Consider the following 288,358-nt stretch of genomic DNA (forward strand, 5'->3'; position numbering starts at 1 on the left):
AGTAAAATCAGCACACTTTTGCTTAGGGTCTTCTTCCACCCAGAGGGCATGGCCCTATCATGGTACCTATTTGATTGTTGGCATAAATACTTGAAGTTAAAGTTCTTTATGTCTCTTTGGAAACAACAAAACAGAAAGTTAGACTACAGTTATTATTTCAACATGGATGTCATTTACCTCTTAGTAAATAGTGAAATTATTATTGTACTGGGTCTTGATTACCATTTAAAAATAAATAGAATAGCATATAAAAAAAAAGAAACCACCAATTCCTTGGTGTATCTTATGTAGTATTTTTTCAAGAAACTTTCATGTCATTTCTTTGTGCGTATGTGTGGTAATGTGAAATCTATTTCTCACCGTATCTTCAAAAATGTTTGAAAGCAACTTTGGTTTACAAAACAACATTACTGTTAAGTATGATGAAGGGGAGAAAATTAAATCTCCAAAACTGTTGATGGAGAATCAGAAGATTTGACTTCTACTAGTGGCTATTATCATCAAATAGCTTCAGCGAGTGATTATGTTGATTCTCTTTACTCAACTATAAAATTACCCATTTAATTAAATTATCTCCAAGACCCTGAAATTCAGACATAATCTTACCTTTAACTGAGGGGCTGACATGATGATGAATGAATTGTTTAGAGATTTAGGGTGCCTAGGTGGTTCAGTTGGTTGAGTGTCTGACTCTTGATTTTGCCTCAGCTCATGATCTCATGGTTCATGGGATCGAGCCCTGTGTCAGGCTCCTTACTGAACATGGATCCTGCTTGGGATTCTCTCTCCCTCTCCCTCTCCCTCATCCCTCATCCCTCATCCCTCATCCCTCATCCCTCATCCGTCATCCCTCTCCCTCTCCCTCTCCCTCTCCCTCTCTCTTTGCCCCTACCCTGCTCACTCTCTCTCTCTCTCAAAATAAATAGACATTAAAAAAAAAGAATCTTTTAGAGATTAAAGATCTGAAACATTACCTTGCGCAATGTTGATTCTCTTACTGTTCTTAGAAGAGTAGGAGAGCTCTAGCCTCTATCTTATTTTAATAGATGAACAGAAAGACCTTCTCTTTATAGGTTTTAAAACAAATCTCTATTATATCCAAAAGATTTATACCAATTTTACATCTGTTAATAAGACTCTTACTTGGTAGCCAGAGCCCAATATATTTTTAGCTTTTTTTTTTCTTTTTTCTTTCTTTTTTTTTTTTTTTTTTAAATAAGGTGTCATTTTCCTCTGTTCGATCGTTTTGTTTTATTTTTTTATTTTTTTTTGGGACAGAGAGAGACAGAGCATGAACGGGGGAGGGGCAGAGAGAGAGAGGGAGACACAGAATCGGAAACAGGCTCCAGGCTCCGAGCCATCAGCCCAGAGCCTGACGCGGGGCTCGAACTCACGGACCGCGAGATCGTGACCTGGCTGAAGTCGGACGCTTAACTGACTGCGCCACCCAGGCGCCCCGCTTTTTTTTTTTTCTTTAACTACCCTGTCACTCACAAAGGTTGAGTCAGCAGCCTATTTATTTGCCCAGTCTCCAGTCCCATGAAACAAGGGCTCACAGCCACTGGACTTTCTGACTGTGGAATTTACTTTTCATTTTTAGATGGAGCACTGTCTTCAGATCTGACTTTAAAACAGAAGTGAAAACATAACTATCTGGCAATGAATTTGAAATCTCTTAAGGAGAACATATTTTACTGCATCTTGCTAGTGTTGAAAAGTACAACATCATGGTGTATTAAAAATGTAACAGGTTCTCATTTTTCGGTTGTGTTTATGGCATTTATTTATTTATTTTAAGTTTATTTATTTTTGAGAGAGCGCAAGCACACGCACAAGCTGGGGAGGAGCAGAGAGAGGGAGAGAGAGAATTCCAGGCAGGTTCCACACTGTCAGTGCATAGCCTGATGTGGGGCTTGAACCCACAAACTGTAAGATCATTACATGAGCTGAAATCAAGAGTGGGACACTTAACTGAGCCACCCAGGCATCCCTATGTTTATGATAATTGAAATGGTAGTCATAATTTGTCTCTTGGTCAAGTGATTAGGATTTATTTTAATATTTCATATATGCTATCCTAAAACAAAATGTAGATAGTTAGTCTTCAAAATTGGGGAATGGATGAATATCAGTAAGAAAAAAAAATGATCATTAGCAGAACAAGAAATATTGTGCCTGTGCCCGTTTTTTAATGTTTATTTATTTATTTTGAGAGAGAGGGAGAGTGTACTCACACAAGCAGGGGAGGGGCAAGGAGAACAATGAGATCATGACTTGAACCCCTAAATCTATGAGTCCAGCACTTAACCCACTGAGCCACTCAGGAGCCCCTCTGCCAGTGCCCTTTTAAAGATGCAGTGGAGAAGCAATTCTTTGTCACCATTTAAATGGTTCTTAAATGGAGTTTTTGTATGCTAATATGTGTAAATCCTAGTTTCTTACTTGAACCTCCACAGTACAAAATCTACAGTTTGATAGCACAGTAAGATTTATATTCTTGAAAGAGCTTTTCTTTTAGGGGTTTGATGGTTGGAATTTTCTATATTTGGCACTTTGTCTGACTCTCTTCCTTAATTCTGAAACTTAACACATATGTCAAAAGTTAGCAACTAAAAACATGAACCCAATCTACCAGGCACCTGCCATTCCCAAGGAAGTTCGGCATTTAATACTAAAGTGTCTAGAAGAGGGAAACCTAGCAATTCATCTTACACAACATAGTTCAAATGTTTTTGCTTTCCAGCTTATCAGACAACTATTTTTCTAAATAAAAGTTATCTATTTCTCCATGCTTAGTCATTCCCTATGCAAGCATTTGCAGTATATGGTGGACAAGCAAATTGTGTGGTTAACAAAGGCTTTTGATCAGAGTTGAAAAAGTATAGATCCATTTAATTCAATTAAAATCTCTTTATCTGAGAATATAGGAGATTCTACCCTTCAAGGTAGGCTCCAAAAATACAAAAATGATTACAAGATCCTGCTCTAGAATAAGAGACTATTATTAGTAGTTGAAAAATAAAATAAAGAGGCATATCTCTCCCTGCTGCTGGGCTAGATTTTATCCTATGAATACCATATATTTATTTTTACAGAACCTTTCAGTGTGTTATATTTATCAGTTAATAAATGGGAATATTTTCTGTATTTACATATAAGGAACTTGACAGTGCTTTGCCTGATGAAAATTTCAAAAAATAGTGTACTTGCTAAATTTTCTACAAGTTTTACAGCTAAAAATAAAGAAAACTCCAATTACTTTCAAAACTGCCTCCCTTTGTATTAGATTAGAAAACCACTAATAGCTTTTGAGCATGATTGTCTAATATTTTATTCAGGTCTTGCTTAGAAACACATTGAAATCATTACCTGACTTTTAAGAAAGAGGAGTTCTTTTTCCAATTAAAAATAAACCCACTGGCACACCCAAGTTCTTATATCTTTTGCCTGGAAATGCTCATTTGACTTTCAGATTAAGGTATAAAGGGATATCAACCAGAGAAGAGTGATGTTTCTGGAGGTGACATTTTTTAAAGTTGGTTTGGGTAGTAGTTAGCCACAAAATTAACCTTTTTGTTTTCCTAATATGGTCAACAAAACAAACAAAAAATATATACCACCTAGCACCTAGCATTCCACTTGATGTTTTCCAGGGGTCATTAATTTTGTTTGGAATAATGGTAAGCAAAATTCTGAAAATGAAAATGTGCATAAAAACTATCATGTTAAAATGAAAGTTCAGACATGAACTTTTGGAAATTCTAAGCTAACTTAACACAATTCATGACAAATCAGTATGTCTCTATTCAAGTGAACTGTGAACTCATAAAATATAAACTTTATAGGCACACTAAACCTTAGCCTGGTAGCCTGGTAATTGGTGCTTTGAAATTTGAGAACACTAGGGGCAAATTTTGGCTTTGATATTTCAGCCCTAAAAAAAATAAATAAATCCAGATGGCTTATATACCATGTGGTACTTAGCTGGACACTGGTTGAATTCTAAGCCTGTTTTCACATGTATAACTTGTTTGAGAAAATAAGCTTTCATTAATGATACATGACCTTGAATGTATTGTTTGCTTCCTCTTCCCACTGCCTTATTCAACTGGTGTTTTTGTATAAAATGGAAAGAATCAAAGAAAAATGCAATACAAGTTGTCTGTTGCTTTGCCAAAAGAGGTAATTCACAATATGTAGTTTGGAGATAATTTTATAGTACAGAGTGACACAATCTTATTCCTGACTTAGAAGATGGGTATATGTGCCTTGGAAGATTGAGAGAGCTCTAAATAAGTGTAAGTCTGTTTGGGTGTGCAGGATTCAGCTTTGCTCCAGAGGACAGATGCTTTTGTAAGATCAATGACTATACTATACAACTCTTGAGCTTGGTTTCTATTTTCATACAGTATTGTTCATGTCTGTGGCCTAAAGATATACTGCAATTTTGCAATCTCACACTTGATGGAATAACACTGGAATAGTTCTATTAAGCTTTGTTAAAAATTTTTGGAATCTTAGAATAATGCAATATCTCATTATGACATTATGGGCACACAAGAAATTCCAAATCAGCCCATCGATCATCCAACACATCTTAATGGCCTTTTGAGCAAACATCAAAATAAAATATGTAACCAAGGAAATTCCTTCAGTGAATTTCATTTGGAACTTCTGTTCATTTTAAGGGTCAAAACAAAATGGAAAATATTTGGCAAGTAAATAAATGTGTGAATCTTATAAAACCATAAACTGCTGGATAAAGCCAAGTTCTGAAAAAAATATTTAGACAAATATTTATGTTTAATATTATAGTAGTTATATACATTTTTAAATATGTAGCCAGTTTATTTCCTGCAGTTTTCTTTCTTGATGTTTTTATAGCATTGTCTTCAGTTTCTTCCTAGTGATTTTTATTACCTTTTATAAATTATTTTTGTTTAATTTTTAACTTCTTTGTTACTATGCCATTAATTATTAATTTGAGTGTGTCACAAATTCAGACATAACCAAAGTAAAACCAATGAGTCACTGAAGTAGTAATTAGTAAAAGTTTATTGTGCACACACTATAAAGATACTTTGTGAACTGGGAGCATTCAAACCAAAATAGTGAATGGGGCTTATGGACATACTGTTATAAAGCAGCTTATACAGTGAGAAAGCAGTGACTATTTATTCATCACAGTGATTGGTTAATTTAGATATTGGTATACATGTAGATATTGGTTATGTTAAAATTTTCTTAAATGATGGACAGTTGGTCAGTAGATATTTCATATTAACCTTAGGGGTAATAGTTTAAGTTTTGCTTATGATTTTAGAGGTGTGAGGAAGAAATGACCCAGGTCAAGTTAGTCTTGCAAATAAGCTAAATTAAGCTTTGTTTATACGATTACACTGGTTTAGTCCACTCAGGGCATTTTCAAAGTTTTCATTTGTTTTTTTATTTTAACAGTCCACCCCCACCCACCTCCCTTTGGTTTTTCTCTCGGCAGAGTGAGAGTATGGCCAACCAATATAACCTTATTCTCATTTACAACCGTTCATGTAATTAATCAGGCTGAAGAATGACATATTTGCTCTTTCCATTAGTTGAGTCTTTAGGCTAGAGGGCTATGTAGTCACCATCTTCATCATTTATGTGGTTATTACTGATTTCATCCAGTTGTTGGATCCTGATGGATACCATTTGGCCTGTGAGTGGCTATCACAGGCATTTAAAACTCTCAAGTATACAGTGCAGTAGAGAGGTTAATATAATGACTATACCAAGAACAATAACCAAGGATTGACAAATTCCCTGGAGCAGAAATGACCAGGAGCCAACATTAACCAATTAAATAACTCAAATGAATTGTAATTTTTAAAAGTTATTTACATATGCACAGCTTGATGTACTAGCAATCACATATTCTCATGATTACTTAGGACAGGATGAGTATGAGGAGGCTTTATTTTGAGAGGTGTTGTTGCAAGTGAGCTCCATATGATGTGAACAATCAGGTAATTTAATTAGAGGTGTTTCCATGGAAATGAAAGAAAAACAAATGTTAATAGTTCAAGCAAATTATAGATTCAGTTTCTGAGTCTGGGGAAAAGCCAGTTGAGAAGGCTTTTAGACATTGGGTTCAAAACATCTTCCCATGGACTAAGGGCAGGCAGTGGCAGCCCGATAGACATCCCTGATTTGCAGTTTGAATGTCTCTCGTGAACTTTCTGAGTAGTCACATAGCAGCAGGCAGGCATGAAGATTGTCCGTATGTGAGCTATTGTGGTGATTTCTCTTTGGTTTCTCTCTAGTTCTCCAGTTTAACTTGTATGGCTTTGGGAAAAGGGCAATTTTAGTTTTATAGTGATTCCAAGTCAAAAGAGTGGGAGAAAATTGGAAATGTTAGTTTGGAGAATTCTAGCCAAGTATTGGAAGAAAATAGAAGGATTCAAGATCCAATCTAGTTTAGAGGTAAAAACAAAACTTCAGAGACAATTAACAGAATTAGAATCTGATATCCAGTAAGGTGTATTACTGAAATATAATTTTTTTCTCTGTAATCATTCCCATTTCTATAACAAATGACAGAAAGACTAATTTGTTTACAAATTAAGTCTATTTTCAATAAACTTGGCCTGGTTATTTACGTAAGTGCAGCAAGCATAGTTATTGACCTCATAGGTTTTTAAAATCTACTTTGCTGAAACTCTTCATAGGGAATCTCAAATTGTACTTTCATAAGCCTCTCAAGGTTAGGATGCGAAGCCAAGGACTTGTCCAGTTGTGTCTTGTTACAAGGAGACCAGATTCATATTGAACTTATGCAAATACATATATTGTCATAAAAGATAAGAATATTTAATAAGAGTTTCTGAATTCTGGAGGGATCAGGTAAGGATAAAAAGAAAAATATTTCAATTCTTGTTGCAAAGATACGCTTCACCAAATTGCTCTAAGTTATAGATAGCTTAAAAAAGAGGAGAAAAGGAGGCCCTTTAAATGTGGAAAATAAAACATTAAAAGAACCAGCAATGTTTAAAATGAAGTCATAAAAATTATAATTATTTTCATCAGTTCATTCAGTGTTATGTAATTACTTCTTGTTTTGCTTCATTTTGGTTTGGCAGCTTTATTAATCAATCGGGTTTCCATTAGAGTTTTAGAAATTCTTACCCAGTTCAGTGTCATCATCTCAGAAACCTGCATTTTAGAGTATTTTTCAGAGTCTTCTCCATGAATCTCTTTGAAAATGAAGCATTTTTTTGCAGGAATACTTTTGCAAAAGTACTAAAGTAAAATAATGACTGTCTGTAAATGACCAAAGACTTAAAAATAACCGTGGTTGGCGGTATGATCATAGTTCATACACACACACACATACACACACACACAGATGCAATTGACAAGTAAAAATATTGAAAAATTATGACTGAAAACACGATACCAGAATGTATCGGCTTTTTAGGAATTTCATATAATTTCTGAATTATTTTACTGATATCTGATATAAATATCTAAAAAGGTTAAACTTTACTTTTTATTTGACAATGTTTTTCATGCAATTAACATATCAAAAAAGCTTACATAAATTAACATATATATTTTACTTTATTCAGAATTTGATTTGGGGAAAAGTTTGTTAAAAATGTCAAAAGATTTAAAACATTTAACCAAATAGAATCATAGGTTTCTGTCAAACAATACTTATCCATTGAACCAAAGACAATTAAAATATTTCAGAGACAAATATGGGAACTATATATTTGACAAAAAAAAATCTTAGCCCTTTTAATAGAGAAGACTTAGTTATCTTTTTAAGTAATCAGACTCGATAAAGGCAACATGAAGCACAGGAAATTATTTTCTTAAGACACAGAGTCTTGGTTTTCTAGGCAATTACATTAAAGGTAAAGAAAAAAAACCTTTGTTTACGGTCTCTTAACAGTGAACTAATAATCTAAAAAAAAAACAAAAAACAAAAAACCTGTCCTTTTAACACAAAGAAAATCAAATTCTAATTTTGCACCAGTGTACTTTTGATATTAATATTCTTTTTTTTTTTTTAACATAAATCAATTCCAATCTTAGCTTGGCTACACATAAAATTCCTTTCACAAGATTTCTTTTCCACAGACCTTGTACATCTTTTATATCCATTTAGGTTTTGTCCCATCTTTTTCCTTTCTTATTCTGGAATTATCATTTTACTTTAGGACAAAATTACTTTCTTTTTTCCTCTACCAAAACCAAACCAAATAAAAAAAAAAACTCCAAACTTAAAACTTATATCTTACCTTATCCAAATACATTCTATTTTTCACTATTATTATTTTTAGTATTTATTTTTGCATATTGATTATAAATTTTAACTATTGGTAGTCTTTGACAACTGGGAAGCTTACAACTGTGAACTATCTATATATTTGCATCCTGTAGTAAATTAAAAATTTATAAATACATTCCATAATTTCTAGACATATATCCTTCCTCCTAGAAAATTTTTCAGTGTGGTACAAAGCATGTTTATTAATAGACCCAAATGTTTGTCTCTCTGTAAAAAAAAAAAAAAATGAAAAAATGAAAATAAACATAAACTTATATTTAGCATTTAATGTTAATCTGAGTTAGAAATGATGTAGATGTTCAGTGAATATAAATTATTTAAATTTACTATACACTATTATTTATTTAAAATTATCGGTTTTTATTTTTTTATTTATTTAATTTTGTTTTTTTAATATGAAATTTGTCAAATTGGTTTCCATACAACACCCAGTAAATTACCTGTTTTTAACAAATATACTTGGATTAGACATCAAACAGCTAACCATCATCTTGACTTATTTTTTTTGTTGACTAATTTTGAATACAAGTCTGCTTTTGTTAAATAAATGTAGATTAGTTTTTACTTATCAAGATTTATCAAGATTATCCCAGATCATGTGAAATTGAAAAACATTTGAGTAAGTTCTTATATTTCTGAGAGTATACTTGGTTTATGTAAATGCTTAATTGTCTCTAAACCAATTATATAGAGTTCTTTACAAACTAATTTTGGCAATATCATCCATACGTAGAGAAAATAGCATATCTACAACATACATAAATAGACATATGTAAACATACAGACAAAGCCAAACAGAAATTTTATAGCTTTTGTTTAAAAAATTATAGCCATCATTGCAGCTACACTGTTTATAAACCTTGTTTCAACTAACATCTTTTTTCATTAAAAGTATTTGTAACCTTTATGTGTAGAAGCATATGGGAATAGCTGTATACTTAACTCATTGAAGCTACCCTCTATGTAGAGGCGCCTGGGTGGCTCAGTCGGTTGAGCGTCTGACTTCAGCTCAGGTCATGATCTCACAGTCTGTGAGTTCGAGCCCCACATCGGGCTCTGTGCTGACAGCTCAGAGCCTGGAGCCTGCTTCAGATTCTGTGTCTTCCTCTCTCTCTGACCCTCCCCCATTCATGCTCTGTCTCTCTCTGTCTCAAAAATAAATAAAATCATTTAAAAAAATTAAAAAAAAAAGAAACTACCCTCTATGTAAACCTTCTTTCAAGTAATACTTTCCATTGTGATACAAGTGTTTGATCAACTTATCTTTGACAAAGCAGAAAAGAATATCCAACTGGTAAAGGGCAGTCTCTCTAACAAGTGGTGTTGGGAAAACATGCAAACAATGAAAACTAGAACACTTTCTTACACCATACACAAAAATAAATTCAAAATGGATTAAAAACCTAAATGTGAGACCTGTAACCATAAAAGTCCTAGAGGAGAACATAGGCAGTAACCTCTTTGACATCGGCCACAGCAACTTCTTTCTAGATATGTCTTCTGAGATAAGGGCAACAAAAGCAAAAATAAACTATTGGGACTTCATCAAAATAAAAAGTTTCTGCACATTGAAGAAAACAGTCAAGAAAGCTAAAAGACAACTATGAAATGAGAGTAGATATTTGGAAATGACATATGTGATAAAGGGTTAGTATACAAAATGTATAAAGAACTTATAAAACCGAACACCCCAAAAATGCATAACCCAATTAAGAAATGGGCAGAAGACATGAATAGACTTTTTTCCAAAGAAGACATACAGATGGCCAACAGGTACATGAAAAGATCTCAACATCACTGATCATCAGGGAAATGAAAATCAAAACTACAATGAGACACCACCTCACACCAGCCAGAATGGCTAAAATCAACAACACAAGAAACAACAGGTGTTGTTGAAGATGTGGGGAAGGGGAAACCCTCTTACACTGTTGGTGGAATGCAAACTGGTGCAGCCACATTGGAAATCAGTATGGAGTTTCCTCAAAAGGTTAAAAATAGAATGACCCTAATATCATCAATTGCACTACTAGATATTTACCCAAAGAATACAAAAATACCAATTCAAAGGGATACATGCACCCTGATGATGTTTATAGTAACATTATCAACAATAGCCAAATTATGGAAACAGCACAAATGTCTAACAACTGATGTATAAAGACGATGTGGTATGTGTGTATATATATATATATATATATATATACATACATATATGTAAATGTAAAAGACAAATATCATATGACTTCACTCATGTAGAATTTAAGAAACAAATGAACAAAGAGGAAAAAAGAGAGACAAATCAAGAAACAAGCTGTTAACTATAGGGAATGAACAACTGTTGGTTACCAGAGGGGGGTTGGGTTAAATAGGTAATGGGGATTAAGGAGTGTACTTGTGATGAGCCCTGGGTATTGTATGGAAGTGTTGAATTAACTATCTTGTATACCTGAAATTAATATTACACTGGTCTGTTAACTAACTGGAATTTAAATAAAAACTTAAAACAAAAAAACAAAAAACTCAGCCCTGTCTTGAGTAGAAAATTCAAAATAATAGTAGTATTCACACTGTGATTCCAGCAGATGAACTAAGTGTACTTGCTCAGATGGTCAAAGAGTTTTACTGGATATTTTTTATTTGCATGCTGTAAGGATCCTTTTAGAGCTGTTTTGAGAGTCATTTTGTGTTTTAGAGGCTTCTGCATTCCACTCAAAGATTGTGTTTCATTGTCTCTGAGAGGATTGGAATCCTCTCTTCTAAGGGTGCCCCGTAAGGTGGACTTATTTAAGATAAATGTTCCTCAAAGTGGCTGCTACAATTCCAAAAGTTCACCCATTTTTCTAAAAAGGCACAAGATCATGGTCCATAGACCAAGTCCTCAAGCCATCTTTGTCTTTAGGTTCCCTAAGATGTCTTAAGTATAAAGGGCTCTATTTTCCAACACCTGTTATAAAACGCAGGGAATTACATGTCTTCTCCACTTTTAAACTTAATAGGGTGACTTGCAAGGAAACCTCACCAAACAAAATATAGGTATGCACAATAAAGGTGGAGCATTCAAAATGCAAAGACAGTGGCTCAGATCCAGGAGAGATTATTTACTCTAACTCCAGGGAGAAAGCAGTGAGCTCATCAGGTTCTGTGGGTACCAGCAACTCACCAACCTTAGACTCATTTGAGGTCTTCCCCTCTTCTGATGCTTTAAAATGTCAAAGAGCTCAGATATAACGTAAGTAAAACCAATGAATCATCAAAGTAGTCATTAGTAAAAGTTTATTGTGCATATACCAAAAACTAGGAGCTCTCGAACCAAAACACAGAATGAGGCCCCAGGAGTATATTATTATAAAGCAACTTATATAGGGAGGAAGTAGTGATTATTTTTCACAGTGATTTTTTTAATATTGGAATTTTCTCAGATGGTAGGCAGTTGGTTAGTAGTTACCTCATATTAACCGTGGGAAACAGTTTAAGTTTTGCTTATGATTTCCAGAGGCACAAGCAAGAAATGACCCATGTCAATTTAGTCTTACAAAATAAGCTAAATTAAGCTTTGTATGACTAAACTGGTTTTATCTGCTCAGGGAATTTTCAAGGCTGGTCTTCATTTGTTTTTGCTTATAACAAGTGCAAGAAGTCTGCTTTACTGATAACATTAAACATGTTAGTTGTGTTATTTACAGTATAATGTTAATCTTGGTTTACTTCATTTTTAAATAAAATATGTTAGTGATTTATAAAAGTACAAGAAAAATATGAAATTATTCAATATCTTATCTTCCCAAACTCTCAGATGGTTTCACTGTAGACCAGTGCATTTTACAGATGTGCATTAATGACAGAATCAACATCACCAAATTCCTGTTTCTAATGGGCTGCCCTGTGGTCTGATAAGCAAATTTCATAATATAAAGATGGGAAAGGGAGAGTTGAGCTGTTTCATGAGGTAATGAGTTCTGTCTTGAGAAAGCTTGGACTTAAGCTGGATGGCCTGTGGATGAAGTAGCAGAGAGGGTGTGTCTAATCTTTTTCCCTTCTGGATTTCCATGATCCTTTCAGATTCCACAGCTCACTTTGGGTAATTGTTATCTCCTATTGATGGTCTATTCAGAGAAGCTAGTGTCTGAAAATGAATGGAAATAAGATGTTTTGCTTTGCCACAGGTTATTGCGGGGTTCCTTCAAGGTACATTACTTTAAATTTTAGTATCTTCTACAAATAACAACACTCTAGAAAAAATTTTTTCTTTATTGAAGATAAAGAAAATTTATCATCACAGATAACAAGAAGTCTGAAGGTAGCTTTTCCTGATTGGTTTAGCACCTCAATATATAGGACTCCTTTGTCTTTCTGTTTTGTCATTCATAGTTCATCAGTGGTCTGCCCTTTTGGTTAGAAGACAGTTAACAGCAGCTCCAAGCCTCAGTCCTCAGGCTAAAATCGAAAGAAAGATTGAAGGTTGGGGGTGCAAGAGAGTGTTGAAGCTTTTATCTTGGCAGATAGCTTTAATGGGGGAGAAAAATATTTCTAGGCTTCCTCCAATACACTTCCTTCGGGGTCTATTGTAGGTTCTAGGAAAAAAAAAAAAAAAAGAGAAAATTGAGTATATTAAGATTCTAGCATCTTCACCCTCAGAGCTTGAGGGCTTTGACATTAAAGAAGAAAGGACTAGAAATAGCTATTGGATAAGGGACAAAAGTGTCTTCAACAAGTTTCAAGAACACTATGGTTCACCAAATAGATTCTCAATGTGATTTATTATTAGAAATTAATTGCTGCCATCAGTGAACTTGAAAACATTCCTCTAATTTTTGCCAAAGGATAGATAGTGACCAAGAACATGGAGGTTAGAGAGGCAACAGAGTAAACACACCAGAAGTAATCTTGGAGTTGTAATTGGTGATTTGATCTTTTGTTCATATCGTTCCTTGCTAAATGATGTTCCTGTCAGAGTCATGTTTCAATCTGTTCCAGTAATTTCCCCATTCAGTTGTTTAGTCATGCAGAGATTGGGCATTCTCTTGGACACATGGAGGCTGCCTCCCCATCTCACCTTTTACTCCCCACATTGCTCTTTAGGTCTTCACCCCTTATTTTTCATTCTCCTTCCTTTCTCTGTTGGTTTGTCAGATAACCAGTGTTCAAATAACATGAGCCAGAGGGAAAGAGAGAAGGGTGGAAGAGCAAGAAATGTCAGGAGATTGGTTAGTACTGGGTTTTTGGAGCCAGAAACTTGGGCTTCTTTCTTCTTTCCCTGAAGAGCGTGAAACATCTATAGATCCTGTGGGTGAATCAAGAGGAAGTTAGTGCCAGTAGGTGAGGTGGCAGCTGATAGATGCCAAGTTATTGAGTCAAAAACAGAAGGTAAAAAGAAGATAAGGGGTCAGAGTAAAAACTGCAGTTCCTGATGGCCAAGGTGCTGGGCTTATTTTGCCGGGAGACAAAGTAGGCTTGGAATGCTCCCAGAAGAAAGGAAACTTCCAGGCATGGGAAGTAGGGAGTGGGGTGGAATGAGATAAATCAAGGAGAGTGGGGCATCTAGGACTTCATTGCCACTCCCTGTGATATGTGTTCTTCTAACTATTAAATGTGTTTTGGATGGCTTTCAGATAATTCCCCATTTGATCAACCACAACTCACAAGGAAGGTACTACCCACCAGGAAATAAGTTGTCAAAAATGCAAATGTCTTTAAAAAATTTTGTTAGAGATAGCCTACTGTAGCACCTGTATTTGACAATAGCCCCAGAAGACTCCCCATTCTGTCTCTGAGCATACTAAGATTATGGGCAGCCATTTCTTGTAGAGAGTCATGAAATAGGTTCTCAGTTTTAGCTGCATAGCCCTCTCTCCACTGTATTGTAAATTTAAAAAATATATATTTTTGTATATTGTTTTGTTATTCTAAAAATACCTTTTTGACTCTAGAGAGCCTACCTCTCCCAGGGCTAGCTCATTCTTAGAGATAGCAAAAGACCCAGCTAGGTTCATGTCTTTGTATGCAAACTAACCAGTCCAGAGCCACTTCCTCTGTTTGGCCTGGATACCCCAAGAGGCACTATTCCTCTGCTTTAATCCTTCCAGGCTTAGGTGCCAGTCAACTAAGGACCACCCCTATTACCCAAAGCCCACTGAAGAAATTACTCAAACTAGCCAATCCTAAACTGTTTAGCCTTTCCCAGAGAAGCTTTAATAAAGACTCTCTTCTAAACCCTCCCCTCACTCCTGTTTTCTGTCTCCTGACCACTCTGGTGCTTTCCCATGTGGCCTTCATGGCATGTAGTATCTTCTGTCTCTGGGATCTGTGAGTGGACTATACTTTGTGTTTTCCTGTACCTGCCTGATCATTTTAGAAAAGAACACAAAATATCCACCCCAAAATATGTATCACTATGCTACAACTCCCCCAAATTTGTAATAAACGGTAGAATTTGGAGCAGGCCTTCCACTCTGTGCATGTTGGTCTAGGAAAAATGTCTTGAAATTGCAGTATGTGTTGGATTTCTAAAATAAACCACATGTGCTGGAATTTATATTATTAATTCATGTAACTGCTTATTGCAGCTGCTATTTACCAATCAGTATGGAAGTATTTAAATATTTTAGCAATCAGTACTGCCATAACAGTACACTGGCTATCATCAGCCCTGGATCCACTCCCGGTGAATATACTGAAGATTCTGGCCCCCTCAGTGAAAAACCAGGTCAACAGCACCTCTAAGACAATACTGCCTTTGCAGTAATAAACAATACCCTTCTGGATTCTGATGCTTTTGTATTTCTTTCAAGGTCTTTTTTTATATTTAAATAATGGGATCTTAGCTTTCTGTGGGTTCTAAGAGGGGTGAATTTGGGGCAGTATTTTATTAGCAAATAGCTTTACACGAGCTTAATAGAATTTTGAATACTTGTTGAAGAGGAAGCAGATACTAGATAAGGTACTAGATATGACGTGGTATGATATAATCTTCAATTTCATTTGATTCTATCATTTTTGAGTAAAGGCTGTTAATCTTCATTTTTCATCTAATCTTGTTATTTTTGAGTAAAGGCTATTACACAATAACAAATGTGACATTGTCTTATGTCATTTACTACAGTTTGTACAAACATAAGCTCATCTTTGGTTTGGAAAGGGTCACCCACACAGATCCTACTCCCCTTCCAAAATATTCAGAAGAGAGAAGAGAATAAGTCATAGTGGAAAGAATACAACCTTGAACAACAGAGAGACCTTGTTCTAAACTCTTCCTCTGCCACTTCCTTGCTGTATGAGTGTAAAGGTTATTTAAATTTTCTTAGCCTCCTGTTGTTAATCCTTCCTTTCTCCATCTTTTTTGTTTTTTAAATTTTTAAAAATTTTATTTAATTGAGATATAATTGACTTTACCCAATATATTTTTTTAATGTGTATTATTTGCCTTGTACTTGTTTCCCTTCCCGGGGCAGCATAAAAAAGCACCCGGTAGCACCATGGACAAAACAAGGACTGGAGTAAGATAATCTGGTATACTACATGAAATAAAGACTAAAGACTGAGGAACGAAACAAAAGATTTAATCTAGCAATTCAAAGTGGGGTGATCAGCTTTTCATTAGAGCTAACTGTATGTGAAAGGTAAGGAGACCCTTATATTGTGTCCTTTTCCTCATCCATGAAAATATATTTTGTTCACTATTTTACACTTAAAGGTCTACTCCCCCATGGGCCATTTTGACTTTAAACTAGATGAAGGAATTCCTTGTTCCTGATCTCTTTTTCTTGTACTCTGCTCTCCTGCTCTTTTGCTTCTGCTCATCTTTTAGCCTATTATTTTCTTCTTTTGAAAGTTTCTTAGTAAAGGAGTTTTTGAATTTTAGCTGTTTTCCTTCTAACATGATGTCAGTGTTATATTTAGTGTCCTCTGTCCAGAAAGTTTTATATGCTGTCTGTATCCACTCTTACTCCCTATATCCATCACCCCTTGGACCAGCTACCACTACCAACGTTTGTGGGTAGAGGAGCAGAATTTGTCTTGTAACAACAAAAATGCATTTGTATACATACAGTCTTCATAGTTGTATCTAGATATCATCCTATTTTTTATTGGCTTAAATTTAAATTAATAAAACTGGTTTCTCAGCTTTAATATCTATATATTGTATCATATATATAAACCATGATGGAATAGTGAAAAAATGATAATGAATATGACACTAATTTAAATAGTGTTCTGCTCATTGCCATTCTATATCTTTGGCAACAGCATTGATGTGTCTGCCCTCACAGGGCTGTGTGTGTGTGTGTGTGTGTGTGTCTGTGTGGTGTGCATGTGTGCGTGCATGTATGTGATATAAGGAGGAAGAGTGGAAAGTGTTAGGGGTGAGTATACACAGAAGTAGAATGTGAAACAGCTTGAACTCAGAGAAAATTTGGCATTATATCTAGTTTAAGCTATACAGGGTCAAGAATACAGAAAATTCACCTTTAACTTTGAATATATATTTACACACATTTTTTTCCATACATGAAAAAAGGGAGGACAAGAAGTGAAATCATATGTCATATATAGGTAAGTTCAGATATGATTTCCAAAAGCCACATTTTGTATGCCTCTTTAGAGTATATACATATATAACATATTTTGACTATTCTTAAGTGCTAATGGCTTCTTAAAAATTGCTTACATTATATTTGAAAATGTATGTAGTTGAAGAATTTAATGCAAAAGGAGTTTGTTATGCATTGGGGTTGATGAAACCAGGGAATTTACTCTTATAGGAGTAAGAATTTTTAAATGGAATTTTTATTAAAAAAACCTTGAAGTCCTTATTTAAGTCGTGACCTTTTACTGGCTAGCATCTATGTATTGTGTTAACAATACGTATTAACTTTCATATATAACAGATCATGGGGGACTCCTACCTGTAGCGTGATAGGGTAACTGGTACTGGGCTAGCCCATGCACTATAAATAGTGATCAAACTTGACACAATAAATGAAACAACTATTTTGTTACTCAACAAGAGGCAACACAGGACTGATCTCGGAGAGAAGGGAAACACAAAGTGAACCCCATAATCACCATTACTTTTTCTTGAGGGCTGTCTCCAGATTGCAAAGCAGAAAGGTGGAGCTTAATCAGACTATGATGAGTTCAAGAGGCAGAAATCGGAGTTCATGGTTTGCAAGTGGATTAGAATTTGTAGAACCAAGGCCCAAAAAGAGAAACTATGCAAATAAATAAATCTGCCAAAAATTCATTTTAAAGTTTTTCCACCAAATATTAAGCTATGAGCACACAGGGAAAGTTGGGGAGGTGTGAAAGTAAATACAGATTGTGGAGGTCACATATTTCTGAAAAAGATAGGGGCTGGAACCATCAGCAGCCTTGCTAAACACCATGGACATTCAATGTAGATTACTGCATGTTTATATATTAGGGATAGGGCTACTCTAGACTTAGAATAAGAAATAATATAGACCTATTTAACAATAGGTCTCATCCCATGGATACAACTAGATAACACATCAGTGAAAAAAGAGATATAAAATGTGATACCGTATACCTAAAACATGGGTGGGGAAGGGAGAGGAGTAATGAATAGGTTCAAATTTAAATGACCATCAACTTCATATAGACTGCTATCGGCAGAAGATGTTATATACAAACCTAGTGGTAACCACAAATCAAAACCCAGCAGATGTGCAAAGAGTAAAGAGAAAGAAATTCAATCACTAAAGAAAGCTAGCAAACCATGAAAGAGCAAGAGATAAAAGGATCAGAGAAAACTACAAAACAATCACTAAAGAGTAACAAAATAGCAGTAAATACATATCTGTCATTAATTACTTTGAAAGTAAATGGACTAAATGCTCCAATCAAAAGACGTAGGGTAACAGAGTGGATAAAACAAAAACAACAACAAGAACCTAGACTCATCTATATGCTGCCTACAAGAGACTCATTTCAGACATAAAGACACCTGAAGGTTGAAAGTGAGGGGATAGAGAAACATTTATCATGCAAATGGATGTCAAAAGAAAGCTGGGGTAGTAATACTTATACAGACAAATACACTCTAAAACAAAGACTGTAACAAGAGACAAAGAAGGACACTATATAATAATAAGGGGGACAGTCCAATAAGAAGATATACCAATTGTAAATATTTATTCATCCAATATGAGAGCACCCAAATACATACAACAGTTAATAACAAACATAAATGAACTAATCAATATTAATATTGCATTACTATTAAAACACTATAGTATAAAGTATATATATTTATATAATATATGCTACATATATATTATACACATATATAGTATACTATAGTATATAGTAAAATAGGGGATTTTAATAGTCCACTTACATCGGTGGACAGATCATCTAAACAAAATCAACAAGGAAGCAGTGGCTTTAAAAGGCACACTATATCAGATAGATTTGACAGATATATTCAGAACATTCCATCCTAAAATAGCAGAATACACATTATCTTCAATGCATATGGAACATTCTCCAGAATAGATAACATATTAGGTCACAAAACAATCTCAACAAATTCAAAAAGATTGAAGTCCTACCATGCATCTTTTCTGATCACAATGCTATGAAACTAGAAATTAGACACACACACACACACACACACACACGTATATATATGTGTGTGTGTGAAAAGAGCACAAATACATGGGAGTTAACTAACATGTTACTAAACAATGAATGGGTCAACCAAGAAAGCAAAGAAGAAATCAAAACTTATAGGGAAACAAAATAAAAACACAATGGTCCAGATTCTTTGGGATGCAGCAAAACTGGCTCTAGGAGAAAAGTTAAAGCAGTACAAGCCTACCTCAAGAAACAAGAAAAATCACAATAAACAACCTAACATTACTCCTAAAGGGGCTAGAAAATGAACAGCAACCCAAAACCCCAAAACCAGTTGAACAAAGGCAATAATAAAGATAAGAGCAGAAATAAATGATATAAAAACAAACCAAAATCCCACAGTAGAACAGTTGATGAAACTAGGAGCTGGTTCTCTGAAAAAATTAATAAGATTGATAAACTTCCAGCCAAACTCAAAAAAAAAGAGTGCTCAAATAAAATTATAACTGAAAGAGAAGAAATAACAGCCAACATCACAGAAATACAAACAATTGTAAGAGAATATTATAAAAAATTATATGCCACAAAACTTGGGGCAATCTAGAAGCAATGGATAAATTCCTAGAAGCATATAACCTATCAAAACTAAAGCAGGAAGAAATAGAAAATTTGGATAGACTGATTGCCAGCAATAGAAATGAATCAGTAACCAAAAAACTCCCAACAAACAAAAGTCCTGGACCAGACAGCTTCACAGGTGAATTCTACTAAATATTTATAAAATACTTAATGCCTATTCTTCTCAAACTATGCTAAAAAAACAGAAAAGGAAGGAAAACATACAAATTTATTCTATGAGGCCAGAATTACCATGATACTAAACCAGGTAAAAACACCACAAAACAAAACTATAGGCCAATATCTCTGATGAACATAGATGCAGAAATCCTCAACAAAATACTAGCAAACAGAATCCAATAATACATTAAAAAAATCTTTCACCATGATAAAGTGTGATTTATTCCTGGATTGCAAGGATGGTTCAATGTTCACAAATCAATCAACATGATGCATCACATCAATAATAGAAAGGATAAGAACCATATCATCATTTCAATAGGCACAGGAAAAGCATTTGACAAAGTGCAACATCCATACATGTTAAAACCCTCAACAAAGTAGGTTTAGAGGGAGAATACTTCACCATAATGAAGGTCATTTATGAAAAACCAACAGCTCACATCATTCCCAATGGAGAAACCTGAGAGCTTTTCCCCTAAGGTCAGGAACAAGACAAGGATGTCCACTCTTCCCACTTCTATATAGTACTGGAAGTCCTAGCCACAGCAATCAGACAACAAAGAGAAATAAAAGGCATCCAATTTGGTAAGGAAGAAGTAAAACTTTCACTAGTTGCAGATGACATGATAAACTAATACAAAACCCTGAAGACTCTACCCCAAATCTATTAGAACTGATAAATGAATTCAGTAAAGTTGCAGGACACACACAAAAATGTAAAGAAATCCATTATATTTCTATACAGTAATAATAAAGTAGCAGAAAGAAAAATAAAAAAAATAATCCCATTTATCATTGCATGAAAAATAATAAAATACCTGGGAATACACTTAACCAAAGAGGTGAAAGACCTGTACTCTAAAACTATAAAACATTGAAAGAAATTGAAGATGACACAAATAAATGGAAAGATGTTCCATGCTCATGGATTGGAAGAATAAATATTGTTAAAATGCCAAATGACCCAAAGTAATTTGTACATTTAATGCAATCCCTATCAAAATACCAGCAGCATTTTTCACAGAGCTAGAACAATCTTAAAATTTGTATGGAACCGCAAAAGACACAGAATAACCAAAGCGATCTTTAAAAGAAAAAACAAAACTGGAGGTATCACAATTCTAGACATCAAGTTATATATTACATCAAGTTATACTACGAGCCTGTATTAATCAAAAGAGTATGGTACTGGCACAGAAATAGATTAATAGGACAGAATAGGAAACCCAGAAATAAACACATAGTTTTATGTTCAGTTAATCAATGAGAAAGGAGGATTGAGTATGTAATGGGAAAAAGAGTCTCTTCAACAAATGGTGTTGGGAAAACTGGACAGCTACATGCAAAAGAATGAAACTGGACCACTTTCCTACACCAGGAACCAAAATAAACTCAAAATGGATTAAGGACCTAAATGTGAGACCTGAAATGATAAAAGTTCTAGAAGAGACCAGAGGCAGTGTTTTCTCTGATGTTGGCCAAAGCAACATTTTTCTAGATATATCTCCTGAGGCAAGGGAAGTAAAAGCAAAAATAAACTATTGGGACTACATCAACATAAAAAGCTTCTGCACGTTGAAGGAGACCATCAACAAAACTAAAAGGCAAAATAAGGAATGAGAGAAGATATTTGCAAATGACATATCTGATAAAGGTTCAGTATCTAAAATATAAAAAGAATTTAATAAACTAAACATTCCAACAAACAAATAGTCCAATTAAAAATAAGTGGGAGATATGAACAGACATTTTTTCAAAGAAGACACACAGATGGTCAACAGACACATGAAAAGATGCTGAACATCACTGATCGTCAGGGAAATAACAGATCAAAACTACAATGAGATATCACTTCTCACCTGTCAGAATGGCTAAAGTCAAAAACACCAGAAGTAACATATATTGGTTGTCTGGTGGCTTAGACTGTTGAGCGTCCAACTCTTGATTTTGGCTCGAGTCAAGATAACAGGGTTGTGGGATCAAGCCCAATGTTGGAGCTTAGCGTGAACCCTGCTTGGGATTCTCTTTCTCTCTCCCTCTGCCCTTCTCCCCTGCGTGTACTCTCTCTCTAAAATAAAAAAATTAAATTAAAAAAAAAAACCACCAGTAACACTAATTCTAAAGGATACATGCACTCCAGAGTTTTTGGCAGCATTATTTATAATAGCCAAATTATGGAAGCAGCCCAACTGTCCATCAGTAGACGAATGAATAAAGAAGATGTGTGTGTGTGTGTGTGTGTGTGTGTGTGTGTGTGTGTGTGTGTGTGTGTAATACTATTCAGCCATAAAAAAGAATGAACTCTTGCCATTTGCAATAACATTTAGTATAATAAAGTTAAAAATAGAACTCCCCTATGATCCAGGAATCACTCTACTGAGTATTTACCCCAAAACTACAAAACACTAATTCAAAGGGATATATGCACATAGGAGTGCATAGATGCAGCTAGAGAGTATAATGGTAATTGAAATAAGTGAAATAAATCAGAGAAAGACAAATACCATATGGTTTCACTCATATGTGGGATTTAAGAAAACTAAGGAAAGAAAAAGAGAAAACAAGAAACAGACTCCTAACTACAGAGAACAAAGGAATGGTTATCAGAGGAGAGTTAGGTGAGGGGATGGGTGAAACAGGTGAAGGGTGTTAAGAGTACACTTCTGGTGAGGACCAAGTAATGTATAGAATTGTTAAATCACTGTATTGTACACCTGACACTAATACAGTGCTGTTAACTATACTGGAATTAAAATAAAAAACTCCAAGAAAAGAGAAAAAAGAACATGGTTCCTTCTAGTGGGGGAGAAGTTTGGGGGATGACTGAGTAGAAGGGGGTATGTGGGAATTTTCTGGGACGATAGAAACATTTCTTATTATAATAGACCTGTGGGTTACATAAGTGAGTATACCGTTTATGTAACTAACATTTAATGTCTGTGCAGTTGTATTGTATGAAAATTATACCTGAATTTAAAATATAGTTACATTTTAGTTTATTCAATTCCTTATCTTTCTGATTTCAAAACAATTTTATAGTTATCTATTTGTCCCTGTTTGAAATCTATAGGTTAAATGGGATATTATCTTTTTTTAACTGTTTTTTAACAATATTGCACTATACAAAATAATTTACTTTAAGTCTTAGGTATGTATAATAGATAAATTCTAACCCACCTAATTATAAGATAGCAAGCAGCTGACTTACAACATAAATTTACATGGCAGTGTGTTATAGCTCCAGCCTTAGCTCAAGGAAAATATTGGTAGATTCTGGAAAATGATCAAAACTTAGTAGGTTGCATTAGGAAATGTGCACTGACATTACTCAGCAAGGGCTATGCAAATTGCCAGGGGTCACATTCCTGGTCTTTTCATTTCAAATCACTTTAGTAGTCTTCACTCATAGGTTCTGCTTCTAAAATGCTGCCATTCTGTTTTTGGGGGGCGTGAGGAGATACAACCTTGAAGAAACAATCTGACCTGAGAATTTTGCCAGGGAGGAAAGAAAGGAACAAAGAAATATACTTTATTAAGAAAAAAAAAAGGCTACAATAAAAGGGAAAAATTCAAACCAGAAATCCAGGTTGGTGCCATAAGTCAGTGATGGCTGCCACTTAGCATCACCCTATCATGACATGGAAATCTGGACAAATGTGTCTCATTGCTGCACCATTATTGGTATGGTAGTTTTGCCCAGTCTTTATTCTCCAAGTGTTTCCATTACAGCTTTGTATTTTTGGGAGTTAATAGCTACGCTATAATGATTTGCTTCAGGTTGGCATATGAAATGTCAGGGAGCGTATTTAGAATAATAGAAGGTTGCCTAATTTCAGATGGTTTTCTTTCATTTGTGTGTATATATACATGTGTGTGCATGTAGTATGTGTTAATATAATCTAAAAATGTTGCGATAATTACATTTGATAATTACATTGGTAACTGATTGATTTTTAATATCATACACTCAGTTTTCTTTGCCTACCCCAAATACTAGAAAACAATTAAGTTGCTAAAACATTTCTTTTTGGATAAGAAATGTATGAATTCATTGTCATTTGCACTAGCTCCAGTACCTAATGGGTGTTTAATAAGTGTTCACTGTTGAGAGCAAAAACAGTTCTATTTATTACACATGGCATTGTCTTCACCAGCCTTTTATAAATGTGCTTCTGTAAATGTGATTTATTCCAAAAAGAATAAGCTAAAATAACTGTAATATTCTAAACAATGTTTATGGCATACCAAGCATCTCTTGAATGTTAATCTCAGGAAATAGAATTTCATGAGTTTCGTGGAGTTGCAGTTTGTTTTAAGGGATCTGTTAGCCTTTTTGGAGAAGTTAGCTACTTGCCTTCATTTTTTTTTCTAAGATATTTTATTGAGCATTGATTATTTTTGAAACTCTATGACATCCAACTACTTTGTAGTCAAACACTGATCCTATGTGGAATTGTTTGTGTAACCCCATGGTTAAGTGTGTGATTTTGAAGGAGAAATCCTTAGACTTAGTTTTTGCTGATGGTTTAGGGAAGGGGAATGGAACACAAGGGTGAGATAAGGAAGTCCTATTAGGAAATATTGCAAATCCTAGCCACTTATTGGTACTGCTTTATGCCAGTCAGTGGTTGGACATTAACCTTAAACTTGACAAAAATCATGTACTTTAGGTATAATTTCCCCTACTTGGCAAAAGAGGAAACTAAACTTCAGACAAATAACTTGCCAGGGTCAGACATCCAATAAAGAAATGTTAATGGGTCGGGGCGCCTGGGTGGCGCAGTCGGTTAAGCGTCCGACTTCAGCCAGGTCACGATCTCGCGGTCCGTGAGTTCGAGCCCCGCGTCAGGCTCTGGGCTGATGGCTCAGAGCCTGGAGCCTGTTTCCGATTCTGTGTCTCCCTCTCTCTCTGCCCCTCCCCCGTTCATGCTCTGTCTCTCTCTGTCCCAAAAATAAATAAAAAACGTTGAAAAAAAAAATTAAAAAAAAAAAGAAATGTTAATGGGTCATCAAAGGAAAACATGAATAATTAGTTACATATAGGAAATGACGATCATTGTATGGAATCCATTTTCAGAGAAATAAGTTTTGAAGAATACATTTCTCAGAAGAATTGGGCAGTAACACTGGACGGATTAAGGCCTACCCTCTGCCTAAGGCCCATTTTTTTATTCATCCAAAGTCCAAAAATATATCAGAAACCTCACACACGACCACTTCTCTTGCCTGGGACATGGATGACATGCAGTTGTTAAATCCAGTTGATGCCTTTTGCTTTTCATCTTGTCTTTCAGCACCGTTGGACGTGGTTGATCATTCCCTTCTTGAAACACTTTCTCCCTTAGCTGCAAATGAAACACTATCCTGGTTCTCTGCTTTCCTGTTAATTCCTTCTCCGTTCCCTGCCATTTGCTCCTCCACATCTTTTTTTTTTTTTTTCAACGTTTTTTTATTTATTTTTGGGACAGAGAGAGACAGAGCGTGAACGGGGGAGGGGCAGAGAGAGAGGGAGACACAGAATCGGAAACAGGCTCCAGGCTCCGAGCCATCAGCCCAGAGCCTGACGCGGGGCTCGAACTCACGGACCGCGAGATCGTGACCTGGCTGAAGTCGGACGCTTAACCGACTGCGCCACCCAGGCGCCCCCCTCCACATCTTTTATATCAGAGTTTTCAAAACATTCTTACCTTTTTATTTCTATTTGCCTCTATTGATGCCCTCTGCCTCATCTTCCAACACTTCAGAACTTCCTCCAGTACTGGACTTAGCTCTAAGTGCCTCTATATGCTAAGCCCTGTCCTAAGGCCCTCCCACATTTTATCATCTACTTGTAGTTATGGGTAACCTTTCCCTCTTTGATCAGAATTTATCACCAGTTACACTGTTCATGTGTGTGTATACTGGTATGATTATCTTCCTTTATTTTACTACCTTTTTAAAAAATCAGTCACTTTTTAGGGGTACCTCGGTGGCTCAGTCAGTTGAATAACTGACTCTTGATTTTGACTCAGGTCATGATCTCACGGTTCATGAGTTCGAGGTCCAAGTAGGGTTCTGCACTGAGTGTGGAGCCTGCTTGGGATTCTTTCTTCCTCCCTCTCTCTCTGCCTCTCCCCTACTCACTCTCTATCCTTCACTGTCTCAAAATAAATAAATTAATAAATTTATTTAATAATTTATTAATAAATAAATTTATTAAATAAATTCATTTAATTTAATTAATAAATTTTAAAAAGTAAAAATAAAATCAACTACTTTTTAAAAATTAAATTTAGTGTATTAGGTAGAAATGGAAATATTAAGTGAAAAATAAAATTATTTGCCATAATTAAAAGAAAGTTCTTAAAAGCAAAAACACTGTGTAATAATTAATTCCATCTGTACTTAACTGAATTTGGTATACCATGGTCTAGTTATTTCTTCTTTTTTGCCCCTTTTCTCTGATGATGGCCAATTACATTGCTTTTCTAATTTTAAGGTAACCTTGCATTTCTGCCATAAACCAACTGGATCATGATAAATTTTCCTTTTTACCAGTTGGCTGGGTTCAATTTGACAATAATTTTGAGTTTTGCATGTACATTCAAAATGAGATTGGACTGTATTTTATTTACTTTTCTTATTGGGTTTAGATATCAAGGAAACACCAGAATGATACAGTGAGTTGGAGTTTATCCTATTCTTCTGTTCTCTGGAAGTCTGTAGGAAATGAATTTTTCCTTAAACTTACCAATACAGTGAGTTGGGCTTGTAGTTTGTTTTGGAGAAAGTTTTACATTACTGGTTCAGTTTCTTTATTTTTATCTCAGTTTATTATGTGTTTTGGCCAACCTGTAAGTTGCAGTTTTCTAGTAATTTTATAGCACATTTTTTACTGAATTCCAAATTTATTGGAATAAGGTTTATAACATACTCTCTTTTTAACATCTGTAGGATCTTATTTATGCTCATTCTCTTATTTTATTCCTGATATGAATTAATTATCTCTTCTCTGTTATTTTCTTGATCAGTCTCATATGTATATTTTCAAATGATAATATTCAATTTTTAGTTTTGTCTTATTATATTTAACCTTTTATTTCATCATCATCAATGTTTGCTCTTTTTCCTTACTATTTCATTCTTTCTGCTTTTTTTTTCTGTTCTTTCCATAATTTCCTGAGATGGATGCTGAAATCTTTACATTTTTTAAAAAATGTTTATTATTTATTTTTGAGAGAGATAGAGTGCAAGCAGGAGAGGGGCAGAGAGAAAGGGAGACACAGAATCCAAAGCAGGCTTCAGGCTCTGAGCTGTGAGCACAGAGCCCAGTGTGGGGCTTGAATCCACGAAATGTGAGATCATGACCTGAGCTGAAGTCAGACGCTTAACTGACTGAGTCACCCAGGTACCCCTGAAATCATTACATTTAAGCTATTTGCCATTCTTCTTTTTATATATATGTGATTTATTTCCTTTTATATGCCACACTTTCAAAATTTGATATGTTGTATTTTTATTATCAGTTCAGTACGTTTTTAAATTTCTCTCTTGATTTCCTTTTGACATGTGTTTTCATAATGTCCAAACATAGAGGAATTTTCAAATTATATTTTGATTGTTGATAGTTGTCAAAGAGCATATACCTAATGATTACTTTCACATTTTCTGTTGTTTGCTTTATGGCATGGGATATGGTTTATTTTTATAATTGTTCTACTTGTTCTTAGAAGAATTTTACTTGCCGGGTTGGGTGCTCTGATACACATTAAATCAACTTTTTCCATCTATATGTTTCTTGAATTCATATGTGCTGCCACTTACTGACTGTACATTTGGCTCTTAGCCCTTGTAGCCCTGTTTTATAAATTTATACATTTTGAAGTCACATTATTGATTGCATATTTTAAATTAAGGTTTCTTGGTGATTCTTTTATCATTATTAGGTCCTTTACATTTAATGTAGCAATTGATATATTTGTCATGTATTTTAATTCTTTATCTCTTTGAATTCTTAGATTGATTGTTTTATATGATCAGTATTTATTTAGAGATCCTATTATTTTACCACTTTATTTTCTTATCATTTCTTCTTGCATCTCAGCTTTTTTTTGACACCAGTTTTGTTTTGTCTGATGTAAACTCTTTATTTGCTTTCCTTTTAACATTGCCTTTACTGAAATAATAGGACTTTCTGATAACCATCAGGACTTCTTTATATTTCATGGGCTAACCTAAGTGAGATGAAACCTAAAAGTTGAGGGGCACCTGGGTAGCTCAATTGGTTGAGCGACTGACTCTTGATTTTGGTTCAGGTCATGATCCTAAGGTCGTGGGATCTAGCCCCGCATCAGGTTCTGCACTGAGTGTTGAGGTTGCAAAAAAAAAAACCAAAAAACAACACAAAAACAAAAACAAAACCCTAAAAGCTGTGTGGGATCCTTGAATACCTGTATTGGGTGTCATGGCAGGGGTTAGGGATAGCGCAATGAACAGTAAAATCAAGGGACTTATAATAAGTGAGAGGTTAAAACAATAAAATATAAGCAGCATAATTGTGATAATTGCTATGAATGATAAAATCAACTGAGAAAGAATAAAGCAGGAAGGGTGTTTGGCTCTAGGTTAGAGTAAATAGTAAAGCATCTCAGAGGACTTGACTGAGCTCAGGTTGAAGAGGAGTTCTGCTGGCTTAGAGTAGAAGATAAAGTGTTCTAGATAAAAGAAGAGCTTGGTTTTAGGCTCTTAAATAGATGGCTTGTTCTGGGAGAGAATGGAAGTAAGGGTGGTTGAAATGTAGTGAGCAAAGAAGGTGAAGTTTTTTTTTTTTTCCAACGTTTTTTATTTATTTTTGGGACAGAGAGAGACAGAGCATGAACGGGGGAGGGGCAGAGAGAGAGGGAGACACAGAATCGGAGGCCTGACGCGGGGCTCGAACTCACGGACCGCGAGATCGTGACCTGGCTGAAGTCGGACGCTTAACCGACTGCGCCACCCAGGCGCCTCTGGTGAAGTTTGATAAGATAGGCAGTGGTTAGATCACTGAGGGCTTCCTAGGCCTTGACAAAGAATTTGAGTTATAGTTGGAATGTTTTGGGAAACAGTTCGAGGATTGAAAGAGGGTATTGACATAAACTTCACTATTTTTTTTAAACATGAATTTTTCTGTTTAAAGAGTAAGAACTGGGGCACTTGGGGTGGCTCAGTCCGTTCAGCATCTGACTTTAGCTCAGGTCATGATCTCACGGTCTGTGAGTCTGAGCCCCGTGTCGGGCTCAGAACCTGGAGCCTGTTTCGGATTCTGTGTCTCATTCTTTCTCTGACCCTCCCTCATTCATGCTCTGTTTCTCTCTGTCTCAAAAAAATGAATGTTAAAAAAAAATTTAAAAATAAATTAAAAAATAAAGAATAAGAACTGGTGGAAGGCAGACATGGAAGTTGAAAGATAGGACTAATATTGTCTTTGAATAGGTTGGTGGCGATAGAAATGGAGATAATTGGACGAGTTTCCACTGTACTTGGGAGCTAGAATGATATTTATTGATATTGTGCATTCTACATTATTATTATTACTACTACTACTACTATTATTTTGCTAGAGATCGTGGGGAGGGGGTGATGTGGTATTGTTAATTGAGCCAAGGAAGATGGCAGTATAGGAAAATTCTGGGCTCACCTCATCCTGCTGATTGCTTAGATTCCACCCACATCTGCCTAAATAACCCAGAAAACCACCGGAAGACCAGCAGAAGGGACTCTGGGGAATACTATGAAAAATTATATGCCAACAAACTGGACAACCTGGAAGAAATGGACAAATTCCTAAACACCCACATGCTTCCAAAACTCAAACAGGAAGAAATAGAAAATTTGAACAGACCCATAACCATCAAAGAAATTGAATCAAATATAAAAAATCTCCCAACAAATAAGAGTCCAGGACCAGATGGCTTCCCTGGGGAATTCTACCAGACATTTAAAGCAGAGATAATACCTATCCTTCTCAAGTTGTTCCAAAAGATAGAAAGGGAAGGAAAACTTCCAGACTCATTCTATGAAGCCAGCATTCCTTTGATTCCCAAACCAGACAGAGACCCAGCCAAAAAAGAGAACTACAGTACAATATCCCTGATGAATATGGATGCAGAAATTCTCAACAAGCTACTAGCAAATCGAATTCAACAGCATATAAAAAGAATTATTCACCATGATCAAGTGGGATTCATTCCTGGTCTGCAGGGCTGGTTCAGCATTCGCAAATCAATCAATGTGATACATCACATTAATAAAAGAAAAGATAAGAACCATATGATCCTGTCAATTGACACAGGAAAAACATTTGACAAAATTCAGCATCCATTCTTAATAAAAACCCTTGAGAAAGTTGGGATGGAAGGAACATACTTAAACATCATAAAAGCCATTTATGAAAAGCCCACAGCTAATATCATCCTCAATGGGGAAAAACTGAGAGCTTCCCCCCTGAGATCAGGAACACAATAGGGATGTCCACTCTCATTGCTGTTGTTTAACATAGTGTTGGAAGTTCTAGCATCAGCAATCAGACAACAAAAGGAAATGAAAGGCATCAAGATTGGCAAAGATGAAGTCAAGCTTTCACTTTTTGCAGATGACATACATGGAAAACCTGATAGACTCCACCAAAAGTCTGCTAGAACTGGTACATGAATTCAGCAAAGTCGCGGGATACAAAATTAATGTACAGAAATCAATTGCATTCTTATAAACTAAGAATGAAGCAACAGAAAGACAAATAAAGGAACTGATCTCGTTCACAATTGCACCAAGAATCATATAATACCTAGGAATAAACCTAACCAAAGATGTAAAAGATCTGTATGCTGAAAACTATAGAAAGCTTATGAAGGAAATTGAAGAAGATAACAAAGAAATGGAAAAACATTCCTTGCTCATGGACTGGAAGAATAAATATTGTTAAAATGTCAATACTACCCAAAGCAATCTACACATTCAATGCAATCCCAATCAAAATTGCACCAGCATCTTCTCAAAGCTAGAACAAGCAATCCTAAAATTTGTATGGAACCACAAAAGACCACGAGTAGCCAAAGTAATATTGAAGGAGAAGACCAAATTGGGAGGCATCACAATCCCAGACTTTAGCCTCTACTACAAAGCTGTAATCATTAAGACAGCATGGTTTTGGCATAAAAACAGACACATAGACCAATGGAATAGAATAGAGACTCCAGAATTAGACCCACAAAAGTATGGCCAACTAATCTTTGACAAAGCAGGAAAGAATATCCAATGGAAAAAAGACAGTATCTTTAACAAATGGTGCTGGGAGAACTGGACAGCAACATGCAGAAGGTTGAAACTAGACCACTTTCTTACACCATTCACAAAAATAAACTGAAAATGGATGAAGGACCTGAATGTAACACAGGAAGCCATCAAAACCCTCGAGGAAAAAGCAGCAAAAACCTCTCTGACCTTAGCTGCAGTAATTTCTTAGTTGACACATCTCCAAAGGCAAGGGAATTAAAAGAAAAAAATGAACTGTTGGGACCTCATCCAGATAAAAAGCTTCTGCACTGCAAAGGAAACAACCAACAAAACTAAAAGACAACTGATGGAATGGGAAAAGATATTTGCAAATGACATATTGGACAAAGGGCTAGTATCCAAAATCTATCAAGAACTCACCAAACTCCACACCCAAAAAACAAATAATCCAGTGAAGAAATGGGCAGAAGACACGAATAGACACTTCTCTACAGAAGACATCCAGATGGCCAACAGGCACATGAAAAGATGCTCAGTGTCACTCCTCATCAGGGAAATACAAATCAAAACCACACTGAGATATCACCTCATGCCAGTCAGAGTGGCTAAAATGAACAATCAGGAGACTGTAGGTGCTGGACAGGATGTGGAGAAATGGGAACCGTCTTGCACTGTTGGTGGGAATGCAAACTGGTGCAGCCACTCTGGAAAACAGTGTGGAGGTTCCTCAAAAAATTAAAAAGAGATCTACCCTATGACCCAGCAACAGCACTGCTAGGAATTTACCCAAGGGATACAGGAGTACTGATACATAGGGGCACTTGTACCCCAATGTTTATAGCAGCACTTTTAACAATAGCCAAATTATGGGAAGAGCCTAAATGTCCATCAACTGATGAATGGATAAAGAAATTGTGGTTTATATACACAATGGAATACTACTTGGCAATGAGAAAGAATGAAATATGGCCTTTTGTAGCAACGTGGATGGAACTGGAGAGTGTTATGCTAAGTAAAATAAGTCATACAGAGAAAGACAGATACCATGTGTTTTCACTCTTATGTGGATCCTGAGAAACTTAACAGAAGGGGGAAAAAAAGTTAGAGAGGGAGGGAGGTAAACCACAAGAGACTCTTTAAAACTGAGAACAAACTGAGGGTTGATGGGGGGAGGGAGGGAGGGGAAAGTGGGTGATGGGCATTGAGGAGGGCACCTGTTGGGATGAACACTGGGTGTTGCATGGAAACCAATTTGACAATAAATTTCATATTGAAAAAATTGAGCCAAATTAAGGAAAAATATATAGTATAAGAGAAATTGGGGAATTTCAATATTCCTTTTTGGATAGGTTAATGAGATATCTGTGGAATGTTTAAATCAGTATGTCAGTTGAGCATTGAGATATAGAGATCTGAACCTCCGTGGAGCCCTGGCTGAACAAAAATAATCAGGTGTCATCAGCATTAAGTGTTTTTAAAGTTCTGAAAATGGATGAGATCACCTCAGGGGAAAGTATGGTGAAAGAATAAAAAGAGCTACCACTGAGTTCTGAGGAAGTTTAATATCTAAACTTTGGGTACAGGAAGCAGCCAGCCCAGGGAGAGAGGAGGGATTCATGGTGCCACAGAAGTCAAAGACTTGAGAGTTGCAAAAAGAAGAGTAAAGGTTTTCCTCATGATGGAGGAATGTTCATTAATTTCACTTTACAAATGGGGAAATGGAACCTTTCCTTTCTTAATTAGCTTAGCCTCAAATTATATAACAATATTTACTATGATCTTTGGCTTTCTTAATCCTCTGCTTAGATGACCAGGCTATCGGCGTTCCTGAAGTCATTTAAGCCATTAGGACATTTTGAGGGCAAAACAGATGACTTCTGGACTTCACTTCAGGATAAAATAGGCTATTATAGTTTGAAATAACTAATAAAACATTAATCAAAAGTTTAATTTGAACTTGCTTAAAAAAAACAAACATTTCTTTCAGTTCTTTGTGAAAATCAGCAGGAGAATTACACTGGGTTACATGAACTTAAAGGGAAATGGTAATTTGCTTGGGATTTCTCCATGCCCTTGTTGATCATAGTTAGATCAACTTTGGCGATGGTTATCTTTAAATGAATATTGTCAGGAATACCATAGGTTTCGGCTGACACAGAAACTGCTAGAAGGCTGATTGCAGTTAAGTAGTGAACATCTCCTATTAGGCTTTTATAAAACCTCACCACTGATCAGAAATGCCAATGCTTAGGGGGAAAAATGTCTATTGTTGGTCAGAGCTGTAATTAAAAACTATACTTTGTTTTCAATCCAATTTTGGAAAGAATACAGGAGAAAAAGCAAGATGTAAATTTTACAATGCCTTGGCAATGTATCCAATTCTCAGCTGAACAAAGAAGCTTATATGCAGAAAATCTTGTAGGAATAAAGCATGTAAAATAAATAAAAAACTTCCAGTGCTTAATTCCAATCTTCTCCACAGCAACTGGAGCTGCTGATAAGACACCTACTTGGAGTAATGATGCATAATGTGAAAATCCAATAACCCAGACCTCATAAGTATGGACGGATGCCATCTTTTTAAAGGAAATGGTTGCAAATGTGAAGCGCAATGTGCTGAGCCATTTTCAAAGGTATTTTCATAAACACGGCAAAATGCCAAGGTTTGGTTTTTCCCAACATGATAGGAAGAGCAAGGAATGTAACTATTATAGGGGCATCCGGTATTTGTCCATGTTGTATCATATAAATGCTTATGTACTGTCAATTCATTATTAGTGGCAGTTTTAATGGGAATATAAATATTATAAAGTGTGTTTACTACAGATAAATCATAGGGGTGCTGAAGTAATTTGCAGTACTAAAGCTCATTTTGGATAATTACAGTGCTCCTGAAGAATGTGTTTATGTATTACAAAGAAAGAGATTGTTAAGAAGAAAACTGTTTTGAGTTGGTGACATTCTGAAAAGGGTAGAGGCTGATCCTGTTTAGGACTAGTTTAGGCATGTGTGAGAACATTAATGAAAAAAGATTTTGTGAGTTGGAAAGAGAGGAAAACCACAGTAGTTTCAGTTGCTGGGCTAACCTTATTCAGTCACATTTCATGCAGATGACTTACTGTAACTACAGAAATAACATAAGGAATGATTAGTTAAGATTATGCTGGCAGTAAAGATACTAATATTTTATTGCACATTGAATTCTAGCTTACATTTTATGCAGATGTAAATTAGACTGCAATGCTGTTTATCCTTGTTTTTATGCAGGCTATTTTCATCACAGTATTAAAGGTTATTATTGGTTTACTTCCCACTTTCTATTTTATTGAATTAAGGTGATTTTTAGCTTCGTTATATTCCCTGAAAATCGTGAGACACAGTAAACTTTAAAGGAAGAGACTTAAAGAGAATTAAACAATCCTGTCCTAGGTTTTGGGAGGTCATAGTATAATGAGATTAAAAATTTCCCCCTCCATGTATTGTTTATTTGTAAACTAGTCTGGCTTGGTCTTCTTATAAATGTTCTGCTGATTAGATTAATTTCCTGTGAAACATAAATTTCTTTTCCTTTCTGACAAGCTAGTCAGAATCTGCCAGTTTGGTGATTGTTCAAGAAAAATGCAGCATAGAAAGAAAAAAAAATGCCACAGCAAAGTGAAATGAGCATAAAATTAGATTTAGCTGAGATTGAGGTATCTGTATTGTCATTTAAAAAGGAATTCAGCAGCCATTTAGTGAGTTTTGTGTTCAGGTTTGGAAAGTGAGTAGCAGCTGGATTGAGAGAAACAATGGGCTCTTCTCCCTTTGGCTGCTTCCCCCACAGCTATCTACCTTGTGGAAAGACTCCTGTGCCCATGCGGGGTAGTGTACTCTTCTCTGGTTTGGCTTTCAGGGTTCCATGCATGAGTGCATCCACACATGTGCACTGGTGCACACAGATCAAAGAGAGTCCCTAATAAAGAGTGTTACTTGAATGAATTTGTTATTTATGTTACTTGCCTCAAGGTGTTAGCTTTCTCTCAATATCAGTCTTTCCTCGGGGAAAGAATTTAATCAGCTCTACCTAGCAAGAAATATTCACATTCTTTACTGGCAATACTTCCTGGCTTTCTGGCTTCGGTTGAAATTTGGGAATCTTGGTATCGTTCAGATGTAATAACAGATGTTTTGGTTCTTTCACTTCTCATTGCATTCAGATCTGGTTTACTTAGTATGGCTTCAAAGCTCTTGACGGGATCTAATGTACTACTCCTTTCATTACTTGTCCTCCACCATTCACTCTTTTAAAAAATGGGTGTCAAGAATAATGTTCATTTTCTTAAGCAAAGAGGTGCTGAGGTTTTAGTGTTTCACACCTGTTCCAGTTCTCTTCACAGTCAAATATGATACCTTTTCCTTTAAAGTGGTTTCAAATGTCAACATGGGATGGGGTTAAATGTTTAGAACTGAACTTTTATGTTTCATTTGTGTGTTAGATGAATGCTAGCTAACTTCGCTGGAAAAATAGTTCTTAAAAGCAAATCCTATTTCTCCACTGGTTATCACTAGAAATTGGATTTGCATTTCCTTAGGAAAACAAAAAGAAATTGAGACTGTTGAAAACTTTGGATGGAGACAAAGGATTGCAGCATTACATGCTGGTCACTGTTATATAACAGTGTTAGAACTTTTCAAAATTACTTCCTCCATCCAATTTTCTTTTTAGTATTTTTCTTACTGTAAGAATGTAGTCTTCATGGTAAATAAATCTTGTAAATTAAGGGAATTTTTATGATGCTTAAGTACTCACTCTATGCATACATATGATATCTAGGATAGTTTCATTTTCTCCCAAAACCAACGGGTTCACTGTTGTGTTTATTATAGATCATTATCTAGTTAAATATGGAGGAATTTAAACATCAGCAAGCAGAACTCCAGGATAAATCTGTGGCCAACTGGTAGCAGGTCCCATTAGTGTCAGGACCATATTCAAAATCCTTACTTTGGCATTTCCAGGTTGGTGAAGAAGAATGCATATACATGTCAGGAGGGTGGTGCACCCCAAACTCCATGGGGTTAGAAGCTCCTGTGCTCAGGACCCTTCCGAACTTTGTCCCATGAACCTCTTCATCCAGCGGTTCATTTGTAACCTTTAATATCCTTTGCAATAAACAAGTAATGTACTTTGCTCAGGAAAGGAGATTAGGAGACCAAGTGATGCAGCAGCAAATGTCAAGAACTGTCTTAGGTAGACATGGTGGAGGGAAGAGATTTCCCAGGAGGCAGGATTATAAACAAATGCAAAGCTAAGAAATAGCTTGGTGACCTTGACTAGCACGTATAGCAATATCAGACAAGATTCCTGGACAAACAGCAGCTATTATAAATCCATGATAACAAAAGCCATGGAACAAAGGTGACTGAGCAAGAAGGAAGAAGGAGCCTGGGCACTTGATGACATTCTTGACAGTGGTGTCAGCCCTGGATGATTTACCTCAGTACTTCTTTTTAAATGAAATACATCAACTCCTTTCTGTTTAACCCACTGGAGTAGGATTTTCTGTTACAGTGAATCCAGCTCTAACTGATGATGCTGGCTAACTGATACGTGTAAGCACCTATTATGTGTTAGTGTGATTATAAGCACTCTATGTACTAACTTTTAAAATTCTCACAATGAACTTAGGAGAGAGCTCAGAGTTTCTCAAGTATGGTCCCTGGAGCAGCAGTATCAGCATTACCTGGAAGCTTGCTAGGAATACAGATTTGGAGGCCTGACTTTAGATGTCCTGAATCAGAAACTCTGGGCATGAGAACTCAGCACTCTGTGTTTTAATAAGATCTCCAGGCGATTCTGAGGAATGCTGAAGTTTAGCAACTAGTGGGATAGGGTATTGCATCTACCCTCATTTTACAGATAAGTATATGAGCTGGATTTAAGTCACTTGCCCAATGTCATATAACTAGCAGGACTGACTCCTAAGTCTTTGTCTATAACCATTAAATTATACTGCTGATGTCCATCATATGTTAAGAACTTCTGCTTGGGGCACCTGGGTGGCTCAGTCGGTTAAGCGGCTGACTTTGGCTCAGGTCATGATCTCACGGTCCGTGAGTTCGAGCCCCGCTTCGGGCTCTGTGCTGACAGCTCAGAGCCTGGAGCCTATTTCAGATTCTGTGTCTCCCTCTCTCTGACCCTCCCCTGTTCATGCTCTGTCTCTCTCTGTCTCAAAAATAAATAAACATTAAAAAAAAAAACAAAAAAACTCCTGCTCTAAGGGAAGTGGTCTTCAAAGTTTGCAAACGTATTCCTTTTCTTAAAAATTTTTAATTTTTTTATTGGAGAAAGAGAAAGAGGGGCAGAAAGACAGAGATTCTTAAGCAGGCTCCATGCTTAGTGCAGAGCCTGACATGGGGCTTGATCCCACAACCCTGGGATTATGACCTGAGCCAAAATCGAGAGTCAGATGCTCAACCAACTGAGCCACCCAGGTGCCCTGAAAACATACTCCTTTGAAAAATTGTGTAACTTCTGTACATTTTTAAGTTGACATCTAAAAGTTTCCTATCACAAGCTTAAATAATTGTAAAGAATATGATTTCTATTATGTTGTAAATTGTGACATTTTTAAAATGTGTCCAGTCTTCTAAATGTATCCTGTGGAATGTAAGTACCACTATCTATAGCAAATCTTCTATCATCCATTAGAAAAAAAAAAATCACAAGCTTTTCCTTATCGTTAAAAAAAAAAAAAACAACTTACATAATTTCAGCCCCATCTGCTTGTATAAACATAGATCACAACAAATCATACATAAGATCTGGGGATATGGAATCAAAAAGATCTCATTGTCATTTGGTGATGGTGTCATTTGGCAAGTTATTTTACTTCTATAAACCTCAATGTCCTCATCTACAAAACAGTCATATTCATACTTACTTTTCAGGGGGTTGTAGTGATCAAATGAGATGTAAAATGCCCAGCACAGACTCTGGCACTTGTTGGTTATCAGTTTCCTATCCTCAGTATATCTTTTTTTTTTAATTATTAACTGTCATGATGACTTGATTGCTTTCTATCTCCTCCTGCTTCTGTTTTTTTCCATCTCTTTTTCACGTGTTTTCCTTCACCTGACCTTGGAAGAACTCACCTAGCATCTGACCTCCCTGTGCCCTATGCTCATAAGACTGGGCATTGGACTTGACTAGCGCCGGGGCTGGTTGCAGTACCTAGTAATATAGGAGGGGTTGCTGGTCCACCTAGCATCACACTGTCCACCAGTGTAATGACACCTTCCATCATATGGAAGTTTTCTCCTCTTACCGCTGCATGAAACCCAGACACTTTCTGTTCAGAGGGAGCCAAAAGTGTGTGAGGGTGAGTGGGCAGAAAGGGATCAACACACAAGGGGAGCCAACAATATGCCATGACCTGACATCCATTAATTTATTTAATCTTTACAGTATTACTAAAAGGGGGATATTATGCTTCCCATTATGATTCAAATAATAAAAATATTCTGCCTGTGTCCATGCAGGTAACGTGTCAGAAGTGGAACAAGATTACAGATCTTTCTGATTAAAGTCCAAGAACTCCCTACTATACCACACAGAGGTTGGCCTCAGAAAGCTGTAACTTCCAAACTTTAGATGCATCCTAGAGGGGAGTGAACTCTGAAGACAACTCCAGCTGTAGAGATGCTAAATAAGCTATGGACCTCCTAGCCCTACTTCTGTCTGCTCCTTAATTCTCACTGAGTTTATTGCCTGATTTATCCATATATTCTATAAATCCCTATCAAATTCGTCTTCTCGAGCATCTGGTCATTTCTATGCTCCTGATTCTTCTTTGCTTCAATACTCAGGCTGTTCTATCTTGCCTGCCACTTTCTGAACTTCAGACACTTGTTGAAGACCAGATTTTGCCTAGACTTAGTAACCTCAGACTCTACTCCACATAGTGGAGATGGGACGTGTGAGGTCTATGGACTTGAATTTAGGATAAGCTTCTAAAAATAAATGCAAAACAAAGGATTCCCAGGCAATTCCAAAAGTTATATAAGTTAAAATGTAATTTCATTAATTATATAAGACTTGTCTCTTTATGGTTAATGATAAGCTAAGTACTACTGGTTAACTGAGCTGTGCTTTTAAAAAATTCTCTTTTGAATTAACTGATTAGTTAACTTGATTAAATCTTCTCCTTGATTTTCAGCTATTTCTTGTGCATCCACACTTCTAAGATTAAGTGATTTTAATAGTCATTATGATTATTAGTCATTCCATGGTTAAAATTTTCACATCATGAGTATTGTTCTTCATTTTCAGATCAACTTGTCTTCTGAGTCTGGTAGAGCCTGAAGAATTACTCCTTAGAGTGAAGCTTTATAGAGCAACCTTTTTGCCAAGCTTCTGAAGTACCCTTTTATACTGGAGTACTTTGTGATTTTTTTTTTTTTTTCATTTGGATCTCTCCCTCTCCATAGTTGCTTACTGACTGACTATAACAACTTCTTTTTTTTTTTTTTTTAAATGGTTTCTTTAACTGGTGTTATCATTTAGGATGTAGAGGTATAAGGCCCAGGTGACTGTTACTAGATGAGACACACAAGGAGACATCTTCAAGAGACTGACCTATAGCTCCATCTGCAGATAGAGAATGAGGGGGAGTCTGCAATATACACTTGCTGGCCAGAGGCCATGCCAGTGGAGACCAACAACAGTTTTGGATATTGGGGTCTCAAAAATGTTTATGAGAAGCACATCCCCTGGGACTTCATGGAAAGTAATCATATGGACAGTGGTAAAAGTATGTGTGGAGTCTAGAGGCAGAGCCAAGAAGAGGAATAGCAAGTGTGAACCTTTCTTAGTAGGACAGATCTAAGCAGTACACTGGGATTCTAAACAAAGGGGAAATGCTATGGGAGTGTGGGTGAGGTTGAGTTTCAGGAATACCTCTCTGTTCTCAGAACAGGGCACAAGATAACTTGAGGCCAAATTCTACAGTGCTAGGCAAAATATTACTGGTTTCAGAAATCTCATCTGCTTGAAGTCCAAATAGGTCCTGGAGATCAATCTTGTAGGTGTCAGCCATGAGGAGTGGAGACAAGTGGAATAAAGGGATCAAGGCTGTACTTAACTAGCATTTTAACTTAGAATGCAGTTAACTATACAATTAACCTAGTTCATGTATAATTATAAGCAGAGGTGTTTCTTTAGTACAACTGTGTAGAGATATTCTAGGTCCCTGGAAACTCCTTTCCTGTCCAGTGCCGCTTCTGCATGTGCTGCCCCTTGAGAACATTCAACCTGGGGCTGCAGGAATCACCTAGGCCAGGTGGTGAGCAAAGTATGGTGTATTTTATGTTCCAGAGCTCCCTGCATGATCTGGCTGAGTTGGGGTTCATTTGAAGATGCACCTTCTTTGGCTTCTTCTCCAGTGCCTCATCATTTCTCCTGGAAGAACTTCCCTACTAAAGGACTTGTACATGAATCTTTCTCTTATGTACTGGAGAAACTGACTTAAGACACTAAGAAAACTAAGTTAAGTTGTGATATTTTAGGAAATAATGAAAATATACTCAGTAACATAGGTACAGTGTTGTACAGAGTATTAACTGCAGCTTTGAGAATGTAATTTGGGAATGGGAATGGGAATTTGGATCCAGCAGTTGCTTTGTTTTATTCTACACTGTTTTTCAGTTCCTTTTCTACAATTGGATGGTTGTCCTTGAAATTCATTAATCTAAATCTCAATCTTACAGTCATTATCACAGATTAGCATTCAGCTTGATACTTGGTGATGTGTACCATAGCAGCTTAGAAAGGGACTGCAACTTTTCAGGTAACCTCTTTTTATATAAAAAAGAAGCAAGAAATGTTAGCTTCTTGCTATTATGTACTTACCTTTGTATTTGATAATCCTTCCATATTGCAGCACTGTTGTTGCTGGCTTATTACTGAAAATTTAATAGTATTTAATTAAAATCCGGAAATGTGCTTTCAATTCTATTACCCTAAAAAGTGGGGGAAAAAAGAAAAAAAGGCTCATCCTTACCATTTGCATTATACTGGAAACTGTTAAACACTTAATCTTCTCACATAGTGGTTCTGTGCTTTTAAGAGGATTACATTATTAATTGTTTAATTATTCATTATGCCGCATTTTGCCGTTCAGTACAAAAGCTTTTTTAAAATTAATTTAATGTTTTATCCTTCTTAGCAGTCATTCTTTGTACTGGGCTCTCTGTTCTCTCATGATAGGATGTCGCAGCAAAGAATCAAGAGGATGCCTTGTTGAAAGCTAAGCCTGTAGCTGTAGCAAATAGATCTTTTGCCAGAGCAATGACTCCACACAACACAAGGCAACTGAGTCTTGCTGCACTCCAGAGACTGTGGTTAGAAATATGTCACCAGCGGGAGCATCATTAATCATAATTGTAGGAGTGACAGCCAGTTTCTTGACCTCATTGAGACAGGCAGGGAGGTCAGTGCTTCAAGCAGTTCATCCTTCAGGCAAGGAAAACTATTGGGAAGATTTCCTTTTTGTTATCACTGGCATTTTTATTTAATCCCATCATTTTCCCCACAGTCTGGGCAGAAGTACAAAAGCTTCAAGCAGGCACAGTCTGGCCCTTTTTCTTTTTCTCTCTGCCAAAAGTAACCTTGGCGATTGATGGTTTGGGGAAAAGCTACCACACCCCTTTCCCTCAGCTGTGTTTTCTCTTATCCTGCCTTCCTTCTTTTGTGCTTTTTTTCCTCCTCTTCTCCCTTGGGGTCTAAAGAGCAGATGGGAAGAATCATCCTAAAGGAGGCTGGTGATAGCAGCCCTGCCTGCTTCTTGATGCTGGTTGTAGGGGAAGTTTACAACGCAACCTTTGCATGCATGATGATGCATATGCTCCTCCATCAGTGATCAGCCTGGCAGCCTGCTGCTGGAAGGGAGGTAGTGCTGATTTAGAGTGTCTCAGCCAATGAACTTCATCTGAGGCCCCACAGAGGACTCTTCACAAAGGAAAAACATGGATGAATGAGTGAATTCATTCATTCATTCATTCAAAGAATGAAAAAAGTCCAAGGGCCTTGGCTTATAAATCTGCATGTATATTCAGGCACAAAAACATATTTGATTTCATACAGAGCATCATCATGATATCATAATAAAAGACACATGTAAAATTAGTGAGTGAATGTGTGAAAGGAATTTTAAATAACTCATTGTATTGCTACTATGTATGCCAGGCACATTGTAGGGTCCTGGGGGTACACACTTAGCAAGTTAGACATGGTCCCACGTATAGAGTGTGGACATTCTTGGGGGATGGAAGATGGGTAAATGAGCAAGTTAAACAAGGAGGAACATTTAAAATAGTGATAAGAAAAAAAGAGAAGAATGAGATGAGAACATGTGGCATTGGGGTGGCTGCTTTAGATGTGATAGTCAAGGAATGCGGGCATGGAAGGTGTAGTATAAATGATCATGGTATTTCATGGAATTTTAGGAAGATTCTGAATGTGCTAATTTATCAATAAAAGGGACAGGGTACCACTGATATATGTTTATCGTTATTTAAAGGCGATAATTGTTTTCAGTAAAAATTTTAGATTACTTTCTAATACATTTGGTTAGATTTTTTCTTTCAAAAAATTTTTTTTGAAAGATCTTAATGACCTGATCTTAGATCAGATCTCTTCTGTAAACAAGTAGAGTTTTCTTTCTCTTGCAATTTAATTAACCTCTGGTAAGTGGGTATCTTATGAGAGATTTAGGCTTCTTTGCAAAGCTACAACCTTTATTCCAGTCCTAAGAATATGCATGTGTTGGGGGCTTTTAATGCCAGTGTTACTGAAATTAGGACATCTGTTTATATTATGTGTCATGGCTTTTTTTTCTCCCTCTCTCAAAGCAATTTATTTTAAAAACAACAAATGTACTTAGCCATTTTCTTCAGAGACCTGAATGATTAAAGCTATTCTCTCTGTCTCTGTCTCTCACTCTCTCTTTTCATTTTTGAAAGATCCTACCTTGTTCCTTGCCATCTTAGAGAGGCATTGCAAGATCTCTCTGAGGTCATGTTGTAAGGGTTTTGTTATTTTAATTGTAGAAATTGAAAGTAACATATACCACAGAAGTGTCAAAGAGCCAAATTATCAAATATAGTGATTTAAAATTTATTATGATAGGGGCGCCTGGGTGGCGCAGTCGGTTAAGCGTCCGACTTCAGCCAGGTCACGATCTCGCGGTCCGTGAGTTCGAGCCCCGCGTCAGGCTCTGGGCTGATGGCTCAGAGCCTGGAGCCTGTTTCCGATTCTGTGTCTCCCTCTCTCTCTGCCCCTTCCCCGTTCATGCTCTGTCTCTCTCTGTCCCAAAAATAAATAAAAAACGTTGAAAAAAAAATTTAAAATTTATTATGATATCATAATAAAAGACACATGTAAAATTAGTGAGTGAATGTGTGAAAGGAATTTTAAAAAAACTCATTGTACTAACTTAATGTGAGTTTTCTGCATGAACACTAACACTGGAACATATAAAGGTAGTGAGTTAATTTATATACAAATAACTGCAATGTGAAAGCAAAGGAGCTACTTATAAATTTATAGCTGAAGTTTGTTTTGTTTTGTTTTTAAGATTTTATTTTTAAGTAATCTCTACACCCAACTTAGGGCTTAAACCTACAAACCCAAGATGAAAAGTCACATGTTCTACCTACTGAACCAGCCAGGTGCCACCTACAGCTGAAGTTTATTTTGTGAGTATCTTTACTCTTTTGTTTTCATTAACAATAAATACAAATGTTATAGGAAAAATTACATATTTAAATATATAAGCTCTGACTTGTTTCTCAGTTGTATCACTTCTCTTTAGTTTATTCTTTAGGGGTTGTTGAGATGATTATATCTTTAAGAAATTGGAGATTGAGTCTTCTGAGTATTTTTTGGTTAGGCTCATTGCCTATATCTTTAACTGGAAATGGTGGTATCCGTAATCCAGAGGGCATTTTGATAATCAGAAAATCTTCTAGATGATTCTTTTAGCACATAAGGAAATTTTCATCCAGTATTTGGCTCATTGCTTAAGTATCAGGGAATTTAAAAAAAGGTTTAGTAATAAGAATGCCGAAAGATCTTTGGAGAGAATTTTATCAAAACCCAGTTCTAGTGCCCTTTCCCTAAAAGATGTCATGACATCAGCATATCCCATGTCATCTTTTTCTAACTACAAAATAAAGTTGGCTTTGTACATGAATGCAAATCCCCAAATGTATGATGATAGTAAAATAATTTCCTTAAGACACTTTTAATTTTCTGAGGGGAAAACATAAAAATGAACTCTTTTTATTCCCAAGGAGTCTTTGAAGAGAATAAAATAAATTACAGGATCTTTTAAATAAATATATTTGTTTATCTTTGGAGACAGGCAAAATTTTGTAGAATGTGGTTAGTGTGAGAAGGGTGTGGTCACAGGATAAAAAGGAGGAAGAAACAAGGAAAACTATTTATAAAAAACAATCAGTAAATTTGAGCTTTGACCTCAAGTTGTTTATGTCAATTACAGTGTAATTTATGGACCACCTGAATTATTCTTTGCTTTCCTGTTTCTGGCTGATATGCTTGTGTACATTGATGAAGAATTTCCCATACTACTGGCTTCCTTTTCCTTACTTTATTTCTTCTGAATATCATTTTGTGAAATAAGGGAGTTATTTTTAAAAAGCATCTTCCTTATTATAGCATGTCCCCCTTGCCCTAAACAGAGGATTAGAGATTGTCGTTTTTACAATACCAACCAAAAGAAAACAAAACAAGAGCTAGGATTTTTTTTTTTATATAGAAATTCTGAATGTATGTAAAACAACATAATCATTTTAGTACAAAGCACATCTTTTAAATGAGAGAGGCTGTATCACATTTTAAATTCATCATCATTTAGACTTACAAAATTAATGGGTAAAAGATAAATGTTCTTAAGCATTGAATAAATCTCTAATGTCAGGTTTGATTTTAATACATTGAGTCATCGTTCTCCAAAGAAAGACCCTCTCAACCTTTAGTGTTGCTTGGAATGAGACAAGGTTATTTGGTGATTTTCACTTCACTGTTCTGGAAATCAGGTAGTGTTCCTAGACCTGGGATTGTTATGATAGAATTGGATACAAATGTGACTTCTTTCCCTATGATTGGAATTTCTAACTCCATTTTCATGGCAAAATGTGGTTTGGGGATATATACAGGCAGGTAGGTAGCATTTCTCCTGGTTAACAGACATTATTAACTTGTGTAAAATATTTTAGTGACATTTTAACATATCAAAGAAAGACAAATGGCTAGGAAAAATGTGCTCCTTCAGCATTCATTTATTGAACATCTGCAGTGTTCTGGGCAACAATGACACTGGTCATTTAGATAGTAAATGAAAAATTAATACTCACATGCTAATTAAGAAAGACAAAGAATAAGACAATAATTATAAAACTGTTGGTGTGTTATAAAGATAAGGATGTGACCAGGGTGATCTGGTACCACAGAGGGGTCCCTGATATTAGCCTGAGGCAAAGCTTTTCGGAAAACCATGGATCTAATGTTTCTTCAAGATTGAGAGGCAAAGAATGAAGTTCTTGTAGGCAGAAGGAGAGGTCTGTGAAAAGCAAGGGCTTAGTGGAACTGTGAGGCACATATGGAGAGCTTCCATTTTCAACAAGTCTAGAAATTAGAGTGGGAGTGGTGAGCTGGAGAAGAGGTAGCTCTAGAGGGAAGCTAGATCTGGGGAAGTCTGCATGGAGGAATTCATATTCCTCCCTCAAGATGATTGCAAGTTAGTGGAGGATTTTAAGAAAGGAATAACCTAGGGGCAGCCAGGTAGCTCAGTCAGTTGAACATCCAAGGCTTGATTTTGGCTCAGGTCATGATCCCAGGGTTGTGGGATTGAGCCCTGTGTCAGGCTCAGTGCCGGGAATGGAGCCTGCTTAAGATTCTCTCTCTCTCTCTGTGTCTCTCTCTCTGTGTCTTTCTTTCGCCTTCTTCTGCTCCCCAACTTGTGCATGCACATTCATGAGCATGTGCTCTCTCTCTCTCTCTCTCTCTCTCTCTCTTTCTAAAATAGAAAGAAAAAATTTAAGGAAAGAATAACCGAATCAGATGTGTGTGTAATGAGAGCACTTTGACAGCACTTTGAGCGTTCCACTTTGAAGTGGAATGGTGGAGATGAGAGGAGACCTGTTCGTAATATTTCCCTTAGGAAGAGGTAAAGGCTTGAACTTCAACAGTGTCAATAGCAATTGATACAAAAGTTTTTTACTAAGCAATATTAATGATCTAGAATGAACAAGGCTTGTGACCAGCTGGAGAGAGATGATAAAGAGAGAATGAGATAATAATGGATGGTGGTTCCAGTCACCAAGAAGGAGAATGTAAGAAAATTGGTGAATTTTACAAGGGAAAAGAGTGGATTCTGATTTTGAGGAGCTTGAAGAGCCTTAGGAAAAATCTCAAACAGAGATGTGTGGTAATCAGTGGGATTGGAGTGGATAGAATTGTAAACAACAAATGGAAATATGAGAGTCAGCAATATATGGGTGATCACAGTAGCCATAAATTGAATTTCAAGATTGTCTGGAGGACTGTACCTTTGAGACAACAGGAGGAAACTGAGGTGGGTGGGCAAGGGGGGGGGTGTCACAAACCTAATATTTATATAGAGATTTTATATTCAAAAGTATTTTCAAATGCATCATTTTCGTGCCCAAAACAGCATTATGAAGGAGGCCTTACTATGCTCACCCTTCCCCATTTATGATGACCAAAGCTCACATAAATTAAGAGAGTTCCATAAATAATGAAGAATAAATCCTAGGGGCGCCTGGCATGGTTAGGCGACTGACTTTGACTCAGGTCATGATCTTATGGTTCGTGAGTTTGAGCCCCGCGTGAGGCTCTGTGCAGACATCTCAGAGCCTGGAGCCTGCTTCGGATTCTGTGTCTCCCTCTCTCTCTGCTCCTCCCCCACTCACACTCTGTCTCTCTTTCTCCCTCAAAAATAAATAAGTATTAAAACAAAACAATAAATCCTAGCCACAAATCCAGGTCTGTCATCTTCTTTAAATATAATATTCATTTCATTATATCAGAACTGCATTGTCACCACACAGATTAAATTTTATCTAATATCACATACATGTGTTATATTCATGGCATTGTTGAAAAATTCTCTCTTCAGGGCACCTGGTTGGCTCAGTCCATTGAGTGACTCTTGATTTCAGCTCAGGTCATGATCCCAGGGTCCTGAGATCAAGCCCCATGTTGGGCTCCCCACTGAGTGTGGAGCCTGCTTGAGATTCATTCTCTCTCTCTCTCTCTCTCTCTCTCTCTCTCTCTCTCTCTCTCTCTCCCTCTCTCCCCCTCCCTCCCTCCCTCCCTCCTTCTATCTCTCTCTGCCCTTCTCCCCCACTCTTTCTCATTCTTAAAAAAAAAAAAAAAAAAAAAAACCCCAAAAAACCCCTCTCTTCCTCTGTGCTTTTATTTTGTTTTTTTTTTTTTTTTAATTTTTTTTTTTTCAACGTTTTTTATTTATTTTTGGGACAGAGAGAGACAGAGCATGAACGGGGGAGGGGCGGAGAGAGAGGGAGACACAGAATGGGAAACAGGCTCCAGGCTCCGAGCCATCAGCCCAGAGCCCGATGCGGGGCTCGAACTCACGGACCGCGAGATCGTGACCTGGCTGAAGTCGGACGCTTAACCGACTGCGCCACCCAGGCGCCCCCCTCTGTGCTTTTATTTTGACCAAAGGAAAACTTTCTAAGGTCAGTATTGTGACAGGCAATAAGTAGCAGCTTAGTTACAGTGAGGCACTAGCATTGCCTGAGGGAATTCTGAGTTGGTATTTTCAACTGATTTAGTCAGTACAAAACCAATTAACATTTAAGATGGTGGACAATACATTATTAGCTATATTATGGCCCATTTTGCCAATGATTTGGCTTCTGTGTAGGCCTCTCTTGTTGTAGCAGGTTGGTTATTTTAAAATTGATTTATTAGGTAAGGGGAAAACACAAACTAAAATACCTCCATGTGAGGTCCATGTCCATCCAATCTTATTGAATCAAAATGTTTGGTCTTTGTGGAACTGTCTGACTAACTTGTTTAAAAAGGATAGAATAATGGCAGAATAATATGCAGTGAAATCTTAAGTGCCTTTACAGAAGGCTGAGAGGAGTCAGATAGTTTCCTTATCCTTTTCCATTCTGAAAAAGTAGATAGTCTCTGATATCAACATATTAAGAAAATAAATATCTTAATGAAGAGAAACATTTGCCAGAATTAATATAGAGTTAGTTAACATGGGGTATATACTTGCCAATTTCATATTCTTACAGACATTTTTTCAAGAAAGACATATACCTGGCTAAAAAGTACATGAAAAGATGTTCAACATCCCTAGTTGTCAGGGAAATGCAAATCATAACCACAATGAAATATTACCTCACACCAGTTAGAATGGCTATTACCAAAAACAAAGGAAACAGCAGGTGTTGGACAGGCTGTAGAGAAAAGGAAGCCCTCATACACTGTTGGTAAGAAGGTAAAAATTGATGCAGGCACTGTGGAGAACAGTATTGAGGTACCTCAAAAAATTAAAAATAAAACGACCATATGATGCAACTATTTTACTTTTGGGTATTTATCTGAAGAAAATGAAAACACTAACTTGAAAAGATATATGTACCATGTTCATTGCAACATTATTTACAATACAATAGCTAAGATATGGAACGAACCTAAATGTCCAACAATAGATGAATGGATAAAGAAGATGTGGTAAATATATGCAGTTGAGTATTACTCAGTCACAAAAGAGGAAAATATTGCCATTTGCAATGACATGGATGAAACTTGAGGGTATTATGCTAAGTGAAGTAAGTCAGAGAAAGACAACTACTGTATAAGTTCATTTTCATGTAGAATGTACAAACAAAACAAGTAACACAAACCAAACTAAATCAAACCAAACCAGACTCAGATCCAGAGAACAGATTCGTGGTTATCAGTGGGAAAGGGGATTGGGAGGTGGGCGAAATGGGTTAAGGGGTCAATTGTATGGTGATGGATGGTAACTAGACTCATTGTGGTGATTGCTTTGTAATATATGCAAACATTGAATTATTACATTATACACTTGAAACTAATAAAGTTATATACAAATCTCACCTCAATGAAAAAATAAGTAAAATACAGTTAGTTGGAAAAAAAATCTTAACACTGTTTTCTGGAGATTTCTGTCTGAAAGAAATAACTCTAAAATTCTTTTGGATATAAATAGAGCTACCCATTTATTCTGCTGCATTTTTAATAATGTTGCATTTAATATGCAAAATGATAGGTTTCTAATATTGGTGAGAGGACAAAGTAGAATATGATTTTAAAAGATAAGAAAATAGCACTCTTCTAAATATGGCCACTGCCTAAGTACAGTTGGCTGGTCATAAAGTGTGCAATTCAAGCTTTCATATCGATAGTTTAGATTGACAGTACCCTTGGGTTAGTGGAGTGAGCTTCATTTACTGAGAAGTCATAGAAAGTCATGTTGAGTGTCTGAGTAGGTGGCTGTGCTTGAAGGATAATGCTAAAAGGCAAGAGAATAGAAAAACTCATTCTTATTACGAGAAGTCCACTATAGTCTCCTGCCTGACATACACAGCAGAGGAAAAAAATGGAAACAGACCTCACTTAAAATTCTATCAGGTTTTAAATGTTTTTACTTTAATGTTGTCAGCTTTATTTCTTTAGTTTCACCAAGTACAAAATGGTGTAAGTGATCTCCTTTGTGGCAGAAAACGTGACCAGTTATACAATATAAGAAACCCAGCTTGTAATCCTCTCTTATCCTTACCACTTATATCTTACTGAGCACAGGCAAGGATTTGTGTATTAAAAGTGACTGGAGTGATAAAATGTTTGTTTATTCAATTTCAGAAAGAATGTTTATTTTTCTGTGGCCACAGAGCCAAAGATCATGGTAATATGTTTCATACTTACACACACACACACACACGCACACGCACACGCACACACGCTACCATTAAGGCAATCTCTAGATGCTCAGTTTTCTCTGTCACCCAAGAAGTCTGAGCAAGGGCTTGCACAATATTTTGTAGCCACATTTATTGCCATATGTCCATTTCCAAATTACATTGTGTTGTAAGTTGAGATTGTCTGAAGGAGTTTGGCTAACTTCCAACTTGGGAATACCTTTCACAGAGGCGGATGCTAATGGGAATGTGATCCTCTGGTAATGTAACAGCATTAATATTGTTTTTTATTGAGTTAGCTGGACTCCTAGCTATTGTGTGTGGCAGAAAATACAGTTTATGGTATAGTGACCTAATGTAGCTATCTTTCCAGGCATCTGTCTTGTTAAGCATGTAATTCATCTTTGCAATTCAGGCTGTATGACTTTCTGTTATGGTCTAAACCACTTCTTAGCAAAGCTTCCAAAAATGGACGTTGAAATGAACAGAAAGACAAATGTATCTGTGAATTTATATTATTCTGTAGTCACCTTTATATATTTTATGGCTACCATTTTTATGTCTGTTCATAGAACAAAGCTGTTCTTTAGATCAGTAGTTCCTAAAGCATGGTGACTTGAGCAATGGTATCACCTGGGAATTTGTTAGAAATGCAGATTCTCAGATACCGCCTCAGTCCTGACTGAATCAGAAACTTTCAGGATGAGGCTCCCCAATACTGTATCACAAGCTTTCCATGTGATTCTGATGCTGAGTAAAGTGTGAGAACCACTGCATTAGACCTTTATTTTGAACAGTTATTGAAATACAACAGATGAACTTGTAATAACCGTAAAGTTGTAAACTGATCATCATACATGATATTTCTCTAGAACTTTCTAAGATGAGATATAAAACTTCTTTATATAATCCAATTAAAATACCAAGTTCTGAAAGTGATGGCTACTTTTATATTAATAAATGGCGAGAACACAGAATCAAAAAAATTAATTTCCTCAGGGGTATGAGGTGACTTCATTACAAGAAAGAAAAGTCTGATTCTAACCAGTTGTCTACTCTACTGTGTCCTAATGATTAAGACAACGGTAACAACACAAAACAGAATTTCTGATACATGAACATTTTTACCTACTTTTATATAGCTCAAAAAGTCCTGGCTGATAATGTTATAATTGAAAAGGAATAATTTTAGAAATATGGATATTTATAGAAAAAAAAAACTGCCTGATGACGTAATAAAGCAAAAATATACTCTACTCCTGTCCTTCCTTTTTTATTCCCCAAATCACCTGTGCTCTTATGGTGTGACCAACCAGAGAAATAGGAAATGACTAATATGGAGGACTGCTCTTCAGCAGAAAAAAGGTTCTTCTGAATTAGGTAAAATATAATGGAGTGATCTTCCAGACATATAGTATTTTGTCTATACTTTTCTGATAATGTTGCATAGCTGAATATGATTTTCAGGGTGATCAGCAAGTATGTTTTCATTTTGCTCCTGCAGTTTAATCACACTGTTGGTATTTTGTAATATTAAGGTTTTTTTGTTTTTTGTTTTTGTTTTTGTTTTGCTAGTCAGCCTGCAGTATGTTGCGTGATAAGCCCCATCCATACCAACTCTTTAATCAAACTCATTCATGAATACTAAATGTGGAGAAGAAAATAATTGGGGAGGATTACCTTCCTGCCAGAGCCAGCAGTGTTAAATTTCATATTAAAAAAAAAAAAAGAAAAAAAAAGGAAGGAAGGAATTGTCAAGGCTATAAGTCAGTGGCAGAAACAGGAATTACTGCTACTCAGGGACTATAAATTTTGGAGTGTGAATGTGACTTACCATACATGAATTTTCAGAAATATTAAAATATTTAAAATATCCAGCCAGGATATAGATTATACTAAAGTTACTGAAAATTTGCTTCCAATATATTTTGGCAACTTGTGAAGCAACTTGGGATGCAAGACAGAAGCCAGAAGTAGCCTACAGTGTAAGCAAATGTCTAAAGTAAACTTGATCTTTTAGTTTTGAATCAACCTTTTCTACTAAGTTTAGCTACATATTCTCCACAAATCTGTCCACTAACTCTTTTAAAATTCATTCATGGCTAACAACTGTTTCAGAAGCAGGGACTCCCTGTTGCTATAGACACAGACAAGTTCAAGCTCTCTTACTTTATGAATATCACACATACCAGATAAAAATTTTAAAAATTAGTTTTATAAACTTATGTTACACATTATTAGTAATGCCTTCAAACATGCAAAAATCTGTCAAAATGTAATACTGGCAGCTGAAATTTCATCTTAATATTTGGTTTTTGAGACTGAAAATCAACGAATTATATCAGTGATTTCAGAAACCATCCCCAAATGTAGATACTGGATGCTTCAAAAACTGTCAGTGGGGGAAATAAATGGATTGAGTGACTAAAAAAAATCTGTACCATAAAACTGTCTCTATCACATAGATTTTGTGGGTAGCCATGTTGGTCGGGTATTAAGCCATAAGCCAGCTCTTGCTCTAGGGAATAGAAATGTATAGACTATTTTTTGAAATAAAAATTTTCCATTTCTCTATAAAGATTTCTAGCCTGAAATATCTAAAATTTATTTCTGTTAGTCTCCTCTTGAAAAATCTAATAATTATGACTGGACCTTGGGAAAACGCGAAGCTGCTTGAGAGAAGTTACAGATGGTTACTGTTGTGGGAACATCGTGTATATATAAACAAGCAATCCCTAGGATTCTTGCCTTTAGTTGAATGAACTGGTAGATTCTGTGATAAATGTCAATACTTGCAATTGTTGAAATTGTTTATTAAAAAAAAAATCAACCAACATAATTATTTGACCTCATGCACAGATACCAGTGATCAACCAGAAAGTTGAAAGATTTTTTTGTGTGTGTGCACAGTTTGTTATACTGTTGGTATTGTTTATAGAGATGTCTTTATAAGTTGGCTTTAAATTAATATTTTCTAAGAATTTAAACATACAATTTTTTCTTGAAGAATGGGATAATATTACCTCTTTTGTAAATGAGGTTCTGAAGATTAGATTCCTTAAATTGCAAGAGTCTGAATAACAAAATTACCAATATGAGTTTTGATACCAGAATTGGACATTTCTCCCTCATTTTCAACAAATGAGCTCTTCTTCAGATTTTCAAAAATCTCAGCATACCAAATGTTTCTGATATTTACATGTCTCATAACAAATAGATGCACAATAGAGTAAAAAGTTAAGCCAAGTCTTAAATTATTCCCTATTTATATTGTCCTAATATATACTACTTTTCAAGGCAGACATGGAATTCAAGTTCAAAATTTCTATTTAAAAGAACTTGTGAATACATTATTGGATGCACAAAGCCTGTGAACTGTAAAATAAATTGTGGGCTGCACTTCCACCCCACTTTGGTGTACAGGGCTTATATCTCATCCCAGAGACACTTGCCTTGTGCCATTGAGCACTTGTCACATAGAATGTACCATATTACACATATCAATTCATTTCAGGATCTGTCATTCTACAGCAAGGCAGACATTTATGCAAATTACATTTGTTCCTGTTATAGGATTAAATTCTTTGTGGGTCTGAAATGTGATACTTTAAAAAATGTGTATGTCTGAAACAGGTTTGCAAATGTGTTAAAGCTGAAATTTGTACACTATACTCTGATGAGCAAAATTTCTCTAACTTATTTGAACTTTCTCATAACCCCTACCCACAGAGTTAGATAAAATGTACACTTCCTAAGTAAATGTATCTTAGTTTCATCTAGCTTAAGCCCTTCTCCTTTTGGATAAAGATTGAGGCAATACAGAGCTCAACTGTTTCAGAGATATTTTTACCTTTGTCTGCTGATTCTCAAGATGCTATGTGGGCCAGAGGGAGAGATTGCTGCAGACTTCCTCAGTGTGGGTGGAGAGCTTGCATCTAAGCATGGGCCTTTGTGTGGCCTGCTTGGTTCCTTGTTGACCTCTGTGACAGGTCTGTTATTCCACTTGCTCATTGGGCACCCTGCCACCATTTTCTGCAGAGCTGGGAAACCTAGTGACACTTGGAGTAACTCCTGGGCTGAGTTGGCTTCTCCTAAGCTTGTCTTCTATGAATCCTCTGAGTCTCAACCAAATTCTGTTCGTGTTGGCTGTGGCTTTTCATCTCAGTCTCTGCCATTGTTCCTCATGATGTTTATTTACCACAGTGCCCCATGGTAGGCACGTTATCTTTTACCTCTCAGCTACTTCCAAAGTCCTCCATTGACGTATCGCATCCCATGGAGGCCAGGGTGATCTCAGTGACACTAGTCCTAGATCTTCCTTTCCCTACATATGTTATGTTACCACTTTCATGCAATGGTCAGTTCAAATTGTTGGGAGATATTCTGGGCATACGGTAGGGCATTAGATCCCCTATAGGAACCAAACCCCTTAGATTACTTTCATTCTAAGCTGTCTGGTGTCTTTTTTTTTTTTTTTTGTTTTACCATACCTTCTTTCTATTTACACATGCTAGGATGGCAGAAAATGAGGATTGAGATTTTTCTCTTTGTCTCTTTTTTATTTTCCTCTACCCTTGGAAAAAGCTCCTGTTTCATTTTTTGTTCTCTTCTTTCAGGAATGTTTCCTATATTATAATGTTCTCCCTCTAAGACTCCAAGATAACATTTCCTAGGGAGGTATCTAATTACTGAGAAGGAAACTATGTCAGGAAATATTAGAAAATATTACCCTCATTTTTCACAACATTGAGCTTCCATGAATTACTGAATTATATCTTAGGGAAAGATTCTCTAGTGCCATTAAGTTGATATATCTTTTATATATTATATATTTTAGTTCGATAGTTACCAAAATGGCCCAGTCATAAGCAAAGTAAAGAAAATTTTGTGCTCTTGAAACTTTAATGACAAAATTAAGAGATGCCTATGAAGAGATGCTTTACTGAGACCTATAACTGTCATAAATATATGCCACATGATTGAGTTTTGAAAAAATATTTTTAATGATATTTATTTGATGCTTTTTATTTTTTTAAAGTAGTCTTACATTCAATGTCTTATTTAATCTTTCCAACATTCTTGTGATATAGGCAAGACAGATGTTATTATCCCATATTAAATATAGATGGGGTAATTAAAATTTTAAAATAATTCAGTGAATTGCTCTGTATCACATGGTAAATCGATGTTTGTATTGGAGCAAGGAAGGATCTGTGTTCCCGTTTCTACTTTGGTAGTCTTTTCCTTGAAATTATGTTTGCAATATTTTATTACTTGACCAAAAAAAAAAAAAAAAGTAAAGGAAACCACCTTTTCTTGTTTTCTTGAAAAGGGAGTTGGTGATATGCCTGCTTTCCCACATAGAGCTTATATATCTCTGCAAGAGTCTTTAACCCAGCTTGCCCTTGCTTCAAATCCAGGTGGGATTCTTTCTCTGTTGGGCTGAGAGTCCTGCCCTGTACACATCCCAGCCTTCCCATTCCAGGGCTTCCCTGTACATTCTCATCATCTCCTTTCTTGACCCATCAACTCTCTTACAGTCTTTATCACTTGGAAGTGACATTTATTGTTGCCCCTCCAACTCTGACTTCTGTCTTCTCTCCATGGTCATGTTGTTTTACTCACACACTTGTTGAAGCTACCTGGTCCTTGATGTCCTACTCCATTTCTCATAAACTGTTATCTCTGATCTAATCCAGCATAAATGTAAATCATTTCAAAAAAAGTTTTACTCTACACCTTAGATAAATTGTTAAGTTTATACACTATATTGGCTTGGATGACTGATTATGCTAAGAATGTCCAACACTGTTTTGCCTTGCTATGTTCAAATCTACATTATGTTCTTTAGTTTTGGTAAATCTGGGAAACCAGCACTTTGTTCAGAGTAGACAATAATTCATCACAGTGAATAGAAAGAAGAGTGATTAAATTCTGTTCATCACCCTCCATATCAGCCAGCATCGAGGAAGGAAACAGATGGCACACTTGAAAGAAACTATTTACTAAGGTGTGGGCAGGATTTCAGGAATAAAATAAGATATGGTGTGTTCAGCAGTTTCTAGGATAATCCCCAATGATCCTGACCTTGTGGTAGTTACTACCTTATATAATTTCATCCTCTTGCTTAGCTTGTTTACAAGCAACAGAGTATCTCAACTAAAAACATATCGCTTGATCATGACTTCTATCTTCCTAGAAAACTTTCTTTTGTTGGTTTTGATGAAGCAAGTAACCATCCTGGGGAAGCCCACATGGTAAGGAACTGACGGAAGCCTCTGGTCAACACCCGGCAAGGAGCTGAGGCCCTCACATCAACAGCCCAAAAGGAATTAAATATAGCCTACAATGATGTAAATGAATTCGAAGTAGATCATTCCTTAGTTGATCCTGCAAAGGAGCACCAGTCCTGGTCAACATCTTGATTACAGATTCTTGGGAGACACAGAAGCCCAGGATTCAGTTAAACTACCCCTGATTTTTGACCCATAGAATCTTTGAGATAATGAATGCATACTGTTTCAAGCCGCTAAGTTCATGACAATTTCTTATGTAGCAATGGATACTCAGTATAGATGATAAATTTGGAAACCACTACCACCCAGAAGTCTGAAGGGGAAAGAGGACAAGGCAATTAGTAGACCTGGAGAACATAACTATATGGAGAAAGGTAACTGGCAGGAGCTGTGGCCTTGGGAGAGAAACAGCTGAGTCAAAGCAACTAGCAGGAGGTGGGTAGGGGAATAAATGCCTATCCTCACTCTCCTACTGCCCTTGAATTTCCTGCTAGTACTTTATTTTGGCCTAGTTGAGCCAAATGTGAGAGGAAGCCCATTATTGCAATCTGTAGGGGTCATCTTCTGGGGCACAAAGCATGATGGACAGTGCATTCATTCCTTAGGGTTGCAGAGTATGACAAACTGGGTGGCTGAAAACAACAGAAATATATTATTTTACAGTTTTGTATGTTGGAAGTCTGAAATCAAGGGGTCAGGAGGAATGCTGAAGTCTCTGAAACCTAAAGGGGAGAACCCTTCCTTGCCTCTTCCCGGATTTTGGTGATTTGCTGGCCACCCTTGATGCCCCCTGGCTTGTAGCTGCTTTAGTCTCTGTCTCTGTCATCACACGATGTTCTCCTCTCTTGTGTGTCTGTGTCCTTTTCTTATGAGGACACCGTCAGATTGAATTAGGGCCTACCCTAATTCAGTATGAACTCATTTTAAATTTGATGACATCTACAAAGATCCTAATTCCCATTATCTGGAATTAGCATATCGACATATCTTTTGCAGGGGGATAAAATTCAACCCATAACAGGGACGGGTGTATGTCTTGAGGGACAAATAGAAAAGATCCAGGATGTGAGGAAAAACGTATGTTCTAAGTACTTGTATATGATGCTGATATGAAACATAAGCCTGTCACTAATAAAAGGAATTGAATGAGAATTTTCTCATCATTCTTGAGGACAGATTTCTTTTATAATCTATGCTTTGTGAGGAAGAGCTATCAAAGGAGAGTAACTGGTGCAGGCTGTTTGAACACCTATAGACACAGAGGACAGTTTTGTTGCCTTTATTGAATGTACCGCCTTGGGCTTTGAAATTGGCATGCTTTTTATAAATCTCCCCGAACCACTGAAATAAGATTCATACAATTTTGAAAGTTGTGGGAAGAGGGAACTACATCACCTATAGTAACTCCATCTTACATGGCAGAATATCTAGACTTGTGAAATGCATTTTATAAAGTATCAAGCTTTGCATTTCTTTTTTTAACTTTGCATATTTATTTATTTTTTTAATTGAACATTTTTTTTCATGTTTAGTTATTTTGAGAGAGAGGCGTTGAGGGGAGAGAGAGAGAGAGAGAAAGAGAGGGGAAGTTGAGGAAGAGCAGAGAGAGGGAGACACAGAATCCAAAGCAAGCTCTAGGCTCTGAGCTGTCAGCACAGAAGCCCAACATGGGGCTCAAACCCGTGAACTGCGAGACCATGACCTGAGCCGAAGTCGATGCTTAACCAACTGAGCCACCCAGGTGCCCCTTAACTTTGCATATTTAGATTGGAGAATAATTCCTAGCAGGAAGAAAATTTTCATGAATTTTGTGGCTATATTTTTATTTTATAGAGACCTTTCATGGCATTCATTGGAAAGTATTTGCAGTTTAGTTACCGTATTTTTTTCTCTGCATAAACTCTCATAATTATTTTTTTTTCTCTAAAAATAATTGGGTAAGTTTTAGTGGCATAAGAAAGTAGGAAATATCCCATTTTCAAATTTTAGGACTTCCATATTTAGGTTTTAATTGTTTAATCTGGAGGATAACTTCAGTAATTTAAAGTTGTGGTGAAAGGCACTGTAAGCATTCAAACTTACAATCAGTTTACAAAAAATATGCCAGTTCTGAATTTATTGACCATCTGTCAGTCTTCACTCACTACTAGCTAGCTGTCAGTGTTTATTATTTGATGCACTCGGTAATGAGTCACTGCAAAGAACAACCCATATCTCCATCACAATGATTAATGAGGTCATTGTCTATCTACAACCACCTCAGCCATCATTCTTTCCTTCCAGGCATGGGGAAATGGCAATCTCCAAATCGAAAGGAGATTCCCAGAGCCATCCCAAAGCACAGAGTTACTGGTGTACTGTGCTAATTCAACTGGCATGTAATAAATTCAGCTACATTCCAGCATTCTATGAGAATGCTTTTCAAGAGTAATCATTAAAAAGGATATCCTGAAATTTCAGGGCTTGTTTTTATACACACACACACACACACACACACACACCCTACTTACTTATATGTTTATAATGTACACCATTTAAAAAAATAATTAAATCTACAACTGACAAAGTGATATCTTGGGATATTGCTGGCTCTGATCTAGTTTTTGTTAGATACACAGATATACTTAAAGCAAATGCAGGAAGGAATTCTTTTTTTTTTTTTTTAACATTTATTTATTTTTGAGACAGAGAGAGACAGAGCATGAATGGGGGAGGGGCAGAGAGAGAGGGAGACACAGAATCTGAAACAGGCTCCCGGCTCTGAGCTGTCAGCACAGAGCCCGAAGCGGGGCTCGAGCTCACGGACCGCGAGATCATGACCTGACCTGAAGTCAGACGCTTAACCGACTGAGCCACCCAGGCGCCCCAGGAAGGAATTCTTAATTGTGAAACAGTTTTAACAGTAGAAAGGTATGGCCACTTGAGTTAGGCATATCAGAATCTGCCACCAGTTAGCTGTGATGCGTTGTACAGCTACAATTATTTTCAGTGTCTTTGCACTTAAAATATGGGTAATTTTCAATAGCTGGTATGTTAGTACTATTAAATAGTTGAGTTGAGATTACAAAGCCTGTGGTGTATAGAGACACTCAATAAATGTCTGTCTTGACTCGTGGTATTGGTGGCAATAAGAAGTAGAGTTCAGGGATCAGGGAAAAAGGACTTAGGAAAAAATCTGAAGTCCAAGGTTCAATAAGGTTACTCTCCATGTAAGAAAGTTCTATTATTTCTATCTTTAGAAGATCAAGCTGTTATGGTTTAGGACAACAAACCCTAGGATTTAGGTAGGGGTAGTTGATAATTGCTTTTATTTGTTTTAAAGGATACAAACAGGCTTAGGAGAGAGAGCAAAATATAGAGACAAAATGAATAAGAGTATATGTCTGTCTATCTAGGGTACACGAGTATATACTTGGAATGTGTCTATACATGTGTACTATTCTTAAAATAGAAGAAAAGCTATCAAATGGGAGATGGAAGCTATCTTGAGAGATTCATCATCATCATCATCATCATCAAAACAAAAGGAACAAATATGGTTGTACCTAGATGAGAGCTGTACCATGTCAACAAGATGACTATAGAGGGTGTCTTTAATGTGGCTTAAACTATTAACACATACCTAGTCTCCTTAGTAATGCATGACAAAGACCCTGCTTCCAGAAAAGTTACTGTTATTACCTGGATGCCCATGTACAGAATATACAATACACTCATAAGCAGGTAATGTAAGTGGCATGGAAGGAGAAGTTCGGTCCAGGATGAGGATGTTTACTTTTTTGATTAGACTAACTGAAAATTAGATGTATACCTTCTCTAAATGGGAAAAAAAAGTCCAATATTTGAAGTGAAATAACTCTTCTTCAGGCTGTGTGCAATGAGATGAGCCTCCAGGTTCTCATGTTAGGCATATATATTATTAAATAACCTGGATATTGGATATAACTTAATGATTTAACTTTGGGTTCTTCCATCATTCACTTTAATATGCTGGACCTGGAATCATCATTTTGTGAATTTGTATCCTTTTAATATTTTCTTAAAATTTAATAGAAAATGTTGAGTTTTTTTGATTAGTGGCTCTTATCTAACACTATTTTTCTATCAAGTAAACCTCTAAGAATTAGGGCCAGTATTACTAGAGTCTGTTTTACCTGAAAAGCTCTGATAGGTGGCTTGAAGCTAGCAGAAATGTTCAGCATAGAAGTAGGAAACAGCATGTCCCAAGAGCAATTTATGGTGAGGAGAGATTATCCCTAGGGCAAAGTCTGCTGACTGTTACCAGTCTTCAATATTTTTGATGCATTTATCAGGACCACCACATGTTAGTTTGTCTGACTCAGTGGTATAGAAACTTGATTCTTGTCAGTATTCTAGAGACATCCAAACCTTAAGGGGTTAGTTTATACTAACCAAACTTAGATGAGAATAAAATATTTATCGGAATGTATTTTATTAATACTGGGGAAATTGTCAGGTATATTAGAATATTTGTGCAGTCTCTGAATGAAAGCAAATTTTCATGGAAGCAAAATTAAATCTAAAGGTAGTCTGGTAAGAAAAAAAAGAGGAAAAGATTTAGGAGGAAAAGATCTAGGAGGAAAAGATTTAGCTGAAGAGTGCAAATGTTTATTAACAAAAAGGAAAAACATGCAGACTATGTGTAGTAAAAATCTCATGATTTGGGTGTTGATAATTTGAATTAGTGATGTTATTTTTGATCATGACTAATGTGGAGATAATGATACTTTAGCCTAAGCTGAAGTTACATATACATAATCTATTAAAAATAATAGACCTAGGAAATTAAATGAAATGTATATAAGGAGCAAATAGTTTAATATATATTAAGAGCAGAACATCGTCATTTGAATATAATGTGCTAACTGGAAATGTAATCAGAATTTAAGAAATATAGTCAGTATCAAAACAGTTTGTCTTAAGAATAATAGAATTTTAGGTCTTAAACCTCAAGAGATGATATTATCTACCTCTTTCCTTTTACAGATAAATAATCAGTGTGAGTGATGGTTATTAACTCACCCAGTATCACATAACTAATTAGTATTGAGCTGAATCTGGACACTGGGTCTCCTGACTATTAGACTTCTAGAGCTTCAGTTGATCCACTTATCCAAATCATCTCAGATCTATACAGGCAGGAAAATGCATCCAGCAAGACCAATTAGCTTGTTTTAATACAAATATTTGAAAGCTGTAACTTTAATTTATTAACAATTAATATGTAATTAGACATTTTACTAATATCTCATTCACTCCATAAAGGTAAAATTTTGCTCTGTAACAGAAAAGTAAATAAATTTTCCATTATCATAAAATGGTAAATGTGATACTTAGGTTTGTATGTCAGTTGACTTACTAGCCTAAGGGATGTCCAGATAGCCTGTAAAACATTAGTCTGGGTGTGTCTGTGAGGGTATTTTTGGAAGAGATCAACATTTGATTCGGTAGACTGAGTAAAGAGATTCACCTTTACCAATGTGGGTGAGCATCCCTCAATCTGCTGTGGGGTTGAATAGAACAAAAAGGTGGGGGAAAGGTGAATTTGCTCTCTTTGCTCGACCTGGGACCTCCATCTTCTCTTGCCCTCAGATGTTGGCCTCCTGGTTCACAGACTGAATTATGCCAGACTCAGACTGGACTATCCCACCAGCTTTCCTGGTTCCCCAGCTTGCAGAAGGCATATTGTAGGACTTGGCCTCCATAACTGCATGAGTCAATTCCTGTAATAACTCTCTCCCTTCCCGCCCCATATATATGTGTGTGCGTGTGTGTGTATGTACGTGTGTGTGTGTGTGTATATATATATATGCCAGGTGTTCTCTCTCTCTCTCTCTCTCTCTCTCTCTCTCTATATATATATATATATATATATATATATATATATGTCAGGGTCTCTCTCCATATCTATCTATCTATCTATCTATCTATCTATCTATCTATCTATCTATCTATCTATCTATGTCAGGGTTCTCCAGAGAAACAGAACCAATAGGCTATATCATATATATATATGTATATATCACATGTGTGTATATATATATATATATATATATATATATATATATATATACACACACACACACACACAGGAATATATATACAATAGGATATATAGATATATATTCTATATATTGGTTATATCCTATATATATAGGAGATTATATACATAATCTCCTATTGGTTCTGTTTCTCTGAGGAACCCTGACTTATATAGTAAACTTTTCAAATTTTTTTTATGGCTCATTTGGCACTCTATTGAGCTATTCAGGAAATTTGTGTTGGAAATAGAAGTAAAGTGGTATCATAAAAGTCAAAATATAAGGGTCCTGAGGAAAAGAATAAATTACAATTTTGAAAAAAGTCCCAAACTTCCAAGTGTATAGAAAAGCACCTTTGAAGACATTTCCCCACATACTTTTTTAGTGACGAAGAGTTATCTCTTCTGGATTCCCTACTATTGTGCCAATAACAAATTTAATTGTAAAAATATAAAGTGATTTCTTCAATTTTCTTTGTAGCTTCACCATGACGTAGACCTTGAGCTTTCTATAGAAGCAGGGTGACTTTAAAAAGAAAGATATAAACATAAGACTTGTTAGTGAATATATCTAGACATTCTTCTCTTATTTTTCAGGTACACTCAGACAATGTTACTTGACTAATCTTGTTCTTGGTAGGTTCCAGTCTCCTGTTTCCTATTAGAGACTGTCAGTTTTGTCAGGATTCAGTGTTCTCTGTGCTGGAGTTTTAATGCAGTTCTAAAATTATGTTTCAAGCACATGCTGTCTCATGATGATTACCTAGCTTGTAAAAAGATGTATATAACAGATAACATTTTCTTCTAATGCCTCGTTCAGTGGTTTCCCTTAACATCAGTTGTTAGATAAACAAATTAAAAAATCAGCTTTTTCACAGGATGCCTGGATTGGTTAAGCATCTGACTCTTGTCGGCTCAGGATATCATCTCAAAGTTCTTGAGTTTGAGCCCTGCATTGGGCTCAGTACTGACAGCTCAGAGCTTGCCTGGGATTCTTACTCTCCTGCTGTCTCCCCCCGCTACACTCACTCAAAAATAAAAAAAAATAAACTGAAAAAAAATCAGCTTAGGGGCACCTTGGTGGCTCAGCCAGTTAAGCATCTGACTTTGGCTTAGGTCCTGATCTCCCAGCTTGTGGAGGTGAGCCCTGCATCGGGCTCACTGCTGTCAGTGCAGAGCCTGCTTCAGAGTCCCTCTCTCTCTGCCCCTTCCCTGCTCACTCTCTTTCTCTCTCTCTCTCTCTCTCTCTGTCTCTCTCTCTCTCTCAAAAATAAAAACACATAAAAAAAGGTAGTTTATTCACAATTAGTAACAAATGCTACCATATGATTAGGTCTAATAAATGTAGAAATAATCAGAAAATCACCAGTCAGCGACCTCTTTCGTAATAGTTGTTTTAGGTATAAGTCATCATTGCATGATAAAATTAGTGGAGAAAAAAAAATGTAGTGAGCAAGAGGACATTTGCATTGTCTTAAAAGATTTCCTGGAGCACGTGGATGACTCAGTTGTTGAAGCGTCTGACTCCTGATTTCCACTCAGGTCATGATCTCATGGTTTGTGAGTTTGAGTTCTCACCCCAGTCTGGATGACAGCATGGAACCTGCTTGGGATTCTCTCCCTCTCTCACAGCCCCTCAACTGCCCATGTGTCACATGCATTCACGCATCTGCTCTCTCAAAATAATAAACATTTACAAAATGGGGAAAATGAGTAACTGTGCAGTGGAAATGCCTGACATACCACCTTAATCTAGTGGTCAAAATTAATATCACCATTAACGGGACAGGTTGACTTCATGTGTCTCCTGATATAATGCAGTAAGAATACATCACTTTTGTGTTATTTTGGCAAAAGGGTATAAACTGAATCAAACTGTGAGGAAACTTTGGGGAAACCAAAATTAAGGAACATTTTATAAAATCACTGGCCCATATTCTCTAAAATGTCAAGGTTAAGAAAGACAAAAAAGGATAGAGACAATTTTCCAGATTAAAGGAGACTAAAGTGATCCTTACAGTTAAATGTGTGACCCTAGATTGGATTTTAGACCAGAGTGTTTTTTTTTTTTTTCTTTTGCTGTGAAGGACAATAGTGAGATAAGTGATAAAATTTGAGTAAGGTCTATAAATATCATTTGCAGATTTGCAGAATCATAGTGAAAGATATATGAATATTATTGTACTATTTTTGTAACTTTTAGATCTTAGATAAAATGAATGAACAGTTTTTCAAAAGGTCATTGCCAGCCTTGTAAGATTTGGATGTATTCAATGGTTATCTTTGATCTGTTTTCTCCTTCTACTCAGGTCTTACTTTGCTTTCTGATGCCCCATCCTTCTAAGATGCTTAAGTAGACAAGTTTTGTATGTCAAGATCCTTACAAGAACTTTTTGTTTTCATTTTTTTGTTAACTGTTCTCACCTAGGCTTTTCTGTTTTTTAAACTAGATGATTACTCATATAAAAAGACCTTTAAAATTATAAAAAGAAATATTGCTGGTTGAATTTCAGACATCATACCTGTTAGTACACATAGTTAAGGAAATGTGCTTATGCCTGTCTTTGAATCTCTGATAGGTGGGTTGACTGCTTCCCCTCTATCTGTAAGGACAGCCCTAATTTACAGTCTCTGTGATTTTCATCTCATGTTTAACTCACGTCTACTGATACAGCTCCATAGGCAGACAGTTCTGCTGTCTTCTTATTGCTTACTTTGTTATTTCACTGTGATATTTGTTGAATGTCATTGAATTGCATAGACATTTTCCATGGCAATGTTTGTGAAAAATCAGAAATACTCTATTTAGTAGATACAAATTATTATTCTCTCTTTTCTGGGATCATAAGTCATATTCCTCATTTAAGAAAATTCAACAAATGTGAATTAATGGAAACAAAATACAAATTCCTTTTTATTAACAGCTGACTCTTTCCCCTTGGTATTTGCTTCTGAGAAGTTCTCATTACAAATTTTTAGCCTGAGGTGTGCTGAAAATCATTCAGACCCTTTAGAGATGTAGGTGTCAAATCCTTCCAGATGTATACTTGAACACTCTAGCCTTGTTTGAAACATTTATTCCCCTTGGACCTTTCAGTGCCATGCTTTTAATCACTTTGCCTTGAAGAACTTGCTTTTTTTGTTTTTTTTCATTCTTTTTGACTAATAGCCTTGGAGTTTTATTTTATTCTCTTTGCCCTTCCCTGTACAAATTCACTTCCGTCAGTTCCTTTCAGTATCACGGGAATAAACACTGCATCAACTCAGCCCCCCTCTCCTTTAAAATACAGGACACATGTTTGTGAGGAGGTAGTGATGGCAGTGTGTGGTGACACCTCCAAAGTGATATGGAGAGAGTACCTGGGTCATTCATTACCAAACCTTTTTTCAGGTTTAAGTTAGTATAAGCTTCACACAGAACCATAAACTCCTAAATACTTTTCCATGTGTCTGCATTATAATGACTAATAATTGAATTGGGAATGTCTTTTTAAAAATTTGCTACTTCATGTTGTTATTTCTTTAATTTCTTTTGTAGCCCTGGAAGTATTTCTGTATTCGGTAATCAAAGTGTTCACTCCACATATTAATTTACCATTTTCCCTTTTACTCATTCAAAGTCCTTTGGTTTATTAGCCTTTTTCTTTAGATATCAATATCTTAGGTATAGATAGTCATTTTGCCATTTTAGTGGTCTTAGGTTTGCTAAATTGTTCCCACTTACAATTATTCTGGTATTTCAGACTGATTACATATTCTCAGCGTCTCCCCTTGAATTTGTTATTTTCTGCGGGGTTTTTAATGCAGTCAGTTCCTCAGCACAGAAGTACTTTCAGCATGTTGCAAGAGAAACTCCTCTGGGTGGGGCCTGTGTGAAAGACGGATGACAGCTGGATGCTTAAGCAGCCGCTTGATGGCAAATGGAGGAGGGAACTTGAGTATGTGAGCAGAAGGACACAGTGAAGCAAAACTCAAGCAGTGAGGCATGGCTGTGAAACCCTGGGACATGTCAGCAAGACCTGCTGCAACCGGAAATCAGGGTCTCATTTAGAAATTGAAAACAACATCTAACTTCACTGTCTCTGAAGGCAAGTCTTTTTAAAACAAGGCACACTAACTGCTTGTTTTGTAATCAGGGGCAGGCTTTTGTTCACCAGAAAAGCAATCCTTGCTGGTTGGGTATTAATTTAAAATTTCATTCAAAAGTTCTTATATCTGAACCTTTTAGTAGAGTGCACATTTACAAAGACATTTAACTCACAGTGTGAAATGCGCTTACTTTTAGTAGGTTCATAAGTATACATGTGGTACTATGATGTTATTGCCCTGTAGACAATTTGTAGAAAGATTTGGAAAAAACTTTCATGCACACAATTCTATAGAGTAACTATTTCAAGTATATGTACAATCAAACATAAATCATTGTCAAATATATTTAGAGTCAGACAAAGGACATGGTATATATGAACTACAATACTAAGAAATTGGGCAGTCTAGAAATTACATGTGAAATTTAAGAATGTATATGTCTGTGGCTAAAATATAGGGATTAACACTTGAGGTTTAAAACCTCACACTTTTTAATATATATGTATTTCCTGTATTACCTCCAAACAAACATCTATTGATTCACCTAAAGCAAATATTTATTGGGTATAAAATTTGTATGGCAGTGGGCTAAGCATTTATTGGGAGAGCATACTAAACAATGCTAAGTTTTTTAAGGTGCTATCACTCTATTAGAAGGTAAAATAACATGTCAATAGAGTGTGGTGTAAGAGGAATATGAATTAAAATCCCACATTTGAGCTAGTATACAGGGTGGCAGTTTAGGGGACGAGTTGGTGCTGGAGAAGTGAATAAAAAAAAATCTTCATTGTGAGAGTTGCCAGCACCATCAGTAGGGCCATGAGGAGCTACAAAATGTTATGAGGAGCTACAAAAATGCCTCAGATTCCATGGGATTGTCTATGCATAAATGGTGGCCGAATCCAGGATTAGGTCCATTATATAAGGGATTTACCTTCTGGAAGTATACAGAAGTCTTCAAGAGCCTGATAATATTCTCTTTTATGAAGGAGTCTGTTATTGGAGAAATCAAATCAGACGGGTAAAGTAAGTTACAGGTAAAACCTAGGGAACTGCAGGATATTTTTATGGGACCCAGGTGCTCCCACTGCAGACTCACAGACAAGTTAGCTACCCAGCCAGTATGCAGAATCATGGGTGTTCGGAACTTGACCTATGATTTTCCTGGAGACTGAGTGTACCTATACCGGGGTTGGTGATGTTCCAGAGTGTTGAGGACTGCCTCTTGCTAGGAGAATGACTGGAATCCCGTAGAGCCATGGACAATCAGATATACAGATTGGTCTAAGCATTCCATCTTCCCCTTACTATAGATGACCTACAGATGATGTTGCCGGCACTCAAAGGTTTTGTTTTATGGAAACCTTCTCAGCTCAGTAATACTGATTGACGTTATATATATATTTTTTAATTGGTTATATTACACATAAAAATATGTGTGTATGTATGTATCTCTGTATTTACACCTATCTGTCCATCTATGTATATATCATTTATTGAATCTGGCAAATCTTTGCACGGTGATTTTGTTGTATCCTTAAAGATAAATTACTAGATTCTGAAGAGGGGAGGCATATTTAAATTTTGATACATACCATCTAACATCTCTATAGGAAATTTTTATTTGTTTATGTTCCCACAACAATATCTGAAAATGCCTATTACCTATATGTTTACAGTCATTTCTTGTCTTTTTGTTTTCAGTCTTTTTATTTTATTTTATTTTATTTTATTTTATTTTATTTTATTTATTTTATTTTATTATTATTTTTTAACACTGATTCATTTTTGAGATGCAGAGACAGAGCATGAGCAGGGACAGACAGAGAGAGAGGGAGACAAAGAATCAGAAGCAGGATCCAGGCTCTGAACTGTCAGCACAGAGCCCAATGTGGGGCTCGAACCCACAAACTGCAAGAATATCACCTGAGCCGAAGTTGGGCACTCAACTGGCTCAACGCCACTCAGGTGCCCATCAGGCTTTTTAATCTTGGACAATTTGATGGATAGAAATAGTATATCACTAGTGCTTTAGTTTACTTTTTCTCTGGTAGAACTCACATTCATTTTGCATATTTATTGACCATTTATCCTTTCTTTTTGGTAAATTTCTAATCCATAACCTTTGCTTCTTTCACTATTAGGGTAGTCATATATTGCCTACAGATTTATAAGTGCACTTTATAGAACAGTGCCAAGGGTATGCATTCATTCAAAAAAATATTAAGTAACTTCTGAGTGCTAGGTACTATGGTAGGAGTTATAATATCAATTTTCTGATCAATTGCAGTTCAATTTTGATTATGGTATTTTGTCATACAGAAGTTTTTATTTTATTTAAGTAACATTTACTAATCTTTTAATCAACTCTGGCTTTATTCTCATGCTAGAATAGTTACTCTGCCACAGAAAATTATGGATTAATGTAAAACTAAGTTTTTTTTAATTTAAAAACTAACTTTCTTTGTAACATTATTATTTATATTGTATATATTTATATGTTTAATCCATTTGGAACTTGGAATTGTTGTATACTCAGTATGAAGTAGAAATTCAACTTTTTTATCCTAGCGACTTCAGTTATCCCAATATCTTTTATTTATTAATAAAATTGTTGCAGCCATATAAAATATTACCTTGTCATACGTTTGATTCCCATACATATTTGAGATTTTTTTGGTTCCCTATCATTTTATCCATCTGTGTATCCATCCATGTGTCTATTCCTCAACATTATTGGATACCATTGTATTGGGAAATTTTAAATGTTTTATTAGTCAATGGTATTCTTTTTCTCCTTCCTTTCTTTCTTCTTTTTATTTCTTTTTTACTATCAATGGCAAAAAGTTTTGTTATTGGCCTTATTCTGGCTTTATATAAAAATTAGGATTTTTATTTACTTATTATTTCTGTGTGCTCCAAAGCATTTTACCCAGCATAAAATGATCCTTTTTTTTAATAATCAATTAAGCATAATTTCCTTTTCATGAGGTGTTTTGTTTGGAGGGGTAGTTTTCTTACAACTTTCTAATTTCTTCTTATAGCTTTTAGTATAATTGAGGTTTTTATATCCATTTGAATTACATAAGTGTTTTATTTTCCTAGAAATCACCCATTTCATCCAGATTCTCAGATTTACTATCAGAGAGTTGTACAAAAAGTTTTTAGAGCTCTTTGATTCCTGGGCAACTGTGGATATAAGTATATACATGTATACATACACACATACACACACATACATATATATATATATGTATGTGTGTGTATGTATATATATATGTCTTGATTAAGTTAGCATTTTTTTTATTACACTATTTTGCTAAAAAAAACTAACTCTTGAGTTTTGTATCTGTCTTCTGATTTTGGATCTGTTTTATATTTTATAATTAATGAAACCCTTCTTTGTACTTCTTCATATATATAAACATTTACAAGTACTCAAAGACTTGGAATATATGAGTACCTTGTATTGCACTGTATTAATGTTCACTAATATTTACTGCCCCTTACTGAAAGAGGAATATATTTCTCTGCACTGTTGCCTATTGATGTGACCATGTGGCTTGCTTTGAGTAATGAAATATTGAGAATAGATGTTATTGTAGTTGAAAACCAGATGAGCTAGCTCTCAATTTGCCTTGTTCTTTTTATCCCCCTGCCATCACAACCAGCTATGTTTCATATGGAGGCTGTCACCAGTCTGGCTCCCACAATGAAGGTAATATGATGCAGGGAAAAACTGGATATGCAGAGTTAGAGAGAAATAAGCCTTTGCTGTTGTAAGCCACTGGGGTTTGGGGTTTGTTTCCTGTAGCAGCATAACCTATACTGTCTTGTCTGACATACTTCTTTGCTGAAACAAACAAAAAACAAGAACTTCAAGAGTCAAATTAATAGATGAGTTGAATGAGAAAAGAGTTTCTTGATATACAGATTGTTGTGCCATTGGGCAGAAATTTGGAGCACATTTTTAAAACTCAACTTCTGAATTAGAAAGACATAGGTTTAGTACCCTGTTCTGCTACTTACTAGACATAAGTAAAGTTGAAAATATCACCTAACTTCTTTAAGATTTATTTCTGCTCTTGTAAATTGGGAATTATAAATTATAAATTCCTCATTTGTAAATGATAACATTTATATTATTTAGTCCTGGTAGAAAAACATGAATGAAATGAAAGGTGTAAAGTCCCTGGCATACAGCGAATACTTAAATGGTGGTTACAACTTTGTTGACACTACTGACGATATGCTAATACTGCTTAGCACTTGGCAAGTATCTTTTTCTTGTCATGTGTACTTGGGCTTCTTGGAATTTGTATTTGGCTTTGGAGATATTTGTAATTTTCAAATACCATAATAATTTACTTATATTATTCTTTAACTTTTTATCTGTTACTATTTTCAACATTCTGTTTTATTTGGGGAGGACATGATTTCCTTCATCTGGGTTTTAAATTTATTATACTATTGACTATCTTGAAGTTTAAGATTTCTGAAATTTTTTCATGCCATACCATTTTTTAAAGGATAAGAGATACATGTATACATAACTTCCTAAGTCATCAGGAGGTAAGCACAAGCAATATATATGTATGTGTGTGTGTGTGTGTGTGTGTGTGTGTGTGTGTATGTGTGTGTATATATATGTGTGTGTGTGTGTGTGTGTGTGTGTATGTATATATATATATATATATATATATATGTATATATAAACGTTTATTCATTTTTTGATAGAGACAGAGCGTGAGTGGGGGAGGGGCAGAGAGAGAGGGAGACACAGAATCTGAAGCAGGCTTCAGGCTTTGAACTGACAGCACAGAGCCCGATGTGGGGCTCGAACTCATGGATCATGAGATCATGACCTGAGCTGAAGTCGGACATTTAACTGACTGAGCCACCCAGGCGCTCCGCAGTATATTTTGAAGATGCCACAACATGAAAGGCTTTCACCAGAGGGTGTGGTAACAAGATTTGATGAACTCTTAAAGGTTGCTCCAATTATCTCGAAACAGAATAAAGACTTGAAATTAGTTTTAAAAAACACAAATCTGTTGCTTTTCTATTGCTGCATAACAAACTCATTGATGTAAAACAACACCCCTTTGTCATTTCATGGCTTCTGTGATGGGTCATGAGTCTGGCATGGCTATGTAGGATCTCACAAGATGTCAGCCAGCGCTGCAGTTTCATCTGGAGCTCAGAGTCCTCTTCCATGTTTATTCATGTTCTTGGTAGAATTCAGTTTCCTGAGGCTGTCAGCTACTAGAGGCTGCTCCCAGTTTCCTGGCATGTGGCCTTCTCCACTGGCAGTTCATATCACAACAGCTTACGTCTTCAAGACCAGTAAGAAAGTGTCTTTTTCCAGTCTAATAAGATGCTCTTATATAAATAACCTCATCAAGGGAGTTGATTATCCTTGTCATCCTTGTCATATTCCATTGGTTAGAAGCAAATCATAGATGTCACCTTTACTCACAGGGAGGGCGTTACAGAAGGGCTTGAATCATTGTGGGATCACCCAAGGATGTGTTTGTGTTCACCACTGAACATTAGTAAACTGATTTTGTAATGAAGGGCATATGTATTGTGTGTGTGTATAAAATTATATATATATATATATATATATATATATATATATATAAAATTAAATATATATGTAATTAAATTTATCCTGCCTTATCCTGAGTACTGGTTGTAAACTTCTAGAATATTTTATTTGTAATAGAAAATAGCATGCAAAAAATCCTAAGAAAACTAGTCAGACACCTATAAATTAGGATTATACCTCCTGCCATTTCCTGAGTATACACATATAGAATTGGTTACATCCTGATATTTGGGTACAATGTGCTCAATGATATAAATTTTAAAAATTCTGATATATAGTTCTTAAACCTGTGAATGATATTTTTCTTGAATGTCACTGAACATTTAGGAAAGAATTTGGTTGAGAAGCTTAATGTCTGTTATTGTGCTTTAGAATTTTGTTTCCTCAAAAATAAGTTTCTCTTCCTTTAAGACTTTAAGACACTTCAAATTTGAACTCAGAGTTTCCTTTTAAAAAAAAAACCCTGACAGTTGTCTATAATTTTATCTTTGGATATTTGAGAATAGTTGATAAAATAATTACAGGAATAGGATTAGTAGTGTTTTCTCTCTCCTTTTCTGTTTCCATCCAGAATCATTGGAGTTACAATGATAAATACAGAAAATGATGTATTTTTGATTCTGAGAAAATATGCTAGTGTTAATGCCTTTCCCTTGACTTTAGACTATGATTGCCAATTGAGATATTAGTTATCTTCAGTCCTTTGCCAACCTGGGGTAAGCGATTTAGTTATTAGAAACCTGTTCTCTGTCCAGATGTCTTGGTAACATTTAAGTCATTTCAAAACAATGTTCTGTTTCTTGAAAATCAGACAGAATTCTTCCAAAGATGACAGTTTTGTTTTTCCTGTGTCACTAGGTAATAGATGAGACTACAGTGACAAAACTGTAGACACAAACAGTGTATTGCTAAAATTATACACAAGTTTTAAAAAAGAAAAAAAAATACAAAATTTCTTTTTGAAAATTAAACACGTGTGTGTGTTTAACATGTGTGTTAAACACGTGTGTGTATGTATATATTCAAGACTTGTCATTGTTTTTATTGTATTTCCCTTAAGAGAGCAGTACTTGAAATGGACGTTTAATACATCCTAATTGTTTCTTCTTTGTCATCATTGCCGCTGTCGTCGTCGTCGTCTTCTTCTTCTTCTTTTTAAGGATCACTTCTCTTCATCTTATTTCAGCCTTCCTGTTCTTCATCATTTTAAATCACATCCATCTCCATTTTAAATCAAATCCATCCATCACATTTCATCTCAGGACAACTCTATAGCAACAATGCGTGGATATAGTTTGGAGCCTTTAGGATTTTTCTTAACTTTCAAACTTGATTTAGAATTTCTGTCATTTCTGGGTGTGCCACTAGCAGCCACTGGTACTGAGATCACCAGTTATTGAAGAAGTTTAGTCAAACTGGCCATTAGGTTCAGGATTGTGCTTATTCAAAAGTCTTTTGCAATGGAAATCACCCCCATTTTTTTTGTTCTTGTAATTTTCATCTACCACTGCCCAGAGTGCCAAGCTGTCCTTCTCATGTGCATCTCCAGGATGCTTTGGAATTCTTTGTCCTTGACCCAGTCTTCCGGCTCCTTTTCCTTTGGAATGTTCTCTTTGTACCCCTGGAAATACTGCTTCATAGTTATTACTCCTTATGTTCCCTTCCTTTTCTTCAGTTGTCCATCTGCCTCCTTATCTTGACAAGAAAAGAGATTTCCCATGGTGACTTTTCCTCTGTCACTTCTTCAAGTGGTGGGTATTTCTTCTTTCTAAATTTGAAACCCAGAGTCACCTTAGGATTTGTGTCTTTTCTCTTATTGGCATGCCGATACATTTACCTCTTTATCATTTCTAGAAGGTCCTGCTCTCCTGTGTCCACACCATTTAACCTTCTCCCTTTCCTCACACTGGCATTCACCAAACTTTCAGTCACTCATTCTCATTAAGTAGACAGTTTAATGAGCTTTTCAGCTCACACTCTTCTTCTCATCCCAAGTCCTACCACTATTCTGAGTAATTTCATCTTTCACATAGAACACCTACCCCTATAAGACTGTTCATTTTCTTTTCCTCCATATCTTCAATGCCATGCACATTCAGTTTACTTCAGACATGCCTGCCAACAGTCATGTCCTGGACCTCATTACCTGAAATTGTCCATTTCCAAAATCACTAATCAAATCGCCCAACTTACGATCACCTGTTCTATCATGTGACCGGTCTACATGCCACTACTTCCACAATTACCATATTTCTACTAAGTGGGAACTCTCCCTGCCCTGACATTTTCATTTTCCACAATAAAATAGCCCCTTCTTCACTTTCTTCACCATCTTTTCTTTACTTGCCTTCTTTATCCCACTTTCAGTAATAATCTTTTTTTTTAAACACAAGTGATTTTATATTGTAAACATCTTTTTAAGTTTATTTTTAGAGTGCAAGTGGGGGAGGGGCGAGAGAGAGAGAGAGAGAGAGAGAGAGAGAGAGAGAGAGAGAGAAAGGGAGAGAGAGAAAATCCCAAGGAGGCTCTGCCCTCTCAGTGCAGAGCCCAATGAGGGGCTCGAACTCATGAACCATGAAATCATGACCTGAGCCCAAGTTGGATGCTTAACCAACTGAGCCACCCAGGCACCCCTGATTTTCAGTAATAATCTTCCCAGTACCCTAAACCTCCTACTCTCCTGTTATTTTCTTGTACCTCCTGGAAAACTGTAAACCAGAATAAGCCCTACTCTCATCTTTTTTTATGCCTACCTGTGTATCTGGGTCCGGAGGAAGACATCACAGAGAAAGTTAGTATCACTATAAATTTGTAACCATCAACCTCAGCTTGGCTCTTTATCCAGCCCAGAATTTCACCACCCATCAAAGTTTCTTTGGGTTCTTCTAATCTCAACAAAAACAGCTTCAGGTCTTTTCTACTATCATCCAACCTCATAACTCCCACATTTCCTCTCAATTTCTCAAATAAATATAAATATAAATATAAATATAAATATAAATATAAATATAAATATAAATATAAACATAAATATAAATATATCAAATGTACCAGTCTACCTGCATCTGTTCCCAGTCATTCCTCTTTGACTTATTTTATACTGGAGATGTTTCCTCAATGCCGACCTGAGTCCAGACCTTCCAGTATACTTTGGCTCCCATTTGCCCTCCTATCTTCCTGAGAACCTTTCGTTATCAATCTTTACCTTCCCTTCTCTTTTCCCTTCCTCTCCCTTCCCCTCCTGTTTTCTACTCCCCACTCCCTTCCTCTTTACTCTTACATCTCTGTGTCACATATGTATATGTGTGTATGTATATATACATATATATGTATACACATGTGTGTGTATTTGTGGATACACATAAGCATTTAAAATGTCATGATTGACTTACTTTATCCCATAAGCATCTAAACATGTTTAAGTCTCTCATTTAAATAAACAAAACCAAAAAACTGTCTTCATAATTTAGCTCCTCAAACTCTTGCCCATCCCATCTTTTTTTTCTCTTTGTAGCCAAGCTGTGTGAAAGAATTATCTAAACTTGCTGTCTGCATTTGTTTCCCTTCCACTCCTAAGTCACTTCAGTCTAATTTCTGCTCTGTTACTGCCCAAAAGAGCTCTCACTGAGTCACAGAATTCCTCCATATTTCTCTGCTCAGTGGGCACTTTTCAGTAACAGTACTTTCTAATTTGATCTTCTAGCATTATTTAATGATATTGACTATATCCTTCTTACAACTCTCTCTTCCCCTGACTTTCTCAACATCATATTATCCTAAATTCTCTCCTGCCTATGAGCCTTCTCTGTTTCTTTGTATCATGCTATCTTCCTGTATCTGGCTTATAAATGTTGAAATTTCTTAAGACTTAGTCTAGGATTTCTTCTTATTCTGTATTCTTCCCTAGAGAACCCCATCAATGCCATTGTCTTAGTTACCATATAAAATTAGGATCTTCAGCTCATCTCTCTTCTCTGAGCTTCAGACCTTACTGCACAACTGCCAGTTTAGTTACTTGACTGTCTCAAAGTGTCTCAGATTCATCAGGTAAAAAATTGAGTTCTATATCACCAAACTATTGCCCAGTTTAGAAAATTACACTTTAATTTACTTGTTAAACAAGAAATCTGGAAGAAAACTATGACTCCTTCACTTCCTCAACTACCATATCAAGCACAATCTATTTTCTATTTTTTAATTTTTTGTAATGTTTATTTATTTTTGAGAGAGAGAGAGAGAGAGAGAGAATGGGGGAGGGTCAGAGAGAGAGGGAGACACAGAATTCGAAGCAGGCTCCAGGCTCTGAGCTGTCAGCGCAGAGCCTGACACGGGGCTCGAACCCACAAACCATGAGATCATGATAAAATTACCTTTCCCTAGGTACTAGTCAGAGAAATGGGACCAACAATTATGATATATAATTAAACTTATAAAATTTTAGTTATATGAATTAAAATTATAAAATTATATGCATTATGATATATTCCATATATCATAGTTTATATATTATGAAATTATATTCTATATCTCCTATATATAGAGAGAGAGAGGAGAGAAAGAGAAAGGGAGAGATTATTATTTTTAATTAAAAAAAATTTAATGTTTGTTTATTTTAGAGAGAGAGAGCATGAGCTGGGGCAGAGAGAGAGGGAAACACAGAATCTAAAGCAGGCTCCAGGCTCTGAGCTGTCAGCACAGAGCCTGATGCAGGGCTCGGACTCACAAACTGTGAGATCATGACCCAAGCTGAAGTTAGATGCTTAATTGACTGAACCCCAGACACCCCCCCCTTTTTTATAGGAATTGTCCCATGTGATCGTGGAAGTTGAGAGGTCTGAGAATCTGTCATCTGTAAGCTAGAGAATCAGTAAGCGTGGTAGTGTAATTTAGTCTGAATCCAAAGACGTTAGAACCATGGTTGATAGTGTACTTCTCAGTCCATTGCCTGAAAGTTGGTGGGGAGGGCTAAAATGATGTAAGTCCCAGTGTGGATCCAAAGGCCCGATGACCAGAAACCCCAGTATCTGAGGGCAGCAGAAGAGGAATGTCCCAGATCAGGGACATTCTTCCTCTGCCCTTTTGTTCTAATTAGTCCTTCAGTGGATTGGATTGCAGGATGCCTACCCACACTGGTGAGGGTGATCTTTATTTACTCTGTTGACCCAAATGCTAATCTCTTCCAGAATGCCCTCACAAACACACTCAGAAAGAATGTTTTACTAGCTATCTAGGTATCCCTTAGCCCAGACAAGTTGACACATAAAATTAACCATTGCAGCCTAGAAAATAGAACTGACTAAAAAATGACTAAAAACTCCTCATATCCTCTCTTTTCCTCTGTGATATAGTCTTTCTATAGCAGCCAGATATTTCAAAATATCAATCATGAGGTACCCACCAAGCTTAAAAAATTTCAATTAGATATTATTGATCCTAGAAAAAAGAAGATAAAGACCACAATCCTTAAAATGGGCCTGGTAGTTGGCTCCTTGCTACCCCTATAGTCTCTGACCTCCCTTTTTGGTCTCTACTTTTCACTACATTGACCTTGAATCCTTGGGATCTGCTTGCTCGTTTCCATACCAGGAACTCTGTTTTTCTCTTGTCAGGAACATTTCCTTCCTCCTTTCCCTTTGTGTGTTAATTCATTTATCCTTAAAACCATAGCCAATTGTATTTCAGGAAGCTTTCCTTGATTCCCAGTATAAATCAGATATATGTGATATATATTCCCTCACAGAACTGTGATTATTTCCCTCAGTACACCTATCTCAATTCCTAATTACATGTCATCACTATGATTATTTGATTAATATATGACTCCTCTAACATGCTTTAGGCTCACTGAGAATAGGGACTGTGTACTTTTTGCTCATCATTTGTATCACCAGCACACAGCATAATTGTGTCACATTATAGACATTCTATAAATATTTGTATAATTAATAAATTAATCTTGGTAGATGATGGAAAGCAGAAGAACAGCTACTTAAGGTAAACTAATTTGGAAGGAAAATTTAGCTGGCCAGATAAAAGTAATTAGTAAATTCAACTCTTGATGCTAAATGATTTTTTTTTTTTTTTTTTTTTTTGCTTTTTCTACTTTGTCTCAATATATCAGTGTCCATTAAGTTTGGGTCTGTATTCGTGATTTTAAGTAGGGCATAGCAATGACCATTTACCAGTGAGATTTTTCAAATTACCCATTTTTTCCACTACCTACACTTGTAAGGAATAACATAATCCTTCAGTGAGGTGAAATGAGATGGAGATAGGTATGGTAACTGAGAAAACCATTGTTTTAGAGTGGCTATGAGTAATTCATAAGTCAGTGAATAAAATACTCTTAACATGACTATTTGGGAAAACTGACACAAATTATCTGAAAATCAAAAGCAAATGATTGTTAAGTTTACGCAGAGCCATTAAATTAATGAAGGGGTGTGTGTATACTGAAAACAGTTATATAATGCTGTGAGGTACTGTATGAAGCAGGGAGTAGTGACTTGAAATTGGTGATATGAACATAGATCTGATCATTGATAGCTACATGTGCCATCTTAAAGAATCACCTATGGGTCTTCAACAGGAAAGCAACAAAGTCAAATTTTTGCCTAGAATTTCTGGTTCTCAATCAGTAAGATATTGTGGGGATAGAGGTAGGAGGTGATGGTTCAGAATTACTTAGGGGATTTATTTCAAATTACCTATGCCTCTACATATCTAGGTTTAAATTAGACATGTGACAAATAGGACATCACCTTTTGCTCTCCTGTCTAGTTAAAGATTTTTAGCATAGGTGTTCCACCTTTGAGATGTGGTGAGGTTAAAAAGTGATTGAATTTTGGGAATAATTTTTAAAATAATATGTGTTCATAGATATTTATTTATTTATTTATTTATTTATTATTATTTTTTTTTTAATAGAGTGAGCACGAGTTGGGGAGGGGCAGAGAGGGAGACACAGAATCCGAAGCAGGCCCCAGGCTCTGAGCTGTCAGTACAGAGCCCGACACAGGGCTCGAACTCACAAACCGTGAGATCATGATCTGAGCTGAACTCAGACGCTCAACTGACCGAGCCACCCAGGTACCCCTGTTCATAGATATTTGATCATTGAGGGCCACTATATTCTAATTGATGTGCTGAAGCTATTGGCATGCCCATCTGCCTTCATGGGACTTGCATTTTCATGGGGAGAAAAATAAGAAACAAGTGATGCTATGTAAGTGAAATTATATGTTATTATAAGTTCAATGAAAGGAATACAGAGTGTCTTGTTATTGGGAATAATAGGGAGGGATAGAGACTTCCTTACGAAAGGTCTTTTGAAAGAGGAAATATCTAATCTTATAATAGAAGGACAAAAATCCAAAGGAAAAACATATTCACAGAGAACAGCGAGCCCAAAGACCAGCAGAGGGAAAGAGGTTATTGTGCTCTAGGAACTGAAAGACCATTGTAACCTGTGGCATAGTGAGTGGGGAGCTGGAGAGCCAGATAGCAAATGTCTTGTACTAAGGAGGAAGGTGATCAGGGGCCGAGTCATGCAGGTTTAGTTTGTGGTGACAAATTTATATTAAGTTGTCTGTGTAAGGGACAGTCATTTAGGCAGTGCAGTAAATGACATTTTAGCTTCTGTGTGGAGTATGATTTGGCAAGGGTTAAAGTGGAAGAACAGAGACCAGTATGGGAGTTATTTCAGAATTGTAGGAAAATTATGAAAGTCACTTGGGCCCCAGTAGGAACATTGGCAGTGAGTAGGTTCAAGATTTGTATTAGATTTGATTCTTTACTATGGTTTCTCTGGTACCTAAAAAGGGGATTTGGTTGTTTTGTGTTGGAGAATGATAACAGAAGGAGCTATGGAAAGGCTAAAATTTTTAGTGAATGAGGAGGTAGAAACAGTAATGTAGAAAACTGTTGAAGTGGCTGAAATGGCTTGTACTTCAGTGGAGCAGAATTTTGCAGGCAGGAAGGGGAGAAATGATCTGGAAATAGCAGGAGAGCAAGAAGGACAGGTATCCCATCTCCTTGCTGCAACCGAGAGAAAGAACATCCTCTACTTGAAAGGGTTATGGAGAAATAGGGACTTCAAAGAATATCCAGATTAAATTTAAATAAGGAAGATGTAGGGATTATTCAGAGGGAAGAGTGAGAATTTGGAGAAGTCTGCGGATCCTGTACTGAGGGTTACAGAGCAACAGGGGAGTAGAGAAGATATCTTATGTTTCTGCGCAGTTAGAGCTCTCTGAGCAAATTTTACTGAAACTTGGGATCCAAGATAAAAGACAAGCTTGGAAGTTAAATTATGAGTGAGTAGATAGTGAGAAATCATCCAGAGAGATTTACCTCCCTGGAGGCATGTGTTTCTATTTTAAGAGGGGATGGAACTAGATATACTGGTCCTACCTTTCCCCTGGAGAATGTATTTACATTCCAAAAGGTTAGGATCCAGGATTCTTTCTGTTACATTTCTAAGGAAACTTTCTTGGGAGAGGAGGGAAGAGGGTATCTCTCTCTTATATAAATGCCTGGGTTTATGTTTTCGAGTTATTCACCTATAATACTAATGCCCTATAAGGAAGATGATATCTAGCTTTCACATTTCCCCAGAGGTAAAAATTGGGACACAGGAGAACTACATATTTATTATTTGTCGTAAGTACATAGTAATCTGTTCTGCTTCAGAAACCTTATGTGTGCATTCAGGATAATATTAATAAATACAGATATGAAAAACTTAACAAAGGTTTTGTCACGAAAAAGGACAGTGAATTGTGCCAGCTTATATAAGAATGAGTCCAAGTGTTAAATACAAGAATAATTCCTAGTGATGAAAGGAGGAATGGAGAGTTGTGATATCCAAAGGTGACTTCAATAGAATTTTGTTTTAGTTAAGTGAGAGAAGATGAGGGTCTATAGTTGGTCATTTGCTCTAAGGAGGGAAGAAACTTGACATATTTTAGAGATTTAGGTTGTCAGGAGTTGGTGATGGAGTAGATATAGAATGTTAAGAAGGGAGAAGAATCAAAAATGACCTCCTTATGTAACTGGGTAACTGGTATAATTGACATTTAAAATACAGGTATAGGGCAAAAAATTGGGGATGGGAAGATAATGAATTCTGTGTTCGTTACATTGATTTTTTTAACATCAGTGTTTTTAAGGTATAATTTACATGAAATAAAGGTAACTTTTTTGGGAGTGCCTATCTATAAATCTTGACAAATATATATGGTTCACTATCAGAATCAAGTTACAGAACACATCGTAACCCCATGTGTTCCCTCATGTCCTTTTTCAGTAAATCTTTCATAGATATCCAGCATCTGGAAAACACTAAGTTGTTTTCTGTCCCTAAACTTTTTTATCGTACCATAATGTCATAAAAATAGAATCATACAGTTTATACCTTTTTGTGTCTCACTGCTTTCACTTAACATGATGCTTTTGAGACCGTGGATGATGTTCCATATTTTGTTTTATTTTACTTCTGGGTAGTAGTCCATTGTATAGTTAGATTGCAATTTGCTTATTTAGTCACTGATATTTGTGTTATTTCCAGTTTTTGGTGATTGTGAATAATGTTACTATAAACATTCATGAAAAAGTCTAAATAGAAGAGACATATAAGTTGATTAAAACTTTAAGAGCTACTGCTTTGGGGGAATACATAAATCCGATGACATATGTAGAGTGAGATGAGTAAAGGGCCAAAAAAGAAATCCTTAGAAAATCAACCTTTAAAAGGTAGACAAGGAAGAGAAAGCCCTGGTGGAAACAAAGAAAGGATAATAGTGAGATACAGTGTGAACCATAAAAAGTGTTGGATCACAGAAACCTAGAGAGCACAGTTGTAAGAGGTCAAACAATGTTTAAAAAGAAAGAGATGTAAAGAATGTCTCATGAAGCAAAAGCCAAGTTAAAGTTAACAGCGGTGAGCTGACTTGGGTAGTTCTGTCACTATTAAAGAAATGAATTTAAAAGAATGTAATGTGAGGAATCGAGGGTGTCTTCAAGATTAGCTGTCTTCGGGTAGACTGTTAACCTTCAAAGGAAAAGTTTTGGGAGGTTGGGACTACATTGCTGGGATTCATTGTCATCTTTTGAGAGTCCAGTGTAATGAAGGAGAGTTGGACAGCTCCATCTAGGAGGTACATATCCATGGTGGAAATTTCTGGTTAAAGTTGGTAAATGCTATAAATTAGGGTTTTACTCCCCTTGGAGAGATGGTTATTAAATATTTACTAACACACCACTGGATACAAAAAGTGAGAATATTAGAAGTCAGAGAGCAGGGATTCCTTAGATAGATACGGAAACAAAAGTTCAAGGATGAAATTGTATGTCTGGGAAGGGAAGAAGATTGGCCTCATGAAGCATCTGATCATTGGCAAAGAGTGCCAAGAATAGAGCTTAATAGAGAACTGACCGTGTCTTTTGTACTTTATGCCAGGGCCAGAAATAGTCTCTTCAGGTAGTTGTGCATGGCTGAAGTGTGAGAGTTAAGTGTAAATGCCAGGCATTATTATGTGGAGCATGAACTGATGAGCGGTGTAATATTTTTTCTGCTTTATTTTTCAACAAGCAGAATTATTACTATTAAATCATCATCATAAAAAATAGCACTGATACATAGCATTTTACTGAGTGCAGAATTCCAATTATTATTTTTTAAAAAACTTGAATGTGATGGAAAATTGCACTAAAGAAAAATCTAGAATATTTAGAGGATTAGTTCAGATTAAGACAATAAAAAGCAATGGATGCATTCCCTTAATGAAATTAGTAAATGAGATTTGTCTAATAGCAAATAAATATGCTACATTCATTTCGAATTATTTTTCTTTAATGTGGATATTTTATTTTACATTCACATGTACTATTAGTGATAATTGTGAAATAAACTTCACACTAGTAACTTTGTATTAAAATTAGAGAAGCATTCTGTTTCTTTGTAATTTTGTTTATTAATTACAGCTATGTGCATATTACTCATCATTTGCGGTAGCAAACTGTTGCTATTAGAAAGATTGAATAATAAGGTATTCCAGCAAGCAAGGAGATAGAATACAGAAAAATAGAATGCCGAAGAAGCTCAATATATTGATACTCAGGGAAGCAGGTAGACAGCCAGGTAAGGAGTGTCAGAGGTATCTGTTACCATGAAAGCAGAATTTGGGATTTAGAAACAGAAGTTTTCAGTTCCCAGGTGAGACAAAGATGAATGGCTAGTAAGAAGAAGGGAAATGCCATGGCACAGGCACTGGAGGACCAACAACATTACAAAGATGGGACTAAAACCAGCACAGGGGAGAAAGGTGGGAAAGAGCTTCAAGTTAGACTCAGGAAGATGACAGACTCAGGAAGAAAGGTGGGAAAGAACTTCAAGGTAGACTCAGTTACACAAGTGCGCTGCAAGGCTGGACCCAGATGAACAGCGGGAATCTGGGCTGTCCATCTGGTTCTAGAGACTTGGACAGAGCTCCTTCTGGATCCATAAGCTATTGTCAGGGTTGTTCTTTGAAGAGTGAAGCAAAGCTGACATTGCTATGAGAGTTCAAAGTGTTTAGCTCTAAGAAAAAGCAGGCAGTCAAGGGCAAAGTACTTTCATAGTCCAAGGTGGGATTTATTTGCCTGTTATTGCTCTGTACACCTTTATAATTTTTTTGTTTTTATCTCTATAGACAAATAAAAAATGAAGCATATTGATGAAATTTAGGCAAAGAGTTGCTTTGTCTAATTTTCTTCATAGTTTAGGAAATGGTATCTTTGAAGTATACATTGTTTTCAAGTTTATTTATTTTGAGAGATAGAGCAAGCGAGAGAGAGTGCGTGGGGGATGGGCAGAGAGAGAGAAAGAGAGAAGATCCCAAGCAGGCTCCACCCTGTCAGCACATGAGATCTTGACCTGAGCTGAAATCAAGAGTTAGACACTTAACCAACTGAGTCACCCAGGCGCCCCTTTCGGTATACATTTTAAACATTATTCCATGACCTTTTTGTTGAAATACAAATTTTGTAGTGTTCTTTTGTTTTAAAGTTTATTTTTGATCATATTTGAACTAAAGTACTTTGGACTGATACTTTTTGTAGATTGATTCTTGGATTCAGTGGCTCCAGGGATTTAATCAACATGTTGTCTTTTCTTTCCTTCTGATTATTGATGAAACTGTTAAAAGAGCCTGACTGGACCTAACATGGGTCCCAGTGATACACATAAGAACCTTCAGTCAACTCCATAAACTGTTACTTGTCACTACTCTTCAGTAATTTTCAAACAGCTTTCAATTCATGTAGTAACACTGGCAAGCAAACAAATGTTTTTTTCAAGGATTATTTCTTACAACACGCTGTCAAAATATATCCCTAAAATTTAACTTGCTATCTTCAAAACATTGCTTCCAAAATAATTAAAATAGTCAAATAAAATTATAAACTTCACCTACTTACAAAGATTCTTGAAAATTCTAGGTATCATTATTTTATAAATTAGGATAGAAAAAATAATTTTCACAAATATTATCCACATAATTTTGTGTATAATACAATAAAAGATGAATTAATCTCATGAAAAGATTATAAATAGCGATCATGATAAAAATAGAGACATTCTAATACTTGGCTTAACGTTCAATCTGATAGACTGGCTCTGCAGTTGAGAGAAAAAAAAAGTTACATAATTTTTAAAATACAGTAAGGAAATAAAAAAAAATATTTCAACAGAATTTTTAGATAATAGTTCTTTTGAAGACCTCTTATGTGTAATATTTTCTTTTTTCATTATTTATTATTCCCTGAATCTTTTAAGGTAACATCTGAACAGGTATAACTAAACAATGTATGCAGACATTTTTGCTGAGTATTAAAGCTGACATGCGATTGCATTTTTGAAGAACAATAGATCACATTGGTGACACCTAGAAGTATGCCCTTTTTAATGTTCTTTTGTAGGCAGAGTAAGCTTGGCTTTAATTGCCAATGGAAATTCACTGGTTTTAAGAATTTATATAGTACAATCTATCTACTGCTACTCTGATCTGACTTATGCAGCCATTTTATGAATAATGACGTTTTTTATCAGAGACACAGTTTACCAGCTTGACTACATATTCAAGCATTAGTCTACATTAAGCTTTATTATCTATTTTTAGATTTTATGTTTCTATAGTTTTAAAATGCATTCTTGGCCATTTTCCAAACTCAACACTATTTTAAGGCTATGGTCCTTGCCAATGTTAGAAAATTTATAATGAAATGAACACCTTTTGTTATCAAATGACAGGATTTCCTAGTAGTTGTTCAAAGTTATAAGCCTAACTTTTTATTTTATTGACAATAATATGCTAAAATAAATTGAAGCCTATGCCTTTAAAATTATTTTTCCAAGATTTTTATGGTTGCTCATTTTTCTGTGGATAAGCAATTTATAAGCAAAGAGATTTAAAATATTAAATAATTATCTATGTTGCTTGATGCAGTTAAAACTGCTACTTCTAAGCAGCAAAGGATAAGAAAACAAAACAAAACCAAAACCAAAACCAAAAACAAAACACATTAGAAAAGGACTTGGTAATGAAGATAAAGAAAGATGTCTTTTAGACTTTTATTATTAAATACTACAAGCTTTAAGATGGGTAAGACGAAACATTCAATAAAATGTTTTCTATCTTATAATGAAAATTTCTTTGTATATGTCAAGATACCTTTTCATGAATTACAAGAGAGAACAATACTAATGAGGTGAATACTGATTGCCTGGATTGTTCTCACTTTGTTAACCTGGCCAATCACATTGAGTTTTGGCTCATCATCCACACAGTCCCTAGCAGAGAAAATTGTCAATAATCAGAGAAAATCAAGGTAGAAAATTGATGCTTTTTGGACACTTGGAGCAACATAGGTCAGGATGCCCTTCAAGAGCACACTAACAAGATGATCCAGGAAAGATACTGCCAATTTGGTTGTGGAGTGTCATTTGATCATTGTTACAGTTTTCAAAAGACCTTAAAGCTAGACAAAGTACTGTCTCAAGATGGTTAGGGGCCTAGGATTAACTTTTCCTGTTTCCCTTTTCATGCTTTTTTCTGTAGTTCTTTGTCAATAAATATGAAACAAACAGTCTTATATGATTATAGTTACAAAAAAGAGTTGGGACATTTCTATCCTCTTCTTTAAATTAATATTAAGCAGCAAGCACTAGAGTGGAATACTCTTTCACACACACCTTTGTTACATTATTGTTAGGCATAGCCCTTGGGCTAAGATCTTAGCTTCGTGACAGGAAAGTAGACCTGGTTCCGATCCTTCTACATTATGTGGTTCCAAGCAAGTCACTCAATCACTTGGCATCTTGGTTTCCTTATATGTAGATAAGAGGTAACAGTATACAACCCAGAGAATTTTTTCATGAGGATTCAGTAGTTGAGAACTGCATAGCATTTGGCACATTAAAGTCACTCAGTTAAGAACATACACTTCTTACAATTGATCATGTTGTCAGTCTCCCTTAAATTCCAACAAGTTGACAAAGAATTTCAAACACACAAGGTCTTATTTCCAAGTACTAAAAACCCTCAAAACATTATGTAAATAAGAATAAAGGCACATGTGAAAACATTAAAATATAGAAGTTCTACAAATGAAACCTTCGTTCTTTGACACTCTTTAGACCTAGAATGGAACAGACACAAGTCCTTTGCTTTGCCCATATAGAGTTTCCTTAACCTAGGAGTTATCTCTGTAGTCTTAATAAGTACAGTTCTTTTAACTTGTTTCATAACACCGTATGGCTTGAATGTATAAACAAAATTATAAAGCGTATCTGAAGTGTGAGATATAGTTGAAATCCATTTGTGACATATGTTAAAAGTGTTAGGAAAGTGAGAGTCATGTGATTTGCTCAGGAGACTTAGTATTTCGTCTCTGGTATAGCATTTAGAATGTTCTTCAGCTGCTGACAAAGTAACACATAATGTGTGGCATACCTCTCACTTCAGCAATCAACAAGCACACAACAGTACCACTGCCTGAATAACACTGCATGTATCGGTATTATGAGGGTGTTATGCTGCTGCTCCATAAATTTCACTGATTATATTACTCTTGAATCAGATTGGGTCCAATTCAACAAGTAGCCCCATACAGCACCCACTATTTACATTTCAAATAGCATTGTATGCTGCTAAGTGATACAGCTTAGGCAGAGTTCTCAGTGCTAAAAAAACAAAAACAAACATGTGCCATCATAGCATCATTCCATGGATAATATCCCCATCGTATAATACTGCTCACATTCATATTGGCATTGAATTTGTGAAACTTTAATCAGTAACCTCACATAAACTTTGTTGACCTATATGTAAAGGTCTTGTTTTTCCATTGAATTTATAAGTGCTCAAAGATACTATTATTTATTAGTATTCACTCAGAGCAAATGATAGTTTTTTTTTTTTTTTCAAATCTGGATATAAAGATTAAATGTTTTAGTTATATTGGTACTCATCAACTTCACCTTTGTGTAAAAATCGAGAGATTCTGTTTAAGGAACTACAACAATACCTTCTCTTCAATTAGATACCTGATACCAGTAGACAGATTTTTAAAAGGTTTTTGTATTTATTTTGAGCAAGAGAGAGCAAGCAAGGAAGGGGCAGAGAGAGAGGAAGAGAGGATTCCAAGCAGGCTGTGCACTGTTGGTGCAGAGCCTGAGGTGGGGCTCAACCCCACAAACCGTAAGATCATGACCTGAACTGAAATCAAGAATCTGACACTCAACTGACTAAGCCACCCAGACACCCACCAATATATATTTTTAAAAACACTGACGCTTCAGCAATATGGAAATCAACATTTGACCAATATCAAACACAAAGAGAGGCAGCAATGACTAAAAAGTAAGCAATATAAGCTATTAACCATCAAGAAAATTTCCAAGCAAATTTCTAAATTTAGTACATTGAAAGCACATAATTCACCAAAGAAATCTACATATTTAATGCAATCCCTATGAAAATAACACCAGCATTCATCACAGAACTAGAACAAACAATCCTCAAATTTGTATGGAACCAGAAAAGACCCCCAATAGCCAAAGCAATCCTGAAGAAAAAAACCAAAGCTGGAGGTATCACAATCCCAGACTTCAAGATGTATTACAAAGCTGTAATTATCAAAACAGTATGGTACTAGCACAAAAACAGACACTCAGATTAATGGAACAGAATAGAGAACCCAGAAATGGACCCACATACATATGGCCAACTAATCTTTGACAAAGCAGGAAAGAATATCCAATGGAAAAAAGACAGTCTCTTCAGCAAATGGTGTTGGGAAAACTGGACAGTGACATGCAGAAAAATGAACCTGGACCATTTTCTTACACCGTACACAAAAATAAACTCAAAGTGGAAGACCTGAATGTAAGACAGGAAGCCATCAAAATCCTAGAGGAGAAAGCAGTCAAAAACCTCTTTGACCTTAGCCTCAGAAACTTCTTGCTCAACACGTCTCCAGAGACAAGGGAAACAAGAGCAAAAATGAACTATTAGGATGTCATCAGGATAAAGTCCTTCTGCAGAGCCAAGGAAACAATCAGCAAAACTAAAAGGCAACCAATGGAATGGGAGAAGATATTTGCAAATGACATAGCAGATAAAGGATTAGTATCCAAAATCTATGAAGAACTTACCAAACTCAACACTGAAAAAGCAAATAATCCATTGAAGAAACGGGCAAAAGATATGAATAGACACTCTTCAAAAGAAGACATCCAGATGGCTAAAAGACATGAAAAAATGCTCAACATCACTCATCATCAGGGAAATACAAATCAAAACGATAATGAGATACCACCTCACACCAGTTAGAATAGCTAATATTAACAACTCAGGCAACAACAGATCTTGGCGATGATGTGGAGAAACGAGAACCCTTTTGCACTACTGGTGGGGATACAAACTGGTGCAACTACTCTGGAAAACAGTATGGAGGTTCCTCAAAAAAAAAATAGAACTAACTTGTGACTGGAAGTTGCTACCAGATATTTACCTAAAGGATACAGGTGTGTTGTTTCGAAGGGACACATGCACCCCAATGTTTATAGCGGCACTATCAACAATAGACAAATTATGGAAAGAGCCCAAATGTCCATCAACAGATGAATGGATAAAGAAGATGTGGTAAAAAAAATATAATGAAGTATTACTCAGCAATCAAAGAGAATGAAATCTTGCCATTTGCAACAATGTAGTTGGAACTAGAGGGTATTATACTAAGTGAAATTAGTCAATCAGAGAAAGACAAATATTATATGACTTCACTCATATGTGGAATTTAAGATACAAAGCAGATGAACATAGGGGAAGGGAAACCAAAAAAATATAAAAAAAGGAGGGGGACAAAACATAAGAGACTCTTAGAAAGCAAACTGAGGGTTGCTGAAGGGATTGTGGATGGGGGGATGGCTAAATGGGGAAAGGGCATTAAGGATAACATGTTGGGATGAACACTGGGTATTAATACGTAGAGGATGAATCACTGGATTCTACTCCTGAAATCATTATTACACTATATGCTAACTAACTTGGATGTAGATTAACAAAACAAAACACATAATTCAGAGTTTATTTGATTTTCATTCACACAGTTCTAACCATATGCTTATCTATTTTCTTAATCTATGAAAATAATAATGTGGGACGCCTGGGTGGCTCAATAGGTTAAGTGTCTGACTCGTGATTTGGCTCAGGATGTGATCTCACAGTTCGTGAGATTGAGCCCCAAGTCAGTCTCTGCATTGACAGCGCTGAGCCTACTTGCAATTTTCTCTCTCTCTTTCCCTCTGTCTCTCCCCTGCTCATGATCTTTATGTCTCTCTCAAAATAAATAAATATTAGAAAGAAAAAACTAATTTGAAGGAGGGAGTCAAACAAAACATTTCAAATAGTGGAGGTACTAGCTTAAAAAAAAAGAAAAGCTATTACAGAATATAATAATTAATATATTCACCAAAATTTGTTGTGTTTCTGCTATATATGTGGGCTGAGAGACAAAGATGAAGAAGCACATCTTTGGCCTTAAAGTAATTATGAGTGATTCAAATTTGTTCATAATCTTTTTAGGAAAAAAATGAAAGTTTAACACATAAAACAAGTTAAATTTTATTATGCACAATTATGTGAATGTCGTTCCAGGGATCAGACACATTAGGTAATAATGCACATGTAATATCTACTGCTATAAGTGATAGTGGATGATGCTAGAGCAGTGAACCTTAGCTTCATTTCAGAGAAATTCTGTTTCTGTGGGTTTTTCTTAATCACTATATTTGCTCAGGGACTGTGTGCATTGCTTCAGTCATCTCTTCTCACTGTTTTCATTTAATACCTGCTATGTCCCAGGTACCCTCATGTTTGCTTCTAAAGAGGACATAAAAATGGACAAAATTACATTTCTTCCTAGAAAGTATTCTTATTCTCGATGGGGAAACTAACATGTAAATAATGTATCACAGAAAGTATAATAGAGCTAGGAATTTATTGGTGAGAAACCTGGAATGAACATTTCTACAGAGGGCACCTTGGCAAACCTGCATGGGAAGTGAAAAAAATTGAGAAGGGTATTGAAAGATGAGTAGGAGTTTCCAGATGATGAGCATCTGGGAAGGAGTCTTCCAGAGTGTGGGATGTAGAGTGTGGAAGTAATGGTAAAAATCGAAGTCTTGAAATATTGAAATATTGAAGAACACACAACTTTCTTTAGGTAGATAATCAGCGTGGTGAATAAAAAAATTAACCAAGGGCATGGATTGTTTCATGTAAAATAATTTGTTGGAACTCTACATTGTCAACGTGTTTTTTTAGAGAGGGTAAATATCAGAGTCACTATTGAAATAAACTATTGTCCCCCAAATTTTCATATCAATCTGGAAAAAAGTTACTGATAGTACCCTTTCTAAGTATGGAAAACTATTATTAAAATTATTGACAACACCTAATTCCAGCCTGTTTCTTATAGTTTTGTTTTATTACATTGGGAGTTTCATCCGGTACGAAGACACTCTTAATATGTTGTGTTGCTAACACACCTAGCTTTTTCCTATGGAATAGATACCAACACCATGTGGGAACAGGGATGTAAGATCTGAGGGCATACTGATTAATACTTAAGAAAAATAAAATAATAAAATGAAATTAATGAAATTAAAATTGAAAATTGGTAGATATCCATACAGGGCCTATTATATACTAAGAACGATGCAATGTATAGAACCATAGAGTCTTAGAGTTAAAAAAAAAGGAGTCATGAAGTCCTACTTCGTTCACAAGAAATTGTCCCAAAACACATGATTATTCCCATTTTATCATTTCTTAGTGCTCACTTCTTTTTAAGGAAATCCATTTACCGGTTCTAAATGTCTTCCTTGTATGTAGATGTAATTTGCCTATCCATAACTTTTACCTACTGATCTACTAGTTTTGACTTTCAAAGTGTTGAGAATAAGGCTATTTCCCTTTACACACAATAGGCTTTAAAATATTTGGAAATTTCAGTCAAGCACTTCTTTCTCCAAGCTAAATATTCCACATTCTCTCAACATTTCTATAGATAGGACTTTTGGGGGCCATCATTGATGAGGGAGTCTGGGGTGGGGCTGAGGACAAAGTGCAAGCTAGCCTCCCATCGCCCCCCCCCCACCCCCCAGGATGTTTGTGAAGTTCCTGAGGCACTCCTGGCTTCCCAAGGACAAAGGAAAGAAAACAAATGGCTAACTGATAGAGATCACAGTCATTCAGGACATTGGTCTCATCAGTTTTCAAATATTTTAGTAAATTACAAGAAAAGGCAATCTTATCATAATAGCCTAATCTCCAGAAATCTGTAGACTCAGTTTCCTGGAGCCCCAGCATCACCCCTCCACAGTGATATGGGGAACAAAGGCAAGAAGGAAATGGCAGGTAAAATTAAATTTCCTTATAACTTATACTTGCAAATACTTAAGGGAAATACGGAGTATAACATTTCTCCAGGAACACCCTACCATCACAATGTCAAAGTCTTACTAGAGGGAAAACAACCTTAGCTTGACAAGAGCAAGGCCTCAGGTATCTTTGGAGTCCTCTTTAGCATATCAAAGTCCCTCTGAAGGTCTCCTCTTTGACTTTACCTCCCCAACTCCAAAGTATGAAACCAGCCATTCTTCACAACCCCAGCACAGCTCTTTCTGCCCATGGGTCCTGTCCCCTTCCTTTAGTAAAATCACCTATTTGCACAAGACGTGTATGAGAAATCTTTCTTGGACATTGGCTCCAGACCACTCCACCATCACCCGAAAACCTCATCAATTACCACCCTTGTTCCCATTCCCTACACACTGCTAAGTTTGTTAACTCCATGAAATAAAGGTATAGAGGTTCCCAGTAGAGCCTTGTTTCCTTTTTGGAACAATAGAGTACTATTGGCTTACACTGATTCTATGATTCCAAGTTGCAATTAATTGTAGTCTTTTCCAGCCTGATCTTACATATTTAATAGTTGAATCAAGCTGGGATATGTGAATCTCGATGAAAACCTTAAGTGCCATGTTTCTGCTATACAAAAATTTAGCCATCCCACTGAGATTATTGCATCCTGAAAAATATACTAAATATGGCTTCTATGACTTTATCTGATATGTGGTTAAAACACTGAACAGGACAAGACCAAGGAAACCTTCTAAGACATGTCCTTAGAGGCTGGTTTCTAAATGTTTATTTTTGAGTGAGAGAGAGCAAGCACACATGCATGCATGAGTTGGGGAGGGGCAGAAAGAGAAGGGGCACAGAAGATCTGAAGCGGGCTCCACACTGACAGCAGAGAGCCTGATGCAGGACTCAAACTCACAAACGGTGAGATGGTGACCTGAGCCAAAGGCCAACACTCAACTGACTGAGTCACCCAGGTGCCCCGAGGCTGGTTTCTAGATTGAACATAATCTATGAGTCAACTCTTTTCATCCATCTAAGACTACCTGTAGGTACTCTTGTTAACTATCATGTAGAGATATCATGAAAGATTTTATCAAATGCTACCTTCCCAAATGATTTTGTACTAAACTTGATGGCTGGGCCTACTTCACTTGTAAGGTGCTATATTTTGTTTTTTCTCTTGTTTGTAACACATTGTTTTGTTCAGTTTTTAGTGAATGCAATGTAAGTCATGCAAGAGGTGACCTTGCTATACAAGTGAGATGGTTAAGCAGAGACACAAAATGTTATACCTTCTTCAAAAATACTTAAAATAGCATCAAAAAGATTTGAGAACTTGAAAATGAGAACCATATACAAAAAAATTTAATAAAATAAAGGGTCAAGTTCATGTTAGTTAAAGATACTTGTTGAACTTGTACATTGTAATAAACTAAGACACATAGTATGTTCTTTTTGTCTGATCAAAGCAAGTACTCAGCAGTTTGACTTTTTTCTTACATTAGTCTCTGTATAAAAGTAAGACTTTATAGAATTTATTTGATCTTTGCATTCAACTTTAGAATATAAGTTTCTTAAGGGCAGGGACTGAATCTTAAGTACTAAACAATCTCTAATCCTTCCTAACAAAGCTTCTGGCATGTGGAATCTATTCAATAAAGATGTAATAAATTAATGTTAAGCCCTGATAGCTAAGTTAATAATCCTGTTGGATGGATTTCACTCATATTCTTCATCTGCATGTTGGAATGTCTATCTAAAATAATTTTGGGCTTTGGTACACTGGATATTAAGCTGACAGTGTTTAGCCAGCAGGCTTAGTAGCTTATCAAGGCAGCTCTTGGAACCTGATGAGAAATCCATGTCATCAGCACAGAAGTAGGTGCTTGTCTTCTTACTTCCTGGGGCAGGAAGGTATTCAGATCATTTGAAAGATATATCAAATTATTTTGAAATAAATTAAAAAGAAGTAGGGCTAGGACACAAGTCTCTTTCTTGGTTTCTGATTGAAATTTGATGTTGAGAGCTCATTCCTATCTGCTCTGACTCTCACAGTGGCATTATGGTTCCAGCTTTGAAGGGACCTTCACAGCCTGAGACCTGTGCTGAGATCACATAGTTTGGCCCATGGTAGTACCTGTCTGTAGAATCAAAGACTAACTATAGACCAATACTGCTGACAAAGGCTTACATTGTTCTCAAATATTTTTCCAGTAAAGTTAAAATGTATCCACAAAGCAGAAGGTGAAAAGAGGGTAGATGTTTAGCAATGGTCAACACTGCAATAGCTTTACCTGAGACCCACATTTCTCTCATAAAGAATATTTTGTTGAGGGACACAGTTCTGTAGCATTCCAAGGTATAATCTTCCCTAGGGAGGTCCTCATTCATCCTTTTTAAATGTAAAGTTGTCTGAACATATTTGCAATATTTACATATGTTTTTAACAAAGACAATACTCCACTCAAGTCAAATTATTTAGATTCAACTTTCTAAACCCTACAATGTAGAACAGTGTCTTAATACCCACAATTAACTGACACCCTGTATTAGTTGTGATTTCTTGAGCTGTGAGTGATAAAACATCCAACTAAAACCCCCAGATTGAAACAAAAAATGTCTTGGGCTCACTTATCTGAAAAGTCCTAAAGTATGGCTAGTGTCAGTCCAGGTCTGCTGTAGTGGCTCAAGCGTTGCTGTTCATTTCTCTTTCGACTCTGCTTTCTGTTATGTTTGCTTCAGCTTAGTCTTCACACAGTTTTGCTTCTTGTTCACTGAAATGTCTTTCTCTACACTTTTCTACCTGGTCCTGTCTTTATCCAGGGATAAATGGAAAAGTTAATTAATTTCCAGTGATTTTTACATTAAAGCCATGACTTTTTCATTTGTAGATTTTCTCTCATGTGCAACAGTTACTTAACAATTTTCAAAGCACTTTTAGATCCATGATTTTATTTGATCCTAACCACCATTCCATGAAGTTGCTAGAACCATTATCATTGGCCTCCTTTCAGAAAGCCAGGAAGTCAATTTCTTATTTGAGGTCACAGTTAATAAGGGTCTAAGCCAGATTAAATAAACTTTCTCATACTAGATCTTATGCACTTTTACCTGTACCATGATACATCTAAATTGTTGAGGAAATGAGGTGACACAATTTTACTAACAGGAGCCCAGTTCGCAGGTGGGGTTGATTATAGTGTTCTGGTGTATGCTGGCAATGAACCTGACCATGTGATGATGGCACCTCTGGTTCCACATTTGAAAAGAATAAAAAGGTGGATGAAAATAAATAAAACAAAGGCACATCGACAGATAGTACTTTAAAGGAAATGAGATGAAACAGTAAAGGAGACAAGGTAAAAACACAAAATTCAATTGAACAGACAGAATACCTTCAAAGGACTAAGTTAAGTCTTGTCTGAATTTAAAATAGTTAAAAGCCAAGAACTTAGTGCATTGCCAGAGCAAGACTGAGGACTATTGTAGGAATCAAAGGGTGGGGTTGTGCTGAGCACTATAGATGGAATTTCCTGATCTAACATCACCAAACAGTTTTGGCAAATGAGAATGGAAATAGAGAAATAACCAAAGTTACAAAGAAAAGTTTTTTTTTTTTTTTAATAAAAGTTAGAAGCTTAATCAGAGGTTAAGAAGAGAAACATAAGTTCCAAAAATTTTACAGATTTTTGTTTCCTACAGTTTGAACCCATTTAAGATAAGTAACCACAACTAACATTGGTTTAAGAGTGAAAGCATTATGGGCTGTCAGGAATAAAAAAAACCCAAAAAACTTTTAAGAGTATATGAATTAGGTAATCATGGTTTCCAGCCACAACTACAAAGCAGAAGCAGTTGGAACTCCTGTTAAAAATGCAAAAGCTCCAGACTGATCCTTGAAGATTTTGATCTAATATTTTGAGATGTGGCCAAGAAGAATTGGTATTTCTTCACCTGGGCCTTAACAAATTCTTAGGAATTGGGTCTGGCCTTATTAGTTAGGAACTTTGGGTTAAGTGAAGTCTCATCTGTGAAAAAGAGAAATATGCAGAAACAAGTGCCCATTTTAGTAAAATGATTTTGAATTGAGAATGTGCTCAGTTCTCAAGTGACCGTCCATAACATTGTCAAAATATGGGAAATCTTTGTTAGGATTTTATCTGTAACTCAAATGAATTATGAATGCGATAAATGTGTATTTTTTCAAGAACATTGATTTATCTGTTTTATCAAAGGTTGTCAAATGTGAAGGCAAATGCAGTGTTTTGTCATTGCCCACCATCCTGACAATCTTTGTAACGTGTTAAAGCTTCTGCTAGTAAAGCTTAATGTGTTTGTCCTCTTTTCTTGATCCTTGTAGCAACAGAAAGTAATAGAAAACTTAGTATGTATATGGCACTTTTCATCTTGAAAATGCTTTAGAAATATTAACTAACTTATGCCCTTCTGCATAAAGTGTAGTGCAAGCCTTACTACTGCAGGGGAAGAAAATCTGTCAGAAATCTGCTCTGGGAGCTCTTGCACAGCATGCCATGTTTCCTGCAGATTCAGCACGTTGTCAAATTGCCAATGGACATTGACAGAGAGCAAATATAATTTGGCAAGAAATGGCAAGAGAACCCCAGAGCCAGCAAAATGGAGATTGTGGGAAACAGAAGTTGTGGGCTTTACATAATGTGCCTATAGCCTTCATTTGAGATTCTGTTTTTTACCAAATTTGATATATAATAAGTGTATTATGAAGGTAGATTCACGTCCCAATCAACACAAAAAGGATACAGTCATTGAGAACTGTTAAGATTCTGTTAAAAAGTCTTGTTGACTTTTCCAAGGAGAAAAATACTTACATATTTAGATGAGACTTTTCTTTTGACTGCACATTCATGTTCTTTTGTTTTAAAAATCATGCCAACCAAACGGAAAGTTTCCTTTTGTCGGGCTACTACAAGCTGTTTTAGGGTGTTAGTATGTTCTCTCTCCCAGAATTACCACAGATTCCTCTAACTCCTTCTGGGTTTCAAAGTTGTGTTTCTATGAAACTGAATCATTATTTCTCACAACTTCCCACACTTCTGTTTGGCATACTCCACAGCCAACTTCATGTTCTGATTTATCTTTAACATTCTCTCTAGACCAATCTTATGGAAAGGTGAAACTTGAATGAGGTATGATTTTGTAGCATTCCCTTTGTATTGTGTGTTCTCACTAATACATTTATTTATTTGTTTATTCAATCAAAATTTTTCTATTAATGAAATCATGTATACAGGATACTTAGCATGGTCACAAAGTGAGTACTGACAAAAAAATGTTTCTGATCAAAATGATATAATGTGTACTGAGAAAATATTCACTGCCTACAAGGTGCCTGTTCTATTTAACTTGAATCATTTCTTTACAGTTTTCCATAATCTTTTTATTCTTATGTGAAGAGCATTGTTGTTGAAGAAAAAATTGAAATGTCTCAATAATGTCCACCTGCTTCTATATCCTGCATCCTTTTAAACTTGATCAAATTCTTTTCTTTATTCTTACTCTGAAGTGTCCAATCTTAGGGTATGCACTGATTATCTCTTACCCAAACTTATTTCTGAAATTGTTACCTATGATGAGCCCTGTTCCTAGCCAACTTTCACTGATATTTTCCCTTTTTAAAAACATCTGTTTGCTTTAGGTCTTGACATCTACTTCTTTTGGTCATGGCCTTCTAGCAAGGTTGATTCCATTTACTAACCCAAGTGCACATCTTAACTGATATGAGCTAGTCAATGCCTAAAAATGCCCTGGTGACGTTAATCTTTTGGAGGTGAGCTCATATCCGTAAATGGCCCAATTGTACCAAAGGAAAGGACAGTTGGGAGTGGAGGAAACTTGGAAACCAGAAAGCATGGTTCCCCAATTATTGCTAGCATCCTAGGATGTTTTAGGATGATGAGGAAAACCTCTCATGCTGTAGGATGAAGTTGACATTGTTGATGGAAGAAGAAATAAGAAAATTCCCAGATAATATATTTAAAACCTAATTTATCGAATCTTCATATAATCTGTCCTTCGACTGTTATGATTAAAATAATTATATTTCCTTATTGATTGAGCAGTTTGAGTAGAGATGTTTGCTATTCAAGCAGAAGACTTTACAACTGCTCCATAGTGCAACACTCCCACTATCTTCAGCCCCAGGGTCATGACACCTGGCATCTCCTGAAAGATACTTTTAATCCCAACTATCAAATAATTTGGGCATAGGATTATAGACTCATAGGCTAAGGGATCTTAATGTTATTTCATATAGTCACCTGTCTGATATTTGACACTTTGTACATCATTCCCATGGACAGGGTCTCTGAACTATACTGGTATGAGAGTTACGTATCATTTCAAGATGGTACATTTTGTCTTTGAGAAACAAAGTTAGAAAAGGTTTTTTTTTTTTAATTTAGCCAAGATAAATCACTATGCTAAGAATATTTAATGAACTTTCATTGAATCTTGAGAACCACCATATGAAGGTTATTTTTATTGTTGCTGTTGTCGTTTTTATTATCACTATAGAGGTGAGGAAACAAAGGCTTAGAAGAGTTGAATAAGTTGTCCATTGTTATGAAGATAATCAATATTACAGTTCATACTTTAAGTTCATTCTCTCAGATTTCCAAGCTAAGTGATGTTTTCTGTAATTATTCTCTGAACATGGTGTTAAAACACTTAGTAATTCATTTACTTTTTTCTTTCACAGAACTTTTATCACTCTATTCCTCCTTAATTTCCATTCTACATGAGAATCTTTGTCAGTTGCCTTGCTAAACAGTGATGTACTGTGTCTGTCACATTTTTTTTTTAAATCACATTTCTAATAACTTGGCAAAAAAGGTTATTCTGATATAATTTATAGTAAGATATCTTCGAGGGTGACAGTTGAAGAAAAAGCCAGGGACAGGACCTAATGATTGATTTGAAACATCATAAAATTTAGAAAGGGTGTGTGTGTGTGTGTGTGTGTGTGTGTGTGTGTGTGTGTGTATGTAAGAGAGACAGCAAGAGAGTGACTGTGTCTGTAGGAGTGAGTATATTTGAGTGTGTATGTGTGTGTGTTCAAGAAGGTTGGAGCTAGAAAGAATCTCCTTTGACCTTATCTTTTTCCAATTTCAATACTTCAAACATATATTCAGAAATTTCCAGGTTTTGTTGTCCTTATAGGGTCTCTATATGGAAATTAACAAGGTGTAAATCTTAAACTCCATTTAAAGACCAGAAAAGATTTGGAATTAGTTTTTCTTTCCTATACCCTAAGTTAGTTTAGATGTGTCAGACTATTTCTACAAATCGGCTAAAATTGCCACAAATTAGTTTGGGAAGCAGTGAGTATTCCAGCTTTTCCATCCCTTTTCAGGGTCCACTTTCAATTCCCAGAGGTCTTGCTGAGCCTGCCCTGTGGGGTCCCAGTATTATTTTCTGTCCTCAAAACCCTGAAAGAATTTTCCCTACATCACACTCTCTAGAGCTCTACAGCAACACTGACTTAACAGTGTCAGTTATAAAACTCAGCTTCTCTGGCCGGCAACTTGCCTTGCTTTCTTCACATTTTCATCAGGTGCCACACTTTATTTTATATAAGTTAATTCTTCCCGTATCCCCAGCTTACCTTGAACCAAAGTGGTAGGTGATTAACTGCGATCCACAACAAATTAGAGCTAGGAGCCTAGGGCTGGCTTTAGACACTGGAATACCAAACAGAAAATAACACAGAAGCTCAGGTGGATTTGCTGGCCACTAGGAGGATTTATGGACAGGCTACAACTTTAGGATAAGGGTGGGAGCCTGGAGACTAAGGCCTCACCCAATGTATGTGGGATACCAGACTTGAGATACTTCAGTATCAGTTATGCTGCATCCTACCTAATGGTAGTGTGGCAAATTCTCTGACACACTGTGCCCTGGTCAATAATGGCTTGATGAGTTTATAGAAACAAATGGACTAGTTTGAAAAAAGACAGTCTCATATTGTCAAAGTTTATTTTCATTTATTATCCAAAGGAAAAAATTTCCTAGTTAAAAAGACAAAAGATAGGGCATATTTATATCTACAGATTTTCTCTTTTTAAAGTTTGTTAATTTATTTTGAGAGAGAGAGAGTGGGGGGGGTTGGTGAGCAGGGGAGGGGCAGAGAAAGAGGGAGAGAGAGGATCCCAAGCAGCCTCCTCACTATGAACACGGATGGAGCCTGAATGCGGAGCTCGTACCCATGAACAATGAGATCATGACCTGAGTTGAAATCAGAAGTCCTCCACTTAACCACCTGAGCCACCCAGGAACTCCTATATCTATATATTTTCCTTTAACAGTGCAGTGTTATTCACAGGAAGGGCACCTGCCTACCCTGCCTGAATATCACCATCATCATCATGTTCATCAGCCGAACATTGTATATTTTTATTATTGAGAACATTCTAGATATTGCACTAAATATTTTATATACATTGCTTAATTAGTTGTCTACCAACTCAATAAAAGAAGTGAAGTTTTGGAAGCTTGAATACATTGTCCAAAGTTAAATAGTTAAATACCATCCTGGTATTTACCAAAGTTAAATACCATCCTGGTATTTCACTCAGGCTCTTTGAATACAAAGCCTATTGTTGGTAACCACTGCCTTTCTAAACTGATTAGAAATCACTCCCTGACATGCCCCATCCTTACTTTTCATGTTTGTCTTTAAGATGACTGTCTGTCATTTGGGTCTTCCAGATGCTGTTTTTGGCTGGATTGATATATCTCTTGAATTCTTCTCAGCTTCAGGTTATGGTGCACTCATCTGGCCTCCTGTTGCCTTGGACAGATTTCAGGATGATCTTCTGGACTCATACCCAGCTGGTCTAGACCCAGAGTCAGATTTCCCTACCTTTTACCCTTAGTTTGGACCCCTAGCCTATGTTGGACCTTGCACATCTGCCCTCTGGTTACCCTGGCCCATCTGCTATTGCCTGGATATTGATTCTGGCCGCTTGCGTCCTAACCTGCTACCACCCCCGGTGTCCATGGTTAATTGCTATGAATTCTCATTATGACTTATTAAATAAGAGTGAGCTACCAGTGTTGTACATTAAAGTGACAAGGTTTAGGTCTAAAAATACTTTTCACCAACGACACTTGCATTATTACATGTTCACGAGACAGAACGTGAGAAGGAAACTGATGCCAAGTAATTAAAAGGAAATGCTTTTATCTGTGATTTCCTTTCTTCAGGATTTGATGTTTGGAGTTTGTAAATATCTGCTGCATGAAAAGAAGTAGTCAATGATATGTCTCTGGCTTACTGGTCCCAACTGGCCTTCTTCATTCCTAAAGACTAGAAACCCCAAAACTGAACAACAAAATACAATTAGCATATGCAGTAGTTTAACTCATTCAATTTGCCCAGAAGCTAAGACAGAGCTTTTAGAACTCAATATTACACCTGGAACTTATATTTTTTACCTAGATGTTTATTCTGGAGGCGGAGTACTGTGTAGGGTTCAGATCATCTCTTTTTATGCTCCAGGACATCCACTTTTCAGCTGAGACTCTAAACAAATTATTCATCTTGCCTGTATCTCAGTTTTCTCCTCTGTAAAGTGGGACCAGAAGTAGTACTATATCATGGTGAGAATTAAATATCCACATTTTTTAAACAACTGTCATGCACACCGTTATTAATATTTGTATATAAATGTTACTGTTTATTAGTTATTATTATTTTGCTTATATCAATGTTTTATTCCCTAAACTCACATCATACTGCTCACTCAAAACCCTCAGTCATTGAAAAGTCAACACATTTGACCTGAGTACATTCTCTTTTCTCTATCTCTTCTCCATGTAGCCTAAACATGCTTCCCCTGCAATGTTTCCTCTTCCAGTAAAGAACTCCGTGATTTATTCAATAACTCATGCCAAAGGTCTAAATGTCATTCTTGTTAGTTTCTTCTGCCTCAATGCAAAATCTCCAATCTGGTCATTCATCAAGTAGTGTCCATTTTATTGTGAATAGGTCTCCAATCTATATATTTTTCTCATGTCTACTTTTACCATCCTACTCTACTACTCAAAGTGTGGTCCATGGCTAATGTCAGTCCTTAAACTGCTTGTTGTTCTCAGGGATATAAACATGGAAATGTGGAGTAAACATTTAACACTTTTAAAGGAAATTTGTCACGGGAGACATTCAAGCGTATGATCATTTTTCTTCTAGTATCTCACTTTTTAAAATTTATTTATTTTGAGAGAGAAAGAAAGGCAGGGAGGGGTGGAGGGAGAGAGAATAGCAAAGCAGGCTCTATGCTGTCAGCAAGAAGCCAGCATAGGGCTAGAACTCGTGAACTGTGAGATCATGACCTGAACCAAAACCAAGAATCAGAAGCTTAATTGACTGAGCCACCCAGGCACCCCTGCTCTTTCACTTTTTATTGTATTTTCCCAAAACACTGATCTCTGGTGAATTTGAAAAACAACCAAAAAAGCAAACAGAACCTAGGCATATGCTACCCCTGCACATGGAGGAGCACCAGTGGAGGGCTGTACCATCTGTCACTTGAACTACAGCGATGCTTCCTAATGTCTACTCCCCTTCCCCCACTTACCCACCTGGTCCAGATCCCACTGGACCTGAGGAATTTTTCAGATACAAATGGTTCTGTTATAATCATGGATCCCTTAGGTCTGCTCAATAACTTCTTAACTGACATTAGCAAGAAACCAAAAATGCCTTCAGCACAAAGTAAATGTTTGTGAAATATGTGTGGATCACTTATGTCCTAGGTTGCCCCATGCACTCTTTGTCCGACGTCTCACATCTTTTTTTTTTTTTTTTTTGGTGAATCCCTTGACTGGCTACCTCCATTTACTTGCTTTATTGTATCAAACTTGTATTGCTTCTGGAGGCTTCCCAGAAAGCTCCCCAAAATGTCAGAACATGTGTTTGCCAACTACCTGCCAAATCACCACCCCCCCCTTAACCAGTAGCTAGGAGTGACAGAGACAAGGATGTAGTAAGAAAATTTTGCCCCAGCATAGAGAAGCAGTCCTTAATATTATACCTGTTTTGCCATCTAGGGCATTAGAAGCAATCAGAAACGCCTTAACACTTTTTGAGTTTATCCTTCTGTGAACGTTAGCGCAGACAAAATTTATTTTAATAAACACACATAGCTACAACTTATTTCCTCTTCCCATTCATTTATTTTTCACTGCATGTATGTGAATACTATGATCACAGTGGGCAATTGTGAAGATAATCATGTTTCTGCTCAAAAATTCTGTGCAAGAAAATAAACTAATGTGTATTGCACATTTTTTTATATCAGGCACTGTATGTGGATTGATTTATATACATTCTCTTATTTAATAAACACACTAAGCCTACTAGGTGGAGAGTATTAGGATTTCCACTTGACACGTGAAGGGCCTGGTGCTTACTGAGATTCAGAGTAACACACTTTTGATTTATTTCAAAACTGCATTTTGACAATACATTTGTTTTGCTGTCTTTTGGGTATCTGCATTAAGGGAAATAATATAAGTACAAGAAAAAAGTTGCAACTGCAATGAGATTCCAGCTTAGGAACAGACTAGCTTGATTGGAATTGCTGATGATGGGTTAAGGGGGCAGGAAGATTTGTGTCTCAATTTATTTGCTCACTAAATTAGCCATTCAGGTCTTTATACAAATGTCTGCCTCTCTCAGTATTCTACATCTTTCATGTTAAGGTGCTAAGACAAGAAAAATAATGCCATATACGAGGATAGGAAGAAGTTAATTTCACTGCGGCTCTCTTCTTTGTAGTGCAAGTTCCTTGATTTAAGATCTGAAGCACTTCAAAAGCATTGTGAACTTGGAGAAGTAATACATCAGCTAAAATCTAGAGGCTTAAGGCTTGCACTCCTTCACCCCATCAGGCTTTGTGTGATATGTAACAGAAAATGTCTTTTCATTAGTGCAGTTGATAAAGTTAAAACTTTTCTTGATTAATATTCTCTTGCGGAAATCAGTTACTGCCATGGATTTACACTGCAGATTTGCCATAGCAGTTCTAATTTCTTTTGTGCTAAGATTCAGCTGATACAGATTTTATTTAATAAGGATAATTGTTGTTGAAGGGCTGAGTTGGTTAATATTCCTGAGGTATCTCTGCTTGCAGATCTAAAAAAGCTTAGAATCTCTGATACTTGACAATGACCTTCAGTGATATTATTGGGATTTTTACAAGTCTCATTCAGGGAAATGGTGCAGGGAACAGGCTGTTTCATTGTTTAAGGCAATGTAGTGTGTAGCAAAGGTATATGCCAGATAACTGGATCAAATTCTGAGAAATAACATGAAAATTTCTGATTTTCTACTTAGGTTTTTCAAATTGGTACTTTGTAATAATATATCACTGGATATATTTAGTTTCATGCATAAATCATGTTCTTTTATTTTAGCATTGGTGAATAAAGTATTTTCTGGCAGTAACTTTCTTACCTCCGTAAGGTAAATTAACCCTATCAAGGTATCATTTGCTGCAAGAGGCAGCTAATTCCAGGTGCTCCACAAGATTGGATTCATTTTCCACAATCGAACAGTGGCTTTTCTCTTCGTTGTCCTGTCCCATAGAGAGAATCTTCTCTTTCTCTAATTGTGATCATTTCTTTTCACAGTTTCTTCTGAAGAAAAGTATATTTTTCCCAAAGAAAGATTTATAAAAGGAAGAGTCATTTGTTCTTCAAAGGAAAATTTATTTTAAAATTATTCATAATATTTTTGAAGAATACCTCAAGCTTATGATCAGTTATTTTAAATCCTTAGAACTCTAACAGAGCAGAAAGATACATGAATTAGGCAGGAAAGCATTACTCTTTTTGGCAAATTCAGCCCCAATTAGATTTGTCTTATTTTATGGAATCAAATATTCTCAACATAATTGTGTGTATCGTGTTTTCTAGAGAGGCTCAAATATACTCTTTGGGGAGGAGAAAAATCTTACATTCACCTTTCAGTTTTTCCTTTTAATTGGGAATCAAGATTCATTAAAAAAAGAAACTTTTCTTTGGCACTCAGTATTTGAAGAGAAGTTCTTGAAGAAAGGTTTTCTATATATTTTGAAGGTAAAATCATTCTTATGTTTGTACAAGCTGCCTTCTTTCCATCAGGCCACCCAGGTTGTAAGTTCATAATAAGTATATTCTCTTTTCATACTAAACTTTTTGAAATGTTATTTTTCCTCAAAAGCAGATTATCTAAATCAGCTGCCTACAGTAATTGCACCAAGCCAAGAAGCTTCATTGAGTCCGTTTTTGAGTCCCCTTTTTTTGAGGCCCTTGAAAAACTGGTGAAAGCAATGGACTCTTTCATGTTCATGTATGTAGACAATTTACATTTTGAACAACAATTTTAGGAAGCCCATAAATCCTTTAGAGACTATCTTTGGACTCTTAGAACTGTCATTTCAGGATTTGTTCAGTCTAGAGTGTCCTAGGAGCTCCATTCTGGAAAATTATTCTAGAGAGAAATGAGGATGAATTAAAAGGGTATCTGCTATTTATTAATTGATGCCATGTCAAATGACACCAATAATTACCATTTACTGAACACCTACTCTGTACCAGATATACCTGTTTCATGCACATTATCTTTTTTACTTCTCTCAACAATTCCTGTAAATCACCAATATTATCCACATTTAAAAGTTATGAAAACAGGGGCCCCTGGGTGGCTCAGTTGGTTAAGTGTCCGATTTTGGCTCAGGTCATGATCTCATGGTTTGTGAGTTTGAGCCCCGCATCTGGCTGTCAGCTCAGGGGCTGCTTCAGATCCTCTGTCCCCTTCTCTCTCTGCCCCTCCCCCATTCATGCTGTCTTTCTCTCGCAAAAGTAAACATTAAAAAATAAAAGTTATGAAAATGAAGTTTTTTTAAAAAAAAATTTTTTTTTAACGTTTATTTATTTTTGAGACAGAGAGAGACAGAGCATGAACAGGGGAGGGGCAGAGAGAGAGGGAGACAGACACAGAATCAGAAGCAGGCTCCAGGCTCTGAGCCATCAGCCCAGAGCCCGACGCGGGGCTCGAACTCACGGACCGTGAGATCGTGACCTGAGCTGAAGTCGGACGCTTAACCAACTGAACCACCCAGGCGCCCCCCCTTTTTTTTTTTAATTTTTTTTTTAACGTTTATTTATTTTTGAGACAGAGAGAGACAGAGCATGAACAGGGGAGGGGCAGAGAGAGAGGGAAACACAGAATCAGAAGCAGTGAAGTTTTAAAGGTAGTAAGATGCTTGTGTACAGTCACACGGTTAAAATGTCTTCAGTTGCAAGAAAGAGAGCACGTAACTAAACTGCAGAGTGCTGGGAATGTTTATTCTAACATCTAAGACGGTTGAGGACTGTTTTCTTCTCATGGCAAGAAGTCTGTACATAGGTAAATGCTGGTTTTGAGCCAGAGCCTCATCACGCTGGGGCTGAGGATCAGCATGCCCGGTATGCTTTTGACTCCCCTCTCATTCTCCAAAGATGGCTGCCTCAGCCCTAAGCAAGACCGCTTTCCAAGCCAGAAGAAAGGGGGCTTTCCTTGAGGAGGATAATCATTTTTAGAACTTTTTCATTGCATTTTTGTTTTATCTGAGTATACTTGGGTTATCTGTCCATCCCAAAACTAGGAGACAGATTGGAAAAATTGATATTTGTATTATCTATCTTCAGTAGTTCTAAACCGATTTTATCCCTCAGGGAACATTTGGCAATGTCTGGAGACATTTTGTTTGTCACAACTTTGGAGGTAGGGATGCTATTGGCAAGTACCAAATAAATTTTCACAAATCATATGTTGTAGTATTGTATTTTCTTTTCCAGTGTCTCACTTGAGTAATCAATCTTTCTTTTAATGGATTCCACTTTTAGTTAGTGCTGAATATCTGATTGAAAATTTCTCTGGCGTCTTGTAGAAATGTGAAGCTTCGATTAAGATTGGAGTTTACTGCCTAGGCAAAATTTTTCTACCTAAAACATAATGAAAAGATTTTGTTATAAAAATACATACATAAAACTCATTATATTTTTGCTAAATTTAGTTAATTTGTATTAAATTGGAGAAAATATGCAGAATATATATATTTTTTACCATATACAACCCTCCCCATGTCCAACTTAGGATACGGGTTTTACCTGATCATGCTCTAGCTTTACTTAAGTATGTTATTTTTAAAACTTTTTTTGATGTATTCAGGAAGAAGTAGTTTCCTTGGTACAGCTGTAGTAACCATGACTAAAATAAAAATAGGAAAATGAAGGATCTGTAGAACAGAGGATTCTTAGGGCAATGCAACTACTCTGTGTGATACTGTAATGGTAGATTCAGGTTATTAAAAATCTGTTCACACCCATAGAATGTACACCTTCAAGAGTGACCTATCATGTTAACTAAGAACTTTGGGTGATAAAGATGTGTCAATGTAGGTTCCTCCATTGTTACAAATGTGCCACTCTGGGGGGGGGGGATGTTGACAGTGGGAGAGCTTATACATGTGTGAGTACAGAGGGCATATCTCTGTACCTTCTGCTACTCAGTTATGCTGTGAACCTGAAACTGCTCTAAAAATCAAAGCGTATTAAAAATAAGGGATCAGTAATAGCTCATCCAATATGAGGGTGGGTGTATGGAGACATATTGCTTATTATTTAATCAGGAGTTTCAGAAAAGATGACCTTTCGTTTTAAGGTGTTATTGAGACTCAGCTATGGATAATGATGACTAGCACAAATACAGAGGGCCTGTGACTTTCTGATATCATTATATCATTCGAAAGGAGCATTGGGGCACCTGGGTGGCTCAGTGGGTTAAGCCCAAATTCAGCTCAAGTCATGATCTCACGGTTTGTGGGTTCAAGTCCCAAATTGGGCTCTGCACTGACAGGTCAGAGGCTGGAGCCTGCTTCAGATTCTGTGTCTCCCTCTCTCTCTGCCCCTCCCCCGCTAGCTCGCTCGCTCGCTCTCTCTCTCTCTCAAAAATAAACATTAAAAAAAATTAAAAGAAAGGAACATTGCTATTCAGAAAAAATGCAATTTTTGTTTGTTTTTAACTTAAATTGTATGTTATTGAGGTATTTCTGACTCACTTGATTTTTTTTATCTCTCATTCTAAAAGTTTTTCAGTAGTAACATTAAATATCATACTTCTCATTCTTGTTTTTCCATCTCTCAGCCACTTTAGTTAATTCACAATGTTTTTGCCATAGGAAAGAAAATAGGGCTGTTCATGGGGCAAAAATTGAATATGTGAGTTCCTGAGGTGTGTGTATATGTGACTGATGGACTAGCGCATGAATGGGTGATTTAGTTGATCTTATTGATGGTGATTTATTTACATGTCATCTTACTAAGGGATTTAAAAAAGATTAGTATCTCTTCTTTTGAGCAATAATAAAAATGAAACAAAGAAATGATAAGAAAAAGGAAGACAAACCTAATCTTCTAACGGTATCAGCCTTGCATACAAATATCTTACTTCCTCTTGTTGCATCATGTCTTCCTGCTTTTTTCATTGTGTCAGTGTGTTGTAATAGAATGTTTTCTGAGCACCCCCCTACAGCAGGTGCATTTGTTAGGATTCATTTCACAATTAAAGCACTCCTGGGGGATGGGTATAATTATTCATCCCATGACACAGATGAACTAACAGAAGCAGGAACAGGAACTTGCCCAAGTTTATTTAGCTGACAGTTAACTGGTAGACCTGGAATTTGAAACAACGTGGTTTGGGGTGAGACCTTTTCACCAGTATGTTATGAAAATGAAACATTTGACAAGTTACCTGTGACTTTCTCCTATACAATTGGCCAGTCAAGAAATGCTGTTAATTTGACCTTTGAAAATACTCAAATCCCCCTCCTTTAATCCCTCATTCTATTAGCCCATTCTCAGTTTTCTTGTTTCTAACCTGAACTGTTTATTACTAGAGTGTCAATATGTGTCCTTCCTTCCATCATCTATTTTCTCAAATCTATGCTACCTGCTATGGGTCCTAAAGTATAGCTCAAATCTTGTCATGATTACCCACAGTGCTCAACATCTCACTTCCAACCTCAAAAATCCTAACCCATATTTGCCCTGTCCCCAAATATCTGCCCCAAATAAATCTATAAGCCTCATGCTCCACCATACTTTTTCAGATTCCTGAAATGTGTTACTCCTGTTTCTTGAAGTTGTGCTTTCTTTTCTGACTCTTTATTTCCACTGGTTATTTCTTTACCTCATATCATTGTCTTTCCATGTTATATATAGTGCTTGAAATACAAAAGGAATGCAACAAATATTTGCTTCTCAAAGAAGTAAAAATTTAGTGGAAACACCCTGTTCTTTGTGAAGTGTCTCCTCTCGTAGATGGTCTCTGTGAAGTCACATGGATATTTTCTCGCTTTTGTGAATTCCCACGGAACGAATGGCACTCGCCATGTTTTAAAACGTTGGTATTTTCTTCAAAAAGCCAGGGAGACAGGAGACTTGGTAGTTACCACTAGAGTATCCTTAAATTATACTTTATTATTTTAAGTAGCTGTGATATAAAGATAAAAATACTGTAATTGCAGGAGATACATGAAATTTGCTTTCTGGTTCTGTCACTAACTTTTAGAGTTTCCTCCACTTTGATTTTTTTTAACAATCAATAAAATATATCCAATAATATTTTTATCACAGTGCTATTGTGAAGGCTAAAGAGATGATTGTTAACATTCTTGAAGGCCAACTATAGGCCAGGTACTTTACATGTTTGATCTCATCCTTCCAGTAGCTTCATATTACTCTTCTTATTTTACAAATATGTACTGTAAAATTAAGTAACTAACTCAAAATCACAAGGCTAGAAAGTTAAAGAACTCACATTAAAATCAGTCTCCTTATTTTAAATCCCTCATTCTTTCCACCATCTATAGCGATGCCTTCACTTAGCAAACATTCACAGCAGTGGAGTGTAGAGGTTCAGAGCATGCTCTCGCAAACTAGCAGTGCCTGGGATCAAAGCCAAGATTTACTATTTATAGCTGAGTGACCTTGTTCATGCTCTTAACCTATCTGAGCATCAGTTTTCTCATTTGTGAAATGGGTATAATAGTAATTTCTCCATAAAATATTGCAAACCTTTAAGGAGTTCCCGTATGTGTCTTAGGTCTCATTCCCTAGAAGCAGAGCTTATTGTGAAAAGGCCTATTGGGAGAGGGATCTCAAAGAAAGTAAAGAGGGAAGGAGGAAAGGGCAGGTGTGGGGTTCTCTCAGGAGCAACCTGATCCCACTGGGAGTGGTGAACCACAAATTACACCACAGATCTGCTTTTACTTTGGGTGAGAGGTGGCCTTTTGTATATCCCTGTCGCTCTTTGCCTGCAGCTTGCTCCAAGGAGGTGAAGGTGCTTACACGCCTAGGTTCCTTTCTGTGAGGGCAATGTTTAGAAGACTAGGTCAGCTTTGAGCAGTTTGCAGCCAACATGTATGGCAGCTAGGTGTTGGGCGCCCAGAGCTACTAAAGCAGTTCCGGGCAGCACACCAACAGATTTCACTGCAATATACAAAGTGCTTACAACTGTATCTGGCTCATTGTACCCTGCCAATAAAAGTTAGCTTTCATTACATTATTTTGCTCATAAGTCTTCTCACATTGTTTCATATATTTAGGTTTGGCTTTCTAACCAGAATGTAAGTTCCTTAAGGTCAGGGACCAATTCTAATTCTACCTACCGTGCCACTCACCTGCAGTTATAAATCGATGCATTGTGATGGCTGCCTAGCAGTTCTGATTTATGTCTGGTGCTGAGGGTTGGACCTCAACCTTCTTTCTTTTTTTTTCCCTACCCAGATGCCTGCTTTTTATTACAAAACATAATAATAAATTAGAATCGCTTCTCTTTTCGGGGGAAATCTCCCCTAACAGAGGTATGTGTTAAAGGATATAATTGTATTTTTATCTGTACCAGACACATTTTCTGCTAACTTTGTGCTCAATACAATTCCCCCAAATTTGTTATTTTATTTGTGAACTGAGTTTGTCAATATTTAAAGTGAAAGTTATTAGACAAGGCAGACATACTCTTATTTTTGCCAATGCAGACTTGTTCTGGAATAATTACTTTTTAATATCTAAAGCAATTCAATTGATCAGAATATTGATCCCATTCTCGTTTTTGATCATTGTGCCATTGATTTAACATTATCACTGGCTTACCAAGCAGGGTAGAATACGAGGTGTCTTGTGCATTCATCTTTGTTAAAAGATAAATGCATGAGACAGGCTTTAAAAGCTTTTTAAAGTGCAAGATGCTGGAACTGCATTTTCAATCTGCATTCTCTCCTGCTGTTTTATGGAATTTATTGAAAATGTGCCTCTTAGAGGTCAGATCATTTCTTTCTTCAAGTGGAAAAAAAAGATATAAGTAATATATTAAAAGGCCTCTAGGATAATATCAAGAAATTAGAACAACCTCATTCTATATTCAGAAGCCCCTTCTCTCTTGAACATTATGACTCATCAAAAATAAGAAGCACAATTCATCTGTTTCTAGCTCACTTCAGACTTTTGCCTGTTTAGGTTTTATTTTGGAACCAAGCACATAGGATGCCTTCTCTCTCTTTCTCTCTCTGTAAATTTTTCCATTCTGTCAATCTCCTCCCATCAGGTAATTAAGAAGGCTACAGATTGAATTAAAAATCTTGAGAAACTGTTTTATCTCATTTGAAATCTATTAATTAAATTTGTTCTCAATTCTTCAGTTTCCAAACACTTTAACATATTATTCTTTATTAGTAAAATGTTCTCTGTACAGACTGTATTCAAAATATATATCACTTATATTTTCCATTAAGTGTAATACGCTAATAATTGGTATCTAGAAAAAAATTAGGGGCATTAGAAAGAAAATGGCAGTGTTCTTTTAAAATAAGAAAGCAGGCTAAATTATTATACTACTTTTCTAATCTATAGATATGCTACAATAGATCTTTTTATGAGTAAGAGTATATATCTGTATCTATCTATCTATCCACACATACATACCCATATGTATTAATTTATTCAGGGCTGAGTGCTGCCCCTTATTTGCACTTCTAATCTGGAGAGGAGTTCTTAATCATTTCTGGTCACAGTTTGACGAAAATATTTCCACCTGTTTTTGATTGCCTATCTTACAGTTTGAAGTGCTTCAGCAAGTCTTCCCTAAACGCGAACAGTTTGCTTTCATCTATGCAGGGAGAGTCCCCTTTCATTTACTCTAATTAATTGTTAATAGATTGTTCTCTCTTAGTTATTAAAAAGTAATGGTAATGATTCAAGAGCCACTTGGGAACAGATCCTATTTTTAAGTGCTAAAGATGAGGCAAGCCTGAAAAGTTTGTAGACCAAATAGAAGTAGCAAAACTCTTCTCTGGGTAGCAGGACACACTGGGAGTTTGTTGAGAACTTTATAAAGCACTGCTTGAAGGAGACCTAGCTGGTTGATGGGAAAAAGTTAACAGAGAGATGAGTTTCATGAGGAATATACTAAAGCAGGTGAATGGGATATTAAAATGGAGTCCTTTCTATCTCACTTTTGGCATAAAGTCCTAAGACTGAGAAAAATGTTTGCCAAGTGCCTATAAGACTTATTGGTAGCTATGGGATGCCTGGGTGGCTCGGTCGGTTGAGTGGCCGACTTCGACTCAGGTCATGATCTCGCGACCTGTGGGTTTGAGCCCCGCGTTGGGCTCTGTGCTGACAGCTCAGAGCCTAGAGCCTGCTTTGGATGCTGTGTCTCCTTCTCTCTCTGCCCCTCTCCTGTTCTCTCTCTCAAAGATGAATAAACATTAAAAAAAAAGTCTTATTGGTAGCTGTTGTCAAGAAGCTTGCCTGGTGAGATTTATGACCTCTCTCAGGGATGTGTAGAACAGGACTAGGGATTGGTCAAGAGGGCAACAGAGCTAATGCATAGGACTTTTTTGGATGCATGCTTCAAACTTTGGAGCATCTCTTCTCTCTGAGGTGCTTCCCTTTACCTTAAATCCAATGTGAAGAGCTTCATGGGGATGTTTTGAAGAGCTTAATACTTATAATTTGGGGTTTGAGGGATACAAAGGAATGTTTTTATACATATCTGAGAAATCTTAAGATGAGAAGTTGTGTCAGTCATCTTAAGATGGTAGAGCTTTGAAAGAAAGAGGAGGGAGGGGAGAATGGAGAGAGAGAGAGACAGAGAGAACAAAGACCTGTGCTGGAGGTGAAAGAACACAGGAGAGAGAACGAGAGAGGTAGATTCAGGTGTGCTTTGGAACTGAGTCCAAAATAGTGGTGTGGAAAGAGGATGCGAGAGTTCTCCCTGAGCCAAGTGGACCTGTGGAAGGGCAGACTGAGATTGCCTGAGGCCTGGGTGGGAAGGAGGAAGTGACCCAGCAGAACTGTCCTGCTCCTGAGGCCCAAATACCAAAAGAGGTCCATTGGAATGACTTTACAGGGGAGCTCTTTACATCAAGGCCGCTGCAGAAGAGCGGAAAAACCCATGGAGACAAAGACTCTATTCTGAATGCCCTCTTTCAAGCCAGAGGAACCAAAGTTTAGACCACCACTTAGTAACACCTAATTCTTCCCTTGGGTCTAACTCTCAAAGGGTTGACAAGAATAATTTCAGGGTTGAAGGAGAAGCTGACGATGAAGAACAATGAAGAACAATCATGTCTGCCATATTTCACACTCCCATAGGTTTAAAGGTTTGTAGTACCATCTTGTTGGTGGTAGAAAAAGCTCCAAATAAGAGCTTGAGTTTTTGATTATTACGTTAAATTGGAGCTATTATTACCAGAACAAAGTGTTCTTGTGAATCAAAGTAGCTGGAAAGCTGTTTAACCTAGCTGAGATTTCACTGAGGGGAAAGGATAGAATTGATCTGTAGAGTGAATAGGAAGACACAGTTGGAAAAAATAATCAAGTGACTTTGTGAGCTTACCCTATTGAGTTCAGTTCATTCAATAACATGATTACACAGATGTGAATGATTTAAATTTAAAGCCAGGGTGAAGAGAGTAGGAATGAAAAAGTAAAAATGGACAACATAGAAATCATGAGTTAACAATAGATGACACTAATTCATGTTTGGTATGTTCCAGGAAATCACTCATTTAATTTTATAACCTTGTAATGTAGGAGCCATAATCCCCATTTAAAAAGGAGAGAGAGAGAGAGAGAGAGAGAGAGAGAGAGAGAGAGAGAGAGGGAGAGAGAGAGAGGAAACTGAGACACAAAAATATTCTGCCTATAGCTGCACAGTTGTAACTTTTTTTTTTTAAACTCAGCCTGTGCTGATAACTATTACCTGGTACTACCACTTGTTTTAAAAAGTGAATCAGCAGAATTTGGTGAAGAGTAGATATCAAAACAGGCAGAGAGAAAAGTCCACAGTGACTCAGAGGTTTAGAGCTAGTCTGGACAAATAAGCATCAATGTTATCACCATAAGGTGGAAAATAAGGAATAAAAATAAATGTAGAAGCGGGAATGAGCAGTTTGGTATTTTTTAAAAAAAAAATTAAAATTTTATTTATTTGTATTTGGAGAAAGAGAGAGAGAGCACACATGGGAGGGAGGGAGAGAGAAAAATCCCAAGCAGGCTCCATGCTGTCAGAGAACCATGAGATCTTGACCTGAGCTGAAACCAAGAGTCAGATCCTTAACCAACTGAGCCACCCAGGTGCCCCAAAAAAGTTTGGTTTTAGACATAATTTCTTCAAAGGCCTTGAGGGACAGGTGTCTAGTGGGAGGCAGAAAGGTAGAACTAAGATGCATAATGGCAGAGATGGAGATGCGCTAGTGCAAAACATCCCAATGAAGGCAATTGGCATTTATTTCAGGGTGTCCGCTCTTGCTTTGGGCTGCATTCCCCTTTCCCATCTCTTAGTTGCTTCCCAAACTGAGCACAGCTCTATCCATGCACTTTGCACGCTATATTGTAACATGTATTTCTGTAAGTGATTTTCCTAAAAGGCCCTGAGTTCTTTTAGGTCAGAGCCTGTGTCTTATTCACCTTTTTATCACCAGGTCCTAGTAGAGTGTCTATCATCTAGTAGATAATTAAGATGCGGTGAATAAACGAGGAAGTAGACTAACAAAAGTGAAATAGTGAGTGGGGTGATCATTCAGGAAGATAGTAAAGAGAATAGACAGGCTCCAACACTGAATTTTAGGAGCTGCCACCAAAGATGAAGTAGTAAAGGATACAAAAGTAAACAGCAGAAATCACGTGGGGAGAAGAATTCAGGAAAAGGAATATGGGAAGAACCTCCAAAAGGTTACTATGATGCCATGAACTTCAGAGAAATCAGGGAAAATGTAGGCCCAAAATGCCACAAGACTCTGTGAGGAATTGGTCATTTGTGATTTTCAGGAGTGCAGATAGTATGGAATAGTGGAGACAGGAATGAAGGAACTCTTAGAAAGGGGAATATGAAAACAACAGAGTAGAATGAAAAAAAAAAATCAATTGGTGAAAGCAATAAAGAAAATAACTGAAAGGTAGCTTGGCGTAGTATATCAGTCAAATGAAGGATTAGTTACTAATTTATTTGTTGCTTAATTGAAGAGGGAGAAGTAAACATATTTCAACACAGAGGGAGTCATTGTAACAGACGGTAATGGAGATGCTGCTGGGAAGAGTTAAGTCACACCAGTGAGGATTTATTCTTTCCAGTCTGGCTTATTTTGGTCCCGCATATACCTTGTAGAGAGGTTAACCTGAGCAGATCTAAGGCTTATGAGTCGTGTTAAGTGAGCTCAATAGTGGGTATTTGTCATATTTTGTCACTTGGCATCTTTTAATGACTTTCTGTGTCAATCCCCTACATCAGAAGACAGCCCTCACCAACCCAGACTCTGTGGCAGCTGGATTCAAGGCATATTATAATCTAGTGTCTAATGAATCACACACTCGAGTTCAGACACACCTGAACATCAAGAAATGCTGAATGGAATCTGCATTGCTGCTGTCCTTAAACAATCAAAGTTGAGGAAGTGTCAGCTTTTAGGTATAGCAGGCTAATGGCTGTATAGGGATCATGTTCTGGATTCAGTGGCTGTGAAGCAAGATGTGATCCCTTTGCCAAAAGGCCGTGGAAACATTTCTGCTGGCAGTTCTACAGTGTGGCTTACCTATAGCTTACAATTTTTGACCTATTGAGAGAGCTTGTATACCCCATCCTCCAAGGCCTTTCACTCCTTTTCTGCTTGAACTAGAGTATTCACCAATATGTACATAATTTTCCCTGTCTTTAGCTCCAGAATCTTGACATATACAGCCAGGTGATATTCACTCAGACCACTCCATTAATTGTTAAGTCAGCAATCCTTTCCCTAGTCTCCACTCCAAATACTGGTAGTGGTAGAATTGGGAATCAAGAAATTTAGAACTATAATTTAGAACTATGTGTAAAGTGATTTTTATTTTATAAACAAATATTTCACTAAATGAAGAATATAAATAAATATTAATAGCAATTGTATAAATTTTGGTTTACTATTCCTCATTTGCTAGAAACTTTTCAAGATCTTCCTTTTCCATATTAATGGGACGTAATTTGTTTTTCTTGTGCATACTAAAAGCCTGTGTTGCTTTGTTTTGTTTCCAGTTCCACATTAGAATGTCTCAAGCCTTCTCATACTTGTTTTTTACATGTAAGTATTAACTCTGTGTCAGGTGTCTTGCCTATTAGGACTATCCTGTTTTCAGAAACAAAGTGTAGTTTGGATGCTTACGATACAAAGAACTTGGATAATGCTTATTTAAATACTTGCATATTCCAGATGGGTATTTTATAAGCCCTTCCTCAATGTACAGTGTTATTCTATTTCAGCATTGCTTACATAGCCTCTGTAGCCAGATGCTATCATTCCATATAGACATGGCTCTGTCTTTTTTTTAATAAAGGTAGAAGTGTGCATCTAGGCCCAATTTTCCCGTGCACTTTATTATTATTTTTTTCTCTTTCAAACTTTTATCTCATTGACCCTTTCTTTTCCTCCATTTATTTATTTATTTATTTATTTATTTATTTATTTATTATTCATTATTTATCTTGTAGCTCTTCTTACATCCTCCATGTGGTTCTTTCAAAAATAATTCCCAGGAGAAATGAAAGAGTGACTTTTAATGGACTCTGGCGTAATCACGAGTGTGTATGAATGGTGTGTGTGTATGTCACCAAGTATATGAGTAAGCCTGTGTCTGTACCTGTTTCTGTGTCTATACACCTGTGTATACAGTGGAGTTCTGATACAAATTTCTAATTCTTTTTCACTAAAGAATTTTTGAATATCAAACCAAGCAAAGCTAGTAAGATACTTTTAGTTTGTTTTAGCCTGGACTCATTCTTCTTGTGTGTGAAGACCAGATGTTCTTCCTCTGTTTATGCCACATTATGCTCACACTACCACTGTCTATAAGAAATGTCACTTCCTTGTATCACTATCTGCAGGAAATGTTTGGTTGTCTCTTATGCATTCACTCAAATGTCACAAAGAACACATTTGATAAAAGTCACAACGTTCCATTGCTATATCTTTTAAAGTGCTGATTTGGAATTTTAAGTTTTTGGTATAATCCATAGAATCCATAGAATAAGACAATTATTTGAACCTTGAGACAATAAAAATAGAATTATGTGGATAGTCTGTCTGGCTCAGTCAGAGGAGCACACAACTCTTGATCCCAGGGTTGTGAGTTTGAGGCCCAAGCTGAGTGTTGAAATTACTTAAAAAAAAAAAGGTAATTAATTAAAAAATAATTATGTGTATATTCATTTATTCATTTATTCAATCAACAAGTAGTTATTTAGAAATTACTTCTTATTTGGAACAAAAATATGATTTTTTAAAATGAAAAGTTATATAAAAATCTGTATTTCAAGGACCTCCGGTGTGGGAATTAGGAGAAGTTGAAATAAATCTTTTTTTTCCCATGATGACATCAATATTTAAATTACTTTGTATACATCAAGAACTCAAGGGACACCTGGGTGGCTCCGTCAGTTAAGCGTCTGACTTCGGCTCAGGTCGTGATCTCTCAGTCCAGCCCATGGGTTTGAGCCCCGCGTCGGGCTCTGTGCTGGCAGCTCAGAGCCTGAAGCCTGCTTCAAATTCTGTCTCCCTCTCTCTGTGTCCCTTCCCTATTCTCGTTGTCTTTCTCTCTCTCTCAAAAATAAACATTAAAAAAAAACAACAACAAAAGAACTCATAACCAAGGACAGTAGAATAAGAAAGAGTCTATTGATAAATTTTAAAGAGTCTGTAAGTCCACTGAACCCATATGATATATATGTATTTTTTCTTTTTATGGGAGAGGGTTCATAGGTTTCATTATATTTTTCTATGAATATATGCCTCAAAAAAGTTATGAATCTATAATATAAATGCCATGATGATTCCCCAAAGTAACTTTCTTTAGTTAACTTTATGAAGCATATCTGGATTTTTTTTGTTGGACCGTAGATAATTTCAATACACAAAACAAAAAGCTGTAATTTTTTTTACATCTTTCCTCTTTTCCCCTCCCATTATTAGATATTCTGAGGTAGAGAGAGAGAGGGAGCTTGGAATGCATACTTGGTAAAAAATCATCAATGTTGTAATGTAAATTCTTGGTTTTCTAGCCAATTGCTTTTATTTTCTGCCCTTGTGCCTTCTGCCCTTATGTAATAAGAATGATAGCGTTATTTCTCACTTTTAATTGGAACGATATCTACTATTTAGGCATGAGGACACAATAGATCATCATGAGGAATAATATAGATTTCATACTTCTTTTGTGTATACCTATTTAACATACATGCAAGTTTCAGTGGTTCAGAAAGTTATTTTTACAAATATTTCTATGCCCAATTTCTGTAGGTTTTGTTATTTGTAATACTATTTTTATAATTTACTATTTTAATAATCTATATTCAATATAGTATTGCAAGCAGACTAACTGAATTATATAAAGGGAATCAAACTTAGTGATTACTTACTATGGTTTAAGTACTGAGTTAAATATTTTATATGTACAATCCCATTCATTATTTCTAAAAATCCTATGGTGGGTTATTGTTTCTCTTATTTTAAAAATGAAGCAAGAGATTCAGAGAGTCAAAATGATTGTCTTATATGACATTTCTGAAAGTTTGAAATATTTGAAAACTAAATTGAATCGGTTTGTTCACTAAAATATTTTTAATGCAGTTTATTTAAATATGAAAGCCAGCAAAAAGATATTCACTGAACCTTCTTTATATTTTCCAGAATTAGTAATTAACTGAAGCTAATATGTGATAATACAATCGTGAAAGAATAAGAGCTTTTATGAGTGATGGTTTAATTTGCAATCATCAATTATTCTAAGGTGTAAGATCACCAATTAATTAATTCTAAGTTTTCTCTTTTTTTCCTCCAAATTTTGCCTTGAACTGCAGAATATTGCAGTGGTGCTACTGAAATTTCAAACTCTGTGTGTGTGTGTGTGTGTGTGTGTGTGTGTGTGTGTAGTGTGTGCGCGTGCACACGCTACGGCTGCCTACGGTTTGCAAAGAATTCACGTACGTTTTTTATTCTATTAGGAGAGAATAACAATTGTTTCAAAGAGCAGGTAGGAGAAAGGTATTACTGGAAAGGGCATTTGAAGAATGAAGCTGTGAATGGCATTTTGCCTTTGCTTTCAATGGTGTTGGTGGCATCAGAAAGAGCAAGAATAGCAGTGACTAATTTTATCTCCTAGTTCACGGTTTTTATCAGGTATCTTTTTTGTTTGCTGTTCTGCGACATCCGTGAATTATACTTCTGCACCTTTTCCTGGGTAATTACAGAGTAAATGCAAGTTAGATTATGAGAGCTATTATAATCTTGTCAGTATGTTTGGCTAAAGTCTTTTTATTTAATGCTTTTTTTGTGTGTGAACACTTTTCAAAAGACTGCATCTTTTAAATATTGTTATTCTTCACTGACCTAATCATAGGGCAAAACACCAAAAAATTAGACTATTTGGAGAATAGTAAAAAAAATATTATTTTTGATATTTAAAAAAATTATCACCGAACTTCAGTGAGTAATATTCTTTTGTAGTATCACAAAGATTTATGATGTTTTTTCCTGTTGATGATCTAAAATTATAGGCAGCTGCCTGTATTCAGATACCTAAGGGCATTTGAGGAACTCATGCCAAAATTGGTTGACAATTGTCAGTTGCAGAGTTTTAAAGAGTACCAGGGGCACCTGGGTGGCTCAGTCCATTGAATATCTGACTCTTGATTTTGGCTCAGGCCATAATCTTATGGTTTGTGAGTTCAAGCCTTTCGTTGGGCATGGAGCCTGCTTGGGATTCTCTCTTACCCTTTCTCTCTGTTCCTCCCTGACTCACAGGCTTTCTCTCTCTCTCAAAATAAGTAAATAAACTTTAACAAAATAGAGTATCAAACATATTTTTAAGCTGAATATCTCAGACAGTAATGTATATTATAAAGTTACTGCTCAGAAAACAACTTACATTTATTAATATCACATATAGCAGCAAGCACTGTGATAGGTCCTGGGTGAGGAGAGGAACTTAGCCCTTACTTAAGAGGAGTTTAAGATAAGCCAAGAGCACCTCTAGAGGTACAGAGGAAAATGGTTTTAGCTAATTTAGGGGTGATCAGATAGAGTATTGGATTTCAAATAGAGCTCCCCACATGTGTAAGTTATTTTAGAATAGGTGGAGAATTGCTGCCTTGCTCTTTTCCCCTTACGTGGCTTTAATCTATGCAATAAGTCATTGATGTCATCTGATTTATGTATTGAATTTTCTTTATAAATTGGGTCAACTGAGTAAGACTTTAAATCTAGAGCTTCATGGCTAACATTTCTAAACCACTGACTATGATGGTAGTAAAGAGTGCTCCGAGTTACCGAAGAAAACCTCAAATTCTTTTTGATTTTTAATTTTTTTAACATTTATTTATTTTTGAGAGAGAGAGAGTGGGGAGAGGCAAAGAGAGAGGGAGAAACAGAATCCGAAGGAGGCTCCAGGCTCTGAGCTGTCAGCACAGAGCCTGATGTGTGGCTTGAATCCATGAACTGGGAGATCATGACCTGAGCTGAAGTCGGACGCTCAGCTGACTGAGCCACCCAGGTGCCCAAATTCTTTTTCAGTTTTAAAAATAAAGCTGTACTATAATGAACCCCTTTGTGTATCTATCCTTACATACTGGTGCTTTTATTTCTATAAGACAAATCTTAGATATCAGATTGTTAGAATGAAGGGCATGTACCTTTTGAATTTTAGCAGATGCTGCAGGATATGCAACAATATATGAGAATACTTCTTTCATTCTGATTCCTTGCAGCATTAGGCATTATCTTCTTTACCTAATTCATGTTTTCCTGACGTCTATAAAGACTGGGAATATTTTCATATATTTACCTGCCATTTGGCTTTGCTCTTCTGTGAATTGTCAACTCATATCCTTTTCATTTATGCCTTTCAGGTTGTTAAGTTTCTGTAACCATTTTTGTAGCATTATAGATATTTAGTCATTTATCACTCATCTGCATTAAATTATTTTCTAAACTGGCATATTTTTATCAACCTTAATATATTTTTGCTTAAAATATTTTTATAATATATGTGTTTTATTTCTTGGTATGGAAAGATCTTTTCAATCTCTAGGTTGTAAATAGTCTAAATTTTCTTTATTAATATTTTTATTGGGTATACATTAATTTCCATTTTGTTTGCTTTTATAAATAGCAGTGTGTTCTAAAATAAGTTACATTGTACATCCATGATGAACACCCCCTCAAAATACCATTAAATAGCTAATCATTAATCCCTCCAACAACAACAACAACAACAAAAAACCCTACCGTCCATCATAGCAACTTCTCAAATTTATGTATTTAAACATTTTTGAGACTCTATCTTGATCAAACCAATGTGGGCAGACTCTATAGTCATTATCACATAAATAAATACTCATGAAATTTCATGACAGAATATCTCAAGTGGAAATGTGTTATTGGTTTGGAAAAAGATAAGAGATAGATATATTCCTACAAATTCTCTTTTTGTGTGCTTCCGTAGTGCTACATGAATTTATCTTGTCACACTGTATCAGAATAATTAGTTTATACTATGAATCCTCTCCTATAAAGAGCTAAGTTATAGTCTTTTATTCTTTCTACCCATAGTGCCCAGAACAATATCTGAAGCATAGAGTGTAGTAGATATTTATTGACTAAATTAATAAATTAAAATTTAATCCATGACAAGATTTGATACCAATAATAGTAGACTAACTTTTCTCTAAGAATCTAGAAGTCAACAATTATAAACTCTGATAAAATTAGGAAGAACACATATTTGAAGGCACTGGAGAGTGACTGAAACAGGCAGCAATTGGAGGGGAGTGGAGACTTGAGACGAGGGTATTACATGGGTAAAATTTTAAATTACATAGATATTTTTCTTATGGAGGCTAGAGCTGAAGCACAGTCTCCAATCTTAATGACTTTTGGAGTTTAAGGCTCCTAGGACAGCTGAAAACTAAGGAGGAAAATGCTGGGAATGAGGGGCCCATAGAAATGACCCCTCCAAAACCTGTATGTGACCTCCACCTATATCTACTCAAACATTCAAAGGAACACTGTAACTTACTGGCAAAAAGCAACAGTGGGAAGGCTGAAAGAAATGGGCAAACATTTCAGCTGTTGCCCCCAGTAAAAAGAAGAAGGTTTGGAATTTGAATATATTTTGTTTCACTGACTGATAAAAAAGAAACATTTGTATAGTGTGATAATAGAATCCAGAGTCTTGTCAGTGTATTATAAGCATGTATAATATACAATCAAACATCATTAGACATGGGAAGAAATGAGAAAATGTCACTTACAGTCAAGAAAATAATCAGTAAATACAAACATTATGGGTGATAAAGATGTTAGAATTAGCAATAAATGATTTTAAAGCAGGTTCTACAAATGTGTTCAAAGACTTAAAGGAAAATATACTCCTAATGATAAAACAGATGGTGGGGTATTCTGGCAGAGAGATAAAAATTATAACAAAGAGCCAAATGGAAAACATAGAACTGAGAAGTACAAAACTGATCATGGAAAATTTATTGATTGACACTACTTGTAAATTGGAGACAGCAGAAGAGAGGACTAGTGAAATTGAAGATGTGTCAAAATATATCATCCAACCTGACAGAGAGTAATTGTTAGTAAAAACAGACAAAAGGCAATAATGATATAGATGTGAGTAAACTTTCAGCTATCTTAATCTTAATTATATTTATAGAATCTGACATCCTAAGTGTTTATAATATACATACTTAGAAAGGAACTTTCACCAGGGTAGTCCATATTTTTGGGTCTAATATTTCACTATCTTACAAAAGATTGAAATCTTATACATATGACCTATAACCAAAACAAAATATATATCCATAATAAGATATTTGAGAGATACCTGGGTTGCTCAGTTTGGTTGAGTGTCCACCTCTTGATTTTGGCTCAGGTCATGATCTCACTGTTCATGCAATCAGGGCCTAAGTTGGGTTAGGCACAGACAGTGCAGGCTGTGCTTGGGATTCTCTCTCTCCCTTTTTCTCTGCCCCTCCCCTGCTCTCTCTCTTTCTCTTTCAAAAGAAATAAACATTAAAAAAAGATATTAGGAATATTTTTAATTTTGGAGATTAAATACCATGCTTATAAATAATATATGAGTCAAAAAATATTTTAAAAAAGGAAATTATAGAAGATTTCTAACAATGATAATGAAAATTCAATATATCACCATATGGAAGGAGTTTCTAAAGCTTTACTTACAGGGAAGTTTATGACATTTAATATAAGTTTAATATCTATTACCAAAATCTCTGGATTTTGTACTAAAATAGTACAAATGGGAAAAAATTTGACAGTTTCTTATAAAGTTACCTTAGCACTTAGCAAATGCATTTTTAGATGCAGTTAGTTCTGCTTTAATCCTTTTTTAAAAAAAATGCAAGTTTGATTCACTGCAATTTATATATTAGGAAACAATTTGATCATAATACATGTATTTACTTGTTTATGTGCAAGTTTTGTCCATAACACTAAATATAGAAAACACTAAGTTCAGCTGAACTAAGCTGTGTATAAATATATAAGTACACACACACACACACACACACACACATATGTCAGCCACTTCACATTTCATTGGTGTGTTATGAGGTACAGCCATCTGTATTTGGTGTTATAGCTTTTCTTCTTAATTCAGATAATCCTCCTTCCACCAAAATATATCTCAAAGTGCAACCCTTCCAATGTTCACTTCTACATACCAACGTCATCTTTTTCAAGGTAAAATGCCATACTTATTGTAGTATTTGTATTCTTAACCATTAAATGTATATAAAATGTGTAACTGTTTTTATAATGTGTCTCTCTTTTTATGTTTTACTGACAGAGGTTTTCAATGTTGTGCCCAATTTCATTGTCCCCATATGTCCTGGATTCTTTATTGCCCAATTTTTCATAGCATGGTAATGTTTAAGAACACATATGTGATGTTATAGCAGAACTGATTATATTTATCTAATAAAAATTATAAATAGTTATACAGACTGTTCAAGAAGGTCATAGAAACTTTATAATGGTCAAAAATTTGAAATATCTAAAATGTTCAACCACAGGATGATGTATAAAAGACATCGGAGTATATTTATATAGAGACCAATACTCTATATTTTATTTTTATTACTATATCATAATAATACAGTGATTAAATACAATAACATGCATGTGTCTCATAGATATTAGGACGAGCTAAACATGTTAGACACAAAGTAGTACATCATGTAAAATTCAGTTTACATGAATTTCCATAGCGAACAGAACTAATTATGTTGCACACTGGGAGTCGGGATTGTATGGGAAAGGTACCAAATCAAACAACTTTTTGGGGGTAATGGTCATGTTCTCTGTCTAATGAGGGTGGGACAATTACATGGGAATGAGTATTTGCCAAAATCCACTAAGCTGTATATTTAAGATAGGTGCCGGGGCGCCTGGGTGGCGCAGTCGGTTAAGCGTCCGACTTCAGCCAGGTCACGATCTCGCGGTCCGTGAGTTCGAGCCCCGCGTCAGGCTCTGGGCTGATGGCTCGGAGCCTGGAGCCTGTTTCCGATTCTGTGTCTCCCTCTCTCTCTGCCCCTCCCCCGTTCATGCTCTGTCTCTCTCTGTCCCAAAAATAAATAAAAAAACGTTGAAAAAAAAAAAAATAAGATAGGTGCCTTTTTCCAAATGCATGTTTTACTACCACTGCTACTCATATACATGAAAGGACCATAATAAATTTTGGATCCTAGTTAGCAGGTTTGTTTTTTACAGGATATAGATTAATAATACTGAAACTGCTATGTATCCTAGGCTTGAGAAAATGAGTAATTATTTTGAGAAAACTGGGAGTTATGTTTCTTAATCAGAAGAGAGTTACAAAAATGAAAAAAAGTAGAAGAATGGAACTTGTGCTTTTGGGTTGGATTTGGATTTATCAGTATGAACTACATACTCTCTCTGTATATACACAGTACATATACTTATCTGTATCTATATCTAGATATATTAGATATAGGTATATTGAAAAATAATAGGTTGAGATATAGATAGATTGAGAAATAATTATATACATTTATGTATGACTTAGCATATCTATCCTAGCACTGTCTGCTGAGCTAGCTTAGAAGTAAGGACATACAGGTAACTATGAGCTCACATAATGACCAGATCTTGGTTTGTAAATGCCATTCACCAATAAAAGGTATTGTGGCTCCTTGATGAATTGGCTTATTTCAGGGTTGGAATGAGGAAAGTACAAGCTAATCATGGAACATTATCTTGCATAAGAAAGAGAGATGTAACATATAAAAGGGATATTGGGGTCAACTGTAAAGGCCTTCATTAACCAAATATAAGAAATTTATAATCACAATCAGTAATGATAGCAATGGGAGTATCAGTGGAATTATATATAATAATGAATTAAATGACAAATTAAAAAATAAAGTGATAGTATCAGTAATGATAGTAAAGAATAATATATGAACCTGCATTGATGCATTAAATAAATGAATAGAAGAATAAATATGAAGGAAAAGGTATTCTTTATCCTAGGAACCCAATTAATAATTATGAAAAAGACAGAAAATCAATGAATGTTAAGATTAGTGGGTGAAAATTTGAGAAGAAACAGGATATTTCCATTGTCTGAAAGCATATCCCCCACTCAAATTGCTTATTAATTACAAATGGAAAAACGGCCATGTCATAGTACAAAAATCTTGTGTACAGCACCTTAGACAATCAAAGTTAGTATCACCAACATTGGGAAACACTAGTATCAAGTGTCCTCTAATATGATACACTGTGATATTTCCCTTAAGAATGCACAACCCATACCTAGACTTGAGGAGACATTAGGCAAGACTAAATTGAGAGATATTCTATAAAATTGCTGGCCTGTATTCTTTTAAAGTACCCAAAGTCAAGAAAGACAAAACCTGAGGAATTCTTCTACTTTAAAGACTAAGGAGATTTGTCAGCAAAACATAATTCATGATCTAAATTGGGTCCTGAACCAGGGGGAAAAAAACGTTCAAAAGTTATTGTTGAGGGGTGCCTGGCTGGCTCAGTCGGGAGAGCATGCAGCTCTTGATCTCAGGGTTGTGAGTTCAAGCCCTGTGTTTGGTGTAGGGATTACTTAAAAATCTTAAAAAAAAAAGTTATTGTTGAGATATTACAAATTTAAATATAGACTGCTTTAGAAAGTATTTCCTGATTTTGGTAATTGTACTGTGGTTACATAAAAATACTCGCTTTTGGAAAATACACAGTGAAGTGTTTACAAATAGCGCAGGATACCTACAATAAACTCTCAAATGGTACAGGAAAAGAAAAGTGTGTGCGTATTTCTGCATTTACTGAAAATAGTAAAGCAAGAAATGGGATAAATTGTAGAATTGTTGAGTCTGACTAAAACTGTATAAAACTTCTTTGTACTGTTCAATATAAATTTCTAAATTTAAAATTGTGTCAAAATTAAAAGACATAGAAATCAAAACAGGAACAATAGACATAAAAATAAATGTATTAATTTCTTTTATAAAGCTAATGACCTGTCACCAGAAGCCAGTGAGTTTCAAATAATCATTATTTGCTACTAAGATTGAGCATGATCCATAGTAGCAACTAAAAGCAAATGAGCAACAAGAAAGGTGGAGATGCTTCTCTGGAAGGCTGTGGAATCCAGTAATGATGCTATATTAAAAAGTCCTTTTATTTCCCAGTTGTGAGTTATGTCTCCTGAATAAAACCATTTGTTTTTCAATAGGTTTTTATTAATTTTTTTATTCAAAATGCAATCTCGTTCTTGATTAAACTGACTAAAGGGAATATAAACCTAAGATCCAGCTTATAAGGGTTGTCTGATAACAGGAGATGATTTGATGCAACGTCTGCATTTTAACTGCAGCCTCATCTGGTTTGGAATCACCGACTGCCAGGGTTGAAAAGGACCTTAAAAGGTTATCTTGTTACCCTCCCCATTCAGTGCTTAAATTTCCTGTTCACCTTCATTGCCACATAAAATAGGTTAATATTTTTCTAAACATATTTCACAAAAGTAAGAATGTGTGTAAGTGAGTGAGAAGAGTCCTCTGTTTTTAATAGACACCCACCACCCCCTGAAGAAGTTAATAAAAATATTTTCCTTTTAAAAAGCACACTGCACTTTCCTAAGAAAATGAAAATGTATCAGGAGGGCAACACTTAGGTAAACCATTTTATAAGACCCTCCCCCCATAACACTGCATTATGACTATCATGAATTTTTGTTTGGACAGTCTATCCTGGACAGGCTTTGTCTTTGTTTTATATTAAAAGTAAACTTGCACATAATTATTTTTGGTCTAAGTTTTTATCCAAAGACAAATGTGTTAAAAAAACAAAGACAATTGTTGGATTTAAATTTAACATCCTTTCTTCATAATATTATTTTTATATGGAGACTGGAGTACTTGGGACACTTGTTTCTGAGGTACTTTAAATCTCCTTAGTTGTCTAAGTCTTCAGTTGTTTGTCAAATTGAGAGTCTAAATTGTTTGAGGAATATTCATCAGAAATTTAAAATGTATGAAATAATAGTGAAGGACTAGGTATCAGGGTCCGGTTGAAGTCTTCTAGAACATCAACATTTTTATCACTATTCCTCTATATTTCCTCCTCTTTTGAATTAATTATCCTAAATCCAAATTCTGTCTTATATATTTTTTTCCATATTTTATTTATTTATTTATTTATTTATTTATTTATCTATCTATCTATCTATTTATTTATTTATTTATTTTTTCAATATATGAAATTTATTGTCAGATTGGTTTCCATACAACACCCAGTGCTCATCCCAAAAGGTGCCCTCCTAAATACCCATCACCCACCCTCCCCTCCCTCCCACCCCCCATCAACCCTCAGTTTGTTCTCAGTTTTTAACAGTCTCTTATGCTTTGGCTTTCTCCCACTCTAACCTCTTTTTTTTTTTTTTTCCTTCCCCTCCTCCATGGGTTTCTGTTAAGTTTCTCAGGATCCACATAAGAGTGAAACCATATGGTATCTGTCTTTCTCTGTATGGCTTATTTCACTTAGCATCACACTCTCCAGTTCCATCCACGTTGCTACAAAAGGCCATATTTCGTTCTTTCTCATTGCCATGTAGTACTCCATTGTGTATATAAACCACAATTTCTTTATCCATTCATCAGTTGATGGACATTTAGGCTCTTTCCATAATTTGGCTATTGTTGAGAGTGCTGCTATAAACATTGGGGTACAAGTGCATCAGTACTCCTGCATCCCTTGGGTAAATTCCCAGCAGTGCTATTTCTGGGTCATAGGGTAGGTCTATTTTTAATTTTCTGAGGAACCTCCTCCACACTGCTTTCCAGAGTGGCGGCACCAATTTGCATTCCCACCAACAATGCAAGAGGGTTCCCGTTTCTCCACATCCTCTCCAGCATCTATAGTCTCCTGATTTCTTCATTTTGGCCACTCTGACTGGCATGAGGTGATATCTGAGTGTGGTTTTGATTTGTATTTCCCTGATGAGGAGCAACGTTGAGCATCTTTTCATGTGCCTGTTGGCCATCCGGATGTCTTCTTTAGAGAAGTGTCTATTCATGTTTTCTGCCCATTTCTTCACTGGGTTATTTTGTTTTTCGGGTGTGGAGTTTGGTGAGCTCTTTATAGATTTTGGATACTAGCCCTTTGTCCGATATGTCATTTGCAAATATCTTTTCCCATTCCGTTGGTTGCCTTTTAGTTTTGTTGGTTGTTTCCTTTGCTGTGCAGAAGCTTTTTATCTTCGTAAGGGCCCAGTAGTTCATTTTTGCTTTTAATTCCCTTGCCTTTGGGGATGTGTCGAGTAAGAGATTGCTACGGCTGAGGTCAGAGAGGTCGTTTCCTGCTTTCTCCTCTAGGGTTTTGATGGTTTCCTGTCTCACCTTCAGGTCCTTTATCCATTTTGAATTTATTTTTGTGAATGGTGTGAGAAAGTGGTCTAGTTTCAACCTTCTGCATGTTGCTGTCCAGTTCTCCCAGCACCATTTGTTAAAGAGACTGTCTTTTTTCCATTGGATGTTCTTTCCTGCTTTGTCAAAGATGAGTTGGCCATACGTTTGTGGGTCTAGTTCTGGGGTTTCTATTCTATTCCATTGGTCTATGTGTCTGTTTTTGTGCCAATACCATGCTGTCTTGATGATTACAGCTTTGTAGTAGAGGCTAAAGTCTGGGATTGTGATGCCTCCTGCTTTGGTCTTCTTCTTCAAAATTACTTTGGCTATTCGGGGCCTTTTGTGGTTCCATATGAATTTTAGAATTGCTTGTTCTAGTTTCGAGAAGAATGCTGGTGCAATTTTGATTGGGATTGCATTGAATGTGTAGATAGCTTTGGGTAGTATTGGCATTTTGACATTATTTATTCTTCCAATCCATGAGGGATTGTTTTCCATTTGATTGTTTTCCATTTTCCATTTGAAAAAAGAATGTTTTTCCATTTCTTTATATCTTCTTCAATTACCTTCATAAGCTTTCTATAGTTTTCAGCATACAGATCTTTTACATCTTTGGTTAGATTTATTCCTAGGTATTTTATGCTTCTTTGTGCAATTGTGAATGGGATCAGTTTCTTTATTTGTCTTTCTGTTGCTTTGAGAAAGTTGGGATAGAAGGAACATACTTAAACATCATAAAAGCCATTTATGAAAAGCCCACAGGTAACATCATCCTCAATGGGGAAAAACTGAGAGGTTTTTCCCTGAGATCAGGAACACGACAGGGATGCCCACTCTCACCGCTGTTGTTTAACATAGTGTTGGAAGTTCTAGCATCAGCAATCAGACAACAAAAGGAAATCAAAGGCATCAAAATTGGCAAAGGTGAAGTCAAGCTTTCGCTTTTTGCAGATGACATGATATTATACATGGAAAATCCGATAGACTCCACCAAAAGTCTGCTAGAACTGATACATGAATTCAGCAAAGTTGCAGGATACAAAATCAATGTACAGAAATCAGTTGCATTCTTATACACTAACAATGAAGCAACAGAAAGACAAATAAAGAATCTGTATTATATTTTAAAATAGGAAAAGTAGCTAATGAGTTCAAGACCCTTTTCCTCCTTCAACCACATTCATATTCCTTCCCTGATATTTTACTAAAGAAGACCTGCCCACAATGTTAACTTTACAATTTAGATCATAGGTATTTTGATCAAATACATAAGCTTATCTTTGGTATTTTTGACTTGTGATCCTCCCTCTTTTTTTTAAAAAAAATGTTTTTTGTTCTCTGTGTATATATTAAGTTTTCCTAGTGTCTTCTTTTTTCATTAGAAAAGGAACCCAAAAGCATTCATCTTTAAATATAATTAACAATTATGTAAAGTGCTATATACTTTAGGACATTATACCTTTTAATGAGAAAAAAAGTTTAAAATTATATGTTCTCTCAGCCATCGATTAGTAGATGGGGCAAATACTTTTGGTATCAAGTATTATCCTTTTCCTTCTGAACTTATAAACTATTGTTTACTCTGCTTTTGAAAAAAAACAATACCAGGAAAAATCAAATAAACTAATTAACAGTTCATTTAAGAGGTTGGCACTTGGCTATGTCCAGTGTAGGTCTTTGTCAGATAATCCTTTCAAAAATGTATTCTGATTTTCATACACAGGATATGTGAATATACTTTTATTGAAAGATCCAGACATTTCAGAAATATATGGAATAAAATATCTAAGTTTTATTAAAATCTCCCTACTTTTCTCTCACCCATGGATAATTTGATATTCAAATTTGAGTACATTTCCAATGTATTTACTTGCATGCATTCTTTTACATATGCAATTATTTTTAAATATGAATTGGGACATACTTTTCATACAGCTCTGCAACTTACTTTTCATATAAAAATATGTTTCAGAGATCTGTCCATGTTATTAAAGATGCAGACTATTCCATATTAAGGATGTGCATAAATCTTTTTAACAACTTCTCAGAGGCAGATATTAAAATACAACCAAGACCACCACAAATATACCTGGATTCAAAAAGAAAGAGAAAAGAAAAGAAAAAGGAAAGAAAGGAAAGATTTTCTGAGCTTGCTACAACTAGGAAGGATGCACCTGCGAGCATTTGTAAGCTATTTCGAAATAAAGGGATACGCTTACTGTTTTTAGATGTTTAATTTTTGAATATATATGAAATGATCTTGTAATATCTTTTTATAGAATATAATATATACGCGTTGATGCACACTTATACATAAATATGTGAATTACCTTATTAAAAGTTATTAATTCTATGTCCTCTTTTGTCTCCTTGATGACTGTGTTTTATTTTTACTTCATTTATTTCCTCCTCCAGGTGACTTGCTTCTTGGGTATATTAAACCCAGGCAATGTCATAATGCTGATCACTGGGCATAAATATTTTCACGAGGTGTTATTGCCTTTGACATGCACATTAATAATTTTTCTTTATTTCAAAAAATATTTTTTCTCTTCTGTCTTTGAAAATTTTATCTGTTCCAATTTTTCCTTTATTGTAATTTGCAGTTCACAGATTTGTGAATCTGTTAATGCTTCTGTGAATTGTTTAGTGGGTTATTTAACCTATCTGAGCTGATCGTAAATAGTGGAAGTTAGGTCCTGTTCTTTTTAATAAGCATATTGATAAGTTGCTTTTCAAGTTCTCTCGTGCTTTCTAATCTGTTAAAAGGGCTCCTGGGTGTCTCAGTCAGTTAAGCATCTGACTCTTGACTTCAGGTCATAATCTCATGGTTTTGTGGGTTCAAGCTCCACATCACCTCTGTACTGTGGAGCCTGTGTGGGGTTCTCGGTTTCTTCCTCTCCCTCTCTGCCCCTCCCCCACTCACACTGTCTCTGTGTCTCTCAAAAGTAAATAAACTTAAAAAAAAAGTTAAAAAAGTAAAGTTTAAAATCAGAAATTGGTTAAAGTTAAAATCAGAAATTAGAATTGCCATTTTTTATTTACCAATTTATTTTTCTCCTTTAATCAGTAATGTCAAAACTTTTATTAATGCATTTCTTAATATTAATAATACTAATAGTATAACCTTTCATATATTGAGTTTATCATGGTGCATTATCCTTTAAGTATACTTATATTTAATTTATTAATATTTGTTGAATGTGTGATTACTCACCTATTTTGGGTTTGTTTTGATGGTATATTTAACAGCTTTTTGAGTCTTTCCATCTTTTTTTTTTATTCTGAATGTACTCATAGACAGGAATTATCTGTTTATTTTGAGTTCAGTGAAATCCATTTGTAACTATACTTGGACCAGTTTTTTGTTTTTTTTTGTTTTTTTTAATAAAGGGAAAGCCTTTTTACTTTCTTAAATGGTTGTACAACTATTCAGGTTAGTATGTTAGTGTTTTTCTTCTCTTTCTTTTTGAAGTCCAGAAATTTTACCAGTATGTGGCTCATATTGATGATCCCAGATCAGCTTTTGAGACATGATGTAATGTTCCAATGTATATATTCAGGTCAGTTTTTGTTTTCAGAAATTCAAAAAATAATATTTAAAAAACTATTTAAGAATATTTTAAAATTCGTTTGCTTCATGTTTTTCCTCAGCTGTCACTTTCTTTTGAGTCTTTGTTTATTTTGACTTTTATTAGCTCTTCTTCCTCCTTGTGATCCTAGATAAGTCTTCCTTTCTTTCTGTTTTTCCGTCTGTTTGTCTTTATTTCAATAAGAGAAATCTAGTGCCTCCCAGTCCTGGCAGCCAGGTGTGTGAGATCAAGGAGTGTGCAGGGCCCTGTTCTCTCTTTCAGGGACTCTGGGTAGAATTCTTCTCTGCTTGTCCCTAGCTGCTCTCGGTGGTAGGCAGTCCTTGCAAGTAAGTCCTTGGCTTGTAGCTACATCAGTTCAATTTCTGCCTCCAACTTCACACAGAGTGCTTCCTGAATATCTTCACATCATCTTCCTTCTGTGTGTGTCTGTCTCTCTGTCCAAATTTCTCCTTTTTATGAAGGTACCACTCATATTGCATTAGGGCCACCCTGGCCTCATTTTTAACTTGATTACCTTTTAAACACTGTTTCCAAATAAGGCTACATTGCAAGATACTGTTGGCTAGGACTTCAATGCATCTTTTTTGGGAGCACATTCAACCCATAACACATGGCACAGTTGACCTTTAAAAGAGGGAGATTAGGCCTCAGGGTGGCTCAGTCACCTGATTCTTGACTTCTCTCAGGTCATGATGTCAAATTTCGTAGGATGGAGTCCAGTGCTGTCAGTGCAGAGCCTGCCTGGGTTTTCTCTCTCTCCATTTCTCTGCCCCTCCTCTCTCTCTCTCTCTCTCTCTCTCTCTCTCTCTCTGTCTCTCTCTGTCTCTCTCTCAAAGAAATAAATTAAAAAAGATACTTAAAAAAACAAAAAGAGGGAGATTATGCACATGGGCCTAATCTAATCACATGAGCCTTTAAAAACAGATGACAATATCTGTAATTGTTACAGCTTCCTGGTGGATTTTCCTTTTCGTCATTATATAGTGTCCCTTTTCATTTCTTGAGACAGTTTTTGAATTAAAGTCTGTTTTGTCTGATGTATCCCTTCTCTCTTTTGGTTACCATTTGCGTGTAATATCCTTTTTATTTTACTTTCAGAATATTTGTGCCCTTATATCTAAAGTAAGTTTCTTGTAGACAACATATAGTCGGATGTTATTTTGACTTTTTAAATCTATTCAGCCATTCTGTCTTAGAGTTGGGGATTGAAATCCACTTAAACTAAAGTAATATTTCTAGAGAAAGATTTACTATCCCCATTGTCTTGTTTTTGTTAGTCTCATTTTGTTTATCTTTCCCTGTCTTGCTGCCTTCTGTGTTTTGTTGACATTTTCAAAATTGCCACCATCTGATTTTTTCTTTTGTGTGTGTGTATGTGTAACTTCTAGAGATATTTTTTTTTTTTTTGTTTATGTTGTTACCTTTGGGCTTACACAAATATCTTATAGTTAAAAAAATCAATTTTGAACTGATAACAAGTCCCATCACATACAAACTCTGCACTTCAAATTCTTCCCTTTTTGGCCACATTTTATATCAATTCCTATTGTGTATATTTTAACATATTTTAATTTTTTAATTTTTTTAAGTTTATTTATTTAGAGAGAGTGAGAGAGAGGGAGTGAGTATGGGAGAGGCAGAGAGAAAGAGAGGAAGAAAGAGAGATCCCAAGCAGGTCTGCACTGTCCGTGCAGATCTTGATGCGGGGCTCAAATCTACAAACCCTGAGATCCATGACCTGAGCCAAAACCAAGAACTGAACACTTAACCAACCGAGCCACCCAGGCAGCCCTAACATATTTTAAAATTATAGTTATTTTTAGTACTTTTGTTGTTTAACTTTTTTACAAGAATTAAAAGTATTTACCCATTGCTGTTACAGTAACATTCTTTCTTTGGCCATATATTTCACTTTTACCTATGAGTTTCATACTTTCTTATGCTATTCTGTTGCTGTTTAATGCCCTTTCATTTCAACTTGAAGAACACTCTTTAGCATTTTTAAATGTTTATTTATTTTTCAGAAAGAAAGAGAGTGTGAATGGGGAGGTACAGAGAGAAAGGGGGACAGAGGATCCAAGCAGGCTCTGTGCTGACAGCAGAGAGCCCTGTGCAGGGCTCAAATTCATGTACCCTGTCTTGAGATCATGACCTAAGCCAAAGCTGGTCACTCAGCCCACTGAGGCACCCAGGCACCCCTCCCTTTAGCATTTTTTATGATTGATCTAGTGTTCATTAACTTCCTCAGCTTTTGTTTTTCTGAGACATTCTTCTTCATTTTTGAAGGACAATTTTATCAGGTGTAGTATTCCTGGTTGGTGGGTTTTTTTGCCCCCCCCCCCCTTCAGCACTTTGCATATATCATTTCATTCTCTTCTGGCCTACAAGATTCCTACTGAAAAAAATCTGTTTATTGTCTTCTGGAGAGCCTCCCTTGTGTGTGTGACAAATTAATTTGCTCTTTTTTTCTGGCTTCAAAATTCTCTCTTTATCTTTTGATAATGATTATGATGCATGTTGGTGTACAATTCTTCCAATTCATTATATTTTGAATCCTTTAAACTTCTTGGATCTGGATGTTAATTTCCCCTTCCCACATTTGGGAAATTTTTAGCCATTATTCCTTTGAATAAGGAATAAGGAAATTTCTGGTCCTTTCTGTATCTCTTTACCTTATGAGACTCCCATAATGAATCCTTTTTTTTTTTTTTTTTTAACTGATGTCCTATAAGTTCCTTAAATTCTTTACTCTTTTTTCTTTCTTTTAAAGTTTTCACTCTTCTGCCTGAATTATTTACAGTGACTTGTCTTTAAGTCTGCTAATTCTTTCTTCTGCCTAATATAGTCTGTTGAACCTCTTTGGTGAATTTTCCATTCACTTATTGTGTTCTTTAGCTCTGTGATTTCTGTTTGACCCTTTTTTATAATTTCTATTTCTTAAAATTCTTACTTTGTTCGTGTATTATTCTCTTGAATTCAGAGTATCTTTTTGACAGTTTTTTTAAATTTTCTGTCAGATAAATAATGTAACTCCATTTCATTAACATCAATTTATTGAGACTTATCTTGTTGCTTTGTTTGGGGCATCTTTGCCTGATTCTTCATTTTTCTGAACTTTCTGTGTTGGTGTCTGTATATGAGACAAGGCAGGCACCTCTCACAATCTTTATAGACTTGCTTTGTACAGGAGAAGTCTCCCATTTGTTAGCCCAGCTTGAAATTCTGGGGGCTTCAGTCAGTTCTTTCCCCAGGGAGAAGCAGGTAGGTGTGGTTTTTGTCTGTTCAGTTTGTGCTAAGCTGGTGTGGAGGTGGGAAGCTATGGCTTTTCTCAGTCCAAACTGCCATCTCCATTATATTGTCCATGCAGCTAGATTATGCTGGACCTGTCAGAGCTCTAAGACTAGCACAATAGATGCCAGTTCTTTGGGAAGTCTCATAGAGGTTGGGGATTTAGATGTATGTATAAGGTCTTTCCCTCCTCAGAGGGAAGCTTGGAGCTGGGCTTTTTTTGTTTGCTTGCTCTGTGGTGAACAGGGAATGGGAGCAAGGGCTGTATGGTGTCTATCAGCCTGTGTCACCAACCTCATTCCTCCTCAAGTGGCTTAACTCTGCCTTTCCCATCAGAGATCCCAAACTGGCAAGACAAAATCCAGTATACTGGATTCATTTTTGAAGGACAATTTTATCAGGTGTAGTATTCCTGGTTGGTGGGTTTTTTTGCCCCCCCCCCCCTTCAGCACTTTGCATATATCATTTCATTCTCTTCTGGCCTACAAGATTCCTACTGAAAAAAATCTGTTTATTGTCTTCTGGAGAGCCTCCCTTGTGTGTGTGACAAATTAATTTGCTCTTTTTTTCTGGCTTCAAAATTCTCTCTTTATCTTTTGATATTGAAAGTTTTTTTTCACAGGGTTTATCACTTACTTCTGAATTTTGTTTATATTCATTATTTACTTTTTAAAAACTTAGTTGTCTATTGATCTTTTTAATATTTTTGTATTGATTTTATGCTGAGATTAGTGATCATTGATGAAAATTAAATGGGCTCTTACATATATGTTTTTTTTCCAGTAAATTTATGGTGTTCTTAGAAACCACTTATATCTAACTCACATGACTTAGCATTATCCATCTTTATGCATCTGTAATATTTATTTAACCTCCTAAAAATTATGAGTTGTGTTCATAGTAGCCTAGAAACAGAAAATTCTCCCACTTTAATTGTTATACATTACATATCCTATCAATTGTAGTTGTATTTCATCTTTTCGCTAGATTACAAAACCATGAACAAATAAAAAATCAAAATCAAATAATTAAAGGTTTCACCAAGTAATAAAAGCCTTCTCCCTAAAATACTAATTTCAGCATCCATACTTTGATATTGATTTTTTAAATGGATTTATCCTACAGGTCACTGACACAGGTTCAAAAGCAAAGCATTCTCATTTGGTTTCAACCTTCTTGTCCCCATGCTGGTTTTGCATGCTGCATTTTACTTCCTTCTTTATTGTCTATTATGTTCCACCAGATTTAGCAGATACATGTGTATCATCAGGCACACTGCTTTTCCACTGACATTAACAGTGCTTATAGATCTGATGTGATTGCGAAAGCTTTTCTATAAACTGGTAAAAATGTCCTGTACATTCTATATAACATAGACCTAGCTTTAAAATATTCACCCAGCGAAAGTGACTTCAAAAAGACTACATTCTGCCTTAGTGCAATCAGGAGGAAGAAATTCACAGTTAAGGATCAAAGTTGCAAAACTCAAACACAATAGGACACTGAGCAGATAGCATTAAGGTGGCACCCCTGTTGAGACTTAGGTGCATGAGGCTTTGAGCCTTGACTGTAAACTTGTGTTGACTTTGCTCAGAACCTACATTTTGATTTCATGAGTCTTTTGATGTGAATTTTGTTTCTCATTTTACTCCATTTAAATTAATAGGAAACCTTGCTGTGCTATGCCTGAACCCTCTTGTATATCTATCTAGGTTCAATGGAGCTAAACCTGTGATTTCTTTTAATTTATTTTATTTTTAATTTATAATGCTTGAGGATATCCCTGTGTATTACTCTTCTCAAGATTTTAAGGTCTTTATGAGAATCTCCCTAAAGTCTCTTGCTTTCAAAAAGATGACGACTTATTTCCCCCAAACACAGGATTTCCTGGAAGGCCTGAGTTGTCCCACTAGATGCTTAGTTTAGGTGTAATTACCCCACACTTGAATTTGTTGTAACCTGACCTCTGTTCATGCTCCTGCAGAGAGATCCCTCTGTCAGTCCACTTAACCAGCTCCACTATTGTCTTCACTCATTTTTGACTTATGTGTTAATTATTCAGTGACTTGATGACATATCTGACTTGTCTTCTCCATCTTTGTGAGCCTGACATGTGGCTGGAGTTTCTCCCACCAGCTGAGTTTCTTTCATTTACCAAATCCTATCTATTGCCTGGGAACACTTTTTCTTCTTTTGCAAAGAAGTTCTAGTCACAATTCTTGGCCCCTGTGACTTAACCATGGTTCTAATGGGTTGTCTCAACCTAGCGTATTAGGCCATTTTGCCTGCCTAATAATTTAAACAATAGTTTCAAAAATCTGCAAACATCAGACTACTAAATTCTTCAAGGATAGGAGTTCTTGCAGCACTTTCAAAAATGTTTAACAGTCTGATGGAAATTTTAATTTCATAAATTTAAGCTCAGTACCCATTGACCCAAAGTTGTAATTATTTTCTTTGTGTTTAGAAAAATATGAGACAAAAAGTATTACTTACTGTAATTTAATATAGAAAAAAGTTCTGAAAATAAGTATCATGTGGCCAGTGGAGAAGATAAATATTAAAAGGATTCCTAATTATGTTAACATATTTGTATCCACTACTCTCTAGAATCAATGGTGTCATTTATCAGTTTAATTCTATAATTCAGACTTAAATCAAATGGATTCTCATATGTTGTCTAAGGTATCTTCTCTCTGTTCTTTTTTTTTTTTTTTCTTCCTTGCTTCTGAGAAATTGAACTTTAAGTCCTCTTTACTTTTCAAAAGAAATTACATATGCTTTGGGAACTCCTATATTTGTCCCTTTGACAACTGCTTGCCTATTAAAAAAAACTCAGGGGCCCCTGGGTGGCTCTGTTGATTAAAGTGTCTGTCGGTTGATATCAGCTCAGGTCATAATCTCATGGGTCATGAGTTTGAGTCCTGTGCTGGGCTCTGTGCTCACAGTGTAGAACCTGCTTGGGATTCTCTCTCTCCCTCTCTTTCTGCCCCTTCCCCACTCGTGCTCGCTCTTCTCTCTCTCAAAATAATTAATTAATAAACATCAAAAATATTCTTATATGTATGTGTATTTAAGACAACGGGATCCTGAAGAGTTAGGAAAATTAGAGAAGTAAATAGAATCTGTCTACAACTTTAATAGGTGAAGACCAGGTAAGGAGAACAAAGATTGGCTGGTAGTCTGTTAAAAACAAAAAGATATGAAAGAAGTAGGTCAGTGTTCTGATTAAGCAGTCAGACTGGAACAAACACCACAGCATGTCTTCCAGCAACAATGAGTAGGATGTATGTCTGGTATGGTTTCTTTTCACATCAGGACTGGCTGTGGGAAGCTTGGGGGTGATCAGCCAACGTAAAAGCCATTAGTTAACATGTTTTCGATGTTATCTATATTTTTGGTTACATTTGTATCTCTTGCATATTTTGTTTTGTGAATTTTTTTGTTAGTGTCATGTGACCCCCTTTAAAGACTTGATACTCTTGCTATCTGAAAGCCATCACTGAAATTTAATTTCATATTTTTCCTTTATAAACATCTGTAAGTTTGCATTTACTCTGCAATACTTAGGGGAATACTCTCTATATTAACTGTACATTCCTCCGTGTTACCTGGGTTGAAGATATATGTTACAGAAGAGATCTATCGAAGTGTGTTTAGATAGAGGATTAGTTATGAGCTATAAAAGTTGAGGCATTGATAGAGACAAAGGGCTCTGACACCTACATTTTGTCTAGAGTAGAAGCAAGCAGAGAGATTCAACTGCGGTACCCTAATATGACCTCTTACAGCCTTTGCCTTGCTCAGAGAAGACATCCACCATAGTTGCTGGTTCCTGCTTCTGTTTACCCAAAGACTGAGACCTTCTCCCCATAGTAAGGCTTCCTTCCCCATTCAGGTATTAGTTGCAGACATTTTAAGATTTTCACCAGTGACTGAAATAATGAGATGTATCAGGTACAACTGAAGAGGTATCAGCCAATGTTATTGAGCAGACACAGCAAAAAAAAAAAAAAATAGCTCTATTAAGTCATCTTTATTGTCACTTAAGGTCACGAGATCTGTGTATATATGTGTTTGTATTTTTATGTGTGATAGTGACTAATATGGGTGAGAACAAAAGGCAGGCTTTTATAATCCACCGATAAATGTGTCACCTGAGAGCCAAAAAGAGCTTCTGGCACATCATAGTACATTTGAAGAATGTGTCACCCCAGAGACAGGCTCATTGTTTGTAATCATTGTTAGACAAAGGCAGAAAATCTAAATCTGGACAAAGTCAAAATTCCCGGAACTAAACACTGTGATACTGGGAAATGATTTATGCTAGGAAGAAACTTGGACTGTTATCAATAAATCCTGACAAAGCAGACCACTGTGCTATAGATTATAAGGTAGATTCTGCCAAAGTGAATTAACCAGCCCAAAGTCTGTAAATAATCATGTTTTCAGAAGACACACATATTTTTAGCAACTTGAGAAACCAAGGACCTGACCTATGAACTGGAGAAACTTTGTAAAACCTTTGGATAATGAAACTTGCATACAGAATGGGTTATATTTAAAACAAGTCAGACTTATGAGTTTTGCTTCTTTATGTGATTTCCGGGTGATTCTCCCAAGTCCCAGACCTGCATTTTCAAGTCTTCATGACATTTTTCACCCGGGTGGAGAGTTGCTAATGCTGCTAACACAAAATATACCAGCGCCACTCATCATTTTCACCCCACAGTTTAGCTCTTCCTCTCGACTTCTTGCTGATGGTTTCCGATATTCATTTTTAGTCACAGAAGCTCAAGACCTCTGAGTGCTCTTTGATTTATCTCTCTCCTTTTCCCCATTACCAATGATTCATCAGGGGCTGTCAATTCCTTCTCCCTACTGTCTCACACCGCCCTTTCTTCCTGTACATTACCCCAGCCCTAGTTAACAGTCTTATTACTGCTTACCTAAACTACTGCTATAACTCTTCTGCCTGCCTGCAGTCTCACTTCTAATCTACTCATTCTGCATTTGGCTGCCAAATTAATCTTCCTAAAGTACAGCTTTGATTATGTCACCCCTGCTCAATAACCTTCAAATCTCTCTTCTTTGCCTACCAAATACAGTTCAAACTTTTTAGCCTTTGACATTATGATCTAGGCTTATTTTTATCGGTGTAGCATTAATATTTTTCTCTTGTTGAAACTCTAGCAAAACTGAACAAATCAACATTCTACATCAAGCCTGGAAGCTTCCTTCCACCAAAGGTTTTAATAATTTTTTTTTTTTCTGCCTGGAATATTTTTAATGCTGTCTACTAAAATCCTCTTCAGCTCTTCCAGGGAAGCTTTGGCTTTCACTGAAGGATCTTGGATACACAGGCTAGAGTGTTCTCATGAGTACATATGAAGGCTTATAAGGTATGGAGTGAAGACAGAGTTGGAATATAAGGGGAGAAAATGGATTAATAGGGGTTGGAAGTCAGAGGCAAGGAAGTCTGGGAAGTCTGAGAATTCTAACTTTGAATCTGATACACCAGTTCATTGTGAAATTAAGCTTATAAAGGTAGGATGAAAAAACATTTAATAGTTTGAAAGTCTAATTTCTAAGTACTCAGACATGTGATATGCACGCCTCTATTTATAACACTTCTCTGGGCCTTAAAAATATCAGAAGCAGGTTTGCTTTTTACCTATATAACCCAAGGCTTGAGCATATTGTCATCTTGGCAGATCTTTATTGATATTTATTGACTGTAGGAGGTAATCGCTGTCTTTTCTTTGAAATTCCTGAGTGTGTGTGTGTGTGTGCGCGTATACACACACACACACACACACACACACACACACTCTTTCCTATGGTGCTAGTTACAGTCCACTTTGATATCTTGCATTTTATATTTATATTGCCATCTACATGGGAATCTCTGTGAAAGACGTATATGCGATGCTATGGGTCCTATCTTGCTCACATAGTAATGGAAGTTAGAAAATTTATTTTATGAAAAAACAGAAACCCAGAGTTTGCTTTAGAAGAGATATTTGGACTGAGGGATATGAGAGCTTTGGGGTACCTCAGAGACTAATAAAGTGACTCCAGGAAAGTTAGATAACTTATTCAGAGCTCATGACTATCACCTGTGGGGCTAGAATTTAAACATTCTGATGGCCTCCTCTCCAGGTACAGGCTATGTTAGCACACTGTGTTAAACATTAATCAGGAATTGTCAGTAAGAAAGACATAGGATTAATATCGTAAATAGCACTGTGCCTTTTCATGAATGCTACAGTCAATTGTGAAGTAGAATAAAGACGTTAAGCTTATAAAGATTGAAACTTTCTAGAGGAGTCTAGTTTGTTCATATCCATAATTGACACACATTGAAAATTTAACCAAGTGTGCCCAGTGTTGACATACAGTTTTTCCAGAAGACAGAGGGATTATGTTACAGCAGCTGTCTTCATAAAGATTTAGTATTGATGTCACTTACAACATCCAGCCTGACTATGTGTTTGTATAAGGCATTATTATGAGCAAATATTGTCAGGTTAGGGCTAATTTCTATAGTAATAAGGCACTTGAAAAAGACTGTTTACAATCCTAAAATTTATTTAAGTATATAAAACATAACTCCTTGAAATGTGTTTGAACATATGAATCACAAAGCCTTTGCCCTTGGTGATATGTGTATGTACACACACACACACACACACACACACACACACACACACACACATGCATTGCAATATAGTTATCTAATTGGTGTGGTGGGGAAATAAACTGTTCGAAGTTGTAATGGTCTGTGAGATGCATCTCAATATTGGTTCCATAGCACTTGATGTCATTATTCAGGAAAATAAAACATAGTGATATTTCGTTGTTTCAAGCTATTAGCAAAAGAAAAGAAGGTTAACATGTTTGACAATGTATACTCGTTACTTGTGTTGAGGAAATATGAAGTGAAGGAAACTTGGTGGTTAGAGAACACAACGTGGCAGTCATTTCTAAGAGGTTAAATTTCCTTCCAGAAGGTTGATATCGTGACGGCACTTAGCCTAGGAGTTGCATATATAAACTGAATTTTACTATTTTATTTCTAACACCTTAGTTCATATATCTCCCCTCCTTGATAATACTCAGAGTAATAGGGGAATGGAATTAGGCGTATTTCTGAAACACGTGAATGAGACTAGAGAGCTCGGTGTCCTGATACCTCATCTGATTGGATATTTTAAAGTCCTTCTTGTCTGGGATGGGATTGTGTGGTTTGCTGATCTAATAAAGAAGGATGAAACTTTGTCATCTGTTCCTAATTTTGACTGGATGATACCAAAGTACATTAAACAACAATAGAAAAAAAGAAAGGTAGATTACCTAAGGGAGTTCTGTTCACATTTATGCTTTCAATAATTCAGACGTACAGATTCTCAAGTGAAGTGTCCCTAGATTGTGCTTAAGTATGAGGGTTTTGAACTTGATATGGCTTGAAACAAGGCTGCTGAAGTGCCATGCTAGGATGGAAATGGCAGTAGAACGGATGCATTTCCAGGGCACATTTACAGCACACCTTGCTGAGACCGTGGCCAAGGGAAATGGAGCAGCACTCTTGAGAGAGGCGTAGGAGAATTGCCACATATCCCTGAGTTCCCTGGAGTAGCAACCCTGTTTCCAGCTATGTAGCTGCTATCCTGAGGTCCCTCAGCACAGCTTGCTATCTCAGGTATCAGACTGTACACCTGCTGGGAAGTGGTTACATGAGCCTCAGGAGTCTCCTGTGCTAATCGAGGGAACTACTAATTGTGTCTTTTCCCATCTAACTTAGACACCTGCTTCCTTTTCACTTGGCTGATCTCCACCTATGCCTCGAAACTAATGACTTCGGTGTGATCTCATCTTTTTCACTTATCCTCCTGATATTGTAATTAAATGATACCCTGGTATGCTATCTGCCACAGTGAAGGATTCAACATCAATTTTGGACTTCATTGCTCAGCATTTAGATATCAGGGTACCAAAAGACTTCTCTATAAGGCAGAACTCCAGGAAGTTCAAGTTCAGATGAAATAGCACTGTTCATCTTAATGTCTCAAAATTCTGATTTATTGAATTTCATTATTTTAAAATTAGATGTTGTTATTAAGTAATGGATAATATGCTTCTACATGTAATTATTTCATATGAAATATGACACAACATGGAGAAAATGGGAAAAAAAAGTGATAAATGCCAACCTGGACACATAATTATAGCTGTGTCTACAAGTGTTATCTCTGGCTCTAGATTGCCTAGATTTGAATATTCTCTCTGCTACTGATGAGCTGTGTGACTTAAGCAAGTTACTTAACATCTTTGTGACTTACATCCTCATTTGTAAAATGAGAGTAATCACGGTACATATCTCATAGGTTTTTTATAGGCGCAAATAAGTTAAGATATTTAAAATACTTAGAAAAATGCCACATAAAGAATTTTAAATAACCATTTTTTAATGTTTTCTTCCATTTCTAATTGCTTTTCCTGGTATTCTTTTGCATAAATTATATTTTGACTATATTTTGTTTTAATTATGTAAAATTATAAACAGTTCCATGTGTAACATGTTTTTCTAAACAATATTTTGAAGAACTAAATAATTTCCAGTTGAACAAAGGTGGTATGATATATTTAACCATTTTCTGCTTAGCGAAGTTGTTTACTGTGTTGGAATTTATAATGAATCAGTATATCTCTTTTTAGATAAAATAGTTTTCATAATTGAATTAATTTGTAGAAGTGGAATTCTTGGGTTAAATGGTACAAATATTTTAGAGATGTTTGATTTTCTAAACTGCAGCAGCACTTTAAATGTCCATTACTGTATATATGATCATTCAAATTTAAATGAGACTTAAATAATGCAGTGGGATAGAGTTTAATTGCTTTATTTTATTAGTAAATAGAGGAAGCTTATCTGAAAAATATCTGCCTGTTTTGAATGTATTGTTTCAAAAAAGGATTGAGCAAGATGACAGTAAGTGAAAAGTTTATATTGAAACTTATATACATTAGTCTGTTTTAATACTGAACACTGCTTTTTTTTAGCATGGGGCTCGAAAGCTTGAAATTTCTTATGACCTAATTATTCTTAAATCTTATCTTAGTTTAATGAGATTTTTTGATACTATTTTAAAGATTTGTAATTGTGCATTTCTGGAATTCATGAATTTCCCACAATTTCTTTAATGTTTACTGTTTTCATGCAGTTTTGTTTCTGATTTCTTTATTCATTCAACTGATATTTTTTGAGCATCACTGTTTGCTAGGTTCTTCGGGTAAAGACGTAAATCAGAAACTGTCCTTGTTCTCCAAGAACTCTCAGCCTAGTGAGGCAGAGAGGTAAGTGGCAGAGGGAGATGATCAGTAGAAAAGTGTCTACAGCAGGTGAGCGGAGGCCTGAGAGATAAGAAACTGTCTAGTTCCAGAGGGTGAGATGGAAGACATTCAAGAGAGGAGATACAGGGGCGCCTGGGTGGCGCAGTCGGTTAAGCGTCCGACTTCAGCCAGGTCACGATCTCACGGTCCGTGAGTTCGAGCCCCGCGTCAGGCTCTGGGCTGACGGCTCGGAGCCTGGAGCCTGTTTCCGATTCTGTGTCTCCCTCTCTCTCTGCCCCTCCCCCGTTCATGCTCTGTCTCTCTCTGTCCCAAAAATAAATAAAAAACGTTGAAAAAAAAAATTTAAAAAAAAAAAAAAACAAGAGAGGAGATACATGTTACAAGTTCATATCTTGTAAGGAGAAGTTGTCTCTATTTTCTTCTAATATATTCTATTTGAAACTAAAAACCGTTTCATTATTCTGCCAAAATCATGATAGCACATCTTATAGGTTATACTCTGAGGGTTGTGAGGGTTGAGTGATAACAAGGACTTTTACCCTTAGCTCCTCCCATTGACAAGATTGATGTCCTAAAGTGAAGTTAGAGAAAGCAGGGAGCTATTACCTATGTCTTCTGTATTGAGATTTCATCTGGAGTGTAATCTCCCAACCCTCAGAAAGCCTATTATAAAAGACCTCTCCTCTTTCCATCTCCCCTGATCCACCTGTATTTAAACATCATACATCACATAAATGTAAGTACATAATTTTTATCCCAGTTTTTGAAGTTTGTTCTAAGTCTCTATAGCATTTCCTGCCATTATAATCTAGGATGAGCAATATGTTACTCTTGCCTTTTAGTCCCATCTACAGTTGGCAGTTTTAGCAAATAAAAATACAGAAAAAATAAATTTGAATTTCAGATTTAAAAAATGAGTAATTTTTTTTAGCATAAGTATGTATCTTGCTATTTTAGGGACATACTTATACTGAAAAATTACTCATTGCTTATCTGAAATTAAAATGTAACTAGATGTCCTATATTTAATCTGGCAATTCTAATCCAGTCCTTAGAGCAGGACTCACATAAACTGCCCATACAATGGCTGTTTACCCTTGACTCTACCTCCCAAGAGCTAAATCATGAATAGAGGAGAGCTCCTCCCAAGTGGGAACAGTCACTATTGGACTCATCTAAAGTAGTCGTAGTAGCATGGAGAGGAGAGAGAATAATAAGAAAATACAAAAGAAAGTATCCCTTGAGAAAGAAAGAACTTCCCCACTTCCTTCCTCCCACAAAAGCTCCACCTTTCTATAAATTGTACTTTTGAACAATGGAAGTGGCTTAAATTAGAAGCTAGTCAATTGTCAAAGATACATTTTCTAAGATTCTTTCTGGTGTTACAACTGCAGAGGAAGCCAAAACAGACATAGGGGTGAAATGAAAGGAAAGATACCTCTTCCCTAGATTCCTTTGTTGCTAAGAAAGTGAGAAAGAACAGCCTTCAGTGTTCCCCAAAGTGGCACTGCTCTGCTAAAGTGTAATATCTGGGACTCACATGACTTAGGATATAGGCAGGCAGCCTGTGTAAGGCCCTAACATATTCATTTTAACCTCTTGCAGAGTGTAATTGTCGAGAGAAGTGGGATTCACAGTTATAAAGAGTCTGTGCCAGTGACAAGTTCCAGGGTGGCCTAAATCATAGAGGTGGAACCATATACCAAAGACCAAGAGAACAAAGTCAGACAGGAATCAAAGTATGGCATTATGTACCTGGGCAGTGGGTGGGGCTACATGGCAGGAGACTCTTTACTTGTACGTGACCTGACTTTGGGGTACAAATGGCCTTTAAGTTTCTGAAGATGTTTAAGCACAAAAAGAAGAAAGTCTGTATTCACCTATCACCCTGAGCAAAGATTTAGCAGATGAAACCACAGGTGTTTTACTCAAAAGAACATGAGGGGAAGACCAGAGTCGGTTAAATGTTTCATTTGTTCCTCATAAAAATCTCTAGTCAAGGACATTCCAAGACCTTTATAGATTTTATACAACATTCAGTGTTTGAAAGAAACTTTTCCATTGCTTCCGTCTATTCTTAGATATTTATACTTAACTCAAGCCTAACCATTTAAAATACACTACACACTGTACAGTCCTGAAGGCAGGTTTGTAAATACTTGAAAATTTTTATCAACGGTTTATTACTAGAGTCTTTTACTTATTGTGTATAAATGGTTGTTATACACTCTATACCCCTTTCTTGTGCAAAGAAAATTCTCAACTGTGCAAAGACTCAGAAAATTATATGGAACAATGCCTTCTAGATTTCAAAGGAGGAAACAAAATGAAAAGCTCCAAATAGGGAATCATAATGTAAAAGGACTTGCAATATATATTACTGCCAATTAAACTTTTTATTAAGTCTAAATAATTGTTTTAAATATAATTTCATATAAATATTTTTGAATGTTTTTTTTTTTTTGAGAGAGAGAGTATGAGCAGGGGAGGGGCAGAAAGAGAGGGAAGGAGAATCTTAAACAGGCTCCACACCCAGTGCAGAGACTGATATGGAGCTTGATCTCATGACTGAGAAAATGACTTGAGCCAAAATCAAGAGTTGGATGCTTAACCAACTGAGCCACCAGGTGCCCTCATATAAATATGTTTAAAATACTTGGTCACTAAATTGTAGTGATGCAGGTAAGAAGTAGGGAAATGGACAAGAAGAAACCATAAATGGGTAGAATCAAAAGAGGCATCTTGACTTTGGTATTGACAATCAGTGATGTGGAGGTGAAAGTGTATTTTTTTTTAAATTAAATCATGTGTCTATTCTATCCCTGAAACTTTAATAAAGAAATAAATCATGCAGCAAAAGACAAAATAGAAGGGATACAAAGGAAGATGTTTAGAGTCCTATGAGAACACAGACCAAATTTTTTTGTTATGGTAGATCAAAAATAAAACCTCTGTATTCTTTTCAATATTGAAATTGAGTAGTCTAGATGCTCTATAATCCAAAAGTAATACTAAAAATTTCAACAAGAAACTACTTAAAAATGTAAAATACTCTGAAATAACTAGTTAGTAAAAATAGACATCTAAACTAGTTTTAATGACCCTGGACACATCTTTTGTGAATGTTGTTTCCATTCAAGAGACTGTCAACTTTTTATTGAGTTAGCAATGGTGAAATAGAAGATAAATGTGTAAAAATCAATTGCTTTCCAAACCAGTGGTGACCATTAGAAGATATAATGTGAAGCATTGTTTATACTAAAAAGCAGCGTTTATATTCAATACTCATATATTATTTAGAAATAACCCTAACAAGGAAATGGGTAAGACCTGTAGGGAGAGCTTTATAAAATTTTACTGAAAGAGATAAAATATTCAGGTAAACAGAGAGTTATACCATGTTTCTAAATGCAAAGTCTGAATAATGGAAAGGTAAATTTTCAAATTAATGTGTGGGCATGAGACAACATGCTCTTAGAAAACACTTGACCTGTATATATTCCTCATTGCTTCTATCATTTTGGTTCTACTTATGCTTCTACTGTCAAATGGAATTGTTTTTTTAAGAGACATTAAGCATAATGACTCCATCTTTTTGTAAAAGTTTTTATTTATTTATTTTGAGAGAGAGAGTATGAGCAGGTTGGGGGTACAGGGGGAGGAGAGAGAGAGAATCCCAAGCAGGCTCCACACTGTCAGTGCAGAATCCGACACGGGGCTCGAACTCATGAACTGTGAGATCATGACCTGAGCTGAAATCAAGAGTCCTCGGATGCTTAACTGACTGAGCCACTCAGGCACCCCTCAGATGGAATTATTAAAGATTTTTCTGTGATAATACCCTGAGCAATATTACCTAATCGTTAAGTAGCAATTGTTCAGTTACACCTTGGAATATCATATGCCACTCTAGAGTGTGTGTGCTGGGAGGGGAGTGGGGATCACAACCCATGATGTTCTCTATTGCACAAAAATGAAGAATGATACGGGATTTCTCCTAATGGATGATTTGCCCAGATGATAATTCCCTTAATTGCTTGCCTATATGGCTTAAAATCTTGCCAAAAATTAAGCACTTCTGATTTTAAGAGCCTATTAAAGAAGGCCTGCAGTTACTTCACCAAGGCTGGTGAGTCAAATGGTTTGGATGGTTGTATCTTTATTGCCTCGGAAACTGCAGTTGTGACCTCACTCTGCACTTCCAGGTCTTCTCCAGAGTGGACAGCATTGCAGCCCAAGCAGAGCTCAGACAGGCTGGCAGCACTCCGGAGAGCTTATCTAAATGCCAAGTGTTTTCCTCAGGTTCCTGTATATAAATAGAACTCCATCTCTAAGGCAGAGAGGGGCATACAGGAACAGTCATATAATCTAATTTTTCCTGCTTGACACCTGTATCTAGGAAAGCCTTGTGTTTTAAGAGAACACATGCACATGTGTTGGTCAGGGAACGTGAAGAAAGACTATACATCTGCCAGCCAGTTTAGCTCTCTGAACATCTGGATTGAAAAGCCTTTGGGTCAGACATGTGGACAGTTACAACCTAGGCATGTTTGCTTGGGATGCCCTCATGAAATATGCTTTACCTTATTCTCTGGCAAAGCATCTGATTAGTTTACTTCATATCTCTTAACACTACGTGGTTAATTATTATTTCACATGTTTAGGTTTTTTGGTTTTTGTTTTTTTAGTCTGTGTTTGATGGAGGAATCCTATCTTGTTCACCATTTTATTCTTAGCTTTTGGCAAGGTAGCTAAACCACTAAAGAGAATATATTTAATAAACTCAAGAGTGGATAACTCAAGAGAATATATTTAATAAACAAATGAATCTACAAAAGTAGATAACTCAAGAGCATATATTTAATAAACAAATAAGAAAATAAGTGAATAAATAAATACTAAAGAGATGGACTATTTAACAGATGGTGTAGAGAAATTTGGCTGCTTGGTAAAAAGAAAAAAACAACAACAACCCAATGTTAATCACATCTTTCTAAACAACATAGATTTGTAATCTGAGTAATTTGTTACTAAGATACACAAAAGAAGTAGATTGCCACCAGATTTTGAAAATATATGTGCTGTAGTCTGGCTGAAACTACAGACTACCTGTTCTACACGAAACTCACTCCAGGGGTTCCTGAATACACTGTCAAACCCTGCATTCCTCAAGATCAGCTGAACCTGATGTGTGAGGGGCCTCCTGAACTGCCTGTTCCTTGAGACTTGCCCCAAGCATTAGGATGTCCCCAGCAAGGAAATGAACCATTGTGTCCGTCTCAAATTAAAGGTCAGTAAAACACAGGCCTTCACCTGCAGAAATAATTTGTCATGGAGATGTTTTTTCCCTTGGACAACTCTCTATAGACCCAGGAAGCTCTGGGGAAGAGTGAATACAACAGAGTGGGGGATGAGGTACCCCACTTCTTGATGTCCATGCCTTCGAGTTATCCACTTTCTCCCTTGAATGTGGGTGGAACCTGTGACTTCTAACCAATAGACTTGGCAAAAGGGATGGATGTCAGTTTCATGATTATGTAACATTGTATGGGACAGTTTTGCTAGCTTGTAAGTGACTTGTGAAGTGCCTACGGAGAGGACCACATGGCAGGGAACTACAGATGACCTTTTGTGGCTTCTGCCAGCAAGAAACCAAAGTCCTGTGTTCTATAGCAACTAGAAAATGAATTCAGCCAGCAACCTGAGGGAGCTTCAAAGCAGATTCCCCCCCATCCCACCCCAAGTTGAACCTCCAGATGAGAAGGCTTCCTGTCTGACGCCTTGATTAAAGACGGTGAGACCCAGGGTAGAGGACCCAGTTAAGCCGTGTCTCATCTCTGACCAATAGAAACTGGTAAATAATAAATGTGTGCTATGTTTAGCTGCTAAGGTAGTTTGTTATATAGTATAAAAAAAAAACTAATATAACAGATTAATTTAATAATTTAAAGATATTCATTGAGGCTCCTGAGTAAGATTGAGTAAACCAGCTATGCCTGTGTGACCAAAAACTGTCAATTACTAAATAAATTGTAATACAATTACATGAATATTCAAAACCATTTGATTTAATGACATTGACAAATGCTCATTATATTGGTGATTTAAAGTGAAGCTCTAAAACCAAAAATGACCATAACAATATTCACCAAGGTATTAACAATTGTATCTGCACTATAGGCTTATAGACATTTATTTTCTGCTTTATCTTTTTCTAAAATTTTCACATTCAGAAAGTACATAGAAAATATCTTGTTCTTCATTTCATCTTTGGTCATATATTAAGTCGTTCTACCTTTGGTTAGTGAGCAATCCATGGCACAGTTCCTTCTTTGGAGAGGTGGAGTTAGATGTGTTGAATTAGCTTGGAATCTTCTTGGTTGAGAAGACCATTTCCATCACTTAAAAGCACTCTAAACTTATCAAGTATCTAATTTTCAAGTTTCCAAGCTTATCAAGTTTTCTAATTCTTATCTGTTTCTAATTTTTTCCATCTGAAAAATTGAGATATTATCATAGTAGGTTTATGTTATAAGGCTGTTTAAAAGATTAACAAATAAGTTAGTAAAATAAAAGACTTATAAGTGACAAATACTCAAAAGCAAATGTTCTCATTAAAGAGAATGACAACAACAAGAAAACAACAACAACACAAAAAATTCAAAATTAAGAAGCGAAGACAAAGATATCAAGCCCCTTCCAAATTCTCTCACTTTTCAGTGTATAGTTTAGAACTAAAGAATTCTATCTGCACATATAAATCAGATGATGTAGGATATATATTGTGAGAGTACTAGAGATTGGTTATTCTTCATCTTTTGACCTTTATTTTTCATTCTGTTTTCTTTTTCTTAATAGAATAACAAAATGTTGAAACTGAGAGGTCTTTGGACATCCTGTAGTCCCTTCTCTGATTTCCCATTTCCATTTTGCAAGTGTGACTGGTGCTATAACCGTGGGAATGCTAACACTGAAACCATCAGAAATGTCTGCCTTTTATTCATTTATAAGATCCTCAAATCTAGGAACTAATCATCTTCTCACTCTGTCTCTTTCTCTCTCTCTCTCTCTCTATCCCTTCATCCCTCTCTCTCTTTACACAAACACACACACACACACACACACGTGCACACACAGTGATTATGCACGTGTTTGTTTTCCATTTCTTTAGTTACAAGCTCACTTATCAACAATGTCAAAGCTTTTCCTTTTGTGACTCTTCCTGAAGGAAATGTTTATTATGAATTTTTAAAATCCACAACCAAAATAGGATTTCATAAAAGAAGTGCTGACAGAAACTTATTTATTCTCTTGAGAATGCAACACTGTGCATAATAAACATTTAGTAAATTGTTACACAGCATATGATGATATGTTAACATAAATAAAAGAGAGTGCTTAAATGAATTTTTATTCCTTTTGTTTTTCCCTTGCTGAGTTGCAGAGCCATTTCAATAAATAAAAAGACAATCGTGGGAAAAGTGAGAGCAGAATTCACACACACACAAAAAACAAACAGAAGTCCATTCCCCCAATTCCTGTTCTTCTTCTTCACGCCTTTTTGTTTGTAAGAACTTGTTTTTTCTGTGAAGAACAATTACCACCCTCTCTATAACAACAATAGCAACAACAAAAGGTAGTTTCCTAAGAAAAACAAAGACTAAAGCAGTTTTAAATAAGCACTTTGCAAATCTGGGGACAGGTTTAAGCACTTAAGGAATCTCTTCATTCACAGTAATAATACTCTATCAGACATGAAGGAGCCTTTTTTATGAGCAGGGTCATTAAAAATAGCTCCTATGAAAGTTTACTGGAAAAAGAAACCAATGGGTACTGCTGGGCATATTGATGCATTCATTGCAATATATAAGTATTATTTTGGATAAAGCATGGGTAGCCTTTAAAATTAATTAAATCCTCAAAATATTTGAAAACTTTCCTTTAGAATTACATTTTTTAATTCAGTTGGCAAAATTCTGCTAAGCTTTCAAAATGAGTATGTGAACATAGGCACAGTTGTAGAGTTTTCAGAATAGTAAACTGTCTTGCCAAAGAAGTTATCTGATTTGTGAATCTATTGTAACAGCTTTTTGGGAGCCAGTACCTAACTTTTTAAGTGTCTCATTTTCCTCCCTTTTTGAGAGCCTTGTAGGTGAGAGTAAAGCTACTATGCCATGAACTTATAAGCATTTCCTTTTATAAACCTACATATGAGCTTAGCTGCCTGTGTATTTCTACATATTTATATTTTGTATTTAAACATATTTTAGTTCTTCAGATTTTACAAGTTCGCTTAGAGTCCAGTGATATGCACTGTAAGAACTCAGTTGTGATGGGTCCTGGAGCTCATTTTCTGAAAATCCTGGAGCAATCCTCAAAATCTTCAACTCAGGACTTAAGGGAATGCATTTTCTTTATTTGTTGTTGATGAGGACTTTACACGTACTACATTCTGAGATTTGGTACTCTTTTTATTTTTTATTTTTCTTGTAAGTAGAAGGTATAGTTTTTTTAAAAAAATTTTTAATGTTTATTTTTGAGAGAGAGTGTGAGTGGAGGAGGGGCAGATTGAGAGGCAGACACAGTCTGAATCTGAAGCAGGCTTCAGGCTCTGAGCTGTCAGCACAGAGCCCAATGCAGGGCTCAAACCCATGAACCTGAGATCATGACCTGAGCCAAAGTTGGACGCTTAACCGACTGAGGCACCCACGTGCCCCAAAGTTATCGTTTCTGAAGCTATCTCTACTAGCTATCATTTTAAAAAGTCATGAGATTTTGAAAAACTCTAAGGTGTAGATGTGATTAAAGAGGCAAAATTGCCTGTCTTTCGGAAAACTCTCAAATGTGGCAAGTGGCTTTTTAAAAGTTTGTTTATTTGTTTGTTTATGAGGGGGGAGGAAACACAGAGGGGGAGAGAGAATCCCAAGCAGGCTCTGTGCTGTCAACACATAGCCTGATGTGGGGCTCAATCTCATGGACCATGAAGTCATGACCTGAGCCAAAATCAAGAGTTGGGTGCTTAACCAACTGAGCCACCCAGACACCCCAGCAAGTGGCTTTTCTTAGCCTAATGTATGAAAGACACCCACACACCTGCTTCATCAACCTGATAGCTGAGCTAGCACCTTTCTGAATGTTTTTCAGGTCTTCTTCTACAGTCTGAGGCCAATAACACTTTCTCTGAAAGGAAATACAATTTTTTCTCCCTCTCAAATTTCATATGAAGGATTTTTTTCTCTTGAAGGCTATGTGTAAGATTTTGCCTATTGTGCATCTTTTCCGTTTCTCTAAGCCGGCATAGATTCTATCACACAGATAGGGTGGACTCTGTATTACAGGGCTGGTAATGTGAAGCAGCTTTTACTACATCCTAATGTAGGCTATTTGACAAGATACATTACTTGTTTGTATTTTCATTTCTTAATCTATAACTATTACATATGATATAAATAATAAATACATATAGGAATAAAATAAATACTATATGTAAAGTGTCTGGAACATAATAAGTACTATTGTATATTATCACTCTGTCTTCCCTCTTTTTTTCCCCTACATAATGATAGAGTTATCTTCACTGAATATTAGTAATAAAAGTGTTTTAGAGTTAAATCACTTGGTTATAAATTTTTCAAATTTATTTGTATATGATACATGTTTATATGTTGCTTTTGAACACTAGGGCAGTCCCTATTTTTTTTTAATGTTTATTTTTTCAGAGACAGACAGAGCAGGAATGGGGGAGGAGCAGAGAGAGAATGAGACACAGAATCTGAAGCAGGCTGCAGGCTCTGAGCTGTTAGCGCAGGGCCTGACATGGGGCTCAAACTCATGGACCATGAGATCATGACCTGAACTGAAGTCCAACACTTAACCGACTGAGCCACCCAGGCACCCAAATCCCTATTCTTTTTTAAACATGTGTTTTCTGTTTCCATTTTCCTTTGATACTGGATAACTGCCTAGTAAGCCATAAAAAGGGACTAATAACTTTGGGGGGTTTCCTGGCAACATATGGTTTAGTGTCCATAGACTGTAAGTGTTACATCATGATCAGTGAAACACCCTGTACCCCTCAAGGGACCTGAAATTTCCTTGATGACTTGTCCTTCCACTCTCATTTGAATGAAAGAAATAATAGGGGAAAGCAGGAAAAAAATCGTAATTGTCAAAAGAGGCTCAAGAGGAAGAGAATGCTTCATTGCTAGAGAGAAAAGGTAGAAAAGCATCTTTAGATTAGACTGTTCAGTCGCTTAAGAGTAATTCATAACCAACCATCCCAAAATGTAAGCTGTCAGCAAGCAGAAGATGTATAAGGTATGGTAAGTGGAAACAAGACTGCTGATCCATCATTTACAATTTAGTAGGCTAATAACATTCTTATATTCTTCTTTGAAATATTAAAAATATGTATAAAATGGATCTGAGTGTCATTCCACTATAACGTAGTTCTGGAAATTCAGGTTGATACGTATCTAGGGATTTTATTTACTGATGTTTTGACATGAAATTTTGGTTGTTGCTGAATGAAAACTTAAAACCTATTCCTCTGGAATTTAAACAGATTTGGCCTAGCTTCCTTGTATATCAATGGCAATTGTTTCATAAATATTTTGTTTGTTTGTTTTTACATATTCTTATTTTGCTTAGGGACTTTAAAGTGAAGTCTGAAGCTAGCTTTCCTAGTCAAAAAAGGCTATTAAGAAATGCTGGTTATAGTTTACAGAATTTTTTTTGTACGCATTGTAGTGACTGCCTAATTAGGGAAAAGCTGGGGAACATTGTTTTGGGGTGCAGTAATGGGCTGACTATAGCAGAACATAAACTTTTTAGAAAGTAGAGACTTTTTCTTTCTAGGTCCCTAGAGATGAGAACGTAATGAGGCACATAGTGATGTTCAAAAAATATTTGTTAAATCAATATAATATTCGTACTCAGTGTAATCTTCTATGGAGTATAAAAGATATTTAATAAAAAGGGATTCAGAATCATGTACTACTGCTATTTCATTTTAAAATGAAGCTCAGAAATTTAAGATGATTTTCTCAAAGTCACACAGTGCCCAAAAGTAGCTGGGATTAATGGAGAAGATGTATCCAAAATCTTTTTTCTAGAAAGACTGAACAGCCTCTTTGGGAAGAATACATCTAAGGAAAGAGGACCCCAGGCATGATGCATGTACGCTAGGAATGTCCTGAAACTGGAAAGTATTCTGGGTCCAGCAAGATGGCTCTGACTCTGTTCCCGGTTAGGTCCCATAGACTCATGGGAGAAGGCCACGAGAATAATATGAAGGAGTCAATTCACTGAGTTCTATATAAACCTTTGGGGCACAGCAGAATGACTGAGTTTCTGTTAATTGCATCCTCTTTCTGTTAAAGAGTATTGTACAGAATTATTTTATTAAGATCATTGCTGTCATAGCTATGGGGAAATTTAATTACTTAAATTGCTAAATACTACAGAATATAAATATATAATACAGTATTATTCATAATTAATTTCTAGCAGTTACAAATATAGATTAAGAGTCTGATAAATAAAATATATGGTGAAATATATTCAGTGACTTATTGATATAAAAGGTACAATACTCCTACCTAAGATCTAGTGGATTGGATTTCTTTTCCATTTTAGAGAAAGATAAACTAACTTTAGATTGTTACAGAGGAAATTGAATCATAAATATGTTAAAAACATGTATATGCACAGATATTTTGTGGCAAATGTTGAATCTCATTACAAACACTTAGGTTATGCTTAACTGGATCATTCTTCACTTTTTTCCTAAAGCCATCAATTTGATTTCACAATACTATTGACTTGGTTAAAGTGTAGGATTATTATTTACCATTTAATAAAAATAGAATTCTAGGAAAGATAAAAATTACATAACAAAGTTTTGTTGGTATTTATTGGCATGCAAGGGTTGAATTAAAATTGTGTTTTTCCCAACTTACATATAGATTTAAAAACTGATTTAAAAAGTGAGTAAATTTCTGGTGGCATTGGAAACCAGGTTTAGAAGATACCAAAATAGGATATGGGCACCCGAGTGGCTCAGTTGGTTAAGCGCCTGACTTCTGCTTTTGGTTCAGGTCATGATCTCACGATTCATAAGATCGAGCCCCGTGTTTTGCTCTACACTGACAGTGCAGAGCCTGCTTGGGATTCTCTCTCTCCTGCTCTCTCTGCCCCTCACCCACTCATGCACGTTTTCTCTCTCTCTCTGTCTCTCTCTCTCAAAATAAGTAAACATTTAAATAAATAAAATAGGATGAAAATATAAAGTTTGTCTACTGTTGCCTCTAAATGATACCACTATCACTTTTGGGGTGCTCTTACTAGTTGATTCATTTGTGGTACAGAAAAAAGTTTGTCTCAAATTGTGTATGTATGGAGACTTTGGAAATACTGTATTTTTTCTCTTATAAAAAGATGGGCAAAAGGGATTATTTACAGATAGTATTGAACATTGTTTCCCCCATGAGTTAAGTGAAGCACGTGGGAAGGGAGAAGAAAAAGTGCAATGAAATACCATGATCTTTGCCAGGACACTAAATTAATATAACTGGGGAGTGTATGATATTGCATCCACTTGGGGGCTTCCAGGAATAGAAATTTTATTTTGAGTAGAGTACTGCTGGCACTGAATTAATGAATCATCACTGCATGCATGTGATACATGTGGCTTCAAAAGTGGATTATAGAACTATGGAACACGTTCACTACAAAAAAAAATTCTCTCTGCCATGGGTCATTCTGGCCCTCATATTGTGGAGTAATAGATATTACTATAGTGGGTGCTGTGTACCTCATACTGTCTTCCTTATCTCTTCATTTCTTTTTTTCAACGTTTTTTTTTTTATTTATTTTTGGGACAGAGAGAGACAGAGCATGAACGGGGGAGGGGCAGAGAGAGAGGGAGACACAGAATCGGAAACAGGCTCCAGGCTCCGAGCCATCAGCCCAGAGCCTGACGCGGGGCTCGAACTCACGGACCGCGAGATCGTGACCTGGCTGAAGTCGGCCGCTTAACCGACTGCGCCACCCAGGCGCCCCCTTATCTCTTCATTTCTAAAGTGGGCATGATTATATTACCGCTGAGCATGAGCTTTGTGAGCAGGGATATCAGGACCTTGTTATGATGAAGTCTCATTACTGTATCATCCCTAACATCACCACAGCTGTGGTAACTTTACTAAATCCTTGCCTTATAACTTCAAGTCACTCCTTTATCTTTATTAACCTTTTTTCTAGAGTTTGGTTCCTCATCATTAACACCTTCTATTTTGAACGCGTATATGCTCAGCATTAGGTAAGAAGTGTGTGTGATTCTAGTTAAGTATACATTACAATATTCAAATATTATAAATGTATCATTATAAAGTCACTAATCAAATTCTTTGTACATAGATCTGGCATCATTTTGTTGAATCACATCTTGTATTATTAATCAACAGTATGCCCCTTGATGGATTTGACAAAATAAAATGCATCTAAGGGAAGATTCTTGAGTGGCAGTAGAGAAATTGCCCAGAACCAATACAGAACCCCACTGTTATTTGAAACTTAACTGCCAGAAACTGATTGGGTTGTCACTGGTATTTCCCCTCAAGGGCAGAGCCTCATAACTAAATTTATATTTTAAAGAGCCAATATTAGAAAGCTAAGAAACACTGAATTCAGTCTCTTAATTATGTCTTAATGCTAGTAAAGTCATGTTAGGCTTTGGGGGGTGGCAATATCAATTTTAGTCTAGGGGAAAAGGTACAATGGGAGCTAGCAAAAACAGATGAAATACAAATATAAAAGTAGGGGATCTATTTTTAAATGTGCAGATGACAGCAAATATTAAATTAAAGGGACATTTTACACTTAAGACCTCATATACTGAAATTCTTAGAGCTCAGTGAAAAATCGCACATCTGTAAGTGAAAAGTAAAGTAAAAAAAAAAACAAAACAAAGCCCCCCAAAAAACGGTATCATTAAATAAACTTTCTACAGTACTACTAAGCAAATTGGCAGCAACCAAGATGTTAAAGACGTTGGCAAGATAGAGAGTGGTCAAGTTTTAAATGCGAACTGTTGTATGGATTCAAAGAATAATTAGAGGGGATTCCTTTAAGCTGCCTTGACTCATGTCTTGCTAAGTATATTAACTTAACATTCCTTCCTTGCCTCAATGCAGTTTTACAGTCCCACACAGGGGTCCGTATTTAAGGCAGGGGGTAGAGAGAGTCACAGTAGGTTGGAAAAGCTCACGATCCATTTGCACAGCTTAGCCTGGGGTAAAGCATAGCTATCCTGTGAGATACCATAGAGGAAATTCAGAAGTAGAATGATTTTCTTTAAAAAAAAAAAAATGGCAGGATGTTCCCCACCCGGCCATTCATTGGGAATGCGTTTATGAAACGATATGAGGAACATGCATGAACAATTTGGAAAACAAAGAAGTAGAGTAATACCTCTCTGAAACAATTTACTAAGTTATTTTCATAATGCTAGGACACAGAACAAACACTAATGGTAAAGATCACGGATTTCAGTTTAAATCAATAGTCTATTTTCATCTGTGCTACTTTTCAATATAGAAATGGTTTACTGTTCCCCCATTGCATTATGCTTTTGTCTACTTTTGCTCCCAGTTCACTTTTTCAGTGATTTCTATTTATTTGTGTTTTTTACTTCTCTTTTTATTGAAACCAAAAAACAAAATAAAGGCATAAAAAGTCATGAATATTATCAATAGGATGTCAATGTGACACCAAACAGCATAACATATTGTCAAGATGACCATTTAGTATGATGACTGAAATTTCTATACATTTGGCATTTTCATAAAAGAGACACAAGCACTTTTCCACTTTAATACCTCCTTCTTCAGAGAAATAGGAACCACCTTGAATTCATTTGATTCTTTCACAGTGAGAACTGAATTTCTGGCATAGAAAGAATTCCACCTTTCAAAGCTTCTACAATGGAAAAGAAAAGCATGGATTTGAGAAACCGAGAGGAGTCCAATGTTCCAGGGTTTTAGGGAATTGAAGGCATCTTATGATTGAAAAGACCATCTGCCACGAGCCCTGAGCATCTCTGCCCATTCTTGCTGCATGGTCCAAATTGCAAAGCTTACGCTGGTCATATAAGCAACGGAAGAGGCCAAGGTGATCAAAGTGTGACCACCAGGTAACTACTCAATTCTCGGGCTGTGTAGATTTGTTTGCTCCCTGCCCAAAGCATACTGGGTTCTTGGCATTGTATTTCTCTCCTTAATCGAATTCACTGCTTATTTAGGTGTCATCTGGCCCTTTTTTTCCCTTTGTGGGAAATGAGCTTAGGGAAATTGGCCCAAATATACTGACCCGCTGGCTAGTGCTTCTCTTATGAGTAATAAAGCCTTCAATCTCTGATCCGGGAATCTTGTGTCTCTTGTCAGCATCCATGAAACTGGCAAGCTCAGTTGTTAGCTTGCAATTGCAGTAAAAACTAGACCATTTCCAGCTCTTGAAACATTAGAGATTAAAAGGTGAAAATAGAAAATTTGTTACTAGAGGGAATGTCTGGTTGAGACAAATAAATTTTGGAATCACTTGTATGTAGGTGGGAATTGAAGTTGAAAGCATAGATGTGATTGCTTAAGGAAAGGGTGGAGTCACAAGAAGAGTCTGCTGAAGTTTGGGCTTTGAGTAACTCCTATAAAGAAAGGTTCCGCAGAGGAGTATGAGCCTGGACAAAGACAGGGAGAGGAGACCAGAAAGGTAAGAGGTTAAATAGGAGAATAGTGTTTCGTAGAAGTCAAGAGAAGGGAATCTTTTAAGGAAGAAAAAAAAAAAAAACCTGTGTAACTCCATTAAGAGTTTAAGTCGCATGAGAGTAAAAATGACCCCTGGATTTAATAACATAAGGAAGAGAGATATAGAGAGTTATTAGAGGAAAAGTCAGTTGAAAAAAACTTATTAAAATGTTGGGAAGGATCTAGTTGATAAGTTGTGGTTGAATATACCAAGGGGATAGATAATCCAGAGTGTAAGCTTCTCTAGAATTCGGGATAGGATAGGATAGGAATACAGGTGAATGCATTGAAAGCACAGGTTAGGGAAATGTCCTGACATAGAAGGAGGAAACACTTGTTCATTGTTATAGGAAAGAAAGATGTGTGTGATATTATAGGGTTTAATGCTTGTTAGCTGGAAGATTAAGTTTTGATGGCTCCATTTACTCTAGGAATAAAGAGGCAAATCATGCATACACATGTACTAGGCCTTGAATCAAGTGGAAAAGTTTTAAAAACATGTTTTAGTAGAACATGAGTGAGTCAATCAGAGAATTAGAGTAGCCCTTTTCAAAGTCATGGGTTTGTAACAACATTTCATGGGTGACTTTGTTCAGCAGTATTTGGCTTTGAAGTTAGAAGAATTTAACCTACAGCTGGGTTTAGCTAAGGCAGTGGTTTTCAACCTTGGGTTGTTTATTAGCATCATCTTGGTAATTTTTTTGAAAATCCTGATGCTCAGGTTAATCTTAAACTAATTAAATAAGAATCTTCACAGGTGTGACTCAGGCGTCATATCTCTATAGCTTCCTAGGTGATTCCAGTGGGAAACCAAAGTAGAGAACCACTGATGAGAAGAGTTAGAGAGTTAAAGTAGTTTAAGGATGAAAGGCATAAGGCACTTACCATATTGACACTAAGTCATATTTGAAGCTCTGGCTACTCTGGGTGGAAGCCCACGTGAGCCCTCCAGCTACCTTTGGCAGAGAGGAAGCAGTCCATCAGTGAGCTTGTTTGGAATCCACATTGATAAAACAAAACAAGGAGTCCGATTGTCAGATACAAAACAACCAAATCCCTTCAAAATAAATCTTTAATGTTCTCCAAAAATGTCCCACAGTAACTTACAGTTTTATGTCATGAGCCATTCTGGTACCACAGTCACCACCAGGGGCAGGGAGGTGATGGGGGAATGTTGGTTAGAAGGTACAAAGTTTCGGTTATGTAGACTGAATAAGTTCTAGAGATGTAATTAATGACACTGTATCTATAGTTCATAATACTATATTGTATATTGGATGCTAAGAGAATAGATCCCAGGTGCTGTCTCCACAAAACAAAATAAAAGGTAACGATATGAGTGGATGAATAGTGTTAAATATATACAATTTTTATTTTATAAAAAAGTAAAAATATCCTGAAAATATTGAATTTAAACTGGACTGAATGATTTCTTTGTTTAGCCTCATACAAACTGAATGGACAATCATTTCAAGTTTGATTCCATACATCATTTAAAAATATTGTATTTTGCCAAATTTGATCTGACAACATCCACAATAACGTGGAATTCATTTCTCCTCATATATCTTGCTTTGAGCTCACTGAAATCATCAGATTCTATTTACAGATTCAGGATTAAATACTGGTCTTACAGCACACATACCAGTTATGGCTAGAACATGAATACTATTGTCACATCTAAATTTGCTTAAATGTCTGTTGAGTAATTTCATCGTTCAGTACAATTTTCATTTGAATAAGACCATCAACATGGCCACTATTTTATTTTTTAAAAAAATTTTTTAAATTTTTTTTTTTTTTAATTTATTTTTGGGACAGAGAGAGACAGAGCATGAACGGGGGAGGGGCAGAGAGAGAGGGAGACACAGAATCGGAAGCAGGCTCCAGGCTCTGAGCCATCAGCCCAGAGCCTGACGCAGGGCTCGAACTCACGGACCGCGAGATCGTGACCCAAGCTGAAGTCGGACGCTTAACCGACTGAGCCACCCAGGCGCCCCACATGGCCACTATTTTAAATGAAAAAAAAAACAAAAAAAAAAACAAAAAACCAAAAACCATTAAACTTTGATTATATTTTTTCTTTTTAACATTGGTTTAATTTCAGTTCCTCTTTGCTTTAAGTCTTATTGTTACAAACTTTTAAACAATTGTTCCGGTTTTCTGCTTGAGTACATATAATAAGGTAAGCAAATAATCCAATATCTTTTTGACAATCTGATGACTCTACAGGGAGTGAAGACAGTAATTCAGAATATCAATTTTAATTGTACAATAGTATAAAGCTAGAACATTGAGGGGACTTTGTATTAGTGTAAGGTTTCCTTTTGTCTTGTTTTCATTTTTTGTTTTAAAATACAAGTCATAATATTTGTTTATCATCATTAAAGAAGAGGCAAGAAAATTCTACTCCTAGGTATATACCCAAGAGAAATGAAAGTATTTATACATAAAAACTTGTACACACATGTTTATGTCATCATTATAATAATCAGAAATTGAAAATAACTCAAATGTCTATCAGTTGATGAATGGATAGATAATTTGTAGTGACCATACAGTAGAATATTATTTGGCAGTAAAAAAAAAAAAGAAATGGAGTCCTAAGACATGCTATAACACGCATGAACACTGAAAGCATGCTAAGTGGAAAAAAAAGAGGCCAGCCAAAATAGAGCATTTACCATATGATTCAATTTATATGAAATGTCCAAAATATCAATCTCCTAGAGACTGAAAGTAGATTAGTGGTTGCATAGGGCTGGGAGGTTAGGGAATTGGGAGAAAATGGAGAGTGATTGCTAATGTGTGTGAAGTTTCTTTTGGGGGATGATGAAAATGTTCCAATATATGAGAGTAGTAATGGTTGCATGAAGGAATATGCAAAAAAAATACTGAACTGCACAGTTTAAAAGGGTGAATTTTATTACATATAAATTACATCTCAATAGAGCGTTATAAAAAAGGAAGAAGCCCACAGTTTTAAAAATTGAGGATTCTTGTTATTTTAAGTTTTATTCTATGTAAATATGCTTCTTTTTCTGTTTTTGCTTATTATAGCTGGCATTGATTAGAGTCCCCCTCCAAATAATGAATTTGTAAGACATTCTTTGATGTGCTACTCTAAATTTGCTTCTGACTCATCTGTTTCTCAGTACTTCAGCTTTTCTCTATCAATAGCTTCAGTCTTGTGAATCACTTTTCTAAAATTTCTGTTTTTGTGTTTCCTTTAAAAATAGGCTTCTGGAGCTGTTTTAAATTGTTTAGTGATAACATTTTTGAAATTTTTATTACCCAACTCTGGGTTTGCTATTGTGTTATATTTCCCAGGTTTCTCTATGAATAAGTATTTTTCTCATCTTTTACATTTGAAATATATTTTGAGGAATCTGTGTCTTTACTAAAGGATAAGCATGAAGCCCTGAAAGAACTGATTCCAATAGAAATAACCAAGTTGAAGATGTTGCATTCCAAATTTATGATTAACGTAAATGCATGATTAAAAAGCAAATCCTTTATTTAAAGTTGTTCAGTGGAATGGGACTCAAAATATTCAATCTGGTAAAATTTAACATGATGAAAAATCTCACTCAGAAATATTTAATGGGTTTAGAGAAATGTGAGATCGATTGACCTCTAAATGTCTATACTAATGATTTTTTTATGCAAGCCATTCTTATCAACAGAAAGTCCTTGCACTCTTAGTTTATTTACATCATTTGCTGAAATATACAGTTCAAACCTTATCTATGATATTTTAGAGATAAACCTGCCTTCATGATGTTCCAATATTACACAATATAAATAATAAAGCACAAAATTTGTGTGTTATACATTTGAACCTCATAATATCCTCGTAGTAATGGTGCTTAAGTTATTTGGGAGCACCTGGGTGGCTCAGTTGGTTAAGCATCTGTCTCTTGGTTTTGGCTCAAGTCATGATCTCACAGGTTGTGAGATCCAGCCCTGCGTTGGGCTCTGTGCTGACAGTGTGGCGCCTGCTTGGGGTTCTTTCTCTCTGCCACTCCCCTACTCGCTCTCTCTCAAAATAAATAAACAAACATTTTTTAAAAAGTTAAAATTATTTCTGGTTACATGCTTTGTTTTATAATCAGATTTCAAGTATTTCAATGGCATATCTCTGTTTTATTATGTTTTTCATAAATCATATAGATATAAAATGGTCATGATATACATACTGGATTATTTATCAGGGAAGATACATAAAAATAAATCATGTTAAGATAACACATATTTGACATCATATATTTTGTCTCCTGCCTCCTTACCCCCCTACTTCCCTAACATAATATATTTTTTCTTGCTTCCTCAGTGTGTCTTTGTAACTATTGTCCTTCTAATAATAGTTACAAAGGAAATACTGAAGAAGTATAAAAGAGGATAGGACACAAAATAGTATGTGGCTGCAAAAAAGGAGGTTCTCTGGATAATCGTAATCCGTTTTGTCAAACACTGAGGGAGGATCAGAGAGAATGAACACCCCCAAAATAAATTTTAGCTTTAATATCAAAGTCATTGTTAGTAAGTACAATCTTATTATTTTGGAAATGACAGCAATCCCAGTATAATTGCTCAGGAAAAGAAATAGGTGGTAGGAAATTCATACTGCTGAGGCTCAAAGACAAATGCTAAGACGGAAAGATGTGTGTTAGTGTAGCGTTCCAAACATACATATTATTTTATTCCTCTGAAAATCGGAGTACACAAAGTGGAGAGAGTGGGATCCCTGGTGAGCACAGTGGAGGGAGTCTCCCGTGGCGGCCCGCTGGAACTGCTCTGCTTCCATTCCTTCAGCAGTCAGCTCCTTTGCCGAGGACTTCCTGAGACCGCACCTTCCTAGGCATCAGGGTTACTGTGGTATTTTGCTCCCTTGGTGTCTTCAGCTCTTGCTAAAATGGTAAGTATTAGTTCTGGAAAGTGAAAGAGAGCAGGTTTTGTGAGAAGAAGTAGCCAAGATTTAGGGGAGAGCAGTATACATTTTTACAACAGGGAGAAAGTGTACAGTTGGATGAGATCATGTATTTTAGGCTGTATCTGGCTTCTTTTTCCAGGAAATTGGAGTTTAATCCTCATCGCATTTCACAGTGTCTTCAAATCATGTTTGCGCTTTCTATTTAAAGGGCTCTTTCATCCAACTGAGTTATTTATTCTAAAACTTGATTGTGCCTCACATTAACACAGTATTCTCTCCATGGGTCTGGTTCACTCCATTTCGACACAATGACCCTTTTTGTGTCAACCATGTCCTGCTCACGGTGCCACCTGCCATCCCGCGGCACACCTGTCTTTCAAATTTCTTCTAAAAGCAGACCCTTGGGGGTAGTGTTACTCTCTCTCCCTTTTTTGCAGCTTGATATTTTCTAATTTAAAAGCTACAAAAATACTTTTTAAGAAAAAGTTACATACTTAACATCACCTCTCGGTTTCACTCTCCTGGAAACTGAACTTTGCCCTGTGTTCATCTCCTGTGTCAAATTCACAATCTGTTCACTTCGGTGATTGACTGTCTCCTGCATGTTTCCCTTACGTTGCCTGAGTGTTTACAATTGCTCCTTCCTCAGTAAAGTACCTGGTGAAATCTTTTCAAATTCCTCTTTCATGCTCCCTTCTTCTCTTGTAACCTCCTGCTTAGGCAGCAAGAGCACTCTTACAAATGAGACACTATGGACAGGGGTTTATTTCCATTAACAAAAACCTCTAGCTAAAGACCATTTTAGTGATGACCAAGGGATTGTTTCCATATTGCATCTTTTAAAGGACATTGGTCCAGTGTTTCTTGGTGCACTGAAAGTAATTTTGTTTCCTACTAGTTCATCTAGTTTCTCCATTTGATGATTTGTTAACCTCTATCTTAAGCGACTGCTACAAATCTGAATAAAAAAGAGATTCTAATTGCGTCTTTTAGGGGGAAAAAAGAATTAGCCAATAATTTAAAAATATTTTAACTATATTTGGTACGTTATGCAAATAGACATATTATGTATGTCATTTTAATGAAAATAGCAGGATGCTTTAAAAAACGTTTTCCTTAAGAGAGTTCTAACACGGCTCCAGACAGATATGTTTTCACTTTAGTTTTCAAGGAAGAAATGACAGTACTCTATGAATTAAAATCTAAAGTAAATTTCAGAATCAGGAGACCTACTTGCTGCAAGCCCTGTTCCGTGGGACTTGAGATTATACATTGGGCAAACTAATAGCCTGCTGATTTCAACCCCAGTGAGTGACAGGAGACCCATGGTGACAAAAGATCTAAAAATATATCAGGCTTTGGCCATTAAAAGCCTTATCAGCAAGTAACAAGAATCAACAGAGCTTTAGGATTGCCAATGCAGGGATTTAAAAAGGCTCCTAGCAAGGGAATATTACTAACCATCCTGATAATCTGTTGACATACAACGCAGGCCGCCTCTGTCACCACTTTCTGGCTGAGAGCTTTAGGTGATGAAAGGCAAAGTGGTTGGGGGTGGGGCATCAGCTTTAATACTGACAGTCTGCACCCACGCTGAGGCATGTGGTGAGGGGACATCAGCTCTACACCTGTCTCAAAGTCTAGCCATTGCTCTGAGGTCAGCAGGTGATTAGATTTGCATCTGTCTGAAAAAGGGCTGTAAATACAGTCCTATTCTCTAGAGCATCTCAATAGCTCATCATTGGTTTTAATACTGTGAATACTAATTAGACCCAAGACATCTTCCATTAGTACAGTGAGTAAACTCATTCTTTGTGTTGTCCCCCAAATGCCTCTCAGCACGCACACACATGCACATGCACACACACACATACAGAACAACAAAAAACAAAACTCTGAGGAGTTTCAGGAGTGCATTAAAATATTGTCATTATTTGTGGATCATAACTGTTTCCACTAAAGGGATATAAAAATGGTGTGCAAGGATATATTTGAGTAGCACTAGTAATTATTTTTATAGGGTTTGCTGTTTTCATTTCCTGGTCTATCTCCTGATGGATTCTTTAAACTGACACATTAGAGCTCTGTTAATGGGTTGATAAATGGCCAAAGTTGGACATTGTCTTCTAGTGTAATCTGTCCTTGGTGGGAGGTAAGAATCAGAAATGGTTTTCTATTCATTCTGCCAAGATACACAACATTCCTAATGTCTTCCCAGATATGAAGTGATAATAAGAATCAACCTATTTAGCTAAAGAAATAGAAGAATTTGCCATCTAATGCTTTGAATAAGATGCTTAGCTGAAAGGCTGGAAAAAAGAGAGAGAGGAGTAGGGACAATTGGCAAAACGGAAAAGAAGAGTCTAGTGGAGCTCATGGCACTGGGAATATGAAATACAAACCAAGGCGAACAACGAAATATCAATATAGCTACTGCCAGACTCAAGTCATCAGGGTATAGCATCGATCGTAGAGAACCAGTGGATGAGCCCATTATGACAACTTTTAAGACACCTCTCTAGGCAAGTCACTCACCAAAATTTTCTAAGGATAGTTTTACGAATACCAATAAAGAAATCCTTACCATACAAGTAGACATTACTGTATTTTTCCCTTCTTACTTCAAGGTATTTATAATGGCTCCACTAATCATTTCCTTCAAGAATCTAGTCAGGAATCATCAGTCTGATAAGTAGTAATGGCTGTGTGGGGGGAAAGTCAATAGAATTAAATTAAATAAAACACAACCAAACAAAAATATCAAAAAGATTTTAGGTGAGGATTTCTTGATGACTCTAAGTGAATTGGCAGTAAAAAATATGATATTCTGTCCCCATTCCCACATCAGCATCTCTCTCCCCTTAGTTCCACTTGCCCCATTTTTCACACACTGTTTTTTCAAAATAGAAAGATCCAGGCAATCTTAAAGGGAAAAGGCAGTCACAGAAGGCAAACTCTAGCCTGAACAAGGTGCACAGGGTAAAGGTGAGGGGAAGAACCTTCCACTGTGTTTGCGGTGCCGACCCCAGGGAGATGAACTTCAAGCTTTTGGGAAGACAAGTTAGCAGAGCTTCTCTTCCCCTCTGTGCCATGACTACCTTCCCATATCTGCCCCAGCGTTCCCATTTCACTAATCCCAGTTCATTTTTTTCACAATATGTAAAGAATTCTCACTTACTTAAGTTTTGGTTGAGCAGTGATTGCTTCTTTCTGTGTGTAGGAGTTTTTGATATTTATTTCAAATTTCAACTAAAGTCATTCCTTGCCTTTTCTCTTGGCTTTTTAACACTTATTTTACGTATCTCTTCCACGGCTGGTGTTGACCTGTCTCATTCTGCGTTCTAGAGTGGGAACTATTGAACACTGAATTCAGAAATGATTATCTGTAGCAGCTCAGTATGCAGTGGTCTAACAGGGAAAAATACTATTAAGATGATGATGGTAAGATAGAGCTTAAAATTGCTAAACATTATGCTGAAAACATGGTCACTCATGAGAATATTTGTTTGCTTGCTCCCCTGTTCAGTCCAGTTACTAATACAGAGGAAAGTTCATCTCAAGGCCACCCTACTCCCAACCATTCTGTCATAAGATGTGGTTGGAGTAGAGAACCTTCAAGAGGTTTTCTCACTCTAACACCCTATGATTTTATAACTGGTTTTTAAAATTGTGTGTATTGTTCAGACAAAAAATAGGGAGAGTAGCTTAAAATAACTCTATTAAAAACATCCTACCACTATGGGTATACATGATCACTTTTGAAAAACCCCTTTTCTACTGGTATTGAAATCAAAGATGAGTACATCCTCCAGAATGTTTTGCTATGTGTTAAGAATGTAACATAACCACATTCCTGAGATGAAAGCTGTTTTCTTTAAAAAAAAAAAAAAAAAAAAGTAAGAAGGAAAGAAAAAAAGCAGACCTCAGCATTCACTATATCTGGTAAACAACATATACAGTATATTCAACTCTGTTAAATATCTGTGAATGTAAAAATAACTTTCCCTCAGAGTATTGGATAAAATGAAAAAAAAAAGCGGGCAAAAAACCCCTTCAGTTTGACTCTGAATAGTAAATGTATCCAACAATCTTTAAAGACTTTGTATTCATCAAATAACCATTCTGAGCATAGACATGAATGGCAAATATTCCTATGATCTTTCAGCGGTGGCACAAGAGTTTTGTGGATCATTCTCTCAAGCTGTGATATACCACCAAGGTCAATGATTCAACAGAAAACATTCATAAGCAGTCAATTATGGAGTGCTTGACTCTAAGCCTGTGTCTACAAAAAAAAAAAAAAAAAGAAAAAGCAAACACGTGTTTGGAAAGCAATAAGCATACCAGAACAAGTGTTAAGTTCTTAGCAAGAGCTTCATGTCAGCTCAGCAAAAATTTCCATCTACCATTATTTTTTATTTTTTTCTTATTTATTTATTTATTTTTTTTAATGTTTATTTATTTTTGACAGAGAGAGAGAGACAGAACATGAGCAGGGGAGGGGCAGAGAGAGAGGGAGACACATGTCTGAAGCAGGCTCCAGGCTCTGAGCTGTCAGCACAGAGCCTGACTTAGGGCTCGAATCCACAGACCGGGTGAGATCATGACCTGAGCCGATGTCGGACGCTCAACTGACTGAGCCACCCAGGCGCCCCCATCTACCATTATTTTTTAAATCTGTCTATTTTACCCTATTAATGGAGAAATTAAGTCACACTGGTATTTCAAAAACTAATAATGTTGCCTCCCTCTATGCGAATTCTGTAAGGTTGTGAGTAATGAGTAATGTAACCAAATGAGACAAAAGGTCAGTTTAAAGCTGGGTGAGGGTGATTTTTCAGATTATTAATTCCACAAATAATTTTGGCTTTCAAAAATGTTGGAATTTAATGCAGACATGCAGTGAAAATAATGTGGGTTAGGGAGGGAATGTAGTACTAATTGCTACAGTTTATCTGAAAAGTCTTGTTTTCAGTAAACAGGATATAGGCTCCAACCTCCCATTTATTTTATGCCTAAGATATTCATAGATACATGAAGAAATCAACTCTATTTGTATAAAAAGTGCTTCAGGTTAGCCTGAAAGATAAAGAGAACTGGTGTTTCTTTTGTGCATTTTGTATGTGTTTAAAAGACTAAAACATCCATAACTTCTATGTTCTGCCTTTTGTTCCCTTTGTGGTTGCCTCAGAGACCTGGGGTTGCGATGATCAGATCTTGTGACGGTGTCTTGGGTTCACAGAGTACACATTTGAAAATGGTTGGGCACAGGCTCCTAGGAGCAACAGACCCCATCATTCTAAAACCCAGCCCTGATTTCTTTCCTAAACACCAATAGTGAGGATAGTTTACACAAAGAATTATTCAGAAACAAAGAGTCAAAGAATTTCAACTTTCTTAAGGACTGCCTATTTTCTGTTTTACATATAAGTCTGAATTTGGTTGCTATATTAAGGACGAGTTTGAGACAATCTAATACCATAAAGACAATGGGGACTTATCTGAAGCTTGGGGTACATGCGTGTAAAGACAGTAGTGGGGGGTTGTTTTCTTAGGACTCAAATCTCCTTTAGGATGTGAATGGCTTTAGACCATCATTGGTGAGTTTAAGCTTGAAAAAAAATGGTGATCCCCATTTTTAAGAGGATTACATTATGTCATATAGTCATATACCTATTTGAGACTAGTTTCTCACATTGGTGGTGGTGGGGAAACGTGTTTGTGTCTGTGTATGGAATAATTCAGTCTTTTGATTTTTTTTTTTCATGTTCCTTTTTGCTATTTTCAAAATTTCCAACCTGTTGTCCCTAGGAGTATAAATACATGTGAATAACTGAGAGGCATATACACGTGAAAATCTGAGAGGCAAATCTGAGAGTCAGAAACTTCCAAATTAATACCTTGTCTAGGCTAGACTTTGTTGTTGTTTTTGGGTTTTGTTGTTGTTGTTGTTTTTTTTTTTTTTTTTTTTTTTTTTTTGGTCTTAAGCATTCCACTTTGGGAAGTATAATGATTTGTTCAAAGTCATACTCACAGAATTACTGACCCAGTCTGAGTAAACTGAATCTGCAGGCCCCCAGTTGTTACTACTCTATCTTGCAAAATAATGAACTTGAGCATCACATGACAATTTTAATGGAATTTAAAATTACAGGATTGTTACCAATTGAAATACAGTGCTTAGGATAATAGAAAAGATACCTTTTCAAAGTGTCATATTTGTGGCTCACTAAATGATATGCCTGACCTTTATATGTGGCTATTTCCCAGTATCAAAAGCAAATTACTTATTTTGATAATTCATTCTATAATTTACCACTTGAGGGTGGATTATTTTGAGTCAACTGGCATAAATTAGTTCATTCATATTTCATAGTCAAGTCTTTAAAACAAAATTCATCTGGTTTTTTTAAGGTTTTATTTAAGTAATCTCTACACCCAACAAGGGGCTCAAACTCACAACCCCGAGATTAAGAGTCACACAGCTCCACTTACTAAGCCAGCCAGGCACCCAAAAATTAATCTTTTTCGATGACTTGATTATTATGGTCAAAACAATTTTGTTGGTTAACACAATGGATGTGATCATGGAAATTGACTAGAGTGCTCACTTAAAAATGTATACTTTGTGCCTTTATGATATCACAGAGATTCAACCAGATTCATGGCTCAAAAGCAACAGAATCAGTAATTTCTTAGCTTCACAGGACACTTAGTTTTATGATGACTTCAGAAGCAAAAAAAAGCTTGTCTTCCTCCTAAGATAGTCTATGATCAGATGTATGAATATGCTATTAGAAATTACCATATTTTCTGGTACAGTGTCCTTCTTCTTTTTTATTTTTTAAGTTTATGTATTTACTTTGAGTGTGTGAGCAAGCTGGAGAAGGGCTGAGAGAGGGAGAGAGAGAATCCCGAGCAGGCTCCACACTGCAAATGCGGAGCCCGATGTAGAGCTTGAACTCATGAACTGCGAGATCATGACTTGAGCCGAAATCTATAGAGTTAGACACTTAACTGACTGAGCCACCCAGGGGCCCCATACAGTGTCCTTCTTATTAGAAAAGCAATAGAGTGAGCCACCTTGTCATATATACATATACCTATGAATTAAATGACAGCCTACCATTTCACATTTCATACTTTGGTGTGTTGTTATACATACATATAATGTTGTAGATATGTATGGAAATATCCATATGCATTTTTTTTATTTTGTAAATCTAAATAGCCTGTTGCTCTTCAGTTTTCCTGTTTTGTAGAAGAAAATGATTGCAGGCCTCTTTAAAATCACTTGACCTGTTTCTTCTTTTATGTTTTTTTTTTTCTTTCTGGCAAGGCTATTGCTGATCAAGCCATTAAAAGTTAATTTGTGGGTAAATCTTTATCTTTCTTTGGTCTTAGGTAAAAACTGCCAAGTAATTATTAAGATAAAAATGGACAATTCAGAATTTTTAACCATCTGTTATGTATTATCTCTGACTACTTATCTACTTATTTACCATATTTCTATCTAGGTCTCTTTCCTGATTTTATCAAGAAAGATATAGAAACATTTTTGAAGCTAAATATTTACTCTAAAGCTGCATATATCTGTGTGTAACTTAGGTGCTTGTTAATAACTGTATTTTACATATACTCTGAAAGGTGTTTGATGTAATGCAGTTACTTTTTTAGCAAAACATAATGACCACTGTCATTATGGGGCACTGTAATACAATAAATTGACAGCTTTGGGTAATGAAAGGCTTGGGAACTTTTAATGGTTTCCTTAGCTTTGGGGAGATCATTTTCACTCTTGCTATGCTGAATCATTTTCCTCAAGCTCTTTTTCCACCAACCAGAATATGTGCTTAAAGTGCAGTAGAAAGGATTTATGTTGTACAGAAAGAACTCTGTCAGAATTCTCAACATCATATCTATAATAATAGCAAATGCTTAGATAGCACTTACTGTATCCCAGACACTGAAGTCTCTACCTAAATAAACTAATTTAATCCTGACAACAACCATATGAGGTAAATAGTATCAGTAGTACCATTATCCTCATTTTACTTATGAGGAAACTGAGGCCCAGAGAGATTAAGTTACTAGCCCATGGCTCCACAGTTTGTATGCATAAAGAATTTGCTCTTAACCAGTTTGCTAATGGTTAATAAACCATTTTGCCTTTGATTCTCATTGCAGTTTTCTTAGGCAAATATACCTATGTTATTCCCTCAGTAAGTAGATGAGGACATTGGGGCTCAAGAATATATAATGATGTGCTCATCATCACTCACTCAATCAAAGGAATAACTGAGATCCCAGGTATAAATGTCAACAGCAGAAGGTCATTTAGATTTGGTGTAACATAAACACACGGTTGCCAAAGATGGTTTAGTTAATCCATCCTGCTCTCTTGAGACAGGGGTCAGAATGAATAATGTTCTCTCTCTCTCTCTCTCTCTCTCTGCTTTGTAGAGCTTAAAAATTCATTTTTTTTGGATAACAAGGGCCATCCTTTCTATGAATCTAAATGGTAACTTTACTCAAGGTTAGGGTTGGGAGAATAAGTGGTGTGGATGAGTGTTAAAACTTAGCCTTCTCTTTTTATAATCCTAGGATTCTTTCAACCCATTAGCACATTTTCCATTTTTCCCTTTGCTGCAACATGAATACAGAGGTGACCTCCTGTTTCTTACCTTTTTTTTCTTTATTTATATATTTCAGGATAAATTTGCATTTCAACCTCATCACTACAGTGCTAACTTATGACTCTTGTGTTAGTTAGAAAGTTTCTTTTAGCCTTAACTGAACCTGACTAGGTTTCTAGCCTACTGACATGTAGTTACAGAATTTGGATGTGACACTCTAAACTGGCATTGACTGAATTCATTCTGTGGGTTTGTCTTCATTTCTAAGCTTACCACCTATCCTTTAAATTCTTTTTCTTTTCTTTAAAAAATGTGTTTTAATGTTTGTTTATTTTTGAGAAAGAGTGAGAGAGAGAGAGAGAGAGAGCGAGCGAGCAGGCAAGGGGCAGAGGGAAGGAGACACAGAATCCAAAGCAGGGCCCAGTCTCCAAGCTGTGAGCACAGAGCATGATGTGGGGCTTGAACCCACGAACTGTGAGATCATGACCTGAGCCAAAGTCAGACACCCAACCGATTGAGCCACCCAGGCATCCTTACCCTTTAAATTCTTATCAAAAATCTCAAAAATTACCTTAAGAATAACTTGAAGTAAAAAAAAAAAATAAAAAACTTCATAGATTCAGATCTCAGTAAATGTGATTATTTTCCATTTGAAAATCATTGGTGTCCCCCACAATATAAACTTGCCATCAACTGCATGCTTTGTCATCTGTGCAGTTAGCAAAGGAAGCACAGCATGACAGCTTCTTCTGGAATGGAGTGAGCAGAAGTATCAGTGAACATTGCATAGTAGCTTTTTTCTTGTTAGACTAATTTTCTTGTGCAGATGGTACAATGCAATTTTATTGTACCCTTAAAAATGTAGGGAAGAAAATAATAATCGACAAAGTTGATTTTTTTCATCACTACATCCTTCAGTGCCAGCTGTTATTGAGTACATACTTACATGGTGCCAGATTCTTAGAAACTATATCAAGAACTCCCATTTGTGACAACATGGGTAGACTTTGAGGGCATTAAGTCAGCTAGAGAAAGATAAATGCTGTATGTATTTCTCTTATATGCAAAATCTAAAAAATAAAGAGGGTGAAGGTGGTATATTCTACTTGTATGTGGAATTAAAAATAATGGGCAAAGGTGGTCAAAAGGTACAAACTTCCAGTTATAAGACAAATAACTTCTTGGGATGTAATGTACAGCATGCTGACTATAATTAATAATACTATATTATATATTTGGATGTTGCAAAGAAAGTAGATTTTAAAAATTCTCACCACAATAAAAAAATTGTAGCCATGTGTGCTGATGGATGTTAACTAAACTTAGTGTGGCAATCCTATCACAATATATACGGACATCAAATCAGGTTATATACCTAAAACGTGTACAATGTTATATGTCAATTAAACCTCAAGAAAATAAAACAAAACAGCCAAACTCATAGAAGCAGAGAGTACAGTGGTGGGGGATCTGTCAGGGATCTGACGGGTGGGGTTAAAATGAGCAGGTATTGGTCAAAGGGTCCAAAGCTTCAGTTAAGCAAGATGAATGAGTTCTGGAGGTCTAATGTACAACATGGTGATGAGAGTTAGCAATACTGTATTGCATACTTGAAATCTTCTAAGAAGATAGATCTTAAATCGGCATTTGAATTTTAATTTTTTTCTTCTCTTCCACTTATTATTGGACAAAATGGTGGCAAAGCTGGCTTGTAACTACCTTACAGATAGTGCAAATTTTGCAGGTGTGATGATTTCATCTTTATGAATATAGATAAGCCAAAGAAGCTCTATAAAGATTCTCAAAATCATTTTAGAAGAACACATTAGGATGCTTATGTTTACTAACCAGCAATCAAAAATGCTAATGTGCAGAAGGGCCAGGGAAAGCAGCTTTAATTCATAAAACCTAGTGCATTAAAGGACATGATGGCTTTCTGATGGATTTTTGAAATGTAGCCTACTCTCGGAAGTCTTTGATTAAGAGTAAGCTTGATTCCTCTTAAAATTTATATTTTATAAAGCGATAGTTCAGGTTCTTTCTCCATGGAAGAGAGACTGGACAAATTTAACAAACATTTAAATGATTTTGTTATTCTAATACTGACAAAAAGCTTCCACACAACAAAGTGCTCAATGTGTAATATAGTTCTATGTAGCCGGGCTAAATAATCAAGGAAAAGGGAGAGGAGAATCAGACTCACACAAGAATGGGGGAATAGTATTAATGCTTTCAATGTGGGGGGGGGGATTTGGTGTGATCCTTTGTGGAGCCTGATTTTAAAGTACTGTATTCAAGAATTTTAATTTTTTTATTGTGCTAACATAGCAATTAATTATATAGCTATCCGCATATAAACCAATATGGCTGCATCAGACAGGATACATTCCCCTCATTTTGTGCCTAGTATCACAGATGTAATTTTCTACAGAGGGAAACCATAAAAATATGGCGCTGATGCAGATCAGAATAGGGTTCTCATTTTCACCTTGTAATATTTACTTAGACTTTCTGTTTCTCAAGCTAGTCTTAAAAATAATGATTTACCTGTGTTTGAGTGTAAACTCACACATACATACTCTTAATACTGAGGTTTATAAATAAAAGATTAATCCTGCACCTGGTCTTATCATTGGGTAAGGTAACTATGAGTCCTTTTGGTAATGCCTGTAGAGCTTGTTCTGAATTCCCATATTGAGCCCAGGCCACTCACAATGTCATTTAGGCCTGGTTACAGAAATGGCAGCTATACAGTGTAAAAGGGGCTTGGTTTGTACTTCCTCTCTGGCCTTCTTGGGCACTGGACCACGTTTTAATATTATTCACAAATCATCAAAGTTGCTCAATAACAGGCAAAAGACATGCTTAGAGTTTCAACTGACCAATGGTAGCTGTTGCCACAGAGTGGTTGTAGTAAAGAATGCCAAATAGAGCCTTGTAGTGTATGTGGCTGGAGTCCCTGATTCCCTTGCAATGGACTGCATACAGTGTGAAAAAAATAAAATAAAAAATAAAAAATAAAAAAAGATTTTGCCTCCCACACCATAAAGCAATTCCCTTTGGATGCAAGAAGACAGATTTTTTGGGAGTCAGGGGTGGGGAGAAGTTCTACAAGGACTTAAAATTTGAACCTAAAGCATAAAGATAGGGCAGGATGTTGAGTTTTTTGGGTTTTTGTCTTTTAAAAACTCTCAGTGTATTTTATTTCTTACATTCCCCTGCCCCCTTTGCCTTTTGTTCATTTTTCATTCCCTCTTCTGATATGGAAAGTCACAGTTCAGGTGCAGCAGAGTCTAAATCATCTAAAGCAAATCAGGCCAGAAATGGGCTGATAATGAAGGGCAAAAAAAAAGTGTGCTTGCTTTTTACCAGTGAATCATCAGTGTGACAATGGAGTCTAAAGATTCTATTAGCATTACAGAAGCTCTCAGGAAGCAATCTACTTTTTCTCTCAAAAATTTTCACTCTAGTAATATAGAACCTTGATTATTAATTGGGATTGGGGTAGCTGAAACTCAGCATGTTGACCCCCCTTTTTTTGTTGTTTTGTTTTCTTCAAAGAACTTTTGCAATAGTTACCTTATTTGCCATTTCTGTCCCCATATCTTATAAATTGGAATTCTTTCATTTGGTTACTCAACAAATATTTATGCAATGCTTACTATGTGTCAAACACTATACTGGGTGCTAGGCGTACATATGAAAATGAATGTCTTTAGAACAGCACAGATTTTCTATGTTTACTCTAATTATGCTGTGCACAACTATTCAAAAACACATCTCTGCTCAGTGTGTGAGACCACTGTGCCAGGTGGTTTCTAATTTCCCAGCCAGGTGAAAGTGCCCAATTCACTTAGGGCAATACACACCTCTTTCTTGTAAAGGTCCTGTTAAAAACTAAGTTGTTTGGGGGGCGCCTGGGTGGCTCAGTTTGTTCAGCTTCCTACTCCTCTTGACTTCAGCTCAGGTCATGATCTCCCGGTTCCTGTGATTGAGCGGGGGTTGTCTGGCTCTGTGCAGACAGTGAGGAGCCTGCTTGGAATTTTCTCTCTCCTTCTGTCTCTGCCCCTACCCCACTTGTGCACACGCTCTCTGTCTTTCTCAAAATACATAAATAAACATTAAAAAAGTAAGTTGTTTGCAATTTTTATATTTAGCCAATTATTTTATAAATAGTAGTTAAATACTCAGGATGTATCTGACATGCAATTTAACTGACATATATTTGCACTAAAATATAGTAAAATACAGTACTGTCTTTCTAGCTCTGAACAGAGTTCCAGCTCCACATCCTCTCTGGCCCCTAGCAATTTTAGAGGGACAGAGAGTAAGTCTGCCAATCTGAGACCCATTTACAATGAATTGTGCATGATTGATAACTGTCTTTGTGTTAATTTAATGGGAGAAGGAAGCAGACAGCAAGGGAATGAGGGAATGGAAAAATGAGTATATTAACTTTGTGAAGAAAAGAAGGCAACAGTAAAAAGGTTTTAAATTTCATATTGTCTTGATCATATTATGGTCCCTGACCCTTTTCCCCACACTCTAAATGAGCTGCCATTTGTACGTTTCCTTGTGCTGTGCCAAACATCTGGGGAGTGAGTATAGAGAAAAGGAGTCATTTCAAGTTTTTCTGATGCTAAACTGGATAGGGTATCATTTGTTTTGAACATGTAGCTCCAAGTGAAAGGAAAGGACAGAACTGAAGTTACCTGGGGATTTTTTCCCCAAGAACTAATATGATTATTAAGAGTCAGGGACCAGGGACCAGGTTAGGATCTTCCCCAGCTTTTTAAATCTGGTGGGTGTGAGGGAGGAGTTTCCCAAACGGAACAGAGCAAAGAGGAGGTGCAGGCTGTGGATTTTTTTTTCACTGTAGATGTACACACATACCTGCATACACAAACACAACATAAAGGCAAGCATACCTTTCTTCTGACCTGGTTGTTTTTGTGGTAAGTCTCTGAAGTGGACAGCTGTTGATTTTGCCTTCTCAGTGTGCATTCTGTCTTCTTAAATCAGGGCCTGAGTTCCTGTAGAGGGAACCCCTACTATTCAGCGGTGCTGACCACTATCCTCTTCTGCCAGCATTCGCTGTGTGCTAATGATCCAGACGGGGCCGATATGCATGTTCTGTCCCCACTGGACATAATGGTTCAGAGATAAACACATGCCCTTAGCCTGGCCAGTGAGGCTCAATTCTTACACTTTCTTTTGAGCTCAGAATAAAAAGGCATTTTTCCCAATAAAATGTTTAAGATGATTTAAACAGAGAGCTACTAAGGGTCCTAATTGTAGACAGAAGTAATATGTGAATGAGGCCTTCCAGAGAGAAGTAGATCAGACAAAAAAGATAACACTTGAATTTTTTTATGGAAGTATAATTGACATATAACATATTTAAATCTTGATGGTATTGCTGGAGACTGGATCAAGCAATGCCCGAAGCTATTTCTTGAATCTTTTGGTCATGTGAATCAATTCTATATATATATATATATATATATATATATATATATATATATACACACACACATACACGTATATGTATGTATATGTATATATATGTATATATATGTATATATATGTATATATATGTATATATATGTATATGTATATATATGTATACATATATATATATTTTTTCCCCCTTAGGTTAGAGTGAGCTGGGTTTCACTGTCTTACGTTAGGAAGAAGTTCAGACTTGCACACAGTGAAAGCTTGTTAGGAGTTTTCTTCTCATATGGCTTTTCTCCCTTTTCCCCCAGTTCCTATTGAGAAGCCAGCATGGAATTCTTTAGTTCCCTATTTGCATCCAGTAAGACTTTCTTCAAAATGACTTTCATCCCTCAGGAAGATAAAGTACCACCAAGGGAAGACAGAGTTCACGAGATGCAAAAATATTTGCTTAGTTTTCAGTTCACTTACGGCAAAATTACCTTTTTTCTTCCCTTTATATGAAACATAGAGAAAGAAAAGCATTTTTGAAGCACATTTAAGGTGCATCTGTATACATGCTTGTATCTTATAGAAGCTTTTGCCTCTTCCTCCTTTTTGTCATGTCTCCATCACCTCTGATATTCATAAAATTACTCATAAGACATCCCTACCTGAATTCATTGTGCCCAAATGGAAACCCATTTTCTTTCCTCCAAACATAACGTTCCTTCTGTTTTCTCTGTTTTGATTGTGACTTCATTCTTCAGCCCTTCACACAAACTACAAATGGAGGAGCTGAGTTTGACAGTCTCTGCTCTCACCTTCTGTCTTAATCAACTTGGCTGCTAATACAAACTACCTGGAACTGGGTGACTTAAACAACAGACATTTATTTTTCACAGTTCTGGAGTCTGGGTGGTCTGAGATCAAGGTGCATACAGATTCAGTTCCTAGTGAAAACTCTCTGGCTTACACACGGCCACCATCTTGCTGTGTCCTCACATACTGATGGGAGAGAAAAAGACGTGGTCTCTCTTCCTCTTCTTGTACAGGCACAAATCTCATCATGGGGCACCTCCCTCAGGACCTTGTCTAAATCTAATTATCTCCCAAAGGCCACATCTCCAAATACCATCACATTGGAGGTTAAGGCTTTAACATATGGATTGTGGTTGGCGGGGGAGGAGAATACAAAACATTTAATCCATAACACTCTCCCTGCACACATGTCAAATGCAATCCACCATTTTACAGTTTTAGCACTTAATGCTATGTGAATTGATCTGCTCATCTCCATCTTCATTACCATTGTTCTCACTCAAGGCTTTGTCACCTTGATAATCATAAAGTCCAGTTGGGTCTCATCACCTGTCATGTTTCATGAATATATGTTTCCCAGAATAAAGCCATTGTAATCTATCCAGAATGCAAGTCTGAGCATGTTAATCCTATGCTTAAAATTATTCAGGGTATTTCACAAATCTATTGGCGCAATATAGTAGATGTGCGTGCTTGATCTGTGTCTACCTATGTTGTCTCTTGTGATACTATTTCATAGGTTGCACTGCATGCCCTAACAATTCTGAGATACTTAGCTCTTCAAACACACACACACACACACACACACACACACACACACACACATCCTTTTGTTTCTCACATCTGTGATTAGTGAATGCTGTTCTGCTTGAACTTCATTATGCTTTCATAACATTCTTCATTTGGCTAACTCACTGACCTTCCAAAAATCAGAGAGATAATGTTCTGTTTTATCCTGTTTCACTGTGCATATCCCATTCATTCTACTCATCACTCTCTGTATGACAGTATTAGAATTTTATTTGTTATATTATACTTTTCTCCTCTGGACCCCTTATTCCTCAAAGACAGAATCCATATCTTATTTTAATTTTTACCTCCCTTGTCTGGTATAATACCCCATACAATGTTAGACTTTATTGAAGTTAACTGAATCTCTAAATCTCTTTAAAACCCAATAATGTATCATGTAAAGTAATTATGTCTATAATCAATTATTTACTTTTTCTTTTTAATTGTTGGGCTTGGTTAACTTTAAACGAACCTTATGCATATCATAATTATTAAGCAGAAGTGTGAGAGATGACGAAGTTTGAGCTTCAACTGAAACATCACTCAATCCTTTGTAAATTTGAATTATAAACAAAATATCAAAATTGTAAGGTGAAAATGAATAAAAGAAAAGAATGAATGAAGCAGATACCAAGCAGGTAAGAGCAGAGCAATGGTGAAAATCTTATTAAAGAGAATTGGTATAGCCCAAAGAACCATGCATCAGGCTTAATGAGAACTTGAACGTTCTTTTGGGTCTCTTTTTAGTTTGGATCTAAGAAAAATGCACAAATTTGTTAAACTGCTATCATGTTTTCTTTCAAATAATATTTTTTAAAGAAGGAACAGAATTTGAACAAACAGCATCTCTGTCACTCTTGTTATATCCCCCTTCCCCTCATATCTAAAGCAGCTTTTCTAAGAGCATGTAATTTTACTGAGACAGAAAAGCAAGGTGGGTACAAGTATCGGTTCTTGAGACAGACCAGTCCTCACTCAGTCTTACCACTTCTATCAATTCTAGCACATTCTTAATTCAGCAAAGATTCAATACCTTCATCTGCATACTTGGGTAAAAATAGTATATACTCCTACAGTTGTTATGATGATTACATGATATCATGTAAGTAAAGTAATTAATGTGATTCATGGTACATAATAAATTCCTATTATTTATCATTAAGTTACTTGTAAAAGTCAAATAAATTTGGAAATTGTTGGCTACCCAGTTAAGAAGGTTTCTTTACTGGGTGATTTCTCAGAACATTTTTCTTTTTCAGAACTTTTAATATATTAATGTACACATTGAATTTCTATGGAGGGGAATGGGTTATGTAATATTTTCCATGCTTGTGTAAAAATGGTTCCGGTTTATTGTAGAACATATCATGGAACTACTGTTTCATGTGACTCACTTAAGTAATACTGCTTTAGGTAAGTATTATTAAATAGAATGAGAATGATAAATAGGGGAAGGGGAAACAAATCACAGGGAAGGTGGAGTGAAAGCAAAAAAAATGGTGGAATAGTTACTAGCTTAGAGTAAATCAATTTATTAATAAACTTCTATACGTGCTGGCTGTCTTTATCCCAAGGTCAGCTAAAGTGTTGAGGTTTCTACAGCTCATCAAAAAATTACCACCACAGTTATAGGTATTCTGTGCAGGAGTTATAAGTAGATATTTGATTGTCCAAATGTCAAAATTAGAAAGTCTCTTTGGGGGTAGTGGGTTTTGAAACAGTTTGTTGTAATGCAATTCTTACATTTTTTTAGACATCTTTGTTTTATTTATCTCTTTCTATTAGTTTTTATAATTTAAAAATTTGCACATAACTTAATTTTCTAGGACATATTAATGCCCTAAGAAAAAGAATGATTGTCCCAAATCTATGTTAGAATGACACAGGAGCCATTTTTCCATAATGGAATGTTGGCTCAAAAACATCTCAATAAGCTACTTTTATTAGTTAGCTCTATGATTTTGATAATGCTCAACTTACCCTTTTATGTTCTGTGCTCCACACATTTTATAAAACTTTATCAGAGGGCAGAGCTAAAAACAGGATATTGGCTAGTGAGTTGCAATTTACCATTTATATAACAAAGGAATTTGATGGAAATACAAAACTAGTCATTTTTATGTACCACATTATTTGAGTTCAAATTACATTGTGAGAGTTTTTAAAACTAGAATTACATAAAAATTATTAATATTTGTGATAGCTACTTCTTTGCCTCTTTTACTATTAAACTGAGGAAAGCAAGGACTATTCGGGACTATTTAGCAAATGTTTATGGAGCACCCACTGAGGGCAGAGTGCTATTTTAGGGGTTGTGAGTGATGCACAGATCAGTAAGATTCGGAAATAAGAAAACAACAAAACAATTATATTAAAAAAAATTAAAGTAGAATATAAGAATGGTATTTATATGGTATTTTGTAAAAGAACCATTTATTCAGAAAATCAGAGGACATGGTATTCAGTGGGTACTTGAAGAATGCAAAAGATCCTGAAAGATGGGGACAGCAGAGATGGTTCTCTAAGCAGAGAGAAAGCCTTGTAGTGTCAAAGACAAAGTGCATGCGAGAAGGGAAATCTTGTCAAAGTTGCATTTGTTTGTTTGTTTCCAAACCAAGCTACCAGTGTTTTAGTGTAGAACCAAGTCATATTTCTGTTGCACGTTGCAGAAGACCCAGCATGGTGCTAGCATGGTGCTGCACACGTGGTGGCCATTTTAATAATAATCTTGAAATTAAGCAGGTGGATTTGCATGGATAACTTTGAAGAGTTTAGAAATTGCTTCAAGAGTTTAGAACTTGCTTCAACATGAATGATTGGTTCTATTGATCATACTAAACTGACCTATTAGTAAGTTCAAAAAAAATTGATGCAGAGAAACAAACTCCGTTAAACCATTTACAAACTATTTTATTAGTTTATTTTATTTGATTTCATCATAATTGGTATACTCTTCAATCCCACACTCTATTTCCCCCATCCTCCCACCTGCTTTCCCGTCTGGTAATGTTTGTTCTCTATAGTTAAGTCTGTGTCTTGGTTTGTGTGTGTCTCTGTCTCTAATTTCCCTTTGCTTATTTGTATTCGTCCCTAAATTCCACATATGAGTGAGATCATACAGTATTTGCCTTTCTCTGACTGACTTATTTTGTCTACCGTTATACTCTTCAACTCCATCCATGCTGTTGCAAATGGCAAGATTTTATTCTTTTTATGGCTGAGTAATATTCCATTATGCACACACACACACACACACACACACACACACGCACATCCCGCATCTTTTCCTTATCCATTCATCAATCAATGGACACTTGGGTTGCTTGCATAGTTTGGCAATTATAAATAATGTTGGTAGAAACTTTGATGTGCGTGTATACCTTTGAATCAGTGTTTTTGTATTTTTTTTTTCAGTAATACCCAGTAGTGCAATTCCTGGATTGTAGGGTAGTTATATTTTCAATTTTTTGAGGAAACTTCATACTGTTTTCCACAGTGGCTGCACAAGTTTGTGTTCCCACCAGCAGTGCAAGAGGGTTTCTTTTTCTCCACATCCTTGCCAACATCAGTTATTTTTGATATCTCATTGTAGTTTTGATTGTATTTTCTGGATGATGAATAATGCTGAGCATGTTTCACATGCCTGTTGACCATCTATGTCTTCTTTGGAAAAATGTCTATTCAAGTTTTCTGCCCAATATTAATTGTTTTTTATATTAAATCATGTAAGCTTTTTATATAATTTGGATATTGACCCATTATTAGATGTATGTTTTGGAAATATCTCCTTTGATTCAGTAGGCTGCCTTTTTGCTTTGTTGCTGGTTTCCTTTGCTGTGCAAAAGTTGATTTAGGTTTTAATAAGATGATGTTTTAAGAAATACCAAAAAAATAATAAAGTTGTGTTTTATATCATAAAGCCAGTACTGATAGCACCAAAGGATGGCTTGGAGGGTTTATGATCCTCATGCTCTCTATCACTTCTCCCAAACCTATCCCAATAAAAAGACATCATAATTTAAAAATTGATGTGCTTACTATGCAAATATAGCTTTCAGATGAATGCTCTAGCCTTACTTTTCAACCTCATTTTCAGCTCTTTCTATGCAGAAATGTTGAAGTCATTACTGAGCACCAGGCTACTTTCTAACAGTGAAATTCATATGAAGTAAAAAATAATGATGAGATTAGCCACCTGTTAAAATTGTCAACTTAGATAATTTTGAAAACACTCAAAATAGAAAGAAGGAAACTGAGCTCTGGATCCTTTGGTTAGCTTCCTGGCAGCTGCTTAGAAATTCAGGTGAACTCAGTGCCTGCCTGTGTGCTTCCACAGTTACTGGTTGGCACATATCAGGCCATATTGGAATAATTTGGCATTTCATTTGATTTGAGACCAATAAGTTCCTCAAAAGCAGAGACTGTCTTATTTGTCTTTATACTGTAGGTGGTACTTCACTGCTTAATATATAGCAGTTAGTCTGTAAATGCCTTGCAGGCAGAAGAGAGTATGTGTGTGAAATAATAACACTTAAAATTTACTGATGTCTTATCATGCTGTACATGCAAAGCCTACTGTGTTAAGTGCTATTCATGTCTTATTTCATTTAATCCTCAACAACCTTATAAGATAGCTACTTTTGTTATCTCCAATGATTAGACTCTGAATACTTCCTGGGATAGGAAGTTCTCCCTTCTACGAAACATTGTTAGACATTTGGGCAGACATAGGCTTCCATGTGACTGACTAATTCCCAGTGATCATTAGCTCTTCAGGAACAACAACAAAAAGGAATAGATGTATTCTACAACACAACCATTCCAAATCTATCCTTTGCAAGTTTTCTTCATAATAAGCATTTCTAGTTTCTTGAATGTAATTTTATACATCATAGTTTTTAGGAGATAGTGTTGCTGTGATTTTTTTTAATGATGTCATACACTTGCTCAGGAACACATACTTGGTCTCATACTTTTTACCAAAGGCAAACCTATCAATCTAGAATCTTAGTTTCAGTGCCTCTAAGCTTACAACAATCTACAAATTTAATTTAGTTTAAATGAATATAATAAATCTTAGCTTAAAGAGATGTTGTGAAGAACAAATGACACAATTTACTTGGACAAATTTTGAAAATATAATACATTATATTAAGTTACTGCATTATTAATATTTCCTCAAATTTCATTTATGACAATTTCATAAATTTCATTTATGAAAGCTTTGTTGATTTATTCTTCATGGCTGTTTATTTTCTTAGTTTGCCCATTATAATTTTCTGTTTTTTGATAGAATTTTTTTTCTAAGCATTTTCTAGTGTTTCGTTCCCCGCCCCCCCCGCCCCCCAAAAATGTATTGAGCTATTGAGGGCAGGAAAGACTCAATATTTCTTTTGTGTATCTGGATTACTTATCAGAAAAATAACTTAGAGGATAACCTAAGTGGCCAATTGTATATAAGAGAAAAAATATGTTGAAGCCTTGAAATATGGTTGTCAAGTATGACAAAACAAACAAATCAATACACGTTACCCCCTCACCCCTACCACAGTGGAATTCTGTAATGGCAATTTGAAAGCACTTACTTATTTTAGCACTGTTGTAGTAAGAACTCAAGTATGTCATGATCAAATTTCTAGTCAATCTCTTATAGACAAGACCTATTTTATGAAAGTGTCTTTATTATTATAGTATGCATTAAATCTTTTTTTTTTGACCATAGAGGGTTTAGTTAGGATGCATTTAGTACTTTATAGCAATTAGAATGAATAGAGAACTTGTGAGTGCATATCTTATGACAAAGATATGGCCAGATTTGTCTTCTGTATTTAAGTCTATTGTATGCTCTCTTAATATAATATTGGTTTCAACAGAAGTATGCATCATGGTATAAATCTAATATGATCCATTGGTTTAGCAGCATTTGACAATCCTTGATATTTCTCTGAAGGGTTCTCCATGACACTGAATTAACACAAATGATATTTCTCAGATATAGCAAGTTTTACTGTCCAATGCTTTATTTCTAGTGGAATTAAAGATAACCAATTTGAAACTCAAACAGCATGTTGACTTTTGAAAGTTTTCATGTTAAGTGTTAACTTAAAATCTCTATCTATTAGCATTAGTGAGCAAATCTTTCTCAGATCACTTTCTGTTCATTAAAGTAGAGGGGAAAATAACATTTTAAATAAGGGCAGGTTTCAACCCCTCTTATATATTTATTCATGCCTAGATTCACTTTCATTATGGATCACTGTAAACATATTGCTATAAAGAAGATAAACTTGGTAACAGTCTATGATGATCTGTTACAGCTTTCCAGGTTACTATAAAGCATTTTTTTAAACTGTACTAATTCCTATAGGATGGTGTTCATTCTCAAAAGACAAAAAATTCATTTCTATTTTACAATATTTTCAAATCAGCCCTCTTTTTTTGGTCTTCACAATTCTAAAAAGGAAGAGTCCTCTAAATTGTGGTGATCATGTTTTGGAATTCATCACATATCGTGGGCAATGATATAAACGTTGCCTCAAAGATATTCTTTGAAAATCACCATGAAAATGATTTTTCTTAAACCTTATCAAAGAGGAGACACAGCAACCAGCCTTCCAGCCTGTACTGAAATAGCAAATGCTGACAAGCTTGTTAATAATTCAAAAGTGTTTTTAGTGAATTGTATCTATCCCTAAGTTTTAGATTTATAGAAATGTTAAAATATATCACATTCAGTTCCTTGCAATTTTATTTTTTTAGGAATTTGTATTCTCTTATTATCAGAAAACAGACTACTTTAGAAACATCAAACTAGTCTGTTGAAGAATCTGTGGTATTTTTACATCACTCTAGATAGGTGTTTTTCATAGCATCCAAGAAATATTTATCTCAGAATGGGGTAAAGCCTAGTGCCAAAAAGAAGATATATTTTTCCTCTGAAGTAAAGAATCTATGTGATTTGCTTCATAACTAGACATAATTTTGGTCTGAAATTCTGATCAAACTAACATCCTTATCTCACTATTTCTCCATTTTTAGTTGAGAGTAAAGGTTAGGCAGAAAAAAAAGGCAGAAAAATGAGAGTGTAGTTTACCAAAAGTAATATAGCAATTAATTGTTAATAGTGTAACATTCTGGGTTGGGGTCTATCTATGGAAATTATCAAAACAGCAATTTCCTCAGCTACATAATGAAAGTTAATAATATATTCACAGAGCTTTAGGAAATTAACTGAAATATGAATGGTAAAGAGAGTCACGTAGAGTAAGTCCTCACTTTCTCTTTGTTACCATTAGCTTTTCTAAATTTTACCACTTTAATTTGTTGTTTACAAATTTAGTTACTATCCTGACTCACAAATGACAGTGAATTAAAGGTTACAGTTATTCTCTTCCTTTCTTATTCCTACCCAATATATCCTAAATTTCAGGAAATTTAGCTTTTTGTGTATTTTCAAAACAGTAATGTTAATTAAAACTACATTTTCCCCCACTAAACGTAGGACTAAAAAAATAATCTAAACAACATAGGAAATATTTATTTCAGAAAACAGCAAAGTGCTTTTTGATAAAGTAATATCCCTAGGAATGTAAGCAGGAACAGAAGAAGGATATCAGTACTCAGAAATGCAAAGGTTTTAAACCAAGTGTTAGAAGGAAAAGTGGGAATTTAATTGGCTTATTTTAAATTATAAAATATTTCAGAGAATCTGATAAGCTTCCTCAAATTAGATTTTATTCATCTCTGATTTCATGTATCTTAAACTATGTAATTTTGTTCTTTTCAGTTTCTTTGCTGAAACACTAAGAAATTGGTCACTTAAAAGATGAAGGAGTATATATTGACATCAACCAGCCACAAGAGGGAAGTCTTGGCTATATTAGAAGTAGAGTACATGTAGGGAGGGGTCCATTTTTGCAGAAAACAGAATTTTTAAAAAAACAAACAAAAAAGGAGAGAAAATAGGATTTTATCTTTTTTAAAAAATATATCCTGATGCTATTTCTACTAGAGAAAGTTATTTGTAGATCTAGTACATTATTAGACTTTACAAGTATAGAATAGTACTTTTGTCATAAATGTTTTCCTTAAAACTTAATTCACATATTATTTGTGAAATTCAACAAAATCTATTAAAATATATATGCATAGATAAATTATTACCCATGCATCAATTTTTATTCACACAATACAATTCATAAAAGTATTTATTACCTAAGTCCCTGAGCTATGCACAGTGTGGATCTATTAGTTACCTCTTATTTATTAGTGGTATCTTTGGAGTGAATTCTGACTATATTTTATCCTCCTTGAGAATCATACTTGTGTATTTATGGGATTTAGGATCTCAGATAAGCATTGGCCAAGAAGTAAATGAAAAGGATAAGGCATTTCTTAATAAAACCAGGTATTAATCTATTTGGAAGTTCATAGTGAAGAAAGCCCTGAAATAGATATTAGGCTCTAGAATGGCATATTTTAATATAAAAGGCATTGGTGGAAGTTTTTGTTTGGATTCACTATCGGATATTTTCTATTTGAGTTCCTGGTTATTCACCAAATAATCAGCCTTACAGGGTATAATTAGACAATGTGGTCATCATATTATGCACTGAATAGATGTGCTAGTGATCTGTGGCAGAATATGAAATATAGAACTTCTAAATTCTGACTTTGATTTTTAAGAACATTACTGATGATATATGCAGTGGGTACTAAATATTGCTTAATATTTCTGTTTTATCATCTTAAGAAGTGTGTGATTTCATCTTTTAGCTTCTTCATTGAAAAAATGTGGTAAAATTCTGTGAAAATTTGAAGTACTTCTATTCATGAAGATAAAAAGAATATTAGCAAGGCATTTAATGCATATAGAATACATATGAATTATGCTGTTTGTCTCCATATTCATCATGATACTCATTTAGATTTGTGTGCTTTGAAGTTGTAGATACTTTGAGTATATAAAGAATTTGCCATAAGTTATTTTCTTCAAGCATTTAGGGAACATTTGTTCTTAGTCTTACTTGTAGTTGATGAGTGATCCAGTGGTAACCCATAGCAGTAAATAGTGTGCCTTTGGTTATTAATTTCATATTTAAGTGAAACTCTGTACTTTTAATTAAAAATCTAAGATTATTTGATTTAAATATTAGGTAAAATTATATCTTTTGTAGTATAATAATATATAACCTGTGGAGTACAGTGTAATAATCCCACATTTTAAAGTTTATTTGTTTATTTAATATTGCATTGATTTGCATTTTTTTTTTTTTTTGGTCATGTGAAGGGTTTAATAAACTGTGGAGTGTGTATATTTTATTGGCACGGACCTCATCATTTCCTAGTTTGAATGGAGTCTATTGTACTGTCAGAACTTTTTTTTTAAGCATACAATTAGCAATCACTCATGTTCTGAAGGACTTTTAACGGCAGGATAGATAGACTCTGTTATGTTTTCCTTCTATTAGGATGGATCACTTACAAATAGTCCCACTGTGATTAGGCATTTATTGTACAGTGCAAAATCTATACGGGGATCATTCTTAACATGTCTCTGAAGTTCGTTTTCATCATCAATCAAGAAATATAGAGGTAAAGAAAAGAACATTTAGAGAAGACATAGAATCTTTAAGCATAGTTGTAATGGGCCTGCCAGAGGAAAATGCTTTTATGAAAGATGTGTTTTGTCTTAAACAGTATGTGGAGCTAGGTATAAGTTCATGTATGGCACTTTTATTTTTGTTTTCAGACTTCAAAATTAAAGTTAAGCCATATGTAATGGTAGAACAGGATTTAATATTAGTAAAAAATATATTGCAGTCATACTGCCTACCTAGATGTTAAGGTAAACAGAATGTCAGCTTCTAGGCTATGGTTACATAAAGAATTAAAAGAATAAAGGATGGTCAATTCCCAAATCACTATTACAATTACTAGGAATGAATACATGAATGTGCATTTATTGAGCCCTTGTTTCATTATTATTTGGAGAGAGATGTGTTTTTTTATCAAAACAAAAATCAAAGCTCCTTTCTTGAGTGTCACATGATAGGTATTTTAATATTGTATATCAGCATTTTAAACAATTTTATTATAAGGAAAATGATTATTATGAGCTTAAGTAGAAGATAATGGTTATATTTCTAGCAACACATTTGGAATAGGGCAAGGTTTTTCTTTTTGTTTTTTCCTGTAACTTTTTTTTTTGTAGGAATAGTGACCTTTACTGAGAGTTTGCCACATGATAAAAACCTTTCTTTAAATGCAGAAGTTCATTTAATCCCCAAGACCATTTTATAAGGGGGCGTCTGTGTGGCTCAGTCAGCCAAGCATCCATTCTTGATTTCAGCTCAGGTCATGATCTCACGGTTGGTGACATTGAGCTTGGCATCGGGCTCTGCGCTGATAGCATGGAGCCTGCTTGAGATTCTGTCTCTCTCCCTCTCCCTCTCCCTCCACCCCTCCCCTGCTTGTGTTCTCTCTTTCTCTTACAATAAATAAATAAACTTTTTAAAAATATATATAATTTATTGTCAAATTGTCTAACATACAGTGTATAAAGTGTGCTCTTGGTTTTTGGGGTAGATTCCCGTGGTTCATTGCTTACATACAACACCCAGTGCTCATCCCAACAAGTGCCCTCCTCAATGCCCATCACCCATCTATACTTTGCCATCTATGAATTGAGCTTTTTTCCTTGTTTTCCAAAGTATTATTGGTGGTCTCTGACCCCTTTTCTATATTTTTATAGGAAATGAACTATTTCTATTATCTTCTATAAAGAGTCCATTAATTTATGAAAACAACATTTTGCATTTAAAAATTAAACAGCAGCTTCATACTCCTGCATAAACATTTTTTTTTGCAAGTATTGCTAAAAATCTCAAACCATAGCATTCTTCCCATTTTACACATAGGTTGCCACATATGCCTAATTAACCAGTGTACTAGTAATAACATTAGGGATTCTTATAAGGAAGTGAGTTTTTAATGGTGAAATTACTAACACTTTCCATAAATATTTTCAATTTTACTATTATATTATTGTATTGCTTTGTAGATCTATCAACAAATTTAGGGCATCTAACCATTTATAGAATTCAGTGTCCTGATCAGACGTGCAAAGAAGTGTTTCTGGGTAACACTATGAAGGAGAAATTAATTGGTTTGGGGTTCTTTCTCCCATTTAACTAATGTCTCCTTATGTCCTTATGAGATATGTATTGTAACCTCAAATTATAATTCAACACAGAAATTAGCCAGAAGGAAAAGACATTATTATTTTTTTTTTTCAACCCCTGTACTCTTTTTCTGGTTTTGTTAATTTGCCCACAGCCTCTTGTTCAGAGGCAGCACTCTGTCTAAAGGCTACGTTTTAGTGTTCTTTCCTCTCTGGCAACTGCAGTTTGAATATACAGTCTTAGTTCAACCAATCAGATCTTTTTTTTCCCCCAAAACTTAAATTAGCCAGAGTGGTTTCTGTTATGTGAAACCACACAGCTTGACTGGGCCTTAGAATTATCATAAAATTTATTATCATCTAACCCAGACTGATAGTGAATGATTATGCTATGACAAGGAGTATAAACCAAGATTGTCTTGGATAAACTGAATCATGTGGTCACCTTTCTTAAATGGTGACCTAAATTATTAGTTGACTCTGATTTAAAATACTAGCCTCCTGGCAGAATTGGGTTTTACCTTGTGATTGTTGATTTGAAAGTTGACCAATATTTGGAGAACTGAATCTATAGAGGTAATCTATAGTGGAGCTATCACCAGTTGATACCTTAGAGACTCTTACCAACTCCTCAAATCACATGTAGGAGACCACTTAAATAATTCATGAGGCTCTCTCTGGTGGTAAGAAAATCCCAAAGAAATGCTTTTTCCTCTTCAGAAATAATTAAGTTTTGCTTAGCTCACTTGCTCTGTTAGTCACCACATTTCCAGGGTGACACAACAGTGTTTCCAGAGGATTCCTTCTTCACTGGGCTGCAAAACTGATCATCTGGTGAATAGGTAATTATGGGCTGAACTAGGAACCATGCCGGGATGTGAATGTCTAGTAACCACATAGTGTTTGCATTGTAACTAATGAATACTCCCTTGCCTAATATAACCCAACCTAATTACCCATAAAGCTTTGGGAAATTTTCTCTTGACCCTAAACTTTGTACATTTAGCTGCTTCTCTACTCAATACTGAATGATAAGTCAACAAGAGAGTAGTGAGCATGAAGCGAAAGGTTGTTCCCTCTGCAATATGTCATTATGCTGCATGGTATTTTAATGAGAGAAAGTCCGTTGTTTCAGTAAGGTCTCATTTACTTACCTAATTATCAGTTGTCATTTGGAGAAGAGCCAGCCCAAGAAAGAATACTTCAGATGGTTTTGCCATTTATCTTTTTTGCTTGTGTTTTCATCAATTCCCTTGTACAAGTTGTGTCAGCATCCACTGTAAGGAAGAGGAAGATAGGCCACTTCATGAATGAAGGGAGAAAATGAATGTGCCTCACTGGACTGTGAGTTCTGGGACAATGTCTTACTCATCTCTCTATCTCTAGCAAATGGTGTCATGTCTGCAGCATAGGATAATACTCAATAAACATTCACTTCTTTCTGTGTTCACATGATTTAAGATTATTCCAGGTTGATTCCAGAGGATCATGCTTCAGGGTCTGGGGAGAACATTTTGTTAATCAATCACTCATAATTAAAACATGCTATGGAGGTTATTTTTAGACTTTTAATTTCCTGATGTACTTTAGATATTATAGAGAGGCTGATTATGAGAGTAACTTTAATAAGTAATAATGGAAAATTTTCAACAGAACAACAGTTTACAGATTATGTTCTCTAACATCCAGTATAAACAAAACTTTCACGATACAGTATCTTCAACCACAATCCAGGTACTAAGTCCATATCAAGATGGGAAAGAAAAAGATAAAAACACCCATACATAGAACACATAGATGCATGTGTTCTAACATATTCAACACTAGTGACCACTTGATCTGGAAGAATGATAGAATTAATAACAGGACAAAAAAGAAGCTTGAGGGAGGCTCTGAGATGAGGAAGAAATACTTTGAATATATGTGGGTTTTGGTGAAGATAAACATATAGTATCCTACTGGAGAAATATGAGATGAGCACTTTCTGTGAGGCCATCACTGAGGTCATAGGACCTAATATCTTTGTTAGAAACATGATTGCAAGCATAACTTAGTGATCTATCCTGATTATTGCTGAGGTTGATGGTGAATATGAAACATATCTAAAAATGTGGCCAGAACCGTGTCTGTAAAAATGACCTTCATTTATGTAAACATTGTTAACATTTGTTTTTTTATTTCATTGTTTTTTAATATATTGCACTGACTTTCTCCATATGCCCAGAAAAGATATGAGGGAATGAATAAGGATGTCAATAACTACATTGAGGAAATGGTCTGCCACTGAAACTCAGAGACATTTGTGCCAGTTTTTGATTGGAATGGTATCAAGATGCTGCCACCAACTCATCCAGTTTAAAAGCTCCTGACCTTCCTTTCCAGGATGACTGTGAAATTGGTAGTGTTGGTACTGTAATGGGAGTCCGATAAAGACTTACCTCTTAAGACTAGGAATGGTGGAACATCTTGTTCTTTTCAGTGTTAAAACTGAAGAAAGTTCTGTCGACATGGATTTGATTCTCAAAATGACACTCTGCATGATAATATGGTAGAAGGCCATGTGATGAATTGTCACTGAAAGCTGTCTGTTACAGCTCTGTGGCTGGTGGTAGAGTAATGACCCACAGTCACCATCTTCAACCACCCAAGTCAGACTTTTACTGACTATGTGCCCATGCTGGATTGTCACCTCTCTCTCATTTTTGGAACGTTTTCTGGATTTAAAGTGAAAGATTGCTCCCTCTTCTGATAAAAAGATGGCCTCAACCCTTTAAATCTGATGATCTTATCATTATTATAATGTAGGCAATCTCCTCTGTGTGGACATTATGCCCAACTAGATTATGTCCATCTTCCTAGGATGTTTGTTATATGTGATATGAGACTAAGTGTAACACATTTTAGAATTTTTAGTGAAATTTGACAAAAAAGCTCTTGGAACTCCCCCAGAAAATTCTGAAGACTTGTTAATAATATCAATGTATGGGAAATGTTTCAGGAAGAAATAAGTATTTTGTAAATCATTATATTTGATGTTTGTTGAAGTTTTAAGTTACTCATCCTTAAAATTGGAAAGTGGGAATAATTACCAAACTTCTGACAGTGGAGTTTGAAGCCATTAAAACAAATTTAATATAATTTTAAAAGCACCTGTTATGACATTGATGACAACAAAAGAAGGTTGAAGATGTTTTGATTGCATGCTTATTTGGTAACTCTTGTATAGTGTGTTGAATATTTCTATCTACTTTATAGGGAATAAATTATAGCATCACACAAGAAACATCATCACAAGTGTGTTTACTGCCATTCCTGTAGGAAACATGTGCTCAAGATTCACTGATTTAATAGCCAGAGACTGAATTACTCTGCTGCATTTGGAGTTGCTCTCTGAGGGTCAGGATTGTGGTCTGTGGATAAGGTAAGGGACAAGGCAAGAGGAAGCAAAACCACATACCTCTATCTGTGCTATAAATGCTCTGATGGCAAACAGGAAACATTTGTCTCTAAGGACTTGCAATCTGACACCTGTCAAGAGCACTAAATTTTTTTTTTTAAGAATAAAATGGGGCTAAATTGACCTCTTGTCTTCGAAGTTCCTGAAGAGAAGAAGAGAATAAAAATATGGCTAAGTCATTTTGCTGTATCTTGCTGAGCATGGAGCCCTAGAGGCCATTATGTCACCTGTTTTATGAAATTAAATGATTCCTTGAGGTTAATAGGAGTAAAGAGCTTAAAATGTTGTAGGGTTTTTCTTTTCTTTTTTTTTTTTTTTTTTGATAGACTTTCCATATACTCTTTAACACTTAGCATTTTTAGTGTATGTTGTTGTCCAGTAAAAACATCTGAAAGCAGAATGGCAAAAACAAAACAAAAACAAAAACATGCATATCAATGAAAACCAAAAGAAGAAACAAGAGGATAAAGTTCAGATAAAATAGAATGATGATCAAAAATACAAAAAAAGGGGGCACCTGGGTGGCTTAGTCGGTTGAACTTCTGGCTTCAGCTCAGGTCACCATCTCCTGGTTCACTAATTCGAGCCCCACATCCAGCCCTCTGCTGTAGGTGCAGAGCCAGCTCTGGGTCCTACGTCCCCCTGTCCCTCTGTCCCTCCCCATCTCATTTTCTTTGTTTATCTCACAATAAAATAAATGTTAAAAAACATGTTTCATGTATTTATTCATTAATGCACTTTTAATTAATTTAAGTGCTCAGTAATTTTGGTAAACACCAAGAGATACTAGAAGAAGAAGAAATAAAGACATGTATGGTCAGGTAAGAGAAACAAAGAGTGATTAAAGTCATTAAAGAAAATGGGAATCCCAACTCTAATAATGGCCACAAAGGTATGGTAACTGGATCTTGGCTGTCATGTACAAGAGAAAGGTTGATCTGATCTGGAAAGTCAAGGAAACATGCCTGAGGAGTGAAAGTGCAGGATGAAGTCTAATTTCAAAGTTATGGTAGACCAGATGAGAAATAGAGGCACAATAACTGAAGGTAATACTGCACAACACAGTTATCACTATAAATGAAGTTTTTGAACCTAAGATTATGTTAACCAAGAAAACTTGATTGAGAGCCAAAATTTTTTGTTCACAAAATAGTTTTACCAGTTTACATATCTTTAAGAATTCTGGAGGCTTCAATAAAAATTGAAGATAATGTTTAAAAAGGCTCAGTATTTTTGTATTCTTTGGATAAATACCTAGTAATGCAATTGCTGGGTCATAGGGTAGTTCTGTTTTTAACTTGTTGGGGAACCTCCATACTGTTTTCCAGAGTGATCGTGCCAATTTGCATTCCCGCTAACAATGTAAGAGGTGATTCAAAGGGGTACATGCACCCCAATGTTTATATCAGCACTATCAACAATTGCCAAATTATGGAAAGAGCCCAAATGTCCGTTGACTGATGAATAGATAAAGCAGAGGTGGTATGTATGTATGTGTGTGTATGCACATACATACACACACACAAATACACACAATGGAATATTAGCCATCAAAAAGAATGAAATCTTGCCATGTGCAATGATATGGATGAAACTAGAGTGTCATCTAATGCCAAGTGAAGTAAGTCAGAGAAAGAAAAACACCATATGATTTCACTCATAGATGGAATTTAAGAATCAAAACAGATGAACATAGGGGAAGGGAAGGAAAAATAAAATAAAAACAGAGAGGGAGGCAAACCATAAGAGACTCTTAACTATAGAGAACAAACTGAGGGTTGCTGGAGGGAGATGAGTTGGAGGATGGGCTAGATGTGTGATGGGCTCTAAGGAGGGCACTTGTGATGATGGGTATTGTATGTAAGTGGTAAATCACTAAATTCTACTCCTGAAACCACTACTACACTATATGTTAACTAGCTTGAATTTAAATAAAAGCTTGGAAGAAAAAAAATAAAAGTCTTTAAAAAATGCTCAAATGCATGTGACTTTTATCTGGGTTTTACATGAACTGATGGATGTAATTGAGCAAAAGGGTGGAAAACAAACAGATATAGTTCACAACCTCTGAGAATTTAAAATATATTAAATGCAGTTTACATAAAATGTGTATGAGATGTTCCCATCAAATATAATAAAGAGTTAGATTTTTATAAAAAGAAAACAAAGATTGGAGCAAAAGCAATCTCTTAGTTCAATTGCTGGCTTAGATACTGACTTTGAGAATAGTTTGAAAATTCTAATGAACTATACAAATGCAAGGATGAAAATAAAGACATAAGCTGAAATTTCTGAAAGAAACTGAGACAGGATCTTTACTTTCTTCTGTCGTACATTTTAGGTAATAATGCATTCAACTATACTCTCAGGTGCAGAAGTCCAAAAAATAGCATTATCCTTGACTCTACTGGTCACTTGTACTTTCTTGATAGCTCTAAATTTCATCCAGATATCTCCGTCACGAGTTCCAATCTTTTTCTTTAGGTTTTCATTTCTTACTTGTGTTCCTGTAATGCCCATTCTCCCACTTCATCTGTTCTTCCTGAAATTCACTTTTCAGACTGTAACTAGTGCACTGCGCTGAAATGATTCTCTAAGACTTTTACACTCTGCTTGTATCTTCCAGTAGTTCTTTAACCAGTTTCGTTAGTGAGGAATTTGAGGCCTTCCATAACTTGAACGTTGCCTACCTCTTCAAATTTTCAGTTACACCACGAAGAGCACATGGTTCCCAGGTTGCTGGAGAAGGAGAAAAGAGAATGTGGAGAATGAACAACTATTTTATTGACCCAGGACTATTGGTCACACATCACTTCCTCTCATATCCCATAGATATGAACAAATCACATAGAAAACAAATCACAAAAACACTTGTAATGCTGTGATCAACAAACATTTCACTTTATTTAGCCCCACAGCCCCTACATTTCCTAGTGTAACAATTTCTTCAGTAAAATGAGTTGGTGAGGACATGATATTTGCTCTAGCCCAATACAAAAATTTTAGCTTACAATTAGAAATTACTTTCCAGGAACAGGAACATATATGTTGGAATGATTAGCATATTTTGTCCCTGTAAGCAAGCAATTGTAATACAATACTAAAAATTATTTAGAAAATTTTATTGTGATTGAGGAATTGAAGAAAGGGAAGTTGGGTTAATGAAATATTTGCTAGTAGGACTAAAATAACTTGATGACTCAAATCAGGATGATTTTGCCAGTAGCACCAGAGATGTTAAAAGTCTACTGAAAAAGAATCTCTCTCTGCTGGACATTAGCTTCATGGAATCACAGACTATATTTCTCTTTTAGAATCTTCTTTTTCTTTGCTTCTTTTATAGACCAGTCCCACCCTACCCTCATCCCCCATGGTGGGATATAGACTTTCTTGAACTATATTACTACATTTAATTATGTTATAGTAAAATTTTGCCGTCCTGGGATCGACTCTTTTGAAGATATTTATGTACATGCATGATTATATGTTTATTTTGAGGATCAAGTCTCCAAAGCCTTCCATTTATCATTTCTAAGATTTTAGAGATTCTACTCTATGGACCTCATATACCAGAAAGCTAAAAAGAAGGTATCAGTGGCAGAATAAGGTCCAACAGTCATGTTATGCAAATCTGTTAGAAGATTTTAGGGAGTGTTAGGACCTCACTGGTATTCCCAAATCATTCTATCTGTGTTAGTCTAATTCAGACATCTGTGTGCATAACTCTGTCATTTTGTCATCTGTGGAAACAGGAAACAAAATATAAAATGGAATTCGATTAGTGGTGGAAGAGTTTTATGCCACACACACACAAAATGAATAAAAAAGAAAACAAATTGTGTGTGCGTGTGTGTGTGTGTGTGTGTGTGTGTGTGTGTGTGTGTATTTCCTGGATAGTTAGCATGCAGTGTTACATTAGTTACAAGGGTACAATATGGTGATACAATATCTATACATTACTCAGTACTCATCATGATAAGTGTATACTCTTAATCCCCTTCACCTATTTTACCCAGGCCCCCACCCACCTCGACTGTGGTAATCATCATTTTTTTAAAGTTTTTATTTTATTTGTTTTGAGAGAGAGAGACAGAGAGAGAGAGAGAGAAAGAGAGAGAGAATGAGAATCCCAAGCAGGCTCCATGCTGACAGCACAGGGCTTGATCTAAAAATTGTGAGATGTGAGATCATGACCTGAGCAGAAATCAAGAGTCGTTCAACCTACTGAGCCACCCAGGCACCTCCATCAGTTTTTTATCTATAGTTAAGATTCTGTTTTTTTGTTTGTCTCTTAAAATTTTTTTTTAAACTTAAATTCCAGTAGAGTTAGTATACGGTATTATATTAGTTTTAGATGTACAATATAGTGATTCAAAAATTCCATACATCACCCAGTGCTCACCATCACAAGTACACTCCTAAATCCCCATCACCTCTTTCACCCTCTCCTCCCAGCCCCACTCAGCTCCCCTCTGGTAACTATCAGTTTGTTCTCTATAGTTAAGAGTTGGTTTCTTGGTTTGTCTCTCTCCTTTTTCTTCCCTTTGCTCGTTTGTTTTGTTTCTTAAATGCCACATATAAGTGAAGTCATATGGTATTTGTCTTTCTCTGACTTATGTCACTTACCATTATACACTGTAGACCCACCCATGTTGTTGCAGATGGCAAGATTTCATTCCTTTTTTTATGGCTGAGTACTGTTACATTGTATATGTATAACACATCTTTATCCAATTCATTTATCAATGGACAGACACTTGGGCTGCTTCCATAACTTGGCTATTGTAAATAATGCTGCTATAAACTTTGGGGTGCATGTGTCCCTTTGAATTAATGTTTTTGTACTTTTTCAGTAAACAGCCAGTAGTGGAATTACTGGATCATATGGTAATTCTGTTCTTAATTTTTGAGAAACCACTTTGCTTTTTTCCACAGTGACTGCACCAGTTTGCATTCCCACCAACAGTGCAAAAGGGTTCCTTATTTTCCACATCCTTGCCATCACTTGTTGTTTCGTGTGTTTTTTTGTTTGTTTGTTTGTTTTGTTTTAGGCATTTTGATAGGTATGAGGTGGTATCTCATTGTGGTTTTGATTTACATTTCCCTGATAATGAGTGATGTTGAGCAGTTTTTCATGTGTCTATTGGCCATCTGTATGTCTTTGAAAAATGTCCGTTTAGGTCCTTTGTGTATTTTTAGCCAGATTATTTATTTATTTGGTGTTAGCTTTTATGAGTTCTTTGTATACTTTGGATATTAACTCTTTACTGAATATGTCATTTGCAAATATATTCCCCCAATCAGTAGGTTGCCTTACTATTTTGTTGATGTTTTTCCTTGCTGTGCAAAAGCTTATTTTGGTGTAGTCCCAATAGTTTTATTTTTGTCTTTATTTCTCTTGCCTCATTAGACGTATGTAGAAAAATATTGCTAAGGTTGATGTCTAAGATATTACTGCCTATGTTTTCTTTTAGGAGTTTTATGGCTTCAGGTCTCACACTTATGCCTTTAATCCACGTTATTTTTGTGTGTGGTGTAAGAAAATGGTCCCTTTTTATTCTTTTGCATGTAGCTGTCCAGTTTTCCCAGTACCATTTGTTGAAGAGGCTTTTTCCCATTGGGTATTCTTTGTGTCATCTTTGATTTCTTTCATCAATGTTTTTCTAGTTTTCAGAGTACAAGTCTTTCACCTCTTTGGTTAAATTTATCCTTAGATATTTTATGATTTTTAGTGAAATTATAAATGGGATTGTTTTCTTAATTTTTCTTTCTACTTTATTGTATAGAAATTCCAACAGATTTCTGTGTATTAATTTTGTATCCTGCTATCTTCGTGAATTCATTCATCAATTCTATAGTTTTTTGGGTGAGTCTTGAGGGTTTTCTATACATAGTGTCATGTCATCTGCAAATAGTGAAAGTTTTACTCTTCCCTTACCAATTTGAATGCCTTTTATTTCTTATTGTCTGACCGCTGTGGACAGGACTTCCAGTACAATGTTGAATAAAAGTGGTGACAGTGGACATCCTTGTCTTGTTCCTTGGGGGAAAGCTCTCAGTTTTTCACCATTGAGTGTGATATTAGCTGTGGGTTTTTCATACATGGCCTTTATTATGTTTAGGTACACTCCCTCTAAACCTACTTTTTTGAAGATTTCTTATCATGAACAGTTGTTGGACTTTGTCAAATGCTTTTTCTGCATCTTTTGAAATGAGCATATGGTTTTTGTCTTTTCTCTTATTGGTGTGATGTATCACTATGATTGATTTGTGAATACTAAACCACCCTTGCATCCCAACAATAAATCCCACTTGATTACGGTGATTGATTTTTAAAATGTATTTTTGGATTTGGTTTGCTATTTTGTTAAGGATTTTTGCATCTATGTTCATAGGAGATATTGGCCTCTAGTTCTCTCTCTCTCTCTCTCTCTCTCTCTCTCTCTCTCTTTCTCTCCCCCCCCCCCCCCCCCCTTGTAGTGCCTTTATCTGGTTTTGGTATCAGGGTGATGCTGGCCTTATAGAATGAATTTGGAAGTTTTCCTTTCTCTTCTAATATTTTAGAATAGTTTTAGAAGAATAGGTGTTAAGTCTTCTTTAAATGTTTGGTAGATTTGCCTCTGAAGCAAATTATCGATTTCTTCTGGATTTAGTTTTGGAAGGTTCTATGTTTCTAGGAATTTATCCACTTCTTCTAGGTGGTCCAATTTGTTGGCATATAATTTTTCATAATATTCGCTTATACTGCTTTGTATTTCTGTGGTGTCGTTTTTAATTTCTGTTCTTTTATTTATGATTTTGCTTATCTGAGTCCCCCCTCTGTCTCTTTGAGTCTGGTTAAAGGTTTATCAATTTGCTGATGTTTTCAAAGAACCAGCTCCTGGTTTCATTGCTTTTTTAGGGTTTTTTTTTTTTTTTACTCCTACTCTAATATTTTTAATTTCCTTTCTTTTACTGGTTTTGGGTTTTGTTCTTATTTTTCTAGTTCCTTTAGATATAAGATTAGTTTGTTTATTTGAGATTTTTCTTGCTTATTGAGGTATATACCTTTCTTGCTATAAACTGCCCCCTTAAAACAGCTTTTGCTGCATACCAAAGATTTTGGACCATTTTGTTTTCATTTTCATTTGTCTCCATGTAATTTTTAATTCCTCTTTGATTTCTTGGTTGAACCATTTCTTGTTTGGTGGTAGCATGTTATTTAACCTCCATGTGTTTGTGTTTTTTCAAATTTCTTTCTTGTGGTTGATTTCTAGTTTCATTGTATGTGGTTGAAAAGGATGCATGGTATGACTTCGATTTTCTTGAATATGTTGAGACTTGTTTTGTGGCCTAAATATTATCTATTCTGCAGAATGTTCCATCTGCATTGACAAGACTGTGTATTGTGTTCTTTTAGAATGGAATGTTCTGAAAATATGTGTTAGATCCATCTTGTCCAGTGTGTCATTCGAAGTCACCGTTTCCTGGTCAATTTTCTGTTTGGGTGTTCTATCCACTGATGTAAATGGGGTGTTAAAGTTCCCTACTATTATTGTACTACTGTCAATCACTTACTTTATGTTTTTTAATAGCTGTTTTATATATTTGGGTGATCCCATGTTTAGTGAGTGTTTACAGTTATTATATCTTCTTATCACATGGCTCTCTTTATGAATATATAGTGTTCTTCTTTGTCTCTTGTTATAGTCTTTGTGTTTTAAAGTCTATTTTGTCCAATGTAAATGGTGCTATTCAAGCCTTCTCTTTACTTCTGTTTGCATGACAAATGCGATGCCATCCCTCACTTTTAATCTGCATGCGTCTTTAGTCTCAAATGAGTCTCTTGTAGGTAGCGTATAGATGGATCTTGTGTTTTTTTTGTATCCATTTAATCACTTATGCCTTTTGATTGGAGTGTTTAGTCCATTGACATTCAAACTAATTATTGATAAATATATACTTATGTGCTCTTCTTTTTTTTTTTTTTTAACTTGTTTAATGGTTGTTTTTGTAGTTCTTCTCTGTTCCTTTTCTTGCTCTATTATCTCACAGATTGCTGACTTCCTTTAGTGGTATACTTGAATTCCTTTCTTTTTATTTTTTGCATGTGTATACCTGGTGTTTGATTTGTGCTTACCATTAGGTTTATAAATAACATCTTATACATACAGCTATTAACTTGATGGTTGTTTAAGTTTGAACTCATTCTTTATTCCTGTCTCCCCATGTTTTATTTATTGTGTTATACTTTATTTACTTTCATTTTGTGAATCCCTTGACTGATTTTTATAGATATACTTATTTTTATTGCTTTTGTGCTTCCTAACTTTCTTACTCTGTTTATGGTCTTTCTTTTCCACTCAGAGTCCCCTTTAACATTTCTTGTAGGGCTGGTTTGATGCTCAGGAATTTCTTTAATTTTTGTTTGAGAAACTTTTTACCTCTCCTTCCATTCTGAATGATAGCCTTGCTGGAAAGAGCATTGTTGGTTGCAGGGTTACCCCCACCCCAACCCCCCCCCCCCCCCCAGCATTTTGAATATATCATGCCACTGCGTTCTTGCCTGCTGAAAAATCAGCTTATAGCCTAATGGGATTTCTCTTGTATTGATTGTTTTCTTTTTCTACTCTTAAAATTCTGTTATCAATACTTTTGGCCCTTTCAATTATTATATGTATTGGTGTCAACCTCTTTGGCTTGATTTTTTGTGGGGATTGGTCTATGTGCCTCCTGGATCTGGATTTCTTTTTCCTTCTTCAGATTTGGAGAATTTTCAACTATTATTTCTTCCAATAAATTTTCTGCCCCTTTTCTCTCTCTTATCTTTGTGAGATACCTATCATGTGAATGCTATTACTCTTAATGCTGTCACTGAGTTCCTTAAGTCTATTTTCATGTTTCAATATATATTTCAATATATTTCATCATATTTCTATGGATATTTCTCTCTCCTGTTCAACTTGATTGCTTTCCATCACTTGTTCTCCAGTTTACTGATCAGTTCTTCTGATTCCTCTAGTGTACTATTTATTCCATCTAGTGTATTTTTAATTTTAGTTATCGAGTTCTTCATCTGATTCTTTTTTATGTTTTCTGTCTCTTTATTAAAGGTCTCGGTGTGGTCCTTCACTGTTTTCTCAAGTCCATAAAGTTCTTTGTGATCATTACTTTAAATTCTCGTGAAGCATATTATCTCCATTTTATTTACTTCTCTCTCTGTGATTTTGTCCTATTCTATCATTTGGGACATATTATTCTGTCTTCTAATTTTTTTTTTTCTAACACTCTGTGTTTGTTTCTGTATATCAGGAAAGAGCTACATCTTCTGCTCTTGAAAATAGTGGCCTATTAAGAAGAGGTCCTGTAGAGCCCTGCAGTATAATGTCCCCTGTTCACTGGAAACTTCTGCTTCAGGGATATCTCTTATGTGTGTGTGTGTGTGTGTGTGTGTGTGTGTGTGTGCGCACATGCGTGCTGCACATTGTGGCTGAGCTGCTTTTGCCTTCAGTTCCTTCATCTGTAGTGGCTCTCTTTACCTGTTGTGGGCTGCATTTGGTCCCTCTGTTGTTAGTGGGCCAGTCTGGGGCTGCCCTGGACTTGAGTTGAGTGAGACCTGGAATTTGCCAGTACAACCAAACTCCAAACTTCTGGGTGCTTTTCCTGTGTTTTGCCCTGAGAAACTTTCATTGGTGGGAAGGATTGATGTCAGACTAGATATCTGCCCTCAGTCCAGTGCAGGGGCTGCTGTCAGACTGTTGCATGTGCTTATCTTCCTCTTTCCCTGGGGCAGGAGTCACTTTGATGTGGTCCTGGTCGGGACTGCTTGCGCCCTGCAGGGCTTGTGGCACCACTTTGGATGGGCTCTAGCCAAAGGTGTATTAGAGAGGGCAGGTCTGCAGGGTGAGGAACATGGTATTAGAAAGTTTGCATAGGTCTGCTGTGGGAGGGGACCTGGAGCTGAGGTCTTGCTGGAGAAGATGCATCCGCAGGAGAATGCGGGAATTTAGGCGTAGGGCATGATGTTAGCAAGTCTAGTAATGAGTTTTGGTGCCTTGCCGGTTCCTGTAGGTCTCCATGTATCTAAGCTGGGAGGGGGGTGGTGGAAAACAGGGAAGGGAACAGTGCCATCCAGCTCTTTTGTTCTTGGGAGAAATCTCCCAAGTGTCCTTACCCCTCCAACACATGGTCTGAAATTAGTAAACAAATCTTGCTGCCATGTACCCCAGGTGTCTTTCAAATTCTTCTGTGCTTTATCTTCAGAGGGATGTTTCTCTGTTAATTTAAGGGCAGGGATTCTGTTTCCTCCTCTTCCAGTCTGCCAGAGTGAAGCCCGCTAATTTTTAAAGTTATAGGTGTTAGCCCTGCTGATTATCAGAACTCACAAAATTGTGCCCCACATTTTTAAAGACAAATGTTTTGGGGATTCATCTTCCTATGCAGTCCCTTGTGCCTCGGTTGACTAGTATGAGGATCTGCTCCTCTCCCCTCTCCATACCTGCCTGTCTCTCCCTCCTGTGGACAGTGCCATGGGTCTGTTTAGCTGCAGACCAGAGCTCCACCCTTCCTACCCTCGTTAACGTGATCTCTTCTCTATATTTAGCTACCAGGAGTCTGTTCTGCTAGTCTTTGGGTCATTTTCTGGGTCATTTACACTGAGGTATGTGTTATAGTTGTATCATGGGACAAGATGAGCTCACAGTCCTCCTACTCCACCATCTTCCCTGGAAGTCAGAAAGACTAAGTATATTAACAAAGAGATACTGCTTACAGATATTAAGGAAAGCAAAAAAGGGCAAAACATGACTTATGGACATAGTAGATATAAAATGTAGAATTAGTAATTAACCTAAATGGCCTGTGTATTCTCAGAAGAACTATCAGTGATCAACAGAAACCGACATGGGTTCATTAAGAATGGATACTGTCATGTTAATTTTATTTCCTATTTGATCATGTTTTCTGGACAAGCAGAAAAAAATATAGAAAAAAATGTAACTTTATTATTATTTTTGACAGCCTCTCAGATTATCTTTGTGGACAAGATAAAGAACACATGTTAGAGATAGTATATTATATGGGCTAAAATTGGCATAATCATTTGAATATTCATGGTAGAAGAATGATGGAGAGAACTTTCTACAACATTCTGATTCTAGTCCTATTTTAATTATTTTTAAATTAATTATTGCAATGAAGATATCAGAAGCAGGGTTTATCCAATTTTCTGATTGAACAGAATTCTAATTCAATGAATGAAATATTTATTAGGTACCTATTATGTTTCTGGCATTGTGCAAGGAAAAAAAAAAGCTAATAGATTGCACATGAAGGCTACCAAGGAATTTCAAGTCATTATAAATTCAGTATGAGTATATGAGTGGTTAAAACCAGAAAATACAACTTGAATGTACTTGAATAGAAGTAGAACATAGCAGTAATAGAAGTAGACTTATGGGATTAGACTGAGGTTTTCTATAGTCTCTACTACTTTGTGGCTGTGTGACTGTGTACAAGTTAGTTTTCCTAAGCCTCAGTTTTCCTCTTTCTAAAATGAGCTAATATTTACTTCATATTTATTTGTGAGAAATAAATGAAAGGGACCGTGTAAGGTATTAAGTACCATTGGTAAAACAAGGTTGTCACTAAGTAAATATCTGCAATTATTCTTAGTTACCTCTGCAAATCAAGGGGCATATGTACTGGACCAGGGATCATGAGGTTCATGTTCCAGCCTTCGTTCTTCCTGTTGCTGACTATGACTCTTGTAACCTACCTTGAGGTGATTATTCTTAGTTCTGAGTATTTCTTTTTATTAGAACCTTGAAAAAAAATAGAATCTATTCAGATAAAGGGAACTGAGATGGCAATAAAAGTGAGATCTAGAAACCATTCCATGAAATAAGTATTTTGAAATATGCAAATTAATTAATTAATGCCTTGCTTTGTTCCAAAAGTTATTTTAAATTACTGACAAAAATGCATATAGTGTAATAAGATAAAAATAAAGCAGTTGAGGTAAAGAGAAAAAGTAAAATGAAACAGGGATTAAGAAATGAATCTTAGTTGCATTAAAAGATGAAGCAGGAAAGATTTAAGACTGGGACAGCACATAGACCTCACTAGAAATTACTTTCTTTGCTCTGACCTTTACCTCCTAACTTTCCAACTCACTTACCATAATGGCCCCACAGCTATAATCCTTTCACTTTTTGAGACATCCCATCCCTTTATCCCACAACTTACAAACTATCAGCCTTCTCTCTTTATTTCCCTATTCTCTGGCTTTTATTATGATTGCTTACCCCTTTCTGTGTTAGTCATACTCCAGACCAAATCTGAACCCTGGATAAACCACAGTATTTGTCTTTTTCCTTGGCCTGCAAAGGAAATTTTACAACCACATTTGCCAGTCATGCTTGAAATCAGTGATTGTTCACTTTACTATACTTTCTTTATTAGCTTGGTATTTCTGCTTAACTATTTTATACCTACCCACCTATTATTAAAACGCTCTCACCCTTTCTCTACTCACTATCAGTTTGTTCACACTTGAGAATCCCAAATTCCTTATCATCCCATCACCTTATCTATAAAACTCCCTGCTCCTGAAACACCATTGGCTTCTTCTTTCAGGTAAAGATGTAGAGGTAGATTAGCTTACTGAAGTTCACTTTTTTCATGTGTGCTTTGGGTTCCATTCTTTTCCATCATCTCAAGGAATTCATGCCTACAGCTATGATTTCTTTCTAGCATTTCGTAAATCTCTCTTCCTATGGGATATTTCCATCAATGTGAAACAAGCTTTAGCGAATCACATTCTTTAAAAAATCCCCTTGGATGCACAACACTTTTGATATCTAAGACTCAATGTTGGATTCTCATTTGCCACTCTCTATATGCTTTCATTAAGAGATTATATTTAGATTTGTGCCTTTGACATTTTTATTGTAACAATTCACAAATTTGTATCTCCAGTACAGATATTACCCCTGAACCTCAGTCATATGCACCCTGTTGCCTACCGGATATTTCCATTTAAATGTCTCATTGCAAAATAAAATTAATTGGTCCCAACATGGATTCTCCATTCCCAGTCACTGTAACACATTTTAAAACTGTCCCTATGCCAGCCTCTCAGGACATGATGCTCAAGGGTCACCCCCTTGATTCTGCTCTTTCTTTCATATTCTACTCTGTCCCATCACCAATTTCAACTGATTGCATTCTCAAATTAAATCTCTAATATGGCCACAATCTTCATGGCCACTGTACTAGTCTAAGCCACTCTGTTGTTTCCCAAAACTACCTCAGAATTTTTACTGTTTCTTTTTCTCCCACCCTTGTCCCATCTAACCTGTTTTCCATATAGTTGTTAGAATGATCTTTCATATATGCACACCAAATCTCAGCCTAAAATCCCATAATTGACTCCTATTGCTCTTAGAACAAATTAATTGTTCAGTGTACTTTTGCTCATACTGGCTTCCTTTCAATATCTGGCATACATTAAGTTCTTTTTCCCAGGGGACAAGAGTCAGTATTAAATACGAGAGAGGCTGATGTCGGGAAGAAGATGAGAGCCCCGAGTAAGTGTCCTTGGGTCCTTGTTCGGTATTTATTAGGATCAGAAGGCTTACAAACATGATGGACGTGCAGAAAAAGACAATGAAATAGGGCTCATTAAGTGTGTGAAAGAAAGGGTGTTTCAAAGATGTGTGCTGTTAGGGGTTTGGGTCAATACAAAACAAAATCTCCTAGCAGATGGCTGTTTATGGCAGGCACCAGGTGCCTTGTCTGTTTATCTTAACTAGCCTAGGGGATAAGACAGATAGAGCCTGCTACCTCAGGGTCAACAAGGCACCTTGCTTCACTTGATTAGCTCTGGGCAATTTCACCCTGCTGTGGTGGTTTGTCCTGTTTACATGTTTACCTATTCTGGAGGCTCTTATCCCAAGCCATGTTAACCCATTGTTGCAAGCTCAGGGAATTCCTAAACTTATTCCCCACACATTCCTGCTTGATCCAAAATTCCTTTTATTTTGTTAATTCTCATACTTTCCTACCTTCAGTGTAAATTTAATCTTCTTAGAGAAGGATTTTATAAACACAGTATCTAAATCAGACCCTAACTTTTCAACTCTCCTTTTCTCTATAATGACATTTAATTAATTCCATTTATAGCATCAAAATCAGTCTCTAATTCTTTATTTGTGTTAAAAGCATTTCTTAAAAACAAACAAACAAACAAACTGGTTTCTTATTTTTATTTAAGTTCTATGAGCAGAGACCACGTCTACCCTGTTTACTGTTATACTCCAAAAACTTAATAATATGATTGGAACTAAAACGTGTTTGATGAGTGAACAGATGAGTGAATGCATTTACATGCTTTGCAAGTCAGGAGAGGACAAGCTATGCTGTAGTTATAAACGACAACCACATATCAGTGGCTACCAACACAAAGGTTTATTTCTTGCTCATGTTGCTGTAATTCTTCTCAGCATGGTTTTCATTACAGGAACCTCACTGACAGAAGCTCCCACAGCAAAGGCAAGTAAGACATGGCACAAACCATGAATCATAACTGTCTCTTGAAGTTTCTGCTTGCAAGTGACATATTCACTTTCATGTACATTTCATTGGCCAAACCAAGTCAAATAGCTACTTCACAGTTAGGGTTGATACTGCATAATCATCCTGCAGGGATGGTGACAATAGGATCAGTATCCTGGGGATAGATTGTGAATATTTTAAATAAAAATACAGTACATTGTATGTGACACTGACCATCCATTGACAGTGCTTGCCCACAAAACTGAGTTAACTGAGTTAAGATTTGGCCAGAAAGGTGGCTTGTGTTATATTATCACAGGATAGGAGAGTGGCAGCTTGTGTGCTATATATTTGTAATCCCCAACATATACGTAATGTTATTGTCAATAATTGAAGAACTGTCATGTGGATGAGAGACTGAACTGAGATAGCAGGAGAATTGAATACTTAATGAGAAGAATATTTAGTTGAGCACGGTTTATTCAGGTAGGGTAAAAACATTCTATATTTTATATCTTTTAAAAATGATATAATCTGCTTTGTTAAAAAAAAAGGTGAGCTTTTTTTTTTTTTTAAATCATCAAATGTAGTCACTGTATAGTATGAAGTAACTCCATATTTTCTTCTAAGTTCAAGAGTCTGAGTTCATTATCTGATATAAGGAATACCGGATGCTTTCTGTGAGGCCTTAATTCTAGTTTGGCCTTGTAGTAATGGGCCCCAGTTATGTCATCCACAAAGAGAAGATATTGGGTCCTCTAATCCTCAAGGGTCTTTAATGCTCTAACATTTGAAAATTTTCTTCTGTATCAAGTATCTGTTAAATACCTACTCTCTACAAAATAATTGTGCTGGATACTAATAGCACCTAATAGGTTCTAAATGCTATGAATACAGATGCTACCTTGAAGAGCAAGCAACTTAGGGCAGAAGATAAGAACATACATGAGTTACGAGAAAGTATGTGCTGAGAACACCAAAACTGATACAGTGAAGTTCTGATGAGGAAGCAACTAGAGATGGCACAAAGAAAGATCTTTGAAAAATGGGTAAAATTTAATTAGACCAAGAAGGAAGAAAGAGAGGACAAAAAGAGTATTCTAGAAATTATATGACTTTAAACTCTTGGTTCAAGAGGGTTGACTAAATACATGTTTTTACTTGACTCCAAACTGTACTAAAAAACTACAAAGGTATTAGACACAGATTAAACTTATAATTCTGGAAAATAGGGGGAAAGGCCATTAGGATAAAGTAATTTAAAGGTTTCTTTGGAAAATAAAAGTAGTTGGAATATGATTGAGAAATCTGATCAGAGAGCAATGTCATCAGAACATTTGTGGGAAAGTATGATAGCAGTTACAGACACTCTACTCTTTAACTTTGACTTCTTTCTTACTTTCTTGTATTCTCCATCTCTTTGTGGAAGTTCTCACTGTATTCATACATTCTGCTCATGAGTCCAGTGAACATCTTTGGACTCTTTATTTCCATTTCATTGAAGTTCCCCCTCCCCCCACCTTGAAATTTTATAGTTTTCTTTTGCTTAGAATATATCCCTCTGTTTCTATACTTTGCCTGACTTTTTTGTATCGGTTTCTGTGCATTAACCACTTCTCCTAGTTTTGAAGGACTGGCCTCATGTAGGATAGGAACCTTATCTTTCAACCTGCCCTAGATCTTGTCTGTTCTTCAAACCTCTGTGATTGTCCAAGTGGACTTTTTTTTCCCTTTTTTCTCTTTTCTTTTCTTTTCTTTTCTTTTTCTTTTCTTTTCTTTTCTTTTCTTTTCTTTTCTTTTCTTTTCTTTTCTTTTCTTTTCTTTTTTCTTTTCTTTTCTTTTCTTTTCTTTTCTTTTCTTTTCTTTTCTTTTCTTTTCTTTTCTTTTCTTTTCTTTTCTTTTCTTTTCTTTTCTTTTCTTTTCTTTTCTTTTCTTTTCTTTTCTTTTCTTTTCTTTTCTTTTCTTTTCTTTTCTTTTCTTTTCTTTTCTTTTCTTTTCTTTTCTTTTCTTTTCTTTTCTTTATGGCATTATGTCAAGGCCTGCCAGTGTCCTTATGGGGAAGATCTCAATCAGCACCTAGATCCAGGCTGATTGGAAGACAGACCCTTAGGTAACACATTTTAAAATATGCAAATATATACAGTCTTATGGAATCACAAGCATAAACTTCGCTGGCCACAAGTGCCAGGTGATCTAGAGTTGTGTCACAAAACTCAGGACTCCAGGTGAGTTTATAAATAGTTCTCTGGGAGATACTGAGGGGATGTGGTGAGGCAGAGGGAGAGCACGAAGATGGTCTCTCGGCATATGTTCCCTGAGAGCATCTCATAGCCTCTAGATGTGGGAGAAACCTGAAGCCCGCCCTCCTCTCAGGAGGAAGCTCCAGGGCAAGCAAACAGGACTCTTTCACAGAAAAAAACTGAAGCCACGTTTTAGTTGGCTCTCTGTGTAGTGCCCGGGGAGTGGTAGTCTGCCAAGTACTGTCTTTCCAATAGTTATAGACATGTAGGACCTGGCAACACAAGCCACCTGGTCACCAGGACCAGGAAATCAAGGGCATCCCCTGGGAAGCAGGGGTGGGGCATCAGAGGTGAAAACTAGGGCCCAGATGCACCTAAAAGCTCCCCTCTGAGACAACACTCTAGTGTACAGGAGTAGGGTGTGGAGACTGCTGCCATCAGCTGGAATGAGGCAGAGAGAGAGTGTGGAGATGACACTTGCCAGGAAAGAAGGAAAAACAAACAAACAAAAATAAGAAGAAAGAAAAAAATCCTAGAGATGAAAAAACAAAACAAAAACAGAAAAAAAAGATGGTGTCCACAGGCTGGAACAAGGCAGAACAAGAGCACAAAGATGGTGCTCTCTAATCGCCATCCCCACACAGCACACCAGCAGGCCTCCATTTGTGAGTTAAATCAGATGCCTGCCCCTCAGGCTGACACTCTAAGAGAAAGGAACAAACCTCTCCTGCACAAAGTTCGGGTGCCCCACCGTTGCTTCTTCTGCTCTGGGCCTCAGGACAGGGGAATCCAAGCCTGCAAGCTTCTTAAGGGTAGTTTTTCAGGGGCACCTGGGTGGCTCAGTCGGTTAAGCATCTGACTTCTACTCAGGTCATGATCTCGCACTCGGTGAGTTCGAGCCCCGCGTCGGGCTCTGTGCTGACAGCTCGGAGCCTGGAGCCTGTCTCAGATTCTGTATCTCCCTCTCTCTCTGACCCTCCCCGCTTCATGCTCTGTCTCTCTCTGTCTCAAAAATAAATAAATGTTAAAAACAAAAACAGTTTTTCAGATTGCTACAGCCCCGTGAGTCTCTTGGGCACAAGTCCTGATGGTTTTCAAAGCTAGGTATTTTGGGCATTTGTCTGTCAGGTGCAGGTGTTAAAAGTTGGGGGTGACCAGTTTGGGGTTCAAAGCCTTTGCTCCTCAGGGAGAAGCTTCAGGTTTTGAGATCATTCCTGACTGGGTTGCTCCCCAGGGGTTGGGTTTATAGCAAGATTCTGTCCCAGCCTCTCCTACCTGCTATGATGTGGGTCTTCCCCTGATATCTTCATGCTCAGGAGTCATTCATTCCATGTTTATGGGAGGAGGTGAGTCCAGGATCCTCTTAGTTCTCCATCTTGAAGGTGGACCCATTCTTCTCATAACAAAGTTGAGCAGAAGGACTGCCTAGAGACTGCCTCCCAGCATATAGAACAGCTGCCTGCTGTTATATTTACATGTAAAAAATGTTAAAAATCTGTCAGCTTAAAGTAGTTGTCAGAAAGTATTCCACCAATAGTAATATCAAAAGAGAATTATGATTCTGGATGATTTTGAAAGAAATGAAAAGATTTTGATAGATTTTCTAAACCTTTTGATAGAAGGTATGCATTTGAATATATATTTTAAGATCCATAAGCAACTCAAAGAAAGGGACATTAGGATGTGTAAATTTCAAATTAGATGGGAAGAAACAAATAAAAATTACAATAATAAAACTACATTATATCATCGAAAGAGAGAAACTCAAGTTCAGTAAATATATAGGTGAATAAACCTATCATTTCTTTACCGGGTCTATAGCTGAAATAAAAGATATAAAAATGGTTGAGACTCACAGATTGTCAAAGATATATGTACTAAGCTCAAATAAATTGACAACGGTGCGGGTTTTAATAGGCAGAACAACACCTATGGCAAAAGGTTTTATATGGGAAAACATGCTTAGAATTATATAACACGTACACACAGAGAGAGACAGAGACTGAGAGAGACAGAGAGATCAAAATACAAATTTAATAGCATAGATTCTGCCCAATTTGTCATCAGTGAACATATTTTCAAAATGAGCCCAGATGAGAGACTTATTTAGTTTCAGTTCTCCACTGCTTCTCACACTGTATGTGACTGGAGTAAATATTTTCTATTATTTAAATATACACTTAAAAAAATAGGAAATAGAAGGGGGCCTCTAAATGCAAACGAATGACTTCATTCTGTGATGATCAGATGTATTAATCTATTTTAATAGAATTTTGTATGTCATGAGACTGGAACATTTTTAAAGGATTTTCAAACAATACTGACTCATGCTAGTTTTTATGTTACATACTAACTGTATACTCTAAAGCTGTGTAGATACCATATTACTATTTGTGTTTATGTGCACTTTTGAACCCAATACTGGAACACACTTTCTTCTCCAATATCCTGCAACATTAAAAAACAAAAACAAAAAAACTGATAATGGAAAAATAATGGTCACAAGGGAAAACTGGCTGTCTATATCATAAATCACTTTAGCTACATTTTCTGTTGATGATGCAAACAGATAAATATCAAATTAATAATGAAGGGAAAATGCAACCTTGACTCTGAAAATATGCACACAGGAGTTTAAGTAGTGTCCTTCTAAGCAATAAGTAAGTGAAAGAGAAAATTATAGCAGACATTAGAGATTGTTTAAAAATGAATTATAGTGTATAAATTTCAAAATCTATAGGAAATGATATTTAGAGAAAAATATATTACTTCAGTGTATTTTAGATAATAGAAAAATGCAAATCAATGAAATAGGTTTCAGGTTTGTGAAGACAAAATTAAACCAGCAAGTGAAAACACTTGATGGTGAAAACTTTGTTGGCAGATGCTGAAGGATGGCTGGTGATTAAAAATGTGCTTCTTATGTTCTAAGCATAGAAACACACAAACAAAAAAAAAAAAAACAAAACAGTGTGTCTGTGGCATGGAAATCAAGGAGGAAGGAAAGTGGTGAGACATGAGGTTGGGGACCAATCATGTATAGAATATTTTAGACTAGATACCACCAAGTTTGGACTTATTCTCAACCGCTGGGAGCCTGGTGGGTTTTAAGTAGTAAAAGACTGTAATTTATTTACTCCTATATGAAGATCAGGTAATTCGAGGCACATAGATCATTTAGGAAGCAATTGCAGTAGAACAGAAGACAACTGTTGGGGGTTGGGAATAATGAGTCCACAGAGGAAGAGAAAGAGGGAGATAGACTCAACATGCATTTTGGAGATAGAGCCAAGAGTAATTGGTGATAGGTCAGATGAGAAATAAGGGGTCAGAAAGGAGAGATCAAGTATGATTGATTTGGGGAAAGTTTTTGGAAGGGCAGACCCTTTTGGTCTTGATATATTTATGATATCTAATAAAGAAGTTGAGGTGTCAAGTAGATTTTGAAAACATGAGTCTGGATTATAGTGGAGAGATATGGATGAGAAATACACGAAGTCATGGTAGTTATTTAAAGCATGTTGAGGAATGAATGGATTTGTGGACACCTTTATGATGATCACAGATCAGGGAAAGTACTATATAACTACTAGAAAAACAGCTTGAAGTACATAGTCTATTACTTCTTGGTCTGTCATGTGATAACTGGTCTTTCAAAGGTTTTGACATTTAGGACTCCTCTACTCTTGGGATTCTTTCTGAGGAAGTTATACTTACTAGAAGCCAGGGTCAAATGGGAAATGAAGCCCTGCTATATCAATAGGTGGGCAAACACTTAACAACTTCTGAGTTAGAGCTGTGATAAAAGCTAATTAGAGAACACTGCTTAATCCAGGAGAACCAAACAAAACTTGTTTCAATTCTCTTTCCTTGATTCTGAAATGGGTGCGATTGGTCCAGGCCCCCTGCAATTATACAGAAGAAAGGTGCAGCTGTGGAAGATGTCAAAACAGAACAGTTGTCTGGATAGAAAATCTGCCTAGATACAATCTGAAAACATGTGGCTCATACTTCTAAGTCTTTGGTAGTAAAACAGGCCTCCAAAGAGTATCTCAGGCATTGGCCACTGAATATTAGCAATGACTTCTGCCTTGGGGAGCAACCAGTAAAGGATCTAGCAGAGGTTTGGAAAGGAGAGGAAATGAGCATAATGAGACCCCTTATCTTTCAGGTAAAATCTTTGAAAAATGTATTTTTCTGGTTCCATAATAAAAAAGAAGAAAGAGAATCAAAGAAATTAAAACACAACCAATTCCAAATAAAATGCTAGGAAATGGATTTTAAAGCAATGTATAATTAACCTGTCAAATGCTTTACCTCACACATTATTCAAGCAAACAGCTTACACATATTCCATCGACAACGGGATGTAAACTGTTTTGTTGAAAAGGACGACTTGTAACTGTACTTTTAATGTTCTACCTCTATTATGTTTTTGTTGTGACAAATCCTCGATATATACAAAATATGAATAGCATTTGAAGTTCATTAGCATAGATGAAATTACAAGGATTATCAATCCCTGTTCTTTATGACATATGCTTGTTATTATCTTTTATGAAGATAAAACTACCCTTCATGCTAAAAGTGATAAAGAAAATTCTATAGAACATTGGTTTTGGGAGGGAGAAGGAGTGCAGAAGGGTGAGCAATAGGGAATATTTTTCTAACCAACGAGACATTTGTGATTCTCAATTTTGAGAATCTTAAATGATATTTCAAAATAAAATACAAAGTGCAAATCAACTGACATAAATCTTTTCAGGGAAAAAAGGTAGGTATTGAATAGGATCTTACATACACAAATATCCTTACACAAATAATTTTCTTAATATAGTGTATGTGTCTCTTTATGATCTGCCTGTTATTTTGGTCTCAATTCATTTTTCCTTAAACACTTTATGTTCCAGCCAAAGTATACTACACAGAAGCCTTCCCAATCCAGCCACTCTGCCTACGTTATTTTTTAAATATATCTCCTAAGAATACCTTGTAGAGGCTTAGTGTGCCATCCTTGCCCCCCTTACCACCTACACACTTCATTTTATTTGGCTCCGTCTTGTTTATTCACGAAATTCTGAAGCTGAGATGTCACCTCTCTTGATCTTTCCAGTCTGGGTTAAGAGCCCTCCAACATATGTCCTTTGTACAGTGCTTTGGCTTCAGTTATCCTAATCATCATACTATAGAGCTACCTTGAATTTACTCATCTGTTTTCTTTACTTACCTGCTTTGGATAGGGACCATATGTTCTAGACCCTGATATTCCTGGAAACTGATGCAGTGTGGCTCACATGGATGGATGCATAAACAAACCATGTTGTTTTTAGAAAATTGTCTTAATTAAAAGTCATGTTTTTTTCCTAACCCATTCCATGTAGAAAGATGACGTATAGGTATATGGTTGTAATTAAAGGAATTAGAATAAAGCACTTAAGACATAATATCTAAATTCACATATAACAAAACATGTAAACTCTTTGGATATTTGATTTCAAATATTTACAGAAATGCTTATATTTTGATATTAGACAGATGGTGAGCATACAAAATTATTAGAGTTTATTGTTTACTTAGATATGAATTTCCCTTCATATTATTTGTTTTTTTTTGAATCATATGAGGAAAAATCAAAACATGCATTGAAAAATGTCCACTATTATCACCTAGATAAAATAGTCTTTTCATAGAACAGATGCAATTATCAAACAGAATTATACTCATTATTTTATGCCAATTACCATTCAACTTATGAAGCAACTCCTTTTGCTATTGATTTTATTATCCTGATGGTTTGTTTTTCCTCTCTTGGCTTCCAGAACAAGACCCATAATTACTACTCTAATTCCCACTCTCTCTTCTACAAACAAACACATGCACACAAAAAAACACACACCAAGAATTTCAATAAAAATTATGTATTCTATCTACATTTGTTTGCCTCCTTGTCTCTATCTTCTTCACTTCATATGCACACCTTGCCTATTTGCTGTCTGTGTATAATGCTGTTGTCTTACACCAGATGTGAAAATACCTGTTGCTAGTACCATTTTTGCCAACTAGTCAGGTTACCTTAGGTTAGTCATTTGATCCTCTGAATCTCAATATTTCCATTTGTAAAATAGGGATGATAATAATTACATTTCTACGGTCCTACCATATGAGGACCTAATTATATAAATTCTGTTACATAAATATTCTTTTTAACAACATTGATTACTGCCTGTTGATGTGTCTTCAACAACTATGTGAATTATTAGCTAAAAGAGACAGTGTCATCACAAATCAGCTTCTTTGTTGATACTGGTTAGTTTGGGGCAAAAATGAGATGGCAAGAGTGTATTTCTGAGTCTTTCCTGCCCTTTATATATTTCCTTTCTTCTATTTCTCTTAAATATGAGGAAAAATTTTATTGCTTTTTCCTCTAACATCTGAATCAAGTTCAAAACATGGGTTCTTCAGCTATCTACCTGCTTTCCTTTTTTTTTTTTATTTGTAATAAGTGTTCAAGAAAAAAAATACTTGAAATGCCACCAAGCTTTATTTCCCAAATGATTATATGATTATTCCATATCCTCTGTTGTTTTTCTCACATAGATACACATATAAAAATTAATTGAAGCAGTTTTTTACGTTGGCCAATTAAAAGTTACCAAACCTAGGAAAGAATGTTAGCCAAGTTAAAGCTTCCAATTTGTTCTTCATCTGATTACTAGATAATTCAAAGTGACTTTTGTTTTCTGTTTTTGTGTTTTTTGTATGCAGTGAGCACATTAGAAAAAAAAGAGTTGGAAATTATGTAAATAGATGTTTTGGCAAAGATGAAATGTTTAATGGCACACTTATCCAGATAATTATAATAATTCTCCAATCCGCTTTTTATGGGTAGATATAGTCTCGGGCAAATGTGCATGAAACAAACATTCCTAAGTTTCTCTGGAGTGCTTTGTTTTACTTATTGTTTCCCTATGTTTTTTTTTTTATCTGATAAAAAATAAAATTGAAATTGAAAATACGTATATAGCAGTAGCATAAAGATCCAGTGTTAAATGTCCATTGGACTTACCTGGACTTACCGAAGGAAGTGCTCACTTACAGCCTGTGAACCTACTAGGGGCGTCAAGTTTTCCTAAATCAACTAGAGATCATGGGGCTAAAGTAGAAGCTTTCATTTCTAAGCTGTCTGAACCTGCAGTTTCTTGGGACACATTTAAAAAGTGATTCTGAAGTGATTAAATTGTACTTTCAAGAATCTAGAAATGCAGTTTGTATACTCATCCTCTCAAAATAAGCACTGTTTGGTCAGGCCTGAGAGAGTTTGGCTTCTTTCTCTACCTATGCCTAATGCTAACCAATTAATTATTTGGGCTTCAACTATGTTCTCATTATATGAATGCAGAATCCTTGAGTGAAATTAGTTTTATTTAATTTTTTTTTTTTATCAATAATGTCAGGAAAATTTCTTTTTTTTTTTTTTTAAAAGGTATCTTTTTTTTTTAACGTTTATTTATTTTTCATACAGAGAGAGACACAGCATGAACGGGGGAGGGGCAGAGACAGAGGGAAACACAGAATCTGAAGCAGGCTCCAGGCTCTGAGCCATCAGCCCAGAGCCCGACGCGGGGCTCGAACCCGCGGACCGCGAGATCGTGACCTGAGCCGAAGTCGGACGCTTAACCGACTGAGCCACCCAGGCGCCCCGTCAGGAAAATTTCTAATGAGTACTTTTCCAGTCACACAAATAGTAGCACACAGATCAATAAGCATCATGCAATTTGAATATTGAATTCACCCTTTGAAATGGCCTTAGAAAGTTAGCTCATTGATGTGGGAAAGCTTTAATTGCAGTTGCCATTAGATGAACACAAAATCCAAATGTCAAAAGCTCCTTTGCAATTGGGAGAGCAATGAAGTTAAAATAGCCATGGTCATCAAAATGCTGAGTTCAGGAAATTCCAGGAAATCACAAGAGTCTTTTGAAAAGCTAAGAGCAGTTGGGTCAACATTAGCATACATTGTGTGAATAAAGGGCTGCTTTTATTCACTGTTATGTTCCATTTTTTTAAAAAAATGTAAAGATATATTTCAATTAAAGTGCCAAGATGATAATGCTTAAGAACATTTGAATGGCTCCTCTAATATGCAAGATTAAAATCAGTTAACAGAGCTAAGTGGGCAGTTTAAGAGTCTAGATTTGAGGCTAGGATGTCAGGGGTGAGGCTATCAAATACATACATAAATCATGAACTTCTGTGTCTGCAGGTTTCATAGCACCGCGGAGCTTAAATCTGTGATAAAAAATGAGCAAAGGAATAATGGCATAATTTAAATTGCTGAGGAGTATAATTTTGCATTCAGGTGGTTAGACTGGAGGGGTGGAGATGGTGGAAGTGGTACAAGTGGGGGATAAAAGTTTGACCCGAACTTCTAAAAGTGATTGTCGCTCAGAAGATACGTAAATTACTTTTTATTATAATCACTCTTCACGTAGTGGAAGCTCAGTAAATATTAGTGAAATGATTTACACTAATAATATAGAGAGAGGGAAAAAAATCTTATCCTTCTACCCTTTAGGTACTTGGTTGGGGATCCTGTTTGTTAACAACAGGTAGATTAAAAACAAAAGGTTATGAATATGTATCTCTCATACACACATGGGAGAAACAGGGATCAGTAAACTCCCAAGAGCTGGCTAGAGCTTGAGCTTAAGTGCCATCTTCAGCTAAAACAAAGACAAGTATGGAGGAGGCAAGTTATGGGTACGTTACCAGAAATAGTACAGTAAACAGAGGTAAGTTTTATTTTACAGATTTAAGTCTGTACCGTCCACATTGATGAGTAGCTTGTGTTTTACAGTCCTCCTTCTCTTCCTGGTACAGAGAGGATGACATGTGTACAATTGGAGAATTCCTTTATAAATGCAAATTTCCTTTGCAGATGGGTAACACTGTTTCCAAAGCTTTTCCTGTGCCTGTTTTTCAGAATAATCAGATCAAAATGGTTCTTATGCCAAAGAGGCATATTTTGCAGGGGCATATTCTGGTCTCCTACAGTTATACAATCACAACAACTAATGCTAGTGAGATTTATTGCATATTACGATATATGAGGCTTTATTTTAAATGCCTCTTCTGTGACAACCCATGTAATCTTCACAAAACGATACAAAGCAGATTTATTACTGTTCACATTTTAGAGATGAAGAATTTAGGGAATGTAAGATACACAGCTACAAAGTAATAGAGGTCTGTGTAGTTCTACAGCTCATCCTCTTAGGCATTGTTCTCTGAGTTCCGACTGTAAAATTTAAAGTCGTTTGTTTATTTATTTTATATTCACGACTCCAAATAGAGTTCCTGAAGTGAAATGTTCTAAATTTCAGATCTGAACAATTAAGCATCTTTGTTTTCTATCAACAGCTTTAATTTCAAGAATTTTGAGTGCTTTTGTTGTAATGATATAATACCAGGTATTGTATGGAATTATTGAATTACTATATTGTAACCTGAATCTCATATTATACTGTATGTTAACCAACTGGAATTCAAGTAAAAACTTAAAAAAACATACAAACCGAAAATGGAATTTTAACTTCACTTAATCTTTATAGTTGTCAGCTACAACTGGGTAGGTTTTATTATTTATTTATTTATTTAAAAATTTACCACATTAACTAGTATAATTTTTCCTCTTCAGTGACCCCTTAGAAAATTTAAGGACAGCTTCACCTTCTCTTTAATGAATCTGATTGGTAAATTCAAGGAGGAAACTTATGTATTGCTTCTTTCATATAGAGCAAGAAAGAGAAAAAAAGATGGACATGTGTCCTAAACAACAAAGCAACACAGGCACAAGCTATGTATGTTTGGTAAACAAAACAGAGACATAATGATGAGGTTTTTTTTTGGGGGGGGGGTGACAGTGGGGCTTGTGGGGTATGGAACTGACGACCAAGAAAGAATTCTTAAAGACATCTTCGGTGCAAAAAGGTGATTTTATTGAAATGAGGGACAGGAGCTTGGGCAGGAAGAGCTGCCCCAGGACCATTGGGAGAGACTGGTTATATACTATGGGGTTGGGGGTCATAAGTCCAGGGGAAGTTTCCAGTTAGATTTTCATATGCTAAAGAAGACTCACAGGATACTGGAGGCCTAGCAATTGTCAAGCTAAGGTTGTTTTTCCCTCTAGCAAAGCATTAACATTAAGACAGTAGGGAGTTCCTGGACAAACATTTTACTCGGCCTGCCTCAAGTATTTGTCAATGGACTGAAAGTTATAACGAAATTTAGTTCTATCTGCCGTTTCCTTCTGCCTTTGTTTCTCACATTGCCTTTGTTTCCCACATCACTATGGAGGGGTGGTGGAGACTTAGGTCCTGCAGGTTAACCATTTGTTTTCCCCCTTTCCCTTGTTTTTGGGCAGCCAGGAATGCCTAAGGAATATCACACATACCCTGCCTGGGTGGCGGGGAGGGTTGCGGCCTGTCAGCTTGCCTTATGCTCCCTCATCACATAATACATTCAAATAGGAGCTAATAGCATTCAACACAAATGAAAGTATTGTTAATTTTTCTAGCAGTTAAGAGTTGCTGTGTCAAAAGACTGATAAAGTTACATACTGGTCAAGTTAGTACACAGTAATTAATACTTGGGGTCTTTATACTGAGGCTCACTGTATTTGGAGTACAACATAAAACCTTGGACATGTTACCAGCACTTAAAGTCAAGCAGCAACACTTTAGAATGCATTTAACTTCGTGTGGCTATAATTTATACTCCACATTAATTGCTAATATTTGTCATTTTACAGTTTATTGATTGGTTGTTCTTTGTTGCTTATTAAGATATGAGTTGCCAAGTATTTGCCAATATACTCAGTTGTTGAAAGTTAAAAAGAATTCCCTCAGGAAATTGCAGAAAATGTGGCTCACAATTATGCAACGGGGTCTCATTATTTAAAAAGTGGGTCTGTGATTTCTAATGACTTTACTCTGTTGTGTTATTTTTGTTAGGGTTTTTATATGATGTGTCTTACCATTGTATGTGAATTCAATAACTAACTTAATCTTTCTGTTATTTCTCACTCTTAGTTTTTCTTCATTATTTAATTTGGCTATTTTCTGGTGGACAATAAGTCAGTGCTGTTCCCTTCAGTAAGCATTTATTAAGGGTCCATCATTTATACGGCATTGTGTGTCAGATTACGACTTTAATTTTTATATATTTTTAAAATGTTTATTTGTTTTAAGAGAGAGGGAGAGAGTGTGCACACATGAGCAGGGGAGGGGCAGAGAGAGAGGGAGAGAGAGAGAATCTCAAGCAGCCTCCACACTGTCAGTGTGGAGCTGTAGAGTCAGACAGTGCTGTCAGCAGGAGTCTGATGTGGGGCTCGATCCCACGAACTGTAAGATCATGACTTGAGTGGAAAGCAGGAGTTGGACACTGAGCTGACTGAGCCATCGACAAGCTCCAATTTTTTTTTTAATCAAACTTACAGCTCTAGGCATTATTTCGTTCTAAATTCTTTAACAATATTGTCAAATACCACTTATTTCTTTAGCTATCTCATCAAATTAAAAAAGTATTTCTATTTGTATGTACCAGAAATCCTTCTTTTAGCAATGATTCTGAATTAGTAATCATATGGTGATAAGACTGTGCATATTCTAATACTTCTTACCTCTTCATTTTTAACCATCTAAAAGGATTGTCCCAATATGCACAGTGTACTCAGATTTGAATATATTCCTTTCCATGAAAGATCATCAGTATTAATCCTAGTGTAGTGTACATCCCTGTTTTCTTCAGTAAATACAAGAAGTCCAAATTTTCCAAGTCATTCAATATTACTAAATTTCTATTGTCATTTTTTTCCCTAAGCATCCTCTAATTTGATACAGGGTCTTAACCACTGCACATATCAAGTCATCCAGCTTACCATGCTCTCTGAAAAGCAAAATTCCCTACTGTATAATTTGTGGGGTCCACAATAACAAAGTACCACAAACTGGGTGGCTTGCACAATAGGACTTTGTATTTTTTGTTTTTTGTTGTTTTCTGATTTTGAATGCTAGAAGTCCAAGATCAAGATGTCAGGTGGGTTGGTTTCTTCTGAAGCCTCTCTTTTTGGCTCGTAGATGGCCATCTTCTCAACTATGTCTTCATATGGTCTTCTATCTATGTCTGTGTCCAAATTTTCCTTTTCTTATAAGGACACCAGCCATATTGGATTAGGGCCCACAATAATGCCCCCATTTTAACTTGATTTACCTCTTTAAAGACCCATTCTCCAAATAAAATCACATTCTGAGGTACTAGGTGTCAAGACCTCACTGTATGAATTATTGCGGTACATAACTCAGCCCATTTGCCTCTTTCTAGAGTTCGTATCTAGCTTTCTCTTAATGGTACTGTTTCCCTCACAGGTGTGTCTTTATTGGTTTTTAATGGTATACCTCATATACAACAGATCCTGACAGTGGTGAACCACAGAGTGTTTGTGCCTTGGGAAGTTAACAAGTTATTAAAACAATTCAGAAAGTGATAATTTCCCTGAAGAAATTAGAGTATCTGGCAAGGAGAGGGTACGTTTTTGATAGAGTTCCTAGGATGCCTTTCTGAGGTGACTTTGGACAAAGACCTGAATGATGAGGAGCTAACCTCAGAGGAAAGAAGTCAGTGGGCATAAGGACCAAGCAAGGTGTGTGTCAGGATGAGAATGAAAGTCACTTGGTAGAATCCATTGAAGAGGAGAGAGGCAAGACCACAGATTATGATGGCTATTTTAGGTTTTGGCAGATTGTTTGGGTTTGATTCTAAGTGATGGGAAGCTACTAGATGGTTTTAAAAGAGGAAAAATCTGATTTACATTAAAAAAATCATATGACCTCTGTGTTGAAAAGAAACTATAAGGAAACACTAACGATTATAGGAGGACCAATGAGAAGACTATTGTGGCAGTTCAGGGAAAGAAGACAGTGGTTTTGTTCTGAAGTAGTAATGTTTAAGTGACAGAACAAGAGCTTTTTTTTGGGGATTGATAAGATTGAAGGGGGAGAGGAAATGAGATAGGGAGTGCATGGAGTTTGGGGAGGTGTATGTGCTCACTGAGATCTCAGGTATGAGTTTCCTCATGGAAACCTATAGGAGGAAAAGGTCCGATTTGCATTTTAAGAATCAGGGGCAGAAGCAGATGTCCATGTGATGGAATATAGTGGGCACTCCTGACTGTATCCCCAGGGTAGATTTCATATGAATCATACTAATGTGAGCCCAAAATAAATACTTTCTTATGCATCCTTCGGGATTCCACGCGGGGAGGTATTTTTTGATACACATTATACACTCTGATGTCAAAGACCAGTGTGTTACTTTTGTGGAGCATTTATCTGAATTGTTGAAATGGCAAATAGTGGAACTCTGGTCACTGTAATATTTTAGTCATGACATGAATGATACATGTTCCTTTGTGGGTTCTGTCAGGCCTTTGGAAACCTGATTGAAATAAGTGAACTCATGAAGCCTTACTACAAATTGGACAGGAATAAAGCAGTGTTTAGTTAAATTCCCCATACCTGGTCTCTGGGGTAATAAAGAGCATCAAATAGAAGTCAGGTGACACAGGTCAGTCTCTGATTAGTCCCAATTGTTAGGCTTCTGATGGGGAAAAGGTGCTTTGCAATTAAATTTATATAGCTTTGACTTACCTGATTTCCCAGCATTGCAGAATTGGAGGGAAGATTGCCGGGGAGGTTATAAACTAGGAATCATAGGTTCTTTCTCCATTAACAAGATATAAATGAACAGAATGCTGGACACTGTGTGATTTAGGGAATATTCAAGGAAGATCACTTTGACAAAGGTCAATGATTAAGAGGCCAGATAAATGAAATGCTAATGAACGACATTATTCTGGATTTTCAGGTTTATTTCTGGTCAAGGTGATATCCAAGAAATCTAGAAAAAATATTATATATTTGAATTTTCAGTCACTAAACACATAGCTGGTATCCAGATATCCTTGTGGCCTGGTAGAAAGATAGGTATTTTCAGTGTTGACTTTGAAGAGTATTACCAGACACCTATTTCTTTTTTTTTTTTTTTAAGTATATTTATTTTTATTTTGAGAGAGACAGAAACAGCACAAGTGGGGGAGGGCCAGAGAGAGAGGGAGGGAGAGAGAGAGAGACTCTCAAGCATTCTCCGCATTGCCCGTGCAGAACCCGATGCAGGGCTCGAACCTACGAAGCTGTGAGATTATGACCTGAGCCGAAACCAAGAGTCAGATGCTCAACTCACTGAGCCACCCAGGTGCCCCGGACACCTATTTCTAAGGAAAAAAAGACAGCTTTTATTTGTCATGGGTTAAAAGATTTTATTTTATTATGATTTTTTCTTTTTTCAGTTTGAAAGTAGTTTCATTAGCATCTCCAAAAACCTTGCTACCTTTCAGAGAAGTTGATGGAAAAGTAGTTAGGAATAAGAACTGTTGGTAGATGTGTGTGGTTGATATAATCATTTTTGGAAGCAATTTATAAGAACATGAGAAATGATTCTTCAGAGTTTTAGCTGGCAATGAGAAAGCAGTGTGGAGACTCCTTGCTAACTGTTGATTATAATATATTCCTAAATATACAGGCCTCTAGAGCACGAGATGGGTAGGAGTTTCAATGAGCAGACTCCTGAATTGTGAAACAACTAGCAAGTGTTTTTGAATTTAATTTGCTGACTCCAGCAAACATGGATACCAGCTTGGAAGGAGTGGGGGCAGAATGATATCAGGAGGATGGTGGTGAAAAAGAAACTGAATTTGCAATAGTCACAGACAAGTTGACAGTGAGCTGGGGTATATTACTCATCTAACTAGTGCTCAATTGTGCCATCCCAGACATATTTAAGGACTCTGTGGACAGAATATCATTTAAGTTCCAACCAATATGACTGTCCTGCTTATGATTTCCCTTATTGACCTCAGATTGGACATAACACTTGTTGGTAAATCTTGGTAATTCTCATCAGCATTTTTTTCTTTCTCAGGAATGAGCAAAGAGAATATACATGCTACCACCCTGCTCTCAGTCAATGGATACCTTTCTTGTGAGGCATTAAGAGTTATCTGGAAAGGCCAAGAAGATAATAGCCTAAAAAATGATAGAAGCTGTGGCTTGTGTAACTGAAGTCCTTCAGTGGAATTCCTGTATAACCATGGTAGATTGGTGAAGAACCTACTGATTCATTTTGAAGGTGTATATAGTAATGGATGAGAAGAAACATTCACTTCAGGTAAGGATATGAACCTTCTGAGATGTGGAAGAGCAGCACTGTCTGGGGAATGGCAGATATTATCACATATTAATGGGATATTGTATAAAATAGTGGTTCTCAAACTGGGGCACTTTCCCCCTCCCAAAGAGGGGGGCACTTGGCCATGCCTGAAGACATCTTTTGTGGTCCCAACTTGGATATGGATGCTACTAGCATTGCATAGGTAGAGGCCATCCTGCAAAGCACAGAGTAGCCTCTCTCCACCCCCGGGAACATGTTGAGAGGTCTCAAGTTGAAGAACTGGTTATAAATATTATAATGCCATATAAATTTGCTCTGAAAGTAGTTGCTTCCACTCCAAAATATATAGTCCCATAATTAAAGGTGTGATGATGGGACAATGGGAGGGAACACATTCTGAAGCTCATGGAATATCTTTTTTTTTCTTTTTTTTTTTTTTTTTTGCCCCAAATGAGAAGAGTATTTCTGCATACCAAGGCAGGGAGAAGAAAGTACTACCTAAGAAAAAGGAATACTTAGAGGCAAGGAAGACTGCATAATGCCTAGAAATCTTGTTTTAGAACTGTACAGCCAATGTCTATGCAACATCCTAGTGGCTATGGATCATTTAACTCATTATTCTCTGCATATCTCTCTGTTAAGCATTTGACAAAATAATGAATAGCTCTTTTCTCTAGGGTTGGCCTAACTTTTAGTTATTTTAAATAAGCCATGAAGCAGAAAGCTAGCAACCAGTGGGTCTCCGGTAGTCTAGACATTGTTAATATTGTCTCCTAGACCCAAGGATTGACAGTGAAGGCAGCCAGTCATTCCTCTAGTGGATCATTTGAGGCAGTTTCAAAGGTAGATCTCTTGTTTTTTTAATGGCATCAGTGAACAAAACCTGTCACACATTTGGCCAAAAAATTCTCATATAAATTTTGCAAGCCTCACAAGTTTCACTTAATTTAATTATATGATATTCATCTTTCTAAGAAAGTTACACGCAGATTTTCTGGGAGCTCTCATGAACTAGACTTAATCTTATAATTTGATGTTTACATCCTTTTTCCAAGAGATAGGAAAAAAAAATCATTAAACATATGATATGGATTCGGGAGCCATTATCCTTCAAAGAATTTAGCCAAAGATTTCCTAGACCACTCTCCTGGAATAAAAAAGCCTCTATTTTGTATTGGTTATTGTGGTGAAAGTTTTTGTGGATTTATGTTGGCTGCTGAAATTCATTCATAACAATGGAGAGGTTTTGCAATATGGCCACAGTGGGTATTGTCAGTTACCTAGAATAATAAAGGCATTGGATAGTCCATATCTTCTCTAAGAGACTGAAGATATTTATCAGAACTGTATTAAATTGAAAACAAACATTCCATCCAGAACAAAAGCCCTTAAGATGGTGTCCTCACCATGAATAGAGTCTCTCAAAATGAAGCCACCTGGTTTCTTAGCCCATTTTTGATGTGTGGTTGAGACTTCTCTATGATACAAATGATGATTGAAGCCTTGGGGATGGATGCTTTTCTAAAGAGAGTGTATGAAGGAGAGTGGGCCTAAAACAAAGCAGACCTCCTGGTAACACTGGCTGTTGAGCTTGGGAAGAAGAGAATAGCCTGAAAACAAGCTGAGAAGATCAGAAAGTCAAAAACAAGAAAAACAAGACTCCAGTGTCATGAATGTCCAAGAAAGACAGTAGTTCAAGAAACTAGGAGCAGGTCACTAGTGTCAGATGCTACTTAAAGATCAAGTAAGGTAAATACTAAGTATCCATATGATTTTGCAAAATTAATGTTAACTTTGATGAGAGAAATTTCAGTATATTGGTGAATTTGAAGTCAGACGAGGAGACAGTGTGCATATATAACTGCCAATAAGAGTGTAAAGAGGAAGACAGAGAAAGGGAGTCGGTGGAGAGGAACATGGGGCCGAAGTAGAATCATTTAGTTTAGGAGGTAAGTGAGTATGACAGATGTTCTTGAGGAATAACCATTAGAATTGGTGTACTGAAGACACAAACGAGAATGGAGTATTTAGTGAGAAGTTGGATAAAGGGTAGAAGTGGAGTAAACTGGGCTGACATGTTTAGTAAAGAATAAGACAGAAAACCAGGATTTCAGAAAAACTTGTATTTCAGGTAAATGATAAATAATTTTTTAGCATAAGTATGTTCCAAATATTGCCAGGGACTTATACCAAAACAATATTACCTGAAATTCAAATTTAACTGGGCATCTTGTATTTTACCTAGCAATCCTTAAAGATTCCAATCATGTGTTAAAGAGTCTATTAAGAGTCGTATTTTCTATTGTGACAAGATGTGAATTAAATTTACGTTTCACAGCAGGAAATTATTACCGGATTCCTTCTAGAAACTTCTGTTTCCTCTGTGTAGTCAGAAACAGGCCATTGGTTGGGAGAGAGGCATGGTGGCAGCATCATAGATTTAGGGAAATGTAGAAGGTTTGAATAAAAGGAGAAGAAATTAATTAGGAAAACACAGAATTGTTCCCGGGCACATTGAGAGCTTAATTGACATCAGAGACCTTGAATTGATAGAGGTACCAATCCACACAGGTGAGTGTCACTAATCTGCTGAGGAGGTTCAATTGGCAAATGGAGTTGCCAATACTGAGAAGAAGGTGATGGAAGTGCTGGAGCATTTAATCTAAGCAAGAGGCAGTGAGGACAGTTAAGGGAGTGGAGAGAGGAAGGAGAGGGGTCAAAGGAAGGAATATGACCTACAGATGAAAAGGAAGCAAAGTAAGGAAGAGTCGCCAAATGAGTGAGTGAAATGGAGGCTGTGACTTGCTACTGGAATGTTTGAATTTAGTATCTCATGGGTGTGGATGTTCTGAGTAATGATAAATTCCTGTTGGGGTGATGAAAAAGGAAACCAAAGAGGAGGGGAGGTGAAACTTACTGGAGATGAAAGGCAAAAAATCTAGGGGCATTAGGGAATTAAAAAAAAAAAGAGGTGGTAAAAAGTGCCTCGAGGGGACTTTGGTGTGGGTGAATTTTTCAATGCATTCATTAGGGCACCATTAGCTGCTGTAACAGAAAAACATCTGTAATGTTGTGACTTAAAATAAAAATGATTTACTGTATACTCATGTAACAGTCCCAGTTGTCAGTTTTCCTGACTGGCATTCCTCCAAGAAATAGTTTAGGTACCTGGGTTCCGTTCACCAATGGCTCTATAACCATCTTTTTTTTTTTTTTTTAATGTTTATTTATTTATTTATTTTGAGAGAGAGAGAGAGAGAGCATGCATCCACACCAGTGGTGGAGGGGCAGAGAGAGAGGGGGAGAGAATCCTGGGCAGATTCCTCGCTGTCAGCACAGAGCCCAGTGATGGGCCTGATCTCAAGAACTGTCCCAGATTGTGACCTGAGCCAAAATCAAGAGCTGGTCACTTAACCAACTGAGCCACCCAGGCGCCCCTCTATTACCATCTGATCAGATGGTCCCCAAGACTTCTCTGAAGTGGTGTCCATTGTAGTCGTAGGAAAGGGAATGATTCTTTGGAAGATTGAAAATAGAACGTTTTTAATGGTTCAGGACTGAGAGCAGCACTCAACAGTTCCTGCCTGCGCTAGAATGCAGCCAGATGGTCACACCTAGCCACAAGGACCGTGAGGACATGTGGCCAAGATGAAAAGAAAAAAGTTTTTGATAAAAAGATTAGCCTCCACTACAAACAACTTCCACTTGTGTTTTAGGGCTGGTGGTATCTTTAGGGAGATAGTATTTTTACTAAGGAAAGATGTTAGAACTTTCAATGAAACCAGGGGTCTGAGTGGAAAGGTCAAGGAGGGAGAAGCACTGTGAGGCAAATTTAGGAGAGAAGACACACGGAATAGATGAGACAACAATATGGGATGGTACAGATACTTGAAGGTATTTACATTCTGCTTGGGGATGAGAATAATCTGGATGTGAAGTCTGATTTGCTCACAAAGGTTTTCAAAGGAGTTAGTCAGTGTTCTCATTAACTTAGGCATTGTTTCTAGGAATTGAGAACACCCTGGGCAGAGAAGTTTTGGTTTAGGAGCCTGACTCTGACCTATAAGGTACCGTGGCATGGGATCTCAAGTTTAAAGACCTGGGCTCTGTGCCTTTGAAATGCTTGGCCCTTTTTCTACCATATAGCCATTATTTTAAGTCTTTTAAATACATTAAAATAGTAATGTATTCTGCTGCACTCTATTACATTAAATGCAATTTTATATGATGGCTTACTGTGGTGCTCTTCTTTCCCAGTATATATATCCTTTAGAAGCCTCAGATTATATAGGTGTATCATTTAAAGTTGATTAAATGTGTTATTTGTGGCGACTTCTATAAAAATGGACATCCGGCCCTCTCAGGGTTAGAAATGTAACTTCCTATTATAATTTTGTTCAAATGAGAAAACAAAGTGTAAGTATCATTACTTCAAATTACAATTACTTTTCTAGGAATTTAATCTGCAATAAATTTGAACACTATCTTTAGAGGATAATGCTATTAAAAAGAAGGCTAAAATTTAACTCAGTATAAGACAAATTATGATTAGTACTTGTGTTCTTACTTGAATAAAAGAAGACTTTTTCAAGAATTTTTTTCTGGGGTGTGGGGTAGAGAGCCTTCAAAGACCCATGTAGTATATCTACTACATTTTGAAATTAAATCACACCACAATATTTTTGAGAAATTAAAGAATGCATACAATTTCTCATCAGCCATTTAGCCATTACTGTGCAGATATGCTGTCCATATATGGGCAGTGATATGGACAGCATATATGGACAGCTTCATATATGCTGTCCATATATGAAGTTCTTAGTTAGAGCTTTTTATCATCTAGTTTTGGAGAACAAAGAAATAGAGAACAAAAGCCAACCATTAAGGACAAATTGAAAACAAAAAAAATAAGGTTAACCCATGTGCCATAGGCAGCCACCTCCTAAATTTTGGATGAATAATGACTCAAAATTCATTCCCCCAAGTATATATTTTCATCTTTATCCATTTGCTCCTCTCAATCCCTTCTCAAAATTCTATATGTTAATTTTGCCAACTAACATGTAATTGACCTAAGTAGATTTCTGTCTGGCTTAGGATTTTCCATTCTTTGTAGTAGCTGATATTCCTAATCTACATATTACCTTCTCCACATATTATGATTCCATAAATAGTTTTAAAGAATGTTAATGAGATAGACAGAAAAGTGACACTTATGTCTCCAATAAGATCTATACCTCAATTAACCCCACAGATATTTTTTTAAATGTCATTTTAAAAGGACTAATAGAATGGAAGCTGAAAGGAAAAAGAGAGATTACATACAGTGCAAGGATAGTTAAATATTGAGTCACTCATACATTAAAAGAGTAAAATGAATACTATTCTTGCAAGACACAGATAGGAAGAAGAGATCAATCTTAAAAAAAATGGAACAAGCTGAGACTGATCCTCTGTCTGCGTCTGTTCAATTGACTTTAAACCTGTACAAATCAGAATAATTAGAAGAAGCTAAGAAGCTAAAGCCTCTTCTTAGTTGGCTTGCGGTACACACAATATTGTCAGAGAATCACATAAACAGCTGAGGAAGCACATCTACTGTGTTGGAAGGCCAGAAGAATCAGAACTGTCTGGGAACAATAAATCACTAAGCAGAGCTAAGGCAGCAAGACATAGCAGAATGATGCAGGGTGTCATTTACACTGAAACGCCAATACTGGGGTGGGCGAGCATTTAAAACAACAGATAAATAAACAAACTTAAATCTAAGACATCCTGAGGAAAACTTGGGGTACCATGAATTGAGTGATAAAGGAATATACAGATGGAAGTGGTAATTTGTATTTCCATAAATGTATAAGTGGCACATGAATAGAGTTTTGCTTTTAAATATTTAAAAAAAATTAATGTTCATTTACTTTTGAAGGAGAGAGAGAGAGAGAGCGTGAACAGGAGAGGGTCAGAGATAGAGGGAGACACAGAATCCAAAACAGGCTCCAGGCTCTGAGCTGTCAGCACAGAGCCCGACGCGGGGCTCGAATTCACGAATTGCAAGATCATGACCTGAGCTGAAGTCAGTCACTTAACCGACTGAGCCACCCAGGTGCCCCAAAACATTTTCAAACAAGCCTTATACATTTTTTTTCATCCAAGTGCTGTTAATGTAGATGAGAAAGAACCTTCTAGGAGAAAAAAAGTAGAATCATAAATAGCCCACCCCTAGAAAGGTTTTTGAAAGCTTGTGCTTCATCTTTTCAGTTCATGTGAAGCATTGACGACACTTTTAGAATCTTTTTCACAAAGGGAAAAGTTGCCAAATGGTAACAGATAGCTTTTGGGGAAGGGCCTGAACAAAGAGCAAGAGGTGGGTTTTGTTTGGTTCTACTATTAACAGAGGATTTACCTTGATAAACTCAAATACTTCAATGTCTCCTAATTGCAGTTTCTTCATCAACAAAATGAAGTAATATTCCATCACTCCTCACACCAAATACACTGTGTGAGAAAAAGTTGTAGAAAGGGTCAAATGAGATGAATATTATTAGAGGCAGTATTTCAGGTCATGCTGATGCTATATAGGTCTATGTTTATTCTATAGGTATATACTATTTATAGGTATATACATATTATATATTATAAATAAAATTAACTATGTAGTTATAACCTTCATAATGAGCTTGGCAAAATTACTAAAACTCACTAGACCAAGGAAGTCTCCTCTGCCAAGTATTTGTCATATAGATTTTAACATGTCAGCTAAAAACACAAAGCAAAAACGACAATAACAGAAAACTAGATCATAGATTTCGGTGCTTATTTCGCATCAGATGTACTTAATTTGAATAATAATGTAACTATTTATGAGGCATGTTACTTTAGGCAAAATACTTAATCCTCTAAACCTTGATGTCCTCCTCTTTGGTAGGATAGAAATATAAACGATCTCTGTCAGCTTCTTTGCACCCAACATGTGGTGAACCTTCAGTACATGCAAACTTTTATTATAGTTGAACAATTTTGGATCACAGTAAAGGCATGTAATGGGAAAACATACTCATTCCTAGCTAACATTTCATTTATCCTTTTTTTTTTAAATTGTAGCAAAAAACACATACAATTTACCATCTTATTCATTTTTAATAAGTTTATAGTGCAGTAGTGTTTGCATATTGTTGTGCGGCAGATAGGTGGAACTTTTTCATCTTGCAAAACTCAAATTCTGTATCCTTTGAAGACCGACTCCCATTTCCCCCCCTTCTCTGAGCTCCTAGCAACCACTGTTTCACTTTCTAAGAGTTTGACTACTTTGGATATCTCATTTAAGTGGAACCATATAGTATTTATCTCTTGTGACTGGGTTATTTCACTTAGCATAATCTCCTCAAGGTTCATCCATGTTGTACCTATGACAGGATTTCCTTCCTTTTAAAGGCTATACTACACTATATGTAAACACCACACTTTCTTTATCAATTTGTCTCATCAGTGGACATTTAGATTGCTTCTACCTCTTGGCTGTTGTGAATAATGCTTGAACAGACGTTGGTGTACAAATATCACTTTGACGTAGTGATTTCAATTCCATTATATATATATACCCAGAAATGAGATTACTGGATCATATGGTTGTTCTATTTTAAATTTTTTGAGGAACCTCCATGCTGTTTTCCATAGAAAACCATTTTACACTTGCGTCAGTGGTGAATAAGGTTTCCAATTTCTCTATGTCCTTGTCAACACTAGTTATTTTTTGTTGTTTGTTTTGTGTTTGTGTTTGTTTTGATGGTGGTCACCCTAACAAGATATGAGGTGATAACTCAGGACTCACATTTCCCTGATGATCTGGTTATCTTGTTGTGTGTTGTTAAGTTGTAGGAGTTCTTAATGTACTCTGAATACTAACCCCTGATATGGATCTGTCAGATTAGCACTTGATAAGTGGAACACAGAGTGCCAGATGGGAAGCCACAGTTCAAGAACAGACCACAAGAAAAATTGAAATAAAGAAGTTTTATTACTTACTGGTTCCAGAGGAAATACCTGGCAAGCCTCAGTGGAGCACATGGGAAGTCAAGGCAAAATACAGAGTGAGAGAGAGAGAGGACCAGGCATATGTTTTTATTAGGGTCCATGGATGGACTGCTTTGGGTTTCTTGTGCTAAGGCCAAATTGGTAAATTTAAATTAAAAGAGCCAAGGAAACAGGTTTTGGTAAGACCCGTGGGGTCATCTTTGGGGCACAGAAAGGAATGGCACTGGGGGGCAGGGCATACTGTTGATCATAAGGGATGTTAGGGAAGTTATAATCAGGAACTTACATTTGCTTGTGGCTCTGTAGGCTGGTATCTAGGGCATGTCCTGGCATGAGGGGTCAGTTTAAGGTCCCTGCAGACTGCCTGGCCAAACAAAATGGATGACAAGGCAGCAAAACCATGGAGTAAGTCGGCTAAATTCTCAACAACCCTTGATCAGATATATGGTTTGCAAATATTTTCTCCCATTCCATAGGTTGCCTTTTTACTCTGTTGAATTTTTGATATTTTGTGCAGAAGTTTTTAAGTTTGATGTAGTCCCATTTATCTGTTTTTGCTTTTGTTGCCTGTGCTTTTAGTGTCCTAGCTAGGAAACCATTGCCAAATCCAATATCATAAACTTTTTATACTTCTGTACATTTTTTTATACTTTTAGGTCTTATGTTTAAGTCTTTAATCTATTTTGAATTGCATTATATATATGGTGTAAGGTAGGAATCTGATTTCTTTCTTTCACAGGTGAATATTAAGTTTTCCCAGCATCATTTGTTGAAGATATTAGTCTTTCCCCATTGAATTTTCTTTATACCCTTGTTGAAGATCATTTGACCATGTATGCAAGGATTTATTTGTGCTCTTTCTATTCTGTTCTATTTGTCTATATATCTATATTTATGCCAATACCATATTGTTTTGATTACTATAACTTTGTAATACGTTCTAGTAACAGGAAGGGTGAAGCCTCAAGCTTTGATTTTTGTTTGTCTCCTTTTTTAAAAAAAAATAATGTTTATTTTTGAGAAAGAGAGCAAGTGCAAGGGATGGGGCGCAGAGAGAGGGGGACAGAGGATCTAAAGCGGGCTCTGTGCTGACAGCAGAGAGCCTGACATGGGGCTCGAACTCATGAATCATGAGATCATGACCTGAGCCAAAGTTGGACATTTAAGCAACTAAGGCACACAAGCACCCTGTTATTTGTTTTGTTTTTGTTTTGTTTTGTTTTGTTTTGTTTTTCTTTCCAGATTGTTTTGGCTCTTCAGGACCTTTGAGATTCTATATAAATTTTGGTATTTTTTTTTCTATTTCTGAAAAACAAAGCCACTGAGATTTTGATAGTGATTTCATTGAATCTGTTGATCACTTTAGTAGTATAGATGTCTTAATAATATAAGTCTTCCAACTCATGACCACTAAAAATCCATTTAAAGTGCTACATTACAAAAAACACTGATCAGCCCTGAGAGAGATTTTAGAACATTTATTTGGTGACAAAACAAAACAAAACAAAACAAAAAAAACTTTCAAATTTCATATTGAGATTAAAGGCTTTCCTGGCCTTTTTTTTTTTTTTTTATCATGTTAAAATATTGTTGTCCCTTTACTCAGCAGGTATAGTTGCATGATTTAACATTTCTCTCTCTCTCTCTCTCTGCCTGTTGCTCTCATGAATATTCTTTCTACCAGATCTCTGCTTGCTAACCCAGCAGATATTCCCAATTCCCTTCTCCCTGCTTTTGTAGCTGAACTCCCATTACAAAGGCTGAAAAGGCTGTATGCTCATTTCTCCAGCGTCTCTGACAGCAAGAGCTCTGGTGTTATTCTGTCTTGGCCAATAAAGTACAAAAGGTGGCAGTTCTAGAAAAGTTTTCTTCTTCTATAAAACATCCACTATGAGAATCTCCTTGCCCTTCCTTCCAGCTTTTAAGTGTTGTCATGCTAAGATGTGATCTTTGGAGTTCAGCAGTCTTTTTTTTTTTTTTTTTTCTTTTTCCCCAAAGAACTCAAACAGGATCTCTGACATTATTGTGTTGATAATTAACTAGATCTATAGCCATACAACTCCAGACTTTCTGCTATGTGAACTTTATTAATGCATCTCTTTGTGTTAAGTCCAACAAATAGTAAAAAATATTCTAAATGATATAATTCTGATTTTTAGCATAGCATAGTGCTTAAAAATGCAGTCACTGTGATCTCAATCAAGTTTCATAGCCTTGGTGTACCTCAATGTCTCATCCATAAAATGAGGATAATAATATTTATCTCAAAGATTTGTTGTAAGGACTTAGTGAAACAAAATACCTGAAGCACTTATACTGACATGAATGAAGGGCTGAACAAACATGAGCTGAATGGGTGTCACCTTTATTCTTTATGTCATCTACACTTTCTTTCTCCTTAAGATGAGTTTCTATTCTTGCTATATTTCTCCTTACTGGTTCCCTCTTGAATCTGCATCAGTTAGTCTTTCATCCCCACGACTCCATGTTGCAGTAACCAACGACTTTCACACTGCTAACTGTATTTGACCTGTCAGCATTATTAAACCTCCCTCTCTTTCTATTTTTTTAAATGTTTATTTATTTTTGAGAAATCACAAGTAGGGGATGGGCAGAGAGAGGGGGACAGAAGATCCGAAGCAGGCTCTGTGCTGACAGACTGACAGCAGCGAGCCCAATGTGGGGCTCGAACTCACTAACCCAACCGCAAGACTGTGACCAGAGCTGAAGTTGGATGCTCAACTGACTGAGCGACCCAGGCTCCTCAAACCTCCCTCTTCTTCTAAAGATGCTTTCTTCATCTGGCCGCCAAGTCATTACACTCATTCTATTTTTCTTCTACCTTTCCAGGTATTTAATCTGTTAGTTCCTCTTTATCACTCACAAAACATCCTCTCCCAGTAAAACAACACAATACAAACAAAGAAATCCTGTTGTAGTCAAGGTTCTTCTTATTTCAGTAGGATGTCCAGGTAAAGTTATCTGGCTTCAGCCTAGACTCTTTTGTTTCAAATTTTATACTTAATCCATTAGCACATCTAATTGTGCTTTTGATCAATATCCACCAAACTAGAAGACCAACATTCCAATCCAGTCAAGCGTCACCTCATGTCTAAATTTTAGAATAGCTCCCTCTGCCCTTAACCTGCTATATTCTATTCTCAACAGAGTAGCCAAAGTGTTTGTGTTAACATGTAAGGTGATCATATCACCCTTGTGCTCCAGATATTTTAATTCTTCTGTTGCCAATCAGAATTAAAGCAGAAGGTCTTACAATGATTCATATATTATAAACCAAATAGCTTCCAGGTCTTACATCTTACTACTTCCTCAGTACTCCATGCTAGTCCCTGTTTCTTGACTTTATCGGGCATGTTTCTCTTTCAGGGCCTTCCTCTAGGTAGTTCCAGTAATGATGCTCCTGTTTCCATAAATTAAAGACTTAAATAAGTTAAAGACTTATTTGAGTAAAGCTCAAATGATACCTTTTGAGTGGAAACTTCCCGCTCTAAAGGTGTCTCCTTTGGCCAACAGTTTGTATTTCTATTCTATGCTACATATATATTTTTTTCTCTTTGGTACTTATTAACACCCTATATACTAGGTATTTTATTTATCTTCTTATTTTCTGTTTTCCCTTTTAGAAATAACTTCCAGGATGCAGGCTCTTTTAATTTTATTCACTGATTTGTTCTCAGCAAATTAAACATTGATTTCACATAGTAGATACTCAATACAAAAATATTTGTTGGATGGATGTGGTGGGGAAAAGACAGGGGTATTTTAATCCCCTTGTTACTTGCAATCCAAAATGAAATCTAATTCCCCATCTCACATCGCTATGATATTTCCAATCAACATCATTAAGTATCCTTATGGATACAGAAAGTCAGGGGAATTACTGTTGATTTATTTTATGCTCAATGTCATGTGATTTAAATTTAAATATAATAGATGTTTGACACTTTGTTATTCTGGATTCTTCAGATAAAAACTAGGATTTGAATGAAACAGACTGTTGACGCTATGCTATTTTGATCAATTCAGTTGTTAGAAGTTATAATCCATAGATGTCTCTAAACAATATATGGTAATGAATCAATCACTACAAGCTTACATAACTCAACAATATAAGGAAATCCTTATCTCTCTGCTTGTACACACATGGTATGGCAGTTGAGCCACAATATATGCTTCCATGAGATTGAGCGTGGGTGGGAAATCAGCCCCCATTTGGCCCTGCTGAAACTGTAGGGGTAGAAGGGGAAGGTTTCTTTGGTATTAGGGCTACCCGTTTCCTAGCCCTTTGTCCAGAAAGAGAAGCCTTTTTTGGGGAGAAGCTTATATTTGTCTGTGTCTTTTGGGGATATTGGATTGGCAGCTTTTGCAGCACTCTGTCCAGGGTAAATGGGAGACAATGAGGAAATCTAGGAACCCACCACTGTCTCATTTCTCCTGTTTGGAGATTCCTAGGCAGTTTACTTTCTTCTTTCTACTTTTTAGAGTTCTTCTGTGCTTGTTTGTTGTGTTCTGTATAGGGGTATTTAGTTTTAGTAAAAGGGAAGAATGAGGTTATTCCAACTTGACTGGAACCTGAAGTTCCATTGTATTGTTTTTCTTTATTTAGTGTCTTAGTCTAAGAGAAATCAATTTGCTAAAAAGGTAGAATGCCAACTAACTGTAAAACAATTATTTTCATCATACTATTGTACTTTGAAATGCCACTAGCAATCAAGTGAATTCAAAGCTGTTTATAGGCTACTTGATACAAATTTATTAAGAAATTTATTGCCATAAATTTTCTGACTCTGAAGAAATCTTCATTTCTTCTCATAACAGGATCTCAACTCCCAAGATCTTCCTTCCTTAGAAGTCTAAGGAAGTGAAATAATTCTTATTTATATCCATTGTAAACCTTTGGAAAGGGCTTATTTTAAGGTTACTAAATATTTCAAAATATTCAACATTTATGTGTATTGTATCATCTGTCAGTTTTTACAAAAGCAAACTTCTATCACTGGTCCTTTTAAGTGGGTTTGCTTTTTAGGAAAAGATATATGTGGAAAGTAAAGGGTAATAAGAATTATTTTCTTCTCCAAAGGTTTTTTTTTTTTTCCCCATTGGGGAATCGAAATTTAATGATATAACTCTACATCTGCATTTTATTTCGAAATAAAAATGACTGATCACCGAGAACATGAAGCTTCTGAACATGCCTTTTTAGGATAAGAATGTAAAGAAACGTTGAGGTTGTTTTGTTCATAAATAAATTTATAATTTATACCTTTCATCTAATCCCGTGAATACTAAGTTTTTGCAGGAAAGGATTAGAAATACTTCAGTTCATGTGAAATGTATAGTTAAATGCTGAATGGTTGAAAGATTCGTATAGACATAAATATGAAAAGCATAGTAACAATCAGTGAGCAGGTCATGATGACATCCCATGAAATCAAGGAGGGGCGTCAGAGACTAAATTATTAAAAATAGGACATGATGGCAAGAAAATTCATCAAATTACTAAGATGTGAAAACCTAATTGAGAGCTGAAAATGTAATACTTAAATGAATTACAGACTATATTGAAAGGAGCAAGTATCTTTGTACTAATGCCCAGAGAAATACCAAATGAACTCTTTGACCCGTACATTTACATGACTTTGTATTAGCACATTTGCAGTGTCCAGAATATTAATATATTGGAATCAGTAGTGTTTTAAAGTATAAATACAGAATTCATTTTAAGTATGAAAATACTTTTGTGTCATTTTGGTAAACAGTTATTCTGGGTTTTCTCAGGCAATTCTTATTCCAAATACTCTGTCCAGTGCTGTTCAGGCCACATGTTATACATTTTATTTATTTATTTTTATATAAAATGTTTTTAATATTTATTTTTGAGGGGGAGGGAGAGAGAGGGAGGGAGGGGGAGGGGCAGAGAGAGAGAGGGAGACAGAGGATTGGAAGCAGGCTCTGCACTGTCAGCGAACAGCCTGATGACGGGCTTGAACCCATGAACCGTGAGATCATGACCTGAGCCAAAGTAGGTGCTTAACTGACTGAGCCACCTAGGCACCCAGCATTGTGTATTTTAGCATAGAAAGGCATTCTATCTTTTTCTTTCCTTTTCATTTTTGAAATATCCCTCGCTCCACAAAATCTTTGGGTGCTATTCAGGAAAAACAAACAAACAAACAAACAAACAAACAAACAAACAAACTACATTCCTGCAACACCTGCCACCAGACACTAAAATTCTCTCCTAAAACATTTTATTTATGAATGCAGATAAACCTGAAATTCCTCAGAACTGCAGCTATCACAATCTAGACTTGACTGTATTATGTATTTAAATACGAAGGCATCATTTACAATATGATGATTATTCATTTTTAAATTATATTTCTTTATTTTCTTTGTCAGAGAGGATTGATTATAGTGGATTGTGAAATCAGTTTAATGGGTTGTACTCAGCATTTAAAAAATGAAATAATATAGACAAATGTAGAATAGAATGGAAGAAAAAATATATATACTAGAGTTCATCAAACATAGTAAGGGAAATATAATTTTACAAATATTTAATTAGTTCATAAGTATAGTGAGTTGTGATTTCACTATATTATTTACTGTGCTTTCAAAAAATTGAAAGCCATTTTTCTGGAAGACCAGTGCTAGATATGTTTAGCTAATGTTCATTAAGTGCTTAATATGTGCCATATACTCTACTAAGAGCTTTGTATGCGTTCTTCTTACTACTGACAAGAACCCCATGAAATAGGTTTCATTATTATTTTGAGGATTTGGACACTGAAGCTTAGTGAAGTTAAGATGATCAAGGTTTCAGAGCTAATAAATGGTAGAGGCAGGTTTCACGCCCACAGTTCGACTGCAGCTTCCATGTCACATATTACTGTGTACTTTGTGTAGTATACCAATTCTTCAATAGGTGAATGTACACACCCTTGCACATGCGCTAACCCTATGGCATGAGTCATTTTTCAAATGAACGAAGACACAGTGCTGGGACATGGAATTGCACACTTCTGGTGCAAAGAAAAAGGGTCAGCGTGGCTTTAACCAAATAGAATATATCCACTACTGAATATTAGAAATGATTAAATCAAGTTTAATTTTTCAGTGATGAAATAACATTCAGTATGCAATACATGTACAATACTGTACTAGAAACTTTAGGGCAGTGGGCACATAGAGAAGAAATATTTCTCTTTTTATATGAGTACAATTTCTTATCTCAAAGAAGTTTGAAGGACAGTAACTACAAAACTGTACTTGAAAGTATCAGTAATACCACTTTATTTATATGGGTTTCATTCCATAAATGTCATGATTTATGGAAAGAAATATTAGGTGCAGTAGGTTCACTGAACGAAATGATTTTGACAAAGAAACTTATGACATAAATAGTAAGATATATATACAATGCGGACATATTAAAAATAAATAAATATATAAATGACACCAGTACTATGATAATTATATGTCATTCTTCCATGAATGATAAAACTAACTATGACCTAAGAAGGTACATGGCCTTATACAAATAACTAAAATTTTCTAAGAGTTTAAATTTCTCATCTAAATAGTGGGAAAGTTATTCAAAGTGGAAGACTAGAATTTCTTTTTGATTCAAAATTCTCTAACATACCATCCATTGTGACAGGAAGGAAGAAAAAGACATCAAGAAGCAAGGACCAATAGTAATTTATGGAGACATAAATTTATTCCTGCTCTGTTGTCCTCCAGCAGGTTTTTTGTTTGTTTTTTATGAGCTTCTGTCCTTCACACTCCCGGTGGCTTCCTCTTCCTGCCCCCACCTATTTATTCCAACTTGTCTGCCTAGCTTTGTTCTACCTTATTTCAGAGAAGATTTGTGTTTTCTGAGTGAACTGTACAACATACTTAAATAAATTCTCCTTTCTAGATTTTTTTCTTTGGAAGACTGAATTTTGTGAGGTCATTTTATAGGAAGAAGGAAACAGAGGCAGAAAAAAATGAGGCAGGGCGCCTGGGTGTCTTAGTCGGTTGAGTACTCAACTCTTGATTTCAGCTCAGGTCATGATCCCAGGCTCGTGGGATTGAGCCCCGTGTCAGACTCCATACTTGGCATGAAGCCTGCTTGGGATAATCTATCTCTCTCTCTCTCTCTCTCTCTCTCTCTCTCTCTCTCTCTCTCTCCCTCCCTCCCTCCCTCCCTCCCTCCCTCCCTCTCTCCCTCTCCCCTTCTCCCCCCTTCCTCTCTCCCTCTGCCCCCTCCCCCACTCATGCTTGATATCTCTCTATCTCAAAATTAACACAATGGAATATCATACAATACAATACAATACAATACAATACAATAGAAGAAAGAAACAAGGCAAAGACTAGATGATGTATGGTGCTCATCAAGGAGGTTGGGGGGGGGGTCTCTGAAGGTCAGGTGGCCCAGAACCTCTCAAGGAGGTTTCTAATAGGTTTTCTAGCTGCAGGAAAAAAAAAATCCTCTTTCCCCAAGTCTAGCACAGATGCAGCAGTACTACTGAGCTTCCAGTGACTGGTAGACCTGACATCCATAATAGACTGAAGATTCAAGGCCTTCTCCTTCTTTCCTGGGCCCCAATCAGGATTTCTGGTTTCTCATGTAACCTCAGGGAAGAGGGATGAGGAGCTGCAGTAATACTCTGGACTCAGATTTTAAGTTGATTAAAAAAGAAAAAGAAGGAGAAGGAGAAGAAGCAGGAGGAGGAGGAGGAGGGGGAGGAGGAGTGGGAGGAGGAGAAAGAAAGGAAAAAGGAAACTTAAAACAATGGTATTCCAGCCACATCTGAGTTTTTGAACAAAGATTTATATCTGTCAACTCACATCCTTGTACTGTACAATCTGTGTCATAGCTTGATTTCAGCCACTAGAATTGGAGACAACTGATTTGGAGCACCTCTGTGAAGAAGTGAATGTGGATATTCAAGTCATTGCTAATTGGAGTTTTATTAGTGGAGTGTGTGTGGGGAGGTGTCTGGATTTGAAAGATGATACAGAATGAGTAGAAGCATTAGATAGAATCTTGGGTACCGCCTCATGCACAGCTCACACACAGGGAGAGGCAGCACATACAGCTTTGCCTGTAATAGAAATGATGATGCACATATCACAGAAATGAGCCTTATGTATGGTAGCAGTATTTCAATGTTGGTTACAAAATACTGCTCAGTGATGTAGACAGACTTACTGAGTATCTGAGAGTTGTGGCATCTGGCGCTATTTGCTTTCCCAGGGTCAGAAGGCAGATAACTGAAAGAAGTATGTGCTAATTTTAAGATTAAAGACTTTGGTAGCATAGATATTGGACCAGATTGGTTTTGACTGTGGAATGTGGAACCATTTAGAATGGATGTGAGCAGGCATACAAGTGTGGTATACTGCTATAAGCCACATTTTACTGAACTTTCTAATATCTTCAGAATTACCTTCAGACACTGATGAAAGAACTGGAAGAAGCAGTATTTTTGGTTGTCTTGTGCAAGGAAGACCAGGAAATCATCAGTTTGTTCATTGACGCTAGCCTCCAGTCTTGTCAGCTAGGGCTGGGGAAAGCTTATCTCAGCTGTGAAAAGTCCTGGCTGATACTTTGCAGGAAAGCCAAGGATGAAACCCTATCGCAGTCCTTCTCAGTGCTTACCCTTCCAAGTTCCCCATACTTATAGCACTCATGCAAATATAAATTATGGTTATCTGGAATGCTCCTTTCTTCCCACTGTGTTTATTAGTTGGAGAACATTTGTTATTTTTAGCCTGTGATTGTACTGGCTTCTGTATAGTTTCTGAACATTGCTGCAGCAGGAGCCATACAAAGGCATTCTCCTTTCTGCTCACCATTGTTTCTGGCAGTCTGTTTTGGCTCTTCTTTGAGTGAAACTGGCTGTTCCTTTAAATCCATCCTCATCTGGCCAACTAATCTTTGACAAACCAGGAAGGAGTATCCAATGGATAAAAAAACAAAAAGACAGTCTCTTCAGCAAATGGTGTTGGAAAAACTGGATGGTAAGAAGCAGAAGAATGAAACTGTCTTACACCAGACACAAAAAAATAACTTCAAAATGAAAGAAAGACCTAAATGTGAGACAGGAAACCCTCAAAATCCTAGAGCAGAACACAGGCAGCAACCTCTTTGACCTCACCCGCAGCAACTTCTTATTAGACCTATCTCCAGAGGCAAGGGAAATAAAAGCAAAAATGAACTATTGGGACTTCATCAAGATAAAAAGCTTCTGAACAATGAAGGAAACAACTAACAAAACTAACAGGAAACCAGTGGAATGGGAAAATATATTTGCAAATGACATATCAGATAAAGGGCTAGAATCCAAAATCTATAAAGAACCCATCAAACTCAACACCCCAAAACAAATAATCTAGTTAAGAGATGGGCAGAAGACATGAACAGGCATTTCTCCAAAGAAGGCATCCAGATGGCCAACAGACACATGAAAAGATGCTCAGTATCCCTCATCATCAGAGAAATATAAGTCAAAACCACAATGAGATACCACCTCACACCTGTCAGAATGGCTAACATTAACAACTCAGGCAACAATACATATTGGCAAGGATGTGAAGAAAGGGGAACCCTTTTCCACTGTTGGTGGGAATGCAAACTGGTGCAGCCACCTGGAAAACAGTATAGATGTTCCTCAAAAAATTAAAAACAGAAGTACCCTACGACCCAGCAAATGCACTACTAGGTATTATCCAAAGCATACAAAATGCTGATTTGAAGGGGCACATGCACCTCAATATGTATAGCAGCCCTATCAACAGTAGCCAAATTATGGAAATATCCCAAATATCCATTGACTGATGAATAGATAAAGAAGATGTAGTGTATATATGGAATACTACTCTGGAATCAAAAAGAATGAAATCTTGACATTTGCGCTGTGTATGGTATGAGAGTGCATTATGCTAAGTGAAGTAAGTCAGAGAAAAACAAATACCATATGATTTCACTCATATGGGGAATTTAAGAAACACAACAGATGAACAAAGGGAAAGGAAAGGAAAAATAAGATGAAAACAGAGAGGGAGACAAACCATAAGAGACTCCTAAACACAGGGAACAAACTGAGGGTTGCTAGAGGGGAGGTGGGTGGGGGAGGGGCTAAAAGAGTGATGGGTATGAAGGAGGGCACTTGTTGGGATGAGCACTGGGTGTTATATGTAAGTAACGAGTCACTGTGTTCTACTCCTGAAACCAATACTACACTGTATGTACACTAACTTGAATTTAAATAACTATATTAAAAAATAAATCCATCTTTGTCTCGAAGCCTTTTGTTTCAGGTGTGGTTATTGCTCTCTGAAAGAGAGTCCCAATGTTCATTCACCAGCACTTGGGACTAGACTTCACTTGTGCTTTGTTTCATGCCCTTTAGGGATCCCTGACCCTATTCCTGCCCCCTCTGCTCTTGCAAAGATGCCAGGTCTTCCCTTTACCATGAGAAAAAGTAGAGTTGATAAGGTATAAGTATTTGGGAACAAAGGATTCAGCAGTATTGGCAAGCTGTTTGTGAAACTCTGAGATTGTCCAGTAGTCACCATTTCAATCAGTTGATTTCATTATTCTGTAACAATTTACCATAAAAGCAGAGAAGCTTGTGTAGATCATATTTTTTTAATTCAGAAAGCCTTAATTACAGAGAAATATTCTTCCATTCTGAAGGCTGCAATTAATGCTGCAATGGCTCTCTGCCTTATCAACTTTAGAGTGAAGGGAACATTTCCAGAAATACAGCAGACTTGCTGGCTGTGTCTCTTGTTTATAAGATACTTTATGCATTGACATTTAGAAATTTCTATTTACTTGATCTCAGATGGTCATATATTACATAAAAGAAAATTAGAAACGATTATAACTTTTCCCAAGTCAGGGAAAATTCAATATCTAGTGCATTGTGCATTTTTCCTATGCACCATTAAAAAATGCATTTCTAAGTTCCAATTGCCGTTCTAACTCTACCACTGGTAATGATGATGGACTTTGTGATTTTCTAGTAGCAACTCTGATTGTAATCCAATTCAGCCATTTGCCCTTACATTTTTATGTTTGTAACAAAAATATGGGTCCTCGAAATTGCTAGAAAGTGTATTCATATTGTGTGTATTGCCTTTCCTTTGATAGATGCTTTTGCAATTCTTATTAAGAAAAAAAATCACAGTGAGAAATTATAAAAGTAAAGACAAGAAAGTGAAAAATATCTAAAACCCTTGAAATGAGCTAGAGAGAGTAGATGGGATTTGTGAGGGTAAATTCAAAGAAAATAAAATGATCAATACTGATGAAGCAGGGCATTGCTAAATATGTCTTTTTTTTTTTTTTAGTCAAACACATTCTCTAAGGTGGAAATTGAACTTTTGAGGCTTGTGTTAACATTCTGCTGTTCAGCTTTATCAAGGCAAGGAACAAAGGGAGAAATGTGTAACAGCAAAAGAACTGTAATATGATAAGACTGTCATCAGCTAGATATTTAATCTGTCAGCCTTCCCACCAAAATGACAGTGGTTTTAATACAGTAATTATTTGGGCAAGATATGGCCCTTATTTCAAAAATCCATTTCATATTTAGTCATACACGTTTTGTGGATAGAGACAGTGGTTGGCTTGGCACCTGCTTCAGTAATAGATCTTTGAATCCTTTTGTTTGTGGTTTGTAGCAAGAGCTCATTGCCATTTCTCCACAGTGCCCAGACGAGGCAAAGCCTTTCCAGTTTTCATTACTGAAGGAAGTACGGTAGTATTATGGTGCTGACTATTTGTAAGAGTAAATCGAATTTCATTTAAGTTTTTTCTTAGCTGATCTTACAACATTATTCTTTTCACACGCTGAATATACGTTTGCCACAATCTTCCATGCTAGTTTATTATTCAAGGTAGCTAATTTTTAAAATATATATTCACTAATAACCTACTAGGTATCAGGCGCTTTTCTTCATACCAAATTAAATGTAAATATCAGAAAAAAATTCATTAGGTGGTTTCATTAATGTTGCTTTGAAAAACAGGTCCCGTTTTGCTTGTAGTTAAGAGTGAAATAAAGGAAAGCCATTTCTTCTTTTTTTCCTTCCACTCCTCCTCCTCCTCCTCTGCCTCCTGCTCCTCCTTATAAAGAAAGCCATTTCTTGAGAAACATTTCCATTTCGGTACATAGGAGAATCATTAGGAAATTAAATCTCTTTCTGATAAATGCTATGTAAAAATATAGAAAGAAAAACCCACAAAATTTAGCAAATGGCCCTAATAACCTGTTGCGTTGCAAGAACTAATGATTTTAACAGACTCTACAAATAATTTCTCCAGTGTTTTATTGAGCTGTCAAAATTGTCTTTCTGAGTTTGACTTTGGCTCAGTTGTAGGTACCTGCGCTCTAAGATGTCACCTGCTCAGCAAGGCATGACTGTCAATCTGTCAGAGCCACACAGCTCTCACACAGACCACTCTTAGGGTTCTACAGTAATCCATTCTTATTGGGATGATATGTGAGGTATTATATAAACATTTTATTGCTGCAATTTAATTCTATAAATTGCTCATCCATTATTTGAAGAGTTAACAAAGAAATGACTTTACCCTCATATCTCACAAAATAGAATGAATTAATTTATATCAGCTTAGTATTCTCAAAATTCCTTTTAAAGGAAGAGTTCTCATTTTATTTTATTATTATTCTAGCTTTATTCATGCCAACAATATCATCTGCTGGTCTAGTATAGTCACTCTGAATAAAGGACGGATATGGTTTGAAAAAATATAAAGCAAGATTAAATAAACTCAATATAAATAGACTAGGAACTAGCATTCAAACAGTAAGTGTCATGTCATGGGACTCCAGATGATTGACTCTAAAACATAGTTATGATATTAAGTCTTTACCTTTTTTTCTTACCTTTTTTTAGTATGGTTTTTCTTGATTATAAGTTTCAAATATCAGGATCTGAGTCTATCTGAATTGTTTTCTTTTTTATATCACCACGTACATTCATTTTACTTTTTTGTAATTGTTTAAGTTATATAGTAGTTCCCAATATGTTGTGTGTTTCCTGAAAGTAATATCTTTATTATGCTACTGCTATATCCTGTGTTCTTAGCACAGTGCCTGCCACATAGTAAGCTCTAAAAATTACGTAGAGAAAGAACAGATTAATAGGTTAGGAATTGCAATTATTTTCTCATGGATAATGAGGAGCATTATGTAAAATATTATTATCGCTTTCACATCAACATATATTATGTTTTGCCCTGGAATTGTAAGTCCATAGGAGAATAGGTTAAAAGTACATTCTCCCTGGGGAGAAAGTAGAGATTAAAAAAAAAAAAAAGTGGATATACAAAGTATTGTTAAATGTACTTTACAAATATGAACTCATTTGATTATGGATTCAATAATCAATGAAAATGTATTTACTATGTTAGGTGTCCTTGAGATCATATGTATTAAATTTAAATTCATTTAAATAGTTGAGCACTTGAATAAAATCATTTGATATTAACTTAGCTAATTATCAGAAATTGTAAGTAGAATATTTTTCTAAGAATGACCAGCAAATTATCAGAAGAATCAGGAACAAAATGAGAATAGAATAAAAATAAGAGAATTTTATATTTATGAAGCATTTTTCAGTTTATTCATCACACTCCCACACTTTTTCTCATGTTATCTTCACAAAAACTCCGTGGCAAAGTAAGACTCATTATCCTTATTTTATAGAAACTGAATTTCAAACTTATGGACTCAAATCAGGGCCAAAAAACCTAATGAATGCAAGAACCAGGACTCAAGCTCATTTCTGCTGTTTTCAAATCCCATCATCTTTCTACCGAGAGATCTTATGTTTCAGGAGTAGATATTTGGTTCGGGACACAGGAGTCAATGTAAGGGCTCATTTGCAGGAAATGGGCTAAAAAGGTTACAATCTACCATAAACATAATGTCACACTGCTTAACCTGTTTTTGAGCTATCACTAGCAGCAGTTTGTGCTTCCCCAATACTTCACTTTTATCATTTCCCTACCTTAAATAGATGCTTATTCTTGATTGATTGACACATTTCTCTACTCTTATAGGAACATTTTTAAAATTGAGATTAAGAATTTTCAAACATTGATTTCTGTCTTTCACATCTTTTGTGAAGTCTTCTCTTCACCCCCACATTCAAACCTAAATTGGGGATTCCTTCCCCTTGCTGGCAAGGTTGTCTCATGTTGATTTACAGGTGTACCTACCGCTTAGGATTTAATTGTTTTCATCTCTTACTCACTTAATGGTAAAGTCTTACAATTTAGTTTATTTAAACATCAAAGGAACAACATGCATAGCAGGGACTATGCCAAATGCTGAAGACACAAAAGCTGAGAAGATGATCTTATCTTGATGAATTTAAATCACAGTAGGGTGAAAACAGACACACACAGAGATAGATCATCCCATGCAATGTGGGGGGTTGTTGAGGCAAAAACTGGCACTGAATCTGTAGTGTACTCTGTGGACAGGGGTCATTGACTACTTGGTTTCTCAACAGGAACGGCAAACTGTTAACTACTTTGTGTAGCCAAGGATCCTACATCTGTTGGGTGAAACCAAAATACAACTGTTCCATGAAAGTCAGTCTAGATGCGTTGATTGATTAGCAGAAATAGGCAGATCATGGAAGAATTTTCTGTTTTGTTTTTATTTTGTTTTATCCCATCTAGCTGGAAATTCCCATTGTTGACCAGTGTAGACCAGGCTGTGCAACAATTGCAATGACATTTTATTAAGCAGATTTATTTCTTGCAGGGTAATTTTATTAAATATATTGATTAAATGTATAAATATATTAATGTCCAGAAATTACAAGGAAGGATTCTTAGGTGGAATGCAGGATTTGGTTTGTATTTTCTAAAAGATTTTCCAAAAGGTGATTGTGATGTAAATCAAATTGAAGAGCCAAAGCCTGAGTAATCTTTGAATTACTTTAAGCAGATATATCACAAGTTCAACTTAGATTATAGGTAGATCCATCTGTTAGAGGAGTGGAGTATGAAAAATAGATGCAAGAAAGTTTTAACCTTGAGAATCCAAACCCTGAAAAGCCTCAGAAATGTACGATTCCAAATCTCCATGAACAGCTGCTAGGGGCCTCAAGTAGACTCACTAGGACCTTATGAATAGCCACGGGGAACTGCTGCTTATAATGGCTATTATCACACATGGAACTCTCTTTGAGAGCTGGCAACAGCCCATAAGCATGAATAAACATTAGACAGATACCATCTCATACACAGGCATAAGCATTTGTGAACACAGCAGTGGCTCTGCATGTCCACACTTATCTTGGTGACTATAGCAATTATTCTTTTTTTTTAAAAAGTTTATATATTTACTCTGAGAGGGGGAAAGAGAGTGTGAGCAGGGGAGAGGCAGAGAGAGAGAGAGAGAGAAAGGGAGAGAGAACCCAAAGCAGGCCCCTCGCTGTCAGTGCAGAGCCTAGTGCAGGGCTCATAAACAGTGAGATCATGACTTGAGCTGAAATCAAGAGCTGGATACCCAACCAAGTGAGCCACCCAGGCACTCCAAGAATTATTCTTCTCTTCCCTTCTTGGCCATCCCTTTTTCTAGTGATGATCATTCTCACAATACTCTGTGCGTCACTATATACCCCAATCCCCAACCATCTCCCATCTCTGGAACGCAGCTGACTGCCTATTCTATTCTTGCCTATTTATTCATCCTTTTCTTAGATGAGTCCCTCCACATTTTTTTTGCCTTAATTAAAATATAAAGATCTTGTTCTTTGTCAACTCTCTCAAACAGAGACTCTTTTCTTTGTATCTTCGTGAATCTCTGGATGTGAGGGCATGGAGAGTTTCTTCCTCATTTATCATTGTCCTTTCTCTGTATAGTTGCTCTCTGGTTTCTTGTCATTTCTTGCCCACCCAGATTCTGAGATACATTATTTCAGCCTTTCTTTTAGAAGTGTTCTCAAATCTCTTTCCTCTTATCTTTTTTTTCTTCTTACAGTACTAGCAAACTCCCAACCTGGATGAGCTTTGATATTTTTGCCTGTATGTCTTCACCTCAACAGCTAAATGCTGATGAACACCATAACATTCTGCTGCTTTATTTCAACAATGAAATTACTCTTCCTCATGTTTCCTTTCTTTATTTCTCCAGTAAGCTTGCTTTCCTATTCTTTTATTTTTTTTTTAAATGTTTATTTATTTTGGGGGGTGGTGGGGAGGGACAGAGAGAGAGAGGGAGAGAGAATCCCAAGCAGGATCTGCACTGTTCGTGCACAGCCCAACACAGGTTTTGATCTCACAAACCAGCAGATCATGTCCCGAGCTGAAATCAAGAGTCTGACGCTTAACTGACTGAGCCACCCAGGTCCCCTTCCTGTTCTTTCAGATGATTTCATAGCTTCTCACTCCCATAGCTCCATTCTCCCTTAGACATCTCTTCTTTTAACTATCAGTTGATGACTTCACTTCAGTCAAGGCCACCATCATATTTTACCAGATTTCTGCAACAGTCTACGGAGTACTATCTTTGACTCCATACTCACCGTCATTAACCCACACAAAGCACACAAAAATATGCTTTGAATTATATTACTTGACTGCTTAAAATCTTTCAAGGGCTTCCTACTATATGTAGGATAGAATCTGAACTTGTATTTATATCCTTCTGGGAGCTACATATCTGGCCCTCCCTATTTCTTCAAACTTGTGGTTCTCTAGACATTCTGGTGCTATTTTCATTTTCTTAAATATGCCAAGCTTTGTCCAGACTTGGGTGTGTTTCTCTGCTTGGAATGCTCCTTGCCAGCATTCTACCACTACCAAGATATGGCTTGATTTTTCTCTTGCATTACATCTCAGAATAATGTCTCCTTTTTAGCCAGGATTTCTGTAACCACCTTAGCAAAAGTAGTCTGGACTCTTTTAATCTCTATATCAGCCCCCTGTTTGTTTCTTACATAGTGCAAGAAAGAAAAAAAAAAAAAGGCCATACACCCCAGGTGTAATGGAACTGTAGTCCGTTCCTGTTTACTGCCCACCCCTCTCCTGCTCCTGTCTTTATAAAGGCGCTTGGGGAGGGAGCTACTAAGTTCTTATCTCCTGTTGGAGTGGGATATTTATTTATCTATATTTGGATTGAGCTCATCACATCATGACAAAATTTTAATATATGTATTAAACTTTAGAGTCTTTCAATTTTGTGCTTACTTAAATTTGTTTATCTCCCCCACTATAATAGCAAGGAATTAATGAGGACGGGGACTACTTCATTCTCATTCAGCATTTATGTATTCAGTACCTAGTACTAGATATTGTATGAATATGAATATATATAGATATATTCATGATTTCAGCAGTTCATCATCTTTTTGCTTCTGAGAGTTATGGGTTCAAAAGTAAAATTTCAAAAACTAGACTTGCAGACGCTATTCTGTGTCTCGAGTCTTTTATATACCTCTGGCTATAAGCCAAGTGTCACCTAAGTAGATTGAGTAAAACACTATTTCTATAACATGTTATTACATAGTTATCTCTATAGAAAAACAAAACAAAACAAAACAAAACAAAATACCTGATCAAGTTAATTTGGCAATGCTGGTTTTAAAAAGGTAAGTATGTTTCTTTATCACAGAAAGTCTCAAATTGATATTTGAGGATGTGTTGCAAAATTCCAGTTGGGCCTTGAAACCCTTATATTTTTAGAATAGTGTTTCATGGCACTAATATATAAAATATATTAGTTTAGCAAACTCTGCCCTAAACTCTTTTTTTAGTACTCATATTAATAAATTGGCATCGTTGCTAGTGTCCCAAAGCTTTCATTTCTTTGAAGTTTTAATGGAAGATGGGAATTCCTTTTACAGTTTAATTCCGATTTTCAATATTTTCAATAGAAGAACATTTGGGTCACCATATTTAGCTCACCTAGTTGCAATAGGAAAGAAGGATTCCACACCCTACTTGCTATGGGCTATTTCTCTAACCCTTATCCCCACTCTAGAGGGGCACATTGTTTCTGTCTGTGTTAATTCCTTGTTGTGGCTTAGAAGAGACTAGCAGAGCACTCTGACCTGGTTATGTCAGCCCCATCAGTCACCCATCAGCTCCAACTAGCTGAGCTGAGAGACTATCCTAAGGTACCAGTCTTCACTTCCATTGTGGCTGGAATGCAAAAGTAGCTAGTCCCACTTTATTGTCTACTTTATTTTTATCTTTCCAATAATTTCTGGATTATCTATACAAACTCTACTCCCCATCCTCTAGATTCCACACACAAAAAAAGATAAAACGAAGGAAAAAGTAAGTTTTTTTCTTTATCTCATGAATAGAAACTATGGTTTTGGAAGACAAACATACATTTATAAGTCTATGAGTAAGGTGTAATATACCGCTTATTTCCAGGATATAACAATTCTAATAATCTCACAGACATATTGTTCTAACCAAAACAGTATTGCACAGATTATATACAGATTTGTTGAGTAAATATTAATTGATGGTATATATTTGCCTTATTTATGTTTTATAGTTATGTACCCTCTAAAAAACATTTTATATTAATATATCTTATGAACATGGTATATCCTGGTAATCATTTTTAATGTTTTTATATATGTATGTATAATAATTTATATATGTTTAATACTTTGTGTATTTATTTTTTTCAATTCAGGGGATGTAAAATTATCACAAACAGAAAATCATATGGTTGCTTTAATTTCAACCACTATTATTTCTATACTGTTTGAAAACACATCAAAAAGTTGAGTATAACATAGTATTAAGAAGCAGGTAGATTTGTACTTATGACATCATTTTGCTATGGGTCATGATTCTAGTGTGAGGACATAGACAATGGAATTATTGATGCCTTAAGATAAATATAACTTTTGCAGTTAAATCCGTGATCGATACAAAATTGTCAGGCATAAAGAATAATAAATAATTAAATATGTATCCACTGTATATACTTGGAAGTATCTGTAAACTCCCTCCACATTATATTCTTTGCCACTTCGCACACAGGTATCCTGGGACATGAATGTTGTGTTTATTATTTCGTTAGTTTTCTTTATAGTTTTACCACATATGTATTTATTCCTAAGCAACATATTGTTTAGTTATACATGTTTTTGAACTTGATATAAATCAAATCATGTTGTATATATTCTTATAACTTGCTTTTTAAAAATCATTTTTGGCTTGTGGGATTTAGTGATATTAATGTGTGTGATTGTTGTTGCAGAACATTTACTGTGTGTAGCATACTATAATTTTTTTATACATTTTGCTGTTGATGAGCTTTTTGATTATTTTATTTTCTCTTTCTCTCTTTTCTATTTTTAACAATGAGATTATAAAAATTCTTGTACGTATTTCCTGGTACACATATGTGAGTGGAGTTGCTGATTCATGGGGTATGCAGAGGGTCCACTTCATTAATTTAAACATTCATTTGTTTTTAAAAGAGGTTGTTTTCAAAAGAGGCTCAAAAGAGGTGGTTCAGTTGGTTTAGCATCTGACACTTGGTTTCAGCTCAGGTTGTGATCTCATGGTTCGTGAATTTGAGCCCCTTGTTGACCTCTGTACTGACAATGCAAAGCCTGCTTGGGATTTTCTCTCTCCCTGTCTGTCCCTAACCACCCCCTCAAAATAAATAAATGTGAAAATAAAAAGAGGTTGTGTGCATTTAGATTTCTACCAGCAAGGCATGAGAATTTCTGGATGAATTTTCCTGTTTTTTGGTGTGCTTACTAAAACATTTTTTATTTTTATGCATTTTTTATTTTTGGCTGATACTGGGGAGATATCATTTTGATGATATCTCATGGTGGATTAATTTGCACTCTCCTGTTCACAAATGAAGTTGATCATATTTTCAAACATTTGAAGGTCATTTATTTTTCTTTGAGAAAATTTCTATTTTCTATTTCTATTGTTATTTGTCTTTATCCTCCCTATTGTAGGAATTCTTTATTCTTGATACAAGTCTTGGTATATCTTGCAAAAGTATTACAATTTGTGGCTTTTCTTTTCAGTTTCCCTTTTAGAATCTTTTGATTAATGGAATTCTCCATTTATTATCCTTTATCAGTATTTTTCTTTGTGTTTTGTGTCTTAGAAATTTTAGTTTGTTTTATTCTGTAACCATATAGAGTTTCTCCTATGTTATCTTTTTATTAATTAATTAATTAATTAATTAAAATTTTATTTTAGAGAGCACATGAGCAGGGGAGAGGGGTGGAGGGAGAGAGAGAGAAAGAATCTCAAGCAGGCTCCATGCTCAGTGTGGAGCCCAACATGGGACTCAATCCCATAACCCTGGGATGATGATCTGAGCCAAAAGCAAGAGCTGGACACTCAATCGACTGAGCCACCCAGGTTCTCTTTAACTGGAAATTAAATTTTGTGAATGGTAGGAAGTAAGTATCCAATTTATTCTCATGTGGGCAAACAGTTGTTTCAACACCAGCTAGATAGCCCGTCCTCTTACAGTGATCTGTAATACAGTTTTGTGTGTCACATTGTTTGTTTGTCTTTACTGTATAATTGTCTTTACACACACACTCACTCACACACACACACAGACACAGACACAGACACACACGAACACATCTTTTGCAACTCTACTTTTGTATTAATCTTGGCACAGATTTGACAATTTTATTATACTTTTCACAACTCAAGTGGTTTCTTAAATTTTCTCCACTATATTATTATATCCTAAATCATTAATTACTTTTTCATGGCTATTTACTTTCTTTCTCTGTTTTTATTTTGTTGTCCTTTATTTAATTCTGCTGGGTGACTTAACTCCTTAACTTGTAGCCTTTCTTTTATTTATAAAAAGGTTTTAAGTGTATACCTTGTTCTTAGTTGAATACCAAAATTTTGAGGTAATTTTTCCCATTCTAATTTTTTTAAGTTTCTGTGGAATGTTTTTCTTGACCCATGAATTCTTTAGAAGTATGCATTCTTGATTTATAACTTAGTAACTTTTTATTTTTAATTTTTTGTCATTTGCTTCAGGCTTAATTACTTTGTAATGTGAGAATATGATCTATATTAAACAGACTCATTTAAATTTGATTTATTTCTGGTCCTCATGTGCGTTCAGTCTTAAAATCTTTGGAAATAATATTCATTCCCTAATAGTATGAAATGTCCTATTTGTATCATTGTTTCTAAGTTTGTTAATTGTGTTACTCAAATCTCTGTTATTCTGACTGATTCATTTTTCTATCTGATCTATAGTTTACTGAGAGATGTTTGTTAAACTTTACTGTTATGAACGTGAATTTGTCAATTTTTTCATATGGTTTTATCAGTTTTTCCATGTGGTTTTGTCAGTTTTTCTTCATTTACGTTAAAGCTACCTTATTGGATATAAATAGATCAGAATGATCATGTCTTCTTTATGAATTGAATATTTCATGATGACATCCTGACCCTACTTATCTATTTCCTCTGTTGTAGCAGATTGTATTTTAGCAAAATTACAGCAATGGTATCTCCTGTCCCATATGCTACTTTCACAATGTGACTTTGACATTCCTGCCACTGACATACATGTCTTTGTTTTCTCCTCTGGAATCCGGGAAACTCATAATTAAGAAGGAGGTAATACTATGTACCTTATAAAACTAGATTGTATAAGGCAGTAACATTCCTTTTCATCTGCCATGCCATGAGGAAACCCTAACTGAAGAACGTGAAGAGACCACATAGAGAGGCCAGATGGAGGTGAGATCTAAGCTGACACTTTATCCGTGGCACGTCTTGGCAGTAAAGACTCTTCCAGATGATTCTTATGCCTTGCCAATGGATCATGCCTGGACTTTAAACTTTCTAGCTAGGGCTTCAGATGTTGAGAATCAGAGACAGGCTGTCCCTGTGTTGTTTGGATTATTGACCCACAGAATCTAAAAAATTATGTTTTAAGCAACTATTTTGGGGGATTTATTTAGCATCAATAGAGTAATCTAGCCACTAATTTATTATTTCTATGATGTGTCGCTTAAAGTTTAGTAGAGTTGTATACAACCGAAGACTCAAAGTGAACTGCAGGGTTGCTTTTTATCTCCTACATAAAAGAAGTCTGGAGACAGGTAGTCCAGGGCTGAAATGGCAGCTTCTCAGCTACCATGGAACAATGCTCCTTATCTTTTTCTCTTATGTCATTTTTAGCACGATGCTTTAATTTTCCTCTTCACCTCATATCCACATGCCAGGCAGCAGGGAAGGAAAATGTGAGGAAGTGCAAAATGGGTCTTCCTTCCAATTGAGTGAATCTCTATTAAAGAGATTTCCTTGAAGCCACAGTTTATGCCTCATTGGCTACACCTACTGCAAGGGAGCCGGGAAAATGCAGTTTTAAGTTTGACAAATTGCCATTCTGAAGAAAATCAGTGTTCAGTTACTAAGGAAAACTGAGAGAATATAGTTGAGGTAGTTCCTACTAGCATTTTTTGTGGCCATGGTATATCTTTTGTTTTACTCTTGCTATATCTTTACTGTTCCCGTATGTCTCTTATAAATGGTACATAGCTGGATTTTATGTAATGGGACCGTTTTTATATTTTATTAATACATTCATGTTTATTGTGATTAGACCCTTATCTATAAACTTCTTTCGTATTTTTTTTTTTATTTTTTATTGTGAATCTTTAAAGCTTTAAAAAGCATGCAGACCTATCAGGCACTAAACATAATCAGTATCTTTACATTTCTAGAAAGAATGCAAAGACTGTGAAATAATTTAATTCCTTTATAGTTACATGCTATTTTCCTGTATCTATTTCTCTTATTTTAAAACCTTACAAATTAGGAAATCCTAATATTGACCGGTTTATCTACATGTCTCTTATTTTCTTTCTTCAGTGTTCTTTCTTACACCTCAAATTTCATTTTAGGGATGATTTTCCTTACTCTCAAAATAGATCCTTTTGGCATTTCTTCATATTCTTTCCATGTTTATAGATTCTGTTTTGACTAAAAATGTATTCATTCTTGAAATACAATTTTATGAGACATTTTTTTTTTTGCTCATTAATTTGAAGTCATCATTCCACTGTTTTCTGGCTGTTATTATTACTTTCATTATTGTTTTTCTACTTGGTGTGGTTGGCTGTAGGAATAATTGTCTTTCTACTTTATTTTTCTACATTCAGTATTTTTTGTTTGGTAACTACTTTGCCAGATACTGTTCCAAGTTCTGAGATACACCATTAGACAAAATATCATTGGCTTCATGAAATTTAGAAATTTGTCAAAAGAAAAGAAAATTGAGAGACAATTTAATTATAGCAGGAAAAGTAGTGATATGCATAATGTACAATGATATGAATCCTATGATAACATCCAGGAATATATTTATCCTTTCATGATCGAGGATTTTTCTGGCCCTCGGTGTCTTAGATATAACTTGTCTCTATATAAGCTGAATGAGAAAAATGATAAAAGACTAGTTTGTTGGTGAGGGATGACTATATATGCCCATGGCTTTGTGATTTTATCTTTAACACCAAGTTATATCACTAAAAGGAAGGGCTATTTCTCTGGCAAAATTATTTAAAAATAATTCAGAAGGGGTCACCTGGGTGGCACGGTTGGTTAAGCATCTGACTCTTGATCTGGGCTCAGATCATGATCTCCAGTTTGTGAGTTCAAGCCCCACATTGAGTTCTGCACTGATGGCGCAGAGCCTGCTTGGGATTCTGTCTCTCCTTCTCTGTGATCCTTCCCGGCTTGTACTCTCTCTGTCTCTCTCTCAAAATAAAAAAGTAAACCTAAAAATATTTAAAAAATATTAATTCAGAAGTTAATGCAATTTTTGAAACATAGTATTGTTACAATTTTAAACTTAAAACTGCTTAAAGACTCTGATAAAATATTGAAAATAATGATAGTTTGGTTTTCAGAGAACCAAAAAACATGTAGTACCAGTGGAAATAAAGAAGTTTAATGGCACAGAGGAGATCCAGTGAGCGTGTGTCGGGTAATCCTGGTGTATATTCCTAGTGTCTGCCTTAGATGGGTTCTTTTGACTATAGGTACATGCATGGGCTGACCTCTATTGCTCTAGAAAAGAGGAACTATTGTTAAAGAAATGAGACAGTGATAGAAATCAAAATATAACCAGACCTTACACTTTGTTCAGAGAAAGAAATTGGAGAGCTGTTAGCAAAGAATGACATTCTCTAAGGCAGATTCTGCTTGTTATTCTTTTTTCTCTCTTTTTCTTCTATTTCTCATCTCTTGTCGATGTCCAGCTTGTTTCTTGCATATGGCTCATTTCCCTCATCCTTTCAGTTTAAGTCCTCTTTATTATTCCTCTCACTTATATCACGTAATGATTACCACATGTTCTTCCACATCATGACCACATAGGGTGCATTATTTTTTCCACTACGGGTAAGAGACATGTTTTAGCTATATTTCATAGTTAATTCTTTCCGAGAGAAGTAATATGTTTGGCTTGGCTTATATTGTTGAACCGGGTCACAACCCTATTCACTAGCCAGATTTTGAATCTGTTTTCCTTGTTCAGGTTTCCACACCTCATCTAATCAGTTGAAGCCAGTTTTTAGGGAAATCTTTTTTTTTTTTTTTAATTTTTTTTTCCAACGTTTTTTTATTTTTTTATTTATTTTTGGGACAGAGAGAGACAGAGCATGAACGGGGGAGGGGCAGAGAGAGAGGGAGACACAGAGTCGGAAACAGGCTCCAGGCTCCGAGCCATCAGCCCAGAGCCTGACGCGGGGCTCGAACTCACGGACCGCGAGATCGTGACCTGGCTGAAGTCGGACGCTTAACCGACTGCGCCACCCAGGCGCCCCTAGTTTTTAGGGAAATCTTATGGTGCGTAACTCAGCAGAGGCAATAGAAAGCCCTCATAGAAATACATTTAATGCTTTATGTGTGCATGTGTAGATTTCATTCTTGGTAGCTCTTTGAGATTTAAAGTTTGATATTAGATTCATTAGCAAAATGATTCAGGTGTTCTTTCTCCCATTGAGATTAATAGGCTTAAGATTGAAAGTTGCCACTTAATGGGGAGGTAATTTCTATAATCTACCACTCAACAAATAGCATAATGATGACTTTAAAATTTATGAGTATATTTCCTTTTATGTATTTTTAATAAATGATTTATTTTAGAAGAGTTTTAGAATTACAGAATGATTGCAAAGATAGTGTAGAATTCATGTATGCCCACACCCAGTTTTCTCCACTAGTCATATCTTACATAAGTATGGTATATTTTTCACAACTAATGAGGCAATATTGATACATTAGTATTCAGGTTTCTTTAGTTTTTCCATACTGTCCATTTTCAGTTTCAAAATCCCAACAAAGATACCACATTACTTTTAATAACCATGTCTTCTCAGGTTCTCTTGATTATGATTCCTTTTTCTTTTTCTTCTTTCACTTGAAAAAAAATCTAGGTTTTTTTTTTTATTTGTTTCAAAATTCTTATTGATAGAGCTTCAGAAAGTGTATTGTAAGTCTATAGTAAGATTAAAAGCTTAATTAATTCTGCAGCCTAATGGAAGTATGAAATCATATGCAAAATGAAGAGCAAGGGTATAAATATCTGCAAAAAATAAACCATTATTTTAAAAAAGAATGACATTTAATGCCCTATGATACTAATATTCTCGTTGAAATTGTTTTATTTTGCACATCTATTCACAAAGTTTCACTGATGAAATAAATTATTGCTACATTTAGCATGTACATAATTAAACATTATAAACGCTACAAGGCATGTTTGTTTAAAGTGCTTTCATAATTTTAAATTTAATTATATGAAAATTATCAATCACTTTATTAGTCAATACTTGAAATTGCATGCATGTCAGTATAATTATTAATGCCAGCCCATTTACCAGCTCATTTACTCTGGCCATGCACAATTTTGTGTGACATTTAAAAAAGAACACTGTTTTCATCATGATACAATAATTTTTCTGAAGATAACAAAAGATCTATTTCTTATAATTCTGTTACTTATTGTTTTCCTGACTAAATTCATAGACTGAGAGGAACCAGATGGTAATGGAAAATATACCAGTGGTAGTCTATTTAATTGGTATTTTAAATTGTTTTTCTTTCTACTCCAGAAGAATCTATATTTTATTTCTTTTACTGCTAGAATGCAAGAAAATGCAATTTCTTACATTTTATGATACTTTTACATCCGTTTTCCATTTGAATCTCACAAATATTCTGTGATATTAGTGAGGTAAACATAAAATCAACATCGCTAGAGTTCATCCACCTTTGAATATAAATGTAAGCAAATAAATATTAATACACATATTTACTGGCTCATTTAGCTACATTTACAAAATGTAGGACCTACTTTCCTCACAAAGTTCTTCTATTCTTTTTTTACTGTGTGCCTCTTGATGAAGTCCAATCTTAAAAAGCCATCACGGAGAATGCAATTTTGATGCCGACATATTAATACGCTTATTATTTGATTGATTGTTCTTAGAGTGTATACATCCCATCTGCTTTTCCCTTTGCATCATTTATTTCTTCATTTAAGCATATTTATATAATGCATACTATATACCTGCCTCTGTTTCCTATGTGATGGTTTTAGTGTTGAATAATAGATTGGGTTTTTGACTTTACAGGCTTTATATCTTTATAGCAATTGACAGTTAATAGGCAGGTAAATAAGACAGGATAATTTCAAAAAGTCTGATGGTTGCTGTGATGACAATAAAATACTGTTACGTGAGAAGGAGTAATGTGGCTGTTACCTCAGTGGTGTGTAAATTAAGACTCAGTGATGAGAGGGAGCTAGTCATGAAAAGATGGAAGAATTGGGTTCCAATGAAAATAAACAGGAAGTTTAGAATCCCAAGGGAGAAAAGAAGTTTGGTGAACTTGAATATTTCCAAAGAAATACGTGACTGCAACATAATGAGTGAAGGGAAGAACTTCTCCTGAAGCAGTTTGAAGAGATCCTAGTAAGACCAGATAGCACCAGTCTCAGAAAAGAGAAACAATAATAATTTCTATATAAAGTCAGTCATGTCACTTAACATCAAGAAAACCTCTAAGTTCCAACCATATTCAGATTTAGCTTTTCTCAAATATAGTGTATTGTTTTAAGGTCTTTAATTTGCTATCAATCTCCTAAACCCTCCTCTTCTGTCCCTGTAAAAATAACCCTATTCATCTTCCAAGGCAAACTAATGTACTCTATTCTCTGAGGAAATGCTCTTGACATCCTCAGTGTCTGAGTTCCCAGAGCACTCTGTGAATGTCTTCTTTATGGGATTTATTATATTGTAATCTTCTCCCCACCCCTACCCCCGATTTATAAGTGTGTCAATGAAGGACACTTGCCTCATTTATTTTTACATTCTTTTCCTCCCAACTACAACTACTCTGAAGAATCAAATTATTTTATAAAATAATTATTGGTCATATGTATAAAGAATAAGTTGACGATCAAGGTAATTATAAAGAAAATTTATTTTTAGAAATTTATTCATTTAATATTTAATTTTATTTGAGATTAAGACAAACTGGCAAATGAAGCCACACAGCATAGTACAGAAGAAATATATGATTCTGAAAACATTGATTCCAGTGGAGTAACAATGAATGTATATTGGTTATATTTTATTGGATTTATGGAGAAATACAGAAAGGTGATGGTGACTTAGCTACTCATTTAATTAGCCACAAAATAGGGATTTGAACTGATTTATATATAAGTATTTGAATCAGTTACTGTTCATATTCCTTTGTGAGAAGGAGAAAACAAAAAAAGAACACTGCCCATTTTTAACTTAGTTGGCATTTTCTCTTGGGGAAAACCTGAAAGCACACGTTGTAAAAAGTAGATTCTAACTAGCATGCTGGCTAGAATTTCAATATTTTTCCAGGTTGACATCTCGCCCATTGTTGTGGAGCAGACATCAGGATATTTGGTCAGTCTTTGCCATTTTGGTGACAATATTATCATCAACTGCTAATGTCAGCTTAATTTGAAGAGGTTAAAAATAAATTCTATAAGAGAATAAACAGTGTCCACATGTTTAGAGACATAGCAGATATTGTTAATGCTAGTGACACAGGTCAGATATATATTTAAAAATTTTTCTTGACTATATCCAGAAAATAAGGAGTTCAGTTGCTCATGTGTTTATCAGTTGATTTCTTTGAGAGACAAAACTTATTTAAACAGACAAGGAATTTGCTTAAAATCACTTTATGCTTTTGAGCAAAGATGGATTTTGTGAATAAAGCATAAGTGAAATTTTCAGGTAACCATGACTGCAATTTTAGCTATCAGCCAAACTACATTTAGCTTTGCAATATAAAATATTAACATGGAAAATACCTAGTGTGGTGAAATGGTAATATTTCTTGCAAACTGATACTAGAAACTATTAATATAAACCCAACAGCCTTAGGCCCCATAAGAGCAAGAGCTTAAAATGTTGAAAGATCTGAATAATAAGTGAAGAATATCCCATTGCCCACATATTACTATTTTTCAAACATAGACTCTTATAAAATGTGTGAGCTCTTCTCAAGTGTTATAAGGAACTCGCACTTCCAAAAGTAAATGTAGGTACATGTTTCTGAGATGTTAGAGGGGGCACTGAGAGTGACACTATGACATTTTACGCTGGTTCAATGACCTCCTTTTAGGACCCTGGATCATCATGCCACATGGTAACAGAGGCCAATAACTCTTTCATACTGTAATCCCACATGAGTCTGTGGAATTAGCTGTTACAAGGAGGACTTGAATTTGACCTGGATATAGCTTGCCCCATTTTATCTTCAGTTCTTTATCCCCTACCCTGTTAATAATTCAATTGATTTCACTTAACATCTGTTTTGCTGACCAAAGTTAGCAAACTCTTTTTATCCTGTAAGGAACACGTTCAATGAAGGAATTTTGTAAGGTATAGAAATTAAGGGGGATCATTTATTTACAGGGTATAATAATACATATGATATATGTGTTTTTATATCATATATATATATATGATAATATATATTATAGTCATGCGTATTTCCCCTGCTGTAGAATTCTACTTTACCTGATGGTTCTTGGTGTTTTCATTGTCAGTGTGTGACTGGCTTTATATTTTTGGTGAAATCGCTTGCATTTATATTCATTTTCTTACACAGATTCATGCATAGCCTTTGTCTTCTTGGGCATTTTCACCTACTCTGTATGAAATTAAATATTTTTGGATCTTTGTATATAGTTAGCTGGACTCCACTTCAAAGTCCCTGGGGCATGACAGATACGTGTGGTAGCCTCTCAATAAGTATGTAACATTTGAGACATGGTGAAGATTTCTTTTTAAAGACTTTCCTAATTAATTATACCCCTAGCTTTTTTATCCCATTTTCAGAATCTTTTTCATTTTTTTTAAATACTTAACAATCACATTACATCTTGTTATCGTTTAACTTGTTTTGTACTTCTTTTTTAAGTCATTTTCTGCACTATAAACTCATCTTCATTAGGAGAGTGAAGGGTTAGGTTAGCTAAACTGATATCTTAAATAGTCCACCTTAAGGAGTTTCGTCATTTGAATGTTTAAAGACAGGGAAGAGCTCTTTCATTTCTTTATCATCTGGCATTAAGTAAAATAGTGGTGTGTACCATAAACACTTATGATAACAAAGAACAATAGCCACTGATATAGTTTCATGTTATCCTATACATGTTGTGTTTGGTTCTGATGTATATGCATTTATACTTCTTTAATTTCAGAAAGATTACAAGTTTGGTCAGGAGTTGTGCTATTTCTTATGCAGAACCTCCAAATACTTGGTACACAGTAGATGTTTAATAAATGTTTTCCAGTTATTGGTAAAATAACCAGGAGTTTTATCTTGTTAGAGGGCTGATGATGAATGAATGACAAAGAAGTAAAAATTAATCTGGAATGTGAGGCAGAAATAATAAGTTTTGAAACACTGAAACACTTAAACCACTTATTTTTAGGATAACTGGACTGTAGAATAGTTCCAATCGAGACTTTTTTTTTTTTTTTAACGTTGGTTAAAAATGTAAGTAAAAAAAAAAAAAAGCATCCTTTATCCATCTTATCTTCTGAAATTTTTTGCAATTACTAAATCAATAAGTTATTCTTACACAATTTGGTGGTCTTGGACAAAACATTTATTTAGACATTTCAGTGCTCTTTTACATTGAGCCTTTGTCTACCTATTCATTTATGGAAATGGAATGGCTGTAGCTATTTTCTCCAACATTATGCTCCACTCTGTAATGTTTAAGCCAAATTTGTTCATTTAAGATTCCTACCATATTTTTTTTCTAGCTTTAACATTTAATGTGTACTAAATTGGGACATATATAATGTAGGCAGAAGAGAGAGGAAAATATTTTCCAATGTGTCCTGTTTTCCTTCACATACAAACATTCTTTAAAACAGATTCAATGAGGTAGCTATTTTGTTTTTAATATAAATAATTATAGGTAGGTTTTAAGATAAACATAAAGTTTTAAAATTGGTTCGTAAGTTGTTAGAGTAGAATATAAAGTCTTCTTCAATTAGAAATGAAGGAGTTAATACAGTATTACATCCTGAAAGTGGGCAAGTTATATCCTTGGGGTATTAATATAGCTTATATCAGAAATATCTCTGGAAATACAAAATTCATTTATTTTTTATTGTTGGATATGACAATATCTGCATATAAATATAACATGTATTTTACTGACTTTATGCTTATATTTACATTTGACTTTTTTAATACTTATTTATTTTTGACAGTAAGAGAGAGAGAGATAGGGCATGAGTCGGGGAGGGGCAGAGAGAGAGGGAGACACAGAATCTGAAAAAGGTTCCAGGCTCCAAGCTGTCAGCACAGAGCCCAACACAGGGCTTGAACTCACGGACAGTGAAATCATGACCTGAGCCAAAGTCGGGTGCTCAACCGACTGAACCACCCAGGCGCCCCTACCTTTGATTTCAAAAGTCTAATATGAATATCAGTAGTTTTTATCCTATAGACACATTTTCTATGATTGTATGCCATATATATATGAATGTGAACAGAAAGACAGCCACAGGGGTATACAGTCCTACTGAGAATCATGTGTACGTCTCCATCTTAGAGATATGCTCAGGTGAGAATCAGTACATGTTTGCCTATGAAACTTTTATATGCAGGTTGGCAAAGAAAACAATCTATGTGCAAGGGACAATCTAATTGAAGACTTGGAACCACAAAGCAAATTTCTTAAAACTGGGATCAAGAGTTTTAAAACAAAACAGCAAACAACAAAAAGTTTTAAAATAGTCACCTTGATAGAATTATTTTATTAATTTAATCCAATGGCTAGATAAATAAGAGAATGTGAATTTCTTCTTTTCTTACCGCAGTATCAATAGTGCCTAGGGCAGTGTACTTGGTACCAAAGGAGACAGTCAATAAACATACTGAATGGAAAAATGAATGAATAAATATAGTGTATATAAATTTATCTGCACACATGAATATCAATGCTTGAGACTGAACTAGACTTTTAGCTGCAATAAGAAGAAACATTGGGTCATTTCCTAGCTGAGATACTATTTGAAGACTAAACACCTTACCTTTCACTGACAGGCATTTATGACTGATGAAAGCTAGACAGTTTGCTTCAAATGATTCATGAGTATAAACAGGACTAACATAATTGAATGGGCTTTTCCCCTATTCCTGGAGAATGAGCTTCAATTCCCTCTTTATTAGAGGCAAGTACGGTATATCTCAGTTATTCTTTGTCTTTTGTTTCTACCCTGGCTGTTCCTTCTGAAAGCATCTGTCACACTGTATTCAGTTCACTCTGCATTCTGTTAATGCTTTGAGCTAGCTGTAGGGTATCTGCTTAGGAGCAACTAGAGGTACTCCCAGTAGGGACAGTTACATGCAGAAAAGAATAAACAAAACTACCCACAGAGGTACTGGCTTCCAACAATTTTGCAGAAGTGTGAAGATTTACAGTAGAAAATAAAGCACCTCATGCTGGGTCTGGCTCCAAGCCTCCCTCGAGAACCTTCCATTTAGGCAATCTCTTTTATCCTGCGAGCTTAGTGTTCTATCTGAAGGAGTTTAAGTTTCATATTAACAAATTGGCTTAATTGTTTTTAGCCAAATTATTAACAACCTGCCGTGACTTTAGAAAAATTCCCCAACAAGTTTTAGTTTTTCTTTCAAGAAGAAATGAAACAAAGCTATTAACAACTTGAATGGAAGCGTCTCTGGGAAGGAGCATAGATTCCTCTCCCAAGAAAAGCCAGGTGTAGCCAGGTGGCTAGCTTACAGGCAAGCACAGTTTAAAGGGAGAAAAGAAAAAAGAAAAGAAAAGAAAAGAAAAGAAAAGAAAAGAAAAGAAAAGAAAAGAAAAGAAAACTAAAAAAGATCCAAGCTTGCCCACAGCAACAACGTTTATTTATCATGAAAGACTTCTGTCCATTATGTTGTTTAAATTTCTAATTCGGTAGCCACCAAATAGAAGCACTGAGGTATGTTAATTGAGATGTGTTCTGCCAAACTCCTCAGAGCGTATAGATATGAATGATTTATTGCAAAGGATCCAGGGCAAAGAAAACCAATCTGGTGGGTTTCATTTTGCCCACTGGTGTGGCAGTATTCATTTAAAACTAATGGTGGTCAAGAATTAGTTTCTTTTCTTCAATATTGACATGTAGTCACATAGCATCTATGCAATGCTATATTTATTTTTCTAAGCATCAAAAGGTTGAAAAGTTTAAAATTTTAAAATATTACATCCATGACTATTGATTACAGAAGTTTCATAACCTTAGTAAAAATGTAAAAATATGTCTATTGCCACCTTTTTATTTCATATGATGTTGTTAGAAACATATGAGGCTTATCCATTTTTGATCATCATGATGATGGTATTAAATATGATTTTGTTTTATTATGCTGAACACATTCATGAACATAGTCATACTTGATTATTTTTCTATGATGTAATGATCATTGTTTTATTTTGCTATGGAAATTGGTGAGTTTATTCTGTTAATCAAAATCTGGGTTACTTCCAACTGCCATCAGTCTGGGAGAGAAGCTTCTAGGGCAGTTGAGCGGTACTTTCTAAGACATACATATGGCTGACCAAGATGGCCTTAATATTCCTCACAGCTTGACTAAACTTTGGACAGGTTTCTGACATTTCCTTTTCTTAGCACATTGACTTTAGAAACCTTGCAATTCTAAATTCTTTCTCTGTCCCCTTGAGATGTAAATTTTTCCCAGCTTTTAGCCAGTTTCGCAGTTCATGAAAGTCTATCTCAAGGATCTAGGAAGCCATCCCTTTGACATGTAATCATGTAATCATCAAGGAAGATAGAGCTCCTGTGTCTTAGTTTCTATGTGGGGATGGGAAGGAAGCCTACCTTCAATGAGAGATGATTGACAATAGGCAAACATAGATAGGCTAATCATGGACCATCCTTCTCCACAAGGCCCTCCAGTACTTTTCATTATTTCATCCCAGAATTTAAAAATCCACTTAACTTTTGTTTCAGAGCAGTTATGCTCAAACTCTCTCCTCCCCTTAAGTAAGTTCTTCCTTGCCTGTTTAACTTCATTTTGTGTAATTTTTCTTTGAGGTAGCAAATTTTGGCAATTAGGATAATAAGAGAAACATATCAAGAATAAAATATAAAAAAATGATGCATGGTCTACATGGAGGAAGAGAACTTACAAGATAATTTTAACAGCTTTGGATAAATAGATAATGATAAGGACAACAAAGCAGCAATATAACCTTCCATTCCTTAAGATCATATATAAATTATTTTCTTTTTTTTCTGAAATGGGGCATGAGATAAAGGGTCCACAATGATAGAGGTAAAACAAGATGAGTAGGATATAGAATTACAGACACTTGCACTGTTTTTTGTTTTTTGTTTTTTAATTCTTCATCAGCAGTGCTTTAAAATTGTTACCAAATGTTAGACAAAGGCAATATATCTTAAACTTTTGCTAGGATATCATTTTAGCACCTCATGTTGAATGTGCATATTACTGCCCTTGGGACATAGGTTAGAACATAACGCCCATGAACATTTTTTGTTGGGTGAATGCCTGTTTTCTTGTACTCTTTTAAGGTTATTTGTCTAGTTGGAATACTGCTGACTGTGTTATTATTTGATAGAACTCTATGTTTTTGAATTTTCTGGAATTAACATGGGTTGCTTTGGATAGTTTCTTTATCCTTATATTCTCTTTTCAATTTGTTCCTTTAGGGAATGGTTTTTGCTTTGCCAAGTTACTTTCTGATTCCCTTGGGGCTTGTTTGAAATCCTATTTAGCTTTATATTTAGATATTTTTAGTGAATAACATTATTCAGTCCCGTGGCCTGCAGTGTCATATGTATGCATACGATACTCAGATATTCTTTCCAGTCCCTGCAGACCTATGAAGCGGCTTGATGTTTTGCATAATTGTCTGTGTGATATTCAAGCATGGATGTCTTCAAATTTCCCTGAATTTAGTACAGATAAAATTGGGTTGCTACTGATTGGTTCTCTAGTATAAATGTTTAAAATGTAATCTATGTTGCTAACCTTAAAGAGGTGATTTTCTTTGTTCTAGAATAACACTCTTGACCTTAAGGTTGATGTAAAGTTGTGTGTGTGTGTGTGTGTGTGTGTGTGTGTGTATGGTGCATGTGTTTTACCAACCGTATAATTTCCTTTCTGGACCTACTCAGTGCAAGCTTGTCACATAAAGACTTCCTGATTCTGAAAGAGTTTCTGCCACAATTTACAATCACTGACCTCCACCTGCCACTTTGCATACTGATTCTAATAGATCACATCCTTCCACACCCTGCTCTTCAGCCAGGAAATCTATTCATTTATGCATGAGAACTTTAAAATTACTGTTGATTTGTAAGGTTCAACTAAAAACTTATTTGTTTGATTTAGCCTTTTAAACATTTATTGTATCTTCTTTTATATTAAGTCCCCCTAGCACCATGGGATGGACACATGAAGGACACTCACAAATGTAAATTGAGTTGATTGATAAACCGTATGAAGTGTTTGCAGAAGGTACTATTTTACAATGAGAAGGGCTCTTAATGAGTTCATGGTGACCTGAGTTGTGAATAAATGTATGTCTAACACATATTCCCACCAGGCAGCCAAAGAGTGTACAACATTTTGGATATTGCATGAAGTAAATGGGGTAGAATAAAATTCCTGTGAAATGGTCTCAATTCATTAGTCTGGTAAAGTTTAGGTATCACTTTAACTAAAAGGGTATTCAGGATGATAACCTATTCTTTATTCAAGCTCTTTACAGGAATGGGGCTTTGCATTCCTGTTCGATAGCCTGTGAAAGTTAAATTAGTTGAATTTGCATTAAATACAAAAATGTATTTAATTGATAGACCATAACCTAGAGATATCTGAAAGTAATACTTGCCTTGCCAGACACAGTCAGGGAGTTTCTGAATTTGATGAAGTTTTCCTGTTAAGAATGTAAATACATGCCTTGGTTAGAGATGGTTACCAGAATTGGTAGGAAGCAGGGCCACAGATGGTTTGCAGAGCCCTTGTTTGCATGTCTTTCCAAGCTTACCTACTGGAGTTAGTGAGTCACCAAAGAAATCTGAGCACATCTGCTATCTCCCAAGACTTGAAATGCTGCCTTTCTAGTTTGGCTAAAAGACCCACCCGCAAAGGAAGAATATAAAACTTTTTATCAACAAGGCAAATAAAATTAGGTTTTTCTGTCAATGATGCAAAGATGATTAGACCTCAGCACAGGAGCACCTTAGATATGTTCTTTATTTTCTTTTGAGATAAACTAGAATACATGAAACTTTATTCCCAGCTGGTAACAATGATAAGCATGATCAGAACAGTCCTTATATGTCAGGTGCTCAAAGAATGCCATGTAGGAGCAGTTACATATCCTTTGTTTAAAACGTACTGAAATTTATCTACCTGCATTATTCCCCATCACTACTTACACTACATGATACTACCTGGCATTTGCTATGTAAGAAATAATAAATTTCAGGTTTTTTTAAATTTTATCCTTTCCCTTCTTTCTCCAACTTTCAAAGTGTCATTCTTGAACCTCCCCCCACCAGAATCATCTGTAGATCTCATCAACTTCTTACATTCTTATTATTTGCAGTAGCTGCTTAATGAATCGGAAACAAATGAAGGATTTTTGTACTGGCTGGCTCCAGCAGACATTCCTCACATAGACTAAGTTATCTTTGTCATGATTTGTGCTATGGTACAGACTTTTCTGAGAAATTCCTTTGATATAACACAATAATAATACACTCTGGACCCTAAATATTCAGATTACTGTGTATTCTCTAGTACTGTGTATTGGGCCAGTGAAATAGTACCAAACTTTTTTTTTTTTTAATTAACACATAAAAAGAAACTAAAATCAAGGTGAGTTGAGTTACTTGCCAGACTCATAGCTGGTAAGAAGTGGGAGCATATATATATATTTTTTCAATTCATGCAACCTCTACAAAACTGAGTCAATCCTGTGAGTGCAGAGTAAAGGGGGGAATGACTGCCTTGATAGCAGAATATCCGTAATGCATCTGTCATGCATGGCATGGAGAGGGGGTGGAGATTTGCACTAAAATGACTCAGGGCACTCACTTAGGTTTATAACTGTTTCCATCTTTAATCAGTCCTTAGGACTCAGGAAATCCATATAGTTAGGCATAAATGTGTGTGTGTGTGTGTGTGTGTGTGTGTGTGTGTGTGTGTGTGAGAAAGAGCGAGCGAGAGAGAGACATATTGGCCATTTATACACACACACACACACACACACACACACACACATATTAAACATTTCTCCTATTAAAACCATTCAATATTTAAAAGATTCCTTCATGACCATCTTTCCCTCAATACCATCAGGATAAAGTAAATAGTTGTGATTACGGTCTCTATGGGTTTTTGACATTTTCATGCACTGGTCCCTTTCCATACTCATCTCTCAGCATCACCATCCTCATACCATAACCTCCTACCAGAGTAAATTATTTTCTGTTCCTCTTATCTATACTCTGTGTTTCTTCTGAACCTGTTTACATGTTTCCTCAGTCTGAAACACTCATTTGCCTGTTCTCCCCTTTGACTAGTTAATTCCTAATCAGACAAAAACCTAGGTTAGGCTCTGTACTACCTTGAGTGGCCACCATGATTTTACATAGTTGGGTCAGATGCCTCTCACAGTACCCTGTGTTTGCCGTGTATCAGAATTACCTCTTCATCAATTAGATTTTAAACTCCCTGAGGAGGAAGATTTGTGTGTCCTAGTCACTGATGTGACCTTCGTAGATATTATAATGCGATGGTACATAACAGATACTCAGTACAAATTTTGAGGTAATTGTAAAAGTAAACATGGAAGACTCCTCATGAGCAAATGTACTAATATAGCCCACAAAAGTCTTTAAACTCCTAGGGATCTCATAATTTGATTCTACCTCCTGGGAAAGCTTCCTGACTATGGCCCTACTTAGGAAATAAAGCACATCATAGAAGTTAAGTTTATTTCCATGATAATTCTGGCTACACCTTCAATTTAGGAGAACTCAGCATCCTAGGGTTTAAAAACAGACTGTATTGTTTTCTTCGTTCATATTTACAGTGTGCAGTTACCATCCAAGGCCCTACTTAGCTGGTCTACAAGAGGGAACTTGGAGCTCACCTCAATGTTTATAGACATTAGCTACTCTTTTTTTAAACAAAACAAATGTGATAAATAGCGTGTTTAACACGAGAAATATAGAGGCAAGGATATCAAAATGAATAATTAACTTAAAAACTTTAATTATAGTACTTTAATATTCAAAAATTGTTTTCAAAATCTGATAGTAAAACAAAAGGACATTGAAGAACCATGAAAGTATAGGAAATTAAATAAAAGGAAAACAAACCCTTTCCTATCCTGCAAACAAAACAAAACAAACCTAAAAAACCAGACTTAATGAATACCTTTTATTTTTTTAATGTTTATTCATTTATTTTGAGGCAGGCAGGGGGCGGGGGGTGCAGAGAGAGAGGGAGAGAGAGAATCCCAAGCAGGCTCCGTGCTCTCAGTGCAGGGCCCAATGGGAGGCTCATACTCACGAACTGCGAGATCAGGACCTAAGCTCAAACCAAGAGTCAGAGTCAAAGGCTTAACCAACTCAGCCACCCAGGCACTGCTAAATGAATACCTTTTATACATGCTTACACAGATGCATTGTACATACTGGGAGGACAGTGCATACAGGTGAACATGTAGTAATCTTTTATTATGCTATGCTAAATAAGGAAATCATGAGACACAAACAGTAATATAATTGAGTCCATTGCTAGATAGGAGGTATAGAATATAAAGACAAAACATTTAAAAGAAGTTCAGAGCTTTGGAATGTCACCAAAAACTGGCTAAGGCAGACTGAATCCATTGTGCAGAGCATTCATATCATTTGGAAATTGATAGACTTTAGGCTGGGCACACAGGCCTCACCATTTTCTACTGTCCTACATCTGCCCAGTTTACACATGGGTGTTTCTTGCATCACTTTTTGTGAAGGTTAAAGATCAATATGAGAAGCTCTGAGATTTTAGGAAATGGAAGAAAGAAAGAAAAAAAGAAAAGAAAAAAAAAAAAAGGAAGCAAGCAGGCAGGCAAGGGACATTCACCTCTTAGTTCAACCACTTACAGGGGCTCAAAATGGAATTTCCTGTTGGGCTTGTATCTTATGTATGTCTGTGTCATAGTTACATGATGGGATAATTTACCTCATCCAAATTAAAAAACGTTCTAAAATCCTTTATTTTTATTTTCTTTTTTGTTTGTTTCAAGTTTTTATTAAAGTTCTAGTTAATATATAATGTAATACTGGTTTTAGAAGTAAAATTTAATGGGGCGCCTGGGTGGTGCAATCGGTTAAGCGTCCGACTTCAGCCAGGTCACGATCTCGCGGTCCGTGAGTTCGAGCCCCGCATCAGGCTCTGGGCTGATGGCTCGGAGCCTGGAGCCTGTTTCCGATTCTGTGTCTCCCTCTCTCTCTGCCCCTCCCCCGTTCATGCTCTGTCTCTCTCTGTCCCAAAAATAAATTAAAAAAAAAAAATGTTGAAAAAAGAAGTAAAATTTAGTGATTCATCACTTATGTACAACACCCAGTGCTCATCCCAACAAGTGCCCTCCTTACTATTTATCACCCACATATCTTTAAATGCGCACAGAGAAAAACCAATTTCAAAGTACCCTTTACATGGTACTTCAAATTAGCAGATACTCGAACTTGCCATCTTTTTACTGATGCGTTAAGGAACTATGGCATTTAAAGTTGTTCACTCAGAAAACTATGATTTGAAGCAGGAAATAAATGAATTATTACATCAGCATGAAAGATGTTCTATATGGAAACTAAACCATGAATGCTGGGAAAACACCAAAATATCCGGGCCATTTATTATTAGTTTTTCCTATTTACCGATAAAAGAAAAAAAAGATTATGACAATGAAGATGGTGCCTCACAGGACAATTAGCCAAAAAGGTAGAGACAGCAAATCAAAACAATTATTTCCTATTAGAAAAAGCTTCAGCTTAAACTCTTCATTTTGGAATAGTGAAAAGTCGGAAAGGATCCTGCCCACCCAAACATCGGTGTGTATTCACTAGTCACAGCGCTGTCTGCATCTCTTCTTATCCAGTCAGTCAGTTTGTGCATATTTAATATCCTACTTCCATTTTCAGGCCTGTGAACAGGGAGGTACTACCCGCACACACGGGAACGGGATGTCTTATGCATATCCAATGTTTACCTGAAGACGAAAGTTTTGATGAAAACTTGGAAAACAAATATTCATCTCATTGGAATACAATTTGTGAATTTTTCCGCGGTTTCATGAAAAACTGAAAACTATTTGAGAAGAATAAATGAGCAATTTCACACAACTCTAGTTTGCTTCCACTTGTTTCCTGTTTTGCTCTGTTATGCATGGTAGAGAGTTTTATAAAAAAAAAAAAATGCCTTATATTACTGACCCAGCTCTTTCTGAAAGAGGTTTTTTCATCCTGCAAGTCCTTAAAGAATAGATGAAAGTAAAAATATGAAAGTGTTTGCGTTGAGGAAAATGAAAGTTGAAAGGCACACAGAAGAATTAGGGGCTCATAGACTGTGGTTACTGATAGACATTCAACATCTAATGAGCATTTCAAAATGGAACTTCAATGGAAAGAGGAGTCTGCTATAGTGGAAAAAGAAGAATATTAGAAAATAATTCCTAGAAGAAATCGAGCAGATTTAGAGTCACCAAAACATACAAAGGAGTATTATAGACTGTGGAATCCATAACTAAATTCATAAAGGCATTACTCAATATAATATTTAACCTAACATTGAAAAATGAAAATGCATTATGTCCTAATGAAATTTAAGAATATGTTCAAAATTCAATGGCAAATAGATTTTAGCACGGCCTGACAGAATTTTTCTCTTGCAAAAGACTGTTTTCAGATTAGATATTTTTTCTCTTTTTTTTTTTTCCTAAGGAGTGAGGAGTATAGTTTCCAGAGGTCTTGGAAATTAACTTTGATTTCTTCCCTCAAATATCAAAGTTGTTGTTACCCTGTAGAAAAAGAACTTCTGTAGATGAACCACAACTTAGGTTCTGACTGCAAGGAAAATGACAGAAGGAGAATTTTTCACATATTCCAACTTTTTAACCGTTTTTTTTTTCTTTCCAAATGATGATTCAGGGTATGATAATTTATTGGTACTCATACTCTGTATTAAAATCCACATGTATCAAATCCCTCCCGAAGCAGTTGTACAAATCAAATTGCATGGGTCCGTGCATTGGAAAAGGAGATCTGGGGGCGCCTGGGCGGCTCAGTCGATTGAGCCTCCGACTCCGGCTCAGGTCGTGATCTCGCGTTCTGTGAGCTCCAGCCCGGCATCGGGCTCTGTGCCCACAACTCAGAGCCTGGAGCCTGCTTCGGATTCTGTGTCTCCCTCTCTCTCTGACCCTTCCCCATTCATGCTCTGTCTCTCTCTGCCTCAAAAAATAAATAAATGTTAAAAAATATTTTTTAAAAAGGAAAAAGAGATCTGTAATCTTTCTTAGTGAGAAAAGCAAGAGTACTGGGACGCTGCTCTTGCTCTTACCTTCCAGCCTGTAACTCTAGAGGATGAAAAAAATGAAATTTCAAAAGATGATATGGTAATATCGTAAGGGACTAATATGTTCTCTTCACAATGATTTCTTTCTTTAGCTATGGCAAAACGACTATTAGTAGGAAGTAGAAAGACTGAAATATGACTTTTCTGTAGGTAATAGGAAAATAGAAATTTACTAGAATAAACACTGAGTAGTGGTAATAATTTCCTCAGATGATGTCTATGATATTTTCACATTTATTACATGAATGTGCCATAGGAATTTCTGTTATGTGAGATGGATTTGGGATAGAGACCTGTTTTGTCTGTGTTTTTAATAGTAAGAGTGGCAGTTGATTGAAGGTTTACTATGTGTCATGCTCTTTTCTAAGCCTTTCATAAGCCTCACTTAGTAATTCCCATGAAAATGTTGTAAGATCTGATTATCTCAATTTTGCAGATTTAAAGGACACAGAGTTAACAGTGGCAGTCTTGGACAGCCAGGCCAAGTGGAACCAAATCTGAGCTCCTAACAACCTTACTTTGTTGCCTCTCTACTACATTAGTCTTATTTAAGATCTGCTAAAATTCCATGAGTTAAAACACTTGGCTGACTCATTTAACTTGGTTTTTGAAATGACTTTAATCAAATTTGATAAGCTATATTATATCTGTTGACAAAGAAAATTATAGGTCACATTATAAAATATATTAATAGAATTCTACCTGTTTTAGCACCTACATTGTACCATTTAAATCATTTCAAGTGATAAAACATTGGTTGTGGTGAGAACCACATATTTAGGAACTTTTATAAAATGTTTTGAAGGCAGTGGATATATTATAAGGCTCTTTGTAACCCCTTAATTATATAATGACCCTTTCAACCCTACATCAAGCTCTTAGTTTTATAGACACACAAAAAAATTATCTCTAGTTCCTCAGGCACCAAAATTTACAAGACACATGACGAAGGGGCTCATATATTACAACTGTGCTAACTGTCAAGAACCTCTTTAGATCACTATTTTATTCTTTGGCAGAGATCAATAGAAGTCACTTATTGTGCTTTTTGTGGGCGGAAATAGAAGGGAGATCATTGATGGGCATAATTCAAAATCACATAACCGTGTGGGTATTTGGGAGTCACTGGAACAATGAAAGTGGCAGCCTGTAAAAGTTATTTAGATTCATTTGAAGAGGAGAATGGTAGAATTAACCATTCCACAAAATTGGACTGTCTCCATAGACATATTAATGGCTCCCTGTGATAAACATAAATTTGCATAACGTATCTAAATGTTTGAGTGTTCTAAGAAACTTGTATATGAAGCATATGCTTACATGTATTACAGTGACTCCCTAAAATTGTAAAAATGTAATGAGGGGCACCTGGGTGGCTCAGTTGGTTAAGCGTCTGACTCTTGATTTTGGCTCAGGTCATGATCTCACAGTTTATGAGTCTGCACCCTGCATCAGGCTCTGTGGTGACAGCACAGAGCCTGTTTGGGATTCTCTCTCTCAATCTCTGTCTCTGCCCCTCACCTGCTAGTGCTCTCTCTCTCTCTCCTCTCTCTCTGTCTCAAAATGAATAAATAAACAAATAAATAAATAAACACAAAAAACATAAAAATAATTAAAAATATAATGAAATTTGTTGAGTAACAATGTTTGGATGTTCCAGAAAAGCCAGGAGAGACAGAATCTTTTAAAATGACATAAACTGTGGCAATTGTGGAGACATGATCTCTGTATTCAACATACATATAATAATCATTTTTTAATAACTTGCTCTAAAACAGGTTCCATGTGCTTAATAAAAGTCTGTGGTTCATTTCTTAGGAAATGAGCTAGTTGAAATCAGTATGACATATGAGCACAGTACAAACGCATAGTAGGCACTCAAACACGGTGGTTTGACACATGGTAGTCACCAAAAAGATTTATGTTAAATGAATAACTACACATTTACATGATATGCTATGACTTGATATATAATATAATTCACTTTTGTTGACACTTGCTATTTGCCAGACAAAATGCTGATACTTTACAAATATTATATCTGAAATAGGTGTTATTCCCATCCTACAAATCAGAAATTCTAGGATCATATTTTTCGTGTTTATTAAAAGTCCTCTTTACCTACAGTGTACCTTGTTTAGTTCTGAACCATTTTCTTTCAGGCATTGAACTTGTTTGTTATACTTCCTCACTTTTTAAAGGTTCATTTGTATATGTATTTATATTTTATGTGGACATGAAAGAATATTTAGTAGTTAGTGGTATGTTATCTTAATGATAATATATACCCTCTAAAAACTGCTAAGGCACATTTTAAAGCAAATTGACAGAAAGAAAAGTGTCAGATAATTTAGCTTGCTACCTATTGGAGATGACATAGCTCAGAGACACGAGAGTGGCAGGCAACTAATTAAAGTAGAAAACAGCTAATAGAAGACTTTCAGGCCCTTAATACACTAAAGAGAAGGCATGACACCATAAAATAGACAGAGCATAAACTGCTATTTGCAGTACATTTCATACAAAGTAAAAATGAAACACAAGGAGACCCATCAGGGAGCCACATTGTGGAAGAAAACGCCGTTAGTGGAGACAGTTGAGCCCGGGAATAGAGTGCTGTGTTGCAGGGAAGCTCCATGGGAGCTCACGGAGAAACAGCTGCCCCCTGAAGACAGAAATGCAAAAACAATGGGCTGGACATTTGCTGACAACAGAAATCCCACAGATCATTGTAAGAATAGCACCATTGGGCCAAATGAGTGACTATGAAGTCATCTATGGTCCCTTTTGCTGTGCCCTCCAAGTGGCCTTCTCTGTAATTGTTTTAATTAAACAATGAAAATTGAAAACACTGTAAAGGAATCAAATGTGTCTCAACGCTTCATAGGAAAGAAGTTGTGATGTGTTTTCATAATCATTCTTACTGGAATCAGAAAAAAAAAAAGTTAATTGCCTCCTGTAGGTAACTACAAAACTTAGACACCTTTTAAAAACAAACCTGTGATTTCCAACTACTAAGCAACATGTAACCAAGGGCTGCTAGTAGGTAACTAGTATGGTTTATTTTTCTGATTGTAACTTCACTTACAGACTGGTGATGTTATGGAGGAATGTGCTAGATGATCAGATAAATATTCATCTTTGGCATCCTCATTAACTGTCTACATACTCCAATAACCACTGATGATAGGCATCGATTTTATATTTGTTGGTCTTTTCAGAGAACCCAGCATGCAGAGATTACAGAGAGAAAAGGAAACTTCTGTGACCTTGGGACAAGGAAAGTTTTGTCTGCCCAAATATTTCGCTTGCTCTTGTAGTAAACTGAATTAAAAAAAAAGGCATCCTTCCACCCCAAAGCAAAGCACATGGTTTTCAAAGCACTGTTAATATGTTAGAATTTGTTAAGAAAGGTAATCTCAAGATCTATAGAAACACACCTGTGATAGGGAAATTATAGTACCCAAATATATCCAGGTCTTAATCCCAGCATCCTGTGAATCTTAAATTATACAACAAAAGAGACTGCTTACTTGATTAAGAATCTTGAGGGGCGCCTGGGTGGCTCAGTCGGTTGGGCGTCCGACTTCGGCTCAGGTCATGGTCTCACAGTCTGTGAGTTCAAGCCCCGCGTCGGGCTCTGGGCTGACGGCTCAGAGCCTGGAGCCTGTCTCCGATTCTGTGTCTCCCTCTCTCTCTGCCCCTCCCCCGTTCATGCTCTGTCTCTCTCTGTCTCAAAAATAAATAAACGTAAAAAATAAAAAAACAATCTTGAAATAGATTGTCCATTATTTTCTTTCTGGTCCCTAAATGCAATCACAATTGTCCTCATAAGAGGAAAGCAGGAAGAGATTCTATTATAAAGACAGTAGCAGGCAATGTGATGACCTCAGCAGAAAGATTTGATGCTAAACTAAATGTGGGTTTTGACAGTGGAGAAAGGGGCCATGAAGTGAAGAACACAGCATAAAAAAAAAAAAAAAAAAAGGCCAAAAAAATGCTGACGTCTGTTTTGGCCCAGTTGTAGACTTCTGGAACTGTAATAGAATAAATCTGCATTATTTTAAGTCACCTAGCTTGTGGTAATTTGTTTTAGCAGCCATCGGAAACTAATACAACATTGATATATTTTTCAGCTATTTTGAGGTATGATTGACAAGTGTACATTGTGGCAATTTGATAAACATGTGCATTATGAAAGAATTTCCACCTCTAGGTATTAAGACATTACTCATATCACATATTTATCTTATTTTGTTTTAATTTTTTTAATTTTTTTTGCGGGGGTGGGTAGGAACATTTAAATTCTACTAAGTAAATTTCTGGTATATAATAGTGTTATTAACTATAGTCACTATGTTTTATGTTAGATCTTCAGACTTTATTGTATAACTGAAAGTTTGTACACTTTTACCAATCTCTCCCTATTTCCCCTCCTCTCAGCCCCTGGCAACCACTTTTCTATTCTATTTTGGGGGTTTCTATTTTTATATTCTATTTTTATTTAGATTTCATATATAAGTGATACCATTTGGTATTTATTTTGCTCTGTCTGGCTTATTTCACTTACCATAATGCCCTCAAGGTCCATCCATGTTGTTGCAAATCACAGGATTTCCTTCTTATGACTGAATAAAATTCCAGTGTGTGTGTATGTGTGTGTATACCTACTACGTCATCTGTATTTTATTTAGTTAGTTTTAATTATTTTTTTTAATTCAAGTACAGTTGACACACATTAGTTTCAGGTATACAATATAGTGATTCAACTAATCTATGTGTGTATTTATATCTAAAATTTTTCTCATGCCAGTATATAATTATGTTCTGCTTTTTTGTTTCTGTTTTTGTTTTCTACCCATTCAGTCAACCCATTTCTTTTGATTATGAAGTTTAATCCATTTACATTTAAAATAATTACTGATAGAGATGGACTTCCTATTACCATTTTATTTATTTTTCCTGTACATTTTGTAGGATGTTTGTCCTTCCTTACTGTTTTCCTTTGGTTCTCATTGATTTTTTTTGTAGTGATATATTTTGATTTCCTTCTCATTTCCTTCTGTGTGTGTTCAGTAGATCTATTCTTTGTGGTAACCATTGCAAGTATATAAAAATCTTAAAGTTATAGTATTCTATTTTAAATTGATAATAACTTCAATTGCATACAAAAACTCCACTGTTTTATGGTTCCACGCCTGCCCACTTAATTTTATTGATGTCACAAATAAAATCTTATATATTGATGTTCATGTATTTTTATGTTCATGTAGATTTATAGGATTTTTAATGTTTCTGTTATTTAAGTTCTATGCACTGAAATTATAATAGTACCAGTTACTTTATTTGTTCATGTATTTAACTCTACTAAAAAACCTCATATTTTCATATGGCTTTATGTTTCAGTATACTATCCTTTTATTTCAACTACAAGAACTACCTTGGTATTTTTTGTAGAGCAGGTTTAGTGATAATCAACTCCTTTAGCTTCTGTTTATCTAGGAAAGAATTTCTCCTTCATGTTTGAAGGATAGTTTGGCCAAATACAATATTCGGGAAAGCCTTGTGAAGCTTTCAGGATCAGATGAGAAGCCCAGCTTTCACAGTTGTTCAATGTGTCTAATTCTTGTTATGGTGAGAAAAAGGCATTTATGATTGGACCAATGTGGTGATGTCAGGAAGATAAATCTGATTCCTCAGTTTCTCTTCATTCTGGGCCTGGTGGGTGGGGTTGTCAGTCTGGGAGGTGCTGGGGTAAAGCCTTCAGATTCCTGTCACTGATACCTGCTCAGGACAGCCAGGACTTGGCAGAACAGGACTCAGGTGAATATTGAAATACACGTGAAGCAAAATGAGTAACAAAAAAAAAAACTTAGAGTTTTAATCACATAAAAACATAACAATAAGGAATATAACAAAAGCCTGTAATATCTATTAAAACAAGGTGCAGTGGGCTGTGGGGCTCTGGCAACAATCCTGTCAACATTTTGAGTCAATCAAGACAGAAACCTGATCCTTGGTAGCCCCCAAACAAGCCAGAACATTGGTCACATGGTCCTGTGCTACCATTCTGAGGGAGGACCCTGGGTGTGAGGGGTTTCTTTCCAGTTGCTTTGTACTATGCCACATAGAAAAAGGAGGTCCAACAAGCATGCCAAATGCCATGGCTTTTCTTATCCTTTTTCTGGACTCCCTTGTTGGTTTTATAATAGCATGGGTGCTACAGCTTCTCAGCTGGTCTATAGAGTTCTCACAGAGGTATCTTAGTCTATAATTTTTGTTAATTTGGTATGTTTGTTGAGGAAGAAAAACAGCTTCCTAGTCTTCCATCTTGCTGACATCACTCTCACATGTGATCATCTTTTATTATTTCTGAAATAGTGATGTATCCTTAAATGGTGTCCTTTTTTATTTCAAGTTTTTTTGTTTAGATTTTTTAGTGTTTATTCATTTTTGAGAGACAGAGACAGAGTGTGAGTGGGGGAGGGGCAGAGATAAGGGGAGACACAGAATCTGAAGCAGGCTCCAGGTTTGAGCTGTCAGCACAGAGCCCCACATGGGGCTTGAATTCATGGACCGTGAAATCATGACCTGAGCTGAAGTGGGATGCTCAACCAACTGAGCCACCCAGGTGCCCCTTAAGTTTTTATTTAAATTCTAGTTAACATATATGGTAATATTGGTTGCAGGTGTATAATTAATCACTTGCATATGACCCTCAGTGCTCATCACAACAAACGTCCTCCTTAATATCCATCACCCATTGAACCCATCCCCCAACTACCTCCCCTCCAGCAACCCTCAGTTTGTTCTCTATGAGTCTCCTATGGTTTGCTTTTCCTGTCTCTTTTATTCCCTCCCCCTATGTGCATCTGTTTTGTTTCTTAAATTCCACATATGAGTGAAATCATATAATATTTTTCTTTCTCTGACTGACTCATTTCACTTAGCATAATATACCCTAGCTCCATCCACATCATTGCAAATGGCAAGATTTCATTCATTTTGATAGCTGAGTAATATTCCATCATATGTATATGTGTGTGTGTGTGTGTGTATACACATATACATATGCACATGTGCACACACACACACACACCCCACAAACATATTCTGTATCCATTCATCAGTCAATGGACATTTGAGTCCTTTCCATAGTTTGCCTATTGTTGATAATGCTGCTATAAGCATTAGGGTGCATGTGCCCCTTCAAATCAGCATTTTTGCATCCTTTGGGTAATAAATGGTGCCTTCTAGTTGACTATTTTTTTTTCTCCCTTTTGTTCTGTATAAAATAATAGTATGTCTAAAAACAAGACTAATTTGGATTTGATAAAGTAAATAAGTTATATGACTTTAATTAAAAAACAAAAAACCCATAAAAAAAACAAACAAAAAACCCTCAGTTCCTTCATCTGCAAAATGCAGAATATAAAATTAGGATGAACTTCATAAAGTTAGTAAGAATTCAGTCTGATAACCCAAGAAGTATTGTGAAATAGATGTTTGACAAATTTGTATATCTTTCTCCTCCTTGTGTCTCCAGTCTTCAGTGGAAAAAGCACAGAAACTGACATATGGTTTTGCTTATAATCACCTCCTTTATTGTATAATAGGTACTCTGTATAATTAGAAAATATTGAGGAAATAGGTTTTTAGTAAGCCTTCAAAGGAATTTCCAGTTTATTTCACTGGAAATAAAGGCTTTTTGGCCTGAACTAAAGATATTTCCTCCAGAAAGAGGGTCAGTCCAGGAGAAGCCTGAGTCCTAGAAATGCTGTTATTTATAATTCTTTCTTTTCTTTATACACATACTTCCTCTTCCTGCAAATTCCATCAGGAAGGAAGGACAGGCTCCATAATAGTTCTTGTGGATGCTTTTAATAGTTCTTAAAGCAACAAAGAAATGTTTGGGGGTTGAATTTTCTTTATGTGGTGGGAATTCACTTACTCATTTAACGGATCATTTAACGGATAACAGGAAAAATGTCAGATTAATTCCATTACTTAATTTATAAGTCAGCATAAATGTTATCCCTATAAATAAAATCAAGGAATTATGGACAATTTTAACTTGGGATGGAAAGCTCACACAGTGGTTTTGCCTAGGTCTAATTATGACAAAAATCTATGTGGCATATTTTACAGTATATAGTTGAAAAAATTTCCCTTCTAACTTAGAAGTGAAAATGATGCTTATTTACTTTAGTGAGCCTGTTTTTGAGCATTGTATTGATAGCGTTTTGTAGCTCCATAACCTAAATTAATATTGAAAATGTTATTCCAACCCCCAAAATGGAGTTTACTATTTTTTTATGAGAGTATCTTAGAATAAAATAATTTTAATTCATCATGACTAATGTGCACGCACCCTTTCACACATATATCAGATAGAAGAATTACTGGCAAGTATTCTGGCAAATAAGTGTGAGTGATTCTTTCAAATCACTCCATTTATGTGGCCCTTTCTCTGTCAGTGGTGTCACTTTCTTCCTAGCTCCTAAGTTCAGTATCTTGAAATAATCTTTGATTTTTTTCTCTCCTCCCTGTATGGTCAAAAACTCACCATTCAATAATTCACCATTTTTTTTTTAATTTAAAACGTCTCTAATATTTTCTCCTTATTTCTCTTTCCATAGCCACTGTGTAAGTGCAGACCCTATATTGAATTACTGCAATAGCTTCTTGATTAGTTTTCTCTCCAGCCTTTCCTCTCTCATCATTTGTGTATCCAATGACATAGTAACATTTCTAAATTACTGTTTTCATCATGCTGTTTCTCAGCTCAAAACTTCCTATGGTTATCCTTATATAGGATAAAAGCCAGATTCCTCAGCCTGGCATGAAATCTCCACCAACTGACCTTGTTTTACTCATTCAACAAAAATTTATTGAGAGCTGGCCAGTTTAGCATTCCCAGTCTCTTATGACTCCATACACCCTGAAAGATTTTACTTTGTGGCTGGAGATTTGTGAAAATATTCAACATGAGTAAAATAGCAGATCTAGATAGTAATTTATGAGTTACTATAAGGCAGTGCATGTTAGTGTGTGTATGTGTGTGTACTTGTATATTAATATATTTTACAAATATTACATATTGAATGACAGTAATAACAT

This window comes from Neofelis nebulosa, chromosome 1 (assembly GCF_028018385.1).
Source record: "Neofelis nebulosa isolate mNeoNeb1 chromosome 1, mNeoNeb1.pri, whole genome shotgun sequence".
Classification (NCBI taxonomy): domain Eukaryota; kingdom Metazoa; phylum Chordata; class Mammalia; order Carnivora; family Felidae; genus Neofelis; species Neofelis nebulosa.